Raw genomic sequence first — 288,358 nt, forward strand, 5'->3', positions numbered from 1 at the left:
TTTACATATACCTGTAAGAAATAACATAGAGAGATCCAAAAATCCTTTACTCAATTTTTCCCATGTAACATCTTGTGAAACTATAGTACAATATCACAATCAGGATATTGACATTGATATAGTCAAGATACAGAGCATTTCTATCACCACTAAGATCCCTTATGTTACCCTTTTATAGCCACACCCAATTTCCTCCTGCCCCCACCCCTCCTATCCCTGGCAACCACTAATCTCTTCCTCATTTCTATAATTTTTCCGTTTAGAGAATGCTATGTAAATAAAATAATATGCTATATAATCTTTTGGGATATTTTTTCCAGTCAGCATAATTCTCTGGAGATTCATCCAGGCTATTTCATGATCAATGGTTTCTTTTTATCACTGAGGAGTATTCCATCGTATGGATGTATCACTTTGTTTAACCATTCACCTGTTGAAGGACATTTGGGTTGTTTCCAGTTTTGAGCTATTATAAATAAAGCTGCTGTAAACATATGTGTACAGGTTTTGGTTTGAACACATGTCTTCATTTCCCTGGGATAAATGCCCAGGATTGCAATTGCTGGGTTGTATGGTAGTTGTATGTTTAGGTTTTTAAGAAACCACCAAACTGATTTCCAGAGTGGCTGTACCATTTGACATTCTTTCCAGCAATGTATGAGTGATTCAGTTTCTTTGAATGAAGGCTGGATCGGGGAAGGGAGACCTGGTCGTCTCTGCTGTGCTTGCCTGCTATAGAGCTTCTGCAACAAAGGGCTATGGTAGAGGGGTGAGAAAACTAGCAGCCTGTCCCTCCTGGGGTTAACTGTAATCCCAGACCGTGGGATCCTGGGGAGGAGCCCCTGTCTTGTTGGTTGTACTTGTATGGAGCATAATGCCTGGGGTAGAACTTCCAGAACATGAAGCAGGGAGCAGGGGTAAAGGAGTTTGTCCATGTCTCAAATGCCATAGCCCCTCCCTGTTCTTTCTGAGATTCAGTAGATTTTCTTCAATGAATGTTTCTTCATTTGCAGTACGCCATTCTCAGGGACTAATTTTTCACCTGAATTGTTGTTTGCCAGAGAGAAGTTCTGCCGAGCTCCTTACTTTGCCTTTCTGGAAGTCCCAACCCCTCAAGCTTGATTCTTGATGCGTCTAAGAATTGACAGAGGGAAAAATCCCCCATCCTGCCCTAAAATTCTAAATTCCCAGAACAGTGGATCATTCCAAATCCTCCCCTGGCTGATGACTCTGGAAGTGCTGTCACCTCCCTGCAAGTCGCAGACATCTACTAGGCTGGCTGAGATGCACTGCCCAAATAATGGGTCTGGCCTGCCTTGACAAGGGAAATAGAGTTTTCTTTTTTTCCCTAAAGGAGCTTGGGTGTGTCTCCACACATTACATTAGTGTAATGTAAAATGGATTCATGCTGGAAGACTGAAGCTAGGACACAAATTTTATACCAAAAATACTGCCAATTCCAGGAGCATGATGTGTTGATGCATTCAGCAGAGTGGTTTTTAAGCTGGTAGCCAGTAGAGGAATCAGCAGATCAGGACAAAGAAGTAAGGAAAGGACAAGCTTTTTTTTTTAATGGATAATACAGTAAGATGTTTCACAGAATGGTATATAGTGGGAAATCTTCCTGCCATTCCTGTACCTCTGCTACCCAGTTGTCTTTTTCCAACAGGCCATCCATGAAATTAGCTTCTTATATATCTTTCCAGGCATAGTCTATAAAAGCAACTATAGACATTTATTTTTCTCAGAAGACCTGGGTTTAAATCCCAGTTTTGTCCCTCTCAATACAAGCTGTGTAACCATGGATAAGTGACTTGACCTCTTTGAGCCTCAGATTCCTCACCTGAAAAATGGGAGTAATAGTACCTACTTCACAAGGTTAGGGTAAGCATTAAGTAAGATTGTGTTTGTGCTTTCTAAATAGAAAAGTGCTATAGTAACATCAGCTGTTGCTCTAACGGGAGCAGCAACCATGTACTAATAGTGCGGTGGAGATTGGCTATACTTAGCAGGTGCTCTGGGATCAGGAGTTGGTGGTGCTGGGGAAGCACATGAAGCTGATTGGGGGAGAGAGAACATGGGCCACAGGAAAACTCCAATATGGCTGAATTAGGCATGAAATAGGGTCTGACTTTAGGAAGTCAGTGGTACATGAAAACCACCATATCACCATGTACTGAAGGCAGCTGGCAGGGTTCAAAGTTAGCTGCGGCCCTGATAAAGAGAGGCACCCTCTTCTGGGAAGAAGCCTATTTTTTTTTTTTAACTTTAGTGTAGCCGTTTTAATATTGAAGGTAAGAAGCCTATTCTTGAACAAGTGACAATGCTGGGTTTAACCCAAAACAGACTTGGGCAGGTTAGGGTATTCCAAAGACCATCCAGAAGGACCTGTTCCAAAGATCATCCAGAATATAATTTATGAGGCGAACTCAGGACATCTGACACAGGCTCAGGCCAGGAACCAGAAAATTAGGACCCAAATTGAGCTAAGCTTCCATCTGTTTTCAACTTTTTCCTTTTTGGCAGAATGAGTGCAACAGCAGGGAAAGCAAGAGAAACCAGAGGGTCATGACAAGGAGTCCAAAAAATGTCTTAGGTCTTCCTCTATCTGGGTTACCACCTTGAAAACATCCTACAGGGAATCTGTCCTAGGTTCTTATTGTCCCTTCAAACCAACTTCAAAGGACAACAAAGGGGGCGGAGTGAGGGAGATACCAACAGTCTCTGATAGGATGTGATGGATAAACCTCTGCCCAGGAGAGATGAGATAGGTGTGTACAGCAGGAAGACAGTGGGAGGCAGGTGGAGAGGAATGGCTGTAATCAGAAAAACTAACAACATCAAGTGTTGATGAAAATGTAGAGGACTATATTGTTGATGGGAATGGAAAATCATACCACCACTTTGGAAAAGTTTGGCAGTTCCTCATAGAGTTAAATATCCCAGTCCTCGATACTTACCCAAGAGAAGTGAAAATTTCTGTTCACACAAAAATCCATAAACAAATGTCTATAGTAGCAGTATTTATTCATAATTATAGTGTTACATTTCGTGTTATGTTCATAATTATAGTGTTGTATAAATATAAATTATATTCATAGTGTTTATTCATAATTGCCTAACACTGTAAACAATTCAAATGTCCTTCAGCTGATAAACAGACAAACAAAATGTGGTATATTCTTTTTGATTTGGGTTGTTTGTTTTTTGGATATTGAGTTGTATGAGCTGTTTCTATATTTTGGATGTTAACCCCTTATCAGTTATATCATTTGCAAATATTCTCTCCCATTCAGCATGTTGTCTTTTTGTTTTGTCAATGGTTTCTTTTGCTGTGCAAAAGCTTTTAAGTTTAATTAGGTTCCATTTGTTTATTTTTGCTTTTATTTCCTTTGCCTTAAGAGACAGATTCAAAATAATATTGCTGTGATTTATGTCAAAGAGTGTTCTGCCCATGCTCTCTTCTAGGAGTTTTGTGGTTTCAGGTCCTGTATTTAGGTCTTTAATCCATTTGAATTAATTTTTGCATATGGTGAGGAAATGTTCTAATCTCATGCTTTTACATGTAGCTGTCCAGTTTTCCTAGCACCACTTACTGAAGCAACTGTCTTTTCTCCATTGTATAGTCTTGCCTCCTTTGTCATAGATTAATTGACCATAGGTACATGGGTTTATTTCTGGGCTCTCTATTCCTTTCCATTGATCAATGTGTCTGTTTTGGGCCAGTTCTATGCTGTTCTGATTACTGTAGCTTTGTAGTACAGTCTGAAGTCAGGGAGCATGATATCTCTAGCTTTGTTCTTTTTTCTCAAGATTGCTTTGGCAATTTGGGTCTTTTAGGGTTCCACATAAATTTTAACATTATTTCTTCTAGTGAAAAATGTCATGGGCATTTTGATAGAGATTTGCATTAAATTTGTAGACTGTTTTGGGTAGTATGAATGTTTTAACAATATTAATTCTTCCAATCCAAGAGCATGGGATATCTTTCCATTTCTTTGTATCATCTTCAATTTCTTTCAACAATGTTTTATAGATTTCAGAGTATAGGTCTTTCACCAAATACATAAACAGCTCATACAACTCAATATCAAAAAAAAAAAAACAAAAAACCTGATTAAAAAAGGGACAGAAGACCTGAATAGGTCTTCTTTTCCAAAGAAGACATACAGATGGCTAACAGGCACATAAAAAGATGTTCAACATTGGTAATCATTAGAGAAATGCATATCAAAACCACAATGAGCTATCACTTCATACCTGTCAGAATGGCTGTCGTCAAAAAGTCTACAAATTACGAATGTTGGTGAGGATGGGGAGAAAGGGGAACCCTTGAACGCTGTTGGTGGGATTGTAAATTGGTGTAGCCGCTATGGTAACCAGTATGAAGGTTCCTCAAAAAACTAAAAACAGAACTACCATATGATACAGCAATTCCATTCCTGGGTATATATTTTAAAAAGTTAATTCGAAATGATATGTGCACCCTAACGATCATAGCAGCATTATTTACAGTAGCCAAGATATGGAAGCAACCCAAGTGTCCATCAACAGATGGGTGGACAACGAAGATGTGGTATATATACAATGGAATATTAGAGCCATAAAAAATGAAATTCTGCCATTTGCAACAACATGGACCGAGAGAGTATTATGCTCAGTGAAATAAGTCAGAGGAAGACAAATACTGTATATTATCACTTATATGTGGAATCTAAAAAAATAAAAAACAAATGAATACATAACAAAACAGAAACAAACTCACAGATATAGAAAACTAACTGTTGGTTACCAGTGGGGAGAGAGAAGGGGGGAGGGAAAAGAGGGGTAGGGGAATTAAGAGATACAAACTACTATGTCTAAAATAGACAAGGAGCAAGGATATATTGTACAACACAGGGAAATATAGCAATAATTTTGTAATAACTTTAAATGGAGTATACTCTATAAAAACATTGAATCATTATGCTGTACATCTGAAACTAATATAATATTATAAATCAATGGTACTTCAATAAAAAGAAGTGTGGTACATCCATACAATGGGATACTACACATTGATAACTCCTGAAACATGTGAAAACATGGAGGAATCTCAAATGCATTATACTAAGCATCAGTGTCATGGGTTTGTACCTCCCCTCCAAAAAATATGAATTCCTAACCCTCAACATCTCAAAATGTGACTTTATTTAGAAATAGGGTCATTGCAGATGTAATTAGTTAAGATGAAGTCATACTTGAATAGGGTAGACCCTTATTCTAATATGACTGGTGTCCTTATAAAAGACAGACAGGAAGAACTAATGCAATGACAGGCAACACACAGGGAGAACACCATGCGATGTCATAGGCAGAGATTGGAGTTATGCAGCTGCGAGATATAGAATGCCAAGGATTGCTGGTGACCAGAAACTAAGAGAAAATCATGAACAGATTCTCCCTAAGAGCCATCCAGAGAGCATGGACCTTCTGACAAACTGATTTTGGACTTTTAGCATCCAGAATTGTGAGATAATAAATTTTTGTTGTTTTAAGCCACCCAGTTTGTGGTATTTGTTACAGCAACCCTAGGAAACTATTACACTAAGTTAAAGAACCCAGACTTAAAAGGCATTTATAACACATTCTGGAAAAGACAAAACTACAGGTATGGAGAACAGATCAGTGTCAAGGGTTGGGGGTAGGATGAGGGGATGACTACAAAGAGGCAAGGGAGAATTTTGAAGGCAACAGAAATATTCTAGATCTTGATTATGATAGTAGTTACACAATTACATGTGTTTGTCAAAATTAATAAAATTTTACACTATGTAAATTTTAAATTTTTGAATTTTACTCTATGTAAATTATACCTATGTAAATTAAACCTGACTCCCTCAATCCCAAAAGCATAAACAAACAAAAATCCTACAGTTACCATCTATATACCTTTCACTCAAATTCAGTGATTGTTAATATTTGCCCATATTTGTTTTATCTATTTATGTATTTTACTTTTGCTGAATCATTTGAATCATTTGTCTAAGTTGTAGACATCATGACACTTCACCCTAAATATTTTATCATACACCTTCTAAGAATAAGGACACTTTTTTACATAAGATATTTAAGAAAAGTAACAATAATTCCAAAGTATCATCTAATATAGAGTCCATATTCCAACTTCTCAAATTGTAGTTAAAATGTCTTTTGTAATTGCCTTTTTCAAGGAGCAAATCGAGGATCATATAATGCATTTGGATATTATGTCTGTTGAATCTTTTAATTTAGAATAATCTTCCCATCTTTTCTTTTCATGACCTTTTTTGTCTAGGCCAGTTGTCTTGCAGAATGTTTTAAAATTTCTGGATTTGTTTGACTGCTTCCTCATGATGTTATCAAATATTCTTCTATCTCTATTTCTTGTAAAATAGAAGTCAGATCTAAAGGCTTGATTAGGTTCAGGTTTAACTTTTGATAACAATAGTTCACAGGTGACAGAGACCTATTTTTCCACCTTGTTTGCCTCAATGCAGACCTATTTTCCTGCCTTTCTCTCTCATACTATAAAGGGCTTGTATACCTGCGGCCTGTGGAGGCCACAAATATCAATAAGACAGGTTGTCCTAAAGGAGATGAATGAGTGAAATAGCATCCTTTATCAGCCAGTAAATATTTAGTGACTGCTTCAGGGAGCCAGGTACCATGGTAGGTACTGGGGACACTGCAGTAAGCAAATGGAAACATGGTCCTGTCTCCAAAGAGTTTATAGTCTAATAAGTGAGACAGACATTCATGAAAAAGAAAATTTTAAAAATGACTTGTGATAAATGTTATGAGAGAGAAAGCATTGGAGAATATGGCTCTGTATAATGGGGAAAGCTTCCATAGGGGATATACCATTTGATCTGAGGACTGAAGGACTGGCAGGTATCAAGGAGGTAAAAGTCAGTGGAGACAGGACAGTGGGAGGTGGGCTATAAGAAGTTCACCGACTGGTGGAGCATGCAGGTACAATCCTCTTGGGCGAAGCCGTGAAAGGGGTCCATGTGCTTGACTTGGAGGGCCAGAGGCAGCTTCCCTGAGAGAGTGATGTCTGAGCTTAGGACTGAAGGGTGAACAAGTCAGTGGGGATAAACAGAAGAAAGATGGGGAAGCAAACAGCTAATTAGTTAGTTGCTAGAATTAAATCTCTGTAGGAATTTAGGTTCAAGAAAATGAAAGATAAAATAGATAACTAATGAGAATCTACTGTATAGCACAGGAAACTGTACTTGGTGCTCTATGCTGACCTAAATGGGAAGGAAATCCAAAAGAGAGGGGAGAAGTAAGTCAGAAAGAGAAAGACAAATATTGTATGCTAACTCATATATACAGAATCTAAAAATGGTACGGATGAACTCAGTGACAAGACAAGAACAAGGATGCAGATGCAGAGAATGGACTGGAGAACTCAAGGTTTGGGGGGGCGGGGGGTGAAGGAGAAGCTGAGATGAAGTGAGAGAGTAGCATAGACATATATATACTACCAACTGTAAAATAGCCCGTGGGAAGTTGCTGTATAACAAAGGGAGTTCAACTCGAGGATGGATGATGCCTTAGAGGACTGGGACAGGGAGGGTGGGGGGGGAGTCGAGGGAGGGAGGGAATACGGGGATATGTGTATAAATATAGATGATTGAACTGGGTGTACCTCAAAAAAAGAATAAATTAATTTAAAAAATCGAGAAAAAAAAAGAGCGGATATATGTATATGTATGGCTGATTCACTTTGCTGTACAGCAGAAACTGACACAGCAGTGTAAAGCAACAATATGCCAAGAAAGCAAGCAAGCAAGCAGGCAGGCAGGCAGGCAGGCAGGCAGGGAGGGAGGGAAAGGAAGGAAGGAAGGAAAAAAATGGAAGTTTTTTTGCCAAAATTTTTAATCTAAGCTAATCAAGATTCTAGACTTAACTTCTGGTTTACAGGAAGTAACTTTTTTTTTTCTTTTTTTTGTAATTTAACTTTATTTTTATAATGGAGTATAGCTGATTACAATGTTGTGTTTCTTTCTGGTGTACAGCAACTTGATTCACTTACACAGAGACATCTATATATATATATATTTTTCAGATTCTTACAGTTTATATATTCTTTTACAGGAAGTAACTTTTAAATCACAGAGGATTTTTTTTATGAATTTCACCTGTTTTTTTTTTTACTTTTTAAATTTATTTATTTATTTATTTACTTATTTATTTGGCCGCATGGCATATGGGATCTTAATTCCCCGACCAAGGATGGAACACATGGCCCCTGCAATGAAGTGTGGAGTCTTAACCACTGGACTGCCAGGGAAGTCCCAATTACAGAGGAATTTTAAATCACGTTGCTTAAATTAAAACACCCTAACCAGAGAAGTTCAGAATTATAGTCAGACCAAACCAGTGACTTGTGCCGTCATCCAAAAGAACTGTGGGGGACTTCCCTGGTGGTCCAGTGGTTAAGGATCCGCCTTCCAATGCAGGGGACTTGGGTTCCATCCTTGGTCAGGGAACTAAGATCCACATGCTGTGGGGCAACTAAGCCCGCGAGCCACAACTACTAAGCCCGTGCACTCTAGAGCCTGTGGGCCACAACTAAGACAGTCTGCGTGCCACAACTAGAGAGAAACCCCCATGCCTCAACGAAGATCCCACGTGCTGCAAAGATCCCGTGTGCCTCAACTAAGACCTGATGCAGCCAAATAAATAAATATTAAAAACAAACAAAAAAACAAAACAACTGTAGAATCCTGGAAGAAAAGATAGCCTGTTATAGCCCTTTACTCCATTTCACTTTCTTAAATATTCAGGTTAGGCTAGGGCTCAAACTTATTCTCCACTAGAATAAATAACTGATATTATTGCCTCTAATATTAATTTTGATAATTTTTAAAAATTATGTTTTCCCTAAGCCACACAGCTAACAAGGAGCAGAGTCAGAATTCAGCCCAAAGTTCCTGGCTCCAAAGTACCTGTATTTAACCATCACACAACACTGCCCCCAGTAATAATGACACTGATATCTACCAAGGTGAAGGTAAGAGAAAGGGGCTTTTTGTAACATGTCAAAAGAAGGAACAGGTACTCTTTTAGCACAATAAGGACACAGCAGTAATGCCAGCAGGAGGTTAATTGGCCCAGTATGAATGGTCTGGTTATTTTTAGATGCTTGAACAGTAGGCCAGACCACAGTGGCCAGAAATTTCCATCCCCCACCCTCCTTCAGGAACAGAAAATGACTATGCTTTTAAGAAATAAAAGCAGCTGGGATCCCTGGGGGAAGAAATAGAGAAAAGGACTATGGAAAGGAGAATATGAGAGGAGACAGGAAGGAGAGATTGGAGGAAGATCTGCTAGCCAGGGGTTGGCCTATAACTGCCATGGCCACTAATCTCCCTTACTCATGGTTGAACGGTTTATAGAGGCACTCAAATTTGTCATGCCATGAACTCTAGGTTGGTTAGAATATGATTCATGAGCTTGAATAAAAAGATTCACTCATCACACTCAATGATTCTGTGTGTTCTTCAACAGCCAACTGGAAGATAGTTTTGTTAGGAACTATTCCATGATGGAATCCCATTAACTTCTATTAACATCAGGCACTGTGCTAAGTACTTTAGATACATTTGTTACCTCTAATCCTCTCAACGACCTACCAGAAGGGGTCATTGAGACTTAGTTACTCACCTAAGATCAGGAAACTGTAAAACCAGGGAATTTAAAAAATTTCCAATCTATCACAGCCTGATAATTTTGTAAGATACATAATTCTGTAAAACACAAAATGAAATTTAAAAAGATATGCACAGGACTTCCTAGGTGGTGCAGTGGTTAAGAATCCACCTGCTAATGCACGGGACACGGGTTCAAACCCTGCCCCAGGAACACACCACATGCCAAGGAGCAACTAAGCCCGTGCGCCACAACTATTGAGCCTGTGCTCTAGAGCCCATGAGCCACAACCACTGAGCCCATGTGCCACAAATACTGAAGCCCACGCCCCTAGAGCCCGTGCTCTGCAACAGAGAAGCCACTACAATGAGGAGCCAGCACACCACAATGAAGAGTAGCCCCCACTGGCTGCAACTAGAGAAAGCCTGTGTGCAGCAACGAAGACCCAACACAGCCAATAAATAAATAAATAAATAAAAATTAAACAAAACAAAACAAACAAAAAATATATTTTAAAAAAAGATATGCACAATATAGGCATACCTCATTTTATTGCACTTCACAGATACTGCTATTTTTACAAATTGAACGTCTGTGGAAACCCTGTGCTGTCAGACAATGGTTAGCATCTTTTTTATCAATAAAATATTTTTTAATTAAGGTACATACCTTTTTTAGACATAATGCTATTGCACACTTAGACTATAGTATAGTGTAAACATAACCTTTATATACACTGGGAAACAAGAAAAATTGTGTGATTCGCTTTATTTGTGGAATTTGTTTTATTGTGGTATTTGCCTTATTGTGGTATTCACTTTATTGTGGTGGTCTGGAACCAAACCTGCAATATCCACCAGGTATGCCTGTATAAGCTCAACCTTATTATTACATTCAACAGACACTGATGTAAATGTTTCTAACACTTACTCTGAATGTCCATACCAATCTTGTCACAGAATAGCACTAGTATAGAATAGTTGTTCCTAGTCATAAGGGCACATCAGAATTATTCCAAGGGATTAATTTCCAAAATATACAAACAGCTCATACAACTCAATATCCAAAAAACAAACAACCCAATCAAAAAATGAGTAGAAGATCTAAACAGACGTTTCTCCGAAGAAGACATACAGATGGCCAAAGAACACATGAAAAGATGCTCAAAGTCACTAATTATTACAGAAATGCAAATCAAAACTATAATGAGGTATCACATCACTCTGGTCAGAATGGCCATTATCAAAAAGTCTACAAATAATAAATGCTGGAGAGGGTGTGGAGAAAAAGCAACTCTCCTATACTGTTGGTAGAAGTGTAAAGTGGTACAGTCACTATGGAGAACACTATGGAGGTTCCTTAAAAAACTAAAAATAGAGTTACCATATGATCCTGCAATCCACTCCTGGGCATATACCTGGAGAAAACTATAATTCAAAAAGCTACATGGACCCCAGTGTTCATAGCAGCACTATTTATAATAGCCAAGACAAGGAAGCAATCTAAATGTCCATCAACGGGTGAATGGATAAAGAAGATGTGGTATATATATAATGGAATATTACTCAGCCATAAAAAAGAATGAAATAATGCCATTTGCAGCAACATGGATGGAACTAGAGATTATCATACTAAGTGAAGTAAGCCAGACAGAGAAAGATAAATATCATATGATATTGCTTATATGTGGAATCTGAAAAAAAAAGATACAAATGAACTCATTTACAAGACAGAAACAGACTCACAGACAGGAGGAGTGATAGATAAATTAGGAGGATGGGATTAACATATACACACTACTATACATAAAATAGATAACCAACAAGGACCTACTGTATAGCACAGGGAACTATACTCAATATTCTGTAATAACCTATAAGGGAAAAGAATCTGAAGTTTTATTTATATATGTGTATATATACACACACACATGCATATATAAAGCTGAATCCCTGTGCTGTACACCTGAAACTAATATGACATTGTAAATCAACTATACTTCAATTTAAAAAAAATTATTCCAGAACTTTCACCAAATACATGTGCCTGCCCTCCACCCAGACTCTGTTTCAGCAGACTTGGCATGTTTGATAGACATTGCCCAAAGGATTCTGATGTCCGTCCCTGGTTAAGAACTACTTGCTGCTCTAACATATTATCAAAGCTACCATTTCCAGTTAAGTGCGAATTCAGAGAGTCAAGATCCTCTTTCAGAATTCACTAAAACCAGTACTAGGCATGGTGGTGGGGGAAGGAGGAAGGGCAAGAATCTCAGGAAACCTGGGGATTCAAGAGTTTCCCTGCATTACCACCTGGTACCACTTCAATATCTTTTCAACTTAAAACTTTTTTTTTAAAATTTTTTGGCTGCATTGGGTCTTAGTTGTGGCACGCGGGATCTTTCGTTGTTGCAAGTGGGCTTCTCTCTATTTGTGGCACGCAGGCTTAGTTGCCCTGTAGCATGTGGTATCTTAGTTCCCCGACCAGGGATTGGACCCACGTCCCCTGCATTAGAAGGCGGGTTCTTAACCACTGGACCATCAGTGAAGTCCCTAAAACTTTTGATATCTGGTTTAAGTATGAGATCTCTCTGAGCAACAAATTAGAAGCAGTCATAATTGCATTTTGCAGATAACCACTCCCATCTCAGATGACACTATTATGTTTCCTCCTCCACAGCTCTGCCTTTGTAAGAACAGGCCATCTCCTGCATCCTGCATTTGAGAGATTCTGGGAACAGTCCACCCCAGAGGAAAACTGTAGTTCTTAATTCATCCCAGAAGATGGCAAGCTGCTGGGGCAGCCAGTCACTTTCAGGGAGGAACAGCCTGGAGAGAAAAGCACTCCACCTTTTCGGATCAGAGCCAAGAGTGAAAAGATGAGGATGAGACCTCACAGAAAGACAAGAGACTTCAGTGTGAATAGGAAGTACTGGTTTATGTATTCCCTCAGCAAAAAAGTCCAGTGACCTAAGTGACCCCAAGAGAAGTGATCAGTAAGATACTCATGAAAAATATGACAAATAGCCTGACAGCCAAAATACAATTTATTTTTCACAGTAATTATTTTTTATTAGTACTACTGGCATGCACGTGTGTGTTCAACTGACCCTCTACTACAATGATACACAAGTACACATAGAATTTGATATACACCATGTGTACTTTTCTGTCTCAGTCCCAGTCCTTGATGGGTATGTTAATATAGCAGGTACTCAACAGAATTTGGGAATATTCCTCCAATTTTATCCTCTAAAATAGATTGAGGACTTCCCTGGTCGAATGTAGAGGACAGGGGTTCAATCCCTGGTCCAGGAAGATGCCACATGCCGTGGAGCAGCTAAGCCCACGTGCCCATGTGCCTGCACGCCTAGAGCCATGCTCCGCAACGAGAAGCCACTGCACTGAGAAGCCCGCGCACTACAACGAAGAGTAGCCCCCACTCGCCACAACTAGAAAAAAGCCCATAGGTAGCAATGAAGACCCAAACACAGCCAAAAAAAAGATAAAAAAACAAACAAAACATTTATCATACTCCATGGTCTCTTTGCCAGTATCTATAATCTAAAAAGCATATAACTCATAATATAGCAATTCCTGTTTTCTAAGATATATTTGCATGTGTATACAGGGAGGCACGTGCAAGCATATTCACTGCAGCATTATTTGCAATGGGGAAAAACTGGAAAAAACTTAAAAATCCATTGATAGGGAATTAAAAAAAAATCACCAAAAACTATTGTCTCTGGAATACTATGCAGTAGTTGAAATTAATGAGGTAAATTTATATAAACTTTTGGAAGGAAAAATTTCTCCACCAACTTAGGTCTGAATGGGGGGAGTGGACTGTACATAGACAAATTAAAAGGAGAAAAATGTATTAATATTGCAAATGCAAGACCACCCCATAGTACTCCCTGTACTACTCTATAGAGTAGCTCCCAGAAAAGCTAGGAGTCAAGGTTTATATACCAGGTTAATAGGAGGGGAGGGGCTTGGGGCTTCAAGGGATGTAAGGTTCTGGTGAGATGTGTTTACACAATTTTGGGGGGGATGTCCTGGTGCCCAAGGTCAGCAGCCTCTCTGATTTGAGCTGTGAGGGTGACGGGGGGAAGAGTGCTGGCAGCTGGCTCTAGTAGAACTCTGTTCTGATCACACAAGGGAAGTTCTAACGAAATTTCTTTCCACATCTTCTGTAGTTCAGATGATTCCACTTTGAAATATTCTCTATATCAGTTTGGTGGGTTGTTGGTCTCTGTAGTACTAATTTAGGAAAGTCCCAAAACATGCTGTTGAGGGAAAAAGCAACTTGAAGGATAATATATACAGTGTGATTGCACTTGTGTTACAGGAATACATAAAACAATACTGCAAATGTGGGCATATACGCAGGTAGGTAAAAAATCATAAAAAAACATGTAAGGAGATACACTCAAAGTGACCACAGAGGTTATTGCTGGGGAAGAGGAGGAAGAAACCAGGATGGCCCGTATTGGTCATAGGGGACTTTAGCCTTAATTATAAGGTTTAAATGCTTCTCAAGGACAATGTATCCATGTATTAGTTGTATAAAGTTCAAACCAAACCAAAACAGCTCCTTGAAGACAGAAATGTCCACATACTTCCAACCGAAAGGCCAATGTCTGTTTCTGAGCTCCTGAAATGGGAGGTATCCTTTTATCCCTGAAATATAATCAGTCCCTCTGCCAGTAGAGAGGGCCTCTTGGGCAGCCCTACACTTCTCCCACAGGGCCCTCTGGAAACTTTGCACGACTATCAGGCCTGATTAAGACCCTTAACAGTCCTGGAAAAAAGATTATGAGTCTCCTCCCTTCTTTGTATTTAAAATTAAAACAAAAACAAACAAAAACTATGAAAGCAAAGAAATCCTACAAAAGTCCTGATTTTTCCTATGACTATGGTGATACTTTTAATAGTTGAAAAAATTTAAATCTCTCAAAAACCTTTGTCTTAGCTGGAAGCATGTGCTTAATTCTGACTGGGTGATTTAGCACCTGGCCAAATAAGGGTGAGAAATGGAACAAGCCACCAGCAATCTTCAGTCCTTCTCCAGGACAAGGATAAAATAAAAGAATGGAAGGAAAGGATAAGAGTTTAATCCCTCCTTGTCTTCTCAAACCAGCTCCTTAACAAACCACAGTTAGGAGGTCTGTTAATTGGTGAAGCTTCCAGGTGCAAAACTAGGTGTGGTGTTTGAGCTACAAAGAATGGCCCTGCTGTCATGCAGCAACCACTTGTCTCCAGGGCTCACGCAGGGCAACAGGGACTAGCTGGGTCTTGCCCCTCCAGCAATGATTCCCGGGCCGCTTGCCCACAGGGGCTGCAAGTTGATTCTCCCAGGGTCGGGTCCCCTGTGAGGAGATTTCTCCAGCTCTTCAGGGAACTTCAGAATCCAATTTCCTTAGCTTTTTATTGAACGGCTCCCTGTATGTGCAGGGAGAGGAAAGGGGACTGTTGGTTAAACTTTTGCCTTACTATCCCCGTTTATTAAAATCACATACATAAGCATGGATGCAGAGAAGGATCAGCTTTTGTCTACCTGTCTCAGCAAGGGAGCTGGGTGGGTCTGATAACTTGCCTACTGGATCCTCCTCAACTCAAATTATCTGGTTAGTTATTATTTACTTATTTATTACTTAATTTATTTACCTCCTGATACTGAGGGAAAAGATTTTTCTCTAAATTCCCTATAGACCATATTTGAAGTGGTGGTACACTAATCCAGCAAATGGTTACACCTATGGTTTAATGGAGCATACAGTGAGTAACTTATGAAGCGATTTGCTTTCTTCCACCTCAGAGGGGATCTCGGGAAAGGCACCTCCTTGGTCTATGAGGTCCAAAGCCAGGTGGCCCTCCAGTGCCCAGAGGATTCGGCACCTCACCTCCAGCCCTACCCGGGCCGGTCACTCCAGGTTAGGCTGGGGCTCCAGGGAAAAGTGAATGTTACCTGGTCCATCTGCCTTCCTGGGCCATTGTTTGGCTAATGTTGGTTGACAGCAAATACAAACTCTGGGCAAAGTTCAGTTTTGCAGAGTAACAACCTTCACCCCCATTGAGTCACCAGGACTAAACTCTGCTTTGAGGGAAAGAGCAGGTGGGAATTTTTTTTAAAAAAGACACTCATTCCTTCCTGCAAACTGCTTGGGGGGCATGAACATGAATCTCATGGCCTGACAAGACAAAGGTTGTTTTTTATGTTCTCCTCACTTTCCCTTCCCTTTCCAGAATCTAGGCTCTGGGGGTTCTTTTCAGGAGACAGGTAAGCGACCCTTGAAAGAACAATAGACTTCACCTCCTTTCCCAATCGAGCCAGAATGGACCCAGAGCTCTGCCAAGGATGCTACAGAAACTGCTTGTGGCCTCACCTCCTCAGGGAGGGAGTAAGCCTTGGGGTTTGTTCAGTTGCGCAGTCCCACGTCTGTTAGCAGTCACAGGTTCTCTGACTCCAGCTATGTTTAGCTTTGTTTGATTGTCTTCCATGGGAACACAACTGCATTAGTCTCCCTCTTCTCAGCTCTCTGTTTATAACAACTCATCACCTAGAACCTGAGCCCCAGATGATGAGCCGGATATGATTCGGATTTGTAAACATCCACCAAGAGAAAAGGCAGGCTCCTTCCATGAAGGGGAGTGACCCTACCGATCCTGGAAACGTGTTCCCTTTCCACCTCCAGATCCAAAGACCACCTCTCCATCTTCACAAGTTCACCTGACTGTAAAAAGCTTTGGCTTATAAACCTTTCCTGATGACTCCAGCCCCCTCTGACCTTTCTCGCGGCTGAAACTCTCACAGCAGTTGTGTTCGCACCATTCAATTTAGCACTTAATTGGCTACTGACCTGAAATGCTTATAAACTGCTTCATAGTTACTGGTTTTAGCTTCCTAAGGAGACAGTTCCTAACAATAGTAATAATGATAATAAAAATAGCAGCAGCAAACATTTGTATGTGCCAGCTCTGTGCAGATATTATCCCAGGACCTTTCTACATATTAACTCATTTTATTCTCCCAATATGCCAACTGAGGTAGATATTATAGTATTTTCATCCCATTTTTACCAATGAAGAAACTGAGGCACAGAGATGTTAAATAAGTTGCCCTAGTTCACACAACTTGTAAATAAGAGCCAGGGCAAAGAGCCCCTGGGTCTTTAAAAGATGTCTTTTAGACTATCTCCTAAATCCTATTTATCTTATAGTACCTAACTCTGTGAATTTGATTTATCATCCCTTTAAAAAAAATCATCCCTATTTTCAGATGAGAAAACTAAATTTGCCTGAGGTCACACAGTAAGGCCTGTGCAGAGTTGTGATTCAAACCTAGATCTCTCACTTTCTTTTTCCCTACTAAATGGAAACATTGGATTTGATTAATACTCAACTCAGTCATCACGCCTCTGGTGCTCATTCATCTCATGCACAATTGTGGAGACTTCTGCGAGTAGCGGAAGGGAAAGGATACAAAGATGATGAGATAAGGTCCCTCCCCTTAAGGAGTTCACAGCCACTGGGGTGGGGGTGGGGGAAGACAGATGTATGGACCAGGAGTTGTACTAAAATGCTGTTGGTGCTGTGATGGCAGTTGGGAAGGTTCAGCAGGCACAAAGGGATGAGGATGGAGTACTGAGGGATCCTCGGCTGTCACACAGGGGAGTGAACTCAGACTTTTCATAAGGTTTTTAATTCAAAGTTTTGTGATTAAAAAAGATTTTGTGATAAACTGTTGATCAGAAGATCCAACTAAGAGCACCCTAAGTATACTGATTCATTAGGTTTCTGCTGTAAATGGTAGAAGTCGTGGCAGATTGCCTTCTGGGAATTCATGAAACCCCTGATATTGACTGAAAAATTCAGTGAATATTTGCATGTCTTTTTTCTGGGAAAGAGAAACCAAACCTTTCATTCTTTAAGACATAAAGTGTCAACCAAAAGTTAAGAACCACTAAAATGATTCTTTGAAGGTATACCTGAACATATAACTATATAAACATATATATAGATATAGATATAGTACGTGTGTTTATGTATGTATGTATTTATATACCCCCTTACAGAAAGTGTGTGGAAGGAAACACACCTTCCAGACTAGTAACAGCAACTACTTCAGGGGAGAGAGATTTTTTTTTAAAGCAAAAGGCAAGGAAGACTGACTTTGGCTCTATACAACTCTATACTGATTTAAAAATTAAATAATCTAATAACCTTTAATAAAGTAAAGCATGTGTTCCTTTTTTTTTTTTTTTTTTTGCCACACTGTGCAGCTTGTGGGATCTTAGTTCCCTGACCAGGGATCGAACCCGTGCCCCTTGCAGTGGAAGTTCAGAATCCTAATCACTGGACTGTCAGGGAATTCCCAACATGTGTTACTTTTATAATTAAAACGTAAAAAACAAAAAAAAGACCTGATTTCTGTTCTACTGCAGTGTGAGTAGAGCATGTTGAGAAAACCACAATAGTGAGGAAGTAGCTGCTACAGAATTCACTATAGACATGGTTATAATGAATTAATGACCAAGAGTTACACTGTATTTATAAACTTGGGTCATGGCTGTCCAGCAAGGACAGGATAATCTGCTGCTCTCTGGCTACTGTGGAGCCAGGAAGCCCCATGTGGCAGCAGATTCATCTGGCATCTTGCCCTAGAGACGGGTGGCATTGAGTGAGGCCAAGGTAATAAGAAATAGCATCAGGCTCTACAAAGAACATCAGCAGCCTCAGCACTGAGACAGGTCTAATATGGATGCAGGTTGCAAGTGACACTGGACCTCACAGCCCCCAAGGTCATATCTCCATACAAAAATCATCACCGGAAGAACTATCATCATTTAAACGCAATGAGCTAGGACTTAGGTATTTTTTACAAGCACATTTTATTCTTTTGGTGAGTCTGGCAGGCAGAACATAGAGATGGAAGACAGTACCCTAAGGTCTCTTCCTGACCACAGCCTTGTACAAGTCCTCTGCCCTGTCTGTCTATATGTTTCCCCATTTTGACAAGACGATAAACTAACTTCTACAAAAGCCTCCAAATCAGTCATTCTGAGATCAGTGCCAACATTTAGCTATGGTTCTAAAAACAGCCAGAATATGAATCATATAAAATTCCCATTTATTTTTATTTCTTTAATGTAAAAACAGTATAATTACAGCATTAAGGATTTTAACTATTTTCATTATTCAGCCGAAATTCCTTTTAAACTAGTAGTTTAATCTCTTATTCCAATTGTGCAATCAAATCCATATTTCCCCCCTTTCCATTTCTCCCCCACCTCCATCCTGTAAATCAACAGAACTTGAAACCCTAACACCAGCAGGAAACAGAAAACTAGCCAAGGGTAGGTAAGAGAGAAACAAAAGGCTACTTATAGTCTTTGGTGAATAAAAGATGTAAATACCCACATTTTACTATCTTCTCATGTACAGGTTTAGTATTTTATTCTGATAATATATGTACTAAACTTGTAAGTTATGTCAGTCAGCACCATTTATCTGACAGGAAGCAGGCCGAGGCAGGTTCCTTTGCAACAAAAGCTAGTGAGCGCGGCATGAAATTGTAATGCTGTGAGAGGGGTTTTTGGCTGTCCCCAGATAAGGGAGAACTGACTGCACTTAGATAAAAATTGCTATTTCTCAAATTTTGAGGTGAAAAACTGCACACTTTGCAACTACAGTTGAATGCAAACTAATTATGTTCTATTTAAGTTTCCCTTCTGCTGGCTAAATCACCATCTAAAATATTTGATAACCTTGACTGGGAAGTTGAACACTTAAGAATTATAAGGTGGCAACTGTCCCACAAAGGCCTAGCTTTTTCCAGCATCCTGTTCTTTTAGGAAAATATCCAATCATTTCTGAGCTGACTCTAGAAGGCTTCCTTCTATATCCTTGTCCCTTCACTAGTCTAGATATTTATTGTGTACTTCAGAAACAATACTTTCTAACATCTGTTTAACATTTATTTTCCTTTAATTTCTATTATATTCTGTTTTCCAAATTTTCACTCAGGTCTAAAAAAAGAACTTCAATAACTACTAGCCTGACACAATGTCAGCTATTTAAGATTTCAGATGCTCAATGTCATCCTTTGGTTTTCACCACCTGCTTGCATTTGCGAAAGACTAAGTTAAATTTTAAAATGCTGTAATTCCTTTTGAGTCATCATTAAAATAAGACTGGGGTTAGAGAGGTTATATAAAGGAAAGAGGAGACTATGATGGTCGAATTTAAGCCTCCACTGATGAAGCCGACAGGAACGAGAGCTTCCAAGAAAAGGCAGTCCTGAGAATAAGGCCAAATCCTCTGCTCCTTATCAACATGAAACTACTGAAGTCTAAAGTTCCTTTCTGACTTTATTCTGAAAGCAACATTTGGCTTGTCTGTACTGTTTCTAAACAGACTTAAGTTACAGTGCTTATAGTGTAAGCAGGGACAATTTCTACAAGGCCCAATTCAGGCTGAGGATTATTTTTATTTTGCTCCACACTTCCTAAACTCAAAGTGGTTTTAACCTAACCTGGTAGGGTCTGCTAGGACCCTTATGCTAGTTTTCTCCTTCCCTGGTCCTTTCTTCATGCTTGCATTATCCCCAGGAAGATATCCTAGTTTAAGTAAGTGTCCCTTGCAAAAATATACAAAAACAGGTTAGTATCAGAAAATACAAAAACCAGATAATATCCAACAGGCAAGAAAGGGAATGATTTAGTCTCATACTTTCTTAGAGGTGACACAAACTGACATTAACCTTTCTGGAGAGCAATTTGTAATGTTTATGAAAGTCTTAAAAGCTGTGTGCTCTGTACATCAACTATACCTCAATACAAACAAAAAACAAAATCCCTCAAAATTCATGTGCTCTACTTCCAGGAATTTACTTAGGGAAAGTCAACTCTTCTTCTAGTCCTAGCCTTCTTTACCTCTGTATGTTAGGTTGATGGGTCATTTAACTCTTCTTAGTGTGTTCTATATTTTCACAACAGACTATAATAAACATACACTCCCCTGGCAATCAGAAAGTAAAAAATCACCGGTAAATATAAAACACATGCAAACACACCCTATCTAAAACCACTTGCATTCAAAACTGTTTAGTGTTAAATGTGGGGCCCACCTTCAGCAACCAGTTTCTTTTATTATTATTATGAAAAATTTAGTATACATTAACATTTTTCCAATGACCTATGGTTTGGGGATATAATAAAAAAAAAAGCCGACGTCCACTTCCGTGGCTATTACGTTCACAGGATGAGCTAAACAGAGCTTCAAACCATGACAATGTCCTCCCCTGTGGGCCCACAGACTGTTCCTTCAGGCTTCCACAGACCTTCATTGGAAATGTGACTCAGTACTAACATGGTAGCTACAGTTCTTCCTTCCAATGACATATGGAATCCCATTATCTGATGAGATATTCTTTTCTTCCCTTTTATAGCAAGAGACATTATCTAAAAATCTCCTGGATCACAGTAGCCCTGAGAACAGAAAGCAATCTATTAACAGCTCTTCTGCCAAACCACACACCTTTTTCTGAATCTATTTACCATACTATTTCAAGATGTTTTCTGAAGGGTCCACAGGGGCTACATTTAAAACCTTCTAGTCATTGTTTACTAACTGCTGGGATGGTTTTAATCAGGGAGGAAGCCAGATTTTCTGCTTGGGTTTTGGAAAAGCTCCTAAAATGTCTTTAAACTGATTTAGGAGAAAATGCTTAACAGAAGAGGAATTATTACTGCCCTGGAATAAACTTATTAGAACTGACATATACTGTAACCGCAGACAAAGAGCACTACATTTTTGGGACACATTACATCCCAAAGGCAACTGCAAGTTTCTAAATGTTATCAGTGTCAGATGACAAAGTTCAACAAGGACTATAGCCTCAATGTACTGGTTGACAGTTCCTCCTCTCGGAATATTCTTGGTGTTTGGTATAACCTCTCTACCAGGACCTAGTGTTTTGGCTAGTTTTCTTGAAGAAATTTTCTTGAAGAGGTTTTATTTGATGACTCAGATAAAATTTTCTGAGGCAAAAGACCTCACATCACTTCAGGAGACATTTTCCCTTCCCACAATCCTGACTTGAGATAAGTGAAGGGAGTCTCTTTATGATGAGGCCAATTTAGTTCTAGGTTCCAGAAAAGCCCTAGTTTCTCAGTAGCTCAGATCAAACCAGACCCTCCAGCTTTAGGCAGAAATAATACAAATGCCTGAATCAGTTCCAGAAGCATCTTATGTCTTACTAAGGTCAGTAAACCTCTACCAGGTTAGGCAGGCTCCTCTAGGCCGCAGCTCAGCCTACATTTGGTCAGCCTTGTATTTGCATGAGTAAAATATTTTCTCCCCCTTTTCTAATTCTTGTGTGATTTATCATGTATAAATTCCTATAATCCTACCTCGGAATAAGCCACCATAGCAAGGGTTTCTAAAGTTGATCCCACCCCAGTCCTACTGAATCCAAGTCTCTGAGGATAGGGTCCTTAAAGGCCCTTTTTTTTTTTTCCTTTTAATGTTTTTATGAGTGCCTCTGTATGCTGCAGTATAACAACCTCTGCATTAGATCAACTATGAGAGTAAATGAAAGGGAGAGAGAAAGAAATTGCAGCGAGCAGAGGCAGGCAAGATTTGAACTTGGGGATTTAATACAATGGGGGAAATACGATTTTTTTTTTTTAAAAGCAGGTCCCTGAGGAGGGATCATGAACACCTTTGCTTCAACAGCTCCATCTTCAGCTAGGCTGGCTGCATCAGTGCGCTGATACTTTCTTCTACCTCTGAGAGCTTCTTCAGGACTTGGTTGACCTTGACCTCATCAAATTCCAAACACAGAAATTCAGATTCCTGGAAAACATAAAAAGATATTTTAGACAAGACCCTCAAGATAGCCAAGGCTCTAGATCTGGTGTGACCTAGCTCCAAAGCCCAGGGCTCCTACCCAGCAAGCCTAACTCAGGCCTCAATACCTAAATGATATTTTACCCACACAACACCCTAAATGAAACTACTTCTATGAAGTGTTTCATAAATGCTGAAGAGCTATACAAATGTCCAGTGTTCTCTTCAAGAGGCACATGAGAAGCTCTTCTTGTCTGTCATCACATTTGACCCCATAATAATTTTTAAGGTAAATAAATACGTAAGTATTGCTCTTTCGTAGATGATGACTCTACAGGATACAGGGAGGTTAACCTGTATCACAAAAGCAGAAAAAGGCAGTCAGATTGTGAACTCCCAGCTGTGGCTGACTCCAAAGTCCATGCTGTCTCCATAGCACCCTCTGATAAAAACAATGGAAGGAGGATTTGGATTGGCTCTGTGTTTGCCTGGGAATTGGGCTACCTTGGATTTAGTGATTATACTAGAATTGTGACAAGCTGTAAACAAGTTGCTTGGGAACATCAACCAGATAACTGAAAGACAACCAGATCTTGAAACAGCCTCAAACATTTCTGAAGCCTTTCCACTTGCTACAAGCCAACTCTCCTAAGATTTCCCTCAAACACATTCCTTTCAATCACTGTTAGGATCAATCAACCCCAGATTAGGTAGATATCAAAGAAAAAGGCCTTTGAAGTGTGGTGACAGAAATTTCATGTACACTGGACAAATCCTAGGTCCACATTGTCTTGAGAGACAAGGGAAAAGTATATGATTCTAAGAGTGACCATATTTAAGATCCCTAAGAACAATAACCACGTAATTTTAGAGCAGTTGAATTCTTAGAGACCATATAAGCCAACTACCTTGTTTTTTAGATAATGAAATTGAGGCCCCAGGTATGTTAAATGACATGCCTAATCCCCCTGTTTGTTGATGGCACAGCTACCAGATCAATGTTCTTTTCTCTATATTTTCCTTTCCACATACATGGCATTTCCCACCCCCATTCAAAGTGGCAAGGCAAAGGAAGACCAACAAGCCTCTTCAGAGGGAGGGAGTCACTGTGTCATCAGCTAGAAGAACCTTCTGGATTTGATTTTGTAGAAGTACCTTTGCTGTTGGTGAGCTGCTGTGCTGTGTCCATACTAATGGCAATGAACATTCCCCAGGAGAAACAAGTAGAGAGGGAAAGAAGGGCCCTCTCAGATGAGTCTTTCAATGGAGGAAAGGCAGCTTTCCCTGGCTACAAGGAACCTTTTCCTCAAACATGTATTTAAATAGGAAAGGGTAGTCTCGTATGTGAGCTTAGAAACTGCCAGGTTTTCACTTAGTCAAAAGCAAAAAACAAAAAAAAAAAAAGAGAGAGAGAGAAAGAGAGATGCTTCATGTGTTTGAGCTACAGGCAGGGTTATCTACTTTTGGAAATAAGAGCAAATGTATGGCAAATTAGGTATTTCACTTGGCTAAATTAAGAACAGGTCTCAGCTTTGAAAGCCTCTTATTCTTCATTCAGTTTTATTGAGCTCTTTAGCCTGACTTTAAAACATTTAAAAATATTTGGCCTTTGGAACAATGGTCTAGAAACTAATAATCACCAGTGTGTAACATATATATTTAGGAAACTGTCAGGATAGATGATGTAACCCATGTTTCACCTCAATGAGACAAAGTCAGTTACAATAATAAATCACCTAGTTTTCCACTTATATGGGAAGAGCTTATCAAGAACAATGTTCACAGAGATAGGAAAACCTGAGCAAAGTTTATTAATGGATAGCCAGGATCTTTTCTGACTAAAGGTCATTAATTTATTATAAGTTTCAGTATTCAAATTGTCTTTGATTGGACCTCTAAGTATTCATGAAGCTCAGTTTACTTTTAAGGGAAATCAAATACTAGAGAGCAAATGCAGGCTAAACAGAGTCCAAAGTTAAACAAATATTTCCCAAACACTCCCAACTTTCAACTCTCTCTGCTGGAAACAATGCACACGAACAGTCTTAGAAAGACATGTATAACCATACATGACTTTTGAAGAAACAGTTTACATGAAACTGTATTATCAAGGCCTAGCTTCATCTAGTTACGCGATCAAAATATTTTATCAGGAATTCAGGAGACTTTAAACCGGGGCTTAACACATGGAGCTTTGTTCAAATTTTGCATTTGGCTGGGGTACCCTACAGAAAATACACCTAAAACACTTGAAAATATCTTTAGAAATGCAGGTGATGCTTCTCAAGCCAGATGCAGAAAAGTACAAGAGCAATCTGAAACACTTGATTTTTTTTCTCAAAGTCATCCATCTTGATCTGAGCCTAACTGGTCGTAATAATGAGCAATGATAAGACTAAATTCCTGTATTTTAGTATCTGATTCAAGAGTTAGAACCCACTTCTTAGTAAAGTGTGGATATATCATGGGATAGAGCCAGAAAATGGTTAGCAGGTGAATAAGCAGGTGCATATTTATTAAGAATATGTACTTGTGATCGCAGCGAGTATGGCAGTATACTAAACTCAAGGGTTTAAGTAACTATTCCAAATTAGAAAGGAAAACAAAGATAAAATATTCAAATATTCTTTCCAAGTACAAAAGCTAAAAAGTCATAAAATCCTAAGAGGAGATCCTTGAGAGGCCCTCTCTCCAAACTAATAACAAAAAAACCAAGCTAGCTTTTAGTGACTTCTAGAGAAGGACATCTTACATGTTCCCAAGGAACTCCTTTCCCAGGTAACACCTCTAACATTCTTCAGGAAACTCTTACTTGTCAAACCTACATCTTTGTGTGTACTATCCACTTAAATGACTTCCTTATCTAGGACCAGAAGCATACTCTGACCAATTCTTTGGCAAAACAATACTACAGTGACAAAATGCTAAAAATAGAAAATAAAAAGGACTATGACTTATTAAATACCTAGGAGGAACCATTTAGAACAAATTCAACGTAAGATAAAATAGAAATCTTATAGCCTATCTTCTATATTATTTCCTATGCAGTTTCCATAAAGCTTTATCCCCAATTTACTGGTTATATTTAGCATTATAATACAACTTTGGCAAATTCTAACATGTGGTCTCTTTTAAAAATTCTAAAGTTGGCGGATGTAGGATGAGAGTGGGAAAGGGTGCCTTAACACCCTGCCAATGAATAGTGGTTCAGAAGGCCACATACAGGTGATCAGCTTTCATAAGGCTATTCCCCCAATTTTTCTTCTGGCTTCATTTATTGACACAAAGGGATTCTTGGCTGAGCACAAACTTTTAGCCATGAAGCCTATCCCCCCGTTTGGGCTGTCCTCTCCCTAAACTTAAATTAACCCTCTGAGCTGCAGCTCTGCCACCTTGTGTCTTCTGGAGAGAGAAAGCGAACATACAGCAAAGGTAAAAATTGTTTTGTTTTGTTTTTTTAATAAATTTATTTATTTATTTATTTTTGGCTGTGTTGGGTCTTTGTTGCTGTGTGGGGGCTTTCTGTGGTTGCGGAGAGCGGGGGCTACTCTTCATTGTAGTGCACAGGCTTCTTATTGCAGTGGCTTCTCTTGTTGTGGAGCTCAACAGTTGTGCTTCATGGGCTCTAGAGCACAGGCTCAGTAGTTGTGGCGCACGGGCTTAGTTGCTCCGTGGCATGTGGGATCTTCCCAGACCAGGGCTCGAACCTGTGTCACCTGCATTGGCAGGCAGATTCTTAACCACTGCGCCACCAGGGAAGCCCCAGCAATGGTGTCTTAAAGAGCAATTACATAATAAATAAGATACCCAGGGCTTTGAACACTGCCCACCAGAGAAGTTTAAAACAGCTTCATAAGTAAATCTATGTTCACCACTCAGTCCCATACTTTTTGCTGCTTTCTCAGAATTTATACCAATACTTCTCCCTAGCTCCTTCAGATGACCTTAAAATAGCGTCTCTGTAGCAAAGGATCCTCCAAGTTACTTCATAAGGAACCATCCATCCAAAATTAAAATTTTACAGTTCCCTGAAAACTGTGCTGATTACTCTCTACTTGTCCTTTCAAAGCCATTCTCCACCTTTTCTGTCTTGTTTCGGGGCCTATAAGATTGTATCACTCCCTTGTTCTCTGGCTTTACAGTTGGGTTTGGACAAGAGAAAAGAGAGGTCAGGATATTTATTCCCCTACCCCCAACTCCTTCTCCTCTGCCATTTCTGTATTTTCTATATGAGGGTATCGTTTCTTTATTTCTTACTTTACTTTCTGGCCTAAATCACTACTTCAGTATAAACTAAAGATGAGTTTCTTCAGGCTGTGAAAGTACATAATCACCAAATATAAACTCCAAAGATGAGTAGAGCAAGAATTTTTATCGTGTCTAAGTTGGTACAAAGGCTGCCCTCTATATGATAAATATGATAGTATGAACCAGAACCAGTATTTAACTTTTTTATCATTTGATATTAAAATTATTACAGCATTTTGATATTAAAAAGGAAGAAAAACAACAATAGTAACAACAATAATTGTGAAAGATGACATTTCATTAAGAATTTGCATCAAAGGTCTTGATACCAGACACATGGCCTCATCTCTACAACCTGTTCTTATGCCCTATATCTAAGGCAATGCATAGCTTATGCTGTAGCTTAAAACAATATTTCCAAAAGAAAACTTGTAATTTATAATGTTTTTTAATCTTTCAACAAAATTTTTAGCAATACATATTACAACCAATGGTGCTTACTCAGGACATTTTTAATTCTGAGGAAATCCTCATTTCCAATATAATAGCTGACAACTCCTACATCTACTGTGTAAAAAAGAATGATAAAGCAATTTTTCAAGGGGGGGAAATTATACTATAAATCACAAAGCAGATCATCCTACTGAAGATCAGAAAAGACTAAAATCAGAGTTCTTTTTTCATTTTAAAAATTATTTATTGGTGTGCTGGCTCCTTAGTTGTGGCATGAGGGCTCCTTAATTGTGGCATGTGAACTCTTAGTTGCGGCATGCATGTGGGATCTAGTTCCCTGACCAGGGATCAAACCTGGGCCCCCTGCATTGGGAGCATGGAGTCTTAACCACTGTGCCACCAGGGAAGTCCCTAAAATCAGACTCTTTTGGAAGCTACAACTAAAACTTAATGACCCATCAACAACCTAAATGCCCATCAACAGATGAATGGATAAAGATGTGGCACATATATACAATGGAATATTACTCAGCCATAAAAAGGAATGAAATCGAGTTATTTGTAATGAGGTGGATAGACCTAAAGACTGTCATACAGAGTGAAGTAAGCCAGAAAGAGAAAAACAAATACCATATGCTAACTCATATATAGAATCTAAAAAAATGGTACTGATGAATCCAGTGACAGGGCAAGAATAAAGACACAGATGTAGAGAACGGACTTGAGGACACGGGGTTGGGGGGGCGAAGGGGAAGCTGGGACAAAGTGAGAGAGTAGCATTGACATATATACACTACCAAATGTAAAACAGATAGCTAGTGGGAAGTTGCTGTATAACATAGGGAGATAAACTCGATGATGGGTGATGACTTAGAGGGCCAGGATAGGGAGGGTGGGAGGGAGTCACGGGAAGGAGGGGATATGGGGATATATGTATAAATACAGCTGATTCACTTTGATGTACCTCAAAAACTGGCACAAGAGTGTAAAGCAATTATACTCCAATAAAGAGCTTTAAAAAAAAAAGTTACTATAAGAAAAAAAGGTAAATTTTGTGAGAAAACATGGATTTTTAATCAGTTAACTAGAAACTCAAGGGAGAAAAGAAACATTAGGTATCCAAGGAGTTTCAGATGCTAAACAAATCTAAGGCACCTAACTTCAACCCTCCAAGATGCAAACACAGGTTTTATGTAAAGTAGCAAAATTTTTAAATAAAATAACATCAGATCTTCATTATTCAGAAACCTATTATCTGGGTCTCTGTTGCTTAACTTCCTCCTCCTTTTTTGGTCCATCTTTTAAGTATTTCTACAAGAGGGGAGAAGTGAAATTTAAACTGGTTAGTATGACTAAATCATAGCAGCTCTGCAAAAAGTTTTATAGAAAAGGATATTAGAGCTATTGGGAGTAACTTTAACTATGATTTCACATAACTACTTTTGAAAATCATACCCATATGGTAGCAACTGAAGCCAGAAAGATCTTCTTATCCCAAATATTTCCCTTCCTTTAGTAACCAGGACTACTGTTCTCAGCCTAGATAATATCTTTAAAACAGAAGTACTCCCAGGAGAAGTAATACAAAAATTTCATTAACATCTTTCTACAACTTAAATCAGGAGATTTATTTTCCTCCAGGAAGGATGAACCCAGGTAGTGTGCCCTAAAAGACAGGGTGCCTACCATTAACAGGGACTGGGGGAAGTGGGATGAATAGGCAGGGCACAAAACATAAAAGTAGTAAAGTACCAAAGGCAAATCCTTCTCCTTATCACATAACCCATATCAGATGCACAGATCCATAGATGAAGTATCTTAAGCTGGTCAGATCCCAGATCCATACTCTGCACGCCTTTCTAATCACCTGATCACCAAGGTCACTAGGCACTCAGAAAACCTAGCGAACCTTATAAACGGGACATTAGCAAGATAATCTCAATGAAAACCAAAGGCTGAATTTATACACACACATCCTTCTGCTGGGGTGCTTTCATTTTCATCTGTAGGCTCAGGGCCTGTGACCCAACAAGACAATGCGATCCCAAGAACACTGTCCACTCAAAGCTGTTTGAATTTCTAAAAAGAGAATAAGTGGCAGTAGGCTAAGAATAGGACTCTGAGATTCTTTTGGTTGACGATTTCTTAGCTGGAAAAAATCTAGAGCTGTGACTTAGAAGAAAACTGGACACGCCCACTAACACCTACATCTGACCCTCAATATGGACGCTTTCAAACCTGATTAGTATACATTTAACAGAGTAGAATGGGCACTAATCAGAAATACCCGATTTTGTACTGCTTTACATAAGCATCAAGACTTAAGCATTTAGTAATTTAGAAACACCCAACAAAGGAAAATAAATGGAGCCAAGTTATGTAAACACTAAAAGTTCAATACAATTAGATCATTGGCTGATTTCTACAAAACACTGTGTTCTACTTTGTTTTACAACTTCTCATTTTTGGCAGGATTTAGTAGTTAGCTGTTAAGATTTTCTGTAGTTTGAAAAACTGTAGCTGAAAAATATTCGGGTAAAAAACTATTTTTAAGTGCTCTGGTTTGATCTTCAGGAAATAATACAGAATTTTGGCTAAGCAGAACTAGTTCCCATGTGACAGTGGACAAAGAACTAGAGGAACAACTGCTAAACAGCTGAAAAGGCAAATTAGACTGAAGGAAGGAGAAATTTCACTTAAATCTTAGGGAAACCAAATGACAAAACTCTTTAGCACGTGAGAAACAGTGTTGCTAATTTCAGCTTGAAGTTCACACAGGGACAATTTCAGCTTGAAGTTCACACGGGGTCCTTCATCAGGAATGATGAGGTACATCACAGAGCAAACTCATTTGCAAACAACTTTGACAAACAAACTAAAATATATTTACATGAAAGGAATAGAGAAGATCAAAACAAAACAAAACAAAACAACCTCATCCAGAGTAGCTTGTTTAGGCAATACCATTAGCGAGGCAGGAACAAAATATGCAATGGCACTTGCTTTCTAAGGGGTTCTTGATAACCTAGAGATTAAGATGGGGGAAACACCTTCATACATCCAATAAGAAGACAAGAGCGTGGCAATGAATAACAAACTCCTTGGCAGGGGAGGAAGACAACTAGATGACAACGAGAGGACGTTCAATTAGAAGCCAATGCCATTGCTCTGCCAATAGCACCATCTATCTATTCCCAGCTTTCTCAATGTGGTTTCTTTTAAGTCATTCATGACAGCACAATTAAGCAGAAATAGGCATAGTTAGAAAGCAACATTTCTCTTAGCCCTTCTTTAGAGGAAACAAATAAAGCTCTGAAAGGAGGGCAAAGGTTGAAATGACTACGGGTAAGAGGACTTTTGAATTCAGAAAATGCTGATTTCGGGAGAAAAAGTTTTGGATGAATTTTTTGAGAGGTTGTGGAGAAAGGGGATTAATTTTGTCGGGTTTCCAGCTAACTCCAAATACAGTACCACTCTGAGGCACTGGAGTTTGGAACCTTCATTTTAACAGTTAAATTTGTGGGGGACACAGTTATCCATCCATAATATCCCCAATGCTTGGAGTATGCTGTGTTATCAGGCATCCTCTACGTGTTTGCAGTTATGATGATGATGTTGATCTCACACATGAATCTAGGCTTGCTGTTCATATTGTACAGAAAAGAATTTCTCATACTCCAGAAACAAGAAAAACACACACACACAAAAGCTGTCTGCTGACTGCTCAGGTTTGCCAGCCCAATTTGGCAGAAGCCATATCTGGCCTCATCCTTATTGAACTCGATTTTGAAATGTCATTTAATCAATAGGGGCTGCCAGAAAGGGGGTTGGAAAATGGCCCAAAAGAAATCTTTCCTAATCCTCACTCCCAGATCCTATTAAGTACCTTGCTTGCCATGCTGTGTCCCAAAGTCCAGCTCTGAAGACTGACTCAGACTCTGGCACAACATTCTGCAAAAGAATATGGGGATGAGGGAATAAGAAAGGATTTCTAGTCACTGCATGAAGCTAGTCACTAGCCTCTCTAGCTCAAATAGTTTACTGCAAACTTCTAGAGGTGGCAGAAAGAGAGGAGACTGAATCTTTACTGTCTAGGATTGAATTCTGGGATCACTTAGGATGCTGGGACCTTTGTTCATATACAAGAACCATTCCTCACATCAACATGTGTTTTACAATTTAGAAAGTCCTTTCACATGCATGATCTACCTCATCTGATCCTTAGAATGGCCCTACAACTTAGAAGAGACCAAGCCAGAGGTAAGGTACTTTGAACAACTGTCAAAGTGACGGACCTTGTCCATCTGACCCCAAGTCAGATCATTTCAGTTATATTTGTCAGGAAGACTTCGTCAGATAATGCAATGGATTTTATGGGTTTTGATACATTTTAGATTCAATTTATGGAGGAAAAGAAAAAAGGCCTCATTTACTTAATATTCCCACAGTTCTAGAAACTACGATTAACAGTTCAGTCCTTTGCAAAAGACAGAACAAGTAGTCAGGCCCTAAATGACAAAGAAAGAGAATTTCTTACTTTGTCACTGTTCATTCAGCAGGCTTTGGGAGTAGTGGAGGGTACAGGAAAAACTGAGGGGGATGCACAGATCATCTCTGAACTCTGGGGGAAAATGAAATGCCTAAACAATGAAATACCTCAATTAAAAAGAAGTTGGCCTGAAAGGCAGGAGTAGGAGAGATTGTGGTGAAAGTGTGATACATTTGAAGACATCAGCAAATGCAAGGGGATACTGAAATTACACTAATGATAAGATTGGGTTGGCCAAAAAGTTCATTCGGTTTTTTTCTATAAGATGTAATGGAAAAACCCGAACAAACTTTCGGCCAACCTAATAATGTTAATAGTAATGGTAACTAACAACAGCTAACATCTATCAAAGACATACAGGATGCCAGGCATAACACTCAGGGCTTCACATGCATTATTTCACATTGGTGAGGAGAATTTTATCCCATTTTACAGATAAGGAAAGATGAGCATCTTATTTAAGGCCACACAGGTAATACGTGGCAGAGCCAGTTTTAACCCAGGTCTGTTAAGTTCAAGCATTTAACCATTTCACAATCCTGAATCACATTCATATATAATAACATAAACACCATTATTAATAGTCACTAAGCACTCGCATGTGGAAGTTAGTCTGTGATTAAGTTAACTTTAACAAAGACTCAAAGGAAAGCTGACTGTGGATAGTAAGATAACCCAGAGTTAATATTCAGAAACATATTAAAGAGACTTCTTATTCTGAGGCAAGATGGCCTTTTTCTATTGACTAATGTGTGGCGCTCCTTGACTGAGACTCCTTCTCCCGGATCACAGTCAGTAGAACCAAAATACCTGCTTAAATCTGGGGTTCTTTCCATCTATAATTAGAAGGAATTCCCAATTCTACCTTGTTATCTAACCCACGAACACCAAATTATTCATCTTGAAAAAAATCACATCAACATTTATAGGCACTTTTGGAATACAAAAAAAAGATGAATATGATCATTTGTTATATGTCAGTTACATCTTAAGTTTTTTAAAAAGGAAAGAGAATGAAAAAGTATTGGGAAAAAGAAAAATATATTAAATTATGAGTTTAAACCTCTAATATCCTTCACATTGGGCCCACATCTACTCTCTGGCCAAGGCAAGGGTAAACAGGACTGGGTGGAGAGAAGGAAAAGAGTGCTCTTGACAATGCCTGAAACAGCATAGTTCACTCATACATAATCGAGGCATGACTGATAATCACCTAAAACAGAGAGTGTAGGCAGCATATGCACTGTTAAAGATAAACAAAACATAAATAATTAGCAAAAATAAATGTTTACTCTATTTTGTAGTTTATTCTTTTGTTAAAAAGAACACATTTACCACTCTACCCAAGATTATGTCAATAAGTCAGAAATATGAACTGAGGGGCCAAAGAAATGGGACAAAAATATTAGCAAAAACAATTAACTATTTTGAAGAAAAGAGAGGCTATGTCCCCAAAGGCGATATAAGAAAAACATCTTGACAGTATGACTTATGTTTCCTCTGTGAAATAACAGTCTATGTTTATCTCCTCAACTTGGTTTGGCAAGTTCTTTGCCAATGGAGAAAGCATGAATAGAATGTGGTCCTCATCTCCTGGCCTTAGTTGTGTTTTGCAGGTTTCTGAAGAATTTTACCAACATTTGCAGAGCATAAGGCATTTAAAAAATTTCATTACATCATTTCAAGTATACAAAAAACATGACAAAAATATGACTCTCCTATACTCTTTCCCCAGATTCACCATTTACTCAGTTATTTACACTTTGCCACACTTGCTTTGCCATTCTCTCTCTCACAACCACTTGAGAGTAAGTAGGGAATGTCACGCCCTTTTATCCCTAAAAATTTTAGTATATATTTCCCTCTCCATATATAGTCATGGTTGTATAATATTGATAAGCACTACTAACCCAGTCTATACTCAAATTTTATCAAATAACTCAATAATGTCCTTTATGAAGTTTTTTTTTCCTGCTTCCAAATCAAACCCACAGTCACACATTGATTGCATTTAGATGTCATGCATCTATAGTCTCCTTTAATCTAGAATAGTTTCTCAGTCAACCTGTCTTGTGTTTCTTGAGTTTGACATTTTTGAAGAATAAGTTAGTTTTTTTTTTAAGAACTGTTATTAAGATACAGTTAACAGACAATAAACAGCATATATTTAGAGTGTACAATTTGGTATCCCAATCTCCCAAATCATTTCCCCACAACCCTCCCTGCTTTCCCCACTTTGTGTCCATAAGCTTGTTCTCTACCTCTGTGTCTCTATTTCTGCCTTGCATATCCTCTTTCATAGTTGTTAGCATTTGCTTTATGTATTGAGGTGCTCCTATATTGGGTGCATATGTATTTATAATTGTTATCGCCTCTTCTTGGATTGAGCCCTTGATCTTTATGTAGTGTCCTTTCTTGTAATATTTTTTTATTTTAAAGTCTATTTTATCTGATATGAGTATTGCTACTCCAGCTTTCTTTTGATTTCCATTTGCATGGAATATCTTTTTCCATGCCCTCACTTTCAGGCTGTATGTGTCCCTAGGTCTGAAGTGGGTCTCTTGGAGACAGCATATATATGGGTCTTGTTTTTGTATCCATTCAGCTAGCTTGTGTCTTTTGGTTGGTGCATTTAGTCCATTTACATTCAAGGTAATTACTGATATGTATGTTCCTATTACCATTTTCTTAATTGTTTTGTTTTTGCTTCTGGAGGTCCTTTTCTTCTCTTATGTTTCCCACTTAGAGAAGTTCCTTTAGCATTTGTTGTAGGGTTGGTTTGGTGGTGCTGAATTCTCTTAGCTGTTGCTTGTCTGTAAAGCTTTTGATTTCTCCGTCAAATCTGAATGAGATCCTTGCTGGGTAGAGTATTCTTGGTTGTAGGGTCTTCCCTTTCATCACTTGAAATATATCATGCCACTGCCTTCTGGCTTGCAGAGTTTCTGCTGAGAAATCAGCTGTTACCCTTATGGGAGTTCCCTTGTATGTTGTCATTTTTCCCTTGATACCTTTAATAATTTTTCTCTGTCTTTAATTTTTGTCAGTTTGACTACTATATGTCTTGGTGTGTTTCTCCTTGGGTTTATCCTGCCTGGGACTCTTTGCGCTTCTTGCACTTGGGTAGCTATTTCCTTTCCCATGGTAGGGAAGTTTTCAACTATAATCTCTTCCAATAGTTTCTTGGGTCCCTTCTCTCTCTCTTCTCCTTCTGGGACCCCTATAATGCGAATGTTGGTGCATTTAATGTTGTCCCAGAGGTCTCTTAGGCTGTCTTCAGTTCTTTTCATTCTTTTTTCTTTATTCTTTTGCGCATCAGTGATTATCACCATTCTGTCTTCCAGGTCACTTATTCGTCCTTCTGCCTCAGTTAATCTGCTATTGGTTCCTTCTAGTGTATTTTCATTTCCGTTATTGTGTTGCATACCTCTGTTTGTTTGCTCTTTAATTCTTCTAGGTCTTTGGTAAACTTTTCGATCTTTGCATCCAGTCTTTTTTCAAAGTCCTGGATCATCTTCACCATCATTATTCTGAATTCTTTTTCTGGAAGGGTGCCTATCTCCTCTTCATTGAGTTGTTTTTCTGGGGTTTTATCCTGTCCCTTCATCTGGTACAAAGTCCTCTGCTTTTTCATTTTCTCTCTCTTTCTGTGGCTGTGGTTTTCAGTTCCACAAGACGAAATACTGCTGATACTGCTTGATTCTGCTGTCTGCCCTCTTGTGGAGGAAGCTATCTAGGAGGCTCCTGGGTGCTTCCTGATGGGAGGGACTGGTGGTGGGTAGGGCTGGGTGGGAGGAGCTCAGTAAGATTTTAATCTGCTTGTCTGCCCATGGGTGGGGCTGTGTTCCCACCCTGGTGGTGGTTTGGCCTGAGGCTACCTAGCACTGGAGCTTACAGGCTCTTTGGCGGGGCTAATGGCAGACTCTGGGAGGGCTCATGCCAATGAGCACTTCCCAGAATCCCTGCTGCCAGTGACCCTGTCCCCTCGGTGAGCCACAGCTGCCCCCCACCTTGATAGGCAACCCTTCAACACCAGCAGGTAGGTCTGGTTCAGTCTCCTATGGGGTCACGGCTCCTTCCCCCTGGGTCCTGGTGAGCACACTTTTTTGTGTGCCCTCCAAGAGTGGAGTCTCTGTTTCCCCCAGTCCTGTGGAGGTCCTGCAGTCAAATCCCACTGGCTTTCAAAGTGTGATTCTCTGGGGATTCCTCCTCCTGTTGCTGGACTCCCAGGTTGGGAAGCCTGACGTGGGGCTCAGAACCCTCACTTTAGTGGGTGGACTTCTGCAGTATAACTGTCCTCCAGCTTGTGAGTCACCCACCCAGCACTTATGGGATTTGATTTTAACGTGATTGCGCCCCTCGTACCATCTCATTGCGGCTTCTCCTTTGTCTCTGGATGTGGGGTGTCTTTTTTTGTGAGTTCCAGTGTCTTTCTGTCCATGATTGTTCAGCAGTTAGTTGTAGTTCTGGTGCTCTTGCAAGAGGGAGTGAGCGCACGTCCTCCTGCTCCACCATCCTGATCCTATCTCTGACTCTTACTAGTTAGTTCATAGAATGTCACTTTGGGTTTGTCTGACGTTTCTTCATGATGAGATCCTACGTATGTGCAAATGCCTATCTATTCCTCAGTTCCTATCCCCAGTGATTAGTGAACATGAGTTCTGAAGTTATACAAGCCTAAACTGAAACCTAAATTAAAACTTCACTGCTTTCTAGCTGTGTGGCTGGCTAGCTAAGTTTCAAATTCCTAATCTGTAAAATATGATTTTTAACAGATTTAATGGATAGGGTTGATGTGAATAGTTAATAAGATAATGCATCCAAAGCAACTTAACACAGTTTGGGTTGGGGTAAATTGTATCTTACACTTCTCTGATTTTACCACAGTATCTCATACTCCAGCAACATTAAAATAATATTGGTTGATTAAGCAGCATCTCTACTGACTCTGTGTTAGAGTTGCCAAGAAGCTGAACTTGTTTAGGGGAGTGCCAAAGAATACCATGACTACAAGCTCAGGTGCAAAGTCTGCCCCTGCCTGTCAATTCTAAGAAAAAAGAAAATACTCAAATCAAGCAATTTCCTTACAGTCAAATTGCAGGATAATTTTAATACTCAGCAATAACACTGAAAAATCAGGAAGTCCACAGTTAAGATGCCATTCTTACTTCATTTCCATAATTCCCTTGCCCATAGTAAGAGGGGCAAGGGAGCTTGTGTGCAGAGCATTTCCAATCTATTGTTTTAATATGATAATCTCATCCTCCCCACCTTCTCTTTGAAGACACCAATAAAATTATTCTATTCATGGTAAATCACTCTTCTATGTCAGAGATTAAAACAAAGCAAAAAAAAAAAGAAAGGATTATAGTAGCTGAACCAATTCTTCAAAATACACAAATATAAATTCACTTCTGAGATCTGGAATCGAATTTAATTGGTATTTTTCTATGTTACTATCTCAAATATTTCATCGTTTTTCTGTTTTCCCCCCTCTGTCAATTAGAACTTCAAATGAAAGTCAAATGATCCCTAGAAGGAAAAAAACAAAATGAAACAAACAAGAAAATTCCTGTGTCCCACATTTCAAACTGCGAGGAGGAGCCTCTAGCAAAGTAAATGGAAAATTAGGTTTTCATCACGGTGCTGAAATGAGGGTTTACATCTGTAGTCTGAAGAGATAAAAGAAAATTTTATTTTATTTTATTTTTCTCTTTTGGCTGTACTGTGTGGTATGCAGGATCTTAGTTCCCCAACCAGGGGTCGAACCCTCGCCCCCTGAAGTGGAAGCTCAAAGTCTTAACCGCTGGATCGCTAGGGAATTCCCAGATGAAAAAAAATTTTTTTAATTAATTAATTTATTTTTATTGGCTGTGTTGGGTCTTTGTTGTTGCGTGTGGGCTTTCTCTAGTTGTGGTGAGCAGGGGCTACTCTTCATTGTGGTGCATGGGCTTCTCATTGCAGTGGCTTCTCTTGTTGCAGAGCACAGGCTCTAGATGTATGGGCTTCAGTAGTTGTAGCACAAGGGCTCAGGACCTGTGGCTCACGGGCTTAGTTGCTCCACAGCATGTGGGATCTTCCTGGACTAGGGATCAAACCTGTGTTCCCTGCATTGGCAGGCAGATTCTTAACCACTGCGCCACCAGGGTGGTCCCTCAAAAGAAAATTTTAATGCGTAGTCTTTATCTTCATCAATGAAGAGTAAAAATACATAGTATGAACATCAAGACAGAACTTCCAATAATTCTGTCATTTATAGGACAGAGGCCCTAAGTCTGAGTCTGCCTTCAAGAAACAGATTAAAATGAACTGCTTTAGAAATGGGAATTCTCAACTGGAAGTTAAGTCTAAACATATGACAATAATGATGCTATTATCTGAAGGTCACTATTAACCTCTGTTCCTTAGGATGTAATGACTCATAATTGGAAATTTCCAGAAAGTAATATATACTTTTGCATACATCTTTAAATTCAGGGAGAAAAGCACTTCTCAGCCACTCTACTGCATCACCCATTAAGATCTTACTCGGTATTTAGTTTAAAAGTTCAGCATATTTAAAACATTTTGAAGGTTAGGGTTAGAAAGGAGTATGTAAATGCATTTAAAGCCTGCCATTTTATACTCAGTTTTCCTCTCCCTCTATAGGAAAATCAAGAAATGAGACCCGCCATCATTACACATGGAACCCAAAGCAATATTATGAAGGGAAAAAAAATCACTGGTTTGAGAGTTAGGCAATCTGAATTTAGATATGGCTCCACTATTAACAGCTGTGTGACCTTGGGAAAGTCATCTAATTTTCTCATTTTGGTTTCCAAATCTAGAAAATGGGAAAATAATATCTATCTTATAGGACTGTTATAAAGACTAAATAAGACAGCACATATGCAAGCACCCAGCACTGTTTTGTGTGAAACAGACTCTCAATAAATGTTCGTCTCTCTTTCTACCCTGTTACACATATCCTGTCCCCTGACACTTTAAAAAGAGTTCCGCTAAACACTTTACAGCTCTGTTTTCTTCAGAACAGGCACTTGGCTCTTAATAATGACAAACAGTCATGTGAAAGACTCCTGCGACATAACATTGCCCTGGAGAAACAAAAAAGTTCTCACATTGGGAAACAGCACCAACTGCTTCAGGCTATCAGTAAATCAACTCCTGCATGTTTTTACAGTGTTACTTAACATCCTGAGAGCTTTGTGCTCTTTCAGCACACTTTCTTCTCCCTGCAAGGATCAGGCACACTATTCGCCCTCTTTTCCCTTCTTAATAGAGGTCTTTATTTGACAAGACCACCCAATGGATTCAAATATTAGGAATTAGAAAAGGCCAGGCTCAACCATGAAGAAACTGGCAAAGTCTCAGGACTAAACAGTAAGCCCTTCTTAAACTTTCAGAATCTGAATTTTTGTGTTTTCTGTTCTCGGAAATAGCAGACTTGCTGATGCAATGGTTCAAACATGTCTGTGTATTTCCCTCACCTGCATTATCACAGAACTCTTACCATGTAGAAGACTTCTTGCTGAAGTCCAGAATCTTAGACTCTGCTTGTAACCCAATAAAGCAATGCTTCCCAACCTCTCCCACTTTATGGTATAGATAGACCTTAAAACGGGACACTTCTGAACTAAAGGGACTTGAAAGTGTTGATGGCTACAAAGGGTCAAATACAAGCAGCATTGAGAGAAAAGGTATACAAAGATAAACCTATTTGCCACTGTCAGCGATTTTTATCACATGAACATAATTGTTTCAACTCCAAGCTGCTCTAGGTCAATGTCCACATTCCTTCACAGGGTTGACCACCCCTACCAGACCTAAAGGAAAAAGTGGATGTCAGAAAAACAACCAACATTTGATGCAGGGCAGCAGCTTCTCAATGTAAAGATCATAAAACACTAAGTCAGTGAATTAGGCATGAGATGCTTATTGATGTCTTATATCTGCTAGGTAGAGTTCTAAACACTGAAGATTCAGTGGTAAGCAAGATGGAGGCTCTGCCCTTGAGGAGCTAACATTCTAATGGGAAAAAAGGCAATAAATTAAAACAATTTAAAAGGCAATTTCACTAGATCATGTAGATCAATATTTTTGATCGACAGTAGACATGTAGATCAAGACTTTTGACATTCGGGAATTCCCTGGAGGTCTAGTGGTTAGGACTCTGAGCTTTCACTGCCGAGGGCCCAGGTTCAATCCCTAGTCAGGGAACTAAGATCCCACAAGCTGCAAGGTGCGGTCAAAAAAAGAAAAAAGACCTGACATTCTGAGAAAACCATCAGCCACTTTCCAGGTAGTTTACTCAAGGAGGTAAAGAGGATTGAATAAATTATAAGAGGCTGACCCAGTTCTAAAATTCAATTCTCACATTATCGTCTCCTTGCTATGGACTTAGCGTCATTGCCCCTGTCCTTTGGTAACACATACAAAAGCAGGATTAGATCATTCATAGGAAGATAATGAAGACCCAGACAGTATAAAATTACAGAGCACAAGACCAGAAATCGCAAGATCTAGGATCTCCTTCCAATTCTATCACTTAATATTCATGTAAACTTAGGTAATTCACTTAAACTCCCAGAGCCTGGTGTTCTTCATCTATTGTATCCAACTTTGTAGGGGTTTTAGGAAATTTAAATGAAGCAATAAAAGAATGTATTTAAAACACTGGGAAAATACCAACCATTATTACCTAATCAAGATATTTATAGGAAGGCACATGAGAAAAGCAACAGTAACTACATTTTTAAGGCCAAAACGAATCCTTACTCCTGTATATTAGCTCTTTTGAAACCTTTGCTTCCATTCCATTGTCCCAAAGGGCTCACTCTTTGAAGGAAATGGATCCTAAAAAGTGATATCAAGTCTCAGACAGCCTTCTTAGTGATTATTCCCTATTCTGAGCCAACGTCAGAACGTTACTTTCTGAAAAGGCATTTCATTTCTTGGTAACTTATCCCATGGTTAAATAGTCTTACTTTCTGAGTTATTTTCAATGATTATTGTCAATTAGGAGGTAGGAAGCAAATATGAAGTCATCTCTTTTAGCTGTTAAGACACAGACTATCAAAGACCTTGATAATCTCTCTTTTCTTCTTGGAAGACTATCCTTTCATTTTCCTTGGCTATCTTCATAAACATCATTTTAAATTCAATTGCTTATGGGGCAGAGGGCCAAGTAGAAAGCCAAAGCAGGCTGAGGCAATATGGGGAGAGAGTGAAGAGTGGTGGGATTAAAGTGGTGAATGCAAGTATCATTTAAAGGGATAATAATTTCTCAGCTCTCAAGTATTATTTGCAGAAAAGTGGGCCCAGTGTTGACCAATCTTTGTTATTTCAAAAAATTCAAGAAACTACATTTTTGTGTGCCACCCCTGAAATTTTTATTTGCAAAATGCTCAGTCACCTGGGGTAACCATAAATTCATAGTGCATATGTCTCCTGCCAGTGAAAAGATGAGTCATTTATCTTAAAAGTATTTATTTGTGTTGATATATAATTTACATTACTTTGATTTACGGAAGTAAATATTAAGCTGGGCCTTGCAAGCTAGAGATAGAAGAGAGGATCTTTCAGGCAAACATTATGTGCAGAGACATTGGGGGAGAAACTTACCTGCATGTTGTGGGGAGGAAGGAGAATGGATAGACTCGTTTAGGTAAAAAAGAGAATTCCTTTAGAGAAGGAATGGGATGCAGATAGGAAAAAATTGTGAAAGACCTTGAATTCTAGAGTAAAGACTCAAGATTTTAATAGATAACCTTTAAAAGATAAAGGCCATGATTGGAGGGGAAATCATTGCATTTCATACCTTGCCAAGACTTAACATGTTGCTACTCTTCACATCTTTTTCAAAATAGAGGGAAAGGCTGAGTGCTGACCCATAGAACTTGGAGTTTTGAAAAATTCCCACATGAATGCCAGTTTAACCAACCACACTATAAGTCAATTCTTTGGGCACTGTGGTGGTCAAGGTTTTCAAAGCAAAAATTAAATGGCTATTTCTTTCTGATCAATAAAAACATTTAGAATTTAAAACTCAAAGAAAGGGTTACTGGACAGTTTGGCAACATTGTCAGGTTAATCATCAGACAGACTGCCTGTCAGCCGGCAAGAAGCTGGACAGGGAAGGCTGGACTCATAAAATTCTTCCACCAGGGCACTAGCCCCTGAACTATTCACCTACATTCAACATGTAGAGACATGCCTCTGGCAGCTCCTGTTTCACCCTCAGAGCCATTTCTCTTTTCTTCTGCAACAAATTATGGGGCTCTTAGTCCAACTGATATTCTCAGTAATGTTCCTGGAGACAAATGGCCAAAAGAATAGAGCTATGGACTTTCACCATGACCTGTGATACTAAAATACCAAACTAAATGGGCTTTGTTCTTTTAGACTAAACATCCTAGAAAGCAGACTTGAAAAGATCATATACACATAACTAAGGAACTTAAACTTTATCACAAAGGTAATGCAAGAACCATTAATGATTTTTGGCCTGATAAATATCATTATCAGAAGATTTTAAGGAGCACTAACCTGCTAGTACTATTCAAGGTGGCCTGAAGTAGGGAGAAAGACCAAAAATAGGGAGACTCACTTAAGCAAATGCACAGAGTTGGGAATGAGCATGGTAGGTCTGTTGGACAGTGAGGAGGCCAGGTTGGGCCTCTCAGGACTTATGAAACCATCAGGAACTGTTATTACTCTCTCTCACGTACACACAAACTCACACAAAGACACGTGCGCACCCCACCGTCCCATCTTAGTTCTAGTCTCTTCTTCCCAGAAAACAAATTCTGCAATGTACACATGACCAATAATTACTACCCTAATGCAAACTCTATGTGACCTCTCAGCTACAATGCTCATCACCATCTGGCAGCTTCCCTACATTAATAAGTTGAAAATCCTGAAAAGAATCTATCTCAACCCAAAACATGGGTTCTGCCTGAGCAGAACCTGTTATATCAAACCACGTCACAAATGCCTGTTTACCCTATGGATGGGCAATCCTTGTTCAGGGTTCCCTCTGATCTAATTAACTGGGGGTCAGTGGGTAGGGATGAAAAGCCAGCATGGTTTACCACTCGCATAACAAGGTCTATAGGGAAAGTCGTTTCTCTCAAGTTAGTTGGCAGGATAGTACAGGCAATGATAGACATTTTTTGCTATAGCTTGGGAAGAGCAGAAAATAAGCTGCCCTAGGGAGAGCACAGAGAACTTTTAAAGCCAAGTGGATGTGACGGTCATTTAAGATTAGCAAACGTAAAATTAACTGGTACCCAATGGAAACAAATTGTTCATTTGACTAAATATGATGCCTGTGTATGTGTGCACCCTGATTCAAGCAAACTACCATATATGTAAAAAAAAAACCTTAGTTTCACACAAGTGAAAAATGATTGTTCATTTTCTAAAGTTTTTTAAAATTAGCATTTAAATATAATCCCTAATGCTGAAAAATTTTTAAAGTTTAAAAATTTTGATGTTTATGATTTTCTAAGAACTTATATTATTTAGCACAAATAACATTTCAAAAATTATTTCTAAGTTGAATAAATTCTATTTAGATTTAATACTTATATATTACTATGTAATCTGAAACCCAAAATAATCAATACAAATCCTAAACAAAATTAGCATAGGCAAGGACTGTGATAGATAAGCAAGGATTTAAAAAGAAATGTAAACTCAAAGCAAGCAATTTAGCCCATACTCTGTCATACAGAAATAGATTTTCTGTATTTCTTAGCATTTTGTACAATTCTTAATCTGCTATATTGTATATATTTGCTTTCTTTACATGACTGTTTCCTGAAACTAGAAAATAGACTATGTCTGTTTCCAGTTGTACCTCTAGCACCTAGAATTGTGCCTGGCACATAGCAGGCACTTCTAAATTATAAAGAGCAGCTAGTGGGAAGGACAGAAGAATGGAACAAACTAAGGGAAGTTTTGAATTCTGTCAGCCTGTATTAATGTTCTACAACAATTTCACAGGCAAGAATACAGGTAGAATACATACTTTAAAATTTTAAATGTTTAGAATAGTTTACTATGGACAATAGAAGAATCCATTTCTATCTACACTGCTGATTTCAGGAAACACATCCAAAGACAGCAAATTTTTCATGAGTTTTTACCACCTGTGAAACAAAATTATTTGTTCTAGTCATTTTTTAGGAGTAGTAGGAAGATGAATCAATTTAAGAAATTGATTTGCTCAATGAATTACAGAATTCCAGTAAAAGTTGTGTTCTATATACAGTCCCCACTGACAACAAGCTCACGATTGTACGAGAGATGTATAACTACAATTCAAAATAAAATGTCAAGGATGTAATAGAAGACGGTTTAGCCCAGGTATTACGAATGTATATACAAGAGGGATATTAAGTCTAACTAGAAGAATTAAAGAGATTCATGAAGGAAATGGCATATGTATTAGGATTTCTGCAGAAAGAAACAGTGATATTTTGAAGTAGAGGGAACAGCAAAAGTATAAAATTAGTGCAGAGTTTTTGTATAAAGTTTTAAAGTGTAGTCTGATGGAAGAAGAGTCAGGATGGGATACAGCCACAATGAGATTTCATAGTAAAGCATTTGGATGTAATATCTAATTCTATTAGGAAGGAGAGCCATTCCAGAGGAGTTACATGGTCAGGCGTATATTTCAGGAAGCAGTGCAGAAGACTAGAGAGGCAAAAGATTAGAGATCAGGTGAAGAGGGCCTGATCTAAGGCAGTGCCCATGGGAATAAATGGATAGATGGGTACACAAAAAACTGTAGACATACAGAACTAGGTAACCAAATGGATTGGAGGTGAGGGAGAGAAAAGTGATGAAGATCACTAATATTTCCAGCCTGGTTGGTAAGTATGATGGTGATGCCATTAACTGAAACAGGAAACGAGAGAGAGAAATATGTTTAAAGTAAGAATAACACACATTCGTGTGTAGAAATTTCTTTATTCAAAAGTTAACAATATTAATAATCTGCACCCTAAATAGGTTTTGGATGCTAGACGTACTATCTAGTCCCGGAGAACCTTCAAGAACAAAATGTTATACACACTGAAAACATTTAGGTGATAAATAATAAATGATAGTGTGTCCATTGTTCTTTGTAATGTCTTAAATATTTTTGATAAGAGGGACCATCCTTAACAATTTACTAAGCACCCAATAGAAATGTTTAGTTGAGTATGAGATACACTAACCAGAAGAGACTAAAATTTTCATTTCAGGTTTTTATCTTTTGACTAGAAAAAATTTCAAACTACATAATAATAATCTTTATAGTTCTGAAAAGAACAATTGTGGACTTAGAGTGGTCTAGAAAGATTAAGAAATAGTTTTTTTTTTAATTAATTAATTAATTTTATTGGCTGTGTTGGGTCTTCGTTGCTGCTTACAGGCTTTCTCTAGTTGCGGCAAGCAGGGGCTACTCTTCGTTGTGGTGCGTGGGCTTCTCATTGCGGTGGCCTTTCTTGTTGCAGAGCACAGGCTCTAGGCGCGTAAGCTTCAGCAGTTGCGGTACATGGGTTCAATAGTTGTGGCTCACAGGCTCTAGAGCGCAGGCTCAGTAGTTGTGGCGCACGGGTTTAGTTGCTCTGCGGCATGTGGTATCTTCCTGGGGCAGGGCTTGAACCCGTGTCCCCTGCATTGGCAGGGGGAGTCTTACCCACTGCACCACCTAGGAAGTCCTAAGAAACAGCTTTTAAAATTCATCACTACTTTTTCCTTTAGCTACACTTGGAGCAGGTCTCTAACCCTTTAAAGACCACAAACTACATGTGTAAATTAGGGTAATATTAATTGCCTGCCTACTTCAGAGAACATTTGAGAATTGTGAGATAATGTTCTTGTAGCTCTCTGAACTGCACAGATCAAAGGCCTTAATTATCAATGATCAGTGGGATTATTCTGATGTCATTTTTCCTACCTCAGGTTTACCTAAAGTCTGTGCTTGGATAAGGCTATAAAACTTTAAAAAATACTTTAGATATAACTCTTGGCTTATCTAATCTAGATTTAGGCCAGTTGCAATAATTACAGAGCCTACATAGAACATTTAAAAGAATATTAGTCGGACAAGACTAATATAAAAATAATGCATATAAAAATAATGGTTGCCATCTAAAGAAAAGAAAACCATTTAGAAAACAACTGAGAGTGGTATATTTTCAACTAATCACAAAAAAGATAACATGAGCCTTTTTGAGATGTCAAAAGTGTATATTTTAATAACGAATTAGGAAGTCATTGTATAAGCTACCTGCTCTGCTGACTTATAACAATGGAAGCTGTGTTTAGAGCTGACCCTATAAAGAAAAACAAAACAAAACCAATCCAGAAACCATTCAAAGTTTTAAATTTGTCTTATGTAGGAGAGAATAGAGATATTTAATGAAATTTTAAAAGTCAGAATTTCAGTAGCCAATCAAATTGAATACTTTGAGTGCAATGTGTCCATTAATGAATGATCAACAGATAGGAATGGCTTCATGAAAAACAAAATCCTTTTTGTCTCCAGTACCTGGGACTATTCTGTTATTTCCTCCTTTCTGGCAACACCTTTCCCTCTACAACACTCTACATCCTAAAAATTTCTGTTTAAAAACTTACCTATGAACTTGACAAAAATGTCCAATCTAAATCTAATCAAATCTCTAGACTTAATTATTTTACAGGAAACACAGGAACAAAAAGAACAAGTTAAATGACACATGAGGAAGTATCAATAGTAAGATATCCAGAAAGTGAGACATCCTACAAGAACACTGACTTAGACAGGATGGGAGGAAAAGGGAAGGAAACGGGAAGGAAATGGGAAGGGAAGGGAAGGAAAGAAGAAAAGGTGGTAGTACTGCTCTAGATCAGAAACTGGCAAACTTCAGCCCATGGGCCAAATGTGACTTGCCCCTGTTTTGTTTTGGGTTTTTCGGTTTTGTTTTGTTTTAAAGTTTCACTGGAAAAGAGGCTCACTCGTTTTCAGGTTGTCTATGGCTGCTTTAGCACTATAATGGCAGAGCTGACTAGCTGTGACAGAGACCATATGGCCCACAAAGCCTAAAATATTTATTTATCCAGGCAGATCTTTACAGAATAAAACTTACCAACCCCTGCTCTAGATTATCAGAAATTAAAGGGACACAAAACAATGCAATATAAGAACATTTATTTGACCCTGGTTCAGGTAGTAGCAAAGTCACATTTAAAACTGAAAAAAAAAAAAAGTCTTTGTTTTGTTCTTCAGCATCACAGAGAAACAAAAAATTCAGCATCACAAATCATACATACAAACAAATACATTCAAACTTTTGGAATCTGGTCATTTGGGGAGGGGGGATCCCTATATCCAATTCTTAACCTTCTACCCAGTGATAAGTTCCACTAAATTAATGGAAACAAGGTTAATTTTGAGGTCTAATGATGAGTGTCTGCAATACATAATAGATTTAAAATTTCTATAATATAAAAAGCTTTTATAAGTTGATAAAGAAATCATAAACAATCCAATAGAAAAAAACAAAACAGGCATAGGGTGTATATAGGCAGTTAATAAGAGTTTCCAGATGTCTAAGAGACATGTGACAACAGACTCAACCTCGCTAGTGGACAATGAAATACAGAATAAAGCAACAATGGGGTATCGCTTTTTTAAAATCCAAGGTAAGAAAAATTAAAGAATAACATTCAGGGATGGTAAAGACACAGGCAAAAAAGAAATCTTATGTGTTGCTGGCAGAAGTGTGAATTATTACAACCTTTTAAAACGTGATCTAGCAATAGCTATTAAAAGTTAAGACACACACACCCCTTGCAACAGATTCTCTACTTTTAGAACTTTTTCACAGAAACAAAAGCACCAGTATATAAGGACATATATACATTCATAAGGATATATTTTTGCTAACATATGTAGTGACAGAAATAGCAATTAAAAACAACAAAGTGGAAATATCTTGAACACCATTAACAGGAGAATACTTGACTAGGATGTGGAGTATTATGCACCTATTAAAAAAAGAGTGATTTATGCCTGTACCTACTGACCTGAAAAGTTGTCCATGATCTATTTAGCAGTAAAGCAAGTTGGCAGAATAATGTGTAGAATATAATCCAATTTTGATAAAAACATCCAACTATTCCTCAAAACCTCGTAAGTATGATTATGTTTGTATTTACAAAGAAGGCAATGTGAAAGAATACTACTATTGGCAAAATTGGGGGATATGTCATTAAATGTTTACATATTTTTGTATTTTTCACTAGTTTTGTGAATTTTTTTGTAATTTTTGAAATTAATTAATTAGATTAATAAAATTTACTTGAGAAGGGAGTCCTTTTTCCCATTTAGTGACTGTTTAAAGAGAGTTGGGACTACCAAGCATTCCTCTGCTGGACGTCAATTGCGTCAACCTCCACTAATACTGCTGTCAAGTCTGTATATGCAACTTCTCCCCTGACCACAACCCAAATATACATCTCAGGCACCAATTAACATACACCAAGTGCACAGGTTATTCACTTAATCAAAACACAGTTATTTACAGCCAGCTCTATTGGGCATTAGACAGAACAGTGAGTAAGACAGACACAATGCTAGTTCTGGCATTCCTTGGAAGCATATTCTTTATGTGACAGGTATGGTGTGAGGGCAAATCACACAGAATGCCAGCCATTTCTGCAAGAAGAAATCCGAGGTGCACAGCTATTTACATTTTCCAGGAAGCAGAAGGTACTGACTTCAGACCTTTTGTAAAGATCATATTCAGACAGTTATTACTTTTCAATGCTTCACATTCCATCATTCCCTACTTATTTAAATGCTGCATGAAAAGCTCTATGTACCAATTCTCAGTGAATCTCCAGGTTCATTCAGTTTTTTTTCTTTTTCTGTTGATGTTTGACAAAGGCATAAGCAGAAAGAATTTTGCTTTGGAAAGATCTCTTTTTAAAATCAGGTCTCCAGGAATATAGTGTGAAGGAAAAATGGTTTGTTTCTGAGCTCTTACCATGTACACACTAGGAACAGGAAAGTAGTAACACTAGGTCCTTGTCTTTACAGAATTTGCAATCTCCTAGAGGACACTGACACATAAACAGATCCGTGCATAAAGTGAAGTACAATAGGGATATGTGTGGGAGATTACACACATAACAAAGATAACTCTGTTTGGTAGGCTAACTCTAGTTTGCCATTAATAAAAACATCAGAAAATCCCCATTTGAGAGAGAAAAATACCTTCATTTAAAGTTTTTTTTTACCTTTGGTCAATCACCTCTCAAAATAGGAAGAGGGGATTAATTTGGTTAATCCTGAAGTCATCTTTCCATTTAAAGGACAGATACTGTACAATATCACTTATATGTGAAATCTAAAGAAGCCAAAGTCATAAAAAGCCGAGTGAAATGGTAATTTCCAAAGGACTGGGGGGTGCGGGAAGGATAGGACAAGATGTCTTTTAAGGGTACAAACTTGCAACAAATAGTAAATAATTCCTAGAGATCTAATGCACAGGATAGTAAATACAGAAAACAATATTGTATTATAATCATCAAGCTTGCTAAGAAACTAAATCTCAATTATTCCAGCTACTAAAAAGAAATGATAATTATGTGATGTGATAAAGGTGCTAATGAGCACTACAATGGTAATCATATTACCATATATAAATGTATCAAATCAACACACTGTACCCTTAAATTTAAGTTATATGTCAATTATATGTCAATTTTTAAAATTCACTATTTGTTTCTTTTATAATATTAACTCTAACAAGTATATCTAACAAAATAAAATTAATTTTGTAATTCTTTTACAAAATTGGAACAATGAATATTTTCCCCAATCTTAAACCAAATTAGATATGTATGGCTAGCTAGTGTTTAAACAACACAAAACTGAACTTGTCTCATAAGAATTATTCTTAGCAAATAGTACATGTAAAATTATTTTTATTCTCCAGAGGTAAAAAAGCTCTCCACTCTTCTTCTCATCCAGTAAACAGATGTTCCTCAATTTTCTGGCTCTGGATTTCCCATCTCCTTAACTCCCTCTCTGGGTAAATGTGAACCAGCTCAACGCCATGACAATCAACTCTCTGCAGATTACTTTCAGATTAATAATTTTGCCCTGAAACATCTCCTGAGCACAGTTCCTATGTTTCTAACTATATGCTAGGCATTGCCACAAAGCCTTCATGCTAGTGCCTTAAATCTAATATGTGCCCCAAAATGAATTCTGATGCCACACAATCCTGGTTTGAAATCCTAATTCTACCACTTATTAGCTATGAGACCATGGGTAAATTACTTAAATTCTCCAAGCCTGTTTTCTCCCCTGTAATACGCAGATATGAGTAGTTCCTTCTGCAAAGGCTTGTTACTATGTCTATATAAGATAATGCATGTAAAGACACAAGCACAGTGCCTGACAAACAGAAATTACTCAAAATATGTTAGCCATTTTCTCTTTTAAATTTGCTCTTCACCCTGTTTTCTTTTATTTCTCCAAATAGTATCATTATCCTGCCAGTCCCAATCTCAAATTCCCATGGTCCCCTTTGACAACCTCCTTCTTCTTGTGGCTAACATCCAATTAGTTGTCAGATATTTCAATTCTGCCCAAATAAATCCAATTGAAATCAACAAACATTTATGGATTGCCCACTATGTTTATAGGCACTGTGCTAATGTGTATGGAGTAAGAGTAAGACATAGAACCTACCTTTAAGAATGGGCTAGGAGTTATAAGCATGAGGCCAGGTGAGCAGGATTATAACAAATAAAGAATGGGGTATGAATTCCAGCTCTTCCCATGAAGGCTTGGGAAATTTATGTGGGGAATTCGTTTAGCCAGTTTCATTTTGTTCAACTATGAAGTGGGAGTTACAATGCTTGCCTCACCTGATTATATCCGGAGTTAACTGAGATGGCATAGACAAAGGGCTCTCCCGCTTTTTTTTTGTTTGTTTTCAACTCAGAGGTTCCTTAAAGATCAAGCTGCACAATGGAGGTAGGAGGGTGGGGGGGAGGGGCAGGAGGGTAAGGATTGTGATAAACTACTGAGATTTCTAAACTGCCTTTTAAAGGGGACGGCCACTATTCCATTGCAGCCAAATATTGCTATGTAGGAACACAGGCCAGTGATACATATTTTTTTATTTTAAGACGAGTCAGAAAGTTCACATTAATGTGAACTCTCCAGCTTTTTTGTTTTTAAACACTGGCATGTAATTTAAAAAAAATTTTTTTAAGGGTGCACCAATATAACACCTGCTAAAACCTATAAGTCACCAATTTGCAATCTATGACAATGGCTCAGAGGGAAGGAAGAAGCTGCAAATACAGTTCCCTTGCTAGAAGCTTCGAAGACTTGGTGAGAGTGGAGAGTAATGTTTTTGGTTTCATCACTTGGTTCTTAGTTTTCCCTGTGCAGGGAAAATGGTAAGAGACAAAACAGAGAAGACAAATTAGATACTATTGTTAACAGACAACACCAGACAGAAACAGACAGCAAAGGCCTTGAATACCATTTAACTCTCTGGATCAGGCATGTTGTATAATACAGATTTGACTGGTCTTCCGTGCCTGGTTCCCGCGAGACAGCATCTAAACCCCTGGGATTTCCCCATTGATAGGAATGTCTTGTTATTTATGGTGGGCTCTGATAGTTTACAATGAAGAGGTGACTCATAGATAGCTTATGCTAAAAAGATGACTCAGGATGGGGTCAGACCAAGCAGGAAAGATCAACCATGTGATCAGAGGGTTGACTTTAAGCCACTTAGCAGCAGCCCAACCTCTGGTGAGGGCAGGAAGGCTGGAGATTGAGTTCAATTATGTGGCCAATGATACAATCAATCATGGCTAAGTACTGTGACCCCAACAAAAACTCTGGACACAGAAGCTCCATTGAGATTCCTGGTTGATAAATGTCTTAATGCGCTAGGAGGGAGATGAATTCAGATTCCAAGGGGAGAGGGCATGAAAGTTCTGTGTTTGGAACCTTCCTAGACTTTACCCTATGTGTCTCTTCATTTGGCTGGTCCTGATTTGTATCCTTTATAATTAAACTGAAATCATAAGTATAGTGTTTTCCTGAGTTTTGTGAGTTGTTCTAGCTAATTATCAAACCTGAGGGGGGACTACAGGAACCTCATATATTTGTATACAGTTGGTGAAAAGTGTGAGTGTTCTTGGACCCCCAAACTTGCAACCAAAGTCTGAAGTGAGGGCAGTCTATTGGAGAACCATGCCTTTAACTGGAGATCTGCATTAACTTTGGGTAGTTAACATCAGAATTGAATATTGCCGTATTACAAGAGCATATCCTTTAATTGTGAGATTTAACACTATTAACACATTTTGATAGATCTAAATTGTTGGTGCCAGAGAGAATTCTAATCTCAGGAATAATCAGGAGGCTAAACTCAATTATAGCCTAAACTCAAGAGCCTGTATTTCAGCCACAAGTGACAATGTTAGCAAAGCAAGTACCAGATGTACATTAAGACAAAGTCAAATTGGAAATTATCCCTTTCTTAAAACAAAATAGAAAAGTGACATTTATTCCCCTTGAAAACTTGTCACAAGTCTACCAGAAGGAAATACAACCAGTGAGTTTGTCTTTCAGGCCCCAGCAATATGTATTATTATTTATTTTCATTCAACTTTAAATCTTTGCCCTTCCTGCCACTCCCACCAGCCCCCTTCCCCTTCATAGGCAGGCCTCTCACCTGAGTTTCTACTCCTAACAAATACTACCTGATCTCTAATTACTTTCTCAAGCCAAATAAATTGCTTGGCCTTAATCAATGAAGGCTCACCTTCTATCATATATCATTTGCTATCAGATTATTATTTTGGCTGTATCACTGAAAACCTTCTAATTTCCCAAATCTGCATCTGTTCTTGTTCTGCAGAGTCCAAAAACAAGGAGTTAACATCATGTTAACAGCAGAAAAAGTGAAAATAAAGCCAGAATATAAAATCTCTCTCCTGTGTTATGCAAAGCCATTTTTTCCTAAATCCCAAGTATTATAGCTCTAGACAAAAACTGTTTAACGAAATGAGACTGACTGATTTTGACAGTGGTTGTCCCATTTTCCAAAAAGGTCTTTAGTATCCTTTCAAAGTTAATTAAATTTTATTTCTTAATGGTTTAATCATGTACTAAAGAATTTATACAAGATGTATGTAGGGCTATAAGAATAATAAAAACATATGGTGCCCAATGACAAAGTTGAAGAATTAACACAATGTCAAGATCTTTGAAGCCGCTGTATCCCTCCTGTCCCAATTGCATTCTCTAATCTTCCCCTTGGAGCTAACCACTACACTTGCACTAACTTCCGGAAGTCACTTTTAATTCCAAACATTTTTTTGCTCCTATTTCTTAAAAAGCTACCCTTTCTCCATTAAATACCCCTGTATTTTTGCTGAAATCAGTTTTGACCATGTGTATGGGAGTCTATTTCTGGACTCTTTGTATTCTAGGACCACAAACCAAATGACTTCGATTTGATGTCTACGTTATGATTAGTGTGTTTCTTCATTAACTGGAATTTGAGACAGTAAGCAGCATCCTATAAATAGAATACGGGACTAAAAATCAATAGAAATTAATTCTAGTACAAGTCCTATCATCAATAAACTGAAGACTCCATGTGTCTTGGGGATAATGATACCTATCACATGGGACTGTTGACGGTCAAGTGAGAAAACATACAGAAAAATGCCTTGAATGGGCCCACAACTAAAATATTTTTTCTAATTTTTCATTTGGGAGTCTAATTTTGACTACTCATGAATTTCCATCTTTTTCTCCACATCTGAATATTGAAACTTGAACCTAGGACTTCAGCAATAACAAACAGCCTATCAAAAATGTATAAATTTAGTCTTGATTTGCATCCCTTATCAGTCATTACAGAAATGAAGCAGCTGTCATCAAAATTTCCCCTCATTGTCCCCTGGGAATTTAGGCATTTTCATAATCACTTTCATACAGATATTTTGCCCTCTTCTCCTCCCTCAAAATATAGTACAAGTATTGAAAAGCTAAACAAAGATCATCTTAAGAGAGCACAACAGTAAAGAAAAAAGAGAGGGTGGGGTGGGGAGCTTTTTCCATTGGTAATTTCTGGAAATAATTGAGAGATTAGAAATGATAATTCAGGGACTTCCCTGGTGGTGCAGTGGTTGGGAATCTGCCTGTCAATGCAGGGGACATGGGTTTGAGCCCTGGTCTGGGAAGATCCCACATGCCGTGGAGCAACTAAGCCCCATGCACCACAATTACTGAGCCTACACTCTATAGTGTGAGAGCCACAACTACTGAGGCTGTGTGCCACAACTACTGAAGCCTGTGAGCATAGAGCCTGTGCTCTACAACAAGAGAAGCCACCGCAAAGAGAAACCAGCACATTGCAACGAAGAGTAGCCCCTGCTCTCCGCAACTAGAGAAAACCCGCACACAGCAACAAAGACCCAATGCAGCCAAGAAAAGAAAGAAAGAAAGAAAAGAAAGAAAGAAAGAAGGAAGGAAGGAAGGAAGGAAGGAAAGAAAGAAAGAAAGGAATGATAATTTAAGAGTCCAGTTGTCCTCCCTCCAACTCTATCTTCCAAAAAAAAAAAAAAAGGTGAGGGGGGCACAAGCCTTAGTAAATTCAAATTAAGTCTGAATAATGTCAGTTTCACTGCCTATAACCAGACAAAATTGAGTGGGAAATACCGCTGTTAATTCTGCTGTACTTCTAGAATGGTAATTGGGAAGACCCAACCACCACACCAGCCCACTGGGTTTGTCACATACTCCCTCCATGGTGACTAGCTACTTCCAATATTTATTTCTCTTATTTTTGTTCACAGCTTTTCTAATTCTAATTTAATAATCAAATTGCATTACAGAATTTAAATCATCACAAAGAATTTTCCAGCTAAATACTTTCTCCTGGGACTTCCCTGGTGGTCCAGTGGTAAAGAATCTGCCTTCCAATGCAGGGGACGTGAGTTCAATCCCTGGTTGGGGAACTAAGACCCCACGTGCCTCGAGGCAACTAAGCTTGCACGCCACAACTACACAGCCCACGTGCTCTGGAGCCCGCGTGCCACACCCTCTCCAGCATTTATTGTTCATAGATTTTTTTGATGATGGCCATTCTGACTGGTGTGAGGTGATATCTCACTGTGGTTTTGATTTGCATTTCCCTGATGATTAGCAACGTTCAGCATCTTTTCATGTGCCTGTTGACCATCTATCCGCATTTCCTCTTTGAAAAAATGTCTATCAGTTGTTCTATCCATTTTTTAATCAGATTTTTGTTTTTTTGATGTTGAGTTGTATGAGCTGTTTATATATGTTGGATATTAATCCCTTATCAGTCATATCATTTGCAAATATTTTCTCCCATTTGGTAGGTTGTCTTTTTGTTTTGTTGATGGTTTCCTTTGCTGTGCAAGAGATTTTAAGCTTAATTAGGTTCCATTTGTTTATTTTTGCTTTTATTTCCTTTACTTTAGGAGGTGGATCCAAAAAGAAAAATCACTACAATTTATGTCAGAGTGTTCTGCCTATATTTTCATCTAGGAGTTTTATAGTATCCGGTCTTACATTTAGGTGATTAATCCATTTTGAGTTTATTTTTGTTTATGGTGTTAGAGAATGTTCTAATTTCACTCTTTAACATGCAGCTGTCCAGTTTTCCCAGCACCCCTTACTGAAGAGATTGTCTTTTCTTCATTGTATATTCTTACCTCCTTTGTCATAGATTAATTGACCATGAGTACGTGGATTTATTTCTGGGTTCTCTATCCTGTTCCATTGATCTATGTGTCAGTTTCTGTGTCAGTACCATACTGTTTTTTTTTTAAATTTATTTTATTATTTATTTGGTTGCTCTGGGTCTTAGCTGTGGCAGGTGGGCTCCTCAGTTGCGCTATGTGGGCTCCTTAGTTGTGGCATGTGAACTCTTAGTTATGGCATGAGTGTGGGATCTAGTTTGCTGACCAGGGATTGAACCCAGGCCTCCTACAGTGGGAGAGTAGAGCCTTAATCACTGTGACACTAGGGAAGTTCCCATACTGTTTTGATTACTGTAGCTTTGCAGTATAGCCTGAAGTCAGGGCACATGACTACTCAATTTCTGTTCTTCCTTCTCAAGACTGCTTTGTCTATTTGGGGTCTTTTATGGTTTCATACAAATTTTATACATATATATATATTCCATATAAATTTTAAAATTATTTGTTCTAGTTCTGTGAAAAATGCCATTGGTATTTTGATAGGGATTGCACTGAATCTGTAGATTGCCTGGAGTAGTATGCTCATTTTAACAATACTGGTTTTCAAATCCAAGAACATGGTATATCTTTCCATCTGTTTGTGTCATCTTCAACTTTTCTCATCAGGGTCTTATAGTTTTTGGAGGTCTTTTGCCTCCTTAGGCAGGTTTTCTAAAATAAAGAATAAATAGGTATTTTATTGATTCATATATTTTATGGGGTTCTTAGAAAATTTTTTTCAATTTATTTATTTATTGGCTGCATTGGGTCTTCATTGCTGCGCGTGGGCTTTCTCTAGTTGTGGTGAGTGGGGGCTACTCTTCCTCTGTGGTGCACGGGCTTCTCATTGCAGAGTAGGGGCTCTAGGTTTGAGGGCTTCAGCAGTTGTGGCATGAGGACTCAACAGTTGTGGCTGGCAGCTCTAGAGTGCAGGCTCAGTAGTTGTGGCACAAGGGCTTAGTTGCTCCACAGCATGTGGGATCTTCCTGGACAGGGCTCAAACCCATGTCCCCTGCATTGGCAGGTGGATTCTTAACCACTGTGCCACCAGGGAAGCCTGATTCATAAAATTTGATTCTCTGCATCCTATTGATAGTATTTCAAGCTTCATCACCTACTTGCCTTATAAAAATAGCATATATTTTTACAATGACAAATACTGATATAATAAGGCTGACTGTGCCCCTTTGAATTATATATTTGCATCCATCTAGTGTATAATAACTTTAATAATACTATATCGGTTAAAGTAACTAGAGACTTGAGTTTCTGAGAACACAGTGGACAATCTCACTTAAAAGACATAGAATCTCCCCTAAAAGACAGTTAAAAATGTTGGGTAAATATAATACACATCCTTTTAAATAAATAGCTAAGCTCACAAAAAAGCAAGAGGACGAGAAACAAAGAGGGAACTGAAAATCAGTGGATTTTAATGATCAACCAATACAGAAGGCAAAGGCTTAGGCTCATACAAGGCAAAGAGGGAACTGAGACTCCTGGATAAAGCTGCAACCTTCAGAGCTCTTCCTCCTCAGCAAAGGGTGAAAAATCTTCTTTTCATAAGAGAAGGGAAGAAAGAGATCACATTAGATCTCAACCCCAAATTATAAAACACAAGAAAAGTCATGTCATGGTTAATTTTATGTGTCAACTTGACTGGGCTAAGGGATGCCCAGATAGCTAGGAAAACATTATTTCTGGTTGTGTTTGTGAAGGTGTTTCCAGAATATATTAGCATTTGAATGGGTAGAATGAGTAAGGAAGATCTGCCCTCAACATGTTGGCTGCATCATCTAGTCCACCGAGGGCCCAACAGTACAAAAAGGAGGAGGAAGGGATAATTTTCTTTCTTTTTGAGCTGGGACATCCATCTTCTCATGCCCTTGGACATGGAGCTCCTAGCTCTCAAGCCTTCAGCCTCAGGTTGGGAGTAATACCATTGGCTCCCCTGGTTCTCAGGTCTTCAGACTCGGACTAAACTACTTTACCACAGGCTTTCCTGGTTCTCCAGCTTGCAAATTGCAGATCATGGAGCTTCTAGGTCTCCATAACTGTGTGAGCCAATTCCTATAATGAATTTCCCCTTATCTATATAGCCACATATTACCCTATTGGTTCTGTTGCTCTGGAGAACACTGACTAATACATTCACCATGAGTGAGAGTAAGCAGAAAAACTGCAGAATTCAGACCTTCAAGTACTTCACGAAATGGAATCATAAGATACAGAATGAAGAACAACATATTTTAAACGACCAGACAGACTTGAAAAAGAGACAAAAAGAATTTCTAGGAATGAAAATATAATCACTAAATTAAAGTGACTCTCCTAATTTCAAAGGAAAACACTTAAAAATGCCTAGGTTGATGTCAGAATTTGTACCAAAAAGATTCTTAAGCTCATGTGTGTATAGAAAATTCTAGCAAGTATGCAGGCCAAGTCCTTTACCTAAAAATAGTTTGAGTAATTAATGTAGCAACATTGCTTTAGGGAATATAGTCCTGTGCTCCGGAACCTGATATTTTGGTTTTACTATAAGAAAAGCTGTCTTGTTCATTCATTCAATCATTTAAGAAATATTTTTTGAGGACCTCTTATGTGCTAGGCAGATATAAATAAAATTAAGGAAGATTTAACATCTCTCAGTATGAAAATGAGGGGTGATACTTGGCTTACGGTTCAGATTTTTTTATTTTTATGTCAAGCTTCAAATAAGACTAAACGACCAAGAAACACGTGAATGTTGTAGAGACTTTCATTACTAGGTTACTTAGTAAAGAATGTATGACTGGCAATCAGAATACTTCTACAGCTAATATACTGTGTGTCAATTTCTCCTCTCTTAAATGCTGACTTCCTTTGCTCTACTAACTTCATAGAGATTGTAAAACACAGCAATTCATCTTTATTCTTTAGTCAGCACAGCACTCTGAGTAAATGGAGACACATTGTTTAGAGTTCACTAATTCTGTAACAACCCAGTGTGGTTGTCACAGCAAACAATTTATTCAAATATGTGTATTCTTCTGCTCCAAAGCGGTCTTCAGTGAACCTTCCAACTCAGTATTACGGGCCTATCAGAGCTCTTCCGCAGGAAAAATCCCATATTCATTACTTCATTATGAATAGAAAATATTTAAGGTTTAAATTCCTCATCCCTGGATTTCCTTTACTCTTTTGAAGGAGAAACTTTTTATAGTGTTATGTGCAACTGTTAGCAATCTTTTGAGTGCAGAGAATTTGAGTCATAAGAATAGGAAAAAACACCACAATGAAAAGCAAAGCGTAAAGAATCATATAAATGTGAAAACAGATTCTAAAACATTTTAGTAGCTAGAGATTTTTCCTCATAAACACATGCCACTAGACACAAGAGGATGTAGAGGAAATTTATACAGGTGCATGCTTGCTACTGGAAAAACAACTCAAAGTGCAGATCTCAATTAGAATAGTTTATTATCCAGGGATGGACCAGGTGTGATATGTTTAATAGTTTCATCTTTATTCAACAACAGCTGGTTACTTGTTGCTCTGTCTTGTAAACTGAGTATAGCTAGTAGGCAACATATTCTTTTACTACTAGGTGATGATGACACAATAGTGCAAGCAGCAGATGTGTTATTAGCAGCACCCTGCCAGGATAACATCTGAAGATCATAAGAAGTCTCATAAATTCATAGGCCCTATAGGACCAGAAAAATCTACAAATAAACTGCAACATTTTTTCTGTTGACCTTCGATGAGACTCAAGTAATTTAAGTTTAAGAATTAATTATAGAGATCAATTTTACTGATACTAATAGAGTGTCCAACTGTGTGTTTAGAAAGGTGAAACTGTAAGCAACTAGCACACTTGCTCTACTTTTCTCCTTGTTCAAGGAGTAGTCTCTATCTTCCATTCTACTATTTTTTATTTTTCATTAAGCTATGTTACTTTGCTATTCTCACAACTCAAATTCTATGGACTCAAAAAGATGCTCCAGATACTAACATTAGTTGCCTACAATTTTTAAAACACATTTCATAACACCAGAAGATCTAGGCAAAGCCAAATTAGGATACTGATAAAACTTAAAATATTGTATAAATGAAGAGGCATTTGTTTCTCAGTTTTTTGAAGTAAATAAAAAATTATTTTTGGAAAAACAGAAAACCAATGCAAGAGCTAGACTACAGTTTAGGTCTCTTGACACCCAACTCACACTCAGGTTTTCCCCCTATATCATGTTGCTTTCTTATTTCAAATTTTTGATAATGGATATAAAATATCAATAAGACTATGTCCCTGATGTATAGAATGGCCTTGATGTATAGAATCGCCAAGGAGAAGAACCTTAAGTCATTTCTTGAAGGCCTCTTTCCCCATGCTCTTTTTTAAAAACATCTTGAGGTGACCTTTCTTCTCCCCTTCTTTAAACCAAACAAAAGTGTTCTACTTCCACTAATGGTGGAGTATCTTGTATTTAACCTACCACCCCACAGACAAGAATTATAAAAACTGGACAAAACAAAACAAAAATAAAAACTATATGAAGGCAAAGAAAAACAATAGCAGACAGAAATTGCTGGAGAGTCAACACCTAGGAATGGCACAAGCTAGGAGAGTTTGTTGCCCCTCTGCCCTCTTTTTAAATTTAGACAACTTTTTACTGAGGAAGGCCCCACTGAGCACTAGGTTGACAGCTAGAATTCCAAAATCTGTAGTCTTTCCGGCTTGAGGAACCCAGAAGACAGAGTTTGAGGCTACCACAATATCCAGAAATTAAGGGAAAATCCTTAAAAAGAGAGAGAGAGAGCCACAGTGAAGAAACTCCACATTCTGCATATGAACTTGACTGAAATATCTGACTGAAAAGTAAACTCTGCATGCATGGGACAGATTCTAAGCAGCCCAGATAAAGCTAAAAGATCTGAACAGAAGTTTCAGCTACTACCCACTGCAGCTCAGGTTGGATTCAGCCAAGTAAATTGCCTGAGAACACAAACAACAACAACAAAAATCAACATTCCTCAGAGGATCATAGTAGAATACACATTATCAACAATGCATTATTCATAATGTCTATTACACAACATGAAATTATTAAACATATGAAAAAATGGGATAATGTGACATATACTCAAATGGATAGAGAGTAAATCTGAAATGGCCCAGTTGTAGAAATTAGCAGATACAGCAAGATGTAAAGAAAAAGGTGTCTGAACTAAATGCACAGATAGGAAATCTTGGCAAAGAAATAGAAACTATAAAATAACTAAATGGAAATTCTAACACTAAAAAATAATACCTGAAGTAAAAAATTCAATAAATGGGAAAAACAACAGATTGGAGATGACAGAAGAGTCACTGAACTTGAAGACAGACAGAAATTATGCAGTTTGAAGAATAGAGAAAAAAAAAAGACAGGGGTGGAGAGGAGAACAGAGCCTAAGGAACAGGTGAGACAACATTAAAAGATTCAAGACGTGTAATTAGACTTCCATAAGAAAAAGTAGGGCATGAGAGGGAGTGAGGCAAAAAAGGGAGTTGAAAAACATAATAGCCAAAAGTTCCCAACTTTGATAAACACATAAATGTACAAACTTGAGAAGAACAATAAATACCAAGGAGGACAAATACAAAGAAATTCATACCTACATGCATCATATTCAAACTGCTGAAAGGCAAACTTTAATAAACAGAAAATCTTGAAAGCAGCCAATTAAAAATGGCACATTACATACAGAATAATACACAATAACTAATGTTAGATTGAAAACAATGGAAACCTGAAAACAGTGGGACAATATATGTAAAGTTCTGAAAGAAAAACAGAATTTCAAAGTTAGCAAAAATATCCATCAAGACAAAAGATGAAATAAAGATATTTTCAGATAAATGAAAACTAAGCAAACTCACTGCCAACATACCTACACAGTAAGAAATGCTATAGGAAATTTTTCAAACCAATGAGAAACAAAACTAGATGGGCAGGGGCTTCCTAGGTGGCGCAGTGGTTGAGAATCTGCCTGCCAATGCAGGGGACACGGGTTCAATCCCTGCTCCAGGAAGATCCCACATGCTGCGGAGCAACTAAGCCCGTGAGCCACAACTACCGAGCTTGCGCTTTAGAGCCCGTGAGCCACAACTATTGAGCCCACGTGCTGCAACTACTGAAGCCCACGTGCCTAGAGTCCGTGCTCCGCAACAAGAGAAGCCACGGCAATGAGGAGCCCACGCACCACAACAAAGAGTAGCCCCCACTCACCGCAACTAAAAAGAAAGCCTGCGCACAGCAAAACAAACAAACAAACAAAAAAACTAGATGGACAAACATCTCCAAAAAGAAACGAATAGTTCAATTAAACAAATAAATAAATAAAAATAAGATATTAAACATTGTATTATTGGTACAGATATAAGAAAATAAATAAGTGGAACTTAAAAATAATAAAAATAATTTTAAAAAGAACCAAAAAGCAGTGGAAGTGGTAAAAATATGGCTAAGTATATAAGGCCATGTTTTATTCTTTCTTAATTTCTTAGAAATACATATGATTACTTAAAGCAAAAGTTATAATTGAAATATGGGGTTTAACATAAGAAAATAAAAAGCTATGACAACTCTTACTTAAAAGATATAAACAGAATTTGATAGTTTTAAGAATCTTATATTTTACACACTGTGAAAAGTTAAGGATGTATATATAATGTAATCTCTAGTGTAACTCTATAAAGAGATATAGCTAAAAAGCCAATTGAGAAATTAAAATAGAATTCTCAAAAAAAAAAAAAGTCAAGTCAAAAAGGTCAGAAAGGATAAACAGGAATTAAAACAAACAAACAAAAAAAACAACAAAACAAACCTCAGATGGAACAAACTGGGGAAGAGAGCAAAAGAGCAGACTAAATTCAATCATATTAAGACTTACACTAAGGACTTCCCTGGTGGTCCAGTGGTTAAGAATCCTCCTTCCAATGCACAGGACATGGGTTCAATCCATGGTCGGGGAACTAGGATCCCACATACTGCAGGGAAATTAAGCCCGTATGCCCGCAATTAATGAGCCCGGGTGCTCTGGAGCCCTCAAGCCACAACTAGAGAAATCCTCCTGCCGCAACAAAGAAAAACCCATGCACTGCAACAAAGACCCAGTGCACCAAAAAAAAAAAAAAAAAAGATCTACACTAAACATAAATGGACAAAGTACTTCAAAAGCAAGACTAAACTGAACGTTACCTACAATATATGCATTTCACATATGAAGCCAGGTTGAAAGCAGTGCTCAGAAAAAGATATTAAAAAGGCTAGATTATTATCAGATAAAATAGACTCCAATACAGAGTATTACCAGAGATAAATAGTAGTATTTCATAATGATAAAAATGGACAATTCATCACAAAGATATACTCTTTAATGTCTATTGGCCTGATACAGAGCTTCAACCTACAGGAAGAAAATTTTAGAGAATTAAAGGGAGAAATCGATTTTTAAAAAATCTCCAACTATGATTGTAGATTTAACACCTTTCTCATGGTAACTGAAATAATGACTAGACAAAAAAAATCAGTATGAACGCAGATGATGTGAACAGGCCTATTAACCAACATAATCTAAATGATGTTTGTAAAATACTACACTCAACAATTTCAGACTATATATTCTTTTCAAGTGTGAATGGTCTATTAAACAATATAGATCAAATGCTAAGTCAGAAGATAATCTCAATAAATCTCAAAAGAATTTATTGAAAACATATAGAATATGTTCTCTCAACACAATCGAATTAAACAGTAACTATTAACACGATGCCTAGAACAACCTCAAGTTATTTAGAAATTAAACACAATATTTTAAAATAAATCAAGGGTCAGAAAAAAACTCTACAAGCTTAATTAGAAAGCATTTTGAACTGAATAATAATGAAAATACAACATATGAAAATTTATGTTAACTTTTAAAGCAATGCTCAAAGAGAAATTAATAGCTTTAAATAAAATTCTTCCTAAACATAAGTACGAAAACCTTAGCAAATCAAATCCAGCAATATATTAAAAAGATAATAAATCTTGAGCTAGTGTGGTTTATCCCAGAAATAAAAGAAGTCTAACATTAAAAGATCACATACATGTACATATATTTGTATATTAAATTATAGTTTTTGGTTATTATATATCTCATAGCCAAAACCTGCAAACAGTCTAGGTGGTCATCAATAGACGAATGAATGAATAAGTTATGATATATTCATACAATGGAAAACTAACCAGCAATAAAAAGGAATGAAGCACTGATACACACAACAATATGAATAAATCTCAAAAACATGCTGAGTGAGAGAAGCCTTCCAGAAGTGAAGTTCTATACTAGGCAAACTAATCTATGATTTAAAAAAAAAAATCAGAATAGTGATTGCTTCTAGGGCCTGGGACTCATTCAGAAGAGGCAAGAAGGAAATTTTGGGGGTGGTAGAAATGTTTTACATCTTGATGGGGATTTCATTACACAAGTGTATGCATTTTTCAAAACTCATGAAATGATACACTTAAGTTTTGAGCACTTCAGTATATGCAAATTTTACCTTAAAAACCATAAACAAATCTAGTTAATGAAATGCATGTAGAAAAATTTAAGGGAGATGCCTGCAACTTACTTTTGAAGTATATTAAAAAAAAAAATAGGTGGATAGATGGATGGAGAGAGTGATAAAGCAAAAATAACAAAATGTTAAAAACTGTAGAATATACACAGTGGTTATACAAGTGTTGCCAGTATAATTATTACAACTTTTCTGCATGTTTGAAATTTTTTGTAATAAAATATCATGCAGAAATTACTTTAAAAAAAAAAATCAAACTAGATGGGCAGCCAAGAGCAGGCACTTGAAAACTGTGTGATATGTAGATCATGATAGGTTTGCATTCTTCTACCCAATTCATGATACATAGAATTACGTTTGTAGAATTTGGTTAACATGTCCACTAGTTCCACTAGTTTCTCATATTTATTTTAAATTTATAATGTGTTTTCTTTCATTTTTTCTTAAGTATAACAACTCTACATTGTCTTGGAAAAGTTACTTAAATTCTTTTAAAATTCTGCATACAAAAATGATTTTTAAAGTACTTTGAAATATCTGAAAAGTACTCCATGAGTAGGGAATGTATCTTTTGTGTCAGAATTATTTCTAAAATATCTGCAATTTAATAAAGGACATGAAAAAAATAAAAATAAAAATAAAATAAAAATAAAGGACACGAAAATTTTTGGTTTTCCAGGCCTCATTTTAAATGGACAAATTTAAATATAACAAAAAGTATGACAACTATAATATCTCATTCACAGTTCTTTTCTCTGGGGTAAAGGGTGTGACATCAATGTAATACCCAAGGACACTCTTGTTGTTCCTTGGAATTTGGTCAAATGTGTTTCCAGATGTCTTGCCAGACTGCATTATGGCCAAACCAACCATTTCAGTCATCCCTGAAATCCAATTGCTGAGGTCTGTCATACCCACAGGAATTTACTGGGCTCATTCAGACAACTGAAAGGAAGGAATGGGAAGTATTTATTTATTTTTCTTAGAGTCCCAACATTAGACTCAGTTCATTTGTCTCAAAAATGTATTTTTTTACATAATACACTTTTTTTTTATTGGAGTATAATTGCTTTACAATGTTGTGGTCGTTTCTGCTGTACAATGAAGTGGATCAGCTATGTGTATACATATGTCCTCTCCCTCTTGGACCTCCCTCCCATCCACTCCCCCATCCCACCCATATAGGTTGTCACAGAGCACTGAGCTGAGCTCCTGGTGCTACACCTCAGGTTCCCAACTAGCTATCCATTTTATACATGGTAGTGTATTTACGTCAAACCTAATCTCTCAATTCATCCCACTCTCCCCTTCCCTACCCACTGTGTCCACATGTCCATTCTCTACATCTGCATCTCTATTCCTGCCCTGAAAACAGGTTCATCTGTACATTTGTCTAGATTCCACATATTTGTTAATACACAATATTTGTTTTTCTATTTCTGACTTACTTCACTCTGTTAAAAAATGCATTTGAATCATTAGGAGTTGAACACTGTTTCTCTCATCCACTGGAAAAGCAAGGTGGAAGCATCTTCCATTTCTTTCCATTATATAAAACACTATTAATACAAATTTGACACTTAAAAAGCAAGACAAATACCTCCCCAAATACAGGGACAAAATATTTCCCAGTAGCTGATCTTGGTCCTTCTTTCTGTTCCAGAGATCCCAACTTCTAATAGTTCCGTGTTCTGTTGCTATGTTACAGTATCCTGCCTTAAATGCCCTGCATTACTAGGAAAACCTTTCTATTAACACTGTTTAGTGTCATTTTTGCCCCTGTAATGGCTCCCACACTCATCTTCCTCTCATTATTATTACTTTTTTAATAAGTTATTATGATTTCACTGAAGGTTTTTTTTGTTTTTTTTAATTAATTTATTTATTTATTGGCTGTGTTCGGTCTTTGCTGCTGTACACAGGCTTTCTCTAGTTGCAGCGAGTAGGGGCTACTCTTTGTTGTGGTGCGCAGGCTCCTCATTGCCATGGCTTCTCTTGTTGCAGAGCATGGGCTCTAGGTGCGTGGGCTTCAGTAGCTGCAGCACATGGGCTCAACAGCTGTGGCTCACGGGCTCTAAAGTGCAGGCTCAATAGTTGTGGCGCACAGGCCTAGTTGCTCTGCGGCATGTGGGATCTTCCTGGAGCAGGGATCGAACCCCATGTCCCCTGCATTGGCAGGCAGATTCTCAACCACTGCTCCACCTAGGAAGCCCATTCCTCTCATTACTTTGTGACTCATATTTTAATACTCTGATGCAGTCAGGAGCTCACCTTTATAAGAAGGTGATGTAGGCATCAGAATTATAAAAGATATTGAGAATAATATTTTTCAATCAATCTAGGTTTCATGTTCAAGACTCTTTGAAGACTACATGCTGTTCTTTTGGACCAAATGATAAATAAACTGCAGTGATTAGTGAGAAAGTAAACTGTAACAATATATGGAAATTCAAAAAGAGAAGAGCTGTGTGAATACACTGATACGTAGTTGTCAGTTCTATTTTTCCTTCTCATCTTATTTTTTTTTAAGTCTTTATTGAATTTGTTACAATATTGCTTCTGTTTTTTTTTTATGTTTTGGTTTTTTGGCCCCAAGGCATGTGGAATCTTAGCTCTCCGACCAGGGATCAAACCCGCACCCCCTGCATTGGAAGGCAAATTCTCAACCACTGGACCGCCAGGGAAGTCCCTTTCCTCCTCCTCTTAGTCTACTAAGTTCTTATCAATCATATCCCAAAGATGCTATGCTAAAACTGGGATGAAACTGTGGTGAAATTTATTCTATTTGATGACAGTGGAGGAAACAGAAATCATGGTGAACATGACAGACTGCCATCTGTTCCTCAATGTCTATCATCCCTTCTTGCACAGTAATAAATTGGACACATAGCTACCTAGAATAAAAACATGTCTTTCCCTTCCTTGCAGCTAAGTATGAACATGTGACTTAGCTCTAATCAATGGGATATAAATATGTAAGAATATTTGTGGCAGCTTCAAGGAATCTTCCTTAAAAGATAGGCAATATGTAACTTTTGCTCTTCTCTTCTTTGACCCTTTCCTGCATCCTGTTGCCTGAGACGTAGATATAATGGCCTCTTGGAACATAAGGACAAAGATTACACCCAAGGAACAACAGAGTGATCTGATGGAAAAGTCTGGAATTCTGAAAGCTGTGTGGAACAGAACCTAACTCTAGGCTTTCACATAAAAGAAATAAATTCCTATCTTTTTAAAGTGTTTGTTAATTTGGATCTCTGAGACTGACAGCTAAACTTAATCCTAACTAATTCATAAGGAAAGCACAATAGGATGGTGAAGAGATTTCTTTTGATTCAGCTGGAGAGTCATCCTACTGAAGCAGACTGAAAGAGGACGATACATTCTTTGAGAAAGGAGATGAGGAACTTTTAATTACTATTCCTCCAATATAATAAGGCAGGTCTTATGGGTTGTTTGTATGGCATAAATAAGAGTCTTTTAAAGAGTGAACTCAGCTGAATGGATCAGCTAAGTCTTTGGCATATTCACAGAATGCTGATAGTTGCTATGAAGCCTAATCATGTTGATGACTTGACAGAGTACCTGAGCTTACTGAACCATTAACATGCTTTACTGAACATATGGCTTTAAAAACCTTTGGACTATTTACAGCATTGCTTCCAACCAATTCCAGGAGGACCAAATGGAATTATGATATAACTATAGGAGACTTAAAAATCCATTCCTAAAAGAGTCAACCTGAGAAGATCTGTAAAAGAATCACTATCAACAGCATAACAGGACTAAATAACCAATGGGGTACATTATATAATCACCCTCAGGGGCCCAGGTTCAATCCCTAGTGGGGAACTAAGATCCCGCATGCATGTAGCACCCCCCCAAAATAAAAAAGTATCAAGAGGGGCTTCCTAGGTGGTGCAGTGGTTGAGGATCCGCCTGCCAATGCAGGGAACACGGGTTCAATCCCTGCTCCAGGAAGATCCCACATGCCGCAGAGCAACTAAGCCTGTGCGCCACAGCTATTGAGTCTGTGCTGTAGAGCCCCTGAGCCACAACTATTGAGCCCATGTGCTGCAACTACTGAAGCCCATGCACCTAGAGCCCGTGCTCTGGAATAAGAGAAGCCACGGCAATGAGGAGCCCGCACACCACAACAAAGAGTAGCCCCCATTCACCGCAACTAAAATGAAAGCCTGCGCACAGCACAAAAGACCCAACAGAGCCAATAAAAAAAATAAATTAATTAATTTTAAAAAACATAAAAAAAGTATCAAGAGGCTTGAAAGAAAAGATGAGCAGAAGAAAGTTTGTTATAAATCACTTAGATTGACAATTATGATGTAATATGAAAAAATGGTAAACTTTTCAGCACAGCAATAAAGTTCCTTCAACTATAAAATGACTCTACAATTTTTTTAAATTGATGCTTTCTACAAATTATGAGTTGAGTTAGAGAAGTGTATATGGTTCACTAAAACTCCAGAGATGTCAGGTGGCTTAAAAGTTAAATGGACTTTTAAGATAACCAAAAAGTCCAGAGTATAAGCTAATTGCTTGTCAATCTATAAGCCTTTCATGAGACATACTGAGCCTAACTAAGGTGAGTAGGTAATAAGACAAATAAGCAGTGTCAAAAGCATAGAGCAAAGGGTAACTTTCTCTAACAACCTATAAATTTCTTTACAATCTTCTCATTAGAGGGCAATAACATAAGTAAAGACAGTCCCAGACTTAACAATGGTTCAACTCACAATTTTTCAGCCTTACAATGGTGCAAAAGAGATTTGCATTCGATAGAAACTGTACTTCAGATTTTGAATTTTGATCTTTCCTTGGACCAGGAAGAGAGCCACAGCTTCCAGTCAACCACATAATCACAAGAGTAAACAATCAATACATTCACAACCATTTTGTACCCAGATAATCATTCTGCTTTTCACCTTCAGTATAGTATTCAATAAATTACTGAGATATTCAACACTTTATTATAAAATAGGTTTTGTATTAGATGATTTTGCCCAACTATTTTGTATTAGATGATTTTGTTAATGTAAGTATTCTGAGCACTTCTAAGGTAGGCTAGGCTAAGCTATGATGTTAGGTAGGTTACATGCATTAAATGATTTTTTGACTTATGATATTTTCAACTTATGATGGATAGGTTCTAAGTTATTGGGACGTAACCCCACTGTAAGTTGAGGAAGATCTGTAAGTGGAAAAGAAGATTCACAATCACAAATATTCAACTCATTTACAGATTTTTAGTACCTGCGTATATCAACATATACTTGTATTTTAATCTCACATTTATCACTGAGCTTCCAATTGTAAGGAATAAATGTTAGTTCCTTAAGAAAAAACTGTTCAATTTCAAATAGCAATGACATGTTCCTTCCCTAGGTCAAGTTCCAGAATATCAGTTACACATTCTCCAAGGAGAAAGAAAATCAGATTGAAAGGAACAGACTTTTCTCAGCTTTGTTTTTCCCAGTGATGAGAAATATATTTTTAACTGCCACATGACATAAGTCAGCTTACAAAATGAAGTCTTTATAGCAAGGCATGTGATCCTTTATCCCTCTCAGCAGGCCTCTTCCTAAGTGATAAATTTTTTCCTAAATTATTCAAAGCTGAACAATAAAATGCAGTAGTAGAGAGGACAAAGAAAATGAGAAAAAAATAAAGGTGTAATTTTTTCATCTTTTTTTCAACAAAAGCAGATACAGAATTGTATAATGTATACATTGTATTTAAGGATATATATTTTAAAGCCCTTAAGATAAAATAACAGAAAGAAAATACACAAAATACTAGTAACTTTATTGGGGTGGCAGAGATTAGTACTAGAGATTTCCGTTTTTTTCTGTTTTTCAAATGTTCTCCAACATTAGTTTTATCACTATTATAACCAGAAAGTGAAAATTAAAAATAAGTTAAAAGCAGAAAAAGCCTTTTAATCTTCTTCTCCTTGGTTGGAGAATAGTGATGCTTCAAACATACTTACTCTGTGCTATGATCTAATGCTTCACCTAGGCTTCCCACCCAAAAGCTAGACAGAAATGCAGAATCTCAAGCCTCACCTCAGATGTACTGAACCCACATCTTAGTAAGATTTCCAGGTGCACATTAAGTTAGTGAAGCACTGTTCTAGAGTAGTCATCCAGAAATATACACCTATGCTGATTCCTTTCTAATTCCTTCCTATCTGTTAATCTATAATGATCATGTTTGGGGATTTACCTATTAGATATACTCATGTAATTCAGTAAATATTGACAATAAGAGATAACAAGAGGAATATACTAATCATACTGCTACAGTTTGGGTAATTTTTTAAAAGAAAGCATATTTCCAAACTTTAAATCCACACCACCATCCCCTATTACTTTTTAAAATACACACATACATACATACATATATTTATTTATTTATTCATGGCTGCATTGGGTCTCCGTTGTTGCACGTGGGCTTTCTCTGGTTGGGGCGAGCAGGGAGCTACTCTTTGTTGGGATTCACAGGCTTCTCATTGCTATGGCTTCTCTTGTTGCAGAACTCAGACTCTAGGCATGCGGGCTTCAGTAGTTGTGGTGCACAGGCTTAGTTGCTCTGCGGCATGTGGGATCTTCCCGGACCAGGGCTTGAACACATGTCCCCTGCATTGGCAGGCGGATTCTTAACCACTGCACCATCAGGGAAGTCGCCCAAACCCTATTACTTTAAACATACCTACTGAAATGAACCAAAAGCAGAATACCAGTACATCAAAGAGTCTTTAAATAAAGTCTGAAACCCATTAATGAGGAAACACTAGAACCTTAGGGTGGCATGATATTGCACTATTGAAATGCCTAAGTCCTGACTCTACCTTATTAAGGCAATTTCATTTAGTTACTTTGAAATGTACATCTAGTGCAGGGTTTCTCAATCTTGGCACTACTGACAGTTTGAGCTGAATAATTTTCTGTTATGGAGACTGTCCTGTCCATTGCAAGAGATTTAACAGCATCCTTAGCCTCTACGTACTAAATATCAGTAGTATCTCCCCAGCTGGAACAACCAAAAATGTTTCCTGACATTGCGAAAACTACTCTGAGGGCAACCCTTTCCCTACAAGCCCTGTTGAGAACCACTGATCTAGGAAGAGAACAACCATCAGAAAGGGGTCTGGTCAATATAGGTCAATGATCTTATTTGGGATTTTCCCAAAAAGACAAATCTAAGAGTATAACTGAGTTCATAAATTATAGACATATTTGTGACATTTGTTTTGAAAGCTCAATTAGAGCATGTGCTAGATTTGTTTTTTTCTGGCTATTGTGTTCATAGCAGTTTCTGGCCATGATTGTGTGTGACAATGCCTGTGAAACGTGCTAAAATATACAGACATTCTACCCTTAGTACTAGGCAGTCAATTATTATTAAATTTTCAGGGTAAACTATCATGATTTCTACTACATGTATTGTCATTTCTTAAATTTATTTCTCTCACCCATTTTACCCAAAAAAAAAAAATTCTACTAGTTAAATCATATCTAAAAATTAATTATTAAGACCTATGATGTAACTACTATACCCAAACCAATTACCTATACACTCTTGGAACATGGGGGATAGCAAAGGGGAATAGGAAAATTAGCATAAGAAAGAAAGTAAACCTCATCAGGAATCTGTGCTGAAGATCTAGCAGCTCAGGGCACTATTTGGAGAAGACAGAAGAAATTTTAGGTGGTGTCTCTTTTCTGTTCAGATTGCTCTCTCTTCATTTGGCTTACTGTTCAGAACTCATATAAGGCCTCACTCTCTAAATGTTCTCCAAATACTCTAGACAAGTAGTTTTTAAACTTTTTTTTTTGGAGCCAGAGACTCACTTTCAAAACCTGATGAAATAAATGGCAATTATACATAAATTGAAAAAAAGCAGGGAAATCTCATGAAAACTATGAACCCTCTTCCTAGAAAAATGCACTTGCATACAAACTTTACCATAAAAGATGAGGGAGCTTGTGAACCACCTAAAATCTACTGATGGACAATGGTTTCTCTCATTCCTGTATGACCTTTAGTATTTACTGTCCATACCATACAATTTAGCAATTCAAGTAAGTGGTGAAATTTAGTTTCTTATTCAAGTCAACTTAAATCATGTAGCTTGTAGTCTGTCAATTGGGCATCTGGAATGGTGATTCTGAAAATCTCTTAGAATATGTGAGAAAAGTGCTTATGAACTGTAAAGTACTAACAATACATAGCCTTAGGTTATATGCTTCATTTCTGTCTCCCCAACCAGATTATAAAGAACTTGAGAGTATGGACTGCATATTTTAACTCTCCTGAATACTTTTTGGTGCCCAGTAAAAGTGAATGAATGTTTCTTAATGTCTATCTCAAGCATGAAACTCTGGCTTATTTCCAGAGTTGAGGGTGGTGGCGGGAGTAACCACCTCTACTCTGCATCAAAGATAATGCAGAAAGACCAAACACTTTATCTGCTTTACAAGAATGTCACTTACTTAGTCCTGTCTTCGTAAGTCATGTATTAGTTCACCTATTCACCTACTCCAGCTCTATAGCTACTGTAGAGAAGTAAACATTTGAAAAAATGACATATTTGTAAATCATGAATTGGAGAGAGAGAGAAAAAAGAAATCCATCAAGTTTCTTTCCTTAAAACCGGCATCTGCTAAATTCTTTGAATTATGTTGTCAAGATTCATTGCAAAGGAAATGAACTGTTTGGAGGATCAAGCCAATAGGTAATAGTCTAAGCTCTTCTTTTCGCTTAACTTCTTCAATGAACATTTCATGGTGAGTTCTACACTAATTTTAATTTTCAGGCAAAAAGTTACGGCATATAATGAATACCATAATGGACAACAAACCCCAGCTCTGTTAAAAGCCAAGGGGCTCTGGGGGCTTCCCTGGTGGCGCAGTGGTTAAGAATCCGCCTGCCAATGCAGGGGACACGGGTTCGAGCACTGGTCCAGGAAGATCCCATATGCTGCAAAGCAACTAAGCCCTTGTGCCACAACAACTGAGCCTGTGCTCTAGAGCCTGAGTGCCACAACTGCTGAAGCCCACATGCCTAGAACCTGAGCTCCACAACAAGAGAAGCTACAGCAATGAGAAGCCCATGCACCACAATGAAGAGTAACCCCTGCTTGCTGCAACTTGAGAAAGCCCACATACAGCAATGAAGACCCAATGCAGCCCAAAAAATAAATAATAAATAAATCTTAAAAAAAAAGAAGCCAATGAGATACAACACAAATAAACCTTGAAACATAATATTAAGTGAAAGAAGCCAGTCACAAAACAGCACATATCTTATGATTCCATTCATACGAAATATTCCGAATAAGCAAGTCTACAGACAGAAATTAGGTTAGTGGTTGCCTAGGGCTGAGGGGTTGGCGGTGGGGGGGGGGGGGGGGGGGGTGATGGAATGGATGTAACTACTAATGGGCATGTGGTATTTGGGGGGTCATGAAAGTGTTCTAAAATTGTGGATGGTTGCACAATTCCATGGACATATGAAAAACCAGTATGCTTTAAATTGGTGCATTATTCAGTATGTGAATTCTCTCTTAATAAAGCTGATTTAAAAAAGCCAAGGGGCTCTGGATAAATCCTACCTTTTACTGGAATTCAACTCAAATCACCTTTTCATGAACTCTTTTTCCTTGACTTTGAGTTACCTAGCATTTTTGTCTACAGGCCTTCAAATCACATTATCATAAACTTGACTGGTCAGAACCACATACATAAGTGCCTATCTCATCTCCTTATCCAGATCAAATTCTTTGCAGTTATCTGTGTAGCACAGACTTAGCTACACATTCAGCATTTGCTAAAGGACAGCTGAGATAGAATGAAGTTACATGACTTATCCAAGACTCATTTTCTTCTTCTTTTAAAACCAATACTAATAATCCCAGTTCCCCAAATGTCTGTATCACCAATCGAATTAACATGAATGTGATAGAAGGCCTCTAATAGTTTATACAGGAAGAAAATAGGTCATTCTTCTCATGGTCAGAAGCCTGTTCCTTGGAGATCCAACATACAAATGAGCAGAAGCCAATTCTCACTAGACTTTCTTTGATAGTTGATAGGAGAAGGAATAGAACCCTGGTCCCTAAAGTCCTGTTCTATTACTTCTTTTTGCTTTTCTTCGACACTGGCTGCTAGTCTACAATGCTTGGATCACGCTTTGATAAAAAGAATATAAAAAAGGAAGACTATAAAAAAGGAAACAGAATAATTCCAGTCCTTTTAAATCTATTTTGTAAAGATGTCAAGAATTCAAATAAGACACTTACAGAACCAGGAAAGGCACTATGCAAACAAACTATATTAAAGAGCTACTTTCACATTTCTAAATTCTGTGCCTAATTTCCAATTTAAATTGGTAGTTTTAAAAAATGAGGCCAACATAGAAATCAGTTAAAAGGATCAAAATAGTATGAAATCAACAAAAAAACAAAAGCAAGAGATGAACCAGGAGGTAGATTAGAAGGCTATCAAAAATAAGATAAATACTTCTCCCTTCAAAATGACATCTCTCTTCAACCTAATGTTACAAAGACTAATTGGGGAGAGTGCAAGTTTGTTACATAAGCCACAAATTCAAGTAAATCTGCAAATTAAAAAGCTAGTCTTGAGGAACTTCCCTGGTGGAACAGTGGTTAAGACTCTGAGCTCCCAATGCAGGGGGCCTGGGTTTGGTCCCTGGTCAGGGAACTAGATCCCACATGCATGCCACAACTCAGAGTTCACATGCCACAACTAAGGAGCTTGTGAATAGCAACTAAGGATCCTGCAAGCTGCAGCTAAGGAGCCTGCCTACTGCAACTAAGACCCAGCGCAACCAAAACCCAAACCAAAACAAAAGCACATCTAGTCTTGGTTAATCACTATGAAGGAAAAGAATAAACAAATGGATTACAAATTTGCTACCAAAATTTGCAAAAATTTTGGAATTTAATTATTGGTATATTTAACACAAACAAGAGGGAATCCAAACAGCAAAAAGAACATCTGTAGGTTAGCAGCAGGAAGGCCATAAAACAGCAAAGAACAAAACTTTACCCCTTAAGGATCATGGTTTTTCTGCAGAAAATGTTTTGATACCCCCTTCCCCCTAGAGAAACAAAAACATTCTACAAATGATACAACAAAAATTCCTAATTCACAGTGAGTGAGACAAAGCTATTACGAACAATAACACTTGTTATTTAAGGCATGGTTTAAAGGGTCATTCAAATAATTATCTTATTTTCCATCTTTCAGGCTTTACCCACACACAAATGTATACTCTGGTAGTTAACTATGGTAAAAACCTATATAAATCTGTAATCCCTTTTATAAATCAAACCAATGAATGCTCTGACAAAAATCACAAGCTAACATGAATAGCCAAGAAAAAATAGAGAGAGAGCCTAACCAGGAAGAAGTAGAAAAATAAAATACACATACCCCAAAAGCCCAGCACAAAAAATTTAGAAACAAATGGCTAAGTGTACCTGTGATAATTAAAAAATGTTACCACCCATCTGGTAAAATTATAGAGGACCTCTTTTAAAACAGCTAACTTACTCCATATTCATCCTTAATATTCTTCTCTCAATCTCTACTTAGACAAGGTATTTCAAAGATTTTAGAAGGGAGTTCTTAGTTTAGAGAACTAAAACTCTGGGGAGAATGAGTTAGGCAAGTCCTCACCCAGAATTAATAGTGTCTCGTAACATTTGACCATTCATTTGCTCATTGATGCAACAAGTTTATAGTTGGCATCACTATCCAACTGGTACTATCCTAAGCACCTGTGATTCAATAAGCAATAAGAATAGGCTAATTCTTACTTTCAGGGCCCTTAAAGTCTAGTGAGACATAGTTCAACAAGCAACTGCAACTAGGATAAGGTATTATAACAAGGGAAAAGGAAAAACTATGGAATGTATACAGTAGAGCGGACTAACCCAGACAGAGAAGTCAAGGAAAAATCTCCACAATCAAGGAACAACTGAGACTCAGGGATGAAAAGGAATTGGTTAGGTTAAGTTTCCCAGGGTAAGCACCTAGGCTCCCTCCTTTCTATTCATATGAAGAATAGTGCTCCTTCACCTTCTCTCTTATACCAGTTTGCCATCTTTGTTTCAGGTTTATCCTGAATAGCTTGTATACGAGCAGGAAGTAGAACACTAGAGAAAAGTCTATTCTGCCACTGTTTCCAATCATTTTGTAGGCAGACTTAGTTGGACCTAACTTCCAAAAGTAAAGTTTCAATTACTCAAATTTACAGTTAAGAACAGAGCAAATAGAGACATACTTTCTGCACATGGGATACCACTAAGTGACAACAACAAAAAATTTCTAAACCTTTCCTCATGGGATTGAAAACCAATTCTAAAGAGATTTGATTCTTAAATATATATAAGAACTATCTATCTAAAGATACATAGATAGATACAGATATAGATATAGATACAGATATAGATAGATATAGATATATGTATTGGTGGGGGGACAGGGGGGGAAGAGAACTGAAAAGAAGGCATCTAACAAAGAAATATGAAATAAGGCAGTGAACTCAAGTCTGAGAATTTAAAGAGATACCTTAGACCACCTAGCCATTATTAAGTAGAGACATCCTTAGTGAATATGACTACTATTCTTATTTAATCTCCAACTAGCCCAGGGCCAAGGTATAAACTATTCCCTATACCTAAAGCTATACCCAGAATCACTGGCTTAGCTGGTTATTTCCAAAGGCTCTGACTCATTGACAAATCTCAAGATGATGATAGGGCTTAGCCTCTTTGAATAAAACAATGTGTGTTTAGTGGATAAAAGACTGTACACTCAGTTCTCCTCAATCCAAAGTTAGAGGATACTTGATAATCTTCTCAAGTGTCTAAATCTGCACAGAAAAATAGGTCTGAAGTATCATTTGGCGTTAAAAATAAAACAAGGTATTTCAATTTCTCATAAACACCTTTGGAAGGTAAAAGCATTATCTGGCCTGATATTTCATTTTCATCAAAGGGTTGTTTTTACCAGTGGCACCATTACCTCAGTGCCAGCATATAAAATACATAAAAACAGCTCAGTTATTACTCAATTTCTTTTATTAATAAAACAGCAGAAAATACAAATCAATTTTACACATGTAATTTATCAAGCAAGGAAAACTAGAAGTATTTTTCATTATAAACAAAACAGAGATCCAAAATTTCTGCTCCAGAAAGTAGAAATGGATTCATTTAAAATAAACTAAAAAATACAATACAATAAAATAAAATAAAGCCATGAATGAAAGTTTCAGGCTGAAGCACATCATGTTAGATAATGGCACCTACTGGCAAAATATAATACTGCATCCCTATATTAGACATGAATACCTGGAGGAAGAGCAAAGTTTCTGGTGGTGTGGACCTAAAAGATCCCTACAATCTCTTAGAAGTAGGGAGTACAGCACTGTGAAGAGGGAAATGATGATCAACGGTCAAGGAAAAATTTCGTACTAAAGAACAAAACACAAACAAAAAGCAAGCTGATAGAGATGTATTAAAAACCTCAGCAAGGCAAATCAATGTTGGTGATATACAATGCCAAGGAGTCCAACCTTAACTTTTTTCCTGAAATATTTTCATTTAGTCTTTTGGATTTTAATTTTTAGGTATATTATATCTAATTTCACCATGAAAAACAAAAGTAAAGTAGGATTCACTTGACATAAATTGTTGTAAAGGGAAAGCATACTCTGAAAACTGAGAGATTTCATGAATAATTCTTCACTGAGAAAGAGCATGGTTAGGGAAAGAAAATAAGTTTTACAGCCAGGGAGAATTGCGTTCAACAATTCTACTTGAGTAACCCTCCTAATTGAGCTGTATGACCTTGAGTACATTGTTCAATGTCGCTAAACCTTTTTCCTCATTGTGGACCTTAAAATATTATTTTAAGAACTGGCACATAAGGGGCATTCAACAAGTGGCTATTGTTATAATTATTATGGAATTGCTAAATTTTTCCCAGGAAGACTTTTTTTTTTAAGTTAATTATTTTGCCTTCATTGGGTCTTCATTGCTGCAAGCGGGCTTTCTCTAGTTGTGGCAAGCGGAGGCTACTCTTTGTTGCAGTGCCCGGGTTTCTCATTGCAGTGACTTCTCTAATTGCGGAGCATAAGCTCTAGGCATGCAGGCTTCAGAAGTTGCAGCACATGGGCTCAGTAGTTGTGGCGCACATGCTTAGTTGCTCTGTGGCATGTGGGATCCTCCCAATCAGAGATTGTACCTGTGTCCCCTGCATTCTTAACCACTGCACCAGGAGGGAAGTCCCCCCGGAAGACTTTTGATCAATAAAACTGCATGTTACTGTGCCAGAAAATACCTGACCAGTTAAAAATTCCTTAATTCTTATGGAATTACTGGTTCTAAGGACTTTTTTGCTGTTGTTCAGTAGAGTTTTAAATAAGGAAAAAGAACATATCTTTTCAGATATATTTTGTTAACTTCCAGATGATAGGATATACTACCCTTCTGGCATATTTTACATTTAATACCCCATAGGCAGATACATTCCTTTGTCAGATAGGACTGTGCTTTCCCATACATCCATAACAACTACCAGAAACTGGCCAGCTATGCTCCAGATTGTAACCTGGGATATCTCACTCTGGTGGTATGATGCAAGGAAAAGGTTTAATTCCTCCGGTACTTAAAATGCATATGCTGTGCAAGAGCTAGAAAGTCAGCCAGCATCACCTAACCCTACAATGCTATTCTCACTTTTCTCTGAATCAAGTTAGCTAATCAACTCCTTAACAAGAGGCCATTCTAATACTCCATCAGGTAAAAGAGAAGAGCATAGGCTTGTTCTCTTTTAGGCTGGAACACAATTACTGAACCTTTTCTGAATAAGATCTACTATTTATGCATGTCCCTGTGATTTCACAAGTTGTGGCATTTAAATAAATTTACAGGCTTGGGATGGTTTCTTAAAGAAAACATGAAGCTTGTATTCTCTGCTTCAAGGAAAGAAGAAAGAAAATGGCATCCAACCCAACTAAGCAGAGTAACTTAACATCAGTTTCAGAAATGTGCTAACCAATTTCAGGCACAATTTTCTGGCCTTTCAAAGACTGGAAATTAATGCAAGCATCCCAGACTTGATTTCTCCTGGGAATACAGAAACAGTTAAAATTTTCTCCAAGATAAGCTTCATTTACTTACTTATGTTATAGAAACAGTAGAATAAAATTAACATAAACTTAAAAAATATATACATACATTTGTGTGTGTTTGTGTTTATAAAGTCATTGCCATTAGAAATCAAATTTTAAGGAAGGTTGCCAACAAATCTTATTTTTTTAAAAAGAAGAAATAATAATGCCCTAGATCACAGAAAATTAGGGGAAAAAAACCCATAGTTATTATTATGATAAATTCTACAACAAAATTCAAAACCATTTTGGAATTCTCAGTTACTGGGAATTGCACCTATTAATAACAGTATCTTTATTATACTTATTTGATTCATCAGTTTTAAGAAACTACTATCTGAAAACAGCTCTATCAGTTAGACAGAATTAACTCTATTTCATATATGAAAAATTGAGAAAGATATGTTAAGTGACTTTCCTAACACTACAAAACTAGTTAATGGGATAGCCGGAACTGGTACCTAGGCTTCCTGATTCCTAGGTCTTTCTACTAATCTGGTAGTTTCAAAGTTTAGCCCCAGGATCCTCTTTCAAATTAAATATTGTGTGGACCCCCACTAGTTCAATAGATAAAATTGCACCTGCTCTGACTGAAGTAGATATTGGGGCCAGAGCCCAGTACACCTATCTTTCCTCTCTCATGATGGACTTTGAGGCACTTCTGGGGATCACCATGACTCAAAAAAAAAAAAAAAAAAAAAAAACCATGGTGTAAAACACCACCATCAAAGTTCATACTTCTGACTCATTCCCTATAGGAAATCCATAAAATTAATCTAATCTAAATATGAACAAGACTAATAAAATAACACTTTTCACAGCTACCATATCTGAGTTTTTTATAGTCACAAACATATATTTATGGGGGTAGAAGTAAAAGTTACATCCTATATGTATCGTTCCAAAGGTAATGAATACACAGAGTTTACTAATTAACGAACTCCTTGCATGGTATTGTGTGATATAACAGGGAGGGAAGAGGAGTATTTCATTCTTTGGCAATACTGTCACCTCATTTACAATGCTGACATAAAGACATTAGCTACGTCATTTGTTTCCAAAGTTAAATATAGATACTTTTCTTCAAATAAAATTTAAATAAAATCTTAAATGGAAGTTACAAGGTACTCTAGTTAAATGGGGTGGTGCAGGGTGGGTGGTGCCAAAAAGAGTCAGCCAAGCCTCTCCAAAGCTGCTGAAGGCTCTAGGAACACTAAAATGGAGGAACAGTGGGCCAGAGTAAAGGATGATTTCAAGACTTCTGAGCAGTTTCTGAAATGTAAATGGTGAACAGCATTCACTGTTGACGGACTGACACCTGAAGCAGAAGCAGAGGCAACAACACTTGATTTTTCAGCGTAAATAAATGTACTCAAGTGCAAAGTACAGTATAAACTTCTAGTCCACATCCACGTTGAGTCCATTATATAACATAATAACTGTATGCTTCTGAGAAATGACTATTGCCAGAGGCACACACAAGACTCATAAATCAAAGACATATTATTTTTTAAAATACCAGCACAAGCTTTCCAGGATTTGAGCAGTTATCAACCAGCAGGCCAAGTTTATTAATCCCAAGTGCCAAAGAGAGAGCAACCTCAAACTTAACTCACTTTTAAAATAAACCTTAAATTCAGAAAAGAACCAGGATGAAGATGATTGATAGTGTAAATACAAAACCACCAAAAAATGAGAGACTGCATCAACAAAAAGCATCAGGCAAGTCAGACCTGATCTCAAAGTTTAAATCATATACAGTCAGAAAAAAAAAAACAAAAAAACAACCAATAACCCTTGTATCAGTTCCAGAGAAGCCATTATCAGCTCTGCTCCTTTCTTACCACCAAATACATTATATCCAATAAACTAGCTGTTGTACCTAATAATATATCCTGAAATTGTAAAACATGACAATTTAAATACTATGCAGTCTTCTGAAAAGGATAGCAAACTGAAACATGACTTTGCTTTTTTCTTGCCTGTGCTACAGATTACCCACGTGAGCTAATGCAAATAATTTTTCTCTCAGCCTTTTCATTTGTTAAAAAAGGATTCTAACAGCTACACTATAGTGCTGTAATTACCTGATAAAATAATATACATCAAAGCATGATTTAAAGTACTAAATACCATGTAACTAGTACACTATGAGATATACCTATTTTACCAATCAGTTACAGTAAATACAAGGTTTATCTTTGTTAACTAAGCTTGAAAAGAATCTATATTAATTTACCTCTGTTGACTCAAGAAGAAAAATCTCTATATCTATACGTTGGGAAACCATCCTATCTTGACAGCCACAGATTATATACAAGCTCTAGTTCTCTCTCAACATTACAGATAACTGAAAATCTTCCCTAATCAGAGGTCACAGTCAATAAAAACTTATTTCAATGGCCTGAGCAATTTTTCAGTTGAACTTTGAATTTTAACATAAAAATTATGTATTAAAATAAGAGTGAGGAGATATTTTGTGTAAGCGTTTAGAGAAAGCATTAAATGAGAGGTGACATCTTTTTGAAAAAATATATTAGTATACAAAAATGATACGATTCACTTAAACATGTTGTGAACCCCTCCTCCACACTGTTTAAGGCCCTTGGCTATGTAAGTTTGTGATGAAGAAGCCTGGACCTACAAGCACTTTAACAAAATTTTTATCTAAATCAAATACTGAAATCTTGTTCTAAGTTTCCTGCGTGCTGGAAGAACTAAAAGAATTAAACATGTGAAATAATGCCTTACACAGGAGGGGTGCTCAGTGACAGTTTCTGGCTGTTTCATCATTAAAGATGCTGATGATAAAGCATGTGATGTGAGCCTCATGTGCTAACTGTGTCAAGTATCACTTGGTTTTCTTATTTAGTATGTGACCAAACTGAAGCTCTAACAGCCTAGCATTCAAACACACAGGATGAGGCTTTTTTTAAAAAAAGTATTTCTCAAAGGTCAAAGACACTTCTGATGTATGTACATTGAGAAAACTTACCAGTAACCCATTAAGCATATATATGGTGAGTGGTCATTATACTGCAGTTGTTGTGTATTTTATACTGTAAAAAATTCCTGGTCAAGGTAGATATGGCCCAATTGTAAAATGATGAGCTGAGCCTTGAACATCTGGAAACATTTAGCAAATATTAAAGGAGAGTTTGTTAGCTACGAGTGAAAGGTTAAACTAAATGGTTGTGAAGGAGAGAAGGGCTGGAAAAGACATGAGAGTTACACATACAGCAGCTACGATGGAGCAAGCAAAAGCAGCCAGTCAGAAGAGAGGAGAATGCATTAAGTGTACAGAGAGAGGCTGAAAGTGACCATGCAGAAAGGAGAGTTAAGGAGAGGAAAGAGAGAGAGACACACAGAGAGAAAAAAAAACAGAGGATCAGAGAGAGACTGAGTCCTGAAACAATCCTAGAACTAACTAGGCTCAGTGCCAGTCCACATGCACCCTTATCATACATCCTTCTTTTTTTTTTTAATTAATTAATTTATTTTATTGTTTGTGTTGGGTCTTTTTTGCTGTGCGCAGGCTTTCTTTTGTTGCGGTGAGTGGGGGCTACCCTTCATTGTGGTGTGCAGGCTCCTCATTGCCGTGGCTTCTCTTGTTGCGGAGCATGGGCTCTAGGCGCGTGGGTTTCAGTAGTTGCAGCACATAGGCTCAACAGTTGTGGCTCATGGGCTCTAAAGCACAGGCTCAATTGTTGTGGTGCACAGGCTTAGTTGCCCTGCAGCATGTAGGATCTTCCTGGAGCAGGGATCGAACCTATGTCCCCTGCATTGGCAGGCGGATTCTTAACCACTGCGCTGCCTAGGAAGCCCCATTCTCCTTTCTTTGACATAATTTGAGTGTAACAGTTAATAGAAACCAAAAGGACCAAACTAAATCACAGTCTCCTACCTGACATTTCTCCTCCAACAGGCTGAATTTAAATTCATGATCTCTTCTGATACATTTTCTAACTTCAGCTTTTATCATAAATTGGAGTAGGTCATCACACCCTTTTACGGGTGCCCCTCCTATAATGTGGTATCGATTACATCCACTAGCTGACCAACTATGATTCAAATTTAAAAAACTAAATGTAGTAACTTGAGAGCAGGGCATTTCAATCAAATATTTGAATTCTTACTATGTAAGACATTTCTTTCTCTTTTTTCTTTTCTTTTTTCTTGAACTATAGTTGGTTTACAACATTATGTTAGTTTCAGGTATACAGCAAAGTCATTTAGTTTATATATGTGTGTGTGTGTATGTATATATATATGTATATACATATATATATTTCAGATTATTTTCCATTATAGGTTATTTCAAGATACTGAATATAGTTCCCTGTGCTATACAATAAATCCCTGTTGCTTATCTATTGTATCTGTTAATCTTATGAAGGCATTTCTTTTTAAGAAGTAACTTTTTAAAAAAATACATCTTTAATTGGAGTGTAATTACTTTACAATGTTGTGTTAGTTTCTGTTGCACAACAAAGTAAATCAGTTGTATGTATACATATATCTCCATATCCCTTCCCTCTTGAGCATCCCTCCCACCTTCCCTATCCCATCCCTCTAGACTGTCACAAAGCACCAAGCTGATCTCCCTGTGCTATGCAGCAGCTTCCCACTAGATAACTACTTCACATTTGGTAGTGTATATGTCAATGCTACTTTCACTACGTCCCAGCCTCCCATTTCCCCTCTGTGTCCTCAAGTCTGTTCTCTACGTCTGCGTCTTTATTCCTGCTCTGCCACTAGGTTCATCAGTACCATTCTTCTAGATTCCATATATATGCGTTAGCATACAGTATTTGTTTTTCTCTTTCTGACTTATTTCATTCTGTATGACAGACTCTAAGTCCATCCACCTCACTACAAATAATTCAATTTAAGAAGTAACTTTTAAAGAAGATATTTTTCTGATTTTCTCTCCCAAAGCTCTCTTAACTCAACATTTTCACTCCAAAAAATATGCCATGTTTGCCTTTGTTCAGTAATTGAGGAGAAAGGTGAGTAGAAGCATAATTAAAGAATATCCTATCAGCAGAAATCATCTAAGAACTATGGTTTCATCACTCCACTCTGGTCAATTACTCCTTATACCAGATATTCCTGCTTCTAAAGAAACAGGGAAGTAAATCAGGTCCTGTAATATTCATGTAATTTACTAACTCGAAGTTAGTAAAAAATAGTAACTAAATACGGAGAAATCACAAGTGGTCCAGGAATCTAAAAATGAAATTTAAGATAATATACTTTTATTTCCGCCCTTTTTTGAGGCTAAACCAGCAGAAAAAGAGCAGCAAGGGGAAGTCCATATGAGTGGACTAGGTTCCACTGAAGTATACAATTCTCAATTTCAAGGAACATACTTTAGGCTTTGAAAAACAGCTATGTGGCTTTTGACTTCTATGAGTCAGCAGTTTCTAGCACAATCAAATTTGAAGTAATTCCTCCTAAGAACAATTCACAAAATCCACACATTCTGGACAGTCTATAATCATTTGCCAATTAATCACAAGCATATTCTGAGTATTTTCTATATGTTCAATGTAAAATATATATCAGACAGTTCCTGTACTCAAAAAAAAAATTAAATTCAACTAGAAAAATAAGAAACCATATGGTAGAGGAAATTGCAAAGTATAAAGGGATATGTAATTGTTAGACTGTGTTATACAAACTAAAGTACCAGAAGACTATAAAGGAAAGGCTGACCATGTAGTAGAAAAGGCTGTTTCACAAAAACAATAATCAACTAAGTGTTGCTATTAACGTGATAGCAGATGTTCTCAAAAGCAAATTTATTTTTTTTAATATTTATTTATTTATTTATTTGGCTGCGCCAGGTCTTAGTTTCAGCACGCAGGGTCTTTAGTTACGGCATGTGGGACCTAGTTCCCTGATCAGGGGTCGAACCCAGGCCCCCTGCATTAGGAATGCAGAATCTTAACCGCTGGACCACCAGGGAAGTTCCTCAAAAGCAAATTTAAAACAATTCAGTTTCTATCCATGTCAGACACAGAAAATCTAAGCAAAGGTCACCAGAATCCCACCATACAAGCCTTTTCTTCATGATTCAATTAGAGATCAAATTCTAACTGTTCCTCAGAATGCAAAACCATTTTTATTTTAAGTCACCAAAAATCACAAAGTGAAGGTGTTCAAAAAATAAAATTCAATGCAATTGTGGCATCACTAAAACAAGTAACCAAACAAAATTTAACATAAATGGCAGTAGGTCCCCAGAGAAAAGATGAGCCCAGCAAAAGATGATACCCTGCCTCTTCAGTTGATGTAAAATGGAAAAACAAATATAAGTTAATTTTAATTACCAACAACTTTCATTGGTGAAGCACACTTAGGGACAAGTAGTGTGTTTCGGTTTGTATCCTACCAATGAGAATTAAGCTTCTTAATATGCTATAGGTCAAGCCAATTATTGGGATGGAAAAAATATCTATGATCTTCACTAACAGAGCTGAATGCTTGAAGGATCAAATATGAAACAGCATCTACTGAATGCATTTGAGTTTCCAGGTAAAATTGATTGAAAAAGAAAAAGTATTCATTAAACACAGTAGCATTTATTTAGGACTTAATTATATTTTGTCTTATATCATATAGAGGCCTGGTTCACTAGAATAAGGGCTGATTATGTCTAACTACTGTGATGATTTACAGAGGGAGGTAAAGAAAGAAGCCTCAAAGTGAAGACAACCCAACCCAAGCTGCGGCTGGCAGGTGTAGGGTCAGGCTAAGCAGAGATCCTAAGAGGAAAACAAAGGCAAAAAGAAGGCAGATAAATTAGTGAGGGGATGTGATGCTTTTATACTGGAACAAGCAAGTTCTCATGCTATAAAAGATGAAAAGAAGTCAATTAAGAGGTCAAGAGACCAAGGTCAATTGCCAAGAAAGCAAAAAGAGTAGTGGGGCAATGGCCAGCAGGGCCAGGAGGTGAAGAATTGAGAGAATGTTTCACAAAACCTCAAAGGTATACTTAGCCTGTGTACATGCTTTTATTAACCATTTGGAAATCTAATTAATGATAGTAAGTATTATTCCTTTTTAAGTAACTGGTACTTTGTTAAGATAATATTAAAATAAGAAGAATCATTTGCATACATAAACTGTGAACCTATATTCAAAACCTGAGGACCATAAAAGAAAAAATTTTAAGATTATACAGTCACCTTGTGTATTGTAACTATGTATTTTTATCAAATTGTAAAATACATTGATTCTTTCTAAAGCTCAAAATAAATGGAAAAATAATATATTTTGGATGTTACCATATAATATGCTCAAATAAATGTTAAAGGTTAAAACTAAGGCTACGAAAGCATCAGGAAATATTTTAAGTATATGGTATGTTAAGAGAATATGTATGTGCCTAAGGAGATTAAACGTGGTGCTCAGAAAAGGCAGAAAACACCACCACCACATATGAAGAATTCTTGCCGAGAAATTGAACCTAAATCTGCTCAAGCCTCTAGGTGGTGGTTCTCCAGAGGGGGCGATATTTGTCCCTGGGACATGTGTCAGTGTCAGGAGCCATTTTAGTTGTCACACTGGGGAAGTAAGGGAGGTGTAATTGGCATCTAGTGGCTAAAGACCAACAACGCTGCTAAACAGTACAATACACAGGACAACCCCCACAACAAAAAATTATGCATCCTAAAATAGAAGTAGTGAGAGGCTGAGAAACCCTTCTCTAGATCTAACAGGAAATATAGGGGTCAGAGAAACAGGCTAAATTAAGAATTTGATGGTAATGCAATCAGCAAAATTCAGAACTTGGGAAACTCTACAGGACAAATGCCCCAATTTCATCAACTAATAAATTGCAAGGGAGAAAAACACAGGGGATCTACAGAGTAAACAAGACTTAAGAATCATACAAATCATAGGCAATGTGTAGACCAGAACAAAACAACTTTTAAAAAGTTATATAGTTGGGAAAGTTTTAACATCAGACAGTTGATATTAAGACACAATTGTTAATTTTTTTCAGATGTGACAATAGATTTACGGTTACACATGTGAAGAGACATAAAGTTTTTATAGACGATTTTTGGAATTTTCTTCAAAAATAATCCAAGTGAATATTTTGATGAAAACTAAATAGCTTTATCAGTTAATTGAAAAAAAAATCAATCAAAATAATGGTGCTAATAAAACTACTGGATTCTTGAATTATAAAAGATACGCATTTACAGTTTACATAAACTTAGCATTGAAAGCTAATTTTTTAAAGTAAATTCCTGCTAAATTATTACCAAACATGAAAGTGTGTCAAAACTGGATATTAAGCCCCTATATATTTCGGAGAAAGCTATCATCTCTCTTCTTTCTGAAAACGACTCCCCTTCCCTTTCCACTGGAAAAATAAGACCTTATAGCAGACCAATGTAGGAGTGATCAGACTGGAAACCTTGCCTCTGCAAAGATTCTTATATAAAACCATGAAACCATGGAGTCATCTGGGCAGCAGAAGTCTCCCTGGTGACTATTAGTTCCTCCTCAGTTGTTTCTGAATACTCTGGCTAACATGAACTATCAAAATCAGGAACCTTAGTTGCTATTACTACTCATTTTTAAACTAAGGCACAGGACTTGAAGATATTTCTGTTCTTTTTTGTCACAAAATTATGCTAAAAATTTCAATGTCTCCAAAATATGCACAGCAATGCTCATATTCCAACATGGTTCTAAAGGAGGTATTTCCGTGTTGCCAATAACTTTTATCTGACATGACACATATGACACACACACACACAAAAAGAGTAAAAACAATCCTATACAGGGTCTGTTACTATGAATAAAACAACCATTCTTAGTAGAGTTATTACCTATGCTCTTCTAAAGAATTAGCAATAACATAGTCAGTTCACTAGATCAAATTCCTATAGAGATGGCAAATATTAGAACTATGACTTTATAAAATCATATAGCCCTTGATTTTGTACCAGCCAGAAGAGAAACATGAGCTTGAAATGTAGGATGCCACACCATAGTCCACGTAATTCAGAACTTATCTATGATATAATTAGACATATTAAGAAAGAAACCACCAGACTACACTCTATCAATGATGTGGATTTAAGGTTTCAGGCTAGTGACTTCTGAGAAAACTACAAATAATGGCACATGATATCATAAATAGTACTAAGATAATGGTTTATCATTAAAGAAATAAAAAAGGATTAGAGTATACACAAAACCAGGTAGTACCAAAATAAGTAGCAAAGAGATAATTAGAATTTCCCCAAAAAGAACTTTGACTAAAATTAAAGGAATTATAGATGAGAATGGTAGTAGATAAGTTGTGGAAAGAACGAAAATCTTTTTCTTTAACCATTTAGTTATTTTTTAAATGTGACATGCACTATGAAACATACACATATTATAGACCTTATATATTCATATACATAATACACATTATCTTTAACCTTCAGAATAACCTTTAAAAGTATATGTTACTATGCCCATTTTATGAATGAGAAAGCTGAGAATCATAATGGTTAAGTGAGTATGGCCAATAAGTATCAGAGGTGGAATTTAAGTCCAGAGATGGTAGGATCCAGAATCTACCATCTTTCCCCTATACCTTTCATGACAACATCACCTCCCTAGGCAACATGGGGGCCTTGGCATCAAAGGGTGAGGTATACCCCTAAGAAAGACTAGCCCTAAGTGGCTAACAGTGAGGGAAAGCACTGATCACACAACAATGGGTAACTAGATGCGTTGCTGAGTTATGACATAAAGTCTCATTGAACTCATATAGGCCTGTGTCTGAATTCTGGTACTATTTCCTACTACTTGTGTGATCCTGGGCAAGTTACATCACCTCTCCATGCCCAAGTTTTCCTATATGCAAAGTAGGGATAAGAACAGTACATCCCCACTGGGCTTTTGCTTATCTGTCAGAAAGCAAATGATATCTTTTTTATTATTATTGGTCTAGCACCTTTTTCTACTCTCAACTAAAAAATGTTGCTTGCCATCTGGTTCTTCAAGAATTAAGCCACTAGCCACTGCGATTGCTGACCTTTACACACCCTGAAAGGAGCTCCAGGTGGAGGTGAGGAATGAGGCACTCTGTGCTGTGGGAAAAACTGGTAGAACAGGTCTTCACATAGATATTTTCAAGAAAAAATTTTATAAATCCAATTTTTTGCATCTTCTCATACCTAGAAAAGCTAATGTTAAAATCATTAACAGAGACATATGCTCCTCGTAACTAGTAGCAAATGTCTACCGAGATGTGTGCTTGACTGCCCGTACTCCCTTCACCAAAATCATATAGATACTGCCCTCCCCCCAACCTCTTCAGAGCAGTTCCTCAGAGTGAGCTGAGAGGCTGTCTCCTGGGCTATATAGTCCTCAGTAAGTCCCCAAATAAAACTGAACTCACAGCTCTCATGTTGTGTGTTTTTTTTTCAGGTGATACTTGGTTGAGAGGAAAAGAAATTACGGGTCAGAATGGTATTAGATAAATTTGGGTAGAAAATAATGTTATAGTAAATATTCTGAATTTTCAAAATACCATGCTGATAAAGTAACTCACATTAGTTAGATACAGTAACATCACATTACATACTTACAAGGAGCCTGTAAAAAAAAAAGAACATTCTTAAGAGACTAGGAAGGTAGGGAAAGGTCTTGTTTAAATCTGAATTTTATACAGGTCCTGAAGAAGCAAGATTCTCTGAGACAGTCATAAATAACTTTAAAGTTCTTCCCAACAGGCTCAATACAAGATTCCTATTTAACCTCCCTGGAATTTAACCACCAACAGAAAAGATACATGTATAATTTACTTATCTATAGAGCATAATCACATACACTATAAGGAAATTCACTACGCTTATAATTAACACTTTAAAAATCTTGTACACATTTCCTTTAGGTGAAAAAGATCCTAGGTCTAGCTTTTTCTTGCACAGATTGCAAGTAAAATAAAATATTGTCTCTAGCAGATTTAAATCCAAACAGTGCAAAGATTTCTTCTACAACTTCATCACCCAAATACTGCTAATTATAGTGTAAAATATATATGGAAAGCATTTTATGATCAGAAAATATTAACACAAATATTTATTAATAAACTTTAAACCCTCAGTGAAATAACCTTAACTTTTTAGAATGTTGTCCAATAACAAAAAAGAATCTAAAATATTATCAAAGAGTTTAATTCTAAACCTCATTCAATTTCTTTTTTTTTCTTTCATGTATTTGTGTGTACTACAAGACATATGGTAGTTTTCTGTTGTTGTTTTTTTTTTAATTATTTTTTGGCCGTATTTGGTCTTTGCTGCTGCATGCGGGCTTTCTCTAGTTGTGGCGAGCGGGGGCTACTCTTCCATTGCGGTTCGCAGGCTTCTCAGTGCAGTGGTTTCTTTTGTTTCAGAGCACGGGCTCTAGGCACACAGGCTTCAGTAATTGGTGGCATATGGGCTCAGTAGTTGTGGCTCGTGGGCTCTAGAGCACAGGCTCAGTAGTTGTGGTGCACAGGCTTAGTTGCTCCTCAGCATGTGGGATCTTCCCAGACCAGGGATAGAACCCAAGTCTCCTGCATTGGCAGGTGGATTCTTAACCACTGTGCCACCAGGGAAGTCCTTCATTCAATTTCTTAATTAACCTTTTTTCTATTAACCTGATGCAATATAAGATTTTCTTGGACCCACGCCAGAAACGAATTACTCAAGCCCTTCAGTCTTCTGTACGACATTTCAAAATAAAGAGAAAACAAACATTTTATTCAAATGATTAAAAACAAAAGAAATAAACATTGCTACTTTCAAGCTTAGAATGACTCTTTAGGAATAGGAAAACAAACAAGGCATGTGAAAATGTGGAAAATACTAAAATGGATGAAGAATAAGAAATACAGATATCTCCATCACATAAACATAATCTCCAAGAAATTTCTTGTGTATTTTGGGGGGTGTTTTTTTCCTATGCAAGTAAATATGTATTTCTAAAATTTGGATTATGATGGTTGCACACTGTAAATGTACTAAATGTCATTAAAAGTGGATTTTATACGTATTTTACAAGCATAAATTTTTTTGTCTTCTGGCTATTTTACAGTTGGTAGTATATATATGTCTATGCTCCTCTCTCACTTCGTCCCAGCTTCCGCTTCACCCCCTGTCCCCCCCAACCTCGTGTCCTCCAGTCCAGTCTCTGCATCTGCATCCTTATTCTTGTCCTGTCACTGGGTTCATCACTACCATTTTTTTTTTAGATTCTGTATATATGAGTTAGCATACAATATTTGTTTTTCTCTTTCTGGCTTACTTCACTCTGTATGACACACTCTAGGTCCACCCACCTCATTACATATAGCTCCATCTCCTTCCTTTTTATAGCTGAGGAATATTCCACCGTATATATATGCCACATCTTCTTTATCCATTCATTTGTTGATGGGCATTTCGGTTGCTTCCATGTCCTGGCTATTGTAAATAGTGCTGCAATGAACATTATGGTACATGTTTCTTTTGGGATTATGGTTTTCTCTGGGTATATGCCCAGGAGTGGGATTACTGGATCATGTGGTAGTTCTATTTGTAGTTTTTTAAGGAACCTCCAAACTGTTTTCCATAGTGGCTGTACCAACTTACATTCCCACCAACAGTGCAGGAGAGTTCCCTTTTCTCCACACCCTCTCCAACATTTATTGTTTCTAGATGTTTTGATGATGGCCATTCTGACCAGTATGAGGTGATACCTCATTGTGGCTTTGACTTGCATTTCTCTGATGATTAGTGATGTTGACCATCTTTTCATGTGTGTGTTGGCCATCTGTATGTCTTCTTTGAAGAAATGTCTATTTAGGTCTTCCGCCCATTTGTGGATTGGGTTATTTGCTTTTTTGGTATTCAGCTGCATGATCTGCTTGTATATTTTGGAGATTAATCCTTTGTGCGTTGCTTCGTTGGCAAGTATTTTCTCCTATTCTGAGGGTTGCCTTCTTGTCTTGTTTATGGTTTCTTTCGCTGTGCAAAAGCTTTTAAGTTTCATGAGGTCCCATTTGTTTATTCTTGATTTTATTTTCATTATTCTGGGAGGTGGGTCAAAAAGAATCTTGCTTTGATGGATGTCATAGAGTGTTCTGCTTATGTTTTCCTCTAGGAGTTTTATAGTGTCTGGCCTTCCATGTAGGTTTTTAATCCATTTGGAGTTTATTTTTGTGTATGGTGTTAGGAAGTGTCCTAATTTCATTCTTTTACATGTAGCTGTCCAATGTTCCCAGTACCACTTATTGAAGAGGCTGTCTTTTTTCCATTGTATATTGTTGCCTCCTTTGTCAAAGATAAGGTGCCCATAGGTGCCTGGGTTTTTTTCTTTTTAATTTGGATTATACTACATATATATGATTCTGTATTTTGCTTTTTTCCCTACACTGAACACTACCTCATTTTCTAATATCATTAGGTAATCTGTAAAAACATTGATTTTTTTTAAAACAAATGATCACAGAGTATTTCACAGAGTGGATCTAACTATTTATATGGTTCTTCACTTATTGTCCCTCACTGGCCCCCATTCATTCACCTATTATTGGACCTTCAATTGTTTCTAATTTTCCATCACAAAAATACCATAATAAACATTTACATAAATAAATATTTGTAGAATCTCAGGTTGTTTGCTAGACTAAATTCCTATGAGTACCCCTTCCCCACAATGCACACACACTCAAATTCTGGATACTTTTTAATTAATAAGAGTTCACACTGTGCCACAGTTTTCTTCCCTTATCTCATTTTCCTGTCTCCTACTATTTATCATCCCATGCATGTTTTTTAAGTGATCTGGATATTTTTAAAAACTTTTTTATAAATGGTATATGTGGGGACTTCCCTGGAGGTCCAGTGGTTAAGACTCCGGGCTTCCAATGCAGGGGGCATGGGTTCAATCCCTGGTTGGGGAACTAAAATCCCTCATGCTGCACAGCACAGCATAAAAACAAAAAAATGGTATATGTGAAATGCATTTCCTTCCTTTGACTGCACAGGAAACAAACTCAGCTACCAACACTTACTGTGGAGACTGAAGACCCACGGGTTTAGCCCCACTCGTCACTTTGCTCTTTAATTCCATTTTAGGTTCAGAGATAAGTTTATCTTTTATTAATGTGGCTAAGCCTTTTGACTTTCTATTTTTTTTTAATTACTATTTCCATTAGAGCAGAGAGGGTACAAAGTATGAATTTATAAGAATCATGTTATTCAGAAGTACCCCCATACTCAATTATTAAAAGCAAATAAATATGTGAAATGAGAATTAAAACACATTCCAAATTTAAACAGATTGCTAAATACTTTACCCTCATGCTTTGTTCACCAAGCACCCTCAACTTACACTGGTCCCCACTTCATGTAAAGGAAAAGGAAGCACTTGGTAAATAATGTTAGAAGACTGATCCTAAAATAACTAACTTATGGTTTCTACAGCTATCCTCCTTTATTACCAATATTCAAAAGGTTAAAAAAAAAAAGAAAAAAAAATTCAAAACCTATAAGTTGGCAACTTGCTTACGGTCTCATAGAAGAATTAAAAACTACACTCTATGAAAATTAATAAAATAACCTACAACCTGAGTTAGACACTGCCTGTCCTCGGTATATAAGAGCAAACTTACACATTCACAGGTTGGGGTTCTTTCACTCTAAAATATAATGTCAGGGACTTCCCTGGTGGTCCGGTGGTTAAGACTCCACCCTTCCACTGCAGGGGACACTTATTCTACCAAATGCCCCATACAGAGAAGAGGCCCACTGAACAGACTAGACAGGCAGAGGGAGGGAGGGAGGGAGGGAGGGATGAAGGAAGGAAGGAAGGGAGGGATGAAGGGAGGGAAGGAAGCTCCCACATGCCATGGAGCAACTAAGCCTGTGAGCCACAACTACTGAGCCTGCGCTCTAGAGCCTGAGAGCCACAACTATAGAGCCCATGTACCACAACTACTGAAGGCTGTGCGCCTAGAGCCCGTGCTTGGCAACAAGAGAAGCTACCACAATGAGAAGCCCACACACCACAACAAAGAGCAGCCCCCGCTTGCTACAACTAGAACAAGCCTGTGCGTAGCAACAAAGACCCAACACACCAATAAATAAATATATAAATAAATAAAATTTTAAAAAAAAGAAAAATTCATTCAATCCCTACCTCATTCCATATATAAAAATTAACTCAAAATAAATCAATGACCTAAATACTTACATTGACCTATTTCTCCTATGTTAAATAGGGGTATATCTTTATGACCAAGATTTGGCAATGGATTCTTAGATTTCACATTCTTAGATTTCACTGGACTGCTGGTCCAGTGGGTAAGACTCCACGCTCCCAATGTAGGAGGCCCGGGTTCAATCCCTGATTGGGAAACTAGATCCCACATGCTTGCCACAACTAAGAAAGTCCACATGCCACAACTAAGAGTTTGCATGCTGCAACTGAGACCTGGCACAGCCAAAATAAATAAATAAATAAATAAATAAATAAATAAATAAATATTTTTTAAAAATTAAAAAAAGCATGGACAACAAAAGGAAAAACAGATAACTTGGACTTTATAAAAATTTAAAAGTTCTGTGCATTCAAAGGACATTACCAAGTACATGAAAAGACATCATACAGAATAGGAGAAAATTTTGAATCATATATCTGATAAGAGTTTAATATAAAGAATACATAAAGAACTCTTAAAACTCAACAACAAAGAAGACAACCTATAGTTTTTTAAAGTGCAAATGACTTTAAGCATATAGCATTCTTTTCTGTAGAAGTTATATCTGCACTCAAACTTTACGGCCATAGAGGGCAAGCTATATAGATATGTTCTTCAACTTTGCTTCCATCATGGTGTTTTCATCCTTCAGCTTAATAGAAAGGCTAATGTCATAAACTTTATGATATAAAAGGTACTGATCTCCTTGACTCAAAGAGTTTATATGAAGAGGGACCTGGAAAACTTTCCACTGAACTCAGCATGTAAAGTAAGTGAGGCAGTGCTATCGTCAATACTTCTCCAATCTTGTACTCGTCATTTCTTCAATCTGTCGATGATCTTCAAACCCTGCATCCCTCACAGAGTCTTTATTCACTTGCCCATTAAAGGTCCACAATTCTCAAAGTTCTACTCTTGGCCTTCCTTCTGCTCCTCAATAATTTCTTAAATTCAGTGGATACTGAATAAATGCTCATGATTCCTAAACCTTTCCTTTTGCCACTTCTGGTAAGAGAACTGAATGAGTCAATGCATAAAACATGGTGAGGATATAATAAATAATATCTATAATTATTCTGATATTAAACACTCAGTAGATGTTTGCTAAACAGACGAAAACTAAAACATAATAACAAGCCAACAAAAGCTAACTTCATTAATTCCATACTTGTTATACTGCTCTATCTCTCATTATTTCCCAGCAAAAATAAACTGTGACACATATTTACTTTTTTTTTAAACCAGAAGTAATGGTGTATAAGTCAGAGACTAGGTCATACAAGGCACTGTGGCTTCCTGCTTGCTTTTTCTCTCTTGGATCACCCACTGTGGAAGAAATCAGTTGCTATGTTACTTAGTAGCCACCAGAAAGGAACTCAGGCCTCTTCTAACAGCCATGAGTGAGCCTGGAGGCAGATCCTCCAGCCCCAGTCAAGCCTTGGGATGGCTACACCCTGGCTGACACCTAGTGCAACTCACCAGGGACCCCAAGCTAGAATCACTTACCTAAGCAGCCTCAAATTCCTATCCCAACTTCTATATGAGAAAATAAATGTTTGTTGTTTTTTAAGCCCCTAATGTTGGTGGTAATTTGTTATGCAGTAGCAGATAACACATGGGTTCTCTCCCTTATCAATTCATTCAAAAATTTATCAAATATCTACTTTAATATTTTGAGGCTATAGGGATACAAATATTAGTGATAAATTGTAGACTTCTTGGGAATTCCCTAGTGGTCCAGTGGTTAGGACTCCACGCTTCTACTGCAGGGGGCGTGGGTTCGATCCCTGGTCAGGGAACTAAGATCCCACATGCTACAAGGTGAGCCCCCCCCCCCCCAAAAAAAAAATATATATATAGCCTATACATACATAGGCTTCTTGAAGGCATAAACTAAAACAAGGCACTGTAGTGGACATATACTGGTTTTGTTTGTCCAATATGCCTAATTCTTTTGGTAAACTACTCCTCACCTATTCCCTGTGGTATCAGCTGTCAATCTATACCTTGCCTTACCCCTGGTTAAAAGAGCTGACAAACACTGAAAGTTTAAATTACCTAACTTCTGTAAACAGTGACTTCTCCATGGGTAGCCATGTAACCTAAGCAGGAAAAATAAGAATTTCAGCCTTTAGTCAATATATACATGTTGGTGAGAGAGAAGTACCTCTTTCCACTAGTATTGCTACGCTGAAAAGAGAAGCTTGAGAGCCATGATTTTACCTCCACAGGAAGCTTGTTTACAGAATGACAAGAACAGAGCCAAAGAGAGCCAAGAAGTATCTGAAGCCAAGAACCACTTTTGGGCTTCCTAAGTACATAAGCTGCTAACCTTATTTTTTTGCTTAAGTTAGATACTAATATAGGTGCTTTGTTTTTCATTTTAAATCTAAGTTATAAGAAATGCTGAAAAAGGTTCAAATATCCTGAGAATTCAGATTATCTGATCCAGCTGAGATAACTAGGGAGGAATTCGTGGCAGAGATAATCAGTAATACAAACTCTAAAGAAGAGAGAAGATTTAACCAAATGAAAATGGGGATGGATAAAGAACATTCCAAGTAGCAACAGAAAAGGATATGCATGTATGGAAAATACAGTCCCACTTTGTAGGACTGTACAATATAAATAGGTGATAAAGCATGGAAACCTTAAGCTTTATTCCTCGGGGGCTAAGCTGTTTTTTCTAGACTAAGGCAGTGTGTGAGGGGAGTTATCTATCATAGGATAACAGATCAAACTCATTTTGTGATCACTATTGTTTGAATGTCACCACTCAATTAGCTATGTGCTCATGAGCTTTATCATCATAATTCAGTTCTGCTTCTCTACTGTAATCACAGACTATTAAATGACTTACTAAAATTCAGATATACTTCCACTATTATTGATCTACTTAAGTTAATAACCCTGGCAATGAAAAGGATGTTGAACTCATTCGGCAGTTAATCTGAGCTCATTCCTAGTGACTACCACTCATTATTAAGTGCCACATGTATCTTGGGTGATACTACTGAGCTCTCTTTGATTAATTACAGACAAACCTATCTAGAAAGTTCAGAAACATGATAAAACTGAAACTTAGCTTCTAAGTTCAAAAGTCCCACTTTCTGTTCTCTCAACTGAGAAATCATTTTTTCAAAATCCATCCAAAAGTGTTAAGGCCTTACACCGTATATAAAAATTAAATCAAAATGGATCAAAGACCTAAACATAAAGAGTTAAAACTATAAAACTCTTAGAAGGAAACAGGGGGAAAGTTTCATGACACTGGATTTGGTAATTATTTCTTGGACATGACACTAAAAAAAGCACAGGAAACAAAAGAAAAAAATAAGATAAATTGGACTACATCAAAATTAAAATTTTTTGTGCATCCAAGGACATTATCTAGAGAGTGAAAAGACAACCCACAGAATGCAAGAGAATATTTGTAAATCATACATCTGATAAGTGATTGATATGCAGAATACACAAAGAGTTCCTATAACTCAGAAACAACAACAGGGACCTCCTAGGTGGCGCAGTGGCTAAGAATCCACCTGCCAATGCAGGGGACACGGGTTCAATCCCTGCCCCAGGGAGATACCACATGCCTTGGAGCAACTAAGCCCGTGTACCACAACTATTGAGCCCATGCGCCTAGAGCCTGTGCTCCACAACAAGAGAAGTCACAGCAATCAGGAGCCCATGCACCACAACAAAGAGTAGCCCCTGCTTGCCGCAACTAGAGAAAGCCTGTGTGCAGCAACAAACACCCAACACAGCCAATAAATAAATAAATAAATAAATTTATAAAACAAAACAACAACAAACAACCAGATTTTAAAATGGGCAAAGGACATGAGCAGACACTTCTCAAAGAAGATATACAAATTACTAACAAGCACATGAAAAGATGATCAACATTGCTAATCATTAGGGAATGTAACTCAAAACCACAATGAGTTTTGTGTATGTAACTTAAAATTTCACAACCATTAGGATGGCAGTTAAAAAAAAAAGGAAGGAAGGAAATAACAAATGTTGATAAGGTTGTGCAGAAATTAGAACCCTGGCACATTGCTGGAAAGGATATAAAGTGGTTGCAGCCACTGTGGAAAAGTTTTGCAGTTCCTCAAAAACTTAAGCACAGAACTTACCATGTGCTCTCACAATTCTACTCCTAGATAAACACCCTAAGCAGAGACACCATGTCCATAGCAACATTATTCACAAAAACCAAAAGATGGAAACAATTCAAATGTCCATCAACATATTAATGGATAAACAAAATGAGGTATATACATACAGTGGAATATTATTCAGCTTTAAAAAATAATTCTGACACAATACTACAACATGGATGAATCTTAAGACATTATGTGAAGTGAAATAAGCCAGACACAAAAGGGCAATTATTGTATGATTCCACTTACCCGAGTTTCGTAGTAGAATAGGCACATTCAAAGACACAGAATGTAGACAGAGATTACCAGAGGCCAGTGAGAGGTGAGAATGGGGAGTTATTGTTTAATGAGTACAGAGTTCCTGTTTGGGATAATAAAAAAGTTCTAGAAATAGAGGGTGGTGATGGTTACAAAACACTGTGAATGTACCTAATACCACTGAACTATACACTTAAAAATGGTTAAACAGTAAATTTTATGTTGTGTATATTTTACATAATTTTAAAAAGTGCTAAGAATGGGCTTGGGTCAGAGGCCTTCTTGGCAGTAGAGCAGCAGCATACATGGAATGTAGCCCACAGCCTACCAGCCAGTACACAAATGCTAGACAAACACAAGCAGTTTCAACATTGCTGGACAGGATACACTGTCACTCTGAGTTTAGCACAAAAATTGTTTCCAAGTCCTCTTAAGGCTTGGTTTCCTGGCTTCCTCTCAAGCACCCCATCTGTCCACAAGAATAGAACCAGAGAGCCTGAATGGCAACAATCTGAAAGAAGTCCAACACCAGGGGCTGCCTGTTGGCAGGCTATTAGTCAGAAGCTGAGGACTTCAGCAGTGCTAAAGCCCTGTTCTCACAGGGTCAATGAGTATGCAAAAACAAACACTCATATATCTCTCTACCTCTTTAAATCTTTATATTGAAGCATAATACACATACAGAAAAGGGCACATCATAAGAAACAATGATTTTTTTAAAGCCTACTGGGAAAAATTTAAGCTCAATAATCTCAAATGCATCTCTCTCTTCATAAATTGGAGTTTTTTTTAATAAAATTACTTCAGCACAAAAACATTTTCTTAACTGCCAAATGTTAAATAATTTTTTTTGATTCACTTTTTTCCCAGGTGGAAGGTCTAGTAACAACTACCAAAAAACTCAGGTTGTATATAAGATGGCCAATTTAGCAATAAGACCGTTAAACAAAGACTAGGGTTACCAATTTATACTAACATATTCATGGAAAAAAAGAGTTACCCCCAATTCCTCACTTTCTTTCATTTTCTACATCCCTTCCAACCCATCCCAAAGCAACTCATCTACATTAAAATGTTTCTTCTATCTGCTCACTTCTCTCCACGTTGACTGCTAAAATTATCTCCATCTTCCTGGCTAATATTATCACCTGGACCACCACCACAGCTCCTCTAAGTGTTCTCCTGACTTCACTTTTTTTCCCTTTTGGCACTATCGTGATTTTTATTAGTTATCTCTGGGCTTCCCAAATTTTGAAACATGTTACAATAAAACTTAAAAAGGAAGGAGATTCTCATAATTGTGGGAAAGAGGTAGAAATGTGGAATGAAGATTGTCAGAAGTCCACATAACCCCATTCTGAAGTGGAGCATTAATTTGGCTCTTTTCATTCTGGATACCTAACCTTGCTAACAGAATGAAGGATGAAGTTTTTGGGGTTTTTTTTCTTACCTTGAGACCCCATTTTACCTAACTACTATCACACAGAGATTTGGAAGCAAAAGAGAATAGCTTCTAATGTACAAAAAACCAATTCCAACCTTAGTAATTTTTTTCCTGAGTTCTCAGTATCATGGCTTCATTCTTGACTATATTATGATCCATCCTTCACATATGAATCAGGGATCCTATGAGGACATAAATCACATTGCATCAGTCCCTTGTTTGAAGCCCTCCAATGGTTTCCTATTATACTCAGAATAAAAATTCAGATTTCTTAACAAGGCCAACTTCTTGCCTTTTCTATTCTCTCTGCATGTATTTTGTGCTCTCAGATCAGACTGCCTCCTTAGAGAAGCCTTCCCTCTCTCAAATGAAAGCAAAAGCCCTTTACTTTGAGGTGGGCTCTGGGGATTCATAATTTTTTAAAGCTCCTGAAGTGATGCTGAGAACCACTGTGGTAAATGAGTCTTGCTTTTGCTTACAACAATTTTTCTGCCCATTTACTTCCCGCTGCTTGTTACCAAGTACCAAGTTTGAGAAAGTGGAAAACCAACATGTAGGTAGTGGTTTAAAAAAAAAAAAAAGAGGGATGGAAAGCAGGGGTGGGGAGAGAGAGGAAAGAGAGAAAAAGGAAGGAAAGGAAAGAAGGAAGGAAGGAAGGAAGGAAGGAAGGAAGGAAGGAAGGAAGGAAGGAAGGAAGGAAGGGCAACCTGTACTAATCCAGTGCCAAAGGTCACATCTGTGTGCTAAACACAAGGGTTATGTTCACAAACTCTAGAGAAGTCATAGTACCTGTACCAACTTTTTTGTTTTTCTTAATTCATGACACTCAACTCTAAATCAGAGTTAAAGTCAGAGAAATCAAATGCAAGTGCTATCTCCTTAGAACTACCTTTCTCAACTTCCTGGGCCAAGAGAGCCATTTCCTCTTATGAGCTTTGGTAAGGCTCTTCAGTCTCTGATACACTTTCTTACACTGATTACTACTATTTTTCATTTACTGTCAGCTCCTTAGGACAGAGACTTGTCCATATTGCTCACTTATATATCCTCAACACCTACACAGTGCCTGATACATGATAGATGCTTAATAAAATAGTGAATTATATGATTCATTGATTCATTCAACAACTATTTCCTGAACATCATGTGCCAAGCAGCATCCTAGACTTAGAATACAGCAGTGAACAAAACAGTAATAATCGTAACCCCATTACATGCTAATGTGTAGCACAGAGAAGATTAATAAGTAAAATAAAATATATAGCATGGTAGATAGTAACAAATGCCAAGAAGAAAAAATAAAGCAGAAAAAACTAATCTATGATGATAAAAAATAGATCGGTGGTTGTGTAGGAACTATGCTAGAGAGAAAGAGGGAGACTTTTATAGGGATGATGAATACATCCTGTCACTGGACTGTCACGGTGGTTTCACAAGTGTATACAGCAGCCAAAATTAATCAAATCCATTAATCAAATGGATACAGTTTGTTGTGTAGAAATTACAGCTCACTAAAGTTTTCAAAAAATAAAGCAGAAAGTAGAGGACTAAACTTTTAGAGGGGTAGTCAGTGACAGCATATTGAGAAGGTAAAGTTTTTAAAAAAGACCAGGAAAGTGAAAAGGCTAACTCTATAAATATCTGAGTGAAGACCAGTTCAGAGAGAGGGAACAGCAAATGCACAGACCCTAAAGAGGGAACATGCTTAGCACGATCAATGAATCAGCAAGGAGGCCAATGGGTCTAGCTAGAGTAGACTGAACAAGGGAAAGAGCTATTAATCTGATTGACATAGGAAGCCCCTAGAGTGAGATGAGAGCCATGAATTCATTAACTGACTTGGGCTTTAACAGAGTTACTCCACTGACACACTGCTGTGTGTTGAGAATAGGCTAAAGAGCAGATGCAAAGAGGTCAGTTAGGAGGATGTTATTATAATCTAGGAGAGAAGTGATGGTGATCTGAACAGACTAGAGGGGAATAGCGAAAAGTAATCAAATTAAACCCAGCAACATTTTATGGAGGACTAGATGTGGGCATGAGAAAAAGAGGATATGAACTGGAAGAATGCAGGTACCACTGACTGAGATGATATAAAATGTAGGAGAAACAAATATGGGAGGCAAAGGAGGAACTTAGTCTGGGGCATATTCAAATTTTTGATACATTTTCACATTTAAATAAAGTTTTCAAATATGTCATAACCTGGAATTTAAGGGAGAAATCCAGTTTGGAGATATAAATTTGGGAGTCATTAGTCTATAGATGGTATTTAAATCCATAAAACTAAATGAGATCACCTAGGAAGTGTGTTGTAGATAAGGAAGAAAATAGGACCAAAGACTTAAGCCCAGGGACACTCCAATGTTGAAAAGTTGGTGAAATGAGAAAGAACCAGCAAAAAAGATATAAAAAGAAAGAAAAAAAAAAAGAACAGACTAGAAAATTTGGAGGAAAATCAGGCAAATGTGGTATCCTGAAGGACAAGTGTTTCAAAGAAAAGAGAATTCAAGTATGTCAAATGTTGCTCATAGGTCAAGCCTCAAAAGGTTGCCATTTAAGACCAAAATAAATGCAAAAACATTACATAAATTTTTGAACAAAGGCTTAGTTAAGAAAACAAAGTATACTAATAGTACAGCAGTCTAATCTTTAGTACATCAAAAATGTTAAATACCACTTACTATTATACAATTCTTCCATAAAACATACCCCCAAATGTCCACTTTTTAATGGGTAAATTATCAACTTCTGAAAAGTTCTAATTTTTATTGTTTCAAAACTAGATGACCACTTAACTTTTTTTCCCCACTAGCTATTACCTATTCTCTGTAATGTAACTATTCATTCTAATTAGTAATGTTAACACAAGTTTTTTAGCATCTTTTTTTCTTTTGTAAAACATTTCCTTCTGCACAGGTATGTTTTACAAATAGCTAATTCAGAGTTAGTCAGAATTTAAATATCAAGTTTTGGATCTCCATGTTTGTTTTATAGCAAAAATAAACACAATAAAAATCACAATGGCTTTCAAGGAGGACCAAATTTTTATTCCATTTATTTTCTGTGCTGTTATAGATTTTAGGCACTGTCCTTCTACAAAATATATCATGGAACTGTTTAGGACCACAACGTTAGAAAACAAACTATTAAGAAACACATCTTATAGCTACAAAAAAGGGTTGGCCCATTCAGAATTAAAGTTTAAATAAACCCAGTGTTCAAAACCTGATATAAAATTTAAGATGGAAAACTTTTTATTTAGAAAAAAAGTATTATAAACTGATTTAAGCATCCTCAAGCTGTTAAATTTCATCAATCTGTACTGATAAAGGGTGGTTTGTTTATTAGATTAGTTTGACTGATTTCTCTGGAGGCTTTCCTTTGTTAAAAGTGAAAATCCAACCTTAAAAACAAGAATTATCAGAAATAGGCCAAGCATTACAGCTTGTATAACCATATAAGATTATCTAAGCTCCCCTCCATAGCTACTGGGAATAAAGTAACATGATCTCAAAATGATGACTAAGTGTTAATAAAATAAAATGGCATTTATTTACTCTCTATATCCATCCTTACAAATTTCCCCATATATTGATACACACACATATAAATGTGTGTATGTATGTATGTAAGAGAGAAAGGGTATATAGGGGGGTGGGAGAGAATGTGTTTTAAACTTTGCTGCTTCTCCTATGATACAAAGCAGGGAGTTGTGGTGGCTCTGCTCAGGCTTATGAAGCTATAATGGTACATAAGAGAGCTCAGCATAAACTGATAATTAATCATAGGTTTTAGCAGATTCTTGTTTCTTACCATCAGAATTATACAAGGAGATCAGTGTACCTTGTTTTAGAAGGAATTCTGGAAGTTAAAAATAAGTGATTACTTTCTTCTGAGATTAAATGTTTACCTATGTTTCAGACAAAATGCTGGCCTTTTAATCCAGAGCCTAACCTGTCTTGATCCTAGAAATCAGAGTGTGTCTACCATGATACCCCTTTTTCTTTTAACCAGTGTATATACTCTTTTGATATTTGATTACTCCCTTATCTAACTGCTTGAAAATGACAGAATTGAGCATATGAATTGGGCAGGAAAAAATCAGATCAGTAAAGGTAGACTCTATCTTCTTCCCTATGTCCGCTGAAAACAACCCAAAACTAGAAGAGTGCTTGGTACACTAAAACGTAGTCTAGAAAGGGCAATGACATTAGCCATATTTTTTAAAAAGAAACAGAGCTTTATATTTCAGGATCTCTACAGGCAGAGAATCTCTAATGCTTACGAAAGAACGATTCAGCAGAAGAAAGACGAAATAATTTATTACTAAATGGTTTAGCACGGAAGCTGTGGCTAAATGTTTCCTCACAAAACGTCTTATTGGTCCTGAAAAACAAGAAGTCACAAAAGAAAAACCAACATGTCTTTATAAAATGCCAAAATTCAGCCTCAAAAAAAGAGAAATAACCATATACGAGACTCTACTAAGCATATAAATTACCCTCCCAAAAGTTACTGTTTTAAAAAAGAAACTCTCTGAGAATTTCTATTGAAGTTCCAGGAAGGAAAAACACAACAGTGGTATTAATGAAGTAAGCAAAACAATAAAACTTTCCTAAAGACACATGCCAGATTCCAACAGTCCTTAAGGCTTAGGTTCCTCAGTAATTCATAATCAAATATGAAAGAATCTCAATTATAAAAGTAAAGCACTGGTGTTTTTCCCTTTGGACATAAATGTTCATCTCAAAATTTTCTGTGTACTTTTACAATTAAATTCATGTTTTATTCTTGCAAAAATTTTATTTCTGTTGAAAAACATTCACTACAGAAAGGTAATTAGGTCACTAGTGCAGTCATTTTCTCTAGCTTTGCATATTTCCATAAATATATACTGCCTTAGTTACTTCTCTATTACTTTGGCTTCCTCACATTCCAAAGGCATTATATTTTGTGGTTAACAAGGGAAAAAAAATTTAATGCATGCACTTGGCTGCCAACTATCAAATGCACTTTTTGGACCAAAGAAAGAAATAATGCAGACAAACTGCGTAGGAGAGAGAAATTTAAATAGAGAGAGGAAAACAAAACAAAAAAAACCTACCACCACCACATCTAGTGCCTGAATAAATAGTCCCCAAGCACTCCACAAATTATGGCAAGTAGAAGTAATATGCCAACGTATACTGAATTCTCACTGTAAAAATTTAATATCAAGCTCTATTAACATTTCAAATCAGAGTAGTTGGCACATTTAACATAGTGGTTCTCAACCTTGGATGAATACTAAAATCACCAGTTTTTAATTGTTGGGGTTTTTTTTGGCCACACTGCGCAGCATGCGGGATCTTAGCTCCCCAAGCATGGATGGGACCCAATCGCCCTGCAGCGGAAGCGTGGAGTCTTAACCACTGGACCGCCAGGGAAGTAAGCCCCCGCCTTCTTTTTATTTATTTATTTTTTTTGAAATCACCAGTTTTGAAGAATACTGATGCCCGGGTCCCATCCCCACAGATTCTTATTTAATTGGTCTGAAGTATGTCCAGAGCATGAAAATTTTTAAAGCTCCAAAAGTGATTCTTATGGGCAGCCATGACTGAGAACCACTTATTTAAAATGACGTAAATTGAAGACAGTAATTTAGTTGATTGGAGTATGTGGACAGACACACACACATACACACGCACGCACCCACCCACCCAGAGTTCAAAAAACTTGGTCATTCTTCCTAGAAACAACCTCTTAATATCCTAGGATCATTAATTCTCTCACAAGCTCATCGAATGACAGCAGTGTAAAAATAACTTTGCCTTTGTTGCTTGCGTGTATTCTAAAAACTGGTAACTTGATTTAGTAGAGTATTTCATAAATAACATTCACCTAGATGCTGACAAAAGTACTAACCAAGGATCCAGGTCTCACAGAAACATTTCTGATAGGATTTGCATTGTATATTTTACTGCCAGCCTAAGTTCTATTACAGTTTACTTCTTTCTTTACAACTTTTCTTGATTTAAGAATGTTTTCATTCAAAGAATTTTGTGGGTTAAAGTGCATTTTCAATCATTTTCACAGTGACCATTTTACAATTTTGAAGTGTAAGTAATGTACAATAAACTGCATATCTAAAGCATACAATTTTATAAGTTTTGACATACATATATTTATATCCATAAAACTGTTGCCACAATGAATATAAACATTTTTATCACACTTAAAAATTTTCATGCACCCCTCTGTAATCTAATCTATCCTCCCTCTACTCTTATACCCAGGCATCTGCTTTCTGTCACTACAGATTACTTTGCATTTTCTAGGATTTTATGTAAGTATAATTATACATCATGCTAAAAAAAAGTTTTTATCTGGCTTATTTCACTCAGCAAATGATTCTGAGATTCAACCATTTTGTTGCGTATATCAAAAGTTCTTTCCTTCTTATTGCTGAGTGATATTCCTATCAACGCTCTTGATTACCACATTGTATAACCAACATGTTTTATAACCAATATTTTTTCTTAGCACAGACTACTGTGAGACGCTAACAAAAGCTCCTGGATGTTAGTGTCAATGGTGTTTGGAAAAACTAAGTCTGGTGATCCCCATTTTAGTTCTCGCTTTACCACTTATCAGCTGTGTTTGAAGCAAGTCACTTATCTGTCTCATACACCTTCTCTGGAAAATACGGATATACCAGCTCACCTATGTGATTCACCTTAGATGAGTGCTTAAGGACTCTCTTGACTTCTAAGACCTACTGATTCTATTGAAATAGGTAAACCTTCTGGAAAGACAGCAATACCCATTGTTTACATATTGTTTGTGACTGCTTTTGAGCTGCACCAATGATGAGTGCTTGTGACAGAAACTGCATAGCTATCAAGCCTAAACTATGTCCTCTAAAATAAAAGCTTACCAACTTGTTCTAAGTAATCATGAAATGTTCCTGAAGCTAGCTAAAAAATCATGTGCAGTGAAGTTTGATTTACTGATTGACAAAAAAACCATTCTACTATTTAAAAAAAAAATGTTTCTTCTTGTTACTTTAGCTAACAAAATAAAAGGAAAACCATAGGAACTTAAAAATAAGATTTTTTAAATCCCTGTGTCAGTACCCAATAAATTCAGATGGTATACAAGTTACCAAAATCAAAAGGCACATTATAAACCCCAGTGCAAGAAATATTAGGAAAATATCAAGTTAAGGAAATACTATAATAGTTTTTTTTAAGCTCTTTATTGGAGTACAATTGCTTTACACTGTTGTTATAATAGTTTTCTAAGAAAGTCAAAGTAGATACATTTGTTTTCATATTCCTGCCCAAATGATAAATACTTGACAAAATGAAATAATCATACTGCCAGAATAAAAAATAAATAGCCTATACAAATGGCTAGTGAAACTTAGATATCCAATAATACTTTCTGCACCTTTTTAATCTGTCAGATTTTTGGTCTAGGAATAATAGGAGGAAGGCTGTATAACACAGTGGTTAAGAAAATGGGCTTTAGGCTCAGAGAAACCAAAGTCAATAAAGGCAATCAGCACTACTGTAAAATAACTGAATAAAAGGTCCTCAAAATATATTTTGAAAAAGAACAACTTTTCTAAAGGGATTATCTTTTAAATTAAAATTAAAGTCATTAGGGAACTACAAATACTGAAAAAATGCTAGGAAACTCAAGAAGGGAATACGTGAGGAAACCTGTCAGCTAAAAAAATGCTCTCATCATTAGAAGGAAAGAAATAAATTTCTATTATAGGATGTAATAGAACCACTTATTTGATTATTTATCTGAAAATGAATCTGGTTAGCTAATTCAGCGATCTGGGTTTTCTCTTCCTAATTACAAGTTGCTGCTTTTTTTCCCCCAAAAGACATAATCCAGGTCATTAAAAGTCTGATCTGGCAGTCATCTGGAGTACAAACTGAATAACTTCAAGAAAGACCATGTAGATGTCTGCTATAATGACATTGGAAACTGCAAGGAAAGCTGTACTGTTTTGTAAATAACCAAGATCAATTAAAAATTATTTGTAGACTCAAGGACAGATAGAGTATACTTAGGGTCTTTAGGAACAATACAATATTATAATTAAAATAATATTGCCTCCTATACCTGAATGCCTATAAAGATGAGTTTTGTGAGATAGTTTTGTTCTTTGTTGTTTAATCTCAAATCCTGGTCTTTTACTTAGCATCTTTATCATTGCCTTGGAGATTCTGATCAAACACCAAAAATTCTGAGATCGTACCAAAAGGAAACAGTGGCCAACTTCTGTGCAATCATCTTATTGACCCATTTTATTCTTTTGAGATAGCTGCCAGAGGCTGGTTTTCAGACTCTATCCATAATTGGGAATATCCAAATTTTCAGATGGTTCTATCTCTGAAAAGGGATTCTAAAAAACAGAATCTTTTCCTATTATCATTATCTCTGCAAACAAAGACTGTTACATAAAATCATTCTGAATGTATGGCTAATATGTAATGGACAATACAGTTTACAAAGGGAAATTGATTTAAGTTGAACTCACCTGTCCACTTTTCCCTATTTCCAGCTCCATTATGGCAACAGGAGTGTGTATTTGAGCTGAGTGTCTTGACTGCGATTTGCCATCAACTCTCCAGCTCAAGCCCCGAAGCCCACTGTCCCAGCGGCTCTGGTTCATGAGGCTCTCTCGGATTTTTGTCTTATGGCTCTTCCAGAATTTGGAAATGACAGCAGCTTGGTCAGATGTGATCCCACCTTGCTTTTTGGTTTGAGCAGTCAAGAATGCCTCCAGCTGGTTGAAATCCATGTCTGCAGATGCAATAGACTATAATGACAGAAAAAGTAATAAATTTGAATTGGTAGATAAATAGAAAAAGATAGCTTCTTAACACAGATCACATTTTGAGTGATTCATAATCACTGAATAAGCTTCCAAAAAGGGTCATCAAAAGACAAAAATGAGAATAAGCTCTTCATAAGCATAAAAATATTGCCTTTGAAAATATTGAATATTGACTGTCATACAGAGTGAAGTAAGTCAGAAAGAGAAAACTATATATTAACGCATATATACAGAATCTAGAAAAATGGTACAGAGCAACCGGTTTGTAAGGCAGAAATAGAGACACAGATGTAGAGAACAAACATATGGACACCAGGCAGGGGAAGCAGGGATGGGGGTGGCGGTGGGGGGGGGGAGGGCGGGAGGGGGTTAGGGTGGGATGAATTGGGAGATTGGGATTGCCATATATACACTACTAATAAAAAAATATATCAAATTTTACACTTTAAATATATGCAGTTTATTGTATGTCAATTATACCTCAATAAAGTTCTTATAAAAAGGAAAGAAAGAAAATATTGAATATCAGAAAAGCTACTGTTAAAAATTCCATGTTGGGAATTCCCTGGCGGTTTAGTGGATAGGACTCCACACTCTCACTGCAGAGGGCCCAGGTTCAGTCCCTGGTCAGGGAACTAAGATACCACAAGCTATGCAGCATGGCCCAAACAAACAAAAACACCATGTCACTCAAATTCTCTATCAATTACTAGAATCTATAAATATCCAGTTCCATGATGAGGAAATAATAAAATAATAAAATAAAAACTGAAAAATAAAATAATAAAACAAGAGAATAAAATGAATTAGTGCTTTGATGAAATCTTACATAATTTCACAGTGCCTTTATAGCCAGGCTTGGTTTGATATACTATAACTGTGTGATGTCTTGTCCACAAGACGTACTAAGAATATTTTGTTAAATGAATATTACAATAAAATAGAATGAAGCCAAGCAAAGATGAGGCTGGGTTCTAATGGAGTGATGTCCCTGTTAGGTAATCCCCAAGGCCCTGGTTCCTTCAGAGCTTTCTTCAATTCTTTATGTTATCTCAGCATCTTTTCCACCTGCAGGCACCAAAAAATCCCATTTTACTATTCAAGACAGTTTAAGCTGTAGTCCTATCATTTGGAAGCAAGAGTCCTGCCTAAATTTGAGCAGTAGCAGTGAGAACAGAGGAATGTAAAGGTAGACAGTATACAGGTAGAGTATAGGTAGAATAGGTGGAATGGAGGCTGAAAGACAAACATGCTTTCATTCCTCCATTGACATAAAAAAGTTTTATGATAAATACTACAACATAGATTAAAGATATTTCACATTACAACTCAACAAAATGTTTACTGAATATTTGCCTATTTACCAGGTATAAGGACCCCAAATCTCTGCTACTCCACTCAATAGAAACATTAATTTGTATAATATACTATAATTAAATAAAATTATTTCCACTGGCACTTTGCTTCACAATATCACATCACAACACAGGTGATGTGTATCATTCTTTTCCTAAAGGCATATCAAGAAATCTATTCTGATTTAGCTTCACTTGTGACAGAAGTTATTTTGCTTGGGTTCCAGTCAATAATATCTTGACCAAAAAAGGTGTTACCATTTCTGCAACATATTCATCTTTTTATTTGCTCAACTCTTTAAAAATGTAAGAACCATTCTTAGCTAATGGGTTATACAAAAATAGTGTGTCCCACAGGATGCAGTTTGCCAACCCCTGCTCAAGAACATCCTACAAAACAACTGACACATGTCCCACATGACTTGGTAATGTCCCATGTAACATTACATGGAAAAACCTGTTTATAATTACCTGGGCCTAGAAATTAATCTTTTCCTTTTTACATAAAAAAGTATTTTTTGGCACAGTTTTAATAAGCTCTAAATTTTCCAGGAATACAACTGATATAGCTTGCATCAATACTTTGGTTTGGTCAGAAATTTACAAATAGGTTGTTTAGTGTGAGAGATAACAGATGCCTGGTGATTCATTTCCAAGGAATGTAGTAAAAGTAGTAAAAGTCTGCCGACGTGACCAAAGGCCCAAAGGCTCGTACCAAAAGTAAGGGGCATAAGCTCCCTCCAGAACAAAGGGAGGTGTGGTAACTGTCACAACATCATAGAGGAGGCCTAAGCCTTCCAATCAAGTAGTAGTAAAGTACGCATTGTAACCTCATTGGTAGGTGACGTTTGGGACAGCGTGTGAACCCTGTAGTACTCAGCCTATGAGGAACCAGGGGAGGGACTTGCGAACTAGGGAATAAAAATGATGATGGTAATTTTTGTGTGTACCTGTCCCAGACACGACACCCGCTCTTGCAGGACCATTATTAAAGTCTCGCCTCACTGTACTCTGGACTTCCGTGTCCTTTCTTTGGTAATCGGACAAGTGAGCTCTTTTTCCTCACATTGAGCACTTTGGAAAATCTCACTGTCTGTGGCAATACCATTCATATTTGGACATCTGAACTACCAAAACAACACATCTATATATGTCTGCTTTATTGCTGCACATTCACAGTGATTCTACATATAGGTACAAGTATTTGATTAATTCATTGTATGTTCTAATGCAGTAATGCCTCAACATTTACATTTTTAAATATATAAATTATTTTCCTTATAACTTTATATTACATTTATGTTATCATATTATTAGAAGTTATGCAAGTTAATTCTATTGTATGTGAATTATAATTATACATGCATTTCATTTAGGTTAATAAAGGAACTGTATGGTCACGTCACTCAAGATGGCTATTCTCTTGCTCTCTGTACGTCCCCTGCCTGACCAGTGCCTGCTTCACCTATATCCTATTTACATGACTGATCTTCCTACAAACTTGCCCCAGGCCCCAGCTAGTGATTGTTCTTATCAAAGGGGCTATGAGGGGTGTGCCCCTCTGCTGGTTTCCCTGGTAACTAATGAGCCAACCTGATGTAATTCCCCCTATTACTGGCAATCTCCCCTTCTACCCGGGAGTGAAGCCTGCCACCATGTCCTGCCCACCGTCAGCACATGGTGGGTGTCGCTCCAGGACCTTGCTTCAGATGTGTAAGCGCTCCCACCCACTAAACCACTGATGTCTCTGTCACTCACTCTGGGCTCTTTCTTTGGTCTTAAAGCTGGGCAAGTGTAGGCCTTGCAGGCCTGCAGGGTGCAGCCCAACAGGGACATTAGAAAAGATTTACTATAAAAAGGAGACACTGGGTCCTTTAGGTTTGAGAGCCACTGAGGATCAAATCCAAACCCAACACAACAGGCCTTTCAAGATCTGCTTCTTATAAGCAGATAGGTTAGGGGGTCCTTGGAGAAAGAGAACCAAGAATGGCTTTCTTGACATAAGAGAACCCACTCTGGCTTAAGCCATTTTGTGATCTAAGCCTGGCCCAAAGGCTTGCCCTTGAACAGGAAAGGGAAGGAATGCAGAAACTAAGGAGGAGCAGTCAAGAAATAATAGTGCAGCCTTGGGGCAGGGTCCTCATTCCTCAAGGGATATACATAATAATATATCTTTGAGTTCTGCAGGAACTAATAAGGCCCCCACCAGGTGGAGGATGGTATGAAGATGTTGATCCTCTAGACTTTAATAAACTCAAGGCTGGACTCTGTCCACCTTTGCCCCAATTCTATGCTGAATTCTCCTCTGCTCAAGCCCCCTCATGAATAGGTATGTACCCTTAACTTAAAAGTTCCCCAATTTTGCTGTTTAGGGAGACACTGCTTTAAGAAAGATCCCCAGTGTTCTCCTTACTTGCTGCAAGTAATAAATCCTTCCTTCTCCCGTTCTTTGGCTTGGTTGTGTCTATTCGCTCAACACCCACCAAGGGGCAACCCAGTTGTCAGGTAACATTATCTTTCAGTGCCTCCTATCTTACTTTACACCCTGCCTCCCACACTTGCCACTCAGACATCACTAACTTGTTCATACTGCCTCTACTGTCAATCCTAATATGCTGCTTCTTTCTATGTGCCTCTGTTCATGCTATTCTAACTGCCTGAAATGTCCTTTCATCACCACCTTCACCAGATTAACTTCTATTCACCATTCAAAATTCAGTTCAAGCATGGCTCCCCCAATATCCCTCCCCTAGTAAGGTAAAGGTGCCTCTCTATTCCAAAAATACCCTAATATCTCTACCACAGCACTTACCTCAATGTAATGAAGCTTTCTGTTTACAAATCTATTTCACCCAACAGATTCTAATCTTTGACAGATTCTAATCTATGTATCTCTGCAAATATAGGATCTAACACAACATTTTGAATTTATGTTCTAATAAACACTCACAACTGTATCAACAACCTTTGAAACCAAAAGTAATAAATGTTGCAGACTAACTTTAAGTCTAGAATTATTTACAGTTACCAACTCCTTGCTCTACAAAATCTTCCCATGTATATCACAAACCATAAACTCCTAGATAAGTTAGAAAATAATCCCATGGTGCTGATATCTGTTTGCCTAACCTAGGCTTACAAATTAGTAAGGGGCTCAGAGCTAAAGGATATTTAGGCTAGGAAGTCAGGAGAAAGGAAGAATTTGATTGAAAGATAAAAATGTAAACCATTGGGCTTCCTGGGTGGCAGTGGTTAAGAATCCGCCTGCCAATGCAGGGGACATAGGATCAATCCCTGCTCCAGGAAGATCCCACATGCTGCAGAGCAACTAAGCCCATGTGCCACAACAATTGAGCCTGCACTTTAGAGCCCATAAGCCACAACTATTGAGCCCATGTGCTGCAACTACTGAAGCCCACGCACCTAGAGCCCGTGCTCTGCAACAAGAAAAGCCATGGCAATGAGGAGCCTGCGCACCACAACGAAGAGTGGCCCCCACTCACCACAACAAAAGAAAGCCCATGCACAGCAAAAAGGACCCAACACAGCCAATAAAATAAACAAATAAATAAATTTTTTAAAAAATTAAAAAAAATGTAAACCATCATATTACTGTTATTGACAATGCTGTGCTGCTAGAATAAAATCATAGAGCAACCCCACATGATGTGGCTGCTGGTGGGCAGCTTGGAGAAATCACTGGTCTTCTAGTCAACACAGGTCAGCAATATGCTAAAGATGTATTTGACTGAAATATGATGATCTAATAACAACTTTTAAATGTTAAAAATTAATAATTATCAGTTTGAAACTGAAACTTCAAATGAACAAAAAAAGTGAGGTAGCAGTGAAACAGGAGGGAAGGGGGCAGAGCACAACCTTTGAAAGAATGACACAGCCTGAGGACATAACATAAACTGATTAGTCCCAAATGGGTCCAAAATGGTGGACAAGTCAACTTCCAGGTGCCATGACAGTTCCAAGGTTGACCATGAGGATCAAAAAGTGGGCCATGGCCCAATTCTGGAATATTCAGCCCACTCAGCCTATAAAATTACCCACCCTTGCAAAAAACTCACAACCCCCATACCCTGGTGTCTTCCTCACTTTCTGAGATGGCCCACACTGTCTGCACAGTGTGTTTCTCTATCAATAAATCTCTAAATAAACTTCTTGCCTATCACTTTGTCTCTCACTGAATTCTTTCTGTGATGAGACATCAAGAACCTGAGCTTCATTCAGTTCTGAAACCAGGTGTGTGATCTCAGTTGGAAGATCTTAGGTTTTGGGCAGGGTTTGAGCCCCAGTCACGTGGGTTCAAGTCCCAATCTGAGGTGCACGGTTTCAGCAGGAGACAGGAAAAGAGAAGAAATGTAAAAGCATGCCAAGTTGTTCTGTCTACTTCAGAGAAAAAAAACAGATTGGTATATAAGCAGCTCCTATCAAAATCCTAGCAAGATTTTTTGTAGATATAAACAAAATTATTGTAAAATTTAAATGGAAAGGCAAAGGAAGTAGAGCAGATAAAACAATTTTGAATAAGAACAATAAAGTGAGAGGAATCAGTCTTCCCCATTTGAAGATTTAATTCATAGCTACAGTAATCAAGATTCTGTGATATTTGCAGAGGGATAGATACATAGACCAATGCAATAACACAGACCAATAAACAACACAGAAACAGACCCCCACAAGACAGACAACTAATCTTTGACAAAGGTGCAAAAGCAATTCAATGAAGGAACGAAAGACAGCATTATCAACAAAAGGTGCTCAAACAAGCACCTTTTAACCTAATCCATAGGTTAAAATAAAGAACCTCAATCTAAGTTTCATAACTTATATAAAAGTAAATTTTAAGTGGATCACAGGCTTAGATATTTCGAAAAACTGTTAATCTTAGAAAGAAAAAAGAAAGACAATCTTTGGGATCTAGGACTAATCAAAGCATTCTTAGACTTGACACCAAAGCATGATCCATAAAAGCAAAACCGTTAAATTCGACCTCATGAAAATTAACTTTCACCATGTGCAAAAAAACCCTGTGAAGTAGAGAAAAAGACATACTACAAATTGGGAAAAATATTTCAAGCCACATATCCAACAAAGGACTTGTGAAACAGGAGGGAAGGGGGCAGGGCATAATCTCTGAAAGAATGACATAGCTCAAGGACAAAACATAAACTGATTAGAACCAAATGGGTACAAGATGGTGGACAAGTCCACTTCCCCTCCATTAAACTGGCAAAAAGTAAAATGCCCCACAATACTAAATATTGTTTCTTCACTTCCTTACCAACAAATCTCATATACTGTTATGGAAACAGAACATTTTTGAAGGGCAATTTTGCATTATCTATCAAAATTTAAGATGTACATATTCTAGAACTCAGCAACTCTCCTGCAATGGAAAAATCTCACAAGGAACTCTTGTATCTATGCACTGGGAATCCTATACAGGAATGGTTACTGCAACAATGTTGGTAATAGTTAAATTACCAATAGTTAAATTAGAATCAACCCCAATGTCCAGAATAGCAACAAAAAAAATGGTTAGTGACATTCAAACAATGAACTAATGCACAGTAAATGAATTAGAATTGTACCTATCAACATGGATAAAGCACAAACACATAATGCTGAACAATAAAAAAAAAAAAGGCAACTGCACACAAACACATAAAGTATGATACTATTTGTATGAAATTTTATAAGATTAAAAATACTATAAATTTAAAATACATACATAGTAAAAATGTAAAATTATGTATGAGGCTGATAATCACCTAATGCAGGCCAGAGGACAAGGAGAATGAAAGCTGAGAGGCATGTAAAGGGCTCCAGCAGCAGCTACAATTTTTTAAAAATGTTTTTCATAAAACTTTAACTTTAGAACAGATGTACAGAAAACTTGTGAAGATAGTTCAGAGATTCAACATACCACATACTCAATTTCCTAGGCTATTAACATCTTACGTTAGCATGGTCACGCTTGTGAAAATTAGTAAGTCAATACTGATACATTATTATTAACCACAGTCTATACTTCATTCAAATTTCCTTAGTTTTTACCTAATGTGCTTTTTACGTTCCAGGATCCCATCCAAGCTACGTTACATTTAGTCATCATATCTCCTTAAGCTTCCCTCAGCTGTGATACTTTCTCACACTTTCCTTGTTTTTGATAACCTAGACAGTTTTGAGGAGTACTGGTCAGGTACTTTGTAGAATGTCCCTCGGTTTCGATCTGCCTCATGTTTTTCTCATGGTTAGACTGGGGTTGTAGGCTTTGGGAGAAAGACCAGAGGTAAATTGCCATTCTCATCATACTATATCAAGGGTGCACGCTATCAACATGGCTTATCACTGCTAACGAAATCTAATGGAGGTAGTGTTTGTCAAGTTTCTCCACTGTAAAATAACTCTTTTCTCCCCCTTTTCTATAATCTTCTTTTTGGTAGGAAGTCACCATGAGCAGCCAACACTTAAGGAATAGGAAGTTATGCTCCACCTCCTTGGAGGCAAATTATCTACATAAATTATTTGGAGTTCTTACGAGCAGGTCAATAATGTTTTAAAATACACAAAAAAAGAAAGAAGTAATAAAGACCACAGAAGAAATAAATATAATAGAGACTAAAACAAAACAAAAACAAAAAGATCAATGAAACTAGGAGCTAGTTCTTCGAAAAGATACACAAAATTGACAAACCTTTAGCCAGACTATCAGGAAAAAAGAGAGAGGGCCTAAATAAATAAAATCAGAAATGAAAAAGAAGTTACAACTGACACCACAGAAATACAAAGGATCATAAGAGATTACAACAAACAAGTATATGCCTACAAAATGGACAACCTAGAAGAAAAGGATAAATTCCTAGAAATGTACACTCTCCCAAGACTGAATCAGGAAAAAATATAAAATATGTACAGCTCAATTACCAGTAATGAAATTGAATTAGTAATTTAAAAAAAAAATCTCCCAATAAACAAAAGTCTAAGACCAGAAGCCTTCATAGGTGAATTTTACTAAACATTTAAAGAAGAGTTAATGCCTATCCTCAAACTATTCCCAAAAAACTGAAGAGGAAGGAATGCTTCTGAATTCATTCTATGAGGCCATCATCACTGTGATACAAAACAAGACAAAGATACTACAAAAAAAAGAAAATTACAGGCCAGTATCACTGATCAGTGTAGATGCAAAAATTCTCAACATATATTAGCAAATCAAATTCAACAATACATTAAAAAGATCATACACCATGATCAAGTGGGATTTATCCCAGGGATGCATGGATGGTTCAAATCCAAAAATCAGTGTGACACGCCACATTAACAAACTGGAGAATAAAAATCCTATGATCATCTCAATAGATACAGAAAAAGCTTTTGACAAAATTGAAGAGCATTTGAATTCAATTCATTTATGATAAAAACTCTGAACAAAGTGGGTACAGAGGGAACATACCTCAACATAATAAAAGTAATATGTGACAAACCTATAGCCAACATCATACTTAAAGGTGAAAAGCTGAAAGCATTTCCTCTAAGACCACGAACAAGACAAGGATGCTCACTCTCGCCAGTTATTCAACATAGTATTGGAAGTCCCCGCCACAGAAATTGAACAAGAAAAGGAAATAAAAGGAATCCGAACTGAAAGGGAAGAAGTAAAACTGTCAATGTTTGCAGACGATGTGATACTATATGTAGAAAATCCTAAAGTACCATCAAAAAACTATTAGAACTAATAAATTAATTCAGTAAAGTTGAAGGATACCACATTAGCATACAGAAATCTGTTGCACTTCTATAAACTAACAGAGAACTGTCAGAAGAGAAATTTCTAAAACAACATAATTTACAAAAGAATAAGACACCTAGGAACAAATCTAACTAAGGAGGTAAAAGACCTGTACTCAAAACCTATGATACTAATGAAAGAAACGGAAGACAACGTAGACAAGTGGAAAGATATATTGTGCTCACAAGCTGGAAAAATTAATATTGTTAAAATGATCATATCACCCAAGGCAATTTACAGATGCAATGTACTCCCTATCAAAATACCAATGGCACTTTTCACAGAACTAGAACAAATAATTCTAAAATTTGTTCTAAAAGGCCACCTACTAAATGGGAGATGTTTTCAAACAATGTATCTGATAAGAAGTTAATATCTAAAATATACAAAGAATTCATACAACTCAATATCAAAACAAACAAAAAACCCAGTTTTAAAATGGGCAGAAGACCTGAGTAGACATTTTTCCAAAGAAGACATACAGATGGCCCACAGACACATGAAAAGATGCTCAACATCACTAATCATCAGGGAAATGCAAATCAAAGCCACAAGAAGATATCACCTCACAGCTCTCAGAATGGCTATTACCAAAAGACAGCAAATAAAAAACATCAGCAAGGACATGGAAAAATGGGAAGCCTCATGCACTGTTGGTGGGAATAAAAATGGGTGCAGCCACTATGGAAAACAGTATGGAGATTCCTCAAAAAATTAAAAATAGAACTACCATATAAGAATCATTAATCTCTAGAATTTTACTCCATATCAAAAGAGGAAAGCAAACTTGCTAGTCTAATGTAATAAATATAAATTAATGTGAAAAACCTTGATTCTTATAACCAAGAAGAATAAACATTGGAGACAATTTCTACAACCCAAAAGAATTATTTCTTAAAAGTATATCAAATGTAAGTGATAAATCAATGCAATCTAATAACCTGTAGCTCTTTTTAATCAACTAGATAAAATATTGTTAAAGATAAATAATAGAGGACTTCCTAGGAGGCACAGTGATAAAGAATCTGCCTGCCAATGCAGGGGACACGGGTTCGAGCCCTGCTCTGGGAAGATTCCACATGCCATGGAGCAACTAAGCCCATGTGCCACAACTATTGAGTCTGTGCTCTAGAGCCTGTGAGCCACAACTATTGAGCCCAGGTGCCACAACTATTGAAACCCACGCGCCTAGGGCCTGTGCTCCACAAGGGAAGCCACTACAATGAGGAGCCTGTGCACCACAATGAAGAGTATCCCCCACTCGCAGCAACTAGAGAAAGCCCGTGTACAGCAACGAAGACCCAATGCAGCCAATAAATAAAATAAATAAATGAATAAATTTTTAAAAAAAATTTTTTAAAAGATAAATAATAGAGAGATAGGATCAAGATGGCAGAGTAGGAGGACGTGCGCTCACTCCCTCTTGCAAGAGCACCAGAATTACAACTAACTGCTGAATAATCATCGACAGATAGACACTGGAACACACGAAAAAAGACACCCCACATCCAGAGACAAAGGAGAAGCCACAATGAGACAGTAGGAGGGATGCAGTTGCATTAAAATCAAATCCCACAGGACTTCCTAGGTGGCGCAGTGGGTAAGAATCCACCTGCCAATGCAGGGGACATGGGTTCGATCCCTGCCCCAGGAAGATACCATATGCCGCGGAGCAACTAAGCCTGTGCACCACAACTATTGTGTCTGAGCCTGTGAGCCACAACTATTGAGCCCATGTGCCACAACTACTGAAGCCCACACGCCTAGCGCCCATGCTCTGCAACAAGAGAGGCCACCTCAATGAGAAGCCCACGCACCACAATGAAGAGTAGCCCCCACTCACCGCAACTAGAGAAAGCCCGTGTGCAGCAATGAAGACCCAACAGAGCCAATAAAATAAATTAATGAATTAATTTAAAAAAAAATCAAATCCCATAAATGCTGGGTGGGTGACTCACAAGCTGGAGAACAGTTATACTGCAGAAGTCCACCCACTAAAGTGAGGGTTCTGAGCCCCACGTCAGGCTTCCCAACCTGGGAGTCCAGCAACGGGAGGAGGAATCCCCAGAGAATCACACTTTGAAATCCAGCTAGATTTGATTGCAGGAACTCCACAGGACTGGGGGATACAGAGACTCCACTCTTGGAGGGCACACAAAAAAGTGTGCTCATCAGGACCCGGGGGAAGGAGCCATGACCCCATGGGAGACTGAACCAGACCTACCTGCTGGTGTTGCAGGGTTGCCTGCAGAGGTGGGGGGCAGCTGTGGCTCACCAAAGAGACAGGGGCACTGGTGGCAGGGGTTCTGGGAAGTGCTCATTGGTGTGAGCCCTCCCAGAGTACACCATTAGCCCCACCACAGAGCCTGTAAGCTCCAGTGCTAGGTAGCCTCAGGCCAAATAACCAACAAGGTGGGAACACAGCCCCATCCATTGGCAGACAAGCAGATTAAAGTGTCACTGAGCTCCACCCACCAAATAAGATTAAAGTCTTACTGAGCTCTGCCCACCCAGCCCTACCCGCCATCAGTCCCTCCCATCAGGAAGCACCCAGGAGCCTCCTAGATAGCTTCCTTCACAGGAGGGCAGACAGCAGTATCAAGCAGTATCAGCAGTATTTCATCTTACGGAACTGAAAACCACAGCCACAGAAAGAGAAAATGAAAAAGCAGAGGAATTTGTACCAGATGAAGAGACAGGATAAAACCCCAGAAAAACAACTCAATGAAGAGGAGATAGGCACCCTTCCAGAAAAAGAATTCAGAATAATGATGGTGAAGATGATCCAGGACTTTGAAAAAAGACTGGATGCAAAGATCGAAAAGTTTACCAAAGACCTAGAAGAATTAAAGAGCAAACAAACAGAGGTATGCAACACAATAACTGAAATGAAAAATACACTAGAAGGAACCAATAGCAGATTAACTGAGGCAGAAGAGCAAATAAGTGACCTGGAAGACAGAATGGTAATGATAATCACTGATGTGCAAAAGAATAAAGAAAAAAGAATGACAGCCTAAGAGACCTCTGAGACAATGTTAAATGCACCAACATTCGCATTCTAGGGGTCCCAGAAGGAGAAGAGAGAGAGATAGGACCTGAGAAAATATTGGAAGAGATTATAGTTGAAAACTTCCCTACCATGGGAAAGGAAATAGCTACCCAAGTCCAGGAAGTGCAGAGAATCCCAGGCAGGATAAACCCAAGGAGAAACACACCAAGACATACAGTAGTCAAATTGACAAAAATTAAAGACAGAAAAGTTATTAAAATTAACAAGAGAAAAATGACAAATAACATACAAGGGAACTCCCATAAGGTTAACAGCTGATTTCTCAGCAGAAACTCTGCAAGCCAGAAGGCAGTGGCATGATATATTTCAAGTGATGAAAGGGAAGACCCTACAACCAAGAATACTCTGCCCAGCAAGGATCTCATTCAGATTCGATGGAGAAATCAAAAGCTTTACAGACAAGCAATAGCTAAGAGAATTCAGCACCACCAAACCAGCCCTACAAGAAATGCTAAAGGAACTTCTCTAAGTGGGAAACATAAGAGAAAAGGACCTCCAGAAACAAAAACAAAACAAGAAAATGATAATAGGAACATACATATGGATAATTACCTTGAATGTAAATGGACTAAATGCACCAACCAAAAGACACAGACTGGCTGAATGGATACAAAAACAAGACCCATATATATGCTGTCTCCAAGAGACCCACTTCAGACCTAGGGACACATACATACGGAAAGTGAGGGCATGGAAAAAGATATTCCATGCAAATGGAAATCAAAAGAAAGCTGGAGTAGCGATACTCATATCAGATAAAATAGACTTTAAAATAAAAAATGTTACAAGAGACAAGAAAGGACACTACATAAAGATTGAGGGATCCATCCAAGAAGAGGAGATAACAATTATAAATATATATGCACCCAATATAGGAGCACCTCAATACATAAGGCAAATGCTAACAACTATGAAAGAGGAAATGCAAGGCAGAAATAGAGACACAGAGGCAGAGAACAAACATGGACACCAAGTGGGGAAAGCGGGGAGGGTTGGGGGGAATGAATTGGGAGATTGGGATACCAAATTGTACACTCTAAATATATGCTGTTTATTGTCTGTTAACTGGATCTCAATAAAAGTTCTTAAAAAAAAAGATAAATAATAAACTTCTAAGATACGTATCTTATTGACTCAAATGTAAGATGAACTTGAATTTGAATTTAGGGAAAGAACGCTGTTTTTCCTTTCGTTTTTTTAATTGATTAATTTATTTATTTATTTATTTTTGACTGCATTGGGTCTTCGTTGCTGTGCGAGGGCCCCTTCCAGTTGCAGCTACTTGTGGTGTGTGGGCTTCTCATTGCAGTGGCTTCTCTCGCTGCGGAGCACAGGCTCCAGGCTCACGGGCCACAGTAGTTGTGGCTCACGGGCTCCAGAGCACAGGCTCAGTAGCTGTGGCCCAAGGGGCCTAGTTGCTTCTGGGCATGTGGGATCTTCCCAGACCAGGGATCGAACCCGTGTCCCCTGCACTGGCAGGCAGGTTCCCAATCACTGCGCCACCAGGGAAGTCCCAGAAACAAAGTTTAATGGTAAGAAATATTCTTTATCATGGTCAGTACTGCTAGTAACTCATATATATAATTAAAAAAAAAAAAGCAAGCATAAATTTCTCATCCACAAATAATCTACTTACCATCAATCTCATCCTCCTTGGAAATAATTTTTTCTACTTATATTATATGTGAGGTTTTTAATATTGTAAGGAAAAAAAATATTTCTGGAATATGCCAAGGCAGTTGTTTGAATGGATAGCTGTTTCCTTAGTAAGTAAATTATACCCAAGAAGAATGATTAGGAATTAAGCAAGATAATGCATGAGATGTAAACATTTGCTTCTCCAACCCCTTAATGGAAACAGTAATTAAGAATTTCAGAAAGTTATGCACTCCCTTGATTTCCACTAAGTAAGTGAACTGCAGCACATCATGCAAATTTAAATTCATCATTTCTGACAAAAGCAGACTGACAAGCATAGGAGGCTAACCAAGAACTAACAATAATTCAGTCCCCATAGAAACTACTCATGGTAACCAAAAACAAATCTTTGTCAACAGTTCTGTCAAGATTTCAAGAATTTGCTATGCCATAATGTGTAGACATTCCTTTAGTTAAGCCTACAGAATGCTACCAGCTGTCAACACAAAGAAATTAAGACCCTGAGAAAGCAAAAGCACTTTGCCTTTAGTGACTATTAATATTAGCTTGTTAGTAAAGGGCAATAAAGAGAATTTTTTTCTCCTGACTTACCTCATCAGAATATTTTCTTTTTTTTTTTTAATTAATTTATTTTTATTTATTGGCTGCATTGGGTCTTTGTTGCTATGCACGGGCTTTCTGTAGTTGCGGTGAGCGGGGGCTACTCTTCATTGTGCTGTGTGGGCTTCTCACTGCCATGGCTTCTCTTGTTGCGGAGTATGGGCTCTAAGCATGCAGGCTTCAGTAGTTGCGGAGTATAGGCTCATTAGCTGTGGCTCAAGGGCTCTAGAGCACAGGCTCAGTAGTTGGGGCACACGGACTTAGATGCTCTGTGACATGTGGGATCTTCCCGGACCAGGGATCAAACCCATGTCCCCTGCATGGACAGGCAGATTCTTAACCACTGCGCCACCAGGGAAGCCCCAGAATTCAGTTTGTTTGTTTTTTTAATATTTTCAGTTGTTCTTTTTTATTTTATTATTATTATTATTTTTAGATTTATTTTATTATTTATTTATGTTTGGCTGCATTGGGTCTTCATTGCTGTGCCCGGCTTTCTCTAGTTGTGGCGAGTGGGGGCTACTCTTCGCTGTGGTGCCTGGGCTTCTCATTGCGGTGGCTCCTCTTGCTGTGGAGCACAGGCTCTAGGCACGTGGGCTTCAGAAGTTGTGGCGTGTGGGCTCCAGTAGTTGTGGCGTGTGGGCTCATTAGTTGTGGTTTGATGGTTCTAGAGCGTAGGCTCAGTATTTGTGGCACACGGGCTTAGATGCTCTGCGGCATGTGGGATCTTCCTGGACCAGGGCTCGAACCTGTGTCCCCTGCATTGGCAGGCGGATTCTTAACCACTGCACCACCAGGGAAGCCCCACAATTCAGTTTTGAATATTTGCAGAATTTGTTCTACCCCACTCAGTTTTATGACTCTACTTGTTATCACCATACAATCTTCATCACTGAGTTTCAACCACCCTCCTATCAGGCCCTGTCCTAAGCTCTCAAAAAAGATGAATAACATGAACATGACTTTGAAGAGTATACAATTTGGTGTGTAACCAAAAGCACAATGCAGCATTCTTGGCTTCCTCATTTGCCAGGAACTCTAGAGCAGTACTATCCAAAATACAGTCTGCAGACCAATGCCAGTCCACAAACTTCATTACAAGTCCACTACAAGGTGACTGTAGAAACAGAGAGTAAATGTTCAGAAACTTTTGCGGCAAAGTGATGGTACTTTTATGTGATTATTCTAACAAAATAACTGAACCTCATATTTTTATGTATTTTTGGTGAGAGACTGAAAATTCTAAAAACACAACACACACACACTACAAAACTGGTCCTCAACTGACATCATTTAAGAAGAATTGGTGTTGGGACTTCCCTGGTGGGGCAGTGATTAAGAATCTGCCTGCCAAAGCAGGGGACACGGGTTCAATCCCTGGGCCTGGGAGATCGCACATGCCGAGGAGAAACTAAGCGTGTGCACCACAACTACTGAGCTTGCGCTCTAGAGCCTGTGAGCCACAACTATTGAGCCCACGTGCCGAGACCCCACGCTCTGCAACAAAAGAAGCCACAGCAATGAGAAGACTGTGCACCGCAAGGAAGCATAGCCCCCACTCGCCACAACTAGAGAAAGCCTGTGTGCAGCAACAAAGACCCAATGCAGCCGATAAATAAATTTATAAAAAAAAAAATTAAAGGCCATTCTGTACACCACCCCCAGAGAAAGCTTCTTAAGAAAAGATTATTTAAAAAAAAAAAAAGCAGCAGCAGCAGCACTGGTGTTGAGGAGTCTATTGTTTTTGCAATTTAGGTCAGCTGCATTTTAAAGTAAAAACATTCACCTCATAACAGACTTCATCAACTAATAGCTAATTGGCCCCATTCCCACCATAATAAAAATCCTGGCTACATTTAAACAGAGAAAAAAGGGTACCAAGAAGAAAACAAGGTGCTGGCTATGGACAAGTTGGAAAGATTAAAGTCAAAGCTAAAAATAAGAAAAGAGAAAAATGCTATTACTTTTCATTGGGGAGAAAGGAAAATGTTTCAAGTTGACAGCAAATTTTATAAATCACTGTTGTCTATGCCTGGTCCTTCTTACAGGAAGAGGGGAAAAAAAGCTATAGTCATTTGAATTTCTCAACTTACATAACTCAGAATTGAAAATTACCAACAGAAGCAAACTTCAGCAAAAAGAAGAGCTATGGAGTAGATAGGAGAATTCATTCTTCACACATCTGTGTAAGTAGTTCTGTTTCTTTCCATCTGTGATAAAATAATAAAGTCTCTGTTTATCTGATGTCTCCATGCCTGGGAAATTACTGGAGGCTTTGTAAACAAAATCCAACCATGTTTCAAAGGCAAATTCGTATTTCTCATTACTAGATTTAATACTCAACTGGCTAATGTATCTGTTGAGTACTACTGCCATATTCTGCATGCTAATTTAACAAATTTACACTTTAAAAAGGAAACTAATTTGGTTTCATAAGACAAAAATTTGGCCAATGATGGACTCACCTAGAGTACATCTGGACACATTCCAAAGTTCAATGACTTGTACAATTTCTATGTAACAGTCACTATGCCAGGAACTTTCCAGTCTCTTGGCTGCTCTAACATCCAATTAAGGGCAGACAGATGAAAAGTTAACCAAGCCCAAAATCTGGTGATAGAGAGCTAGGTGGGAGTGACCAAAAATAAAAGTAATAGAGTGATGAATCTGGTTAAATATATCCATATCAGGTAACAGAACTCCCATGAAAACTGAAGCCTGAACATCAACAATTTAAAAACAGCCTCAAGGGACTTCCCTGATGACGCAGTGGGTAAGAATCCACTTGCCAATGCAGGGGACATGGCTTCAATCCCTGGTCCAGGAAGATCCCACATGCCATGGAGCAACTAAGCCCGTCCGTCACAACTACTGAGCCACAAGCTGCAACTACTGAAGTACACACACCTAGAGCCTGTGCTCTGCAACAAGAGAAGCCACCACAATGAGAAGCCTGCGCACTGCAATGAGGAGTAGTCCTTGCTCGCCACAGCTAGAGAAAGCCCGAGTGCAGCAAAAAAGACCCAACACAGCCAAAAAAATAAAAAATAAAAAAACTATACATATAAAAACAGTTTCAAGCAATTGGGAAGTCTTTGGTATAGAGCAATTAGTCATTGTACTCTAACAAATTTTAACCATGTGTTCTAGGAGATATGCTTAGCTAGTAAGTCAACCTACCCAACTTCCCAGAATCTTCAGGGCAGCCTTACGGAACTTGTTTCCTTAAGGATATCAAACCTTGATAGTTCAATAAATGTAAATACTTATTTACCCTTTTGTATGTCTGAAAATTCTTAGAAAAGTTTTTTTTTCAAGTCAAAAAAAAAAAATACTGAGGGAAAACAAGGCAATGGCGTCTCCATGTGAGAAGGGTAGCTGAACTTTGAAGCTCCAACTCCTGTCCTTGAGATTTATTGTGCCCTTAAAGATAACTCAACCCTTGTAGCAGCCATTTTTTTTCACATTTAGTAACTACGCTAGTGGATTTTTAAACATTTATCCCTAACTCAGATTACACTTGGCTTTTCAAAATCTTTCTTAGTCATGTATAAGATTTAACATACTTTCGTCAGAGTTGGTCAGTAGATCACCAAATGTTTATTAACTGTTCACAGAGCTCGACACCATGTTGAAATACCTGCTCACACTACGGTTACAGTTTAGTAGGGAGACTGTAGATCACATCTACAATTTTCTCTGTTGAAGTAGTTTCGGCTCTGGTTTTTGAAACAGTCCCACTTGGTAGCTAGGCCTAGCAGATAAATCACACTGCTAATCCAGACAGTCTTCTCCACTAAATAAGATATGCAATTTATCAGAAACTGTTAGCTTGAAACCATAGAAATTAAAAACAGTTCAGAACATTTTTACATGAAATTTTATTTCCATGTTTATGCTTTCAGATTAATAAAAACATGACCACAGTAATTTCATAGCTTTAAATTATATTCATTTACAGCAAAATAAATACACCTGCTATTCTGAATATTCACAAAACGTTTATTTAGATATCAAACACTCTGAAGTCAACTAGCTGAAAAAATAAAATTCAGATAATCACACAGAAAAACTACTCAATCTCTCAATTCTTTATCACAAACACAAAAATGAAAAATATAATGAAAAAGATGGCAGAAAGAATAGAAAATAGTAAGAAATGAGTGTTAGGACTTCTGGGTATACAGATTTCTGTGGTACAGCTAAGAAGCAAGCAATTCCCACTGTAGAACTCCAGAAAAACAAAGAAATGTAAAGCACTAGGTACTTCTGAGAGAAAATGAAATTAGAAACCAAAGAACTTTTTGGAAATCTGCTTACTTAACCCATCTACTACCCCCATCACCTCCCCTGGTGAAAGACTGCATTTCCATTCTATAGAGTAAGCTAGAGAGCTCTGGACTCAAGGCACAGCTCTAGGCAAGGGACTCATTTTGAAAACTTGGAGATAAAATGTACACATCACTGTACATAAGTAGAACTACGAGGGTTAGTCAAAAATTATCTGCACTCTAGCTGTAGAATTTACAGAAGTTTTAATATAATCAGAGTGCGGATAATTTTTGACTCACCCTCGTAGTTCTACTTACTGATGGGCTACCCAGTCCCCTTCCACCACTGACCCTGCAATGCAACTGGGACATGAACAACCCAGAGTTGAGCCAGTCTTCATAAGTTAGGGCACAATCCTTCACAAAGAGGACACCACCTCAGAAACCAGCCATGGAGCTGAGGAATTCAAAGCCACCCATATCTATGACCAACTGGCTATAAATGTGGGATTCCTACTACCCCCTTAAGCTCAATAATTTGGCAGAACAAGTTGCAGAACTCAGAAAAGCACTATACTTACAATTATAGTATTATTTCAGCAAGAAAGTACATAAATAAGGATCAGCCAAAATAAGATATGCATAGGGCAAACTCTGAGAGGGTCCTGAATGCAAAGTTTCCATGTCCCCTCCCCAGAGGGTCAGGATGCATCACACTCCTGGCACATCAATGCATAACAATACACAGAGTACTGTTTGTCAGGAAAATACACCCAGGATAAAAATTCCAGGTTTTATTGGGGTTTCATTACATAGGTATGATTATGATTATTATCTATTGAGTTGTATAAATGCTTTATATATTTTCAATATTAGCCCCTTATCAGAAATATGACTTGCAATTATTTTCTCCCATTCAGTAGGCTCCATTTTCATTTTGTTGATGGTTTCCTTTACTGTGCAGAAGCATTTTACTTTGATGCAGTCCCACTTATTTATTTTTGCTTTTGTTGCTTTTATTTTTGGTGTCAGATTCAAAATATTATGGCCAAGGCCTACATCAAGGAGCTTATCACTTATGTTTTCTTCTAGGACTTTCAAGGTTTCAGGTCTCATGTTCAAGTCTTTAACCCATTTTGAGTTAATTTTTGAGTATGGTATAAGATAGTGATCTAGTTTCCTTCTTTTGTATCTGGCTGTCCAATTTTCCTAATACTATTTATGGAAGAAACTGTACTTTCCCAATTGTATATTCTAGCCTCCTTTGTGGTAAATAAATTGACCATATATGTTGGGGTTTATTTCTGGGCTCTCTATTCTGTTCCATCAATCTACATATCTGTTTTTATGACAATAACCATACTGTTTTAATTACTATAGCTTTGTAATATAGTTTAAAATCAGGGCGTGTGATGCCTCCAGCTTTGTTCTTCTTTCTCAAGCCTGCTTGGCTACTCAGGGTCTTTTGTGGTTCCATACAATTTTTAGGATTGTTGACTCTATTTCTCTGAAATATATCATTGGAATTTTGATAGGGATTGCACTGAATCTGTAGATTTAGGCAATATGGACATTCTTTAAAACTTTATTTGTTTGTTTATTTATTTATTTATTGGCTGCATTGGGTCTTCATTGCTGCATGTGGGCTTCTCTAGTTGTGGCAAGCAGGGGCTGCTCTTCATTGTGGTGCGTGGGCTCCTCGTTTTGGTGGCTTCTCTTGTTGTGGAGCATGGGCTCTAGGCACGTGGCTTCAGTAGTTACAGCACACGGGCTCAAGAGTTGTAGTTCACGGGCTCTAGAGCACAGGCTAATAGTTGTGGCACACGGGCCTAGTTGCTCCACATGTGGGATCTTCCTGGACCAGGGATCGAACCCGTGTCCCCTGCACTGGCAGGCAGATTCTTAACCACTGTGCCACCTAGGAAGTCACAGTATGGACATTTTAACAATATTAATTCTTCCAATCCATGAGCACAGATTATCTTTCCATTTAATTGTCTTCTTCTATTGCTTTCATTAATGTCTTGTAGTTTTTCAATATACAGGCCTTTCATCTCTGTCAGATGGATGATAAGCCTTTTAGATTATACATGTATGGACATATCTTATTAATGTAGGTATTCCAGAAATTGTTTGAAGATCATAGAATCTGTCAATATCCTCCTTGTCCCATCATTGTCTAAAACTGTTGTGTCACAGAAGTAACTTTCTTATTAAATGTGCATCAGATCTTTAATCATGGCCATTTTTTAAAGTCTCCTATCATTTTTAGACACATTATTTAACTTTGATGCATTTGCAAAAGTACTTCATCTTCAGAAAAATTCATGGAAAGGACTGACAAGTACTCTAGAGTACAGGTTTTGATCGCTTTAAAATCATACCACTGAAATGGATAAGAATTTCCAGAACTCTAACGGAAATAAGCAGAATAAGAATTAATAACATGGGATTTAATGAACTGATGAGAATGATAATCATATTTTAATACTTTTTGTTTGAAACATTGCTGGTTCTTTAGTGTTCTGAGTTAAACAAACAGGTGTTAGAAAGAAATCTAAATAATTTCATTATTAAAGTAAAAATCAAATAGTTCCCTGACCTTGCAAAATATACTTGAACTAAAAGTTTTGAAAGCCATTTTTCCCATCCATTTCACTATGAAATAAAGATTTCAGATACAAATTTTTACTTGGGGAAAAATATAAATGTATCTTCCTTCAATGAAAAATTCTGTATCTTCTTTTAAACAATAATTACACAGAATTAATTTTGAGGTGCTAATTTTTTAAAGCATCTGAAAATTATTGTACCTATTATATGTGATCTTAAAACCAAGTTATCTGACATAGATCAGTGGAACAAAATTGAGAGTTCAGAAATAAACCCTTATATTCATGGTCAATTGATTTTCAACAAAGGTGAAAAAGCAATTCAATGCAAACAGGATGGTCTTTTCAACAAATGGGGCTGGGATAATCGTGCACCCATATGCACAAAGCTCAATTTAGACTGTGTTCTTCAAGTTTTCATAATCACATTCCTAAGAAGTGCCTCTAGACACTTTAAACTTAATTGTGCCCTCCTCTCAAAACATTTTAATGCCACAAATATCCTGTTTATCTGTTTATGTACTATAGGTCTATCTATGCTTTATATATAAAAACAGTAAGATTTTTTTCATTCTTCAAGAACCAATTCTCTCCTCCATTGAGAATGCATGAGAACATTAACTCACAGATACACAAAAATTAACTCAAAATGGATCATATACAAAAATGAAAAAACCTCGAGCTATAAAGCTTCTTGAAAAACAACAGAAGAGAACATCTTTGAGAACTTTTGATTATGCAAAGAGCTCTTAAATACATCACCAGGGACTAAGAATCCACCTGCCAACGCAGGGGACACCAGTTCGATCCCTGGGCAGGGAAGAGCCCACATGCCGCTGAGCAACTAAGCCCGTGCACCACAACTACTGAGTCTGTGTGCCACAATTACTGAAGCCCATGGGCCTAGAGCCCATGCTTCACAACAAGAAAACCCATCACAACGAGAAGCCTGAGCACCACAACGAAAAGCAGTCCCCACTTGCCACAACCAGAGAGAGCCTGAGTGCAGCAACAAAGACCCAATGCAGCCAATTAATTAATTAAGTTAATTAATAAATTAATAAATAGATAGATAAATTTATATAAAAATACAACCCCAGAGGTACAACCCATAAAGAAACTAATTCATAAGCTGGTCTTTCTCAAAATCAAATACTTTTGCAGTTCAAAAGAATTGAATGACAAGCTACAGACTGGGAGAAAATATTTGCCAGTAACATTTCTGATAAACTTGTACCCAAAATATATATTTTTAAAGTTCTTACAACTCATAACACAAAATGACTGAATTTTAAAATGGGCAAAAGATTTAAATAGACATGTCACTTCTGTACCTTTTGGGGGCATCTCTTGGATCCATGCCTAAGCCATAAAAAAGCTTATGGTTTGAGTCACATTTTGAATTAGCATATTCTCTGAAGCTAGGTTACAGTCCACAGTTCTTTTTTGTAAGGTACACCTTGGGCTGGAAGTTATTCCTGGCTTTGGTTTCAAGGCCTCTCTGTTCTTTGCTTCAAAGCCTCTATGTTTTCTCAGGCTGCAAGTTCTTCTTGGATTTTTGTTTCAAGGTCTCTCTGTTCTCCCTACTTGATCCTGCTCGTGTCATGGGAATTTAGTCAACTGAAATCTTCCTTCTCAAACCCCTGATGACAATATGCTCTGCCACTATACCACTAACTCTATTGGCTTTCTCCCCTGTTGGCATGACTTCACTAAGAATAATTTAGAACCTTCAAGGCTTCTTTGGAAAAATTTAAGATTTCCCAAGCCGGCTCCTCTAAGGCTTCCCCATTGCACTCCAGCCCCTAAACTCTCTACAATCACTGGAACTTCAGACCCTTGCCCACTCCCTCTAAAGACTCAAGGAACCCACAAAAGCAACCACTTGGAAAAAAGGTTAAGTGGAAACAAAATTTAGTCCACCTTCTCCATAAGATTATATATATCAAAACAAAAGAAAATCTTAAAACACTCCTCCACAAATATAGGTAAAAAGCTGTAGCCCTTATATTGAGCAAGTAACAACTTGTTCCATTTACCAGAAACACAACTCAGTAAAATTACATGGGACAAAGTTGAGAACTAACTCATATATAAACTAGTGGATTCTGTATTACTGTTATTATGCCTGATTCATAGCTAAAATTTTAGAAAGTCATAAAGCTCTCTACTTGCCTGTGTCCGAAAATATGCTACATATATGTAATATTTCCATACCTCTAGATGGTATTACTAAATTAATAAAAAGGCTCTATTCTAATTGAGTTAGGGAAAAATAAGTGCTTATACAAACTACAGTAAGTCCCCTACATACAAACTTTGAAGTTTCAAACTTTCAAAGATGTGAACGTGCATTTGCATGTCCAATCACGTTAGTTCACGTCTGACATACTGTCATGTGCGTGCATTCCCTACAAGTGGTTGTGCTTTTCTGTACTTTTCTGTATAGTACTGTACAGAGTACAGCAGTACAGTAATGATAGTAGTATCTTTATTTCAAGCCCAGGATGTCCCGAAGCAAACATAAAAGCAGCAGTGATAGAGATGGTACTGCTAAGAAGCAACAAGCGATAACAATGGAAACAAAAGTGAAAATAATTGAGAGAGTGGAGCAACAAAAGGAAGAGGTAACTGAAGAACCAAAGAGATTCACAACGCAGGAAATGGCAAGGGGATTTTCTTTATCTGAGGAGGCACTGTTAGTTTTTGAAGCACAGGACCCAAATGTAGAATGGTACACGAAGGTTGCAGCAGCTGTTCAGAATGCAATCCAGTGCTACCGTGTCATTTATGATGAGAAAAAAAGAGCTACTACCCAGACATCACTGGTTCGTGTTTTCAAGAGGGTAGATAGAATTAAATCCAGCAAGGAACCAGAACCTGTGCCATCAACATCAGGCGTGAGTGAAATTGCAGCTTACCCTGTCTCCTATTGCTGATGATCCTTCAACTCTACCATCTCCCACCTCCTCTCCCTCCTCCAATCAGTAACTCTTCTTGCCTGTTCACTCGATGCCAGCCCCTTCATGCCAGCTGTTCATGCCAGTACTGTACTACTGTACTTTTCAAGGTACTGTAGTGTAAGATTAAAAATGTTTTCTTTATTTTTTTGTTTTTTATGTATTTATTTGTGTGAAAAGTATTATAAACCTATTATAGTACAGTACTATTAATATATAACCCATTGTGTTAGTTGGGTATCCAGGCTAGTTTTGTTGGACTTAAGAACAAATTGGACTTACATACACACTCTCAGAATGGAACGCATTCATATTTAGGAGACTTACTGCAAATATTCCTAAAACTCTCAGAAATATAGGAACTAACCAAAATGTGATTTGGTAAATAACACAACTTTAATACTGTTGGTTTAATAAAATAAGAATGCCCTCAAAGTTGTCAGCATTAAGTATAATGCAGACATACATTTTATTCTACTTGGTCTCACTAGTCAAACAGGTTAATATTATATTTACTAGATATATAAGACTATAAAACTTACAAGTTTGATTTTAATCAAATCATTACTCTGACAAATTTTCTTTCAACAATAATTGTGTTTTAAAATATGACTACTTCAAAGTACTTTCCAAAATCTTTTTGGTAAACTTGAACCTTCAGATCATACTGTGTTAAATAATAGATATTTATTGAATACCTGGATCATTCCTAAATAAAACACTGAAACATTAATTACTGAATATAAGTTTAAGTGCATATAGTTTTGGCTTCTTATTCTTACAAAGAGACTAAAGATATTTAGGTCTGTTAAACATGTTCTTGTCACACTGAGAAGGTGTACTATGAAGAAGCATATGTGTCTAGAATTTATGAGATAATATATTCATCAAATGTGCTAATCTGCTACAAAATGCTAGTATATGACAGGCAATTCTGTTGTCTACCATCTAGTTTTCTCTATAAAATAAAGGTTAATAATGGTTAAAAATTATCATCATTTTATATGTAAACAAAACTACTAAAAAGAAATAAGCGTTAAGTGAAACTTCTCTGTGTGAAAAGTATTCAAGGAATGTAGACTATATTTTTGTTGAGGGGTGGAAGAAGAGTAATTTTGTCCTAAAGTAGTTGTTTAGAGGCCATTTAAAGATTGTTCCAGGAGAAAAGGGAACTCTCCTGCACTGTTGGTGGGAATGTAAGTTGGTACAGCCACTATGGAAAACAGTTTGGAGGTTCCTTAAAAAACTACAAATAGAACTACCATATGATACAGTAATCCCACTACTGGGCATATACCCAGAGAAAACCATAATCCAAAAAGAAACATGTGCTGTAATGTTTACTGCAGCACTACTTACAATAGCCAGGACATGGAAGCAACCTAAATGCCCATCAACAAATGAATGGATAAAGAAGATGTGGCATATATATACAATGGAATATTACTCAGCTATAAAAAAGAATGAAATGGAGCTATATGTAATGAGGTGGATAGAACCTGAGTCTGTCATACAGTGAAGTAATCCAGAAAGAGAAAAACAAATATTGTATGCTAACTCATATATACAGAATCTTAAAAAAAAAAAAAATAGTACTGATGAACCCAGTGACAGGACAAGAATAAGGATGCAGATGCAGAAAATGGACTGGAGGACATGGGGTTGGGGGGGCAGGGGGCGAAGCGGAAGCTGGGACGAAGTGAGAGAGTAGCATAGACATATATATACTACCAACTGTAAAACAGCCAGTGGGAAGTTGCTGTATAACTAAGGGAGATCAACTCGATGATGGGTGATGCCTTAGAGGGCTGGGATGGGAAGGGTGGGGGGCAGTCGCGGGAGGGAGGGGATATGGGGATATGTGTATAAATACAGCTGATTGACTTTGGTGTACCTCAAAAAAAAATAAAATAAAATAAAAATAAAAAAAAGATTGTTCCAGAGAAAGAGGAAAGTCAAAGCACAAAAACCTAAATTGATATAGAATCTGTAAAGGGTCTGTGGGGAAAACAAAGATAAAAAAAAAGAGTGAGAGAAATTTATCTCATGTGCTTAGGTTAGTTAAGATTGAATGGATTTATTATAAAGTTTTAAAATGAGCTTTAATATCAATAGTGTACACAGGCAAATTAGAACTGGATTTTTTCTCTCTTAAAAGAACAAAGTTTATTGGACTATTGGTCTGATCTTAAGAGACTGTAAACAGATTTTTCTTTACCTTTTAAGTAATGCACCTAAGAAAACAAAGATTCTGTGTGTACTAGAATAATTTTTGGTGCTTTACCATGTCTTTATTTAAGAGAACCGAGTCTTCTTTTTTTTAAAAAGTAACCTATGATCTATTGAATCAAGTGTTCAAATGTTTTTTTAATTTTGACAACCTTTGATATTTTGCCTTCCCAAAATGAAATCCTAAATAAAATCTTCATCTTAAAAATCTCAAAGGATTTGTTCTTTCACCTTTTAAAAAGAGAGATGTTCAAGATAATTAAGTTTATTTGATATGTTAAAGTGCATGGGAAACACTGTCAAATAAGAAGTGATGTTTAGCCTTCCATGGATTATATTTGAATGAGTAAATGTCATTAATATAAGTACTTCAGAAATTATTGGGTTGGCCAAAAAGTTCATTTGGGTTTTTCCTTAAGATGTTATGGAAAAACCTGAATGAACTTTTTGGCTAACCCAATATATAAAGTTCCTAGAAATTTGTCTTGATATATCCTGATATAATGTTATTAGTCATAATTCCAGTTATTATCTTAAAATGTGTTATGTCACAGAACCAAATTTCTCATCAATTGCATTATTTTTATAATGAACTCTCAACAGATCTTTCACCTAGGCCATTTTAAGTCTATAGTCATTCACAAATAGTTATTGTTCTACTCTGATGCTTTCTTGAAAACTCTACAGCTACAAACCAGAATGCTTCATCTTCAACAAAGTCACTGTTTTAGAGACCCATAGAGAGGACGATGACAAGTAACCTGAGATACAGGCTTCTGACAGCATTGCTTAAATAACTTCTAGAACATACCACTGGACTGAGTAAGGATTCCAGAACTCTAGGGAAGAAGCTGATGGATTCATAAAATTGATAACCCAAGATCAAGCAGAAAGAGAATTAATTACATGGGACCAAATCAACTGATGAAGAATAATTATGATTTTAATAGTTTTTTCCTTTGTTTAGAACATTGCTGGTTCTTTAATGTTCTATTTTCTGGAGATAAAGTAACCCCTTTCTCTCTTAAGCTCTATAACTCACAACAACTTAGTAGATTATACCTTTGTAAACAAAAATAAAACACATATTTTTTCTCCCTGCCTCATCCCTCCAGACTTTGGAAACTCTTATTACATATTCTTATTTTCATGGTAATATAGTTATTCTCATAAGTTCTCTTTGTATGAGGACACAACTGGAAACATTGGTTATATTACCAAGGCCTGGACTGAAATATCACATTTGAGAATGATGTCCATAGAATTAGATATGAGCAAACAGTTTTAAAGAACTATGGTTGATTTAAAGAGCCAGTATTTACAAAGCCCTCTTGGAAGTCAGCCTGGAACCTAACTTACAGGTTATCAGCCTTAAAGGTGACTAGGGAAGGTCACTGGTGGCAAGCTCAGGAATTTTAAGACATTTAGGGGACCTCAAGAAGAGAGGAATTCACCCAAATCCATAGATTACTGCAGGTGGAGTCTGGTGGTGAGTTCTTGGCTTGGCTTTCTGGCCTCACAAGAGTTTTAAGTCCAATCTGAGATTCCTTATAAAAGTCCCAGCAAAGAAAATTTTAAAAGGTCTGTGTGCTCAATTATCATCCCTGCTGCCTTTATGTAAATAATTAGGGCAAATTTAATGAGATTAGACTTATTTCATAAACAAGATAATCTTATTTTGCTATCACTGATCAAAATGGGGGTGACTAGAGAGAAATTTTATGATTGCAGAGAAATTTTTTTCAGTAGAAAACTACAACCTACTCTTGTGAATTATCACATTCTAGTTCTGTTCACTGTCTTTGAGCTATTTTGCACCTGCATGTAAACTGGATCTTGCCATGTTGTTCCCATTTTTTCTATCATTCTCCTGACTTGACATCACTAACATTTTTTCCATCATTCTCCTGACTTGACATCACTAAGCCTGACTGCCCAGATCCTTTTTTTTTTTTTTTTTTTTTACTGCAGCATCATTTTTTAATAATGAAAGAATGAAAGCCACCTAACTATCCACCAGTAGGAGAATAAATAAACTGTGGTTGGTTTCATCTTACAATAAGGAGTTAACACTCATATGGCAGTTAAAATGAACAAAATCTACATGGATAGATTGTACATACACAATGCTGACTGCCCAGATCCTTAATGAAACTCTAGGTTGTCTTCTCCCAAAGACCTGCAAGCTGAAGCTGACAACTTGTTATAAACTTAAAACTACTTATTACCTCAAATTTGGGCCACTCAGGAAGTTCACCAAAAACCCGTACCTTCCATGCTCTGCTCTGAGAAATAACCAGACACTGATGTCTTACTCCACCACCTAAAGATACTGTGAGCCCAACATCTGGAAATCTTCTGGACAGGATACCCTCTGGACGCAGAATATGTGTTTAAAGTCTACTCCAATCATTAAAAATCCATTCAAAGAAAAATCTTTTTCTTTTTGTTTCCTCATTCTATGTTTTTCTTGCACTTTGTGTGTGTGTGTGTGTGTGTGTGAGAAAGAGAGAGAGAGAAACTTCTAGGAAAGTTTCAGATGAAAGAAATATAGGAACCCACTCGGACCCTCAGAGTTGATGTAACAATTATATTAAAGTGAAAACATCTGAGTTAAAATGAAGAAAGAAATCTAAACTTTCCTTATCTGACTAAAGTGGAGCCTCCAGAAAACACAGCTGCCTTTAATCCCCCTCTGAAGAAGTTTCCTGAGAATTCAGCTGCCATGAAGACAGATAACCCATTTCTTAGCATCAAAATGCCCAATAGGGGACTTCCCTGGTGGCATAGTGGTTAAGAATCTGCTTGCCAATGCAGAGGACATGGGTTCTTCCTGGTCTGGGAAGATCCCACATGCCACGGAGCAACTAAGCCTGTGCACCACAACTACTGAACCTGTGCTCTAGAGCCCGTGAGCCACAACTACTGAGCCTGTGTGCCGCAACTATTGAAGCCCACACACCTAGAGCCCGTGCTCCACAAGTGAAGCCACTACAATGAGGAGCCCGCGCACCACAATGAAGAGTAGCCCCCACTCACAGCAACTAGAGAAAGCCCGTGTGCAGCAACAAAGACCCAACACAGCCAATAAATAAATAAAATAAAATAAATAAATTTATAAAAAAATAAAGCAGCACTCCCATGGTCCCTCCAGGGCAGCTTTTCCAACTGTCCCACCTAGGGGAGAAGCCTACTAATAAATAAAACTTATTTTTCATTCTCTACTTCCTTCCACATGATCCACGTGTGCACATGCGCGCACACACACAAACACATGTCAAAGCCATTTTGTTTTCAAATGTAGTTGCTGATGCTTAAACAGAACTTATGTATTTTAGCATTATACTGAAAAAGAAAAATGAAAGTTGCTTGTTCCCTTGTTTTTCTTTGCTCCTTAGACTTAGTGCCAATCTTTGCAAAGTCTTTGGTGAACTAAGGACTGAAAAGAGGGAGCAAAGAACATAAAGCCAATAGGTCTTTCATTTGCCTTTCTCACTTGAGCTCCATGCATGGAATATAGCTGTCTGTTTTACTATTGAAAGGACTGTAAAACATGGGTGGTATCTGAATCTCTCGGCAATTCAGACAACTGAAATAACAGCAAGGAAATGCCAGGAATGAGAGTACTATTTTATAGAAACCCACTTGTGGCCTTCACATACATTTTATCCAAAGAACTTTACAGAGGTAGACATTACTATAAGAGAAGAATTAAAGATGTCAGCAGAGAAAGAAGGAAAGATTTGTAGCCAATTTGAAAAAGAAGACAAGGCTCCAAAGTTGGTAGGGTTTGCTGAAAGGGTGGTTTTAATTCCCATCGATGTCAAATGCCCGAAGTTAAATAGTAAGAGAAAGACACAGGTTTAGTCTCTGCAAGGTTGCCTCGAGTTCCTATATACATAATAAATAAAAGACAATTTTAAATCATAAATAAATGGAGAAAGGTACTTTCTGTTAAAGGGATGATTTGTTTTATTTATAATCTATTAAACTTTAACTTGAAAATAACAACATAATCAAACTTGATTATTCACACTGAAATCTACAGCTTTATTCCAGGAAAATGAAGAGGCTAATTTTGGGGATCCAGACATGTAGTCTGCCTCTGGAACTATATGAGTAGATCCCAAGATATTGAATAGAAAGAAGACAAAAGAGGGGTATCTGATACAACAAAGACTCCAAAGCTATGAGTATTTCACTTATCTACATTACACATTAAAATGTTTAGTTGTTCATTTATCAAGTGCTTGAGTACCCCTGTTGTTCAAGCCAGTGAGCTTGATGATAAAGACCATGGGGTCTTTCAAGGGTCTTAGAGAGACACAATTGGGATAAAAATCCTGCAGTGTTCAGCGATATCCCCAAATGCCAAGTTCCTCTGGCACACATCTTGCCCAAATTTTAATTCCCCAGGCTGCCTTTCCTAATTTAAGCTAACAATGTTTTTCACCAAGACTTTTAGAATTTATCCAGTTGTTGATCAAGTCTTCTATGACCTCAGCATGCTTCAAACTTGGTTCTTTTCCAAAGAACCCCAAAGACATACACACCCTCAACTCTCTCTGCTCCAATTCAAGCAACAATCCAATTATTAACTTTGTAGATTAAGTTTCTAGGTAACACCTCTTAGAAAGAAGTGTCTTGAATGATGGATACAAATATTTTGGTCAATTAAGAGGTGGACTCAACCATAAGGTGATAAAAAAAAAAAGCCTCCTGGATTATCCAGCAGTCTCTTAGATGGTGCTCTGAGAGACTGACCAGTTCCAAACGCCAGAACAAAAGAGAAACGTTCGTAGGGCATCAATGCTGAATCCTAGTCACTCTCCAAATTCTGCCATGTAAAGAGGACTGTCCTGGGAGTTGGCTGCCTTCCTCTATAACTCCTACTTTTCTTGAACTCCAATAGCAGTCACCTGGAATTTTAATAACATGTAGTCATGCTTACATAGATAAGGTGGTATCTGTGAAAAGGCCAATACCTGACAAATTCCTTTTCCAAAACTGAAAATTCTAGTTAGGTCTTTACAATATTAAAGAAAAAAGATATTAAAAAGCCCCCAGCTGCATATGACTTAGCTTCTTACAAGACTGTTATTGCTGTGTCTAAAAGCTTATTCCACTGCAGATGGACACGGCTCTCAAAGACAAATAACTAAAACCTAACTTTATAATGAGGGAAGTTGTATTTGTACATTACTTATGCAAATGTTTATGTTTAATTTAAAAGACACTAACTCTATAACTGGTCTCTTCTTTTAGTTGTCGAGGATCCTTGTAATATATTCTGTATCCACTGGATCTAAATAAAGATCCCTGAAGCAGATGACTTTCCTGAAGGGGTAAAGAGAACTAACACTTAACCACATAGCAGGATTTTAATATAATAATAGCTATAATTATTAAATACAAACCATATGCCAAGCAATATTTAGGAGTTTTACATATAGTATCCTATATATTACTAATTCTACCTGAATTAGAAATTATTTTTCTTAAACTGTGATACTGGGAATTTTAACTGAAGTCTTCTGCCTCCTAAATCCTATTATTTCCACAGTAATAAACTGTCTCCTAAAAAGCACAAACTCACTAAAATGGTCCAAACCTCATTTTCAGTAACCAATGGAATGATTCCTTCTTTTAAGTAGGAAGATGGGAGTTGCTGACATTTCTTTGTACTTACCGTTCCGCAAATATCCCACGATCTTTTACATCTCAATGCTGTGGCTCAAGATGCTTCCTCTGGTTGTGATATCCTCTATGACCCCCACCTTTTCTCCAACTCCTTTAGAACACAGCTCCGGAAACTACTGGTTTCCTCCTCTTTATCTACATAGTACCATTTTTATATCTGTTATGAGTGATTAAAACTATAGATTGAGTCAAAATAACCTGTGTTCAGTACTAACTGTTTCTACTTCCCTAAGTAAGATCTTGAGCAAGTTATTTATCTACTCTAGGCCTCAATTTTGTCATTTCTTACATAGAGATAACATTTACCTCCCTTGCTCGATTGTAGTGAGGATTAAATGAGGAGCTTGAAACAAAATATCCTATGTATCATCTACCGCACACTTTTCCAGGCTATCAGATTCTAGTCCAATGAAATGACTTTGAGCTATTTAGCAACTCTTCATAAGTGGTATACTACTGATGGATAGGTAAATTATGTTCTGTCAAGTAGTGATTTAATTGACATCCCCCTTCCTTCCTAGCAGAGTGGGTAAAAAAAATTCAATTTTGTCCAGTCTCAATTTACAATTCATACCATTCCTTTACACCACATAAACTTGTGCTGTTTTGATTTTTCCTTTGAATGGGTTATATCTGCCTGGCTGCCTTACATGAGTAAAATTAATTCTTTAACGTGTGTTCATTTTTGTACCTGTAGGAGGGTAACAATTTGACTTTCTTTGGAAAATCAGATTTTGACAGCACTATCATCATCATCGTAACTCCCAATCTTGATCTTTTCTAAACTCCATACTCCTTATATTCAAGCCCACTAGAATATTCACTTGAATGTCCCAATAAATGGTTTTCTTTACTTAGAAAATTTGTTTCTCCTTATAGTAAGTAGCCAGCCTCCAAGATGATCCCCAATGATCCTGTCTCTCCTGACTTTCTGAAGAGCCTAGGGTGGCTGTTTTACAAGATTCCTCATTGGGCAGAAATACTATATATGAGGCAGAGATGTCAATTTGTCTATTGATGATGCTGATTTGATTTGATTAAGGTGATAACCATTACTGACTCAATTCTTCTGTTGCTAGGCATTCTCATTCACCAAAGCTACCTAGCGTCTATTTCTCCGCTTCTTTACTAAAATCCAAAAACAACTCCCTCAACCTCATCTCTACTTCTCATTTTCCTTCCAGACGTGACAACCAAATGCAACGTGTGGTCTATGATCAGATCCTGGTTTGAATAAACCAGCAATAAAAGACATTTCTGGGGGCAATTAGGGGAATATTGAATATTAAGGAATTATTGTTAATTGTGTTGGTCGTATAATCATATTGTGTTATGTAGTTTAGACACACTAAAGTGAAATATCATGGCATATACTTTAAAGCACTCCAGAAAAAAGAAAATATAGAAAAATATTAACAATTGATAAATTAGGTGAAGGGTATACTATTCTCTACTTTTCTTAATTTGAACATTTTCATAATAACTCAAAGTTTTGTTTCTATCTTAAAAAACTGAAGCAGATTAAATGACTTGCTCAAAATCACAAGCTGTAAATGGGGTTTAATCAGCTAGGACTCTAACCTAGTCAGGGCTACAAGTCTGGGCCCTCAGCTTCTGCACTATACTGCCTCTTGTTCCATGGATCACAGTTTGTGAGGCACTAGTACTGTTGCCAAGAAAAACCTGGCCTCTGTTCACCAATGCTTAATAGAAATACAGAGACAGAGCTTTGGAGGAGTAGAAAGGAACAGCTTTATTACTTTGCCAGGCAAAGGGGAAACACAATGGCTAGCGCCTCAAGAACTGTGCCCCCCTCTCTGGGGAATAGGGAGAGGTCTTACAGTTGGGGCTCCTGGTCAGGGGTAGGTGATAAGGATCAAGGCAACAACAGTCCTGCATTCTTCTGATGGGTTGGTGGTGAGCTAAGTAGGAGTCAGCATCATCAACCTTCAGGTCCAACAGGTCTGGGGTCTACATGCTTGTGGGCAGCATATCATCATTAATCATTAACTTCTCACACCTGGAGGGGATTTCAACTTCTGCAAAACAGCTCAAAGATATTGTTGTGTGTATTGTTGCTGGGGAAATAGGACCTGCCCCAAGGCTGCTCTTGCCTGTTTCTCCCAGGTCTCATTTGCAACCCCTCCCTTCTTTAATTATCAACTGCTTGAATCTGCCCGCTGGAACTCAGGGAAGGTCATGGAGGCTGAATGAAGGCTGTTTTCCTAGAATCAAAGAAATAGGGGGCACAGAAAGGCTTTGTGCCCAGGAGCCCCACAGGGCCCTGCTCGGTATCAGTACTTGGAATGGGGAAAAAAGAACATAGGAGGCACAGCAAAGATTAATAAATTAATATGTGTAAAGCACTTAAAACAGTGCCTGACATACAGTAAGAACTATGTAAGTGTTAACTATTATAGACCATCTGTTCCACAGAAAACTATTATGGTTGCTAAGGGGGGGGGGGGAAGGGGGGGAGAAAAGAGGTTCCATGGATTGAATAAGTTTGAGAAACCCTAAGTCAAAGAAAGTTAAACACATTTCTCTGTGCAGGATGTCTTTGTGTCTTTGATATGTTAATGCCCATCTCCAAGAAAGAAATCTAGTATGCAGCATTTTCCAATCCTAATTGATCACTAAATGCTTTTTTTTTTTCCAAAAAAAATAACTTGAGGGACTGATATTCTGTGGGACAAGCTTTAAGATTCCCTGATTTATATGAAGAAATCAGGTCCTCCACAATAAGGCAACATTTTATTTCAATGGTTAGAGAAAAAGAATCAAATGATAAATCCATAACATTTTACTGCACAAACACAATGTTCACTTTCAAATGTTTGTTATCAGTATGCCTAACAAATAGTCTTTTTGAAGTTTGCTAACATGTATGACTACTGGCTCCATCTCTGTCCCTCTGCAAGGTTGAGTATCATGAAGTCTTATGTCTTCTACCTGAGATTCAAGTATTCTCTTTCCTATCTGAGGGTCATGAGAGCTTTTCCCTGCTGATAAGTCAATCTACTTCCCTCTCCCGAAACAAAGCAGGTCTCTTAAAAAAAAAATATATATATATATAATTTTGATGTACTAAGAAAATGAGATGGCAGTCCTCACCTTCTAACTGGTGAGCACTCCCTCTCCTTCCTTCCTGCAATGCAGTTCTTATAAAAGCACAATCTTTATTTTAAATTTTGAATCTTTTTCTTTTGCAATATGACTTAGCATATAAGTGACACATAATTTGTTACATATTTTGTTTGCTGTTGATATAATTTGTTTTCAAGTCTTATTTTTGCTTTGTTTGAAGAGAAACATAATCAAAGAGAACATCTGTCAAATTTCAAAGGAACCTAAAAGAATACACGTAAGAGTGGAATTTAAGAATTTTAAGGTAAGAAATCATTTTTTTAATACTTATTTATTCATTTATTTACTTATTTTATTTTTGGCTGCATTGGGTCTTCATTGTGGCATGCAGGATCTTTCATTGCAGCACAAGCTTTTCACTGCAACACATGGACTTCTCTCTAGTTGTGGCACACAGGCTTCTTTCTAGATGTAGCATGCCAGTTTTTTCTTCTCTAGCTGTGGCACATGGGCTCCAGAGCACGTGGGCTCTGTAGTTGTGGTACAGCGGGCTCCAGAGCACATGGGCTCTGTAGTTTGTGGCATGAGGGCTCTCTAGTTCAGGTGCACAGGCTCAGTAGTTGTGGCATGAGGGCTTAGTTGCCCCGCGGCATGCGGGATATTAGTTCCCCAACCAGGGATTGAACCTGTGTCCTTTGCACTGCAGGATGGATACTTTACCACTGGACCACCAGGGAAGTCCTGAGTGAGAAGTCATTCAGCAATCTGAATTACCAACCCATGGGTATGGTATTTTAAGAATCATTAATGTTTTAAATATACAAAGTCATTAAAATCCATGGTAGCCCACATTCTATTTCTTATCAAATTGCCATATTTCTGGAGTATAACCAAACACACAGAAAAAAATGACCAAGTTTAAGAAAACATTTTACAAATGTCTACCTAACAAAAAACAAATCTCACAAAGACTTAACAAATGGCCTAGATTATAACTAAAAATCAACTCAAATATTAAATATTTAAGACACATCCTAAAAGGTAAACTATTCAAGCTTTCCTTCACTTTATCACAAATATAATTCTTAATGAAAACAAAATAGGCCAATAAACCACTTTTTAAAGTTCTCTTCCAGCCTTTCTTTATATGCATATATGATTTGTGATTCTAGTTGCAGTCAGAGTATAAATACATATTAAAGCAATGTAAATATTTAGACACTTAAGACTCTTTGGCAATTGCAATTAGATTCTATTCTGGGTAAGTATACTGTCTGTCATAAAACATATATAATAACACTTTCACACAATCAAGCAGTCCCTAGAATTTTCAGAAATAAACCATCAAATCAAAAAGTAACAGCAGGGACTTCCCTGGTGGTCCAATGGCAAAGAATCCACCTTCCAATTCAGGTTCAATCTCTGGTCAGGGAACTAAGATCCCATGTGCCGCAGGGCAAATAAGCCTACGCACCACAGCTACTGAGCCCATGTGCCCTGGAGCCCGTGCACCACAACTAGAGAGAGAAAACCTGAACACCACTAGAGAGAAGCCCAAGCACCGCAACTAGAGAAGCCTGAGCACCATAATGAAGAGACCACGCACAGCAACTAAGACCCGACGCAGCCAAAAAAATTTTAAAAATAAAAAAGAAATAAAATTTAAAAAAAAAATTTTTTTAAAAGAGTAACAGCAATGCACCAGTTATAACAGACTAAATCCAGAACACTGACACACCAAATGCTGGCAAAGATCTGAAACAATACAAAATTTCAGTCATTGTTGGTAGGAATGCAAAATACTACAGCCTCTTTGGAAGACAGTTTGGCAGTTTCTTACAAAACCAAACATACTCCAAAAACAAACAAAAACAAAACAAAAAAGTACCTTTAAGCATACAATCCAGCAATTGCACTCCTTGGTATTTACCCAAATGAGCTGAAAATTTATGTCCACACAGAAAACTGCACACAGATATTTATAGCAGCTTTATTCATAATGGCCAAAACTTGGAAGCAAACAAGATGTCCTTCAGCAGCTGAATGGATAAACTGTGGCACATCCAGACAACACAATATTATTCAATACTAAAAAGAAATGAGCTTCCAAGCCATGAAATGACATGGAGGAATCTTAAAACGAATATTACTAAGTGAAAGAAGCCAATCTGAAAAGGCGATATACTCTGTGATTCCAATTATAAGACATTCTAGAAAAGGTAAAACCATGTAGACAAAACAAAAAAACAAACAAACAACAACAACAACAACAAAAAACAGTCCTTGCCAAGGAGAAGAGGGAGGGAGAGATGAATAAGTGAGCCCTAATGTAAACTATGGTCTCTGGGTGATAATGTTTTGTCAGTGCAGGTTCATCTATTGTAACAAATGTACTCTTCTGAAGGGGATGTGGAGAATACAGGAGGCTGTGCCTATGTGGGAGCAGAAAGTATATAAGAACCCTGTACTTTCTGCTGTGAACTTAAAACTGCTCTCAAGGACTTCCCTGGTGGCGCATTGGTTAAGAATCTGCCTGCCAATGCAGGGGACATGGGTTCGAGCCCTGCTCTGGGAAGATTCCACATGCCACAGAGCAACTAAGCCCATGCGCCACAACTACTGAGCCTGTGCTCTAGAGCCTGTGAGCCACTACTATTGAGCCCGTGTGCCACATCCATCGAAGCCCACGTGCCTAGAGCCAGTGCTCTGCAACAAGAGAAGCCACTACAATGAGGAGCCCGCCCACCACAATGAAGAGTAGCCCCCGCTCGCAGCAACTAGAGAAAGCCCGTGTGCAGCAACAAAGACCCAACACAGCCAATAAATAAATAAATAAATAATTTTTTTTTAAAAACTGCTCTAAAAAATTAAGCCTATTTACATTTTTTAAAAAGTAACATTACTGTGTTTCAATGATCTTAACTATTAGAAAGAAAATTAAATGCATGTTTTCATATCAGGAGACATACATGGTTAAAAGAAAAAAATTTAGTCTTGTTTTTTAAGGGGAATAGGAGACAGAGTTATTTCCCAGGAACAGACGCCGTTACCTACTTCTTTAGCAAAGCCAAAAGATAAGAAGCCAGTACCACAGCTTAAATACATGTCCAATTCCTGTTCTGTTTACTACTTGCTCTCCCTATGCAAAAAACAACTTGGATTTGGTAGCACTCAGAATGAGAACATTCCACAGGTTTTGATTATGTGAACCTGAAAATGTCAAACATCAGCTAAAAGATTCTGATGGCTATTAACTTCTCAAAAAACAGTTTATATATAAACTAAACAGTAAGCATGAAGCTTAATTTCCTCTTCAAACATGAATAACAGTTTGTGTCCCCCCCCCCGAAAATTCATATATTGAAGCCCTAACTTCCAACGTCATGATATGGAGATGGGGCCTTTGGGAGGGAAGAGAGAGAGAGGGAGAGGGAGAGGGAGACAGAGAGGGACTCAGGCCTATGACTTCCAGATTTATACCCATTAACTTTTTAAGTGAATTTACTATCAACGAATACAAATGCACAATAGGACAGAAGATAAAAGCAAAAGGTAGTACACTATCAAAATCAAAATTCGGATTTCATACTGTGGAAAAATCTTTATAATTCAGGATCCATCTCCCATCCTGTGGATAGGTTACTTTGCTTCCTTCTGTTGTACCCATGTGACCATTTTGTTGTTTACTGGAAGTCTGAGTTGAGTACGTAGCAACAGAATGTTGTGAAATTCAAACAGATTAATTTTGATCCTTCTAAACAACTTTAATGATGAAAATGAAGCCTTATCATTTGGTGGGTCAGGTATTTTAAAACTACAGGTTCCTTGTGAAATACAGTGTCTTACAGGATTCATATTTCCCCCAATACGTAGCAGGATACTCTGCACACCATTTAGTAAATATAGGAATGAATGAAAGACAGATGTCTACCTCCATACTTGTTTCATCACATGATTAAGATAAACACTCCAATTCTGCATTATCTATCATTCAATTTACCTACCTAGTCAGAAGAAAATTAATGACTACGTCTAACCTGATGAAGCGTTAAAAGGGTTTACAATTTAATAATGAAAAAATCTTGACAGCTTTCTATAAAAAGTGGTGTTTTCTGTTTTCAAATCCACTAATCAAGCCAGCTTTCAAATCTTAATATTCTAAATGCCTGAAAGAACAGCCTAGTGTCTGCTTCAGCAAAGATCTCGTGAGGCTAGATAACTTGAAAGTAATTTGCTGCTTTCCATATTACCCAAGTCTAATTGCAGAACATTACCTTAGGATTATATTAAATTATACTGTTTCTTAACAAAAAGATCTACAATTTTAGTGATTCTAGAACAAATTTAGATGGTAATTCAGAAATCACGCAAAGTCAAGAGTGATTCTACAAATTTAATTCTAATCATCATTTTCCTCCAAACAGATATCTACCTTCATTCTTAACCTTCTCCTACATAGGTAATATACAATCTTTGGCCAAATGTCTACAAAGGATCTTTTAAAGTGATTCTAATTAATACTATCTCTGGAATTACTCCACATTTGTTTATTTTAATCAAATTCAAGTTGCATAAAACTGCAAAAGGGGAAAAAATTAAACTTCACAAACTTTTATAAGATAATAAAATAGTCACAAAGCTTTAAAAAAAATATGAGGGAAATAGAACCTAAAAAAAAGACTAAGAATTTAAGATTCTGTCTTCAGGGCAAATCTTCAGTATACTTCCTGCATTGGCCCAGATTCCTCCAAAAAAAATAAACCCATGTCATTGTTAAACACCAAAAACTACCAAGTTTTCTAATGTCATAATATGAAACATTATAAACCAAGACCTGGTCATTTTCTGTATTAAAAAGGCTATAAACCTAATCATTATCACCTACATTTTTCCTTGTGCAGTCTGTTATTAAAGTGGTAACAAATATAATTTTCAAGTCCAAAACACTCTACAGAATACATTATAAGAAAAAAAAATTGTAAAGTTACATAAGGGTTCAAAGAAACTAATTTTCTAGTTTGTACCGATATAATGAAGAAAACATAGCAGTTTGCGCTGCCAATTTTAGACTGCTTCTTAGAGACCAAGATGAAAAAAATTCATGCAAAGCAGGTAGGTAAACCAGTATTCACAGCAGCATTATTTATAATTGGCAAGGTATGGAAGCAACCTAAGTGCCCATCAACAGATGAATGGATAAAGAAGATGTGGTGTGTATATATATATACATATATACATACACATACACACACATACAATGCAAATACTACTCAGCCATAAAAAAGAATGAAATTTTGCCATTTGCAGCAACATGGATGGACTCAGAGGTCGTGCTAAGTGAAATAAGTCAGAGAAAGAAAATACTGTATGATATCACATATGCAGAATGTAAAAAATACAATAAACTAGTGACTAAAACAAAAAAGAAGTAGATTTAGAGATAGAACAAACTAGTTGTTACCAGTGGCAGCGGGGAGAAGGAGCAAAATAGGGGTAGTGGGGAAAAAGGGGGGTATTATGGGATTACCGGAAATCACATGTGAAACTTTTGAAAACTGTAAAGAATTATAGAATTTAAAGAATCTTTCATTCAATAAAAGAAAAAAGATAACGTGCACGCATGTACGCGCGCGCGCGTGTGTGTGTGTGTGTGTGTGTGTGTGTGTGTGTGTGCACGCACGCACACACACACACACCACTTAGGTAAAGAAAGGTAAAGCAAACTCATCAATCACCCCTCCCCTCAAAATAAGGCTGGGTTGGTTTAATTCTCAAAAACAATAACCAATAGGATATATTTACATAACACTTTAATGCTTCTGTAAATGACTAAACTCAAGAATTTAACACATTTTAAGTGATTACAAATGTTTATCTCAAGTATTATAATTAAAGACAGAAAATATATTTCTGAAACTCAGGAGTTTCTCAAGGAAAAATCTTTTAGGCTTAGGATTCTCTCTATTCATCGGAGAATGAAAGAGTGATTTGGATCTGTTGTTAAGTGGCTATTCATGTCACAGGGAGAGCACCTAATGTTCAGGATGCTTCCAAATTATACTCTGAGTAGTCGTATGCTCATGGTTACTAACTGGCTTTCATTCTGCAAAGTTACTTTTACCCAATAACTTACTTATCTTCTATGTTCTGCCAGTTTTGGATAGGACTTCTGTCTCTGTCAGCAAGGGGGAAAAATCCACGATGAAGTACAATGAAAGTTTCCTCCTATTTAACACTATAAGTAACACATTAGCCTTTAACTTCATGGAGAAAGAATTTAGCCTTTTCTAAAAGAACATTCTGCTGCCAGCTCAGGGATGTAAGTGTGGGAAAGTATCCAGAAGCAATTATAAAATTAAAAAAATACCTATTTTTCCCTTTCTCTTGACAGACCATAAAGCTTTCTCCTGGGAAAGAGCATATGATTAGTGTAGTATCCAACTCGATTGCCTAAATTAATATTTATGTAAAAAAAATAGTGTTCAAGAAACAGAATTGCTATCAAAGCCATAATGAGGTATCACCTCACACTGGTCAGAATGGCCATCATCAAAAAATCTAGAAACAGTAAATGCTGGAGAGGGTGTAAAGAAAAGGGAACCTTTCTGCACTGTCGGTGGAGTGTAAACTGATGCAGCCACTATGGAAAACAGTATGGAGGTTCCTTAAAAAACTAAAAACAGAGCTACCATATGATCCAACAATCCCACTTCTGGGCATATACCCAGAGAAAACCCCAATTCAAAAAGATACATGTACCACAATGTTCATCGTAGCACCATTTACAACAGCCAGCACATGGAAGCAACCTAAATGCCCATGAACAGATGAATGGATAAAGAAGATGTGGCATATATGTACAATGGAATATTACTCAGCCATAAAAAGGAATGAAATTGAGTTATTTGTAGTGAGGTGGATGGACCTAGAGTGTGTCATACAGAGTGAAGTAAGCCAGAAAGAGAAAAACAAATACTGTATGCTAATGCATATATATGGAATCTAAAAAAATGGTACTGATGAACCCAGCGGCATGCCAAAAATAAAGATGCAGATATAGAGAATGGACTTAAGGACACAGTGGGGGGGGGAGGGGGGTGCATGGGAAGGAGAAGCTGGGATGAAGTGAGAGATACACTACCAAATGTAAAATAGATAGCTAGTGGGAAACTGCTGTATAACACAGGGAGATCAACTCGATGATTGGTGATGACGTAGAGGGGTGGGATGGGGGGGTGGGAAGGAGGCTCAAGAGTGAAGGGATTTGGGGATATATGTATAAATACAGTTGACTCACTTTGTTGTACAGCAGAAACTGGCATGACAGTGTAAAGAAATTATACTCCAATAAAGATCTGAAGGAAGGAAGGAAGGAAAGAGAGAGAGAGAGAGAGAGAGAGAAAGGAAGGAAGGAAGGAAGGAAGGAAGGAAGGAAGGAAGGAAGGAAGGAAGGAAGAAAAACAGAATTGCTTAGAGATCATCTTTTATTATAACCAGAACCCTACTACCAGCTGAAGATTCACAGGTCTGCAACAGGAGACAAAGTCCTGAACTTGTGGAAATATAAATGACTCAATAATAAAGGAAAAATAATGAAAGAAAAGATAAATACTGCATTAGCTGTACTAGGTCATAAGACCATTAAGGAACTATTGGACAGGCTGTAAAATGTATGAGAGATAACAGATGTATGAAACTTGAGGAAAAGAATATACAAACATATTTACATATTTGCAGCTTGAAAACAGAACATATCTCAGTTATAAAGGCGTTCAAAAGAAATACAACTCAGGGCACAGGTTCCTACCTCCAATCTATTTGTCAGGACAAAATAGAGCCCAATAAAATCATATAAAAACTTATAAAATCAACCTGTATGTGAGTTGATCAAAAATGGTTCTCATACAATATTATTATAATATTATTCAGCCTTAAAAAAGAAAGAATTTGGCAACATGCAACAAATGGATGAATGTTGAGAACATTACGTTAAGAGATATAAGCCAGTCAAAGAAAGACAAATACTGCATGATTCCACTTATATAAAACATCTAAAATAGTTACATCATAGAATCAAAGAGTGGAAAGGTGATGCCAGAGGGTGATGGGGAGTTATTAATCAATGGGCACAAAGTTTGAGTTCAGCAAGATGAAAAACTCTAGAGATCTGCTATATAACATTGAATCTATAGTCAGCGATATTATATTGTATACTTAAAATTTTGTTTTCTTACCATAATAAAATAACATTTTAAATAAATAAAAAGGAGTCTCTACTCAATGGAGGAAATATGAGAAAAAAATAGTTACATTTTAAGGATAAAAAGTAATATCCTCTATCCATAACAAGGCAAAAACTGGAAACTGCATAAACAGTAGAATGGATAACCATATTGTGATATATTCAAACACTGATATATTCAAACACTGATATATTCATCAGGAGTTGGCAAATTTTTCATGTAAAGGGCAGAAAGCAAATATTTTAGGCTTTGCCAACCATCCCATCTCTATTGCAACTACCTAACTCTGTCCTTGTAGAGTAAGAGCAACCATACACTTTATTATGGACACTGCAATTTGAATTTCATATAATTTTCATGTGTCACAAAAAATCCTTTTTTTTAACCATTAAAAAAATAGAAACTATTCTTAGCTCACTGACTGTACAAAAAGAGGCAGGGTGTCAGATTTAGCCTGTGGGGCGTAGTTTACTGACCCCTGCTCTACAGCAATAAAAATGAATAATTCTCCAACTATATGCAATAATGCTGAATCTCATAAACATGTTGAGTGAAAGAAGCCAGACACAAGAGTGTGTACCTTAAGATTTCATTTATATAAAGTTCACAAACAGGCAAAACTAAACGATGGTATTAGAAGTTAGGAAAGTGGTTCCCTTGGAGGTGGGTGCCTAGTGACAGGAAGAGAGCATAAGGAGGGCTCCAGAGTTCTGGTAATGTTTGGTTTCTTGATCTGGGCACTGGTAATATGGGTATGTTCAGTTTGTGAAAATTCTTTAAACTGCATACATGTGATATGTGTACCTTTCTATATGTACACTATATTCAGTTAACAAATTTTTGAAAATAAAATTTAAGTGTTCTTTCTAGGGAACTAGCTGAAAAGCCAGAAAAGATACAAAACCCCCACTGACTTGAGGGACAGGTAACTAAAGAGATCTAAAGAAGAGTAAATCTCATGTATGATATATGTATAGGAGTGGAATCCTCAATAGAAAAATTAAGGCACTTTATATCTCTATACCAAGAAATTTATTACATACCAAACAAATCTGGATGGTAAAAAATAATATACTGGAAAAAAAATATTCTGGGAGATTATGTTCTAAACATCAAATTTATATAAAATTAATATGTTAACATCTATCTCAACCTTGATTTTAAGTAACCTCTAGTGGTTTTCTTATAAGAAAATCAAAGACACTAATTATTTAAGATTCATTGTCCCAGGGAAGTGTCTGTCAGTGACTTTAACAGATCAAAAAAGATTATTAGAGGTGAAGGGGAAGAAGTATGTAAAAAATGAATACATTTTTCTGCCATCATTCCTTTATGCACATATTCTTATTTACTATCAGGAAATCTCAGCCCCCCCTTGAATGTAAGGTTCAGGAGGCAGGAAAACTGTCAGTTTGGTTCATTCATATTTCCAGTGCCAGGCACAGGACCTGGCACATAGCAGATGCTCAATAAATGTTTATTTGAATAAACAAACACATTTTAAATAAACAATAAATGATCTGTAAATGACTTGATTATTTCTTAAGTAATACATGCTCAGGAAAAACATAACAGAAATTTAAGGATTCCATAAATGGTAGCTTCTTTGTTTAGAAATAGGTCTATACAAAATTGTGGAAGAGATCAGATGTCATGACAGAATATTATCTTTCAGAGATAATCTCATACTGGCATATACATTTAATTTAATCATATATAAAGCACACACAACACAACCCATACCAAAATTTCTACAATGTAGTATAATATGCCTTTCTTAAAAAATAGGAATTAGTTGAAAAATATATTTTTATTAAAGATGAACTATAATGGAAGTTAAAATTTATAAAAATTACATTCTAAGTTAAAGCCAAAAAAGCAGGTATTTTATTATGACCAAAAAACTCATAATTTTCTATATTTCTGTAGTCTACAAGGATTATAAATAAGGATCCATTCTAGCAGAACACATCATTTATACCTTTCTTATGGCATTTACCATATAATACAGGATTTTTTACAACATGGACTCTGACATTCACCTTTGTGTACAGAACAAGGTATAGCATATTAGGGACTCAGTAAATACAGTTGTCCCTTGGTGTCCACAGACCACAGATGCTCAAGTCTCTTATACGAAATGGCATACTACAGCTGTCCCTCTGTATCCTCTGATGCAAAAGCCATGAATAAGCAGGACTGACTGTATTTAATAGGTAAATCAAAGATAGAAATTTTCTTTAAAAATATTCCTACCCAGGAACTCCTTCAATCCAAGTCAAGTTTTCAGACCTACAGTAGCTGCTTTGAGGAAAAGAGAACCAAAAATAGGTCTTCAATTAATATGAACTTTTCTCTAAACTAAGAAAGAAAGAAAAAAAACTTACAGAATACCTCATTACAGGTCATTTTAGCCTATGCACATAATCTGCAAACTCTAGTTGGTAATCTGCAATTGCTGCTTTATCATGGGATGTCCAGGGACATAAAAACATAACATCAAACAGTTGTTTGCCAATCCTTCAGAGAATTAGGAATACATCTCATGAATTATCATCCAGTCCCAAAAGTGAGGGAGAGGCAAGACAGGGGTTGGGGATTAAGAGGTACAAACTATTATGTATAAATAAACTATAAGGATGTACTGTACAACTCAGGGAATATAGCCAATATTTTATAACTAGAAATGGAGTATAACCTTTAAAAATTGTGAATCACTATTTGCACACCTGTAACTTATATAATATTATACATCAACTATATCTCAATTAAAAGTACATTATAGGGGGCTTCCTAGGTGGTGCAGTGGTTAAGAATCCGCCTGACAATGCAGAGGTCACAGGTTCGATCCCAGCTCCAGGAAGATCCCACATGCCATGGAGCAACTAAGCCCGTGTGCCAAATAAATAAATAAAAAGATCACCCAGTGCAGCTTAAAAAAAAAAAAAAGAAAAAAAAAAAAAAAGTACATTATAGGGACTTCCTAGGTGGCGCAGGGGTAAAGAATCTGCCTGCCAATGCAGGGGACATGGGTTCAAGCCCTGCCCTGGGAAGATTCCACATGCCACGGAGCAACTAAGCCCATGTGCCACAACTATTGAGCCTGTGCTCTAGAGCCCATGAGCCACAACTATTGAGCCCATGTGCCGCAACTATTGAAGCCCATGTGCCTAGAGTCTGTGCTCCGCAACAACAGTGGGGAGCCTGAGCACCACAATGAACAGTGGCCCCCACTTGCAGCAACCAGAGAAAGCCCATGTGCAGCAACGAAGACCCAACGCAGCCAATAAATAAATAAAAATAAGTAAATAAATTTTTTTTAAAAAGTACATTATAAAAATAAATTTTTAAAAATTCTCAAAAATCATCAATGAAATTAGCAAAATTTACTTACACAAAACCTAGAGAACTATAGCAAAGGAATCTCTTTACAGAGCTTTAAACTTTCCAGAAAATAATATTTCTAAATTCCAAATATCAAACCAAATATTTAGACTTCTTTGGATAAGAAATTCTTATTGTTTAGTAGCCAACTTTGTTTTCTGAACTAGAACAATTCAAGAGAAAGAACATTTTAAACACTATGTTTCTTCCAACATATTTTATCAGTGTCATCAGCAAGCCAATATTCTACTGCCACCTAAAGTAGGAAAAGAGAATTACTGCTTATAGTTAAGACAGAAGACAAATGAATCCTGAAAATATGACAGAGTAAAGCAAATGTTTTGGACTTCCTAGGTGGCACAGTGGTTAAGAATCCACCTGCCAATGCAGGGGACACAGGTTCGAGCCCTGCCCTGGGAAGATTCCACATGCCACGGAGCAACTAGGCCCATGCGCCACAACGGCTGAGCCTGTGCTCTAGAGTCCGTGAGCCACAGCTGCTGAGCCCATGTGTTGCAGCCGAGCCCATGTGCTGCAACTAGTGAAGCCCACGCGCCTAGGGCCCGTGCTCCACAACAAGAGAAGCCACTACAGTGAGGAGCCTGCACACCACAATGAAGAGTGGCCCCCACTCTCAGCAACTAGAGAGAGCCCGTATGCAGCAATAAAGACCCAACGCAGCCAATGAATAAAATAAATAAATAAATAAATTTATAAAAACATTCTTCAAAAAAAAAAATTCAAATGTTTTCAATCTCTCCTATTCATGTCTCCTGATCTAAATATTTTAAGACCAGGTATTTTTATATTCAAGTTAATTTATTATTACTTAATATTTGCTGTCCAAAATGTATACAAGTATCAAAAAAGTACTGATTTACATATTCTCTTCATTTGTAAAGAGAGGCCAATAACAGATTTTAAAATATCTTACACAGTAAAATCTTTCTACATTATATAATAAATCTAAAAGCCCTACTGCAGAGACAGGAAAGCTCAATACTTAAAAGCATTATGGAGGCTTCCCTGATGGCACAGTGGTTAAGAATCCACCTGCCAGGGAGATCAACTCCATGCTGGGTGATACCTTAGAGGGCCGGGAGGGAGAGGGTGGGGTGGAGTTGAGGGAGGGAGGGAATATGGGGATATGTGTATAAATACAGCTGATTGACTTTGGTGTACCTGAAAAACTGGTACAAGAGTGTAAAGCAATTATATTCCAATAAAGAGCTAAAAAAAAAAAAAAAAAGAATCCACCTGCCAATGCAGGGGACACAGGTTCAAGCCCTGGTCCAGGAAGATCCCACATGCCACAGAGCAACTAAGCCTGTGTGCCACAACTACTGAGCCTGCACTCTAGAGCCTGCAGGCCACAACTACTGAAGCCCATGCACCTAGAGCCTGTGTTCTGCAGCAAGAGAAGCCACTGAACTGAGAAGCCTGCACACCGTAACAAAGGGTAGCCCCGCCGCCACAACTAGAGAAAGCCCAAGCACAGCAATGAAGACCCAACACATCCAATAAATAAGTAAATAAATAAATTTAAAAAAAAAAAAGCCTCTGCAAAAAGCTCTCATCAGTGCTAAGTACAAATATACTAAATTCCTAATACTGAAGACTAGTATTAAAAAAAAAGAGTCAGGGGCAGCCCTGGTGGTGCAGTGGTTAAGAATCCGCCTGCCAATGCAGGGGACACAGGTTCAAGCCCTGGGGCAGGGAAGACCCCACATGCCACGGAGCAACTAAGCCTGTGCGCAACAACTACTGGGCCTGCGCTCTAGAGCCCACGAGCCACAGCTACTGAGCCCATGCACCGCAACTACTGGCATGCCTCCACAACAAGAGAAACCACCACAATGAGAAAGCTGAGCACCGAAATGAAGAGTAGCCGCCGCTCACCACAGCTAGAGAAAGCCCGTGCGCAGCAACCAAGACTCAATACAGCCAAAAATAAAAGAATAAATTTATATTTTTTTAAAGTCGAATTTTTTAAAAGCCAAATGCAGAAAATTATGTATTATATGCTCCCCCCTGTATTTTTTTTAGATTTTATTTATCTATCTATCTTTTAATTTTTTTTGATTGCGTTGGGTCTTTGTTGCTGTGTGAGGGCTTCTCTACTCTTCAGGTGGAGGCTACTCTGTTGTGGTGCATGGGCTTCTCATTGCAGTGGCTTCTCTTGTTGCAGAGCATGGGCTCTAGGCACCTGGGCTTAGTAGTTGTGGCCTGCAGGCTTTAGAGCGCAGGCTCAGCAGTTGTGACACACAGGCTTAGCTGCTCCATGGCATGTGGGATTTTCCTGGCCCAGGGCTCAAACCCGTGTCCCCTGCATTGGCAGGTGGATTCTTAACCACTGTGCCACCAGGGAAGTCCCCCCACCCTGTATTTTAAAAAAGAGATGAGAGGCTGGTGGTGATGGGGTTCTGGACATGTTATCCCAAATTATGGCACCTTGGCATACTGAATATCTTAAGGTGAAGGAATTTGAGAAAAGGAAGGTCACTCTGACCTCCCCACCAACTTTTCTCCCTTAAAACAGGTCATAAAACCCTCATGTGAGAGGTGCCCTCACTATACCCAGAGGAATGGAACATCTATTCTTATCTCCAAAAACAAAGGAATGCCAAGAAGAAGCCTACGAACAGGCCTTCTTAAATCTCCCTGTTTCCTACAATTACTTCATACTTCTTAATCTATCATATTCCTCCATGAACTGTCACCTCTTCATCAAACCTATCATAAAATACTCAGGTCTGTTTCTTCGGGTCTTCATTTCCTTACAAACACTCCCTTGTCACATAAAACTTATATTAAAACAAATTTTTACACTTCTCTCCTGTTAACCTGCCTTTGTTTAAACTTCAGACCTGGCCAGGGACCCCAAGAGAGTCAAGGAAAAACTTCCTCTCCTACATTGGCTAAATATAGCATACTGTCCATGTCAAAAGAAAACTCTTGGAAATTAAAAACATGATCTAATGAAAAATTCAATTAAAAGGCTAGAAGAGGGACTCCCCTGGCAGTCCTGTGGTTAAGACTTCGCACTTTCACTACAGGGGAGTGGGTTTGATCCCTGGTTGGGGAACTGATATCCCGCATGATGCATGGCATAGCCAAAAGAGAAAAAGAAAAAAAGGCTAGAAGGTAAAGTTAAGAAATCTACCAAACAGTAGAAGAAAAAACAAAGAAATGGAAAATAGAGAAAATAAAAGAAAATTTGAGGATTCAGTCTAGAAGGTCTAACACTTGAAAAATCAGAGTGCTAGAAAGAGAAAAAAAGAGATAAGAAAATAATCACCCTAAATGTCCATTGACAGTTGAATGGATATAGAAGATATGGTACATATATACAATGGAATACTACTCAGCCATAAAAAAGAACTAAATAATCCCATTTGCAGCAACATGGATACAACTAGAGATTATCGTACTAAGTGAAGTTAAGTCAGAAAGAGAAAGACAAATACCATGTGATATCACTTATATGTGGAAGCTAATATGACACAAATGAACCTATCTATAAAGCAGAAACAGACTCACAGAGAACTGACTTGTGGTTGGCAAGAGGGCAGGGAGGTAGGGGAGGAATGGACTGGGACTTTGGGATTAGTAGATGCAAACTATTACATATAGGATGGATAGACAACAAGGTCCTATTGTATAGCACAGGGAACTATATTCAATTTCCTGGGATAAACAATAATGGAAAAGAATATAAAAAAGAATGTATATGTATAAGGAGTCATTTTGCTGTACAGCAGAAATTAACATGATACTGTAAAACAAGTATATGTCAATTAAAAAAAAAAGAAAAAAAGAAAAGAAAGTAGTCATACAACTTTTCCCAGAACTAAAGGTCATGAGTCTCCAGACTGAAAGGGCACATAGTAGCCCAAATAATGAAATGAAAGAAAATCATATATCAATGACATTCAAGGAAATAAAGGATAAAGAGAAAGTCCTAAAAGCTTCCAGAGAGAGAAAAAGACAGGTTACATTCAATGAAATAATGCCTTCAAATTTGTGACTCAATTATTCGCAACCTAGAAATACCTTCTCAGCCAAACTAGCAATTAAGTGTGAGACTGGAATAAATATATCTTTCATGACTTAAAAAGAAAAAATTACCTCTCATACACCCTTTCTTAAGGAGCTACTTGAGAACATGCTTCAGGATCTGAGAAGAGGCACAGTAAATAACCTGAGCCCCAGTGAGAAGATGGAGCTACTAAAGCACACATCTTAGTCTGGTCAAGAGATGCTTTGACAGCCAATATGGTCCTAAAGATCGAGTCAAGAAACTCAAAATGAGGTCTCAGAGCAGCCAAATACTCATCCAGGAAAGACATTATCATGACTCTCGTCAGTCATATTCATGAGAAACCTCTACCTTGGGACCAGGGCTAGACAACTACAGGAAGTTAATTCTGTGCTTTCTTTTCCTTTTAGTCCACTATATCTAACAAGTAGGACTTTCCTCCTCTTTTCTTTTTCTTTGTTCACACTGTAAACTGGGCTAGGAACTACTCTAAACTGCCTATAATTTACTTAAGTTGGCACACAGTACTCTGTGACTACCTTTCAAAATACCCCTAACCATTAGCTTAATGTCTATATTCTCCAGGAACTATATGATCCAGAAGGGCAGGGACTACAGCTGTGATATTTACTGCTGCATCTGAAGCACAGTGCATGGTATATAAATAAGATGCTTAGAGAGGCCAGGTGTTCCCCAGGTTGGGAACCCCCTCCCATGTCCCAGAGGCCACTGAGTGCCATCAAGTCTAACTTTGTTGAAATTGTTGGCCAATGACCAACTCTTGCCAAGCTGAGTTTTCTTCACTGTTATACAGGCTTAAGTATCTGTATACTGTTTTTTATTTTAAGTTTTAGGAGTCACATAAAGTAAATATAGAATATCTTCAATTAGTACCTCTAACAAAATTTCAATTATTTTTTAATACATGCTGCTTAATGAAGATGGACTTTCCACCATGGGCCAAGCACTTTCTCGAGGTTGTGGAGGATTTGTAAAAAGGACAACCAAGATGTATTGAAAATTCTACTACACTGGAGGAGTAAAATAAACCATTCAGTTGGTGATGTTCCTTCCATGGAAGTTGCTTGCCAGCTCTAATTTCAAATGAACACATTAAATACAATGGTGAAAATACCAATTTTAAAAAATCTACTCTAGATTAAAAATATATATATGCAGGGAGATTGGTTCAAGATGGCGGAGTAGAAGGACGTGTGCTCACTCCCTCTTGTGAGAGCACTGGAATCACAACTAACTGCTGAATGATTGACAGGAAGACACTGGAACTCACCAAAACAGACACCCCCAACCAAAGACAAAGGAGAAGCCACAATGAGATGGTAGGAGGGATGCAAATGCAATAAAATCAAATCCCATAAAATTAAAATTTTAAAAATTAAAAAAAAAAAATCAAATCCCATAACCACTGGGTGGGTGAATCACAAACTGGAGGACAATTACCACAGAAGTCCACTCACTGGAGTGAAGGTTCTGAGCCCACTCAGGCTTCCCAACCTTGGGGTCTAGCAACAGGAGGAGGAATCCCCAGAGAATCAGATTTTGAAGTCCGGCAGGATTTTACCCCACAGGACAAGGGGGAACAGAGACTCCACTCTTGCAGGGCACACACAAAGCAGAGTGTGCAACAAGACACTGGGGGAAGGAGCAGTGACCCCACAGGAGACTGAACCAGACCTACCTGCTAATGTTGGACAGTCTCCTGCAGAGGCAGGGGGTGGCTATGGCTCACCTCGGGGACAAGTACACTGGTAGCACAAGTTCTGGGAAATACTCATTGGCGTGAGCCCTCCCAGAGTCTGCCATTAGCTCCAGCAAAAAGCCTGTAAGCTCCAGTGCTGGTCACTTCAGGCCAAACAACCAACAGGGAGGTAACTCAGCCCCACCCATCAGCAGACAACAGGATTAAAGTTTTACTGAGCTCTGCCCACCAGAGCAACACCCAGCTCTACCCACCACCAGTCCCTCCCATCAGGAAGCTTGTACAAGCCTCTTAAATACCCTCATCCACCAGAGGGCAGACAGCAACAGCAAGAACTATAATCCTGCAGCCTGCAGAATGAAAACCACAATCACAGCAAGATAGACAAAATGAAAAGGCAAAGGACATTGTATCAGATGAAGGAATAAGATAAAACCCCAGAAAAACAACTAAATAAAGAGGAGGTAGGCAATCTTCCAGAAAAATAATTCAGAATAATGATAGTGAAGATGATCCAGGACCTCGGAAAAAGACTGGATGCAAAGATTGAAAAGATGCAAGAAATGTTTAACAAAGACCTAGAAGAATTAAAGTACAAACAAACAGAGATAAGCAATACATAACTGAAATTAAAAATACACTAGAAGGAACCAATAGCAGAATAACTGAGGCAGAAGAACTGATAAGTGACCTGGAAGACAAGATGGTGGAAATCACTACCATAGAACAGAATAAAGAAAAAAGAGTGGGGATTTCTTTGGTGCCGCAGTAGTTAATGCAGAGGACACGGATTCGATCCCTGGTCCAGGAAGATCCCACATACCATGGAGCAACTAAGCCCATGTGCCACAACTACTGAGCCTGTGCTCTAGAGCCCATGAGTCACAACTACTGAGCCCACATGCCACAACTACTGAAGCCCACACACCTACAGCCTGTGCTCTGCAACAAGAGAAGCCACTACAATGAGAAGCCCATGCACCACAATGAAGAGTGGCCCTGCTCACTGCAACTAGAGATAGCCTGCACACAACAACAAAGACCCAACACAGGGAGGGAGGGAGGGAGGGAGGGAGGGAGGGAAGGAAGGAAGGAAGGAAGGAAGGAAGGAAGGAAGGAAGGAAGGAAGGAGGGAAGGAAGGAAGGAAGAAAGAAAAAGTAAGAAAGAAAAAGGAAAGGAGAGGAGAGGAGAGGAGAGGAGAGGAGAGGAGAGGAGAGGAAAGGAAAGGAAAGGAAAGGAAAGGAAAGGAAAGGAAAGGAAAGGAAAGGAAAGGAAAGGAAAGGAAAGGAAAGAAAATAGCCTCAGAGACCTCTGGGACTACATTAAATGCACCAACATTTGCATTACAGGGGTCCCAGAAGAAGAGAGAGAGAAAGGACCTGAGAAAAATATTTGAAGAGATTATAGTCGAAAACTTTCCCAACATGGGAAAAGAAATAGCCACCCAAGTCCAAGAAGTGAAAAGAGTCCCAGGCAGAATAAACCCAAGAAGAAACACGCCAAGACACACAGTAATCAAATTGACAAAAATTAAAGACAAAGAAAAATTATTAAAAGCAACCGGGGGGGGCTTCCTAGGTGGCACAGTGGCTAAGAATCCGCCTGCCAATGCAGGGAACACGGGTTTGATCCCTGCTCCAGGAAGAGCTCACATGCCACATAACAACTAAGTCCATGCACCACAACTACTGAGCCTGTGCTTTAGAGCCCATGGGCCACAACTATTGAGCCCATGTGCTGCAACTACTGAAGCCCACGCGCCTAGAGCCCGTGCTCCGCAACAAGAGAAGCCACGGCAATGAGGAGCCTGTGCACCACAACAGAGTAGCCCCCACTCACCGCAACTAAAAGAAAGCCTGCCCACAGCAAAAGAGACCCAACATAGCCAATAAAATAAATAAATTTATATATATGTATAAAAAAAACCCAGAGTACTACAGAATTATTAAAGTTTATTTTTTATTTACCACAAACCTCATGAGCATAAAGAACAAATTAGTGAAATTCCTCAAGAGGACATAAGAGCAAGAAATAATCCCTATTTCCTAAATATTCCTATTTTAGATTTGCATCAAGTAACCAACTTATAATTTATATACAATATTGTTTCCAAACACTAAATATTATGAATTTAAGAACAGAATCTCAGACAGCAGTCAGCAAACTTTTTCTGTAAAGATTCAGATAGTAAATATCTTAGGCTTTGAAGCCCACAAGATCTTTGTGACAACCAATCAACTCTTTTACTATAGTGGTGAAAGCTGTTGTAGACTATATGTAAATGAATGAGACTGTGGCCATGTTCCAATAAAATTTATTCAAATGTGTTGCAGGCCAGATTTGTCCCAGGGGCCATAGTTCGCTGACCCCTGATTATACCTTCCAGGGCCCTGATTATACCTTCCAGGGTATTATACCTTCCAGCTCTCCCCATACAGAAATAGTGTAGGTTTTCTCTCTTACCTTTTTAATGGCAGTCTCCACATTTAAGCACTATCTATTCATTCACATAATCTATAGACTTTTACGAAGTGCATACCACATGCCAGAAACAGTTTTAAGTGTCAGTGACAAAAAAGGAAAAAATAATAATAAAGTCCTGCCCTCTTAATGCTTACATTCTAACAGGGGAGTCAACAAATAAGCTAATAAGTACATAATTTCAGTTAGTACTAAGTATGAAGATAAGTAAAGCAGAGCAAAAAGAGTGGGGGAGGAAAGGTGAGGCTCTTTGTATAAATCAGGGAAGATCTCATAGGAAATCACTAAGCAGAGAATGAATGAAGTAAATGATAAATCCATATGAATATCTGGGGGAAGAGTATTGCAGGCACATGGATAACCACCTGCGAAGGTCCTGAAGAGATTCAGAAAGCACCTAACATGTTTAAATAAGGACAAGATTAGTGTGGCTGAAATAAGACAATGAGATCAGAGAAATAGGTAAGGGGGAAATCACAAGGACTTGTAGGCTATGGCAAAAGGACTGGATCTTATTTTAAGTTGGAGGTGAAGCCATGAATTTGGAGTGGTTGAAAGCAGGAGAGTTAGTAGGTATGATGTTTTAAAAAGATCACTGGTTTATTTGTCAATTATATCTCAGTAAAGTTGGGGGAAAAAAGAGGTTCACTAGTAGCTGTATCGAGAATAGATTGTAGGACGCAGAAGTGGAACAGGAAGGCCAATCCATAAACTGTTACATATATTTGCAGACTTCTAAAATAGGATCTAAACATATTTTAAATTCAAATTCTAGAGAAAAGAGTATAAAATAATTAAGCAACACAAGGATAGATTGTACAGAACTGGGAAATATAGCCATTATTTTGTAATAACTTTTTTTTTTTGGTGGTTTCCTCTTTATTGATGTGCCTCCTACCTTCCCCCCACAATTTCAGTCCCTTCCATCTACCTCCAAAAAAGAAGGTAGTGAAAAGAAGGGATTGTTGGGGTTCTGAGCCCCTTGGGCAGTTAGAAAGGGAACAGAAACCAAAACAATCACCAGATGTGACAGGGACTGACAATCAAGAAGTCTAAAGCAGAATGGGAAAGGTGATAAAGAAAGGGGAAGAATGGAGAAAGGAGAGGTACTGGAGACCATCTCCCCCATTAATCCTCGTGTTAAGAGGAGCTGGAGGAGAGTCTCAAACATTAGGAAGTGCAGGTTCTGAAGAAGGGAGGTGGTGTTTGAGCCTGAAGGAGGAGTAGGTCAGGGAAGGGGGGCCACCTCTCTCTTCGTAGGATGGGACCCCCCACCTTAGGGGCAGCAGCTTCACAGACCGTAGACACTTTCATCACTGTAGGCAATGTATAGAAAGAAGTCTTCTTCATGGTGTTCCTGGTATAGCTGACCCATCGTGGCACTGGTGGGTGGAATGACATTGTTGACAAAGAAAAACAAGGCATCCTCAGCTCGGAGATGAATTCGTTTCCAGATCAAGAAGTAGAACTGACCAACTGTAAGATCAGAAGGCACCAGGTATTTATTTTTGTCCAGGTCGCCTATTCGAGCTTTGGGAGACTTTTCTACTATCACCGGGACCCGGTCCGGGTATTTCTTTTGGATCTTCTCGCCCTCAGAGCCTGTAATAACTTTAAACGGAGTATAATCTATAAAAATAATGAATCACTATGCTGTATACCTGAAACTAACATATTGCAAATCAACTATTCGTCAATTGAAAAGAAAAAGAAAAAACAAATTACAGAGGAAAAGAGAAATGGAAAAATTAACTTTTTTAAAAACATAAATTTATTTATTTTTGGCTGTGTTAGGTCTTGGTTGCTGTGTGCAGGCTTTTTCTCTAGTTGTGGCGAGCGGGGGCTACTCTTCGTTGCAGTGCGCAGGCATCTCGGTGCAGTGGCTTCTCTTGTTGTGGAGCATGGGCTTTAGGTGCACAGGCTCAGCAGTTGTGGTGCACAGGGCCTAGTTGCTCCACAACACGTGGGATGTTCCCGGACCAGGGCTCAAGCCCATGTGCCCTGCATTGGCAGGTGGACTCCCAACCACTGCACCACCAGGGAAGTCTCGAAAAATTAACTTTTGATTGACAGAACTGAATACAGCATTATATCAAGAAAAGACCAAAAATTCAATAGAATTTTTATTAAAAATTTTAAATATGAAATTTCAGGGAACTATAACATCACCAACAGAGGGCAGTAGTGAATACAGAAGTGTACAAACTGATCCAGCTCCATAGTTAAGATCTTCTCTAGACTGCCAGTAAACTAGAATTAAAGAGCATACCCACAAGGTTAACAGCAGAACCAAGAAATAGAGAGTATGCAAACACACATCTGTGAGAAGTTGAAATTATAAATGTGAGCCAAAAAATTAGATAAAAATGGCAGAGTATTTATATAGGAGGTCATTTCCCTAACTATACACATCCCTCTCAATTCATTGATTTCACTGCTTCTCAGGAGACACCAAAAAATAAAACCAAAGCAAGTGAATAGTCAGCTTCATGTATCTACAAGCAGATGAAAGGTCTGACCTTTGTCATCAACAGGCAAAGCTACAGAGTCCTAGCCAAGTAGGGTAGAAAACCTCCAGTTCAAGCTGAAAACAGGGACAAATACAAATGTGAGCAATCAATACACTACACCTGGGCAAGAAATGTGAAGGTTAGAGGGAAAGGCTACAGCTCAGGAAGCATCCGAACTTGAAACATAGGCTATGAATAAATGAACGCAGGCAGCAGGCAATAAAGAGACTATTAACGTGTACCCACTGCCCATTCCCTCCTGGGGGTTACACATCCCTCCCTTCCTTTCTGCCTATCCCCGTTGTCCCTCTTCATTTTCACTCTCTTTACAGAACTTGATGTTCTATAGATGATTGAAAGGTATGGCCACCAAATGAGAAATGAAGTACTACTACATTTTTATCTTGTTTTTTTCCCTCTACTTAGACTCCTACATTTTTTTCTTTAGTATTTTTCATCACTTCTTTTCTTCTAGCCTGCATGTTGAATTCAAGATTGTTGAGATTCCACAGACAAAAGAAAAAACTGTTTTGACCTCTGAAGTCATCAATATGTAAAAACACATACCCTGCCTACTTCATACTCATTAGTATGGCTACTATCAAAACACGCGTCCACACACACACACAGAAAATAACTAGTAAGGATGCGAAGAAACCGGAATTCTTGTACACTGTTGGTGGGAATGTAAAATGACACAGCTGCTGTTGAGAACAGGATAGCAGTTCCTCAAAAAATTAAAAATAGAATTACCATATGATCCAGCAATCCCACTTCTGGGTATATACTCATAATAATTAAAAGCAGGGTCTCAAAGAGGTATTTGTAAACCCATGTTCATAGCAGCATAATTCAAAATAGCTAAAACAAGGAACCAACCTAAGTGTCCACTGATAGATGAATGGATAAGCAAAATGTGGTACATACATAAAATGAACTATTATTCAGCCTCAAAAAGGAAGGAATTTCTGACATATACCACAACATGGATGAACCTTAAAGACATTATGCTGAATGAAATAAGCCAGTCAGAAAAAAGACAAATACTGTTTGATTCCACTTATATGAGATACTTACAGCAGTCAAAATCATAAAGACAGAAAGTAGAAGGGTGGGGGCTGGGCAGGGGGGTGGGGGAGTGGTTTGTAGGGAGTTATTTAACAGTACAGAGTTTCAGTTTCACAAGACAAAAAGAGTTATTGATACAGATGGTTGTGATGGATGCACAACATTATGAGTGTATTTGACACCAATGAACTGTATACTTTAAAATGGTTACGGTAACAAATTTTATGTTTTATGTATTTTACCAAATTTTTTTAAATTAAAGGGGAAAAATAGTATACCCTGCTAAAACAGCAGGAGTAAAGGTTAGTAGGAATAAAGCAATAAAAAGTTGTTTCACTTTTTCTTGCCTCCTCCTCCATTACTCCACATTGGGTACAGCCATGCATTGGTCAAACTGGGCTATTCACCATTTCCTGAACCTGCTCTACGTTTTCCTGCCCCATCTCTGCTATTTTCTTAGCCTAAATGCCCTATGTGGCAGCTCTTCATTTCAGTCTCAAATACTCTACACTGTCTTCAAAAGCAACAAAAATGGCATCTCCAAGAAATTTGCCAGAAAGAATATCTCTTTTCTGTCCACAGTAGTCCACTCAGACCTTTATTTCCAAATACTATAGCATCCTTGCATCATGTTTATTTGTGTATGTTCTCTTTTATTGCAGACAGACATTCTATCTCTGCTCAAAGCCTTTTTATTTAAAAATCATGTTTGCTTTTTATGTTTTTGTAAGAATTAGATGTTTTATCCCACAGTGTTGCTTACAAGGTAAATGAAGATTGGAACTAAATGTTATCTTGAGCCCATAGTTTCAGCTCTAAGTCAAACAATCAAAGGCTTTTTTTTCCCCCTTGGTACCTCAGACCAAGCAGCTGTGCAGAGAATGTGCTGCCAGGCACAGGCAAATCTTCTGTTCTACTCTCAATACCAAAAGAACCATGCTACTCAAAAAACCACTCAGAAAACTTAAGTATTCCAGCCTCAGGCAAGAGGACTGAGAATAATGATAGCAAGACCCAGATATTATTTAGCAATGTATTTTAAAGAAAATAAGGGAGAGAGTTTCTAGACAATCTTTTCTCTCAGTATACTGCAATTCTTACCTCATAACAAAACAAAAGAATCAAAACATGGGCCATCTAGAAAGAAGTACCCCCCAGTATTTAGAGATCCTAAGATACTGCCTACACAAGTGCTGTTCTTACTTTTTTGGCCTGCAGACCCTTATCCTCATCCCCTGTAGGCCTAGCAAACACTTCAGAAACTCAGGTAAGATATCAAATTCTCAAGGCAACCTTTTCTGATCACTCGAAGAGTAATATTTTATATAAATAGAAGGCATTCACTAGTGATTTATGATTATCAACTAAAATTACTTAGACTGTCTAGAATCACATATGAGATATTACTCCTTACATTTCTATGAGACAATCCATTTACTTTCTGTGAAATAATTGCTTTGGGTTTTTTATCCCCCCAGATTCAAATCCTAAAAGCAAAAGCAGTTTTTAAAAAAGAAACATAACTGTCTTTTTAAGGTATCATAAGCAGTTTTGAAACAGTAAGTGCAAAAGGATAACATGAAATTTCAACACTGACTTTAATCAAGGTGTAACCGTTAGGCTAAATGCTTAGACTTCTTGAGCCTGCTTCCTAATCTTTAAAATGGGTGTGTACCACATAAGGTTTTTGCAAGAAACAAAATATAACACGTCTAATAGAGTTCCTAACACATAGGAGGCCCACAAAAATACTTTTTACAGATTATCTCTAGAGTACACTTCATTACTAGATTCAGTCCTATCACTAGTTCTTAGTCTACTAGTGTTGTCCAATATGATAGCCATTAGCCACAAGTGACTATTGAGCACTTGAAATGTGACTAGTCCAAATTGACACGCGCTTTTAGTGTAAAATACACACCAGATTTCAATGACAGTGAAAGAAGTAATATAAAACATCTCATTAATATTTTGTATATTGATTACATGTAAGGAGATAATACTTAGGATATATTGGGTTAAATAAAATGTTAAAATTAATTTCACTTTTTTCTTTTCACTTTTTTAATGTTGCTAATAGAAATTGTAAAATTACGTATTTGGCTCTCATTACATTTCTATTGGACAGGCTGAGCTACGCTTTAACTTCCAGCTGGTGAACGGGCTCTCTTAACCGTACAGTGGACTGCTTGTCAGGGGTTCACTCCGGCCCATCCACCCCTTATCCTGGCATATACATGATCACCTTAACACTCTTGAACACTCTCACAGCCCCGGAAAGCTGATGGCTTGATCACTCTTAATGTTAAGTATGGAGCGCACAGATCCGCCGAGGCAGCTCGAAATCGTGACCTACACGATAGTGAAGTGTCTGGAGACAAAACCCAAGAGTCTTCTCCAGTGGGCTTCGGTCAGCACTGGTGCGAAGAGCCCTAAGAAAGTGAGAAGAGGCGACAGAGCGAGCGCAGGGGATCTGAAGGAGCATAATGTGGAGCCCCAGGGGTGGAGGTCTGAGGAGCGAAGCCTTTCAGCTTCCAGGGGAACGAGTGGGAGGGCGGCGGAGGATGCACGGAGCAGCGTTACCTTAAGAATGCCCTTCATCTTCGCCATAAAGGGAAGGAACTCCTCAGGTGGCACCTCCGGATACAGCTGGCTCCGCAGCAGCTCCTCCGTGATGCCCGGGTGCCCATGGAAAGCGTCCTGAGCCAGGCCGCTCAGCAGCCCACTCAGCGACTTCGAGCTCTCAAGCTCGCCCGCCATGGTTAGCAGAGGCCCCGCCCCCCCAACAGCTGAGCGCAGCCCAGCCACGGCAGCCGAGATGGGTCTAAACAGCTGGGCAAAACGCGAGAGGAAGGAGGTGGCGGTATACCAACCGGGGTGGGTGTTGGCGGTTGGCCGTTGGCCGCTCTCAGCTCTGCAAAACACAACCCTTTAGGTTTGCCACCAGGGAGCTATCGGTCCATTAAGTTCCAGACCTCTCTCTTTGCTTCCGCTGATATTCTTCACTCCAGGGCCTACTCAAAGGAAAAAAATCACTCGGTGATTACTTTAGATGGAGTAGCATCCTATGTGGGTGGCAGTTTAACTCTGGATGGCTTTTTCTCACTCCAGGCTTTGCCAATCCATTAACTGAATAGGATCTACCACTCAAATCTGATCTCTGCCTAATCCTTACCTGTGCACCTTTGTCCAAGAAAATTTAACTATACCTTGATAATGTGTTTGCTTGGATTGTTAATTGCCTTTTTACATAGGTGTGTCTTGTCTTTCCAGCTAGCTTAGTGGCTTTGATCCAACGTTCCTTTCTATAACAAATATTTTGTTGACACTTTATTATCCTGAAGTGAAATGCATAGATAATATAACTTCCTACCCATATAATTTCCAAAAATAAATATATTATTCACCAATAAAAAAGAATGAGTTACTGACATGCTACAACCTGCTAAGTGAAAGAAAAACACAAAACGTCAGATATTGTAGGATTCATTTATATGAAATGTGCAGAACAGGCAAATCCATAGAGACAAAGTAGATTAATGGTTGCCAGCAACTGGGGGAATGGGGAATGATTGCTAATGGGTTTCTTTTGGGAATGATGAAAGTGTTCTAGAATTAGATAGTGGCTATGATTGTACAATTTTGTGAATATACTAAACCCACTGAATTACACACTTTAAAAGAAGATGAGCTTCACAGTATGAGAATGATATCTCAATTTAAAAATCAATATAATGACCTAACTGTAATTTAGGATAAAAATAAAAGGAAAGTAAGTTATAATATATGCATTTCAATGTATAAATGTTAGATTTCAGGCTCAGACAATAACAAACAGGTTATTCACCTTTATGAATGTCCCCTGCATAGCAAGATGTCATATATCTCTGGTGCCGGTCCAGCCTGGGCCATTCCTCCCCCTTCATTATTGTAACAACTGAAATACCCTTTCAGAGTAGTGCTACCCTGTTGAGAATCACTGATCTAGACTACTTTAACTAATATTTATCCAGCATTTGCCTGAAGTCAGGAGGTATTCTTTAGACTAGAAAAGATACATATTAATTCCTAGAAGATATATATTAATTCCTAAAGGAAATAATTTCCTAGAAAGCAAATTCAGAGATGCTTTCACAATTCCAAGAAAAGCAAACCTAGAGATAAACTATACATTCTGTTAAATGTGCCTGTAGGAGATGCAGAGAATGGTACATGTCGCATATGACTTCCAAAGTACCCACCAGAAAGGCTGTACCCATTTATTTCCATGAAACCTTATTAACACTGACTGGAATTATTCTTTATAATCTTTGCCATCTGATACATTAGAAATATTATCTTATTGTTTTAATATATATTTCTTAAATTTTGAGAGTGAATGTTGATTAATTGACAATATAACATTATGTTAGTTTCAAGTGTACAACATGATTCCAAATTTGAATATATTGCAAAATGATCGCTACAATAAGTCTAGTTAACATCCATCACCACACAGGTACATATTTTTTTCTTTGTGATGAGAACTTTTAAGATTAACTCTTTTAGCAACTTTCAGGAGTTCCCTGGCAGTCCAATGGTTAGGACTCCCCACTTTCACTGCCATTGCCCAGGTTCAATCCCTGGTGGGGGAATAGATCCCGCGAGCCGTGCTGAATGGCTAATAAAAATAAAGTGCCCATCAACAGGCAATTGGTTTAAGATGTGGTATATAGGGACTTCCCTAGTGGTCCAGTGGCTAAGACTCTGTGCTCCCAAAGCAGGGGGCCTGGGTTCAATCCCTGGTCAGGAAACTAGATCCCACGTGCCACAACTAAGAGTTCACATGCCACAACTTGAGTTCACATGCTGCAACTAAAGATCCCACCTGCCACAACTAAGACTCAGTGCAGCCAAATAAATAAGTAAATATTAAGCAAAAAAAGATGTGGTATCTATACATACATATATATGTATACACACACACACACACACAAAATGGAATTACAATGGAATATTACTCAGCCATAAAAAATGAAATATTGCCATTTACAGCAACATGGATGGACCTAGAAAATATCATACTAAGGGAAGTAAGCCAGACAGAGAAAGACAAATATCATATGGTATTGCTTAGATGTGGAATCTAAAAAAAATGATACAAATGAACTTATATACAAAACAGAAATAGACCCACAGACATAGAAAACAAACTTATGGTTACCAAAGAGGAAAGGAGGGGAGAGGTAAACTGGGAATATGGGATTAACAGGTATAAACTACTATACACAAAATAGATAAGCAATAAGGATTTACTGTATAGCACGGGGACTATATTCAATATCTTAACCTAGAATGGAAAATAATCTGGAAAAAATATATATACATATATCTGAATCACTTTGCTATATATTTGAAACTAACACAATACCATAAAACAATTACATTTCAGGTTTTAAAAAAAGATAAGTGTGTTCTAAAATCAGAATTATTTTAATGAAAAACTTTAAAGAACATATATTCTACATTACTGAGAAAAGCCATGTACCTTACATAGTGTTTCTTAAACATTTTGATAAAATTAGATGTTTTCAAAATCTTATAGAAGCCTCAGATATTTTCTCCACAAAATACAAATACACACCAAATTTAGTCTACAATATCTAAGGGTTAACTTACCCCTCTGAAGTTTCTATAAACCTGCTAGTTTTCCACTGGCTTTAAAAACTCTTAGTACTCTCAGTTTTTATTAATCCTTACAATAAATAGATTACTCCTTTAAAAGCAGGGGAAAATCCTGTATATCACGATCATTATTTAATTCTTATTCCAATGTATGTAATACCTAGACACATCACTTGTTAAAAATAAGAAAGGTGGCCCAAAATGGAGTCACTTATACTAAGCTCCGCATCACCAAACTGAGACAATTACCCATCAGGAATCTCCTAATCAACACTAGCTAGGTAAACTGATAGATCCCTGCCATCCCCTAAATGAAGGTGACCTTGTAATAACCAACCTTCTTTTTTGTCTAATATAGCCTCCATGTTCCCGTTCCCTTCTGTCTATAAAAATCTTTCATTTTGTACAGCTCCTTGGATGCTGCCTGATTCATGAATCATTGCATAAAGCCAGTAAAATCTTTAAAATTTACTCAGTTGAATTTTGTTTTTAAACACAGGGTCTTCCTGAGACTACAAGTTCCAAAGCACCTAGGTCACCAATAAAAGAAAATCATCCCTGTGCCACCAGGGGCTGCTATTGCCAATGTAACTGTTCGAGGTTGGTAACAGCCGCATTTCTAGAATGCCTTTCAAACAAAAGGATCAAAGCACAAAGCTTTATTTTATTAAATCTCATAACACAACCTGTTTCACAGATGAAAAACCTGGGCACAGGTTTATTAAAAGAACTGCCTAATTGCTGTGAGACAACAGCAAGGAAAATACCCTGAGCCTTTGCTCAAAAGAAACTATAAGCGTTTAACTAGCAGCCCTTCTGATAAACAGGTATCCTTTTCAATCATGGCAAATAGGTTCCCATTCTAAGTCTCATTAAGCAACTATTTCCCTATTAAACCAATCCTTTTATGGCTTACATACTGCTTGGTTCCAGGTCAGCAATATATGTTTTTATAAGGTTTTCCAGCTCTGAAAATGTTAAAATTTAAAATGTGAACCAGAATAAGGTAGAAACACAGGGGCCCCTAAGTTTTGCAATAAACTCTCCTGCTCCCTGTCTCTCTACCTTTTCCAATTCTACCATAATCACCATTCACTCTCCACTCAACAGATGTTGGTTGAGAGCTTTGTGCCAATCATTCTGCTAGGCTCCAGGGGATACAGAATGAATAAGACACCTTGCTCTAATATCCTACATTCTGGTAAGCAAAAATAATATGTAAATGAAGGGTAGCAGAATATGACACCCCAAAATATACCACTTTGGCATAAGGATTATTTTGAGCTGAAGGCAATTGAGAAGCAGCAGATACAAGGAAAGTTCACAGCCTTCCTCCTATTCACCTAAAAGCAGGACATACATGTTCAAAGGTGTCCCTCCTTCCCTGTCTACCAGGAATTACAAAAATCAATCCCAGAAGACAACTTTAGACACTTCAGGCACCGACTGAAATCTGCAATACAAACCTTACTCTTGTTTACCATGCTTTTCCCTGTCATCTCTCCATAAATGAGTTTCTGGACACAGTCCTTTCTTTTGTCTTTGGCTTAAGATGGTATATAAACAGGAATTCTAAACCACTGCTTTGAGTTACTTATCTTCCCCTGGGTATGTCACATGTATACATGAGGTATACATGTTAATAAACCTCTGTTTGTTTTTCTCATTAATGTGTCTTTTGTTACAGGTATCCCAGCCAGAACAGAAGAGTGGGAGGGAAAATTATTTTTTCCTCCTCTACATCAATAAATTATGAAAATGCAATGAACTAAGGTACTACTCAGTACCCAAAAGTAGCTATCAAAATTAGTGGTGAAAGAAAGAAAAAAATTATAAACTCAGTTTGAATAGGTCAAAGAAAGGCTTAACGTGAATAGTTAGGTATGTTGCAGGTGAAATAGCATGTCCCTACATATGGAAGCATGAAACACAGTGGTGTGCTAAGGTACACTAGAAACCCCATAGTGTAATGATAGGATTCAGGACACACTACTTCAAAATATGGCACCTTGGCATATTGCATATTTGAAGGAACCTGAGAAACAACAGGTGCAAGAAGGATTCTCTGACCTCTCCCTTCTCCCCTAAAGCAGGTCATAAGACCCTCATGTGAGACGTATCCTCCCTATACCCAGAGCATTCTTACCTCCAAAGACAGAGGGATGAACAGGCTTTACTAAGTTTTCCCAGTTTACCATTCTCAGCTCATATCCTTTTGCCCCATCACATTTTTCCACACCTTTCCACTCTTCATCAAATCATAGAAACACTCAGGTTTAACCACTTCTTCAAATCTTAATTTCCTTATCAAGGCTCTCCTGCCAAATAAAATTTACATTAAACAAATTTGTATGCTTTTCTGTTGTTAACCTATCTTTTGTTACCGAGTCCCAGCCAAGAACCTAGAAGGGCAGAAGGAAAGATATTTTTTCCTCCTCTACAGTAGCAAAAGTAGAACCAGGATCCTAGGGTAATAAACCTGGGAAGATAGACAGGGCCTGGGTCAGAGAGATGGAGAGTTTACATGTAATGCTGATTTTTATATCTTGTCCTTGAAGGGTCACTGAAAGGTTTTAAGCAGAGGAGTAATAATATGATCAGATTTGAGCTTTTAAGATTCCTTTGTGGTAGTGGTATGGCAATGAACTGAAGGAGGAAGGGAGGTCAAAAGCTAGACTATCACAGTAGTCAAATTGATAATGACGTGGGTCTGATCTAAGGCAGTTGCACGTAGGATGGAGAACATGAGATGGATTTTTGACATAAAGGAGGTAAATCAGCAGACTCTGGATGAGGGAAGAGAGGGAAGAGGGAAAGGAATGACTCCCAGGGTTCTGGTTTAGGTGATAGATAGATGATGGTTCAGAGCATAAAAGGGCTTACTTGTGGGCTACCTCTCCAGGTACCTTGTATGTTATTTTATCCTTTAATGAGCTGTGTTAATCAAGATAACTATCATAGCAAGCATGTGGAATGAAATTGCCACAGAACAAAACTCTCATTCTTCATTTTAAAAGATTTTAACTCAAATTCAGACTCAAAGATTTTAAATGGGATTGACTTTGGAAAGATGGAAAATACATGGAGAAATCTAGTCATGTTTTCTTTTTGAATATCCAAACATGTTTTAAAAACATTTTCTCATGGAAAATTTCAAACACATACAAAGTAAAAACCATAGTATAATGAGTTCCCATATCCCCATCACCAACTTCAACATATACCAACACATTGCCTATCTTGTTTCCTTTCTACTCCCATCCACTTCACCCTTCTCTTTTATTTGGAAAATCCCAGAAATCATAGCAGTTTATCTGTAAATATTTCAGTATGCTTCTCTAAAAGATAAAGGCTCTTAAAAAAAATAATACATTATTCCATATTCCACATTAAAAAAATACTATCTTAATAATCAATCATTGAATATCAATCAGTATTCAAATTTCCAATTGTCTTACAAACTTCATATTTTTTAACTGTCTGAATATTTAGGTAGTTGATTAGCCAGCCAAATGCAATTACCTATAGGTTCCCCTTTCAACTACATTGCTTTTTGTTTTTATTTTCTTGCAATTTATTTGTAGGTCATTTGTCCTAATGAGTTTCCCACGATTTAGATTTTATTTATTATACCCTCATGGTATCATTTTTTAAAAATATACTCTTCTATCCTTGTATGTCCTACAAATCTATAAATTTGTAGTTAGATCTAGGACCTTGATTAGACTCAAGTTCAGCTTGTTTCGTGTTCCATCAGGAAGTATCTAGTGTCTGCTGTCTCTCTTTCTGTGCTGTGCCCACCACATCCTAGATCTCCAAAATAATAGTCATCTGTTTTTGCAACTTTTATGGCTCTGGATAGTACTACAACAATTAAATATTAGTTCATTTCTGTTTTTAGATAGAACATCTGGTTACTTGTTTACTTATAACAGATCATAAAACTTCCAAGTGTGCCAGCACCCCCTTTTGGTTTTTTCCTTCTACCATTTTCAGACAGAGATCTTATAATTGGGAGGGTTAGAAAGTGATAAAAATGTGAACTAGAAAACTTTCAGAGAAAATTTTAAAAAATCAAAATGTATTTAAGGAAAACAGGCCTCCGCTTCATGTTAACATTGCAAGCTAAACTTTAAAAAAGAATGACGCAAACAGTATGGTTTAGGAAAACAGGGCTTACCGGTGGTCTCAGCAACATAAACTGATTCGGAAGAGAAGAAACATAGATAATACAAATAACAATTAAAAATTTGTCTTTGAGATGGAATGAAAACCTAAGAGAGATAAGTTAAACACACCCTAGCCTCCTTTTCCAATCCAAACTGGTGCCTGGCTTGGTCCTATTATTGAGGGCTTAGCACATGGTTCTATAAGGCTACTGTTATTGCCAACATTCCCACATATGTCTTAACTCAGCTTGGATCTAATTGAACAGGAATTTTTCCAATATATCTATTCTTCAGTAGCAACAATGCTTTATATCTATAAAGTATCCTACAAAAGTTGTATGTTTTAATACTTACTGAAATCTCATTCTAATGGAGAATTAGTGTATGTCAATATTTTTAAGCAATCAAATGCTCAGCATTTATTATTGCTTAATCCTAGGAAGAAAAATAATTCCAACATTAGTTGTCACAGAAAAAGAAAAATATATATTTATAACTTGAAACCTTTCTGATAATTAAAGCAACTGTCATACGTATGGAGATTCTCCCCAAAAGCCAATAATGGCATCTTCCGAATTTTGCTTTGTCTTTTTTGGCTGACAGGTCTACTCCTCACACTGATAAAACTAGTAGAGTTTAGTAAGCCTTTAGAAGCCATTTAATTCGACCTTCTTATTTTACAGATGAGGAAAATGAAACACATAACTAAATGACTTGCCAAAGATTACACAGCTAATATGGAGCAGAAGTGGAACTCAAGCCAGAACTTTGAGCCCCCAAATTAATGCTATTTCCATCATCATCACATTTGTTTCCATCATACTACACTAGTTGTTTTTACAAATAATTATAGCATGTTTATGGGCTACACAGAAGTAATCCACTCCTTTGAAGAGAAATCAGCCCTAGACTTATGGATCACAGACCACCTCAGAAGCTTCATCTTCAGGGCTAGTATCCTGAGTGAGTGTAAAAGCTCCTAAGGATCACAGGATTAAGTACTATGAACAATTCTTTGAACCTATCCCATGCATCCATCATTTTATGGGTGCTGCGTAATTATTTGTGAATGAATACTTAAAGAACCTCACCTTCATAAATTTCATATTAAAATAGAGAAGTAAAAAAAAGCCCAGCAGTTTATAAAGCTCATGACCTCTGAAGTCGTTGCTCTACTGGAATACTGCTTCCATTTACTTACGGGTTTCCTTTGGGCATCAGTTCTCTTTGTACTTCATTCCCTTATCTCCTACAAAAAAAGACAAAGGTACTTCCTAGGATTGTTGAGCATACTAAATGAGATGAACCACGTAAATGGTTTTGCACTGCAACTAGCACATAACTAAACTAAACGATTGTTTTTAAAATGTTCAGGTTCCCTAAGACTCCATGGCTGTTATGCAGGGAGGGCACTGTACTAACTGGACAGCCAGTTCTGATTTGGTAGGCAATCATAGGTCCAAAACTTTTTAAGATTCTCTGGTATTTAACCAGTGTGTATTTAAATCTCTAACTACCACCTAGTATCAATCAATATGAAACAACCAACTCCAATATCTAAACCAAAGAAAAGCAGGCATGAGGAAACAAAAGCAAAAATAAACAAATGAGACCTAATTAAACTTAAAAGCTTTTGCAAAGCAAAGGAACAATCGACAAAATGAAAAGATGATCTATTGAATGGGAGAAAATATTTGCAAATGATATGTGACCAATATGGGGTTCATATCCAAAATATACAAATGCCTGATACAATTCAGTATCCAAAAAAAGGGGACTCCCTAGGTGGCGCAGTGGGTAAGAATCTGCCTGCCAATGCAGGGGACACAGGTTCGATCCCTGCTCCAGGAAGATACCACATGCCACAGAGCAACTGAGCCCGTGCGCCACAACTATTCAGCCCATGTGCCACAACTACTGAAGCCCACGCACCTAGAGCCCATGCTTTGCAACAAGAGAGGCCACCACAATGAGAAGCCTGCGTACCACAATGAAGAGTAGTCCCCACTCACCGCAATTAGAGAAAGCCCGTGTGCAGCAACAAAGACCCAACACAGCCAATAAAATAAATAAATTTTAAAAAGTACGGAATCTAAAAAAAAAAAATGCACTGATGAACCCAGTGACAAGACAAGAATAAAGATGCAGATGCAGAGAATGGGCTGGAGGACACAAGGTTGGTGGGGCGGGGAGTGACGGGGAAGCTGGGACGAAGTGAGAGAGTTGCATAGACATATATATACTACCAACTGTAAAATAGCCAGTGGAAAGTTGCTGTATAACAAAGGGAGATCAACTCGATGATGGGTGATGCCTTAGAGGGCCGGGACGGGGAGGGTGGGGGGGAGTCGCGGGAGGAAGGGGATATGGGGATATGCGTATAAATACAGCTGATTGACTTTGGTGTACCTCAAAAACTGGTACAAGAGTGTAAAGCAATTATATTCTAATAAAGAGCCAAAAAAAAAAAAAGATGTATTTGTAAAAACAAAACAAAAAAAGGAACCCAATTTAAAAATGGGCAGAAGACCTGAATAGACAACACTGTTCCAAAGAAGACATACCATTTGTGTGTCTTCTTTGGAAGACATAAGCACACAATAAGATGCTCAACGTCGCTAACCATCAGAGAAATGCAAATCAAACCACAGAGAACTATCATCTCACACATGGCAGAATGAATAGTATCATGAAGAACACAAATAACAAATATTGGCAGGGATGTTGGTGGGAATGTAAATTGGTGCAGCCACTGTGGAAAACTGCATGGAGGTTTCACAAAAAACTAAAAATTGAACTACCATACAACTCAGCTATTCCATTCCTCCACATATAGCTGAAGAAAATTAAAACACCAATCCAAAGGAACATTCCACCCCAATGTTCATAACAGCATTATTTACATCAGTCAAGATATGGATAGGACTTCCCTGGTAGCGCAGTGGTTAAGAATCCATCTGCTAATGTAGGGCACACGGGCTCGATTCCTGGTCCTGAAAGATCCCACAAGCCAAGGAGCAACTAAACTCAAGTGCCACAACTACTGAGCCTAAGCTCTAGAGCCCATGCTCCACAACAAGAGAAGCCACCACAATGAGAAGTGCATGCACCACAACACAGAGTAGCCCCTGCTGGCCACAACTAGAGAAAGCCTGCTCACAGCAAGAAAGACCCAATGTGGCCAAAGAAATTAATTTAAAAAAAAAGATATGGAAACAACTTGTGTCCATCAAGAGATGAACATATTAAGATATGGTATATACACACAATAGAATACTACTCAACCACAGAATGAAATTCTGCCATTTGCAACAACATGGATGGACCTAGAGGATATCATGCTAAGTGAAATAGGTCCAGGAAAGACAAATACTATATGCTATCACTCAGATGTGGAATCTAAAAAATAAAACGAATGAATATAACAAAAGAGAAACAGACTCACAGATACAGGAGAAAAAAAACGAATTAGTGGTTACCAGTGGATAGAGGGAAGGCAGAGAGAGGCAAGACAGGGTAGGGGATAAAGAGGTACAAGCTACTACCTAAAAGACATATAAGCTACAAGAATATATGTATTGTACAGCACAGGAAATATAGTCAATACTTTATAATAAACTTTTTTGCTTTTCTCTCCTGCCTGCGCCACTCGGATTGAGGAATCTTAGTTCCCAGATTAGGGATGGAATCTGTGCCCCCTGCAATGGAAGTGCAGAGTCCTAACCACTGGCCAGCCAGGGAATTCCCTATAATAACTTTAAGTGGAGTATAATATAAAAATTTTAAATCACTATGTTGTACACCTGAGACTAATACAATGTTGTAAATAACTATACCTCAATTAAAACAAGAAAGGGAGGGAAATAAAAGGAAGCAGTCACCCCTGCCAATCTCTCTTCCAACTCGCTTTCAAAATGAATAAAACTGAATAATATACGTGTCTACCCCTGGCAAAAACTGGCTCAGCCCTGCCCCACGCACCCGGGAGTAACCCGGTGGAGCAAAACACCTCACGAACAGACCCAGCCTGACTTAACAGAGGGGACCTCCGGGCCGAGATAGTGGGGAGTGAGGTGCCCCCAAACCAGCCTTTACGATCGCTGGTGGTCCTTTCTGCTTCCCAGAACCCGGCCCACCACCCGCCCGGCCCACAGGGCCCCTGGCCAACAGGCTGCGGTAGCCCCGAGCTCCGCGGCGCGGCCTCTGCACCCGGCGCGCAGCGGGCAGCCTGCTACGTCACGCCGGCGCCGCGCCACCAAGCAGGCCCCCTTCCCCGCCTCCTTCCTCCTCCCGGCGCCGCTTTCTGGAAGCTTCGTGAAGGCGGTGGGTGCTTACCGTTAGTCTGCATCCAGCCGGAATCCGCTTCCATCCATCCTTCCAGAGCTCACGCGGATCCATCCAAGCGTGCCATGCCGGAGAACGTAGCCCCCCGGAGCGGGCAGCCCGCCGGGGCTGCCGGCGGCCGCGGGAGGAGCGCCTATCAGGACCGGGATAAGCCGGCCCAGATCCGCTTCAGCAACATCTCTGCGGCCAAAGGTATCGCTCCCCGGCCTGAGCCGCGGCCCTGCGGGCTTAGCTGTGCACTCTCACCCCTCCAGTTTTGGGTGGGCATGACTCGTTTTCTGTTCCTTCAGATGATCTTCTGTGGGCCTCCCATAGAAAAAGCTCAGTGCAGGGATCCTCCTTTCTGTTCTCTGCCCATGGTTCCCGACCGCTAGCATGGAGGCCTTTGGACTTGCCCCATTCTGCGTCTTAGGCGCCCATAATTTTTCATCTCGGGCCGTGCTGCATTCATTCATCCCGCTTAAGAAAGTGACCGAGGCCCGCATGCCGCGGTCCACCGGTAGAATGTTTGCACAAGACTTTTTCGTTTTCTTTTCCTTATTACAGTATTATTTTTAAAAACTTCTCGCTGCAGCTGTTGAAACGAATTTGGGTAAACTCTCCGCGCCTTAAATTGGGGCGGGGCCCCATTGTACTGGGATGCGGGGAACCAAGTGACCCGTCTTGTTTGAGAATAATTACGAGGCTGCATTGTGCTTTGATGTCCTGTCTGCACGTGCAACAAGCAAATGGAGAACAGTTTGGCCTTTGGTGGAATTCAGGAAGTCCTGGGTTTCATTCAGTTAGGTTACTTCGTGGCTTTGTGACCTTTAACTAATGTTTCCTTACCTGTAAAATTGAGGAGGGAAAGGTTCCCTTTTTATAAAAGAAAAGTTGTGACGGTTAAGAGAAGTCGGGTTGAGTTGGAAGATTCTGGAAGGGAAAATGAGAACAAAGGGTGCATTGGCTACAGTATTTCATTCGGGTTAGAGCATAAGGTGTATGAAGATATGAAAGGTGAGATCGGAAAGGTAGAGTGGGGCCGAATCTTGAAGGGCCTGGTGTTGTCCTAGAAAGGGTTTAACACAGCTCCCGGATTGTTCTTCAGTGTAATGAGGTAATAGCTAACTTGGAGAGTTGCTGTGAGGATTAAATAAGAAAGTATATGAAGAGCCAGATATGTGTGTGTGTATATATATATATATATATATATATAAATATATTACAAATATTTGAGGTTATCCGTCCAGCCGTCTGAGGGTTTGATGCTGCTGCTGAAAGAAACAGGTGCACTGAAGGAAGTATGGTGGAAGAAGAGAGAATAGGTTGTCGTTTGGGCCTAAATGAGTTGAGGCGGTCAGAATTTGACCAGATGGGTAAGTTTAGGAGTCATTTGGAAGTTCAAGAAAGAATATTTACCTGCAAATAAAAGTTGGTAGATAGTTATCTAGGGATGATAGTTGAAGCTTAGATTTATTACATTAGAAACAAGATGTTAAATAAATTCTGGGGCCATGTTGGGGGGGCAGAAATGCTGTATGATATAGTAGATTTTCAACAAACAAGGCAGATAATAAGATGGGACGTTTACTTTGGTAACTTTGGAAACATCAGTGCACAGAAAATTGAAACCAGACAAGGAAGGTATAAGAAGGAAAGGCCACCTATTTACCTGTAAACCTGACCCTTAAACCTTAAGAGAGGAGAGCTGTGGAACAAAGGGACACTAGTAGTCTGTCCAAGTCAAACAGAACGCTGCAAAGTGGTCGAGAAAACCTCTTGCCAGATGCATCTTTAGTGTAATTCATGGAGCCAGTTTTTTATTTTAGTGGTAACCAAAAAGGATATTAAGTGGCGTTGGTTGATGATGTCAAAACCACACACACAAAACTAGTAGTGGTAGTTCTAGTACTATTTGACACAAGTCATTTAATAGATAATACTGTGTACTGCACAATATGTTAAACTTCATAAACTTTCAGAGAGGTAATCAGTCTAAAATTTTTTTATTTTTTAAATAGTGTGTCTTTGTAGAATCTTCACATAGATGAATGTAAGGGCATTCTTAAAATAAGTTGGTCTATTTGTAGAATCCTGGCCACGTGGGTCCACTAAAATTACCTGAAAAGATAATGATGGCTGAATAATTAGGAAATACAGCCCCAAATTATGAAATAAATAAGTGGAATATAATTTTTAAACTATACCCAATATTTTCTCTTACGCTTTTTAAGATTATGTGTTGTTTACACAACATAGGGGAAGCATTATGCTGGTTGTGGAATATACAGAAACCAATAGGACACTATCTTAGCCCTTTGTATACAGGGTGAGATGGTGGTATATGAGAAAGGGGGAGATTTAATCATTTGTCCTGGACCTGTCACAATAAAGGGGATCAAGTACTGTTCATCAATTCCAATTTCTCTTAGAAAATAATAAGTGGACTAATAGAAACATGCTTATGGACAAGTAATAAGAGATAACTTTGGAATGGTAGACATCCAGAGATGGTTCATAACATACTAATGATGACTAAAGACTGTGATTTGAGATTTCATTTTTTAGTTAAGTTTTCGAGGTTTTGGTTTTTTGTGGGGTTTTTGTTTGATTTGGTTTTGGGTTCAAAGAGGGATTTTTTTGGTTGTTTTTTCAACTGTGGATCAACCCTATCCCAGCTTCACATTAGTGAACAAAAGTCTTTGCCCTCAGAAATTACACTGTAGTTGGGAGAGACAGAGTAAACAAATTAGGGAATTATATAGTTGTCCTATTACTGCTTTTTTGTTTGTTTTAAGGAATGGAGAAAATATAGTAGTCCTCATTCATAGCGCATAACTAAGTTATACCATTTTGATATTTAAAGGAAGAGTGGGTGAATCAGAATTTATTCTACCACATGCAGAGTACAAGTGCTGTGTATAGTGATTTTAACAACAAAAAGTGAAGTGTCATACAATTAAAGGAGTAAAATAATTATTCTGTTTCCAGTAGATTATTATTAAACATTGAATTTTCTTTAGTGGACACAGTGAATTGCTCTCCGTTTTCTAGTAAGGACAGAATTATTTGAGGGTAGAAATGCTTTGCTCTTTAAAGAGTCTTTATGTCTTTTTTTCTTCGGTTTACAGCTGTTGCTGATGCTATTAGAACAAGCCTTGGACCAAAAGGAATGGATAAAATGGTAAAAGCCTCAATTATTTATTACTTACTGAGTGCTACTGTTCATACTGCAAGCTATCTATAAAAGGTTAAAATGTGCTGTATAAAAAGTAAAGTGTTAGGCTTTGAGAGTTCAGAAAGGGATGGATTACTTTGGGATGAACTTGACTTAACTGTAATTCATATTTCATTTATGATAACGATTCTTTATATTTTTTCTATCCCTTTTTTAGTGTCTCAGTTCCTTCACTTTTAAGTAGGAAAAAAACCAGCTATTTTACTTGTAAAGTTGGATTATTACCGCATATCCTTAAATCATTGTACCAATGTAAGGAAAAACAATTTGAAATTAAGCACTATGCAAACATAAGTTAGCTACTGTACAAGAACTATTAAAATTAGTAGAGCTCTTAGGTTTTCACATTAATACTGGATAAAGAAAACAAAATTTTTGAAATAAAACTTTATTTTGAAAAAACAAACTTTGCAGATTCAAGATGGAAAAGGTGATGTGACCATTACAAATGATGGTGCCACCATTCTGAAACAAATGCAGGTGTTACATCCAGCAGCCAGAATGGTAAGTATAATATTTAGGTGAAGATTTTTTGTTTTTGAGTATGTTGTTTGATATTTGGTAAACAGTTAAATTTGTTTTATTTGATCACATGATATTGCTTAAAACATGGTGAAAATTTTTCCTTTTTTATGCTAAACAGGCGTATTTTTAGGATATGTTGGATGTCTGTCTTTATGTGTTCTTCATTGCAAGTTGTAATAAAACATGAATCTCCTTGTCCTTGTCCACAGCATTGTGTCACACATATGAGGAAGGAAGAGAGAAATGAAATTATTATACAAATTATTAGTTCAATGGGTGTTAGCTGAAAGATAGCAAAATAATTTTAATTGTTTGCAAAATAACTCATGTTTAAGCACTGGCTTTTTAAAAATAATTACTATATCTATTTTCTTTATTTTTTCTGGCTGTATTGGGTCTTAGTTGCAGCATGCAGGATCTTCATTGGGCTTGTCTCTAGTTGTGGAATGCAGGTTTTCTCTCTCTAGTTGTGGCATGTGGGCTCTGTAGTTTACAGCATGTGGGTTGTCTCATTGAGGCGCGTGAGCTCAATAGTTGTGGTACACGGGCTTAGTTGCCCTGCGGTATGCGGAATCTTAGTTCCCCAACCAAAAATCCAACCTGTGTCCCCTGCATTGGAAGGCGGATTCTTTACCACTGGACCACCAGGGAAGTCCCCTGACATTTATTTTCAAAACGATTTCTAATTCAGTCACAGATCATAATGGTGATTGCAGTGTCAAGTGAGAAGTCACCATACCAGCAAAAACAAATTCTTTAGAAATTCCTATTTGTTAGAAAGTCTCTTTTGATTTAAGATGACTGAAAATGAATCAGATTACACTTCATGCAGGGTCATTTTAGATAAACTTGGCCAAGGATTTCGAACTGACGTGTCTCCTCTCATCTGAATGCCACATTTCATAGCTTCTGAGTTTACAGGGTTCTTTTAAGTACTGGGAAGAAAAAATTTCCAACCCATAGTCTGAATTGTAAATCATAGTATAGCTTCTTACAAAGTATGTAAGTAGAATTTTGCATGCCACAACTATATATACGTCATTATTTTTAAATGAAACCAAGATGGACAACGAATCAGAGGTCAAGTATATTGAATCTTACAGTGTTGATAATAAATTCTATATGTGAACCTGATGATGAAGGTCATTGATGTTATATTTGAATTAGATATTACTGGATTCTCATATTTCTCATTGAGCAACTTGACATGTTATGTTCACTTAGCTGGTGGAGCTGTCTAAGGCTCAGGATATAGAAGCAGGAGATGGTACCACATCAGTGGTCATTATTGCTGGCTCTCTCTTAGATTCCTGTACCAAGCTTCTTCAGAAAGGTGGGTAGCACATAGGACATGCTTTATTAGTGAATGCAGGCAAAAAGTTATTAAGTAATATGAGATTTACAATTTATTTTGTAACAGAATTTTTTTCTTTTTGCTTCTGGGTTTGGTTTTGGGTTTTTTTATTTTTGTTTTGTTTTTGTTTGGAGTGGGGGGGACTAGGTTTCCTTTTGAATGGAACTTGGTAAAGTTTTTCTTTCCAAAAATAACTGGTTGGTGGTGTTACTAAACTTAGACTAGATGAGAACTTTGATTTAAGAGAGAAAGTATGGGTTCTTGCTTTGGTAAATAGTGCCTAACTGTAGTAGTGACTCCCCAGTCACTTATTCTAATTATTATGTAGATTTGTAGAGATTTGAAAAGTAAAAAATTGGTTTTAGTCTTAAATATCACAAGTATGTAATTGATCTATTCCAGATTAAATGGAAATTAAATTATTAGACATTAGCAGTTACGGTTATTCAAACCATTATTAGTTAAGAATAATTTAAAATTTATGACTACTTTGAAGTTTTAATAAACAGGGAAATTTTAAGTCATATCAAATATGAAGTTTATCTGTTACCATTAAATAAATAACCTTTCACAAATGGCAGGTATTCATCCCACCATCATTTCTGAGTCATTCCAGAAGGCTTTGGAAAAGGGTATTGAAATCTTGACTGACATGTCTCGACCTGTGGAACTGAGTGATAGAGACACTTTGTTAAATAGTGCAGCCACTTCATTGAACTCAAAGGTGAGACAACCACTATGGGATCATTGTAAAATTACAGTTTAAGGTTCATTAAGAACCACAACTCTTACACTGTAATTTTTGATGCTGTACAGTTCATAAATGTTAACTCTCAAGAGTGACTGGGTAGCTAAACTAATTTGTGTAACTGAATTAGTTCAAGTAAGACTTACTCCTTCAGGGCTTTCAGGTAAGTTGTAGTATCCTCATTTACAGATGGGAAAAGAAGTCTAGTGAAGTTAAATAACTTATCCAAGACCCACTAATAAGAGGTAGAGCTGAGATTTGAGCCCAAGATAGGGCTGCCCATCATGGTCCATCTCTTACTAATATCTGTGCTGGTTTTCTTATCAAACTTAAAGCAGTGGTGTTAGTTTAAATTTCTTGGAAACTCATGTCACCTGTTTTTGTTATGTTGTGTCACATCCCCACCCCATTCTTTTTCCTTTTCATCAGTATTATTTGAATGTTAAATGGAAAGCTAGATAATGTTAGTGATACTGAGTGATATTGGTGATAAATGTCCCCAGAACTAATATAGACAATATCATAATGGTTACAAGCATTGGTCATAGAGTCTAGACTGCTTGGGTTCAGTGCTGGCTCCACTGAATTAAGCTGTGTGTTTTAGATGTTTCATCTGAAGATTGAATGAGTATATGAATGTAGTGCTAAAACCACTGCCTGGCATATAACATGTGCACAATAAATGTTAACCATGAGCTATTTTTATCAGCTCCTCAGTAATAGGGGTACACATATATAACATCAGATCATAAATTCATTTTAGATAGGAAACTTCAGCATGAAATTAATTTGTTCTTTTGGATTTCCTGTAAAATTGCTAGTTATCTAGTCAATCCTGACTACTGTATTAATAAAAGAGGAACACAAATATATATTTTTATATGGTGACTGACAAACCTGAGTTTGTTAGTTTATATGGAATGTTTTCTTACATAGTCTCCAATCCACCCAAAAAAAGTGATTGAGATTACTTCTTGAATCTCTTTATCATTGAAGAACTAGGATTTTTTGTTATGACACTGAATTTAATTTTTTTTTAATAATTCTAGGTTGTCTCTCAATATTCAAGTCTCCTTTCTCCGATGAGTGTAAATGCAGTGATGAAAGTGATTGACCCAGCCACAGCTACTAGTGTAGATCTTAGAGATATTAAAATAGTTAAGAAACTTGGGTAAGCATCTCTAATTATAACTTTAATAAAAGTTAATTTTAAAAGTTAAACATAAGCTGTTGCCAAAAATAAATAAGTTAAATGAAAAATACGTAGATGGAAGTCACATAATTTTGGTTGTTTTGTTTTCATGACAACTTTTGTTAATGTGGGAATTTCAAGAATTTGTTTGTATTCCCTGATGATGGCAGGGCACTGGTGTGATCAAAGAGGTTCAGGAATGGGGCACTAATAAATGTGAGTGAGGCTGAAGCACATTTTATCAGACTACTGACTTTTAATCTGTTACCAGTCTGTTAAACTTGGAGGTTTCCACCTCCTCTTAACTATCCCCTCATTTTCTTTTTTCTTAGTGGGACAATTGATGACTGTGAGTTGGTGGAAGGTCTGGTTCTTACTCAAAAGGTGGCAAATTCTGGCATAACCAGAGTTGAAAAGGCTAAGATTGGGCTTATTCAGTTCTGCTTATCTGCACCCAAAACAGATGTAAGTAAAACCAAATGAAATGATTCCTTAGGTGTTTGACTTTCTAATGAAGATTTTTGCTCATTATTATAAAAATGGAAAATGCTGATACTAGTGATAAAAACCAAGGATCTAAAAATAATTAGTAAAATTGAGACAAAAGTAGAAAATACTGGATGCCACACATGATAAATCTATAATCTCAATTGGCTGTTTATTGAAATTGAGTTTTGACTTATTTCACAAATGAAGACAGATAACAATAGGGACATGTATGAAACAGTAAAAATAGAATATGTGAAAGTGGTAGTATAAGTGGGATTTTCAGATTCTTTCTAGCTTTCTGAGAACAGAAACCTTCACCCATCCTTCCCTAGCAGGCAGATCTTTTGTCTTTATGTTTGCACAGTGGAACTTTAAAACCAGTTTATTATCCATACTCTGAGAAAAAGATTTTTTAGTATTCCCATATCTATTAGTCATAAGAACCATTCCCGAAAGGAGTAATTGGTCTTTGTCACCTCATTCAGGTTTGCTCTCATGTATTCGTTTTTCTAGGCTTTTTCTGTGTGTGTCTATATAATTTCTTGTTTGGTATGACTTTGGTTGAATTTATACTGTTCATAATATTTTCATTAAAGGTCACTTTTTTGCTTAAGAACTCTTAAAATGCAGATTATTAATATGTTCTTTTTCTGAACAGATGGACAATCAAATAGTAGTTTCTGACTATGTACAGATGGACCGAGTACTACGAGAGGAGAGAGCCTATATTCTCAATTTAGTGAAGCAAATTAAAAAAACAGGATGTAATGTTCTTCTCATACAGAAGTCTATTCTAAGGTGTGGAGCTATTTATTTTGTTTACCTCTTAATGATCATTGATTTTGGATCCCTTCTAGTAATTTTTTAAGAAACATTTGAGGTGGGTAAACCACTAGAAATCTGAAATGAATCTATATTTTAGGGTATTGTTGTATTCTGGTAAATGATATAAAGTGAGTTTTCTTCTTAAATTAATGATAATTTAAATTTGTTGGATATATTATCCTTCTAGACCAAGATCCTTACTATCAAGTAAAAAGCTAATTTTAGGCTAAAATTAATTAACTAGCTAAAATTTTAGAGGCATTTATTTAAAGGTCCATGCAATAGCTTGCCTTGAAATTTTAGAAGGTCTTTTGGGGGGAAGTTGGATAGTCCATGGGTTGAAAGACTTCTCCAAAGTTTGAACTGATCCCTTTTTTGTTTTCAGCGTTTTCTTCTAATAGGTAGACATTCTATTAATATGTTGTGCCAGAAAGTACTATAGATGCTCTTGATACAAAAACCTTGATGAAGAGTTGGAATACCTGGTTCTGAACCCAAGCTATGTAATAGCTAGTAACCTTGAGTAAATTGCTCTCAAAACTTAGTTTGCATATCTGTAAAACAAGAATAGTAATATCTACTTTCGGTATCAAAGAGTTGTCAGGAGGATCATTCCAGATAATTTGTGTAAAAGTGTAAATTTGTGGTCTTGAATTACATCATACTTAATTCTAAATTCATGAAGTATCAATTGTTGGTTATCAGAGATATGCTTATTTAGTAGCAAGAAAAATGATGGTGTGATTATCTTTTATTGTGTGTTTTACAAATAGTGTCATGGTACATTTTATGTATTATCCATTAGAAATTTTATTTAAGAATTTTGAGCTCATAAACTTGGTAAGCTATTTAAATCATCTTCCTTCTCAAATAATTTGTTAAATACTTGGCCACTTAAACAACAGTAAAATTATGAAAATCTTAGAAAAGGAGTTGAACAGCAAAGGTTTTTTCTTAACCCAGTATCGACGTAATCACTGATTTTGTATTTTAGAGATGCTCTTAGTGATCTTGCATTACATTTCCTGAACAAAATGAAGATTATGGTGGTTAAAGATATTGAAAGAGAAGACATTGAATTCATTTGTAAGGTAAAATATTCTTAAAATCTGTATGTGTGAAAATGTTCACCATTCAGACGTCTCAATTTGCGGATATAACTATTTTTCCTAGACTATTGGAACCAAACCAGTTGCTCATGTTGACCAGTTCACTGCTGACATGCTGGGATCGGCTGAGTTAGCTGAGGAGGTCAACTTAAATGGTTCTGGCAAACTGATCAAGGTAACTATTAAAATTAAGCTTCTGTTTGCCTGGGTTTGTGGTTTTAATCCTTCAAATACCTAATTAGGAGTTTGTTTACTAAAGATTACAGGCTGTGCAAGCCCTGGAAAAACAGTTACAATTGTTGTTCGCGGTTCTAACAAATTGGTGATTGAAGAAGCCGAGCGTTCCATTCATGATGCCCTATGTGTTATTCGCTGTTTAGTGAAGAAGAGGTAATATTAAATTACTAAGTAACATTTTGAACATAAAAACTTATTTTGATTATTAAGGTATAAATACTAAGTTATTATTTAAAAATAGCTTTCTATTGGATAAAATAAGCTAAAAATATATTTGTGAATTTCAGAGCTCTTATTGCAGGAGGTGGTGCTCCAGAAATAGAGTTGGCCCTACGGTTAACGGAATACTCACGAACATTGAGTGGTATGGAATCCTACTGCGTTCGTGCTTTTGCAGATGCTATGGAAGTCATTCCATCTACACTAGCTGAAAATGCTGGCCTGAATCCCATTTCTACAGTAACAGAACTAAGAAACCGACATGCCCAAGGAGAAAAAACTACAGGCATTAATGTCCGAAAGGTAATAATTTAATCTTTAGTTAGAGCAGAAAATGTTGATTGATATAAAATACTAAAAGCGTCATGACTGTCAAATGAAAGGCTTCGTAATTAAAAATAGAGCTAACCTTGGATTTAAATATAAGACCTGTAGGTTAGTTAATGTATGCCGTTGAGTGAGAATGAAATTGATGCTGTAAGTGAGAAGTGTTATTTTGTTCATTAACTCTGCCATCTAATGGTTGTACAACTTTTAGCAAGTTACTTAGTCTGTACTTCAGCTTTCTTGGTTGTAAAAACAGGCACTATTAATAGTTACATCGTATGTCTGTGAAGATTAAACAGATAAGAACTAATTAGAAATTTCTTAAAAAGATGCCTGGTGTGTAGTTAACCATTGCTAGTATTGTGAACACCAGCCTAGTGTAGTTTATAGGGTAAACACATAGAATAGTAATAGTTTCCTCTTTTGTATTAATGTTTTATGTCTCCTTTTATTGAGAAGACAAGTAATATGTAGTGGGAAAAAATTGGCAATCTAAGATGATTTTTTTGAATGGTTACAGAACTCAAAGGAGGGCACTACCTGGTTAGGGAAAGTTTGATGAAGTTGTGCAACCTTGGTTGGTAGGGGATAAAAAAGTTTCAGATGGGGAAGCAGTGGGTTTACAGGTAAGAGGGACCAAGAAGTTACTCATTTTGTCTAGAGAAGAGGTTATATGTTGGTCATATAGTGGACTTTAAGGTTGGAAAATCACATAAAGGCTGGAATGAGGAGTCCCTTGAGTTGTTCAGGCAGGCATGGGTGTTTGTGTGTGTGTGTTTTTTAGTTGGGAGCCACTGACGTTTTTTTAACTAAGAGACTAAGGTGGTGAAAAGAGTATTTTAAGGAGCAAAGAATGGAGATAGGATTGCCTGTTAGGACCATCACCAGTAATGGTAGGATAAAGGTGACTAGGACAGTGGCAGTAAGAATCTAAAAGTGGGAAGTGAGGATGATGTAAAAGCAAGGTAGACCAGAATTGGCCAAATTCGGAATCAGATGATTTAAAATCTCATAACTTGTTTCTTTAATTGAAATATAGTTGATTTACAAAGTTGTGTTAGTTTCAGGTGTACAGCAAAAAATACTCATAATTTTATTTATTTATTTATGGCTGTGTTGGGTGTTCATTGCTGTATGCAGGGTTTCTCTAGTTGTGGCAAGCAGGGGCTACTCTTCGTTGCGGTGCGTGGCCTTCTCATTGCTGTGGCTTCTCTTGTTGTGGAGCACGGGCTCTAGAGCACAGGCTCAGTAGTTGTGGCACACAGGCTTAGTTGCTCCGCGGCATGTGGGATCTTCCTGGCCCAGGGATCGAACCCGTATCCCCTGCGTTGGCAGGCAGATTCTTAACCACTGCACCACCAGGAAAGCCCCTCATAATTTTTAATAACTACGAACATCTACCTAATTTTTGCCAGGGTATTTTTAAATAAAAGAAACTTACAAGGAGTTGTTTTGGAGTTAGGATTTGGGGACTCTGGCATTAATTCAATTTTTCCAAATTTTAGTTAAAATACAACCTACAGCGTAGAGAAGAGTTTAGTAGAAAGTATCTTATTCTTGACTAGACTAAGGGGGAAACTAAATTTGAAAGGCCTTGAGGTTTACTGGTAACTGTAATTGGTAACATGTATCATTATAAACACTGAAAGCAACTTTTACTGGTTTGCAGGGTGGTATTTCCAACATACTGGAGGAACTGGTTGTCCAGCCTCTGTTGGTTTCAGTCAGTGCACTGACTCTAGCAACTGAAACTGTCCGGAGCATTCTGAAAATCGATGATGTGGTAAGTATATACAGGTTGTGAATTTGCCTACAAGGTCAAGGCGTATCTTTTGAAGAGTTGGGGTGGGAGGCAGTAAATGTTTTAAGTTTGCTAGTCATCAGGGTGAAAACAGTTCATACTTCTAGTCTTTTCTTACCTATAAAAATAGGGAGATTTGGATAACCACCTTAAACATCCTCCATTGATAAAATCCTGTCCTCACAGGTTTTGAAATTTAAGTTTTTCTCTTTTCAGGTAAACACTCGGTAATCTGGATAACACTGGATGACTGGTACCATCATGGCCACTAATAGTGCAGCTGGAGTGGAAGAGCACAGTGTGTTAGCTTTCCTTGTTGTTCAGAAGATTGTTTCCTTTATGAGCTTCTGGGCCTGGTCTTCCAGTTGTCATTTGCTTGAAATTGTATTGACACAATTTAATGAAAATATTAAATATATGGTTTCAAAAGGCAGATTAATTTATTGACCTCCACCCTGCGTAACCCCCACTTCCCCCTCCTACCCCCCAACATTCTGTTGTTTCTGATACTCTTGAGGAATCTATGTAAGATGGGAAAAAAGAGTTCACATTTACCTGTTAACTTCCTTAAGGGCTTAATCCATTAAATTTTGTGTTAAATTTTTAACAGAAGTATTGAGAAGGAAAAATGGCCCAATGTGCTCATCACCCTGATAAATCCGCATTTACAGTAATATGTCTGCTCTTCATAAAGCAGCAATACAGAAAGAAAGTGAAAAATGAAAGCCTTTCTCATCCTAATCCTTTTCTCCAAAAACAATCACTGTTGTGTGATTTGGGATTCCTTCTAAAAATAAAAATGTATGCACATATGTAACAAATCTTACTTGCACAAAAAGGATTCTCAGCTAGTCAGTCTTTTTTCAGTGGTTTAAGACATCTTTACTGTTTCTGCCCTGGTCAGTAAGCATCATCTTCCACCATGAAATAGTGTAAAATCTAACTAGTGTCTGTGCTTCCTTTAGCCACCTTCCAGTCAGTTCTGCACACTCTCTCTATGTATGTATATGGCTAGTGATCTTTTTAAACTTGTCAGGCACTCCATTGTAAAAGCTTTCATGGCTTCTGATAGCCTTTGGGTAAAGGCCTGATGTATAAAGTGGACCAGAGATGGGGCCTACATAATCTAGTATCACACTCACCATCTTGTGTATTTCACAAAGAATCTAATGAAAGCAACTGTGGGGAGGGGGAGCTTCTTCACATTTGGAAGAAGAAAGTCAGCCAACCAGCCTGAAGCTTCTTTGTGTCTGACAACTCCAGTAGTTAATTAAAATGATTAATTTGTTGAATGGTAAATTCAGATAAGTCTTTGGAAAGTTTGGAATTTAATGATTCAGTAATTATTTGTCATTGTAATGGATATTTGGAACTTGCTGTAAAAGTCATTTTATAGCTACCATAAACAGCTGAATGATGTTTATCCTAAAAACTAAAAATACTTTAACCAAAATTATTTACATTGCAACTTTTGAGTTATTCAGCATGCTTATGTGTGTGTCTTAGACTGTACCTATATACCTAAATATATAAGCAGTTTATATTTTAAAATTTGCAAAGGGAACTCTAACAAGAAAAATGTTTCCAAGTCATTTATTCCATTGTTTGATATAAATTAGGTCACTAAATACTATAATTATTTAGGGTTTGACTAGCGTTTTACAACAGTTTATAATACAAGTTATGTTTTAGGAAATGGAAGGCCAAATGACAGAACTCAAAATAGTGGTTTGATACAGTTAAGTAATTCTAAAGCAATGAAAGGGAAATGTGTTTGTTAAATATTTAAAAGGTATGCTTTTAATAATGAGGGAGGATGACTGTCCTAATGAGGCAACAGTTTTGCATACTTTTTTCCTCTTGAGTACTATTTATTCCTCACCCTCAGCTTTTCCTCCCTCCCTTCCCTCCCTTAGTTCCCTGTCCAGGGTTTTTCATTATGAAAAAATTTTAATATAGAAAAGTTTAAAGAATAGTAAACACCCTTTACACTCCACCTAAATTTAACTATTTTGACATTTTGCCATAAAGTCAATTCTATAACATGTATACATAAAAATCATGGTATGCAAAATTGTGCAATAGAAACCACAGGGTTTACAGAAGAAATGTGGTTGGGGCACATCCCCAAACTTCCTCAGCAACACAAATGAAAGGAACCTGATAAAAGTTTTACAGATGTTAAATGGTTAAGAACTACATAGTATGTTAAACATGCCACTTGAAAAATACCTGTAGTTGTGCAAGTGGGTGTTGGAAGTTGGAGCTAATGTCATTGCAAAGTAGTAGAAGGAGGGTTAACTGAAACCTGACAAAGTTGTAACACCAGATATGAGTGTGGCTCATAAAGGTTAATTGATGTCTTGGTATTTTGAGGTGTGCATTTGTGGTTTTGTGTGTTATTGGACAGCTTAATTAAGATGGATGCATTTTTATGTGTTCGGTTTTTTCTTTTGAGGAAGTCACAAGCAAATGTAAATGTAGGATTTCGCTCTGATTGTTCACTTGCTACGTTAAGAGTCTTCATATTTTGACAGTTTGATTATAACGTGTGTTAAGTGTAGATCCCTTTAAGTTTTCTTGAGCTTTTTAGACGTAAAGATTAACATTTTTATTTTTTCCGTTGGTTTTGCTAAATTGAGATAGGGATCAAAGTTCAGAAAGACTGAGATGGCTAGAACTTGTGAGGCAAAATACTTGAAAACAGGAAGCTTTACAGAAATAGTTCCCAGAGATGTGGAGAGGTGTAGTCTTTTTTTTTTTTTTTTTTTTTTTTTTTTTTTTTTTTTTATTACTGGCTGTGTGGTGAGTGTGGACTACTCTTCGTTGCAGGGCACGGGCTTCTCATTGCAGTAGCTTCTCTTGTGGAGCATGGGCTCTAGGCACGTGGGCTTCAGTAGTTGTGGCTCGAGGGACTCTAGAGTGCAGGCTCAGTAGTTGTGCACGGGCTTAGTTGCTCCGAGGCTTGTGGGATCTTCCCGGACCAGGGCTTGACCCGAGTCCCCTGCATTGGCAGGCAGATTCTTAACCACTGTGCCACCAGGGAAGTCCCAGAGGTGTAGTCTTGAGTTTGATCCCTGGTTGGGGAACTAGATCCCAGATACATGCTGCAACTTTTAAGAAGCCCACATGCCACAATTAAGACCTGGCGCAGCCAAAATAAATATCTTTAAAAATAAAAAGACATCAGAATGTGAAAAAAATAGTCATGCAAGTGAAAGCACAGTAGACAGTAACTGAAAGCAATATGGAGAAATAAAGATCTCAATAAAGGTAAATATATGGGCAATATAAAAGCGAGTGTTATTGTAACAAGTTTCTTTTTGTCTTCTATATGATTTGAGTGATATATTTAAAGAAAAAAATTAGTACGTAAAATCTAGTATTGATATTGCAACTTTGGTTTGTAACTTCGAATCTTCTACAAAATTTAAGAGACTACTGCACTTAAGAGAATTATTAGTTTATGTTTTGGGGCACATGGTGTATAAAGATGTAATTTTGTGACCTCAGATGAAAGGGGTGTGGGCAAAACTAAAAGAGCAGTTTTTGTATGCTATTGAAGTTAAGCTGCTATACATTCAAATTAGGGGGTTGTAACTTTAGGATATTAAATGTTATCCCCATGGTAATCACACGCACACACACAAACTATATATACAAAAGGGAATGAGAAAGGAATTTAATTCACTACAAAAAATTAAACGCAAAAGAGTAATTCATAAAACGAGGGACATAAAACCTATAAGGCATATAGAAAAATAGGAAAATGACAGACATAAGTTCCTCCTAATCAGTAATTACTTTAAATGTAAATAGATTTAACTTTCATCGAAACAGAGATTGGCAGAATGGATATAAACACATGATCCAACTATATACTGTCTGTAAAAGATTCACTTTAGATTCAAAGACAAATAGATTGAAAGTGAGGTGATGGAAAAATATATTCCATGCACATAGTAACCAAAAGAAAGGAGTGACTCCTAATCAGTCAAAATAGAACATAAATCAAAAAAAGTCACAAGAAACAAAGGATATTGAGTAGATATAACAATTAGAAATGTTTATGCACCAAATGACAGGACATAAAAATACTGTGAAGCAAAAATCATCAATCATGCAAATGAAAGGACAGTAGACAGTAACTTGAGGCTATATGGAGAAATAAAGATCTCAATAGAAGTAAATACATAGCCAGCATGGCTGACAATTAAAGAGATATAATTATACAATAATAGTTGGAGACTTCAATAGCTCACAATAATGGGCAAAACAAGAAACTGAGGAAATAGAAGACAACGCAATAAACCAACTAGATGTAACAGACATCCAGAACACTGCTCCACGATAATAACATACATATTCTTCTCAAGTGCACCTGGAACATTTTTCAGGATATACCATATGTTAAGCCACAGATTGTCTCAATAGATTTCAAAAGGTAGATAGCACACAAAGTATCTTCTTTGACCGTTAACAGGATGAAGTTAGAAATCAGTAACGGAAGGAAAAGCGGAAAATTCAAAACATTGGAAACTAAACACACTTTTCAACAACCAAGAGATCAAAGACATCATAAAGGAAATTAGAAAATACTTAGAGATGAATGCAAATGAGAACACAACATACCAACACTTATGGGACACAGCAAAAGTGGTGCTAAGATGGAAATTTATAACTATAAAACGCTTACTTAAAAAAATAAATCTCAAAACAACCAAACTATACAACTTTAACTGGAACTTGAAAATGAAGAACAAACTAAATTCAAAGCTAGCAGAAGGAAGGAAATAAAGATCAGAGCAGAGAGAGTGAAATAGAGGATAGAAAACAATAAAGAAAATTGATGACACTAGAAGATGTTTGTTGGAAAAGATCAACAAAATTGACAACTCTTTAGCTAGATTAATTTAAAAAAGACACAAATTACTAAAATCAGAAATGAAAGTGAGGACATTACCACCAATTTTACAGACATGAAAAAGATTATAAGAAAATGCAATGAACAATTTGTATGCCCATAAATTAGATAACCTGGATCAAATGGGCAAATCCTAGAAACACAAAACATACCAAGTCTAAATCATGAAGAAACAAAACCTGAATATACCTATAGCCAACAAGGAGATTGAATCAATAATCAAAATCTCCCAACAAAGAAAAGCCCCGGACCCAACCCAATGGCTTTACTGGTGAATTCCACTAAACATTTAAAGAACTAATACCAGCTCTTCTCAAACTTTTCCAAAAATTGAAGAGGAAGGAACAGTTTCTAATTTATTCTAGTTCGTTCATCCAACATTACTCCAACAGCAAAGCCAATAAAGATACTACAGGAAAACTATAGACCTATTCCTTATGAACATTGATGCAAAAATTCTCAATATTAGCAAACCAAATTTAGCAGCATAGTAAAAGGATTATAAACCATGACCAAGTGAAATTTTATTCCTAGAATGCAAGAATATTTCAACATGTGAAAATTAATGAAATATACCACATTAACAGAATTAAGTAAAAAAATAACTACATGATCATCTCAATTTATGCAGAAAAAGCATTTGACAAATGTCAACAGTTTCATGTTAAAAAAAATAAATAAAAAGGAACAGAAGGACACTACCTCAACATAGTGAAAAGCCATATATGAAAAACCTAAAGCAAACATCAGACTCAATGGTGAAAGACTGAAAGCTTTTTCTCTAAAAAAGCCAAGGATGCCCACTCTTACCATGTCTATTCAACATAGTACTGGAAGTTCTAGCCAGAGCAAGTAGGCAAAAAAAAAAAAAAAAAAAAAATTAGAGGCATACAGGTTGGAAAGGAAGAGGTAAATTACCTCTGCAGATGATGTGATTTTACAAGGAAAAAGCCCCAAAGATTCCACACACACAAAAAAGCTGTTAGAACTAATAAATGAATTCAGCAAAGTAATAGGATACAAAATCAACACACAAAAATCATTTGCATTTTTATACACAGACAGTGAACAATCTGAAGAGGAAATTACAAAAACAATTTAATTCATAATAGCATCAAAAAAATTTAGAAATTAACTTAACCATGAAAGTGAAAGATTTGTTCAGTGAAAACTAGAAAACATTGAAAAAAATTTAAAAGACAAATAAATGGAAACAGATCCCATGTTCATGGATTTGAAGACTTAATATTGTTAAAATGTCAATATATCCAAAGCAATCTGCAGATTCCATGTAATCCCTATCAAAATGCCAATCGCATTTTTCACAGAACTGGAACAAATAATCCTAAAATTTGTATGGAACTACAAAAGACCTTGAATGTCCAAAGCAATGTTAAGAAGAACAAAGCTGGAGGTATTATGCATCCTCATTTCAAGCTATACAACAAGCTACAGTAATCAAAATCATGTGGCTCTGGCATAAAAACCCACATTTAGACCAATGGAATAGAAAGTAGAGAGTCCAGAAATAAACCCTCACATATATGGTCAAATGAGTTTTGACAAGGGAGCCAAGACCATTTAATGTGGAAAGGTCAGTCTTTTCAACAAATAGTGCTGGGAAAACTGGATGTCCACATGCAAAAGGAAAGAGGTTAGAACCTTACCTAACACCATATACAAAAATTAACTGAAAGTGGATCAGAAACAAACAATAAATCCTTTAAGAATGCAATATAAAAAACCTCACTGAAAGTGGACCGAAGACCTAAATTAAAACCTAAAACAATAACACTCAGAAGAAAACACAGAACAAAACTTCACGACATTGGACTTAGCAATGTCACTTCTTAGATATGACATAAAAGACAGATAATAAAATAAAAAATAGACAAATTGGACTTCATGAATATTTAAAGTTTTGTGCATCAGAAAACACTATCAACAGAGTAAAAAGCAATCCACAGAAAGGGAAAAAATATCTGCAAATCCCATATCTTATGAGGGAACAGTACCTAGAATACATAGAGAAAATTATGAAAACTCAGTAACAAAATAACAACCCAATTTAAAAATGGGCAAAAGGGACTTCCCTGGAGGCACATTGGTTAGGAATCCGCCTGCCAATGCAGGGGACATGGGTTCAATCCCTGGTCCAGAAGGATCCCACATGCTGTGGAGCAACTAAGCCTATGTGCCACAACTACTGAAGCCCAAGTGTCTAGAGCCCATGCTCCACAACAAGAGAAGCCACCACAATGAGAAGCCCTCGCACCACAATGAAGAGTAGCCCCCACTTGCCACAACTAGAGAAAGCCCACATGCAGCAATGAAGACAACACAGCCAAAAAAATTAAAAAAAAAAAAATAGGCGAAGAACTTGAATAGACATTTCTCCAAAGAAGATATACAAAGGGCCAATAAGCACATGAAAAGATGCTCAACAGTACTAATCATTAAGGAAACATAAATCAAAACTACAAGATATCAACTCACCTTTTAGGATGGCTACTGTCAGAAAAACAAAACAGGAATTCCTGGGCTGTCCAGTGGTTAGGACTCTGCACTTCTACTGCAGGGAGCAAGGGTTCCATCCCTGGTCAAGGAATTAAGATCCCACAAGCTGTGTGGCACAGCCAAAATAATAATAATAATGTTATTATAAAATATTGGCTATATTCCCTGTGCTATACAATATATCCTTGTAGCTTATTTATTTTATACATAGTAGTTTTTACCTCTTAATCTTACCCCTATCTTGCCCTCCCCTCTCCTTCTCCCTACTGGTAAACACTAGTTCATTTGTTCTCTATATCTGTGAGTCTGTTGTGAGTCTGTTTCTTTTTTGTTATATTCATTCCTTTGTTTTAGTTTTTGGACTTCACATATAAGTGATAACACAGTATTTGTTTTTGTAATTTTTTATAATAACTTTAAATGGAGTGTGATCTATAAAAATGTTGAATTACTATGTTGTACACCTGAAACTAATATAATGTAAATCATGCATATCCCAATTTTAAAAAAAAGCATAGAATGGTGGTTGCAAGGGCTTGGAGGAGGGGAACATAGGGAGTTATTATTTAATGTGTATGGAGTTTCAGTTTTACAAGATGAAAAGTTTTAGAGATGGATGTTGATTCCACAACAATGTGAATGTATTTAATACCACTAAACTGTACACTTAAAAATGATTAAGATGGTGAATTTTATGTTATGTGGGGTTTTTTTTTACCACAATAAAAACAAATTGGGAAAAAGTTATTGGCCATTCAAAGAAGCAAGAAACTGCAACCAATAAAGGAGAAAAATAAACCAAGAGCAACAGACCCAGAAATGACAGAAATGATGGCATTATCAGACAAAGACCCCCAAAACGACTTTTATAAATCTTGTAGGTATGCTCAAGATGTAAAAGAAAACATGAACATGATTAAAGAAATGGAAAATATAAAAGAGATGCAAAAAAAACATTAGAAATGAAAATTTCAGTATCTAAAATGAAAAGTACTCTGGATAGAATTAACAGCAGATTAGACATTGCTGAGGGGAAGGACAGTGAACTTGAAGACATGACCTTAGAAACTATCCAAAATAAAGCACAGAAAGAAATGTCATCCATTTCGTAAATTGATTTTTGTATCCAGCAACCTTGTTAAACTCTGTTACGCTGATAATTGACTTCTGTGTTTTGGGGAGATTTTCTACACAATTAAATCATCTGTAAGTATTGAGAGTTTTTCCCCTTCCCTTTCCAATTCTTACACTTTTCATTTCTTTTTTCTCTCCTTCCTTTCTTGCTGTCTAGGACCTAAAGTTCGATGCAGAGTAGAAATGATCACAGTGGGTATGCTGGCCAGACTCCAAGGAAGCACCTAATAATTCGTTGCCAATGTTGGGTTGATGTTGGGATTTTAGTCTTTCTGAGCAGCGCCACAATGACTGGTTTGTGGAAGGTGACTGAGACTGGACAGGGGATGGCGGTGCTTGGAGTTTTTAGCTACTGGCTCAGGAGATCCTGAGACAGGTTGGGGTAGAACTTGAGAAGGTCTGTGGAGCTCGAGGCTGCTAGGAGGGTAAATGGTGTTCATTTGGTTGAGGTGATCTGGGCCTCCCAGATAGATGGGTTCCAGGAAGACCCTTCCTTAAGCTTCAATGATAATGAAAGCCAGTCTCGTGGTGACTAAGGAGCCTCTTTGTTTGGGCGGTGAAGAAGGAGAGACCCAAGGCTTTGGGGGTAGAGGTGGTGATGCACTTTGTTTAGGAGGTGGAGGAGGGTGTGGCCTGTTTTGGAGGAGTCTAGCTACTTGGGAAAGGTGAGCACTGATGTGGGGGAGGAGAAGAAGACTTTTATGATGGTGGTGTCATGGGCTACATGAGCTGAGGAGGAGAAGTGAGGTGAGGAAGAGATGTGAGAGAAGGAAAATGGTGCCTTCTGGTAGGTGGTGGGGAGGGACTTCTCTAAAAGGGAAAATCTCTTTCTGGCACCTCTGTGGTGATGGAGAGGCACTCTGAATTGCCACCTGCCTACTTCACCATTTCTCATGTAGGACTTCTGGGTCTATCATCACCATCATCATCTGAGGAGCAGCCAGAATCAGATGAAGACTGCTGGTGTTGTCATCTGATTTGGTGCCTCTGCTGCACAGAAAATGCAATAGCTATTTTGCCACCTTTATCCTCTGATTCAGAGAACTCTACTTTTCTAGATGAGGAGGGCTCTTTTCTCAGTACTTTTTTTTTCTATTTTATTTTATACAATTTTTAAAGGTTATTTTCCATTTACAATTATTACAAAATATTGGCTATATTCCCTGTGTTGTACAACACATCTTTGAGCCTATCTGACATCTAATAGTTCGTACCTCCCACTCTCCCACTGCTATATTGCCCCTCCTCCTCTCCCCACTGGTAACCACTAGTTTGTTCTCTGTGTCTGCTGCTTCTATTCTGTTATATTCATTCCTTTGTTTTATTTTTTTGATTCTTTTTTATGGCTGAGTAGTATTCTATTGTATTCTCAGTACTTTTATCACTTTTTGTCACTTTACCTGAAGTTCTCCCTGGAGAAACAGAAACACAACTTTTTCTTGTAAGGCTTGGCTGCCGGGTGCTTGGGAATGATGAATTTCTGGCAGTGGAGTTGCTGTAGGTGATGTCTACTGCCTTTGCCTTGGAGGACTTGCTGAAGGAGATAAACTACCAGTTTTTCAAGGGGTCTGAAGGTCCTCTTGGGAGGCTTCCTTCAGTGACCAGACATAAGACAAAGCAGACAATGAACTACTCCTAGACAAAAATGCTGATGAGCACTTTTTTCATCTCACTGGAGATCTGCTCCTTCTATGCTTTGGTAGAGTTCTTTGAGGTGAAGTGCATCTCCTTGGGCTTGGCTGTCTTCTAGGTGAATATAATCTTGATGGGATCTACAGTGCCAGATCTATAGTGCCAGCAAGATTGAGTATGAGAAGGAGTGTGAGATTTTTGGTTGATTCTTCTTTTTCCTTGTTTCCCCTTCCTTCCTTCCTTCCTTCCTTCCTTCCTTCCTTCCTTCCTTTCTTCCTTTTCCCTTCCTTCCTTCCTTCCTTCCTTCCTTCCTTCCTTCCTTCCTTCCTTCCTTCCTTCCTTCCTTCCTTCCTTCCTTCTTTCTTTCTTTCTTTCTTTCTTTCTTTCTTTCTTTCTTTCTTTCTTTCTTTCTTTCTTTCTTTCTTTCTTTCTTTCTTTCTTTCTTCTTCTCTCTCTCTCCATCCCTCCCTCTCTCTGTCTCTTTCTTTCTTACCTTTTCCAGAGAAGCTCCGTTAGCTCTAGTACAGGTTCAGACTGGGAAATTTTCAGTATGTCACTAAATGTCAGAACTGGCCACTTGTACTGAAGGTTCCAGGAGCACTGGATTGTTCTCCTTTTCTGGAACAGGGGAAGGACTGTGACTCTTGGTTCTGTGATTAGAAGGCTGAACATGATTGTGCTTTCTCTCTGTCCTGACTGGTCAGGACTGTCTTTTAGGAAAGGAGTTGAGTCTTCTTGGACTTCAAGCTCTTTCCCTTTTCTCTCCACTACTTTCTTTTTCTTCTTTATCTTTCTTAACTTTGTCTTCATGTTGCTTTTTCATAGATGGCAATTTTTCTTGTTCAATCTGTCTGTTTCATTTCTTTTTTCTTCAGGTCTAGGAAAGTGAAAGAAATTCCAGTGATATTTCCTTGTGGGAGGAGCCACATTTCTCCCATAAACTCCACAGCATTTTTTTTTTTTCTGTTCAAAACCCCAATCTGGTTGATTTGCATCATTTTGGAGCATGGGTTCTCCAAAAACAGCCAAGAGAATTGGGTCAGAGCCACATTGGGTCACTCTTGTTGTGATCTAATAAGGTGATGGTACTACATTTTAGATACAAGGAATAATTTCCATCTTGGTTCAGCCTTTCACTTCCAGTTGCTTGACTAAACTCAATCATAACATTCTCTTTAAACCCAAGGATTTCTGTTATTTGTTTTGTTATCCAAGCTTTTTTATTATTATTTTTTATAAAGTTATTTATTTATTTTTGGCTGCATTGGGTTTTTGTTGCTGCCCGTGGGCTTTCCCTAGTTGCAGTGAGAGGGAGTTACTCTTTGTTGCGGTGCATGGGCTTCTCATAGCAGCAGCTTCTCTTGTTGTGGAACACAGGCTCTAGGTGCGTGGGCTCCGTAGTTGTGGTGCATGGGCTTAGGTGCTCCATGACATGTGGGATCTCCCCAGACCAGGGCTCAAAGCCTCGTCCCCTGCATTGGCAGGCAGATTGTTAACCGCTGCGCCACCAGGGAAGTCCCAATCTAAGCCTGTTTAACCTCAAAATTTATTTTTCTCAGGTCTGCCTTTTTTTTCCTAAGCATTCTGCACTTTTCAGCTACTTCAGTAGCTTCTGTTTGTTTCTGAACCAATGACCTTATCCTACACTTGTTCTGCGGAAGAATCAGGGTTCATATGGCCATATTGCTCTGAGAACCCTCCCTATCCCAAGGTGCACAGGATGTGTATATATATATATATAAAATATTTATTTAATATATTATATTTTAAGTGGTTTGAAGCCACTTAACATATTATTGTAATTATAACATTATATGTTAACTTATAGTAATATATTATATAAATATATAATGTCACATGTAATATATATCTTATGTAATATTATTTTTTATTTTATTATTTTTAAAAATCTATTGATATTTTATTGGGTCATTCAATCCCAGGAATCAAGATTGTAGAAGAAAGGGAAATGAGACAGCAAAAGATGGAAAACAAATACAAAGTATGAATTACTAAGCTGGCCATAGCTTTAAAATGAAAAAAGATCAGGGGACTTCTCTGGTAGTCCAGTGGTTAGGAATCTGCCTTCCAATGCAGGGGATGCGGGTTCCATCTCTGGTCCGGGAACTAAGATCCCACATGCCCTGCGACAACTAAGCCCACAGGCTCTAGAGCCTGTGAGCCACAACTAGAGAGAAGCCTGCGTGCTGCAATGAAAAATCCCGCGTGCTGCAACGAAAATCCCGCATGCTCCAACTAAAACCCAACACAGCCAAATAAATAAATATTTAAAAAATAAAAGATCAGTTTCTTTTCATCAATGACTTGTCCAGACAGTCTCCGTAGAATCATCTCGCCTTAGAAGTGGTAAAAGAGGGGAAAGACATGTATTTGCCAGTTTGACATCTCTCATTGGTCAAAGCTTCTTCCAGCGTGTTGATTCTTGTCCAGTGCCTCCAGACAGCTGCTTGGGAAGCCCGAAAGTTCAGTGAGTGGGGAAGTGGTGTAAGCAGCCAATGCGTCTCGGGTGTGGGCAGCGTTGCATTAGCACAAGAGATGCTACTTTACTACTGCAGCAATGAGCCAGAGGACAAGAGAGCAAATGAGCTGAGCAAATAGTTAGGTATCCTAGAGAAGAATTAGAGCCTAAAGAAGAATTAGACTTAGAATCTCTAACCTGTAAATGATTAGAATCATTTGAAGCATTTTGGAAGCTATACTGATAGTCCAGTGTTCAAATTATGTATTTCTGCCTTAAAAAAATTGCTCCAGGGAATACCCTGGCAGGCCAGTCGTTGGGACTCTGTTCTCTCACTGCTGAGGGCCCAGTTTGATCCCTGCTGGGGGAATTAAGATCCCACAAGCACACTCGGAGCGGCACCGCCACCCCCACCAAAAAATAAGTTACTCTAACACATGGCTTAAAAACCACTTAAAATATGTCATTAAATGAATTAATATACTATCACAAATTAATATACAATTATGTTTATATATTAATATATAAATTTAAAATATCAATATATCATTTCTATTTAATATATAAGTGATTTCTAAGAAACTTAATATATTAATAAATATATTTATTTCACATATAATTTAAGTATTTTATAATGTCTGTCATGAATTCTTCTGTAACCCATGAATTGTTTTTTATTTATTTATGTTTACTATTATTATTTTTAATTGATTTATTTATTGGCTGCTTTGGGTCTTCATTGCTGCGTGTGGGCTTTCTCTAGTTGTGGCGAGTGGGGGCTAGTCTTTTGTTGTTGAAATTCTGGAAGAATTTTCCTCATTATTTTGTGCTATTCATAATGTAACAGTTACAGACAAGACATACTCTTTTTTTTTTTTTTTAATTGGCTGCACTGGGTCTTCATCACTGTGCGTGGGCTTTCTCTAGTTGTGGAGAGCAGAGGCTACTCTTTGCTGTGGTGCACGGGCTTCTCATTGTGGTGGCTTCTCTTGTTGTGGAGCATGGGCTGTAGGTGTGCAGGCTCAGTAGTTGTACCACATGGGCTTAGTTGCTCTGTAGCATGTGGGATCTTCCCAGAGCAGGGCTCGAACTTGTATCCCCTGCATTGGCAGGTGGATTCTTAACTACTGCGCCACCAGGGAAGTCCCCATGAATTGTTTTTTAGAAGTATTTTAGATTTTCCAAAGTGAAAGGCTTTTCTAGTTTTTTTAAAAAAATTAATGTTGGGGACTTTCCTGGTGGTCCAGTGGTTAAGATTCTGCGTTTCCAATGCAGGCGGCCCAGGTTTGATCCCTGTCACATTGTCAACAGCACAAAAATTTAAGGAAATTCTTCTAGTATTAGAAAAATGTTTATTCTAGCAAAGAAGTTGCTCACAACATTGGCAAAAAAAATGAAATTCTGACATACATGTTGGTTGTTTCACTTTCATCTTAGTCATAAATATAAACAAAAATATCAACCAGCATTCATGTTGGAAATACATTAATCAGTTGCAACCACAGATTGGCTATACATACAAGAGTTCAGCAAAAGCCAATGAAAGTATTCTGGGAGAATCAATGGTGGGGGATTTGCAGTTAAAGAGTATGTTTTATTTATAAGCTGTATTCTACAATTCTTTACTAAAATTTATAAGCATAAACACACACACACACTTTCTCCCAGAGAGCCAGTCATCAACCATTTATCAGCATACCACTGGCTAACAGCCTGCAGGCTGCGCTTTAGGGTTTTCCCACAGTGTTCCATCTGGGAACTTGCTCTTCAGAGGGAGCGCTAGCCAATGATTGAGATGGCAGGGCTGGCAGGGTCTGGCCATGTCTGCTCTATGAGCAATCTTTGTGCTGGAGCTCTCTTTTTAGCTGGCTGAGACCATCCCAGAACTTCGCTGTAGTTTCAACTTCCTCTGACACAATTATTCTCATTTCCCTCTCTCTTTTCTAAGGTGTCAGAATATATGTTGTCCTGAAAACATTCCTACTCTTCTCCCTTTATCTTTCACAGGAACTTTCCCCCAAAACTCTTGCGCATCTAGCTGCTTCTTGGTATCATCTTCCTGAAGGACCCAAATGGACAGCCAAAAAAAAAAAAAAAAGGAAACAGGTGAATGAATAAACTTAAGAAAGTGATAAAGACAATGTTAATAGTGTAGATTAAATTTAAGAGTATATCTTGTCTGTAACTGTTACATTATGAATAGCACAAAATAATGAGGAAAATTCTCCCAGTATTGGAAAACTATTATCTCAGCAAAGAATACTACCCAGCAATTAAGAAGGAACAGACTACCCATATATACAACAGGGATGAATCAAAACAAACAAACAAAACGAAACAAAAAACCCCAGTATGCTGATAAAAAGAAGAGTAAAAGGAGTAGTATGTACAGTATGATTCCACTTATGTGAAGTTCTAGAACAGTCAAGGGAATGTGGAATGGGGAATAGACTGGGAAGGGGCATGAGGAATCTTTCCAGGATGATTAAAATGTTCTATATCTTAGTATGACTTCATGAGTGTATGCATTTGTCAAAAGGCATCCAACTATACATTTAAGATCTAAGATCTATCTATTCATTGCACTGTGTATGTTACATCTCAATACAAAAGTGCAAAAATAATCCTTTCTATGATGATGTAAGATTTGTCATTTTCTTGTAGATTTGTCCATTTCTGCTCTCTATATATTGTAAGTCAACCACATTTCAATTAAAAAATTTTTTAAAGATATCTGCAAATTTAGAATATTGCTGATTAAAAGAAGCTTTTCTGCTCCTTTACAAACACATACAACGTGTCCTCCACACTCATTCCTTCTGTTCTATTCTATTCTAGCCTAATCTTCCATTTGCAATGCTTCAGCAGTAGATCTGTCTTGCTGGTTTGGGGTCAGGCTTAAAACAAATCCCAAGAGAGAAGCACATGCAGTCACAGAACTAGCTGCATGTGAATGACTAGACAGCTCTTCTCTGGTCACGTGGGGCATCCATATCCCATGGACTTCCACCTCTGGCTTCTGCTCAGAATCCAGTGGTCGAAGCAAATGCTCAGCCAAAACAAAGAGCAGCCTGAAGAAGTTAAGGGGATTTTTGCAAGTGCTCACACTCCAGATCGGCGAACAAGAAAAATCTCAGAGATGTGTTCTAGACATCGCACGCTGCATACTCTAACTTTGTGGTGTCGATAGCAGGTCTGTAGGGCCGGGAGTGGAAGGAGGCTGAAGTAGGGAGGGGGAGGGTGCCGCAGCCTCAGGGTCAGGATGTAGGGGCTTAGGTAGCAGGTGGCTGAGACTGACCACGCCTTCTATTTTAAGGCTAGGCCTCTCTTACAGGCGCGTGGTGTAGAGCGAAGGCGCCATTTGAAGCACGCAAATCCCAAGTGCGAGAAGAGATGGAGATGAAGAGTGCCTGCGGCTACTGGTGATCGCTCGCGCCCTCCGAACCCCAGCACTATAAAGCCGAGGAACGGAAGCAGCAAACACCCGGTTCATACACTTTCACTGTCATTCACCGGCGGGTGGACCAGGCTCCACCCGACTCTGGGCTTTTATTGGTCAGGAGAGAGAGATAACTAGCAGTCTCCTCCGGATTGCTCGATTTCTGCTGGCTCGCAAGTTAGTCAGTGTAGAATGTACCTCACTGCTTCGCATTCTGTGGCTCCCAGGGGAGCCCTGATAGGTAGCGGGATGCAAACCTTGCCACTGTCCTGAGACTGCAACACAATAACGTCCCCTGCTTTCCTCTGCCGCCGCCGTCTCCTCCTAACGTTATTTCAATGAACGAAAATGTGCCTTTTTCCCCACAAAACGAGTAGTTTCATTAGTATAATGTGAGAAGTCTGCGTCAGGGCGTTGAAGCGCGAAGGAGAGGAAAAGGTGACCTGTTCTGCCCACCAACCCTCTAAACCCGCAAAGACTCAGTACTGACTCCCATTATCCAGGAGCCCCCGCCCCTTCGGGCCTCCCGCGGCGCGCGCGGGTTTTGAATAACTTTTGATCCCTCACGGCCCCTGTAGCGTCCCTAGTTACCGGGCCCCTAGTAACCACCATCCGAAGCCAGGAGCCGTCCGGCGCCTGAGGCCGCGCCGGCTTCCCCGCCCCGGGTCAGCGCGGGCGCTCAGGCCTCGGCCGCGCGGTGATGGCCGCCTCGCCCCGAGCGGCGAAGCTGGCGGCCAGCAGTCTCCAAACCCCAGTCAATCCCAACATCGGAGCGCGGGTCGCCCATTACGAACGCAAAGACCCCTTAGAGTCCCTGTCGGCGGCGGCGGCGGCCTTGGAGGAGGAGGAAGAGGAGGAGGAGGAAGAGGAGGAGGAGGCGGCGGAAGCGCGGCTGTCGCGGGCGCCGGTAATGCAGGGGCGGGAAGTGGGCTGGGGCTGGGCGCCGGCGGGGTGCAGCTGGAGGCTGGACGGCGTTCCCGCTGGTGAGGCGCGGGCTGGGAAACGCGCGCCCTGTCCAGATCCTCCCTCTCGGTGAGCCTGGCCCACCACGTTGTCTCTACCTCCACGCAAAATACTCAAAACCGAGGCTCTGAAAAGTCTTTTAATTTTAACCAAAGAGAATGTAAAAATGTCTTGGAGAGCATTTACGCTACTCTGTTTGTAGAGAGTGCAACGTAGAGAACTTTACTCCTTATGCTCCAGCATCTGTTGGGAGTAGATATTTGCTTTTTTCTTTCTTTTTTTAATATTTTTTCTTTTTTTTTTCTTTTTTTTTCTTTTTCTTTTCAACTTGAGGGACGTTCTATCCCATAGAGGGTAGTAACGCATAAAACGCAAGTGAATCGTTTGTGCTGTCAGATTTGTTTTGTTTGTCACCTCGATGTCTCGGTTATTAGTGCATCTTAATATAATACATGAGAGATGGTGTTTAAAACCAGCAAGAGTTCACTGGGTAAATCAAACACGGATATAGTTAAGCCTCCAGAGAAGCAAATTACTGAGGTTACGTTTCCACACGACTCTTCAGGGTGGGGCGAGACAGCTTTTTCACTGATCAATTTTCAGTGTTAAATGTGTTTTGAACACCTGTTTACCAGGTAGAGGGCCAAGTCTGCCATCTGCTCTATTCACTTAAAAGATGGGAACCTTGAATTTTTAACTAGCAATCTGGAGATGTAAACCTCCTTAACCCCAGTTAAAGATTCTTAATACCATTTGTCCAAAGTTTTTCCGATTCAAAACGTTGTGGTCTAGGGCTAATAGAAATGACTGGATATTTTGGAATTCTAATCTCTTTAATCTACACTGAAACTGTTAATGAGAAAATCTGTAGCAACACCTTTTATGGGCAGTATTTTACCAACAGATAAACTACTTGAGGTTATCCAGAGTAAGGCAGATTGAGACCCTGAACATGAACCAGGGTCAGTGACCTAGGACCAAATTCATTCATGATAAAGCTTCTCCTTAACACAAATATCAGTAGCCAACGAAGGAGGCAAATTGATGTTGGAAAAAGATTTGAATGGAGAAAAAGGATTTGGAATCCTGGGTTAGGATCTCTTCATTTGCTGGTTGACATTAGGACGAAACTTCCTTCAATCTCAGTTTTCTTATCTGTAAAAGAACTATAATAACTCTACCTCTTTCTTGTCTCACTGGGCTATTGTGAGAACCAAATGAGAGAATATGTCATAGCTAAAGGGCAGTTTGTATAAATTAGTAATAATAATAACTGCCAGTGGAACTGTTATTCGAATAACTCTGTTCTGATACCACCGTACTTGAAGGATCCAAAAGCAGATCTGGATAAGCTGCACTATAGTAGGCCTGAGAGTCAGAGTGACAGTGGAGTTGGCAGACAAAGCACTGAAAAGAAAAGAGTGCAGGAGCCAAGCTTTGCCTTCTTCACTGTTTGATTTGGTCTCTACCTTGATTTTTCAAAGGTTAGTTTGTCTCAACTTTGTTATCTATAAAATGGAGTAAACTCAGCTTACCATAGTCACCACACAAAATTGATTAGAGAACCAACTGTCACAGTAGGCCCCTTTAAATCCTTTGGTTTGCCAAAGCAACTCCACATCCCGCCCCCCCTCCCCCCGCCCCCCTGTTCCATGCACACCCCCTATAGGACTCTGTGCCCACATAGGGCACTAAGTCATATTTCTTGAATCTAGTCTCAGTTGGAGATATCAGTTCATAGGCCTTGCTGTGGGGTTGATGATGACACGGGTAGAACAATCGTCTATAATTCACAGTAAAAATTTCACTGAATTTCCTAATGGGACAGCTTTCTCTTTTTCAACAAATATTGAGCATTTATTAAGTGCCAGTCATAGACTGTTCAGTAGTGAATGAAGCAGACATAGCTCATGTCATCACAGTGCTTCCATTCTGATGGGGAAGTTAGACAATAAAAAATGAAAAGTCAAATGATTGTAAGACAGGAATTGTTGGGAAAGAAATGAACAGGTTACTATAATTTAAAAAAGAAATAGGAGGGAACCTATTTCAGTGAGTTAACATTTAAGCCAATGCCTGATAGATGAGAAAGTAGCCATTTGAAGAGTAGGGGTGGGAAAAGCATTCTAGGCAGAGAGAGCAGCATATGCAGAGGCCCAAAGATAGGAAGAGAAGGAGTTCTGTGTGATTAAGGATCTGAAATAAAGCCAATGGGACTGGAGAAGTGAGGAGGGGAGAGGGGGAGGAGATGAGGTTGGAAAGGTAAGGAGGGCCTTGTAGACCAAGGTAAGGAGTTTAGTGTTTATTGCAGTAAATAAATGCGAGGTTTATTACACCTCTCATTGCAGGTGCAGTGAGAGGTCCTTGAAAACTTTTAAGAGATCTGGCATGTTCCTATTTACATTTTTAAAAGATGACTCTGATGGCTTTGTGGAGAATGATTGGAGGGTTTGACAAAGAAAGGAGATTGGGTAGGCTGTTGCAGTAATTCAGGTGCCAGAGGTGGTAGCTTGGACCTAGAGTTCAGGGGAGATGGCAAGAAGTGGACAGATTGCATAGGACTTGGATTAGATCAGATATGAAGGCCAAGGAAGAAGCTAAGAATGCTCATTCCCAGGTTTCTGGTTTGACCAGCTGCATGGAAGATAATGTCATTTACTGAATTGGGGGTAACTTGGGGAGGAATAGATTCAGGGGCTGGGTGGGAATCAAGGTTTCAGTTTTGAACATGGTAAATTTGAGATATCTGTGAAACTACCAAGTGGAAAGATGTAGGAAGCAGTTGGGCCTATGAAACTGTAGTCCTGTTGGGTGTGGGATGGATATTTCTATCAGGGAGTTTTCAGCATTTTTGAAACACTGGATGAAGTCACTTAGGGGGAGAGTGCAGAGAAAGAAGAGAAGGGTCCTCGCATAGAACTCTTAAAACCCTCAACATCTAACAGTCAGGTAGAGAAAAGGGGGGCAAAAGAGATTAAGACCAGCTACAATGGTAGAAGAATTATTGCAGGAGTGCGGAAGGTTCCAATTCATTGGTTTCAGTGATGAGGAAAAGGGTCAATTGCTGCTAAGAGAAGGGACATTTCATCCCTGAAGCAGTTGGGAAGAAGAAAAGGGGCACAAAAGACGGCGATTTTGTAGATGGGAAGATGAGGGAAATTCCCTCTGATGGTTTCTTTTTTCTAAAGAAATAAAGAAGTTATCATGGGCAGTTGGGATTGGGGTTGGAGCAGGTAGAAGAGCAAGGGACAGGTAGGCAGGATCTCTGGGGCAGTGTGAGCATGGGAGGTGCCAGGCAGACCAAGTAGCCATTAGAAATTGTTCAGTTTTTAATTTAGTATTAATAGTCACAAAACATTCTTTTTCTTTTTTTTTTTTTTTTTTTGGTTACATTTTAATTATAGAAGTAATACACGAACACATTATCCTTTTAAAATTTCAAATGTTGGGACTTCCCTGGTGGTCCAGTGGCTAAGACTCCATGCTCCCAATACGGGAGGCCTGGGTTTGATCCCTGGTCAGGGAACTAGATCCCACATGCTGAAACTAAAGATCCCTCTTGCTGCAACTAAGACCCAACACAGCCAAATAAATAAATAAATAAAATATTTTTTAAAAATTTCAAATGTTATAAGTAAGGCTTAAGCCCTTTTAACACTTCTCCCCTCAAAAAGAAAGTCTGGCTCCCCCCTCCTTCCCCATTTGGTAGCCTCTGTTTTGAAACATATATTCTCGACTTTTTCCTGTCTCCTGTGAACATAATATTTTAATATATGGTAGCATTTTATAGGTACATGTTGTTCTGCCACTTCCTTATTTTCTGTTATTTACACGTAGCTCTGCCTCATTCCTTACAAATCCCTTTAATGCAAAAAAAAATTTTTAAATAAAGATTCCAGAATTGTAGATGATACTAGATAGAGTGTAACACAAATAATGATGAGTACTGATTACTAATGAAGCAACATGTGTTGGAGGGAGTCATCATCTAAATGGGTCAAGCCAATCTAGGGAAGATTATCCTCTAATCTAGTGGCTGCATGTACAACATTCCACAAAAAGCTTAACAGTTAAAGGAAAAGGGTGCTATTTAGGCTCTTGGAAAATAATGTCCTTTGCCTAGGTTATTTGAACTACTAAATGTTTCCTTCTGTGTGGAGACAAAAGATGAAATTAGAGTTGGAAGTTGCTTATTAACAATTTATCTGTTTTGGGTAAAACACTGTGAAATCAGTTTATCTGAAAAGTTCAGGCTTGTTTCCAGTGTTAAGCTGAAATGGCATGGATACTGTGCATAAGTATAAGTATCAGGCCTGCTGCATCTCTTCAGAAGCTACTCATCTTTCTATATTTTTTTCAAACAGTTTTCCCAGGTTCAAATAAACTTCATCCTTTTTGTGAAAATGATTGTTATAAGACCTCCTCTTAAGAAATGTCCTAAAAAGAATGAATTGAGAGCACATGGATGCTTTTGCCTAAAAGTGATTCTTTGGAATATCCACCCTGTGTCAATGATAGCTTTTGGAAAATAAGCCCTTTCCTTAATACTCAGTAGAATATCACGCTTTAGAGCAGCTAGTATTTCTCTGACTGATTCAGTCTTTTTTTTTTTTGATTCAGTCTTTATGAAGAAATACTTGTCCTCTTCCCTTGGGAGAAACTTAATACTGTTTTAGTTGGGCATTCGTTCATCCAGCAAATACTTATTGAGCGTCTACCATCGGCCAGGCACTTTTCTAGGCACTGAGGACACAATTGAATGAAGCAGAGAAACGCTTGCTTTTGTGATGCTTACTTTTTGGTAAGGGCAGGCATACAATGCATAAATCAGCAGAGACATGTAAAATATCAGTTGGTGGTAAGTACTTATGAGAGAGATAAAGCAGAAAAGGGAGGCTGACAGTGAGTCAGGGGAGAGGTTGTAATTTCAAATAGGGTAGTCAGCGAATACCTTGTTGAGAAGATGACATTTTGAGTAAAGATCTGAAGGAGTGAGGAGGTGGGCGGTGCAGATATCTAGAGGCAGAGCATCCCAGGGAGGGAACAGAAGCCCTTGAAGTGATTTTGCTGGTTCTGTGAGTTTGGAAAAACTGCGAACTGGAATCAGCTGCTGCTGCTAGAATGAACTGCTGCTGCCCAGAGGAAGAACACTGCTGTCGGAATACAAGCAGATAAGGAGATGGAGAACTAACAGGAAGGAATAAGTCCCTTCTTCCTCCTCCAGCCTTGTAGTCTCCCTCTAGCCCCACTTTTAGCAGAGTCTAGCGGGAAGCAGCTGGCGAAGCAGAAATGTGGTTTGCAGAGTCCCTTCCCCAGCATCTCACAGCATGATATAGAAGGGTGGCTTTGCAGCTGAGAGACAACAGGTTAACACCTGGCTCACATACTTTATGTATCTTAAAGCTGAGGTTCAAGGCTAGGGCCCACCTCACGTAGCTAAGAAGTGCGGAACCTAGGCTTGAATGAGAATTCTGACACCATGTGTGTAATCTTTCCCCCAAGCTATGAGAATGCTCCAAACTGAAAAGTTAATTAACTTCCATCCAGTCCTTTCAGCTTTGAAGGGGGCTGAAACCAGGTGACCAGTGAGTGTCGGGAGCCAGTGGTAGACAAGAAACAGAAACCATGTCCTGCTTGCCCTAACCTCCCTTTCCAGGCTTGCTTCCCAAAATTGCTTTATGCATTTTTACTTTTATTCTGCAGCTGTGTGCACATTGCTTTCCATCATGCACCACCCCCACTCCCCATCCCCGCTGCTTTTGCTAATGTCATTTCCTTTGTCTCGAACATGTCTACTTAAAAAAAAAAACACAACGTGAGAGTTGCAAATTTAGTTTTATTTGGGGCAAAATGAGGACTGCAGCCCAGGAGACAGCATCCCAGATAGCTCTGAGAAACTGTTCTGAAGAGGTAGGGGGAAGGTCAGTATATATGTGATCTTGGTGAAGGAGGAGTACATGTAATCAAACACATATTTTTGTAGGTTTCTGATAGTCATGGGAGGAGCAGACATCACCATGAAGGGATTTCGTGCTTTTTTAGAGATAAGGAGATGCAAGGATTGGCTCACAAAATCAGCTCCTGAAAACATCTATCTGTAGACCCAGTCCGCCCATTTTTCCAAAGCACAGAGTGCCTCATTCCTGATCTCCACCCTGAATTCCCTTCAGGGAATGTTGAAGGTCAGCAGCTGTTGCAGCAATTGTGATTTAATCCTTGTAGAGGTAGATGGCAAGTGCCCACGGCAAGTGCCAATTTGTAGCTGACAAGTGCCTTTTCCCTCTTTCCCCATATATAATACTTTCTCTGATCCTTCAGATTCTTCCATTCTTTGACTCAGCTCAAATATCACTTCCTCCAGGAAGCCTTCCCTTATTTTCCAAACTCAAACCAAACCAAAGCTCCCTTCTTTTAAATACCTTTATTACTTTGTGGCTGAGCCCAAGTTCATGGGCCCGATGCACAGAGAAGCCAAACAAACCAAAATAGTGGAGTTTGGAGCAGAGAAAGGTTTATTGTAGTGCCAAGCAAGGAGCATAGGCGGCTTGTGCTCAAAAAGCCCGAAGAGTTTTATAGGCGAAATTGGGGGGTAGGGCTGCAGAGTGTGTGACCTTCCTCTGATTGGTTGATGGGGAGTTAACAGAGTGGTGTTCCAGGAATCTCAGTCATCAGCCATCTGGGGTCCATGTGCTTATGCTAAGCCTAAAGATTACCATCTTCCACCTGGGTGGGGGCCTTAATTCCTGTAGAAGAACTCAGAGATTTGTGTCAGATTGTTAATGTATATCCCTTGAGGAGGAACCAGGACCTGTCCCTTCCCTGCGCTATTATTTCTTGACTGCTTTTCCTTTGTGCATTTCCTCGCTCCTCTAATTAGTAACTGGTTGAATCTGCCCTTTGAAATGGGGACACGGAAAGACTGTGTGCCCAGGAGGGCCCCACAGGTTTCTGCTCAGTTTCAACTTCATCTTTGTATCCCTCATGATCACTGTCCATTTGCTGCCAAGAAAAACCCAGCCTCTGTTCACTGATGCTGAATAGAAATGCAGAGACAGAGCTTTGGAGGAGCAGAAAGGAATAGCTTTATTACTTTGCCAGGCAAAGGTGGAACACAGTAGGCTAGCACCTCAAGAACTGTGCCCCCCTCTCTGGGGAATAGGGAGAGGTTTTATAGTCGGGGCTCGTGGCCAGGGGTAGGCAATAAGGATCAAGGCAGTAACAGTCCTGCATTCTTCTGATGGGTTGGTGGTGAGCTAAGCAGGAGTCAGCATCATCAACCTTCAAATCCAGCTGGTCTGGGGTCTACATGCTTGTGGGCAGCATATCATCGTTAATCATTAACTTCTCACACCTGGAGGGGGTTTCAACTTCTGCAAAATAGCTCAAAGATTTTGTTATGTGTATTGTTGATGGAGAAACAGGACCTTGTCCCAAGGCTGCTCTTGACTTTCTCCCGGGTCTTGCGCAACCCCTCCCTTCACTAATTAACAACTGCTTGAGTCTGCCCATTGGAACTCAGGGAAGGTCCTGGAGGCTGAATGAAGGCTGTTTCCTATAATCAAAGAAATAGGGGACACAGGAAGGCTTTGTGCCCAGGAGCCCCACAGAGCCCTCTCTGTGTCACATTGTGTTTGCCAACATTTCCATCCTCAGGTTCTTGCCTCTTATTGCCCACAGGCAGCCTTATCCACACCCAAGGCTGCACCTGCACTTCTGTGTGCATTGCTGGCTCCTGAATCTCCATGTCCAGCCCAGCCTTCTTACCAGGTCTCTAGATGTATTTATCTCCCTGTACATTAGGCTGCCCTACCATCCCCTCACACTCAGTGAGACAGAAATTAGTTTCCTTTCCATAAAATACTCTTCTTCCCTAGATCCCTTATATCGATGAATGGCAGCACTGGCATCTACCTAGACATACAGCACTACAAACAGAAACCTCTCCAACTTCTTGCCTACAGTCCAGGCCATTGTCAAGTTGATGAATCTCCCAAGCCAGGCTCCTTTGTTGTGTCCCTGGTGCTGTACCCTAATTCTACCCGTAATACTTCTAACTTGGACCTTTGCAGTAGCCCATTAACTGCTGCCAACCTACCTTGCTTTCCTTCACTCCATCTCACTTGCTACCAGAGAGCCCTTCTGAGTGTTACTGATTATATCGCTCCTCTGCTCACATCCTTTAAGGCTCCTGTTGCCTGTGGCTTGGCCCCCTGGACTCTTGGTTGGGGCTCTTGACTTGCCTTTTCCACCTTGTTTCCCATCCTCCTCTGTGCTCCACGTACCCTATTCCCCACCCCCACTCAGACTGTATACCTCTCTCTGAGCACAGCATGCCTGTTCCTTCCTCTTGTGGCTAAAAAACCCTCCTGCCCTTGGGAGGAGTGTGGTGTGTCTTTGGAGCCTAATAGTCTTGGAATTGGATCCCAGCTCTGCTGCTTATTAGCTGTGTGACTATAGGCAGGTCATCTAACTCCTCTGAGCCTCAGTTTCCTCACCAAGGACAGAGTACATGCCAGTTGCATCATCATGAAGTAACATGATGAATATTCTAGCATTGTGCCTCAGTTTCTTTGTTTTTCACTGTTTCCCTGCCTGGCAAACTTTGTCCTTATCTTGATGAGGGAATTTTTAAGTTTATGACTTTATGCTAGCTCTGTTTCTGTAAAATCTGCTTGCTGTGCTGCAATAAGAACAAGATGACCTAGTAATCAACTATAACCTTAAGATGTCCTGATAAGTATGGAATGTCCTGCTTCTGCTCATGCAAGTTTCTGTTTGGAACCCCCCCCCCCGCCCCCCCGCCTTGTGTGTAACCCATAGCAACTCCCATGCTCTGTAACTGCCTGTAACCTATGGTAATTATGTAACCAATCAGTTTGTGCCAAACTCAACTAGAGCCTTGTTTAAACCAACCAATCAGTCTGTGCCAGTTATAGCTATATGCCTTAACCTATATAATGAAAAGATTCCCCTGAAATGGGGCCCAGAATTTTGGAGTGCTAGCTCGTCTGGGTCAGCCGGCTTAATAAACCTTAGTTCTCCAACTCTCTGAGTGTGGTGCTTGGTTTCTCATGGGATCAATTTCTGCAACATTTTTGGAGGCCCCAGCAAGATTCCAACCACACCGGCCCCTTGAGCCGCTGGACTGGTGGCTTGGTTGGGTTGGGGCGAAGAAGCTCTGAGACGAATGAGGAGGTACGCCACCTGATGGTATTCAGGGTTCTCTGTCGGACCAGTGCTCCAACTCTCTGGATAGCCGAGCCCCGACTGGACTCATTGGAGAGGCGGACCAGCTCACCCGGAATGGTCACAGTACCAGGTAAGACCCCGGGGCACTAAACCCAGTCAGGTCCCGTCTCTGGATAGAAGAGGAGCTTGATCACCTTCTACGGTCTTCAGTAAGAAGACCATCAGGTGGGGCCTTCCCAGAGGGGGAAGGTACCCATCAGGCAGGGGCTTTCCCAGAGGGGGAAGGTACCCATCAGGCTGGGGCTTTCCCAGAGCGGGAGGCACTGCGATAAATTCTGGTGTGAGTATGTGTGTGAATGAGAGCCCTGGTTTGTCCTCGTTCCGGGGCGATTGTGTGGCTCCACGGCCTGCTTGGCTATGGAGTCCGAGTGGGCCCTAACCTGCAGTTCCGTGGTGACCTCATACGGCTAACGGTGGTATCTGTCTCTGGAGGATAGATTCAAGTTGGGACTCTATACCACCCACTAAAGCTAAGAGGCATCTAAGTTCCCCACGGGGACATGGCCAGGTGGGCATCTGAGTGGTCTCTTCTTCGGAGGGGGCACCCATCCTTGTTTGTCTCTGTGCCACCGACACAGGGTGGGATACATGGGGAGGAATATAGCTGCCCTTTGTTTTGGGGCCCCTATAGCTTTGAATTCCCCTCCCATCCTCAGTGAACCTTCTGAGCCAGGATATTGAGTCTCCCATTAGTTGTACTTAATAAGATGGGAGGAAATTCCTCAAAGCCAACTCTTTTGGACTGTATGATAAAGAATTTCAAGAAGGGCTTCTCCGGAGATTATGGGATTAAGATGACCACAGGAAAGCTTCACACACTATGTGAACTGGAGTGGCCCACCTTTGGGGTGGGATGGCCTGTGGAAGGCACCCTGGACCTCCCTGTAGTTAGGGCAATATACCGAGTAATAACAGGAGCCCTGGACACCCAGACCAATTTCCATACATAGATTCTTGCTTACAAATTGCTATTCAGCTGCCCCCATGGGTTCAATTCTGCGTGAATAGGCAGGGACAATGTAGGGTCTTAGTAGCTCAAACAGTTCCGAGAAAAGGCGGAGAAAAGCCAGCCATGACTATCTACCAAGGGGATCCCAAGGAAGCGCCCCCCCCACCTCCGCCTTACATACCAACAACTCCATCAGCTCCTGTTCGGCCCCCTCACCCTTTACCACACAGCCCTCCGCCTTCTGTGTCTCCACCGCCTCAAGATCCAGAGCCCCCTCCAAGCCCGCGGCGACTTCGCTTGGCCAGCCAACCAGCACAGCCGCCCACAGCCATGCAGATGCCATTGCGGGAGACCCGAGGTACTCCGCAAGTCAACGAGGACGGCTCCGTCCAGCCAGGACACCCCATCCTTTATTATCAGCCCTTCAGCACTACTGACCTCCTCAACTGGAAACACCATACCCCATCCTACTCAGAGAAACCACAAGCGATGATTGATCTCCTTGAGTCTATTTTCCATACCCACTGACCCACTTGGGATGACTGTCGCCATCTCCTCCTGACCCTCTTCAACACTGAGGAATGCTGTCGAATCCTGTCAGAGGCCCGAAAATGGCTTCAAGGACAGGCTCCAGCTGGCATAATGGATCCTACAGCCTGGGCTTTGGGGGCTGCACCGGATGTCCAGCCCACCTGGGATTTCAATACCCCAGGTGGAAGGGACTCTCTTGACAAATACTGTCAGGCTCTGCTACAAGGACTTAAGGCAGGAGCTAAGAAGCCCACCATTATGCCCAAGATGACAGAAATACACCAGAAGTCAGGTGAATCACCCACGGAATTTTATGAGAGACCATGTGAGGCATTCCGAGTGTACACCCCTTTTTACCCTGAGGCACGAGAAAATCAGCGTATGGTTAATGTGGCATTCATGGCCCAGTCTTATGATGACATCCACCGAAAGCTCCAAAAACTTGAGGGCTTTGCTGGGATGAATGCCACTCAGTTGCTGGAGACTGCAAAAAAGGCATTTGTGAATCAAGACCGAAAAGCCCAGAAGATGGCTGACAAGCGTATGAAACAGAAGGTATCCCTGCTGGCTGCTGCATTAGGAAATCCAAGCCCGGCAAAGCAGACTGTACCCCTGTGGAAAGGAGAACCCCAAAAAAAGACCACCACTACGTCATGACCAATGTGTTTATTGCAGAAAAACTGGACACTGGAAAAATGAATGTCCTGACCGCAGGGGTCAACTGGAAGTCCAAGAAAATTCAACCAACCCAGTGAAAGAAAATACCAGCTTGAGCCAGTTGGCCAATATCTTATCGGCCTAGCTGAGGCAGAGTCAGACTAGGGGGGACCAGGCTCCCTGACTCTGGGCCCCTGGGAGCCAATGGATACAATGAAGATTGGGGGCCAATCAATGACATTTATGGTAGACACTGGAGCAGAACACTCGGTGGTAACTACACCTGTGGCTCCCCTTACAGGCCGAACAGCGACTATCATTGGGGCCACAGGAAATAAAACTGCTTGCTCATTTTGTAGAGCCTGCTCATGTCAGCTTGGGGGCCATTTAGTGACTCATGAATTCTTATATCTACCAGAGTGCCCTATTCCTTTACTGGGCAGAGTTATTAACAAAACTGGGAGCACAAATCCCCTTCGCTCCTGGGAAGCCTGCAAGCCTAACCCTGGGAAATCAACCAGCTCTAATAATGGCCGTGACCACGCCCAGGGAAGAGGAATGGCGTCTTTACTCATTAAGGGAAAAACAGGAGAACCCAACCAATTTATTGGAGGAGTTCCCTGATGTTTGGGCAGAGAAAGGGCCCCCAGAGCTGGCTAGATCCCATGCACCCATTGTAGTAACTCTAAAGCCAGGAGCTACTCCTGTCAGGAAGAAGCAACATCCAGTGCCACGAGAAGCACGTCTGGGAATTCGAGACCACATCCACCGCCTGCATGACGCTGGAACCCTAATCGAGTGTCAGTCTCCCTAGAACACTCGGCTTCCACCAGTTAAGAAACCTGGGGGAAACGACTACCGCCCCGTCCAGGATCTTCACGCTGTCAGCAATGCAGTGATTACCATCCATCCAGTGGTCCCGAATCCTTACACTCTCCTGAGCCTCTTGCATGCCCAAACGAGCTGGTTCACCTGCCTCGATCTCAAGGACACCCTCTTTTGCCTCTGGCTATCACCAGCCAGCCAGCCCTTGTTCGCCTTTGAGTAGGAAGACCCATACACCGGGAGAAAGATGCAACTGACTTGGACCCAACTGCCACAAGGCTTTAAAAACTCGCCCACCTTGTTTGGTGAAGCGCTGGCTATAGATCTTGCTGCCTTCCCCGGAGAGACTTTTAAACTGCACCCTACTTGAGTATGTAGACAACCTGTTGCTACCCAAGAGGACTGCTGGAAAGGCACCAAAGCCCTATTGGCCCCACTCTCCACCACGGGGTACAAGGTGTCATGGAAAAAGGCGCAAATTTGCAAACAAAAGGTCAAGTACCTTGGGTTTGTCATATTGAGACGGCATCGAGCACTCGGGCATGAAAGAAAACACACCATTTGCTCAATACCTCAGCCAAACACCAAGAGAGAAGTCCGTGAGTTCCTCGGGGCTGCCGGATTCTGGCAGATCTTGATACCGGGCTTCTCTGAAACTGTGAGGCCATTATATGAGGCCATGGCAGGATCTGGTAAGGACCCCCTAGAGTGGGGGCACATACAAGAAAAGGCCTTCAAAGAAATAAAGAGACTCTTAACCAGTGCTCCAGCATTAGGGCTGCCAGATGTGACATGGGACTTTAACCTCTTTGTACATGAGAAAAATCATACTGCCCTGGGGGTCCTCATGTAAGCAGCTGGGCCATGGCAGCGCCCAGTCGCATATCTATCCAAGCAGCTGGATCCTGTAGCCGCAGGAGGGCTGCCATGCCTTCGGGCATTAGCCGCTACAGTGACCCCAATCAGAGAAGCAGACAAGCTTGCGCTGGGACAAAACACAAGTGTGAAAGTTCTCCATGCCGTTACCACGCTGATGAACAGCCAAGGACATAAATGGCTAACAAATGCCAGAATGACTCGCGATCAAGGACTGCTCTGCGAGAACCCACAGGTTCATCTCGAGACCATATGGACACTGAATCCTCCCACCTTTTTATCTATGGAGGCAGGGTCCCCTGACCACGACTGCAAAGAGGTCTTAAACGAAATCTATTCAAGCAGGCCAGACCTGACGGATACTCCTCTGCAGAACCCAGAACTGGAATTGTTCACTGACAGCAGCAGTTTTGTCCAGGAAGGACAACGTAAGGCAGGTTATGCAATAACAACAACGAATGAAATAATAAAGGCCGAGGCCTTGCCACAGGGGTGGTCAGCACAACGGGCTGAGCTGTGGGCACTCATCCAGGCGCTGAGGCACGCCGAAGGGAAGCGGGTCAACATCCACCCAGACTCAAGGTGTGCCTTTGCTACTTTACGTGTTCATGGAGCCATCTATAAAGAAAGGGGACTATTCACTGCAGGGGGAAAGGAGATCAAAAATAGAGAAGAAATTCTTCAGCTGTTAGAAGTTATTTGGAAGCCCTCCCAAGTGGCAGTCATCCATTGCAAGGGCCACCAGAAAGGGACTGATCCAGTTAGCAAAGGAAATCGACTGGCTGATCAGGCAGCCAATGAAGCAGCGACCAAACCAAGTCCAGCATTGGACCCTGAACCGGTCTATAAGGTTCTTCTGGCACCGGAATTGCCTCTGTTCCCGAGGAACACTAAAGAAGAAGATAAATGGGCCTTAAGTGAGGGAGGAACTAAAGGAAAGGAAGGCTGGTGGAAACTTCCTGACCAGAGACTCTTTGTTCCCAGCGCTTTAGTGGTCCAACTGTTAACGCAACACCATGAGGCAACTCACTTAGGGAAGACTGCATTAGAAAATTTACTAGGCCGGTACTATTTTGTTCTTAAACTTCCAACCTTATGTTCTCAGGTCAGTGCTAGATGTGTAACCTGTGCACAGAACAATGCTAGCCAAGGGCCAAGGGCCAAGGCCCAGCCCAGGAGTGCAGACAGTCAGGACATTACCCTTTGAAGATTTAGAAGTAGACTTTACTGAAGTCAAGCCTTGCCAAGGTTATAGATATCTACCTGTAATAGTCTGCACCTACTCGGGGTGGGTTGAAGCCTACCCCACATGCACTGAGCGAGCAAGAGAAGTCGCCAAGGCCCTACTAAGAGGTATAATCCCTAGATATGGACTACCTCTTTCCATAGGGTCTGATAACAGGCCAGCCTTTGTATCTGAAATAATCCAACTATATCCGGGACATTGGGAATCAAATGGAAGCTTCACGCCGCATACAGACCACAAAGCTCAGGGAAAATGGAATGCATGAATTGAACCCTTAAAACTACGTTAGCTAAGCTCTGTCAGGAAACCCAATTGCCCTGGATTGATATGCTGTCCCTAGCCTTGTTCCATGTTCAGTGCACCACGAGGCCCTCAGGCTATTCTCCCTTTGAAATCTTATATGGGAGAAGCCCTCCAATAATAGGGAGACTAAAGGGAGACTTACAACAAATAGCTGATCTGGAGATGTCACAGCACCTCCAGGCCTTGGGAAAAGTTTTTCACCATATTTCTCCAGAGGCTCTAGAAAGGGCTCCCATTCCTTTGGGCAATTGGGTTCATCCCTATCAGCCATGAAATGAAGTATGGGTAAAAGATTGGAAAAAGGAACCACTTCAGCCAGTTTGGACTAGCCCCCAACACAGTCACACTGGCAACCCCAACTGCTATTAAAGTTACAGGAATAACACTGTGGATCCACCACACCCAGGTGAAGAAAGCAACACCTCTAGAAAGACAGGAGACCTGGACTGCGAAAACTCAGCCAAACCAGCCACTTCGGGTCTTCCTACGGGGGCAATCAAATCCCATATGAGATCTTCCGCCCTGCTGTGACCACTCCCAGAAGCTGGTCAGTCTACGCATGGCAGAAGCTTGAGGAATCAACCACCCGGATGGCGGAAACCTGAAAAAGGACGCCACAGCAAAAGGACAGATAAGACTATTACTACCTCCCCATGGACTGTAATCCCTTTTCTTGGGTCTAGCTACACTTTTAACACTAAATCTAGCTGTGGGATTAGGATCTGCTATTCCTAAAGATTGGACACGGGGGGAAAGGTCTTTACTTGCGCTGTTTTTCCTCGTGCTTATAAGTTGCTTGCTTGTTGTTGAATGCTTGGGATAATTGTTGCGCTAGCCCTGCTGCTCGCTGCAGGGGCGGCAGACTGGGATGACGACCTATGGGACGGGACAGGATTTACTGATGACAGGCTACCCGGAAACCACTATACGGTTGGCTACAGACTGGGGCCAGGGGGAATAGATTTCAAATATGAAGAGTCACATGAAGGGCCTACACCACCTCCACCACTCCCCACAATAAGGATACCTAGGCCCAGAAACCCAGGCCCTAACCTGGGCCAGATGCTAAATGTCACACATCACCTCTTAAATATTACAAACCCCACTCTGGCAAGGAATTGCTGGCTCTGCCGACCCATTAAGGGGCCCCAACTCATTGGTAAATGCCATTAATACCGCCAGAGGGAATCAAAGCCAATTTGACCCAACATAAGAACCTAAGTTGACAGGTGTCCACATGCCTCTTAGGGCCCTATGGTGTATTCAAGGTCCTGGGGAAATAACTCACGTGGGTAACCTGACAAAGGAACAATGTAATAATGTTACTAATGTCAAGAACTTAGATCCCTCCTTGATTATTGGGCCTTGGTTCAGACCCCAGGTAGGCTTATTCTTTGTGTGCAGAAGTTACGCCTACCAATGCCTCCCCACCAACTGGACAGGGGTCTGCACACTAGCCTTCATCACTCCTCAGGTAGATATTGTTCCTGGTAATCAGTCCTTTATGGTACCCTTAGAGACTAATGGCAGGGCAAGAAGAACAAAACAAATAATCCCCCTGTTAATTGATTTGGGAATTTCAGCCAGAGTTGGTACAGGAATTGGAGGAATAGTATCCTCTACTGCTTATTATCATCAATTATCTGGAAAGTTCTTAGAAGATATGGAACAAATGGCCACCTCCCTGGTAACCTTGCAGGAACAGGTAGACTCCTTGGCAGAGGTAGTCCTCCAAAATAGAAGAGAATTGGACTTGCTTACTGCTGAAAAAGGGGGACTCTCTTTATTCCTCAATGAGGAATGTTGTTTTTATACAAACAAATCAGGAATTGTCAGAAACGTGGTCCAACAACTGAAGGAATGCATAACAAGAAGGAGAAAGGAGATAGTTCCTAGTTAAATTGGGATAACTACTGGGACTGGGCAAAGTGGCTTATGCCTCTGGCTGGGCCACTCCTCATGCTCTTTGTGGTCCTCCTATTTGGTCCTTGCATCCTAAACTGCCTTGTCAAGTTCATCTCCTCACGCCTGGAAACTATAAAATTACAGACGGTTGTGACATCCAGGCCACCTTTATGTCAGCCTTTAGGCCTGGATGACCAAGAAGTTGACGCCTTATGAAATTTTCAAGGGCATCAAGGGAGGGAATGATGAGGGAATTTTTAAGTTTATAACTTTATGCTAGCTCTGTTTCTGTAAAATCTGCTTGCTGTGCTGCAATAAGAACAAGATGACCTAGTAATCAACTGTAACCTTAAGATGTCCTGATAAGTATGGAATGTCCTGCTCCTGCTCATGCAAGTTTCTGTTTGGAAACCGCCCCCCCACCATAGCAACTCCCTGTGCTCTGTAACTGCTGGTAACCTATAGTAATTATGTAACCAATCAGTTTGTGCCAAACTCAACTAGAGCCTTGTTTAAACCAACCAATCAGTCTGTGCCAATTATAGCTATATGCCTTAACCTATATAAGGGAAAGATTCCCCTGAAATGGGGCCCAGAATTGTGGAGCGCCAGCTCGTCTGGGTCAGCTGGCTTAATAAACCTTAGTTCTCCATCTCTCTGAGTGTGGTGCTTGGTTTCTCATGGGATCAATTTCTGCAACAATCTAGCCTTATGTCTACAGTCTGGCTCACCTCTGCAAATTTTGCCTCTTCTTCCCCCCAGTCAGAATTAGGCATTCCTTCTGTGAGCTCTCATGGTCTCTGATATTGTGATATACATGGTCACTCATCTGTCTACCTGCTCATCTGGGAGCAACTCATGGGCAGGAATCAGGAGTTCTGTTTCATTCAGGGTCTGTTATCAATTCTTTATCTACATGTCCTCTCCTTAACTAGCTGGAAGCTTCTCGAAGGGGGAGTTTTCATCTGATTTGTATCTTTCAGCGGCTAGCTGAATGCTGGGTGTCTTTAAATATTGAATGAATGAGGAAATTAACAAAGATATCAGAAAATTCTTTTAATTGAGTTGTATGACTCATAAAGCAATGCTCCAATTTATTTGGTAGTAAATTTCTGCACACTGGTTCTACTGAAGAAAACTTGTTTTCCTTTGCTTGTTTTCTTTAAGTTATCCCAAGTGGTGCAACACTGGCCTCCTGCACACTGTTTTTAGCCCATTAAAATATTGTCTCTATAAATACTATGTACAACTGAGACGCTACCCGATTTATTTTCTAGAGTCTTACCAGATTGGATCTCTGATTTTCTATGACAAATATGCTCTTTTCATTTTGAGTCTATTGCTGGCAGTAAGCTAAATTTAAGACCAGAGTCAGTAGCCTTTTATGCATAGTATCATAAATGATTTCAGTTGTTTCTCACCTGAGAAAATATACAATTTTTATATTTGTGGAGAATATGGGGTTATACCTCTTTAGTTGCTTCAGTTAAAAGAACTTTGAAAGGTACGTGAAAGGAGCGAAGGGAGAAGATCAGTCCTACCGGTCTCGGCATGTATGTAGAATAACCACCCTAGGTGTTCTTGTTCTCGGCATCTGCACAGTCCCTGTCACCATGGGAGCTGCTGCTCTTGTTGCCCACAGGAGCGGCTATTCTAGGAGTCCCTCCCACCTCCTCCCAGCCCCTCCTACTCCCTCAGCAGACATATCTTGGAGGGCGTTTCCCTGGCTCCTTGCTCAGCCCCTTAGAACTTTGTTCCCTCTGTTGCTGCGTCCCTCTGACTTCTCCGTCCCACCCCACCCCCGCCTCCTCTTGGTTGGAACACCCTTGGGGCCCACACTGCAGAGCCCAGCTCTGGGCTGTGCTCACTTGGTGTGCAGCCAGAGGAGCTATGTTCTTTATCTCAGGCAAACCTGTACTCCGGAGGAGCTTCTTCATGAAGGGTGGTTCGGTTTGATCCTTCCATAGTGTATGGGTTGCTACATGATCTGGGAATCTAACCATCCTTTATAAAATGGATTAAGTAGCATTTATTTTCTGGCAACTTGGTCTCTCTCTCTCACTCGTTCTTAATAAAATGTCATTAGGAGAAAATGTACATAGCCCACAAGTAACTTATAAACTGTTATATGTATATAGTCCACAAGTAACATATAATCTAGTTAAGTGGACTTTTAAAAAAGCAGCATTGGGAATCAGTGCCAACTTAATTTGTCTTTCAATTCCAGACATCACATAACAGGTTTTTTTCCTCCTACCAGGCTGATTTTAACACCAGCATTTATGGGGTGAATGAACAAAAACATATAAGCCCTGAGGATTTTGTGGACTTTTCTGATGTTTACCACTCTAATGAAGAGTACTTCAGGAAACTAGAAGAGCTGAAGGCAGCTCACATAGAAACTATGGCAAAGTTAGAGAAAATGTACCAGAATAAATTAAATTTAAAGGAAGTTCAGCCAGCGATCGCCAGGGAAGAAGCTGCTAGTATATCTTCTGGGTAAGTTTGTACATAATGTTATTTGCGGACTGTAAAATGAAATGTATACTTAAAAATGCAAAACAAAATTATTTCAGAATATTTTCTGTCAAATATCCCTTTGTGCTTTTAATGATATACAAGGTGGGGTTTTATTCAAATTGTTTGATGGCTTATCAACCTATTAGGTGGCTTCTTGCTTTGAGGGTCATTCGGTGGACATTTAGTCTTTTCTCTCTGACCCACCACTCTTAGACATGTATCAAAATATTTAGTCTGGGCCATTTTCAAATGATGAATATTAAATTTTAATTTTAAAAGCCCTTTATAATATGTGAATTAACATGAGCTCAGTAAAGATATAGTACAAAATGTTCAGAACTAAGACATAAATCTGATTTAAGCTTTCAAAATCGTCATTTTTGCCAAAAACTTGCTTCTTTTGATACTTGAGTTGGTCAGCACTGATTGTGCATCTCCTGTGTGCCAGACTTTGTCTGGGCACTGAGGAGTCAAAATCAAGATGCCCTCAAGGAAGTCAAAGACTAGCTGAGATCCAAAAATACAACATGGTGTAACAGAGTGTCATGGAGACAGAAGAGGAGCAGTTGATCATGTCAAGGTGTCAGTGGAGGGATACAGGCACATGAAGCATCATATCTGGGTTCAGTCTTAAAGGAGAAATAGCTGAAGCAGATGTAGGAAGCAAGGAGTGGCCTTTTAGGCAGCAGGAACTGTGTGCCAAGGCATGGTGCTGTGAGAAATGACCGTGTTTGTGAGGAACTTCCCGTGATTGGATCTTACTTAAGAATGGTGACTAGGGTAGGGAAAGGCAAGAGGTGAAACTAGAAAGGTAGGCAGGGGCTAGTCTTGAAGGGCTTTGTAATCGAGACTTTGTAACAATGACAAATCATGGGACAGTTTCAGGAAGGAGAGTGATGTGATCAGATGTATGTTTTAAGATGGTGACTCTGGAAAATGTGTGGAGAATCCAATAGTGATTAGACACAAGAAACCTGTGCTGTCTTAGGTTCCTGCCCTGTAAAGTGAGGGAATAAAACTAGATCATTTATAGGCATCTCCCAGGCTGTGTTCTAAAAAAAGAAAAATGGATAATTTTCACAAGCCCTATCCAGCTCCTATTTTCTAACTGATTTTACCTTGATCTTAGAAATTATGTAGTTCTTAATTTTTATATTTGGTCACATGCAACTGAGAGGGTACCCTAATTATTCTTCTCACTCACTTAGGTCTGTATCAGAAAAGAACTCCCCTCGCCCTGTCTCGTTAATGACATCGATTTCAGAGCCTGATTTAGGTCAGTCTTCCTCCTTGATTGTGTCTTCCTCTGAAGATGAGTTGCCCAACTTAGAAAAAGAGTATTCCGAGAAAAGCAGAATGATGACCTACGCTAAGGAGCTCATCAACAACATGTGGACAAACTTCTCTGTTGAAGATTATATTCAGTTTGAAGACGCTGACCTGCCAGGACTTGAAAAAAAAAAAAAGAAACCAAAAGAATGGGTGCCAAAGATTACAGTACCTGAGCCTTTTCAAATGATGATTAGAGAGCAGAAGAAAAAAGAAGAGAACATGAAATCTAAATCAGATATTGAAATGGTACGCAAACTGCTCAAAAAACAAGAAGAAGAATCAGAGTGTAAGAAAAAATTCCGAGCCAACCCAGTTCCTGCGTTCGTCTTTCTCCCCCTTTATCATGATATAGTCAAGCAAAATGAAGAAAGGAGGAGGTCTATGAAAGAGAGAAACAAAGAAGCTCTTTTGGCCTCACAAAAGCCGTTTAAGTTTATTGCGAGGGAGGAACAGAAGCAAGCAATTCGGGAAAAGCAGCTGAAAGACTTTTTTAAGTCTAAAAAGAAAGCAAACCGATTTAAAGCCAGACCTATACCTCGATCTACTTATGGTTCAACTGTCAATGACAAGTTAACAGAAGAAGAGCTCTATAGAAACATTAAGATGCAGCAGAGAACCCAAGACCTTTTACAGAATTCATTCCCTCTGCCTTGTAGTCCAGCTCGCAGAAGTTATGCTACAAGGAAGCCCAAGTGTCCTGAACAGGCTGAAAAGTCCAAGTGTAAACACAAGATTAGGGGCCAGACTGCTGATTCTGAAGACCTTCCTGAGAGATATCGGAAACACCACTCAGAACAGAAGTGTCCAAAACTCCTGACAGTCTGTGAACCATCTGACCTTCATGCAGCCTCACATGTATCCACTAAAAGAGAGAAAATCTTGGCAGACATTGAAGCAGATGAAGAAAATTTAAAAGAAACACGTTGGCCTTATCTGTCTCCAAGGCGCAGGTCACCAGTAAGAAGTACAAATGCAAAGCCTGCGCCTTGTAACTGCAACCCTCCAATGCCCACGGTGTCTTCCAGGGGAAGAGAACAAGCCACAAGGTAAATAACCAGTACAGCACCGACTGACTCATGGTTGCTTTATTGATTTTGTGTTGGGGAATTTGAAAATATGAAGTTATTTTATCTGATAACATATCTTACTATATAATATAGAACATTTTGCCAGAGGGTGTTCTTTTAAGAAATGAATGTGTTTTCCATTTTAGGAGTCTTTGGGGATAGAAAAGGTTACAGTCAGCCTATCGATTTTCTAATTACAACACAGATACTTCTCAGAAGGTTGCCCCGCTTTTTCAACCGTTGAATTAACCCATGTTAAATCTTTGCTAAACAACGTTCTCATTGGCTTAAAGTGAATTAAGCCTTAGTTTGTTGCCCTCAGGAGATCACTTGAGGAAAAGAAAATGTTGGAAGAGGAGAGAAATCGGATCCTAACTAAGCAGAAGCAAAGAATGAAAGAATTGCAGAAACTCCTGACAACCCGGGCTAAGGCTTATGACTCACATCAGAGTTTAGCTCAAATGTCTAAATCCAGAATAAAATCTCTCAGGTATCATGAGAGAATCCTGACCCTCCAGATCATTGGTTTTCAAACTTTTTTTTTAATTGGTGGACCCTCAATATATGAACAAATTAAAAATAGTATTAGTATTTCAGTTTCTGGACTCAAGTTACTATCAGTTATTTGTAGTTAACTTACATGCACGCGCACGCACACACACTTTCACACTCAGTCACTTCGTGGTGAGAACCAACATGTAAACTCACCCCATGGTGAGGACCATGATGCCATGTTGATGAACACAAACATTTTGTATTGTGGCCATGGTTCACAGCTGTAATCTTATATCAGCATCTAAACTTTTTCTTTATATTATTTTTTATTGCACAGTGAAAAATTGAAAAAAATCTTAATTCACACAGTTAAAGCTCTTTTTTAACAGCTTGCCTTGTAGTCTCAGAATATTCTTCAGTAAATAGATATGTCAGAGAGCTTTATTCTAAGGTCTGCACAAAATCTGATAGCACAAATTAACACATTCATGTTAATTAACATCAGTTATGTGATGTGTCAGTTAACATGTGTGTTAAGGTTTAGTGGTATGTGTTACACACTGGAATTCTGCAGTACAAAGTTTGAAAATCAGTGTTCCAGAGGAACATTTTTATGTTGCAACATAAAAATGTTCATGTTTAAGTAGTAAAATATCTCCCTCAAAGCTGGGTAAGTAACATGATTTATTCATTTTTAATCTGATTTATAAATACCCCCAAATCTATGTTTGCTTTTAATTATGAGCATTCCTTTTTAAATGTGTATTATATATAATAATTGTTCCTTTTAATAATGGATATTATGTATATATTCCTTATAATATGTATCATTGTAATTCATTGATAGAAGCAGCTTGATTTGATGAACTTGAGCAAAATATTCTTTAGAAGTATACTGTTCATCCTTAGAAAGTAAACTGGATTTTCCATAATGCTAAATTGTATATAATTGAGCATAATTATTATTTTATGATATGATTTTTTTTCTTATCCATGAAGTCTTATGATCTTGGTAGAATTAGTGTATTTTACATAGAGAAGATAGCATAATTTAATTCATTATAGGATCTGGTTCAAATATTAAGTATATTTACTGTGAATTTATGTATTTTGGTTCCTGTTCCTTTATATGTGGTATTCCCATACTCGCAATTTCTCCCCTGCCCTGCTCCCATTTAATTAACTGTGCCACCAACCTATAGATCTCATTTTGGGGAAAAAAGAAGAGTAAGGTCTTGTTTTCAGAAGAAATTCCTTAAAGAAAAGATACCTAATTTGGACCAAATTTTTTTGGTTTATAAATACTCATAAATGAGATAAGAGGACATTCATTTATGTCTTCAGGCCAGTTTGAAGCCCCTTAATCCATTATGTTTTGAAGATTTCAGGAACCTCAGAGTACCCAGACTGTTCCCGGGATGTAAAATGTGTGCTTTCAGAACCTAGAATTTTTATCCTGCATTCCATAAAAATTTACCAGTTTAGAAAAGAAATTGCGATAAACTGTGCTCATGATTTAATTTCTGATTTGTCATCTAAGCTAAATGTTATATGTGCAAGTTCTTATTTCTTTTAAAAATTCCATTCCTTTCATTTGATTTTAGAAAGAGTGAAAAGGAAAGGATGAGAGAATACCGACAAGAACTAGAAGAAAGAGAAGAAAAACTAAAAAGCAGGCCGCTGCTATTCGAAAGAGTTGCTCAGGTTGTGTTTGTTGGAATTTGAGAGCTATTGCCAGCTTTTTTTTTTTTTCAACATCTCTAGCTTCTAATTTTTATATTCCATTTTTCTTATGTGTTATATAATTTACTTAGTATTATTTCTGTGACAGCTTCTTCACATCAGTCAAGTAAGTAATTTTGCTTAAATCTGAGCATTGAATCTTGATGAGGCTCGTAAGCTAAAGAGCACGCTGCTAATCCGATCATTTTCAAAATAATAGTTTCACAACCTGTTTTTCATGGCTGGTCTTTTTTTAGTACCAACTTGGCCAGATATTAAGGTGAGGCTTCATGATATGAATTGGAAGTCTTTGAAGAATTAAAAAATGAAACAAAATGGCTAATTGAATCAGATTTATTTCTGCCAGTTTCTTTTTTCAGTTTTATTGGGATAAAATTGACATATAGCAGATATAAGTTTAAGGTGTACAGCATAATCACTTGACATACGTATATTAGAAATGATTACTACAATAAGTTTAGTTAACATCTATCACCTCATATTGTTACCCCCCCCCCAAATTTTTTTTCCTTGTGATGAGAACTTTTAGGATTTACTCTCTTAGCAACTTTCAAATATACCACACAGCAGTATTAACTGTAGTTATCATGTTGTGCATTACACCCCTGGTACTTAATTATCTTATAACTGGAAGTTTGTACCTTTTGACACCTTCATCCCTCGGTAACCACAAATCTGATCTTTTCTATGCATTGTGTATGTGTGCGTGTGTTTAGATTCCACACATAAATGAGACCATATCGTATTTGTCCTTCTCTGTCTGACTTATTTCACTTAGCATAATGCCCTCAAGGTCCATCTGTATTGTCACAAATGGCAGGATTTCCTTTTTTTTTTATATAGCTGAATAATATTCCATTGTGTATGTGTGTGTGTGTGTGTGTGTGTGTACCACATTTTCTTTATCCATTCATCTTTTGATGGACATTTGAGTTGTTTTCATGTCTTGACTATTGTTAATAATGCTACAGTTAATCGACATAGTGATTTCATTTCCTTTAGATAAATACCCAGGAGTGGAATTGCTGGATTATGTAGTAGTTCTATTTTTAATTTTTTGAGGAACCTCTATACCGTTTCCATAATGGCTGCACCAATTTACTTTCCCATGAACAGCAAGTGCACAAGGGTTCCCTTTTCTCTACATCCTCACCAGCATTTGTTATGTCTTGTCTTTTTGAGACTAGCCATTGTAACAGGTGTGAGGTGATATCTCCGGTGGTTTTGATTTGCATTTCCCTAATGATTAGTGATGTGGAGCATGTTTTCATGTGTCTGTTGGCCATTTGAATATCCTCTTTGGAAAAATATCTATTCAGATCTTTTGCCCATTTTTAAAATTTGATTATTTGGTTTTATGCTAATGACTTGTATGAGTTCTTTATATATTTTGCATATTAACCCTTTATCAGATAGATGATTTGCAAATATTTTCTCCCATTCAGTAGGTTGCCTTCTCATTTTTTTTTTTTGCCTTTTCATTTTGTCGATAAGGTTTTTTTTAAGTGAGTCTATAATTTTTAGTCTTATCTACAATTACTGAAAGGACTTCCCTTTTTTAAAAATTGAAGTATAGTTGATTTCAATGTTGTATTAGTTTCTGGTATACAGCAAAGTGATTCAGTTATATATGTGTGTGTGTGTATATATTCCTTTTCAGATTCTTTTGCATTATAGGTTATTACAAGATATTGACTATAGTTCCCTGTGCTACACAGTAGGACCTTGTTTATTTTATATAAAGTAGTGTGTATCTGTTAATCCCACCTCCTAATTTATGCCTCCCCCCTGCCCATTTGGTAACCTTAAAGTTGTTTTCTATGTCTGTGAGAAGGACTTTCTTTTTATCGGAAAAAAAAATTTGGTCCTATGGACAGTGAATCCCGATTTTACTAGATTTATACTCAGTTTTACAGTCTTTCCCTTAAGAGAGATGTGTCAATTTCAGATGATCTTCGCCTTTGTATCCCTTAGGAGGGGCCCCTATGGGCAGCATGGTTTAACAAAAGACAAAAATCACTGGAGGTTACAGGTGCTGTGATGTGAATTTCAAGCTGTTACATTTGGAGTTTCCTGCCAGCAACTGTCTGGGACAAATAAGTGTCCTTATAGGACTGCCCATGTCAGTGACTTGCTGAGGACAAAGGACATGTGTTGTGGGTAAATCTACATATTACAACCTCTCAAAGTTATGGGAACCCTTTACTGACTAATTTGGATATAATTTTATCCAATGCTTTTCATTTTAAGGGATGGGTTTCTTTTTTTTATATCTCAGTTTCAACTTTTGGGAAAAAAATTATCTTAAGCTGTTCTGTGTTACTTAGCATAAAGTAATTGACTTTTGCCTCAATGTAGTTATCTCCAGCTCAAGATGCAGGTTTTATGTCCACTTGTCTGGATATATCTACCCAGGTTTCCCACAGGCATCTTACATTCATCTTGCCCCAAACTATGAGGGTGAGTCAAAAATTATCCACCCTCTGGCTGTAGAATTTATTTTAATTAACTTTTAGAAAAGACAAATACATCATTGTTTCGGCATGATCTCCTTGCTTTCAATACACTTTGTCCATCTGTCAACAAGCTTTCGGATTCCCTCATTAAAAAATGTTTTAGGCTGAGCTGGGAGCCACGAATGCACCACTGTCTTCACTTCTTCATCAGAAGTAAATCTAAACAGGTGAAAGTCCGATGGAGCAAGATCAGGACTATAGGGAGGATGCTTTAACACCTCAAAATGAAGTAATCCACAACAGACTTAGGTTTCGAAAAGTTTGTGCGAGATGCATACCAGAACAACTCGCAGAAGAGCATAAATAGAAGCTTTTGGATATCTGCAAACAAAATTTGGACCGATGCTCTAAAGAAGGTCAAAGTTTCTGAAAGAGAATCATTACTGGTAATGAGACATGGATTCATCACTACAAGCCTGAGGGTGAACAGCAGAGTATGGAATAGAAACATCCTTAATCGCTGACTAAGAAAAAGTTCAAAAATCAACCATCAGCTGGAAAATTGATGCTTACAGTTGTCTGGGATTCTCAAGGGCCAGTATTGGAACATTATCAGGAAAAAGGTTCAACAATCAACAGTGCTCGTTACAGTGAGATGCTTATTGAAGAGCTGAGGCCTAAACTCCAGATTAAACACAGAGGACTGCTATCCAAGGGCGTTATGATCTTGCATGACAATGCATGTCTGCACACTTCTTCCCACACTGTCCACACTCTGCAAAAACTTTGTTTTGAGGTGTTAAAGCATCCTCCCTATAGGCCTGATCTTGCTCCATCGGACTTTCACCTGTTTGGTCCCCTGAAAGCAGCCCTCAGGAGACGAAGATTCACTTCTGATGACGTGAAGACAGCAATGCATTCATGGCTCACAGCTAAGCCTAAAACATTATTTAATGAGGGAATCCAAAAGCTTGTTGACAGATGGACAAAGTGTATTGAAAAGCAAGGAGATCATGCAGAAAAAATGATGTATTTGTCTTTTCTAAAAGTTAATTAAAATAAATTCTACAGCCAGAGTGTGGATAATTTTTGACTCACCCTGGTAGATCTTCCTCTTTGAGTTCATGTTTTTGTTGGGCTGCAGTTTAGATGACTGGGAACCACTTTTTCTCGCCATTCAGTTGTCACTGAGAGACCTGCCAAGTTCCTTTCTAAATAACTTTTGCATCTATCTTTCTCCATTCCTAATGTGAAGTGCTAGCTGAAACCTCTCTTATTTCCCATCTGAGTTATTGTAATGGTTTGACTGGTTTTCCTGCCTTGTTCTTTGCAAAGCCACCCGTTCTGTCTTCGCTTTGCCATTTCCATTCTCTAACCACAATGTTCATCCTAAGTAGGTGGTTAATAACCCTGATAACAGTGGCAATCATCCACTTCACTGATGCCATTCGTTCTAATTTTCATTGAATGGTATCGAGGAATCTTGACATTGACTTATTCAAACCATGCTGCAAGGTTGGTATTCCTATATTGCAGAGGAAGAAACTGAAGTTGAAAGAAAGTAAGTAACTCATAAGGTTTATAGTTAGTAAATAATGGAGCTAGGATTGGAACCCAAGTCAGTCTGCTTCCAAACACTTAAGACTAAGCTGTCCTGCTTTCTCCTGGAAGATAAGTCCCCGAGTCTTAGCATGGTGTACAGAATCCTCAATGGTCTGGTCCCTGTTAACCTCTTTAGTTCATCAACCACTGCACGTCCCCAACCCCCACTATATACACCCTTTGCTTTCAGACCATACCAGACTACTGGTTTCAAACCTGAAATCTTTATTCATGCTGTTTCTCAATACCCTTAGAGCTTCTTCTTGTCTTTACTTTTACTCTTTCAGTCTTAGTGAAAATCACTTCCTGTATTGTTCCCCCAGGTTGGGTTGTGTGCCATTTCCTCTGTGTGCTTTTATTACCCTTTGTGCATCTCTGTCTTTGCTCCTACGTGTTGTGTGGAAATTTCTGTTTAATGCTCTTTCAGCTGGTAACTTTAAAGGTGTTGGTCAAATCTTTGTATTCCTAGCACCTAGCACCTGAGATAATGAATGACACAAAGGAGGTGTTAATAAACATTTGTTGAACCCAAACTGAACTGTTTCTTCCTGGGATTAGCCCAGGCTGAGAGCACTATCCTGACATACTAGTGATGAGTCTCAGTATTAACAAGCAGTGTTACCATGCCCTGAATTCCCACTGTTTCTAAGCACCAGAGAAAATGTGGCAAAATAAGTGGTGTGTGTGAAATTAAACCCATAAAGAAATGTTAAACATTGAAAACATAGGTTAGTTTCATAACTAATATTCCTTCATCCACCTTTGGCCCACACATACACTGTTCTCTCTGCCCATATACCCTCTACCACCCGTGAGGGTTTGTCACAAAATAAGTATTCAGTAATTATTAAATAAAGGAAAGAATTACTATAAACTAAACTTAGGCTTATAAAAATTAAGCATTTTTCCCCCTTCAAACTAGGGCAGTGATTATAGACAAACTTTCATCATTACTCATTGTTTTGGTTTCCTGAAGAAACAAAGCTAATTTGGCTTTTTTGCAGAGTCTTAGATAGAAAACAAAATAACCATACAGTTATTTTAACTACCTTTACTTCATAGTCTACATTTCTCTTGCATGGTGAGATTCAAGGGGGAAATGTTTGTTTCAATTAGGAACAATTACACACTATTCACCTTGATATAAAATATTAAAAAGTAATAAATTCTATATACAGAGTGGCAGTGACTCACCATTTTTTGGTTTTGTTAACATAAATTAGTACTTTTTTTTTCTTGTAGTGACTATTGCTGCTAATTCACAGCTGTTATTTAATAAATTCACTCACAGCTTTATGCACTACCCATTTGTAAGTGTTAACTGTGGGCTCGCTGCTGTTGAGTTATCCCTGAGCAGAGTAAGCCTGTGATCCAGGACAGAACAAACCGTGTTTTCCTGTTTCTTGAAAATCACAGGATTTATTAACTGAATAGATGTTAAATCGGATTTTAAACCAAATTCAGATAAAGGCTTACGAGCATTAACATTGATTAGTATCATTAAATCTTTTATATTTCATTTGCTTAAATCAGAATATATTCTTCTTAACACATTGAGTTAGGTTTGGGGCTTCTTTATGCTGCTTTACAGTCTTTGGGGCATAGTTCTCGTCTTACTTTGCTGTGCCTTTCAGTTCCCCAAGGCTTGTCTGTTGGTGTTCATACTTACTTTTCTAAAATTATTATTATTCACAGTGAGTGCATATTAGCAGCGTTTGAGTGCTGCTTTTTTCAGTTTTCTAGAGTGTCAGGAAATGCACTGGTGATAATTTTATCCATTGTAATCAGTCTTTGCCATTTTGGGTTCTCCCGTGGAACACGACTCCATGGTCCTTCCTTATGCTGGAATCCCTGGGTTAGGAAAATATCTGACACTGCCTTGCTGAAGCCAGGCTTTAGGCTACCTTCAAACTCCAGGATGACCACTGCCACTCAGAGAAGGCAACATGGTGGAGTGAATAAGACTCAGGAAAAGATTAAGAGACTTAGTTTTCCCTCTCACTGTATCCTCTGACCTTAAGCAAACCGCCTAACCTCAGCAAGAGTGGAGGGAGTGTCTTAGTTTTCTTATTTGTTAAATTTGGGGGGTGAGACTGAGTTCTCTTCCATACCCTTTCCAGGATGGGATGCCATTGGTGCACTGGGACAGGGCTATTTCTCATCACTTTCCTTTAGTTTGAGGTCCAGATGGCGATTTGTGGCCCTGTACTAGCTCATATCCACTCGTAGGAGCTAAAAGTGGACTAAAGCCAAGGAACTAGTGTGAACCCCAGTCATCTGGTGTCTCTGTAAAGACTGGGGTCTCAGGAACTGTGACAATTGACTTGCTTTAGGTATGAGGGTGTCATCACAATTCCCACAGCTTCCATAGCCAGGAGGTAACATTCCGGAGATTTGAACCCAGTTCTAAATTCATGTTTTCCTTGCTGTACCCATTGCTTCCTCCACAGAGTAAAGTTAACAACATTGATGATTTTGTCATCTTCGGTGGATTAGAGATATGGCTTGTAAAGAGTGAAATTTACAGTAGGCACATAAAGAACCCTCTGACAAATATCACATGAACTTATTTTCTTACTGATTTTTTCAGATATCCTTGAACGGTCATGAAACAGTACAATGTAAAGAATGATTATAGATCAAAACTCATATGGCCACTACTCAGGTTAACAAATATAGCATTAGAGCATTGCCAGTACCCCAGAAATCCTGTGTGGCCCTCCCAGGTCCAAACCCTCTCACCTACAGATAACTGCCATTCTAACTTTTGAGATGAGCATTACCTTGTTTTTCTTTACAGTTTTACCATCGATGTAACTTGTTTTCTTTACAGTGTCACCACTCATGTAGTTTTGCCTGTTTTGGGACTTTATGTAAATGAATCATACTACATGTACCCTTCTGTGGTATGCTGCTTTTGTTCAGTATTGCTTGTGAAATCCATCCACGTTGTGGCATATAGCTAGAGGTCATTTTCATTGCTTTATTTTAGTCTGTTATATGAACACACCACAATTTATTTATCCGTCCTACTGTTGATAGATATTTAGGTTGTTTCCAGTTTTAGGATGTTACAAACAGTACTATTCTGAACATTTTGGTGTGTCTCCTTGGGCACATGTGTAGGAGTTTCTCTGGGCATATACCTAGGAGTGGAATTGCTGGTCAGAGGGTATGCATATTTTTCAACCAACCGTGATTACTGAATTTAATTTTCACTGGAGTTTTAACCTGTACATTTTTAATGGAAACTGAAAGTCTTTTGTTCTCATCTAAAAAGATTTGTCTTTCCTATAGAAAAATGCACGAATGGCAGCAGAAAAGCATTATTCTAACACCTTAAAAGCACTAGGAATATCTGATGAGTTTGTTTCAAAGAAAGGCCAAAGTGGAAAAATATTTGAGTACTTCAGCAATCAAGAGATGAAAAGTTTCACTGAAGATAAAGAAAGGTAACATATATAAGATCTCTGAATGGTTTACCTTTGAAAAAATTCTTACCTGCAGGAAAGCATAAAATTCTGTTCTATAATATTTTAAAAGGTCTTTTACCTAATGGAATACTTGTGAACTGTTGTAAAACATACTGACATTTTAATGTTTGACACTTCAAAATATTACACGGTGATGAAGTATTTTGTTTTTAAAGTAAAATAATTTAAATTTCTGACATAAATAATGAAAATAATAACATGCTTTCAAATAAAGTTTAGAGTCAATCAAATTTTGCAATAAATTAGTTCTCAGAAGAATATTTACTTTCCCAATTGGTACTTTTATAGACTTTTCTTGATAAATTGGAGCTTATACACTTGAGGAAGACTGACTGCAGGATGGCATACATTACAGAGGGTTTGTTTATCTTAAAACCAAATCATTTTTCCTTTGAAAGATTGATAAATTTCTTCCTCTAGCTTTAATGAAGAAGAAAAAATAGAAGAAAGAGAGAATGGGGAAGAAAATTATCTTACTGATAGCAACAGCCAAGATTCTTGCAAGGAAACAGGGGAAGCCAACGAAGAGAGTGGAGAAGAGAAATGTGTTGAAGAATAAAACTGAATCCATCGGCAGGATATCCTCTCTGTGTTCCTGCTGTTGTTGGCAGCATTGGGCATCAACAGCCACGCTTGTGGTGTTGAGGACGTCTATGGGAACCCGTCTAATACGTGCAAGTCTCTTGAGCAAAGTCCTCGTGTAGCCTGAAAAGGCTGAATCCAGCTGATGGATCATTTGGTCAGTTAGAGTCAGGCTTTGCCTGTTATTAAAATCACTACGTATGGTCTGTTTGCAACTTTGATCTTACTGCTGTTTTTAAAAAGTGTTTGAGAATCACAGCTGTCACAAACTGATTAGGTATAAAAATATGCATTACTTCATCATTTTGGGTGGAAAAATTGCTTAGCTTTGAGAGCAGTGGGAAGTATTGGCCTTTGGTGATTTGCTTGAAAAAAAAGTTCTGGAAAGCATGAATCAATAAATATTTTTAAATTATACTCTTTGCTCCTTTTTCTCTGCAATACATCTCACAAAATGAATCCTCAAACTTTTTTTACTAGGTATTTTAAGTTTCTTATCTCAGCCATTTTTAAAAAGTAATAAAACATAGGAAAAAATGGATAACTTGCATGTTTACATTCATTTATGCACTGAGAGTTACTATTAAATTATCCACACCATCATCACTTTACTCTTTTATCCCTATTTTATTCCAATTTATTTGTTTATTTTTTTAAGAAGGGCAACTCTATTTTTTAATTAAATAATTAATTTTATTTTTTGGCTGTGTCGGGTCTTAGTTGCAGCACACGGGATCTTTCATTGTAGCGCATGGACTCAGTAGTTGTGGTGCACAGGCTTTGTTGCCCCACAGCATGTGGGATCTTAGTTCCCCAGCCAGGGATCAAACCTGCATCCCCTGCATTGCAAGGCAGATTCTTAACCACTGGACCACCAGGGAAGTTCCCATCTTGAATTATTAATAAAAAGAAGCATGGTATATCTTATGAAAATAAATGATCTTGTGGAATCATAATAATATTCAGATTAATATTATCCTTTTGCCAACCTTAAAAGTTATGTTCCTGAAAATGATGCCAAGAGAACATGTGACTGATGAACTGAAACATTTCATGAGAAACATGGAAACAGAAAAATATGGCAGGAGGAAGCCAAAAAAAGTACATTGTAAAAAATGTTCACTAATATGAAACAGCCGATAACAGAGAAGAACAAACCTGACTCCATTTTGGATCTATTCCTTTAGCTCTAACCCTGGTGCTCTGTTGCCTGTGCTCAGTCATGCTGGCTGTGTACCTTTGTAAAAGAATGTTTCCTATACTCGGAAGTATACACGATAGCCCATTCTCAAGGCTCTGACCTTTGAAGGTATAACTTCTATCATATAGAGATTAAAAGTTGCAGAACTGAGAATAACATTTGTCTTGTTGGAGGTTTATAGGAACATTGTGACCAGAACTATGTGGATAGCTGCAAGAACAAAGGATTCCAGCACCAAAAAGTTTGCAACAACTAGCCACACCTCTCCCCTTTTAGTATAAAATGTGTATGAATTCTGTCCGGTAAGATGGTTCTTTGGGACACTAGTCCACTATCTTCTTGGTCTGCTGGCTTTCCAAATAAAGGCAGTATTCGTTGCCCCAACACCTCATCTCTTGGTTTATTGGCCTGGTGTGGGGTGAGCAGTATGAGCTTGGACTCAGTAACAAGCCCTTTAAATAAAGGTCATATCAATGACATTATGGACAAATATATTCATAGTTAATAATGAGTACTGTACAATTCATTTTTTTTGTTATTCCTTGATCACCAAGAAATTTTCAGAACTTATATTTCTTTAATACTTTTAATGAGATCTTGTAAATTTGTTTTACTCTCATGGGAGTGAAGAGGAATTGCATCTTGCCTCAGCTTTTCTTTCTCTCACAAGGAGACTCTGAACCAATATTTCCTTGTTAGCTCTACTGTGCTGTGCTGTGCTGTTAATTCTACCTCTCTTAAACTTCCTCAGTTTCTTGTCTTGGACCAACTGGATAGCTGGACTAGCTCAGAAGGCTCTCTGGGCCTGCCATCACTTCTTCTGGAACCATTAGGAAAGTACAAATTTTAAGAAAAAGGGAAAGGAGGAGAGTTTAAAAGCAGCAAATAAAAATAAGAATCTTTCATTTGTATAACTGTAGTTTTTAAAGTGTTTCACATTATATCATTGGAGTCTCACATCTACCTGTGAGGCAGGTAGAGTGTCCTTTACATTTTGCAGAGGAGGAAATAAAATAGCCCAGGCAATATTATGAATCTAGTTAATGACAAAGCCTGAACCAGAGTCCTCTGATGGTTCAACTGTCCCATCCTACCCTCTAAGGAACATCACCTTAGAAATGGAAATCAGTTAAAGCTCTTAAGATGACTCAGAAACAAGCAAACCAATAGTGTTTTTTTGTTTGTTTTCAAGAAAAGCACAGTTGGGTTTGTTTGTTTGTTAGGTGGTTGTTTTTGTTTTATTTTGTTTTGGTTCTTAGGCTAGATCCCACTAAGGGTGCACAGGACCTTTTGTGTTCAAAAGCTTCAGTATCTATAAACTTAAACACCCCAAGTGTAATATAAAATATAACTAAGAAACATGTTATAGTCCTGATATGAAAACTAGAGGAGGAACTAATAAAAAACTTTTTCCATATTTTAAAAGGATCCTTTTTGTTCATGGTAAACACTCTCTATGATATAAAAGGGTCTAAATTTTAAAAAACAGCTTTGTGTGTATTCTTCCAGAAATGTTATGTGTATATATAAATATTCTATAGTCCATGTGTTACAGATATCCTATAATGTATAAACGCTATGCTATATATAATCTATATGTCTATAGCCCATGAATGACATCACAGATTTCATACATACCTGCTATCATCTGCATCAGTCTCAGAGATGTCACCTATTTGCAGACAGCCTGTCCTTTCCCATACCTCTTGGACTTTAGACCTTTGACTTCCTCATTCCCAGGGACCTCTTCTCTTCCACCTCATCCAGACACTTTAAAATCATTCCTTTGAACTCCACATTCTGACTACAACTGCTACTGCCTTCTACCTGAGTTGCTACTTCTCTTTTCTGTTAACAACTTTCCAGATGTTAAGCTCTAGATTCACCCACTCTTGATTCTTCTCTTGCTTTCTTTGTTCTTGTGGCTTTATTCTTGTTTTATTCCTTTATTGCCATTTTGGTAGACTTTCAGGAGGGTTCCTGTGGTCATAGCATTCCTTTCATATTTTTTTCTCTTCTCTTAGGTATTTTCCTGGTTTTCTGCCTTCTTTGCCAGTAACTTCTATTCCCTTTGCCCTCTAAGGGCTCCTTAGGGCTCTATCCCTGATCTCCTTCTTTTGTCTCTACAGGTGATACCATCCTTTCCCAACAGCATCTACAGTTGAAAACTCTCAAATCCATATCTCAATCTCAGACCCCTCCTCAGAGCTTTACCTTTGAATGACTCTAATACCTCTCAACATAGCCAAAACTTTTCTTTGATTTCCTAGCTTTCCCGTTAGGCAGCACTGCCATCCTCCCAGATGCTCAAGCCAGAAGCCTGGGAATTTTCATCCTCAGTAACTGCGTCTCTCTTACCTCCTACATCCAAGCCCTTGGCAAGTCCTACTGGAAATCCCTCCACCATGTATCACTTCTTTCCATTTCCACCTCCCTCACTCTAGTCCAGATCACTGTCACCTCTTCCCTGCATCAGTGGAATGCAGCCTTTTATGACTGGGTACCTATGAGAAAAAGCAATTTGAGCATATACCTCTACTGTATTTGTATTTGTATATAACTTTTATATTTTATATTTTACATGTATATTTTATAAATGTTATTCTATATTTTATATATTATTTTAATATACTGTTTATTTATTATATGTGTGTTACTATGCTAATATATCAATATATTTACATTACAAAACATGGACAAAAGGCTAGGATTAGAATATAACATTATCTTAAAAGTAATGTTTTAAACGTAATAATTATTTAAAAACTTCTGCCTCATGAGAGGAAGGTGATTGAATATGGTGCTTTATTTTTGGAAATGCTGGTTTACCACTTGGTGACAAAGCAATTTGAAAGATTGGTTCTAAGTTGAGTGTATCTCAGTGGTGGGCTTGAACACTCATCATGCTGAGAAAGATACTGCACAAGACTCAGTGCTTGGTATCCAGTATCCACACATGAATAGGTTTGCTGTTAGTCATAGTGGACGTAAATGTTTATTTCAATCGTCTGCTATAATTTTGAATTTTTTTGGCTTACTACAAGTAACACTGATTAGATCACCATTGTTTTTGCCTACTTATGTGGCTGATTAAGAGCTCATACCAGGTAGAGGAGATGCGCTCTTGTATTTTCTTGTCCTTTGTGCTTTTGTTAAGAGTATTATCCTCAGTCAGAGGTTTCTTTGCAGGATTTTCTTTGAAAGCTGCTTGTCCGTTTTGTGAGGATTGATTTTGGGAAGCTGCTAATAAAATCTGTGAAGCTACCTGACAGGGCACACAGCCTGAGTCACACGGCTACAAGTTCCACTGGAACAAAAGCAGAGGCCCTGTCCCAGAGTGGCACTTGGCTGTCTGAGGACCAGACCATGTGAACAGCCAGGAACAGTACACATAGTAAATTTGGTAAAGCTTTATTTCTTTATTCAGACAAAATTAGTAGAAATTTTCTAGTAGTCATTTCTTTCCACACCAAATGGGGCATCTCGTTCCCCTCCTGCTCCTGTGTGTGCATCGCAATTTAGAAATACTGATCTGGGTCCCTGCTTCCTCTCTTGCTGAGGTCAGTATGGTGATTGCAAGGATGAGGTTGCCAAGGCAAGTAGGGCAGAGAATAAAGAGCTACTCATTCTAAGTGAAAAAGTGCATGCAACGTATGTCGTCAGACTTGCTCATAAACTCAGTTTACAGTGCGGCCGGGTGGAAGCAGGGTAAACCAGAACTCCCCAGTCCACCACTGCCCCCTGTGTCTGGGTGATATTTAGTTACAAATTTATGTAGAAAACTTTAAAAAAAGCATGCCAGCATGCTTCATGGCGCCCCTGGAGAGCAGAAAGGAACCTGCCGATTGAATCAGCCTCAGGGAGGGGACAAGTTATGAGTAATGTCCTGGTGGCCCATTGTTCTGCCCCAGGAGATGCACACAAAGGATCAGAAGCCTCTGTCTCTGAAGCCAAGTGTTTGCTGTGCCCACCCTCTGAAAGGTATATGTGTGCATAGGTGAGGAGCTGCATCTGCTCAGACATTTGAAGATAACAGAGTGTGGAAACCAGGTGGTAATAGCTGAACATTATGTAATACGTTTTGTATAGAGAAGACATTTAAAAAATTACATTTAAGATAATGTTATAGTCTAATCTTATCCTTTAAAATATCTACTACTGCATTTCAACTCATGTTACAGCAAGCATTTCAATTACTCAAAAAGTTTTCCTTAAAACAGACAATGGTTTAATTACCCTTTGGAACTGACAGCACAACTAACTTGGAGAATCCATGCCTTACAAAGATAAGTGACAGAAATGATAAGCAAGAAGAAGAAAGAAAGGAAGAAAAGACAAGCAAATGGAAGTGAAGTACCACCCTTGATCAAGGCATTCTGTAGAAACCAGTTGAAAGATGTAACACAACTGATAATAAGGGGCAAAAGAATTCAAAGTGCAACTGTCAGGAACCTAGGAATTCAGAGAAAATGGGGATAAATTCTGGATGAATTCTAGGTAATTTCCAGTTGAGAAACCAATTAACAAACCTCTCAATCTTAAACACTGGATACAACAATTCAATTACATCCCCAAAAGGAACCAGAAAGTTTCCCAAATACTTGTGCTACTTCGTTACATCTCCTGTAACAGAAACTGTTTGCTTAGACTTAAAATCAACAGTTTCAGTTCAGTAGTCCACATCCCAACACATCTCTAAAGCAGTCACTTTCTCACCGGCAGGTGACCCTCCAGCCATCCTCAGCTACTGCACGGCCTCCACAAAACTTGTGCCCCTTGTCTCTCTGCCTGTGTGCTGCTCTCCCATCTGGAGTTCCTCTTTCTCCCCATGCCTGACTCCAGGGGCCTGTGCATCTTTCCTCCTGTCACTTTTTGCAGGGGTCTTTCTGGCACCTTTGATGTTACCTTGACAGGTGGCAGCCCTGACTCTCAAGCATCATACACACTTGCCAATTCAGAACCTCCCCTTGTTCTGTTGTAATTGATTGTGATGTTATATCCTTGAAGGCAGAACTTTTTTCAACTTTCGATCCCCAGGGCTGGCCCAACACCCAGCATACAGGAAGGGCTCAGTCTGTGATTTTGAGTGACTGATTAATGAATAGATTTATAATAATCAAGCCCAATGTGTTTCAATAAACAATCTCAACAGTATGACTCTAAGAATAATTAGTGTAATATTGTCACACTAATCTTTATATGAGCGTAACTCAAGAGTTTTCACTACCAACTTCTTATAGTATGGGATTTAAGCATTCTTCTTTAAAGTATGTCATATTTTACTGGAGGCTTTTTGATTCTTTTATTTTAACCAGAGATCTAGCCTATAAATAATCCATACAAAATAATCAGAATGCCCCTTAATAGATGCTAATTTATTCAGTCAACAGGAACTTCATCTAGGTGCTGAGAACATATTAGCAAACAAAAAAGAGCCCTTGCTCTCATGGAACTTACATTCTAGTGGGAGGTGATAAGCAGTAAAAAAAATTATGTCAGCTGATGAATAAAGAAAAAGCAAGGTAAGGGGGTAAAGAATGACTGAGGAGAATTTGCCCAATTAGAGTCAAGGAAGGCTTTCCCAATAAGGGGACACTTGAGCAAAGACATGAAGAAAGTAAGGGCTGTATAGGTGTGTGGATAACTGGGAAGGTCATCTCAGATAGAGGAACAGTGAGTACAGTGGCCCTGAGGTGGGAGTATGGTTTGAAGAACTACAAGGAAACCAGTGAGGCCAGAGCAGTGAGAGACAGGGAGAGCTGTAAGGAATGAGGCTAGGAAAATAGCAGGGGTCAGATTCCACGGAGCCGTCTAGGCCATAGGAAGAAATTTGTATTCTATTCTAAATGAGATGGGGCTCTCTGGGCATGCTGAGAACTGAAGAGAGACTTGAGTTTGAAATGGTCACTCTGGCTGCTGCAGAGGAGACCAGTGAGGTGGTTTCAATGATCCAATAATCCAAGTGAGAGAGGATGATGGCTTGGACCTGTGTTGTAGTAGAGGAGGTAATTAGCAGTATTCAGATTCTGGATGTATCTTAAAGGTGACATTAAAAAGGGTTTTAAGGTGTGATGTGAAAGAAATGGATGAGTCCAAGGATGAAGTTTCTAGCTTGAGCCACTAGAAGGTGGAGTTGCCACTAGCTGAACTGGGGAAGATTTAGGAATAAAAGGATTTAGGGTGTTAGCAGAAGCTATTGATGCCCTGTCCCGCCTCCCCTGGGCATACTTGTGAGCTTACTTACAAGCTTGGCCTCCTTCTGAGTAGCAGTGGACAGTTCCCATGCACTCTGACACCTTCCACCCCATGCTTGTCCTCATCCCTCCACTTCCCTGCCTTGGGAATCTCTCCATTGCTGGGGAACTTGTTCAGCCTGGCTGCAGAGCAGCCCCAAAGTGCTGGGAAACTAAACCCCCCAGGGATCCCTCTACCAGTGAGAAATGGGGGAGGGAGTTATTGGATAAATAACCCAGCTTCTCTCCCTGGCTGGGACAATCCTGAGATGCCTTCTACAAGATTCCTCAGGGGGTATCCAGTAGGAAGGAGCTTCAATTCCCACAGCAGTGACCCGCTCCTTAAAACATTCTTTGTTAATTTTTCTCCCTTCTCTTTCTCCCCGTTTCCTCACGTGTACCTCCTGGGGTAACTTCCTGCATAAATTAGCTTTTGCTGCATAACAAAATGCTCCAAAATTTAGTGGCTTAAAACAACTATTATTTTTGCTCATGATTCTGTGGGCTAGCAATTTGGGCTGGATTCAGCTGGGTGACACTTCTGCTGGTCTTGCCTGGGGTCACTTAGTGGCCACAACCATCTGGCAGCTTGACGGGAGGGGGATGGTCTATGATGACCTCTGCTGTTTATGACGGTAGATGCTCCCTGTCAGCTGGTTGATTTAAGAGGTTTCAGATGGGATGGCTCATCTGCTCCTCGTGCCCTCTCAGCCTCCACTAGGCTAGACTGGGACTCTTCACCTTGCAGTCCTCAGGGTAGTGATTTAAGGGGGCACAAGGGGAAGCCAAAAAGCCACAGAGCATCACGAGGCCTGGGGTCAGAAGTCTCACAGTGTCACTTCTATGCACTCTTTTGGTCAAAGCAAGTCACACCACCAGGCCAGATTTTTTTTTTTTTTTTAAATAGCAGGCCAGATTCAAAGGGAGAAAAGAGAAATCCCACTTCTTCACGGGACGGATGTCAAAGTCACATTGCAGAGGAGCAGGCACACAGGAAGGGAATAATGTTGAGCACATCTTTGCAGACAGTCTCCCCATCTCCCTGACTCCCCAAGGTAACTAGTGTTCTAGGTCTTTCCTCAGAGTCTGCTTTGGGGGAGTCCAAACTAAGATGGGGGTGGCTGGGAATAAAAGCTCTGGCCTGGACATGCACAGTCTGAGATGCTTATTGGAGAAATTCAAGGAGGGATTTTGAATTAGCAGTAGGATATATGAGTTGAATTCAGAACAGAGGCCTGGGCTAGAGATACTCAATTTGGGAGTCGAGGAAATGTACTTAAGTATGTAAAGTAGTAAGCGTAAATCCCAGCACGTAGGGAACAGGTGTGGAGAGAAAAAAGGTCAGACGCCTGAGCTTTGGGCCACTCTAGTGCTGAGAGGTCGGGGAGAGGAAGATTAGCCAGCAAAGGACACTGACAAGGAGCAGCCAGTGAGGTCCTGGGTGACCGTGGTGTCCTGGAGGTCAAGAGTGATAAACTGACGGGAAAGAGCATTCCCTATACTCTCCAGGTAAAACAACGTGGGGATCGTTGCTTCATACGTGCCAGCATTTTGTAATCATCTTCATTGTTTTCTCATTAATTCACTTGTAAGAATTATTTTATACCTTGTAATAATATTTTATAATATTTTACCTCAAAGACAGAGGCAGGTAAAACATTTACTGTTGGGTGGGTCTTTTAACATGGAAGCTACTGAGAAGGAAGCCAAGGAGAGGCAACGGCCCTCAGATTCAGCACACTAACAAGTTTAACCAGTCTCTGCAGCCCTGGGAAGCTTTTCATGATTTATATACAGTTTAGACCTGGATATGGGAATTACCATGGTTTTTACAAAGGAACGAGAGGATCAGTTATTTAAAAATTCATATTTAATGGGACTTCCCTGGCGGTCCAGTGACTAAGACTCCGTGCTTCCACTATAGGAGGTGCAGGTTTGATCCCTGGTCATGGAACTAAGATATTACATGCTGTGCAGCATAGCCAAAAAAAATCATATTTGAAAGTAAGTCAACATGGTCCTGTTTATTCACAATTAGCTTGTGATCAGACATTATCCACCCTCTCACCCCGCCCCATCAATCCTGTTGTACTTTTCACACTTTTTTTTGACCACACCTCGTGGCTTGCGCCCCGACAAGGGATTAAACCCAGCCCGGCAGTGAAAGTGCCGAGTCCTAACCGCTGGACAGCCAGGGAATTCCCTTTCAGGCCTCATTTTAATGATTTGGCCCCCTCCCCTCTACCAGGAGTAAAAGCTTATCTTTCGTCTCCAAGACTTCCTGAACTTTTTCTTGTCATGCATCCTAGATATGGTAATGCTATAATTTTCTGGATAGTACATTCTATGCCTAAAAGAAAGAAAAAGAGCCTACCTTAAATCCTGGGTTCCACTTATAATTAGAAAAGTTTTCCCATTGTCTGTAAACAATTACTAAAAGGCTTTAAATGTTTACTGTTAATAACCAAAATCTCAAAATACTTCTTTTGAAACGATAAGGCAATTTCTTTCTCTCTTCTTGCAGTGGTTGCCAGATGGCAGCTGACCCCCTCCTTCAGTGAGCATCCTGGGATCACCTCCCAAATAAACACTTGCACCTAAATCCACATCTTAGGGTCCGCTTTGAAGGGAGCCCAAGCCAAGACAGTGGTCTTCTGAACACCAAGAATGTCTAGCAGCATTGGCCCCACACTTCACCTGGCAAAAAAGGGTGAAGTCAGAGGCAGCTGACCCTTTCATGGCCACATGTGTCCCCCCAACTTTGGACAGCCCTCCCTGGGATTGGCCAAAGAAGCATCTCAGTTCGCAACCCTGCATGTATAAGGTATAGTCATGGGGCAGTTCTCCTTTCTTTTTTTTTTTTCTCCTTTCTTTTTTACATTTTTAAGCAGTGAGAGAAGAGACACAATGAACAGACATAACTTGAAACCATAGTACAATCTATGCCACGTGTGTAATTGAAAAACTATATAATTAAACAAAAAATATCTCCTTTAATAAGTGTTCTGTCATTCTCATATTCTGTCATTTTTTTTCTTTTTCTATATTTTTCTTTTTCTGGTTCTTTATTTTCTCAAGTTGGGGTTTCAAGAGTTTCATTTCAAGAACTAACTTGCTTTGCTTAATTTTTGTCCTTTGGGCTTTGGTTACCTTATCAGTTTGAGTGCTTTCAGGAGGATGTTTAATGCTTCAACTCCAATTAGCAAGCTCTCCTGGAAGAAAGAACACACCACCGTCATTACTAAATTAATTCTACAACCTCACAAAATTTGATTTCCATAAAAGAGTGTGAAAATCATCTTAGATAATTTAGGCAGGAATTTCATCTGACAAATGTAAGATTTGATTCTTTCAGATAAAGACATGGAAAGCAAGATTGCTTTTATGTGAAAAATACAGATGATTTAAACTTTTTCATATCAACTACTCATAAAACTTTCTTTCCCTAGATTTATTTCTAAATAAAAACTGAAAATTAGTATTAAAATTTTGAGACCATTAGTCTTTTCTGATTTTAAGACGCGGTTCGTGTTCCCATTCCTCAGGTGTTTATAAAGTGAAGATTTCACAATGACAGTGATAGAATAATAGGGAGCAAGTGCAGTCACTGCCACATCTGAAGCCTATTCTTTATGAGATAATGCCAGGTTCTGAAGCTGGGAATAAAAATTGTGTGAGTTTTAAAATAGAACCTCAACATGCATTTATTTAAGAAGTGGTGGCTCCTTTGTAAGAATGGTTCTCAGTATATTTTGAATCACTGTGGATCAAAATATACTTAGAACTGGGTCTTCCCTGGTGGTCCAGTGGTTAAGAATCCACCTTCCACTGCAGGGGACATGGATTCAATCCCTGGTCAGGGAACTAAGATCCCACATGCCAAGAGGCAACTAAGCCCGAGTTTCACAACTAAACAGAAGCCCATGAGCCATAATGAAGATTCCACATGTGGCAACTAAGACCCAAAGTAGACAAATAAATAAATAAATAAAATACAACATACTTAGAAACATCCTTCTGGTTGAAACTGAGTTCTGAGCTTAGGGTATATTCTTTAGAGTATCTCAACGGTGCCAAGTGTTTCTTCTTTAAGAACAAGTTATTTTTTTAAAAAACTGACGAAAGGGATTTGACAACAAGACTAGTGAATAAGATATGTAGTCAAACCAGTGGCATTGGTTTTGCAAAAAAGCCTAGCAGTAAAATAATGAGACAGGTGTTCTTGCCTTGCTCAGACATTGCTTCTGGGATGGGTCTGTAAGTGTTTGGGTGCTACAGCAGCATTGCTGGCAGCTGCAGCTCCCTGAGGGCAGGGCCCATGACCATTTTGCCAATTACTGTACCCGCAGCACCTGCTGTAGTACCTGGTGCATTGTGGGTGCTCGATAAATATTGGTTGAATGACTGAATGAATAAATGCGTAAAAGACAATGGTGCTAATTCTATGATACTCATTGAATGCATGTATTTGAAATAGTTGTTTTTCAAAAGAAGATAGCTTCCATAATTTGCAAATTCACCTATAACCTGATGGTTTATAGGAAATGCCCAAGCTATTCAATTTTCTTTCTTTTGACATAATACCATCTTCTGGATATAGCCCATTTTGCAAAAATAAAAAAAAGCACTTTTACAGTATGTTGGGTAGATTGGGCAAAAAGAGTCACCCCCATTTTACAGATTGGAGCACTGGGATGCTGGACAGTTAAGTAATTTGTCCAACATTAGTGTTATTATTTAGAATATTTTTGGCCAGTCATAATGGAAATCCTAACTTATACTGAATAATGTCCATTTCTGACAAAACCACTGGGAAAGAGCAGGGGATTACCCATGGCACTGGGGATGGAGTTGGCTTCTCCTAAAGTGCTAGGGCTGTATGGGGCAGGGTGGATGACCGAGCAAGACGGGGGTGTTACTGGGAAGGGGGAAGGTGGGCATGGATCCCAGGTAGATACTGTGTCCCCCCCATCACAACTAATAACTAGAAGAAATGGCACTCAAACCTAGCTCTCCTGAAATCAAATGCAGTGCTTTTGTTTTAAGGGAACGTGCTCTAACAAACAATTCATCTTTACAGCAAGTTTTAGGGATTGACAAGTTTTATCCAGAGAATATATCAGCAGTTTTATTCCAGATGAAAGTTAAATTTCTGTGTCTTATGTATTTTGATTCATTTTAATACATCTCACAAAGAGTTGCGGAGAGAATGCAAATTATACACATTTCTGTTTGTTTATTGTTTTGTTTCTTAATTTAAAGTGGTACTACATTCCTAGACTCCTTCTGGTAGCATTATTCTAAGTCCTTTATTAACTATTTAAGAGAGTCTGCAGGATGTATTCCAGTAATTTTTGAAGTGATGGTCTTTAATATTTCTCCACAGAGAAGAATCAATGTTTTCATTGAGCTTCTCCCCTAAATCCTCCTAAGAAATTCCAAAGTTAAAAAATATCAGATTTATAATTAGCATCTGTAAGGTACATACTATGCCAGTGTCACAAACCTTGCAAGTGGCCCAATAGCCATTCTCTCTTTACTCACAGCATCTATTATGGGCACAGAGTGCCTGATTAAAATATTGAACTCTCAGCCTCTCTTATTCTTGTGCGTACTGTCGACTGAAAAAAAAAGCACCACCTAAAAGTTGAGAATTATGTTTTACTTGGCAGACAAAACTGAGGACTTAAGCCCAGGACGCAGCCTCTCAGATAGCTCTGAGGGACTGCTACAAAGAGGTAAGGGAAGAGCCAGGATATGTAGGAGTTTTTGCAACAAAGACCTGGTAGTCAGAACTTCAAAAGATTACTGTTAAAGAAAACCAGTTAATGAATTTAGCAATTTTCTATATGGGAAGATGCAAGAGTCTGGGTTTATTGAAATCATTCCTTTGATATGCACCTTAGCTGTCTAGGGCCAGGATCCTGTGCTTTCCCATCCTGAGTTCCCTCAGGGTGCACCTGTTGGGGGTGGCTGTAGGTGACTTGATGGCTGCAACATCCTTTATTTCCTGATATGGCAGGCAACATTTTTCATTCACAATACCATATAGCATAGTTCTGGCCAATTCTCAATTCTCTAAACAGTAGGTTGGTGGGGCTTCTGGGAACATGCTCGTTGCTCTTCCCCTCTTCTTCTTGCCTGACTCATGGACATGATACTTGACAGTGGAGAAGCCATGTTGCCACCATGAAGATGAAAGAAACATCCTAAGGATGGAGGACTGGGTATCTAGGAGGAAACTGGGCCCTTGATGACTTCCTTGAGCAGCTGCAGCAGCCTGGACTGCCCACTTTTCAATACCTACCACATGAAAAACAAATCCATATTTGGTAAAGCCACTGTAGTTGGGTTTCTATTTACGTGTATCCAGTTGCAATGCCTGCATTCAGCATTTCCATTTTTGTATTCTTTAAAGCCCCAAGAAGACGACTGGTAACAGGACCACTACTAAACAAAATAACCTACACAAAATAACCTCCCCTGCCTAACCTACTGAACACAATTCATTCTTCTATGACTTGTTTCTGTGACAATGGTTAACTCATATGCAGTTGGCATATAGGGGTATGAGGACAGCATAACATTGAAGTTGCATTGGTTTACATGCTATTTTTCACAGTGCATTCATATTTTGAAACACTATATGAAGATCTTAAAGGAAAAGACTGAAAATCCTGCAAAAATACCTGCATTTAGTGCAGGTAGTGGCTATTTAGTGGCTTCAAGAACTACCAATCTTCCCCCAACATTAAGCTACCTGGCAAATGGCAACTGAAGGGCAGCTGAAGAAGCTGGGTGTACATATGATTCATTTAATTCCAGAAGACTTTTTTCCTTCAATGAAGGTGATCTGTAATTCTGTCATGTGTCTACATCTTAAAGGAGGCAGTGCGAGCCCTAGGTCTTAGTGCCACCAAGACTGACACTATGAGGGTGAGAGCAGATGCGTGTGCAGATTGAATGTGCTAATATTTTTTATTAGAATTATAATTGTAGTGCTCTTGTTACAACATTGCATAGAATTTAAGCAGTTTGCACTAGGTCCATTTCCCCCTAAGTGCAGTTGATTTTAGAGCATGACTTTTTTTTTTTTTAAAGCTTAGGTTTTTATTTTATAAAGTACCTTCCTTTTTTTTTTTTCTTTAAGAACTTTTATTGAGATAAACTACATATATTTAAAGTGTACAATTTGATATTATTTTTCTTATTAGTAATGTATATATGGCAATCCCAATCTCCCAATTCATCCCCCCCAACCCCACTTGCTTTACCCACTTGGTGTCCATATGTTTGTTCTCTACATCTGTGTCTCTATTTCTGCCTTGCAAACCGGTTGATTTATACCATTTTTCTATATTCTGCATATGTGTTAACATACAATATTTGTTTTTCATTTTCTGACTCACTTCACTCTGTATGACAGCCTCTAGGTCCATTCATGTCTAGAGCACAATTTTGCAAAATTCAATTTTTTAAAAAAGAATGTATATATCCACTAAAGCAGAAATGTCTGATTCTTAGAAACAGATATTAACCCTTGCCAGGACTGCCATTAAGAGCCTGGGTAGATTAAAAAAAAAAAAGGAAACTGTCTCTGGAGTTCCCTGGCGGCCTAGTGGTTAGGATTCCGGGTTTTCACTGTCGTGGCCCAGGTTCAGTCCCTGGTCAGGTAACTGAGACTCCGAAAGCTGCGTGGTGCAACCAAACAAACAAACAAACAAAACAAACAAAACTGTCTCATTAGATCTTTTAAAGAATGTATTGAGTAATGAAGATAATACTATGACATGAATGACCTAGCTACAGAAAATAGTCTTCTGCATAGTCGTGTTTTCCACCTAAGGGAAGTCATTTTAACCTTTGCAAGTAATCATATTTGCAATGAATTCTGGAAACAATTTATCACACACAGCAAGTCTTTTCTAATTCCTGTCTCAGCAAGCAAGGTCTGAGCAGAATCTTTCGTGCACCTTTAATGTGTCATGATGAACAACAGTGCTACTGATTCAAAGACAATACCATTAACAGCCTGTATAAATCCAAACTCTGCTCCCACTAGAAGAGACAATCTAAACTCACCACACACCCGTAGAGCCAAACAATAAATTTAAAAATTAGAGCCTGGAAGAAGAAAATGGTGAGGAGAAAGGTAGATATGTGAAACCTCTCTTTTTCTCTTAACTGAAGATCAGAAAATGTGTGATGACTTATGAATTCTTTGTAAAAAACTAGGTATAGCTTTTTCCCCCTCCTACTTCAAGTCCTAACAAAAAAGGTCGCTTATGATCTGGCTCCTGCCCTGCCTACCTCTCTGATCTAATTTCCCAGAGTCCCGCTGTTACACATTCCATTCCAAAGCCACACTGACAGTTTTGCCGGTCCTCCTGTTCCTCCAACACATCAAGCCTCTTCCCATCACAGGGCCTTTGCACATGCCTTTCCCTATACCTAGAACAGTCTTTCCCTAGGTAGTCACTAGACTCTCTCTCTCTCTGCTCACTCAGGCCCCTATTCAACTGTCACATTGCAGAAGCCTTTCTAAAAAGGCACCACCTCACATTCCCAGGTTCTCTTACTCTGCTTTTCCCATAGAGCATTGATCATTACTAGGCATAAGTAATATATTTATTTGTGTATTTATTATCTCTTCTTCTGCTAGCACGTAAGCTCCCCAAGTGCAGAGACATCATCTACGTTGTTCACTGCTGTATCCTAGGGCCTAGAAGAGGGGCAAGCAAATATCATTCCAAAATATTTACTGAGTATCTGCTATGTGCCAAGCACTTTTCTAGATGCTGAGCGTGTACAAATGAAGAGAACCAAAATCTTTGCCCAATGGAGCTTATAGTGTAGTAACACATAGTAAGTGTTTGATAAATATTTGTTGAATGAATCCTTAGGATTGTAATCAAAATCCACTAAAATAAACATTTTGCCCCATAAACTCATTATAGTGGATGTTAACGTAACCCTAGTTGTATCAGTTTCCTGTAGCTGTGTAACAAATTATTACAAACTGGGTGGCTTAAAAAACCAAAAATTTATTCTTTGATAGTTCTTGAGGCCAGAAGTATGAAATCAGTGTCACTAGATCAAAGTCAAGGTGTCAACAGGTCTAGCTCTTGTGGTATTAGGGGAGGATTCATTCCTTGCCTCTTCCAACTTCTGGTGGCTGCTGGCCTTCCTTGCCTATGGCAACATCACTCCAATCTCTGCCTCCGTCTTCACATCAGCTTGTTCACTATGTCTCTGTCAAATCTCTGTCTGCCTCTCTCTTACAGGAATGTATGTGATGGCATTTAGGCCCACCGGATAATCCAAGGTAATCTCTCCATCTGTAAAGAAATCTGAAAACAAAACAAAACAAAAATAAAAAACACATCTGCAAAGATCCTTTTTCCAGATAAGGTAACATTTACAGGTTCCAGGAATTAGACCTGATATTCTGATATCTCTGGGGCCGTTGTGTAGCTACTACACTGATGTTTTTGTAGCTGGAGGGAAGTTCCCACCAGGAGAATACCAGAAAGCCTCTTTTTCTTTCTGTTTTTGTCTTTTCCCCTCCTTGGAAAACATATTTATCTCTGGAAAATGAAGAAAGGCAATGACTATTTTCATATATAACAATAGAATTATATTTTCCAAAGAATTAGTGTAATAATATTTGTGACTCATTCATAAAAGTGTTTGTCTTCTATCAAGAAACTCCCACAAAATTAAGGTAATGAGCAGTGAAGGTGGCAAAGCAATATTTGAGAACAAATCATTCTATATCTTGTACTATGAGATCCCATCATGATTTGCAGACAGAACATCAAATCTCTCACCATTTATCACTTAGAGTCATTCTCTCCACATCATGAAACCAGGCTGTGACCTCAGGGTCCTTGCCACATGCCAGTGCACAGAGTTGTGTCAGTTTCACAGGTAGAGCTGGAACCCCACAGCCTTTGGGGCCTTTGGGAGCCCCCACAATAAGGGATGAACAGGCATCACTAACAATAAGGTCATTTTGACACTATTAAGCCTTTCTGAAATTTGGTTTGGAGACCCAGAATTTAAACTTGTCTTGCTTTTTTGGCCTCTTAAGAAGAAACAAATATTCTACAACTTTATTCAAACAAAGTATTTTCATGGCTTCTTTAGTGGGAAAGAATATTATGGATTATATAAATATGGCCAAATTTAATCAGGGTGTAAAGTTACACTTATTTTTCATAATATTGATAGTATTTTGGTCTTGTGAAAAATCTCATTCTTAAGTAATGTATTCTGTTGATAAAGTCAGGTCTTGGGAAAGAAAGATTTGAATGAGTCTCATGAGTTATTTCATTTATAATGGATTCAGGGTACATTTTCATTTCTTGCATCAGTATTTTTTTAAGTAAAATTATGAGAGTAAGTTGTGAATTTTTCTTTTATCAGAAAACCTAGTTTTAAAGAAAGGCTTTGATTCTGACTTACTCTATAAAATTGACAGCATACATATTTTTTCTTGGGAATTAAAAGTGCTTCAAATATGCTATTTGGTTTATTCATGCAACATTTATTTTTTGAACACCTACTATGTGCCAGGCGCAGTATGAGGCACAGGAATACAAGAGTAAACAAGACCCAGTCCCTGCCCTCAGGAAGCCTGCAGTGTAAAGGGGATGGTAACGAGGACATGGTTCCTCACAACCAGTGTGATAGTGCTTTCCCGGGGCTGGTCGGGGCGTGGAGGGGGAGCAGAGCCCCACCAGCCTTCAGCACGCCAGACACCTCTTGTGAAAGGAATTTGAGGCCTAAAGAATGAGTAAAAGTCAGCCAGTTGCTCAAAGAGCCTGCAGTGTATGTGTGTATGTGTGTGTAGGGGCCCAGAAATCAAAGAGAGGATAGTGCTTTGGAAATGGAAGTGGGTTAACATGGTAAGAACTGAGAATGACAGGGAAGGGTTAAAAGAAGAGACTAGGACAGCCCCTGAGTGGCCCCCAAACTTATTAAAGAGTCTGAACTTCAAAAACCATTGAAGGATTCTAAAGAAGGGCAATGGTGTGCTCATATCTGCATTTTATAACGATCATTCTAGCTGCAGTGAGAGAATGGATTGGAGGTTGCTACGAACAGAGGCAGAGACCTGTCATATTGGGGTGAGAGAGGTCCAGGGGACACACTGTAGTTACCTGACTGGAGCTCAATGGGATGGATGCTGACAGATTTGAAAAATAATTTCCATTTAGTAATATTCTTGAAACCAAAAGGTAAGTGTGTTCATGGAGCCATGAAAAATTTTAGTGGTCTGTGGTGAACAAGTTTTCAAATCTCTTGTTTAAGCCTAATTATATAAGAACAGGCTTGAAAATAGCTTTCTATAATTTTTATTCCTAAGGTTATCTGACATTAGCCTGAATAAGTAAACCTAACCTGCCGCAGAATATAGACACACATCAAAATTGCTCTGATCCCAACAGCATAGGTACAGAAGCAGCCAGTATTATCACCACTGACACTTTTGGCTCTCAGGACCAGTAAGTGAATTCAGCCTCTGTTATCTCAGCTCATCGAGTTACACCCCCACCCCCCAACCTCCTTCTTCCCGAGTCCATACCACACCCATTCCTCTGCCTTCACCTGGGGAAATAAGGGGTGACTTCTTTGAGGACATGGGATGATTTCCAGGCCTGAGAAGGGTAATGGGTCTATTACAGGAAAGGCAAGTGTTCAACTGCACTTCTTCTTTTCTCCAGCAGGTGGCAATGAGTAAGTGACAAAACTCCAAGGAGAATTGTTCAGAGCCAAAGCCAGAAGGGCACTGAATATTTAAAATTCTTAATTAAAAGCCAACTTTTAAATATTTAAATTTTGTTTAAATTGGCATAAAACGAAAGGCCTACAAAAGGTTCTCAGGATTACAAACAATTGTGGGGTATTCCCTGGCGGTCCAGTGGTTAGGACTTGCAGCTCTCACTACGGAGGGCCTGGGTTCAACCCCTGCTCGGAGAATTAAGATCCCATAAACTGCGCGGCCAAAAAAATAAAAAAATAAAAATAAAAACAAACCATTGTGGCAGAAACAGGCATTTTAAATTTTTAATGAGAACAGAACCCTAAATTCTATGTCTTTTTATGTAAAAAGATGTCAGACCAGTACCAGTGGTGAAATAGAATAATCTGCAGGCGACCCCAGGAGATCACTCTGGGTTGCCTGGACAACGAACCAGCTGTGACCAACAGCCTCCCTATTTCTGCCAAATTCCCCTTTCCTTGGCATAAGTAGCTTCCTCCCTCCCAGCAGGGGAGGTCACAACTTCCCATGGACACCCACCATACAGGCAGCTGGCTCTCTCAGATAATTCTTGACAGTTGACATCTAAACAGTCTGATACCAGGTAGTCTGTGTGAACCCCACTGACAAGGATGTTTACAATTTTGGTCTTGAAGAAGAGAGAACACAGAAGAGAGAATGTCCCTTCACTGGAATGCTCACTTATGACATGTCCAACAGAACACCCTGCCCCCTGTGTGACCCCTGTGCCCTCTCTTGCAGACTCTTGGCTTGTAAAGTTCCTAGTTAAGCCTCTTCCTTTGTCTATGACTTTGTGAATTTGCCTGAGCTTTGTTGCAACGACAACCTATGCTTTAAGTTGCTTTCCAGATGATGAGCATTCCTTATGCCTTCCATGGTCTCACCATTGTGATCTCTCGGGATCAACAAAGTAAAGAGTGAGATGGCAATCTTCCTAGTTAGAAGGCAAGTGCTCTGTTTTCTAGAGGACTGTCTTTAAAGCACTGTTAGGATTTGGAATGGGACTTAAGAAATTTATAATTTTCATTTCTCTGTTCTTATTTTTGGCACTGTCGGTTTCATTGATTTATAAAATTTACCCTGACATTTTCTGCCCCACATGTCTAAAGAAACATCCAGTGTGCTGAACACCCCTTTTTCTGTGGATTTCTGTGATGGTGGTACTGAGACTGATGTCAACTGGAGAAAAGGAAGTCCTCCACTGTTAAATCCACTTTTTACTTTGCCACGCTTCAAAATTAATCCATAAAAGTCTTTATCACACATATAACAACAAACAAAATCTCACGATTTCACAATTCCCTGTGATATGTTTGTATAAGCAAAATCTGTTATCTTTGGCCTACCCAACTAATGACTGAGAAATGAAGACAGAACAGCTCACTAAGGTTGATGACGGAAATCCCTGTTGCACCAACATGGAAAAATCATTATTCTCTTGAATGTGATTAAGATATTGTGTTTGTGAGGGCTTGAGGGCTCAAGTTTTTTTTTTTTCTCACATCATGTGACTAAATTCCATAAGTTGATGCTGAGAATCTTCTTAACATGTAACATTACACAAAATCTTTACAAGTTATTTTCTTTACACTCTAAAACCCATCATACTATAAGTTTAATCACTTTTTCAGAACAAGAAATTAGAATTTTAGACAGAAAAATCATGGAAAACAGTTCCAAATTTGAATGAAGATTATCTTGTACTTAAATAAGAAAAGATCACGCCAATGATATAGAAACTAAAACAATTAAACCTATGAATTTTAGTAATAATTTTAAGAAGTAACAGCTATCTATTTGCATATGTCAAGGCCATGATTTTCTTTTCTTTATTAATATTATTCGACTTACAAATGGAACCATAATATTTTATAACTTGCTTTTTCCGCTTAATATGTCTTGGATATCCTTCCGTCTCATTCTTTCAAAAGACTGTGTAATATCCCAATACAGGAATATGATTATGCTAACCAATTCCATATGTATAAATATTTGCATTGTTTTCAATCTTTTTCTACTGTGAGTAATGCTGCAATAAATATCCTGTACATATATTCTTTTACCCTTGAATGATTACTTGTATAGGATAAATTGATAGAGATAAAACTGCTGAGTCAAACAGTATGAACGCTTAGATTTTAGCAGGTATCACCAAGTAGTTCCTCCAAAAAACTGAACCATTGTATGTTCTTGTATAAACACTGTATCAGGGTGGGGCAGTGATTTTCAGACTTTTGTTGCATGGAGCTCCTTCTTTGAAAGAAATCCTTTACAGAATCCAGAATGTAAATCAGAAAATGAGCTGATACAGAGGTGGGAGGCCTGTAGCTCTGCTTACCTTAGCCTCTGTGGCAGCTCCATGTGACCTCCTGGAACACAAAACAATACAATACAGAAAGTTCTTTCTTTGGCCTCAAATATTATTTGGCTGAAAGTAGGACTAACATGATATAAGACCTAAAAGTTATTATAAAATCCCTAATTATACTTCAATTTCAGACACAATTTTCAGTAATTTAGTCCCAGTACTTTATATGTATTCTTTCATTGGTTTCCTTTCCTTTACAATGAGCATTTGATTGTGACTAAGTTCTGGTCCTTTTAGATAGTCAAATAATTTCCATCTTTGTCTAAATTGTACTAAGTGTATGAAACCTAAATTTGTTCTCACTGGAATCAGTGCATTCATTTTGGGATTCTCCTCATTTTAATAAAAATAAACGAATGTTCAAATATTTGATTTTCAATATTCAATATCTGAATAAAACATTCAAATAATGACACAAACAAACTCATCAACAAAGGTAGTGGCTTCCAAAACTGAATTGAAACTCTTGTCTGTATCACCATATATTTCAAAATGTTAATTCATTAACTGTTATAGAAAAGCTTGAACTGAGGGAAAGGTGGGTTGGGGTGTAAGTAGAAGGGCCGGTGGTAAAGATATGAAGAACCACCTATATATCACTTCAATCAGTGACTCTATTCAGTGATTTCGAAGCCTATTTGCAATTTTTTCTTCGTAGTTTTATCAGACTTTAACAAGCCTATTGTTTCCAGAAAAACAATTGAAAGAAGAGTGCAACAGGTAAAGAATACATAAATGTTCACTTCAGCTGGGGAGCCATTTCAGATCTAAGCTTCAGTGAGATTCTTCTTAACGGAGGCCTCTTCTTCCCCTCATTTTCCAGGAGAATGCTAGTCTCTCTCTTTTTTTCCCCTAAACCTTTTCACTTTCATTCTGATTTTTGTCAGATTGAAGAGAAATCATCCAAGGTTTATTTCAAGTTGCTTCACATAGGCATAATTAGGCTTATTGTTTTTAACCAACCAGGTACTGTCCCCCTTTTTATCATTACATAATGCTTCTTAAAAGCATCCAGAAATCCTGGTTCTTAGAGACAAGGCTGGAACACATTCAACTCTGTAAAAGGAGCGGATCTTCAGCCTCAATCAGATGCTTATTGTGAAGGAAGAAGAAACTCAGTAGAAAACGCACAGAATACTAGAATGATTTTATGCATTGATTCAACAAATGTATGAGTCCCTATGAAGCAATGTGCTAGTTGCTAAGGGAGTACAAAATGTATAAACCATGATCACTACTCAGAGTTTATAATATCGCCAGGGCAACTAGGCTCACACACCAAAAAAGTTACATGATAATTTAAGTAGCTTACAAATAAAATGTGAAAAGTGTGATACAGATTATAGTTGCTATAGAATACCCACTCTTTCATATTCTCAGTTCATTAACCCCCTTATAGTTTCACATGCCCTTGTACCCACTCTAGACTTTATGCCTAGCCACTGTAATTACATCACCATCTTAGAATCCTTTGCCCACTTGATCTTTCATATATGCCTTATCAATCTTCAATCCTAGGTGAACTCTGCTGTCTGCTTTCTCAATTTACTGTCCCAGAGTGCTACACACAGCCAGAGAGAATTATATTCTTTGCTCTACCTGATTCTGTTTATGTTATCTCATAGTAGCTCTTCCATTTTCCCTACTCTCCTGGAGCTCCTGGTCCCAGAGGGTCCTTCACCTCAGAGGACCCCCTTTGCTGCAGGAATCAAGGACATTCTGGCTTGATTTCACTTTCCATTCTTCCAGTCTGAAAGTTTTTCTGATCCTCATTCTTCCTTTCCAAAAATAACTTCTCCACCCTTTCCTAATGATCCTCTCCCCTACAAACATCCTCCAGAATTTGACCTAGCCGTGATTTCCCCTCTCCTGTGCAATCTGCACTCTCTCAGTCTCCATTGGCTACTTCTTCTCAACCTGCAAACATATTTAAGACTCTCCTATTCTGACACCTCCTACATCCGTTATCTATCACTGCATAACAAATTACCTCAAAATTTAGCAGATTAAAACAACAAATGGTTATTATCTCACAGTTTCTGTAGATCAGGAATGTAAGATCAACCACTTAGCTGGTGGTCATTCTGGCCCTGGGAGTCTCAAGAGGCTGCAATCAAGATGTCAACCAGAGCTTGACTGGGGCTGTAGAATCCATTTCCAAGGTTGAGTTCCCTCACAACACACCAGGGGGCTTCCCCAAGAGCAAGTCCTGCCAGAAGGCATGTGATCTGAGAAGGAAGCCAATGCCTTTTATGACCTAATCTCAGAAGTAGCAAACTATCACTTCTGCCTAATTCTCTTTGATAGAATCAAGTCACTAAATCCAGCCCACACTCAAAGGAGCAGAATTAGTCTTCACCTCTTTTTTCTTTTAAACTATAGTTGATTTACATTATTGTGTTAGTTTCAGGTGTTCAGCAAAATGATTTGGTTATACATATACATGTATATATCTATATTCTTTTCTCTATTCTTTTCCAATATAGTTTATTACAAGATATTGAATATAGTTTCCTGTGCTGTACAGTAAATCCTTGTTGTTTATCTATTTTATTATCATTATTTAAAAATATTTATTTATCTTGGCTGCACCGGGTCTTAGTTGCGGCATGCGGACATCTTAAGTTGCGGCATGTGAACTCTTAGTTGCGGTATGCATGTGGGATCTAGTTCCCCCATGTTCCCCCACCAGGGATCGAACTGGGGCCCCCTGCAGTGGGAGTGCAGAGTCTTACCAACTGCAGCATCAGGGAAGTCCCTGTTTATTTTATATTTGGTAGCGTCCAACTGTTAATTCCAAACTCCTCATTTATCCCTCCCCCATCCCTTTCCCCTTTGGTAACCATAAGTTTGTTTTCTATGTCTGTGAATCTGTTTCTGCTTTGTAAATAAATTCATTTGTACTATTTCTTAGATTCCATGTGTAAGTAATATCATATATTTGTCTTTGTCTGACTTGCTTCACTTAGAATGATAATCGCTAGGTTCATCCATGTTGCAGCAAATGGCGTTCCCTTCTCTCCACACCTTCTCCAGCATTTACTATTTGTAGACATTTTGATGATGGCCATTCTCACCGGTGTGAGGTGGTACTTAATTGTAGTTTTGATTTGCATTTCTCTAATAATGAGTGAGGTTGAGCATCTTTTCATGTGCCTGTTAGCCATCTGTATGTCTTCTTTAGAGAAATGTATATTTAGGTCTTCTGCCCATTTTTTGAGTGGGGTTTTTGTTTTTTTGTTATTGACTCACATGAACTGTTTGTATATTTTGGAAATGAAGTCCTTGTCAGTTGTATCATTTGCAAATATTTTCTCCCATTCCATAGGTTCTCTTTTCATTTTGTTCATGGTTTCCTTTGCTATGCAAGAGCTTATAAGTTTGATTAGGTCTCATTTGTTTACTTTTGCTTTTATTTCTATTGCCTTGGGAGTGTCCACCTCTTAAAGAAAAGAATTTCAAAAAAATTTGTGAACATGTTTTAAAACTACTATATCTCTCAAACCATTTTTTAACCTTCTAGTTCTTCAAGCTATTTTGCTGTTCTTACTCCATTCAGTGTCACTCTTCTCAAAATAGTGATCTATTCCCTTCCTTACTTTCTCACTACTCAGTATGCAACTGTTGTTGATAGTCCAGATTATTATTGCCTAAATGAACACTACTGCTATTGAGCATAATATCCAAGTTAGCATGGCATTCAAGGCCCTACAAAAGCTAGCTGCAGCCTACATTTTCATTTTACCTTCCTGTTTCATTTACACTTCAGCCAGTTGGACTTATCATTCCCCAAATGTGCCCTCCGCTTTCCCACCTCTGTGTCTTTGCTCAGATGGTTTCCCTCACCAGGAAAACCCTCTTCTTACCCTCTCATTGGTCGAGACCCAGTTCAACCATTTCATACAAGAAGATTTCCTTGATCCTAACCAGAAACATTCCATTCCTCCTCTGTACACCAAAGCACATTGCCAACTTTACTGCAGTCACCTTATTTTATACCATATTGTGTTGTATACATCTTTGTATTCCTTTTGGCACCCCAACAATACCTAGCTCATAATAAGTCCATCATCTTTTTCGAATGAATGCATTTACCTAAATCATTAAAATCTAATTTTACTCTCATCAAAAGGCAAATTAAAGTCCATATAATCACCAACTCTATTAGACTAATATATTGAGCTAAGGGAAATTGCAGAATGGTCTCTGCTAAAGAAAAAGTCTTCTTTTCTATTATTTGAACAATTTTAATGGAGTGACTCAAATTAAATCACAATTATTCTCCAAAAAGGTTTGCTTCTGAGATATGTTTGCATATAGTATTTTTACAATTCCTGGTCAACATGAAATTTCCATGGAAACAGATCACACATACTGGAGAAGAAAGAAACTGAATTGTGTTTGAGCTGCATTTTGTCATCTCCATGGAGCTATTTGTGTTAAATATTTGAGTGCACAGGGAAAGTATAATTTAAAACCACCTAAGTAAAGACATAATATTTAATGCTTTAAAAAATGACAATATCTGCTCTGAGTTTTAAAGATTTTTATTAATACATGAAGATAATATAAAGTTTGAATATTTCTTGACTCACACATTAGTATCAGCAAGTAAAATACCCCTTTGCCTCATTGCTAGTGCATAAAAGGGAAAGAAATTAAATGCTCAGCATGGAAAGGGTGATGATGCTGTTTTTGTCCTCTAAATAAAATGATTTCTTCTGGATAGCAATCAGCTGTTTGTACAAAAAAGCTTCTAGTTTAGATTCACTGTCTAGCAATGAGCTATCTAAAAATTTTGATTTTAAATATGACTAATCAAATAGGGACAGTCTGTTTGAAACATGTATAGAAACTCAAAGATGAAAATATTTTTTACTCACAAAATAGTGCTATAAATCTTTCTGATTTATGATTTGAGAAATGTGTTCTTTTCCTAAGCACTGTAAAAACTTACCCTTACTTAAAATCACTAGAAAGACTTGCATCTTAAAGATTACCTTTTTCTAATCTGCCTTTGTAACATTGATCTATCTTTGTAAATCAAAATTCTTAGACATTTTTTCAAACTCAAAATATTCAAGAGGTATCAGAAGCAGTTTAGGATTTTCTTTAAATTCTCATGTACTATGTATCAACTGTTGACTTTTATTTTTACATTTCAATAAATGTAATCAGAACAAACATAACATAGAAAAAAGGAAAGAATTACAAAAGCTGTATATTGTGTTCATTGAAAATAAGCACATAGGCTATTAATATGAAGAAGTTACATCACACTAGTATTATTTGTTCTACAACCATAACAATTATTGGTTTTCAATATTAATGAAAGAAGGCATTGGTAAAGACAATTTAAATGTAGTAGTAACATACTTAACTTGTTCTTTATAGATCAACTCTCTATACCAAAATTTATCTTGCAAAAAAAGGACATCTTTTACTCTTCCAGTGGCAAAAAGTTTTAAAAAGCAAGAAGGTAAAAGTAGAAACAAAAACAAAATGAACAATCAAGAAAAAAACAGCAGAAAGCTGCCAATGTAGAATCACTTCCATTTCGCCAATTTTAATTATTTTCTGATAGTTATGCTCCAGTGGAAATTTGAATGAAGCCTCCACCTAGTTGGGCAGAATAAGGCTGAGTGATAACAACCCCCTCAGATAGGTTTACTACATGCGCACTTTCTCCAGTTGGGGGAGGGCTGCCTCCTAGGGCTATGCTTCTGTTTCCTCGCAGGTCTTTGTAGGGCTGCCTATACCTTCAACTAAATTACAGGCAACCATGCTTAAAGGAGTTAAGAGTTCCAGCTACAGGCTTTGTCCCACTTACGGGAACCAGCTTTCCTTTTCTGAGGCAGCTGTGGCTATTGTTGAAATAAATGGCACCTCAGAGGCTGAGATGATTACACTTTGACCCTTCCACATGGTATGTGACTTTGATAGACAGAGGGCCATACGCCCCCCATAAAGGGAAGCCTAAAATCCAAGATGTGATGACAGAGACAAAGTAAAGGTTGAAAAAGCCAAAATACTCAGCTTTGGAAAGCGATACTTTGATTAAATTTAATGATAATTTACACACCATAGAAAATCTATTTTCCCCTTCAGATTCATTCTCCAGCCTATTTTATGCTCAGAGAGGCTGACCTATATGGACTGCACCACTGGACCTCCTTCCTCTCTGGCTTCCACTTGGTTTCAGCTAATGTGGAAGGGGGCTGATGCTGGTAGGAAATTGGTAAGAGAGAGAGGAAGACATTTTCCTGGCTCGCTCCCTACCACATAGCCACAGTTTGGCTCTTTCCCTTTGCCAAAATTACCACTCCTGTCAGGTGGCCCTCAGAGCATAGCTCTCTCTAGGGCTTAGAAACCATTTCCTCCCCTTACCCCTTCAGGTTTAAGGGTAAAAATAGCTCTATGCTACTACTGGCACAGAAGTCCACAGCATCCCTCCTTATTTTTTCTAAACCTTGCCTTATTAAATTCTCCTTAATTACCCAGTTTGTGGTACCATCTGTCTCCTGGATCCTGACTGATACAGATGGTATTGATTTTCAACAAGAAATCTCAGAAACATAATTCTACATTGCAATTCAACTACACAATAACATTCTTATTATGGAAGTATTTCCTTGTTCATGGCATATTTTATAACTAAAACCTTCCCAACTCTCAATCCTATCCTGGAGGTATGCTGTTTTCTCTCTCTGCACTTCCATCCTGTGGATAAACTGAGATGCTGGGCTATTATGAAAAATTAGTCTGTAGCTTCCCTTCAAGTTGTAGCCAATCTGTCTGACTAACTTCAGTCCTGGTTCTAGTTTTCAAATTTGGCTCCCTGCTAAGACTGGACCTGATCTTGAACCACAAACTTGTAAATCTTACCAATACTTTCTCCAGAGACTTTTTTCCTCATCGTCTTTCAGTGACTTGTTGCTTCCTATCTCACCAAGATGGACTTCCTTACCACTATATCTCTGGAACCTGAAATCTGTCTCAAAATCCCTCCTATTATACTACCCCATTCCTAATTTTGGAATCATATTCCAGGGTACAAGGTACAAGTTTGCTTCCTCCTTGGTTTCACCGAGTGGTATAGAGCATTGGACCCAAGAGGATTATTCTCAAGTCTTAAGACCTAATGGAATTATATAAAATAAATAAGTCCTGGGAATGTAAAGTACAGCATGGTGACTATAATTAACAATACTGTATTGTATATTTGAAAGTTGCTAAAAAAGTAGACTTTAAAAGTTCTCATCACAAGGAAAAAAAATTTGTAAGAGTGGTGACGAATGTTAACTAAACTCATTGTGGTAATCATTTCACAATACATACTTATTCAAACCATTATGTTGTACACTTAAAACTAATACAATGTCAATTATATCTATTTTTTTTTTATTAAAAAAAGATCTAATGGGATTTGCCTTTATAAGTTTTAGACTTGCTTGAGACCCATCATCCCCCTTTCTTCTTTTCTATTTCTCCCTTTTGGAATGGGAATGTCTATCTTATATCTGTCCTACCATTCTATTTTGGAAGTACATAACTTGTTTGGTTTCTCAAGTTCATGGCTGGAGAGGAATTTTGCCTCAGGATGAATTATACCTCAAGTCTCATCCATGACTGAGTTAGATGATATTTAGATGAGACTGTAGAATTTTGACTTTAGAGTTAATGCTGGAACATGTTAAGACTTTTAGGGTTGTTGGGATGGAATGAATGTACCTTGCATGTAAGAAAGACATGAATTTGGGGGGCTAGAAGGCAGACTAATACAGTAACTATAAATTAGGTTAGGGCAAGAGAGGATTAAAAGGTGAGAGGAAAAAAACTGTAGAAATTTAGAATTCTGTACTCATTGCTCTGTGAGTACAGAGCAATGTACAATTTATCTTTAAATTCTTACTTCACATGAAAAAAAAATTAAAATTTGCATCAATAGGCAATGTGTTATGAGTGTGATTTAAGGAAGTTATCTGATGACCTCTAACCAGAACCCAATTTCAAAAAGTCTTGGCCCTGCACCAAAGCATTGGGAGATAATTATTCATACCTTTTAAGTTAAAATAAAATGTTTGTGTATGTGTCAATTAGAATTTGCATTTGACTACTAATATTCAAGATTCACACTTATTGTTTAATAAGTCACACAAGGGCTTATTTTCTCACTGAAAGGAAGGCCAGAGATAGGCAGAGATTGGCAGCAAAATTATTAGCATTCATGCTCCTTCTATGCCATCTCTAGAGGCATATAAGATGGCTGCTAGGGCTCTGACCATCATAAATGAATTCCAGACATGAAGCAATAGGAGAGGAAGAAGAATGAAAAAGTTATTTCCCAAAAGTCACACTCAACAGAATCCACTTCTATGTCATTGACCAGCTCTAACTGCAAAGGAGGCTGAGAAATGTCTTTTGGTTAGTACACTGCCTACACAGAATGAAACCTCAGTTTTATTGGTAAGGATGAACGGAATGTCGACTTAAAAAATGCACAATGTGAGAGTTGTGAGTTGAGTTTATTTGGGCAAAATTAGGACTGCAACCCGGGAGACAGCATCCCAGATAGCTCTGAGAAACTGTTCCAAAGAGGCAGGGGAGAAGATTAGTATATATGTTTTCTTGGTAGAGGAGGAGTATGTGCAATCAAACATTTTTTGTAGGGGGTTTCTGCTAGTCACAAGGAGCAGACATCACCATGTAGGGATTTAGTGCTTTTCTAGATATGAGGAGATGCAAGGCTTGGACTCATAAAAATCAGCTCCTGAAAACATTTAACTATCTAAAGACCTGTTCCACCCATCTTCCAAAGCACAGAGTGCCTCATTCCTGGTCTCCACCCTGAATGCCCTTCAAGGGATGTGGAAGGTCAGTAGCTACAGCAGCACAAAGTGATTTAATTCTTGTACAGGCAAATGGCAAGTTCCAATTTATAGTTGACAGGAAGAATGAAAATTATTTAGGCAACTAACAGACCCTACCAATGTATATAATTTTGTAATGATTTCCTGCTTTAGTGACTAAAAATTAATTAACCAATTAACCAGCCCTAATGGCATTGGAGAGGAGAGCATCTACTCTACAACTTTTTCAAGTGGGATACTGGAAAGCTGTTTGGATTTTTTTTTTACTCATGTGGCATCCAAAAGGTATAAACTCAGCTAAAACCTGAAAATATGAGACTTGAAGGTCAGTCAGAGTTTAATCCTCTGATGAACTCATAGGAAGAAAAAGAAAAAGAAAGTCTAGGACATCAGCTCAAATAATCATAAAGAAGAGTGAAGAAAGTTTAAAAAAAGATCAGAAAGGGTAGAACCTTATGTCATGAAGGGTGAAAAAAGTGAGTGATCAGCATCAAATGAGATAAAAAGGTGAATGACTGATTAAGCCTTTGGTTTAATGGCAGTCACTGGAAATATTCAAAGGAATAGTTTTAGACCTCAGTATTTATCTTGGAGACTTTCTTTAAACGTCTGGTGATCCTTGACTTTCCATTCTTATTTAAAGGGTAAGTTGATTGGACTATCTGTTTATGTGGGCAGTTTGTTAATTAAAGAACTTTACTGTCAAATTGGGGAGGGGACCTGGCCATTTTGTTGAGGGTTCTCCCAAAATATCATCTTGAGGTTATTTCCTCTGAGACCTTTTGGTTTATTTAGAGAAAAATCTCCTGCATGGGGTGTACACACATTGCTATCAGTGCTCCGAGAGCAAAGGGTGGAAAGGGGCTGGGGTGGGTCTCACTATTCAGTATAGAGACTTTCATTTAACCTGGTTTTTTGCTTGACATGGTGTCCCTGAATCTGGGTCCCCTCTGGTTCAAACTCTCCACAAACTAATCCTTATAAGTGACTAGGGGTGAGCTAGTCACTTGGCTACGTGTCCTAAGGATGGTGACCTAGACCTAGAAGTCTAGTTACTTTGCACAGATTTTCAATCAATCCTCTAATCTTTCCTTCCACACCCTCCCACTGATGTGGTGCTTCCAGTTTACAAGCCTGTGCTACAATAAGACATATATTTGGTCTTTGTCCCCAGTTCCTGACACAGAGCTTCTAAAACCTTTGGAATTTCCTGACTGATAGTATCTTTTGTTATTCAAAAGGTGACCCTTTTGAGCATACATTATTTTATGCTAATGAGGTGATTCAGGGGAGAGCCCTTCGATGGCCTCGGGATGGGGCTGGTCACCAGAAAAACCAGATGACTAGAGGGCTGGAACTTTCAGCCCCAACCACAGATTTCCAGGAAAGGGAGAGGAGGACTAGAGAGTAAGCTCTATAAAAACTCTTAAACAAGGAGATTTGGTGAGCTTCTGGGTTACTGAACACGTGGAGGTTCTGGGTGGTGCACACAGAGATGGCATGGAAGCTCTGTGCTCCTTTCTCCTACCTTGCCTATGCATCTCTTCCATGCAGCTGTTACTGAGTTATATCCTTTTATAATTAATCAACAAACATAAGTAAATATTTCCCTGAGTTCTGTGAGCCAGTCTAGCAAATTCTTGAACCTGAGGAAGGAGTCATGGGGAAGCTCAATTTATAGCTGGTTGGTCAGAATTAGAGGTGGCAACCTGGACTTGTAATTGGTACCTGAAGTGGGGGTAGTCTTGAGTCAGGGTTCTCCAGAAAAACTGAACCAATAGTATATAGATAGATATAAGAGGAGTTTATAGGAATTGGTTCACATGCCTATGGAGGGCAAGAAGTCCCACACACTGCTTGCTGTGTGCAAGCTGGAAAAAACAGGAAAGCTGGTGGTATAATTCAGCTTGATTCCAAATGCCTGAGAACAAGGAGCACCAATGTCCAGGGGCAGAAGATAGACACCCCAGCTCAAGAAGAGAGAATTTGCCTTTCCTTCGCCTTTTTGTTCCATTGGGGCTCCCAACAGATCGAATGATGACCACCCACATTGGTGAAGGCAGATCTCATCTCAGTCTGCTGAATCAAACACTAATCTCTTCCAGAAACACCCTCACAGACACATCCAGAAATAATGTTTTACCAGCTATCTGGGCATCCTTGGGCCAAAGTTGACACATAAAATGAGCCATAAATTTTTTTTTGGTTGAGTTGGGTCTTCGTTGCTGTGCCCGCACTTTCTCTAGGTGTGGCAAGCAGGGGCTACTTTTCATTGCAGTGCACGGGCTTCTCATTACTGTGGCTTCTCTTGTTGTGGAGCGTGGGCTCTAGGCACTTGGACTTCAGTAGTTGCAGCACACAGGCTCAGTAGTTGTGGCGCACGGGCTTAGTTGCTCTTCGGCATGTGGGATCTTCCTGGACCAGGGATCGAGCCCCTGTCCCCTGCACTGGCAGGTGGATTCTTAACCACTATGCCACCAGGGAAGTCTCTAGCCATAACATTTTAACCTCTGGGATCTGATGCTATCTCCAGGAGCACAGTATCAGAATTCAGTTAAACTTGTAAGACACCTAGTCAGCGTCTGCCAAGAACTGGAGAATTGCCTGATGTGAGATAAACCCACACACACCTAGTGTCAGAAGTATTGACACAAGAAGAGAGTAATACCACTTCCCTTTACAGAGCCTTTCTGGAGTTCTGAAATAGGAATTACAGGTTTTCCTTCCCCATCATCCCAAAGGAGAGCATTCCCATGAAACCCTTCCTAAACCCAAATGGTATAAAGCGAAGACACGATTACCTTAGGATACATCTTGCTAACAGATGTACAAAATAAATTGAGATGCTCCAAGACACAGTTCAAAACTATGGCAACTTGATGCTGAGATGCTCTGTACAGTTCCCAGGAGGAGCTTAGAAGTGCCACTCTCGCTGACTGGAATGCATGCTGCCTTCTATAATGGCTGGCTGCAAAACACATAATGAACACTATTTTTGCTTTTTACCTTTTTTTTCTCCATAAAAGTGAAAATCCTCTTCGGATTTCTTCCAGTTAGTGAAAACAGGTACTAATGCAGGTCTTTCATAAAAACAGAACTTTCAAAATATGGGGAACACCTGTACTTTACTTCCAATTGGCATTCTTTGCATTCAGCTTTCTTAGCTCCAACAGTTTCTTTTCTCCCTTTCTTTCTTACAACAGGAACACACTAACATCTCTCATTCTCTATTGTCTCTTCAGCACTTTTAATTTTTGTGGGTTTTACATTTTCTCATTTCAGTGGAGTTTCACAGGGAAACAAAATAAACACGTTTAATCTCTCAAGTTTAATCAAAAGTCACTCTAGAATGTTTCCAAAATTATGAATTTTTAAAACCAATGATGCAGTTATAAAATACCTGTGATATGAACAAAATGTTCATGATGTATGCCTGTTTCTTTTCAATTTCTTTGTTTTCTTCTGATTAGAAAAGTAATGCTTGTTCACTATAATAATCCAAATGATACAGAAATATCTAACAAAGAGAAAGTCTCTCATAGTCTTAACCCCTAAAGTCACAGGTTGGTCTCTATCAAATATACTGTTTAATGATTCTATGTTTGTAAAACATGATAGAAGAGAAAGATAATATTAAAATATTAACAACAGTTAACTCCAGATACTGAGATTAATGGATTTTCCTTCTTTTTATCTGTATTTTCTAATGTGCCTAAACAACTAATTTTTTATTTTTGAAACCTTTTTTTATTTAAAGAAACTTGTTAAAATATAAGTACCCTCAAAATATACATAATTATATTCAAACTTTTTGCAGTTTTTTGAAATAAAAATTTTCATTTAAAACAATATTCCAAGAATAACATAGTAAAAGACTCTCTGACATTGCAAATTAAGAGAAATTTAAAATTACAATAAACAGTAGCCAATGGGTCAGTATAACCTACCATAAAGTTTCCATCATTTAATTTTGTAATTTGTTTTAAGATAAACAGGTACTTAAGCCTGAAGAGTTTCATAGATGAGCATACTCTTCATTTTTCCTTTAAACATCATTCACCAGATGGTCTGGAAATCTGGAAGCCTTTTTCGGCTTCCAGGTCTCCCATGGACGTATTACTCTCTCAAAACACGGTGCGATTCCTGTCCACTCTCTGGGACTCGAAACGTCTGGCACTAATGAATCACCATAAAGTTAGATACCTAGCCAAAGTAACAGAATGAGTTCTACAATGCTATTTACCGGCTGTTTTTAATACTGTTAAGAAACAAATCAGGGATCCACGTTCCACAGGAAATTCATGAAGATTGCCTTAAAAGACCTCACGTCAACATTTCTACCCAGACGTCCTTAGTGATACCTCAGACCCAACGGCCATTTCTTTTGAATGACAATCATTCAAAGATTGGTTACCAACCCCGACCCCAAACACAGGCGTAGTCGGGTCTACCTAATAACGGGGACGGTGACCCCCCACGAGTTAATGGGGGGTGGGGTGGGCCTGTTCCTCTGCCAGGCCCCCCCACCTCCCAACAGCCGACTCTCTCTTTCACCAGCTTCGCTGTACCAACGAGGTCTAGCGGGGGTGGGGGTGGGGGCGTTGGGGTCTCCGGGGCAGTCCGTCCCTCCACTCCCGCTGTCCTGCACAGGCCTTCCCCGCCCTTCGCTACGCAGGGAGTGGCCCGCACGTGACCCGACCTTTCTGCCTGGACCTGGCCTCCCCCTCCGCAGTTCCTCGCCTGCAGTGGGCCCGGCCAGCCTCGGAGGAAAGCCTCGATTGACTCACGCACCCTGCTAGCTATGTGTAAGAGAAAGATTAACCGCCTCCGTTCTGCAGGCCAGGCCTTAACAAACGCCCTCGCTCGCGCAGTTCCGCGACTGGGGCGCCCACACTGACGCCCGGAGGACCCGCAGACTCGCGGCGACGCCTCTGCGCACGCGCGCCCCACCGCCCCCGCCGCCCCGCCCCGCCCCGCCCCATCGGTCTGAGGAAGCGGGGGCCAATCAGAGCGTGTCTCGCCTCCGCGCCCCAGGCTCCGCCGCGCACCGTCAGCCTTCGGGGGCGATGTTAACGCACAATAGCCGGCCTGCGGCCTTCACGGTCGCTGTGTTCCTGCGAGTCGGCACCCAAAGAAACTGCCTTCCCCGGGGCGGCTTCCGAGCCCCTGCAGAGTAACGGGAAGAGGCGGGTGGAGGGGAGAAGGAGACAAGGCAGACTTTCATTTTCAAGGAAAACTTTCACTCTCCCGACCTCCCCCGCACTCATCTGAGGATAGACATGTCCCTTGACTGCGCTAATAGTCGGTGTTATGTTAAAGGAACGAGAGAGTTTTTCTTTTACACGGTAACAGTTTTTTCCTCGTAGGGTAGTGCGGGTCCGCGCATACGCAGAATCCCCGAGGTCTCGCGTGGCGTGTTTCCGGTTGCTGTGGTCCCGCGGGAGCGGCAGGGCGCGGCTCCGACGACCGGGATCTGCTTCTCTCAGCCCCCGCCCCGCCGGGATCCTCACCCATTGCTCATTTCCCTCCGTAAATTAAGTTTCCTTGTATTTTGTGATTGTAAGAAGAATACTGCTTTAAAAAAAAAAATGCCTGCTCCTTGCAAAACTGTCCAGTAGTAAGTACATAAACCCATAAAAAAGAAAGTTAAACTCCCCCCCCCAGTCTCCTCACCCAGAAATAACTGTGTTAACATAGTGCTGTATAAACTTGGAGACTTTTCCATATATACACGTAAAGCTTTTTTTTTTTTAACTAGGAAAATGTTAGCATGTTATATTCTCCAAATAATGTCTCATATATTTACAGATAAAGTAGGTTACCTAATCATTTTTAATGGCTATGTGGATGTAATGGCATTAATGGCTCTATGGACGTAATATGTTCAACCAACCCTTAAGTTGTTGGACTTTTAGGGTGTTCACAGTTTTTGACTTGTGCAAGCAATACTAGATGGCTGTTGTTATACATAAACCTGTACATATCCCTGATTATTTCTTTACCATAAATTCGTAGAAATATAATTACTGAATCAAAGGGGATGCACATTTGGAAGATTCTAGATGTTGTTACCAGACTCTTCCCTTGAAAAGTATTTAATACTTTTCCACCAACATAGTAACTAGTGAATGACAGCTGGGTCTTCCTCTCCTTGCCAGTTGAGTATTGTTTGTGTTATATTTTATTTATTTATTTTGTTTTATTTCTGCCTGTGGGTCTTAGTTCTGCACTTGGGATCTTTGTTGAGGCATGGTGGATCTTTTGTTGTGGTGCGCAGGCTTCTCTCTAGTTGTGCCATGTGGATTTTTCTTTCTCTCCTTGTGGCGCATGGCTTCCAGAACACGTGGGCTCTGTAGTTTGCAGCGGGCAGGCTCTCTGGTTGAGGTTCTTGAGCTCAGTAGTTGTGGCACACAGGCTTAGTTCCAGGGCATGTGGGATCTTAGTTCCCCCACCAGGGATCAAACCCATGTCCCCTGCATTGCTGGACAGATTCTTTACCACTGGACCACCAGGAAAGTCCCTGAGTATTGTTAATCTTTGTGCTCTTTATCACCTTTAAAGAAGAAATCTTTTATCATCTTTTTCTAATATGCATTTTGTTGACTAAGTGTGAAACTGAATATCCTGGATATATTTTTTGGCTCTATTTTTGTGAATTGCCAGTCCGTGATTTCTGCCCATTTGAAATACACACATTTTTTAAATGACAAGAGCTTTTTGTAAATTAAGAATATTAACCTTTGTCTGAAACATAATCACAAATATTTTTCCGTTTTTAAATTTATATTTAAATATAGCCTGTGGTGTTTATTTGCTGAAGGAAGTTTTTCTTTGCTTCTTTCTTTCTTTTTTAATGTGGCTTCCACCCAATAAAACTTTTATTGGAAGAGAAAAAGGGACATCTAGCAAAAAGAGCATATGATGCCAGATGGACTGAAATAGCAAAGGATACAATTCATCTCTAGGTTATTTGTATATTATCAGTTTCAATTAAAACGCAAAAAAAGAGATACTTTATAGATCTCAAGAAAACAATACTAAAATTCACTTTAGAAAAAGTACATGGTTATAACTTTCAAAGCAAGTTATTTTAAAAGTGGAGAGAGAAGCAGAGTGGAGGAGAATGGACTATCCTGACATGATGTGTGGGCTAAATAGAAAGACAATAGGAATACAAGAGAAGTACATGATAAGGTTATGTAAAATGTATACTGTAAAATTATATATGTATAATTTTGTATTATGTAAAAACTTTTTATATAGAATTAATCAGAATCAGAGCCCATAAATAAGTGCAAATGAGTAGAAGGTTATGGTGATGAGGTTGTGAAGTTTTTCTTTTTTAGATAGATCTTTTTTTAAGTTTAAAAACTTAAACTTTATTTAAATTTCCAGCTTTAATGTCAGGCTTACCTGCGTGTATTTTCTTCTAACATTTTTAGATAGCTTCTTAAAAATATTTCAGTATTTAATCCTTCTGGAATTTGTTTACGAGGAAGAAGGGAAGAATCTGGCTTAATTTTTTTTTTCCCCTAAACAATTTGATGATTGCCCTGTACCATTTACTGAATACTCAGTCTTCCCTGTAGATTTGAAATTCTACCTTTATATAGTATTAAATTTCCATATGTACTTTATTTTCTGTTCCATTGGTTTATTTGTTATTGGAAAATAATATTGTTTTAATATACTTTTAAATTATTTTTAAATTTCTGGTGGGATAAATCTTAATAGTCTTAATAGTCTTTTTTTTTCAAAGTATTCCTTTAAAAATTGTCTTTTGAAAATATATTTGATATATATAAAAGAAAATTTTGTCATATATTACATTAAAAAAACATGTGAAGCAAACTCCCCGTGTAAGATCCAGAACATGATGAATAACTTGCATCAATCTGTGTGCTCTTCCCATTCTACCTATGCCATCCTCTCCATAGATATTTCTTCCATAGTAACTTTAAAATTATCTTGTCGAGTTAAAAGAGTTGTGATTTTGATTTGCCTTGCATTAATTTTATAGATTAATTTAGGGGAAATGGGCATCTTTATAAAAATAATAAGTATGTGGTTTTTACTGAGTGCTTTACCTGTGTTAATTCATTTAATCCACACAACAACCCTATTATCATTACCCTCATTTTACAGATGAGGAAACTGAATTGTAAAGAGATTGAATAACTTGTTGAATGTCATGCAACTAATAAGTTGGCAAAGTCAAACTCAGGCAGTTTGGTCCCAGAGCCTGTGCTCTTAACCTCTGTGTTGTATTGCCTCTCCTCAGTATGGAATCTGCTCATCTGTAATGGACATGCCATTAAATTTGCCTGCACCACTCGCTCATGCTCCAATCTGCATCCTCATTCCTTGTTGGTGAGCAGATACCCACTTAACCACACTCCCCCCCCCCTCCCCAGCCATAGCTGATTGGGCCAGGAGTAGGTGGATAACTGATTCAAACTGGTCCAATCAGATTCTCTCTCAAGAAATTTGCAATTAGACTTACCTGGTCTCTTGACCTAGAAAGTGATGGCACCAGGGTAAGTCAGGGAGAGACATTTGACCCACATGCAGGTAGTACAGAGAAAGCAGGCCTGCAGAGAGTGGCAGTTGCACAGAGAGCAGCAGAGTTAGGAAGCCTTGTGGTCTGAGAAGAGGGTGGTGGGATAGTTGCCTGGGGTTCTGGGGCATTCCAGGTCCTGGTTTGCCCTGCTAAGTCCCTCTGCCCTTTGTGCTCCTGGGGATCTACCCAAGGTACCTCTCTTCAAATAAACTTCTTTTTCAGTTTAAATCACCTGAATGATTCCTCTTCCTTTTGAAACCAAATATACCACCTAGAAATATGTGGTCCTCTATTTACCCAAGTTTTCTTTTAATGTTTCACAGTGGCATTTTCTTCATAGACCCTATACATTTCTTGTTCAGTTCATTCCTAAATATATTTTAGGGTTTTTTTGCTCTTTACAGTGATAATGTCTGTTATTGTTGTCCCCTTTACATTTTTTTTTTTAAAGATTGTATTCAACAACCTTTTTTTTTTAATTTATTTTTTTATTGGTTGCCTTGGATCTTTGTTACTGTGCAGGCTTTCCCTAGTTGCGGTGAGCAGGGGCTACTCTTCGTTGCAGTGTGTGGGCTTCTCATTGCGGTGGCTTCTCCTGTTGCGGAGCATGGGCTCTAGGTGCAGAGGCCTCAGTAGTTGTGGCTTGCAGGCTCTAGAGTGCAGGCTCAGTAGCTGTGGTGCACAGGCTTAGTTGCCCTGAGGTATGTGAGATCTTCCCGGACCAGAGCTAGAACCCAGCCCCTGCGTTGGCAGGCAGATTCTTAACCACTGCGCCACCAGGGAAGCCCCCCTTTACATTTTAATCTGCAAAAATTCTACTTTTATCAGTTGAGTCTGCTAAATGTCAGTGGCTTGTAAATGTGACATTAGCCTTTCAAATGTGTTTCAAAATGATATGTTTCCCACTAGACATTTTTTTAGTTCTATACTTTCAGTTGTGATGATTCATGTGAGGACGGTGATGATTCATCTGATGGGAATGAGCCACAGGATCCCAAAGAAGTATAGAATTTTCGTGATTTAAGAAGAAAGTATCATATGAATAGAAACATTGAGTTTTGAACAATATTTAGCTAATGTTAAAGCAGATAAAATGAAGAAAGCTTTTTAAATTTTTTTATTGTTTTTTTCATCACACCATGCAGCTTGTGGGATTTTAAGTCCCCAAGCAGGGATTGAACCCAGGCCCTCAGCAGTGAGAGCGCAGAGTCCTAACCACTGGACCGCCAGGGAATTCCCAAAAGCTATTTTCGTTAAGACCAATTTTTCAGATACAAAATGATAAAACAGCAGGGGGCGTTATTTGGATAATATTTCAAATACAGTAGACAAAAATACAGGGATTAGAGAAATTGATATCTCATTCAGTATAGGCACATAATCCTATATCCAAACCCTTTTAGCCAAATGTGTTTCAGAACTCAGAATTGTTGGGATTTTAGATAGGAATGTAATGCGTATACCATATTTTCCGTAACACCTCATTGGGGTCTGGAGTAGCATCTTGGAATCAAACATTAATATTCATGCCACAAAAATGCATTAGTATTAACACTAATTTGAATAAAGCTATATAACCTATATAATAACCACATATCTGTTTGGGTCAGATTTTGCTGCTAAATGAGTTTGCCTTAAACTTGTGAAAAATTTAGGTTTATAGAACTTTTTTGGATTTTGGAATTTTAGATAATGGTTAATAGACCTGTGCAAGCAAATATGGTCTGATTTCAACATCTGGGTAGCACTGGGAGTCAATTAAAGTGTTCTTTGAAGTCCTGGCTGTGTTAGATAGTCTTGTGGTTTGGGGTGTTTAGTCTGAAGGCAAGAGAGTACACTTTTAGAAGAACAAAATACAGACTTTGAAGTAATTATTGAAAAAGTAATGGGTAAAGTATCTTAAGTTGCATTCTTGACCTTTGTCTTCAGTCATTACTTCAGTGTGTGGTGTTTTGGTTGAAAAGAATTGCAGTAAACAGTAACACTTCCTAAAAATTTTAATATTAAAATTGTATTATTTTTCCTTAAGCCTATCGATGAAAGGGTCCTTAGTGTTTTCATCTTTTATTTTTAGCACATAGAAGCACTTCCTTCTAAATAACATATGACTGTAAAGATATTGTTTCTGTTGAGTCTTTTAAGATGTCAAAATTAAGGAACCTATTCAGTCATCATGTACATTGAGTGCTTACTCTATGTCCGACTGTACTAAGTGCTGAGGATATAGTCTGGTGGGAGAGAAGCACACATAGATAGGACATCACAATATCCTGTGATAAGTGATGTGATAGGGTAAGTACCGTGTGCCATGGAACACCATGTTCTGGGGTGAGAGAAGGACTGAAGGTTAAGTAAGAAACTAGGCAAGTGAAATGGGAGGGAAATAAAAAATGTTCTAGCAGTGATTTTCCAAGTATGGTTCATGGACCAGCAGCATCAAAAACACCTGGGAATTTGTCAGAAATGCAGGTCCTCGGGACTTATCCCAGACCTACTGAATTTAAAACTCAGAGTGGAACCTAGCAATCTGTTTTTTTTTTTTTTTAAAGGGTTCTTTGTTTTGTTTTGGTTTTGGCCGCACTGAGCAGCATGTGGAATCTTAGTTCTACAACCAGGGATAGAATTGGTGCCCCCTGTAGTGGGGGGCATGGAGTCTTAACCACTTGACCACCAGAGAAGTCCCTCGCAATCTGTTTTAAGAAGCCTGATCATCCAGGTGATTCTCATGCACACTAAAGTTTGAGAACCACAGTTCTAAACAGCAAACGTGAAAAAAAAAAAAAATCAGAGCACACAGGCAATCTACTATAAATGGCAAGATGTTTAGTATAACTGAATGGGGTCATTCACTATTTAGCATATCTGGATGGGAGTAGTGTGGCAGGGTGGAGGAGTCATGGAAATGAAAGATGAGGTTGGAAAGGTAAGGATGCTTCATTTAGGGTCTTATAGGTCATGTTAAAGAGTTTGAACTTTTATTCAATAAATGTTTATGTCTACATAATAAGTACAGTATACAAAATAGATTCCCTGCTCTCAGGGAACTTAGCCTGATAAGCAAATAAATATATATGTATATATGTCAGGTGGTAAAAAAATGCTGTGACAAAACAACCTGGATACATCTCCAGGGAATTATGCTAAGTGAAAAAGGCCAATCCCAAAAGGTTAATACTGTATGATTACATTTATGTAACGTTCTTGAAATAACAAAACTATAGAAATGGAGAACAGATTAGTGATTGCCAGGGTTAAGGAGGGAGTAGAGGTTAGAGGGTGGTGGATGTAGCCGTAAAAGACACCATGAATCCCTGCAGTGACAGAACTGTGGAAATGTTCTGTATCTTGGCTGTATCAATGTCAATATCCTAGTTGCAATATTGCACTGTAGTTTTTGTAAAATGTGACCATTGGGGGAAACTGAGTAAAGTGTACATAGGATCTCTCTACTTCTTGCAAGTGCATATAAATCTATAATTATTTCAAAATAAAAAGGTTTTAAGAATAATAAATCAGTATAGGGTATCAAGAGAGATGAGGGAATTTATTTCATATGGGATAGTTAGGAAAGGCCAAGATGACAAAGGAAGGTAGAGTGTTACATAGGAATATTTGGAGAATGTTAGAAGTACAAAGGCCCTGTGATAGAATGTGCTTGGTCTGTGTGAGGAATAGCAAGGACACTATTGTAGATACCATGGGTTGAGCAAGAGGGAGAGCAGTAGGAAATGAGATCAGAGAGTTGGTAGAGGTGGTGGTGGTGGTGGAAACATCATATGGGGGCTTATAGGTCACAAAGACTTTTCATTGTGAGTAAAATGGGAAGTCATAGAAAAGTTTTAAGCAGAAAAAGTAACAAGCTAACTTACATTTTAAATACATTGCTGCACAGGGTAAAAATTTGATGAAGTGAAGGCGACATGAGGTGATAGAGGTTTGGAGTAAGGTGGCAGAGGAGGAGGTAATGAGAAGTAGTGTGAATAAGCTTTGTAGTATAGCTGACTGGACATTCTAATGAATTGGATGTGGGATATGAGAGAAGAGTCAAGGATGATTCTAAGCTCTGGGCCTGAGCAAGTGGAAGAATGGTGTTACTGCTTTTATGAAGTAGAGAAGAGAAAGAGCAATATAGGGCAGGAGATAAGCAGTTTAGTTTGGGGCTTGTTGAGATGCCTGTAGACATCCAAATGGAGATGTCAAATAACCTGTTGGGTATGTATACATGTCTGCAGTTTGTGTAGGAGTTGGCTAGGTATATGAATTTGGGAGGCAATAGCATGTAAATGACATTTAAAGTCATGGACTGGATGAGAACTCCAATGAGTGAGTGTATTAGATAAGGAAGAGAAGAGGTCTGTGCAAGGAGTCCTGGACACTCCAATTTTTAGAGGTTAGGAAGGTAAAGGAAAACAAAGAATGCAGAATGCAGAGAAAGAGTGTCCATTGAGTTAGGAGGAGAACCAAGTAGGGAGGTGTCTTGGAGATCTTGTGAAAAAAACTGTTTCAGAAAGAAGAAACCAACCAATAAGTCAAATGCTACTTATAGGTAGAATAAGAGCTGAGATTTGCTCTTGAGATTTAACTACAAGGAGGTCATTGGTGATTCTGATAAGTGCAGCTTTGATGACACAGTAGGAAGAAGACCTGATTGGAGTAGGCTCAAGAGAGATGGGAGAGTCAGTGGAAATTAAATATAGACAATTCTTTGGAAAAGCTTTGATCAGGGAAGAGGAGGTGCAAAGAGAAGAGTCAGTAGCTCTAGCCTAAGAACAGTGGGGAGTCTATAAAGAACTCTTGGTGTCTACTCTTTCAAGGACAGTTTAAAATACTTCAGATAACTGCTAGTTAATGTGTCTTCATTAGCTGTTAAATGCCAGAAAGAGTGATTATGTTAGCTAACATTTAGATTTTATGTCCTATGAAACAATGTCATTGAAAGTGAATAACTCAACTATTTAAAGAATATTGGACTATTGGATATCAGATTTTGATTGCTGTAAGTAATAAGAGATTTGTTCTTTGCCATTATGTGTATATGTGTGTGTGTGTGTGTGCATGTGCATATGTACATACACAGTTGACTTTTTTTAAAATTTATTTATTTATTGGCTGTGTTGGGTCTTCGTTGCTGCGTGTGGGCTACCCTTCGTTGTGGTGCGTGAGCTCCTCATTGCCGTGGCCTCTCTTGTTGCAGAGCACAGGCTGTAGGTGCGTGGGCTTCAGTAGCTGCAGCACATGGGCTCAATAGTTGTGGCTCACGGGCTCTAGAGCGCAGTTCCAACAGTTGTGGCGCACAGGCTTAGTTGCTCCTCAGCATGTGGGATCTTCCTGGACCAGGGATCAAACCCGTGTCCCTTGGGTTGGCAGGCGGATTCTTAACCACTGCGCCACCTAGGAAGCCCTACAGCTGACTCTTGAACAACTTGGGATAGAACTGTGAGGGCCATTTATATGCATTTTTTTTTCAATAAATATATTGGAAAATTTTTTTTGAGATTTGTGACAATTTGAAAATAATTCGCAAACTGCATCGCCTAGAAATACCAAAAAAAAAGTAAGAAAAAGTTAGGTATGTCATGAGTGCATAAAATACATATAGATACTAGTCTATTTTATCATTCACTATCCTAAAATATACACAAATCTATTATAAAAAGTTAGAATTTATCAAAACGTACACAAACACTTTTAGGCCATACATGGCACCATTCCCAGTCAAGAAAAAGGTAAACAAACATAAAGATACAGTATTAAATCATAACTGTAGCACATAATGTATTACTGTTAATAATTTTGTAGCCACCTCCTGTTGCTATAACGATGAACTCAAGTGTTGCATGTTGTGAATAAAATGGCTGTGTGAAGCTAATCATCTCCATGTGAACAGTTGTCTCTCTAGTAAATTGTGTATTACAGTAAAAAGTGATCTCTCATGGTTTTCAGGTATTTTTCATTGTGTTTAGTGCAATGCCATAAACCTTGAATAACACCAGGGACCTATATGAAATGCTGCTAGTGTTCCTGGAAGTTCTCCCAAGAAGCAGAG

The 288,358-nt window shown here is 38.4% G+C and overlaps 4 protein-coding genes, 1 long non-coding RNA gene and 1 pseudogene across 10 annotated transcripts; 2 read left to right on the plus strand and 4 right to left on the minus strand.

Annotated features, from left to right (window-relative positions):
- Positions 1 to 22,324: 22,324 nt before the first annotated feature.
- Positions 22,325 to 174,435, minus strand: COMMD1 (copper metabolism domain containing 1). 5 transcript variants are annotated; one of them, XM_057741635.1, is made up of 4 exons: positions 172,000 to 173,415; positions 170,736 to 171,166; positions 109,054 to 109,335; positions 22,325 to 22,541 (listed from the first exon to the last, which is right to left on the minus strand). In XM_057741635.1, the coding sequence occupies exons 2-4, from the start codon at positions 170,910 to 170,912 to the stop codon at positions 22,434 to 22,436; spliced, it is 567 nt and encodes a 188-aa protein (XP_057597618.1). In that variant the 5' UTR covers positions 170,913 to 171,166; positions 172,000 to 173,415; the 3' UTR covers positions 22,325 to 22,433. The 5 variants fall into 5 exon arrangements, with proteins under 5 accessions (XP_057597618.1, XP_057597621.1, XP_057597620.1 ...); XM_057741638.1 differs by lacking the exon at positions 22,325 to 22,541 and adding an exon at positions 51,017 to 51,230 and having other exon boundaries at positions 172,000 to 174,430; XM_057741637.1 differs by lacking the exon at positions 22,325 to 22,541 and adding an exon at positions 57,001 to 57,137 and having other exon boundaries at positions 172,000 to 174,434.
- LOC130856793 (gamma-aminobutyric acid receptor-associated protein-like) lies at positions 165,411 to 166,219 on the minus strand (the record flags this gene model as incomplete). The annotated part of the gene is made up of 1 exon (XM_057741640.1): positions 165,411 to 166,219. A coding segment is annotated over one exon (354 nt), but the record flags the coding sequence as incomplete, so codon positions are not given.
- Positions 174,436 to 182,248: 7,813 nt separating the features above from the next.
- CCT4 (chaperonin containing TCP1 subunit 4) lies at positions 182,249 to 194,801 on the plus strand. Its single transcript, XM_057742712.1, has 14 exons — positions 182,249 to 182,521; positions 185,440 to 185,492; positions 185,961 to 186,050; positions 187,296 to 187,404; positions 188,007 to 188,149; positions 189,223 to 189,344; positions 189,698 to 189,830; positions 190,513 to 190,652; positions 191,674 to 191,770; positions 191,853 to 191,963; positions 192,048 to 192,178; positions 192,313 to 192,547; positions 194,241 to 194,354; positions 194,589 to 194,801. The coding sequence occupies exons 1-14, from the start codon at positions 182,395 to 182,397 to the stop codon at positions 194,601 to 194,603; spliced, it is 1,620 nt and encodes a 539-aa protein (XP_057598695.1). The 5' UTR covers positions 182,249 to 182,394; the 3' UTR covers positions 194,604 to 194,801.
- Positions 194,802 to 203,304: 8,503 nt separating this feature from the next.
- LOC130857668 (serine/arginine repetitive matrix protein 1-like) lies at positions 203,305 to 210,551 on the minus strand (annotated as a pseudogene).
- A 646-nt stretch (positions 210,552 to 211,197) lies between these two features.
- Positions 211,198 to 243,678, plus strand: FAM161A (FAM161 centrosomal protein A). Of its 2 annotated transcripts, XM_057742372.1 has the most exons (7): positions 211,198 to 211,404; positions 230,262 to 230,500; positions 231,730 to 232,899; positions 233,243 to 233,410; positions 235,020 to 235,119; positions 242,514 to 242,668; positions 243,131 to 243,678. In XM_057742372.1, the coding sequence occupies exons 1-7, from the start codon at positions 211,198 to 211,200 to the stop codon at positions 243,267 to 243,269; spliced, it is 2,178 nt and encodes a 725-aa protein (XP_057598355.1). In that variant the 3' UTR covers positions 243,270 to 243,678. The 2 variants fall into 2 exon arrangements, with proteins under 2 accessions (XP_057598355.1, XP_057598356.1); XM_057742373.1 differs by lacking the exon at positions 233,243 to 233,410.
- A 21,185-nt stretch (positions 243,679 to 264,863) lies between these two features.
- On the minus strand, positions 264,864 to 278,655 carry LOC130857259 (uncharacterized). Its single transcript, XR_009054791.1, has 3 exons — positions 278,544 to 278,655; positions 276,554 to 276,720; positions 264,864 to 264,883 (listed from the first exon to the last, which is right to left on the minus strand). It is a non-coding gene; the product is annotated as an uncharacterized LOC130857259 (long non-coding RNA).
- Positions 278,656 to 288,358: the final 9,703 nt, after the last annotated feature.

The sequence above is a fragment of the Hippopotamus amphibius genome, chromosome 7 (assembly GCF_030028045.1).
Source record: "Hippopotamus amphibius kiboko isolate mHipAmp2 chromosome 7, mHipAmp2.hap2, whole genome shotgun sequence".
Taxonomy (NCBI): domain Eukaryota; kingdom Metazoa; phylum Chordata; class Mammalia; order Artiodactyla; family Hippopotamidae; genus Hippopotamus; species Hippopotamus amphibius.

Coding starts and splice junctions, on each gene's coding strand:
- COMMD1 (XM_057741635.1), bottom strand. CDS start 170,912: ATGGCGGGCGAGCTTGAGAGCTCGAAGTCGCTGAGTGGGCTGCTGAGC. Junction 109,336..170,735: donor AGATGAAGGGCATTCTTAAG/GTAACGCTGCTC, acceptor CTGTCATTATAG/TCTATTGCATCTGCAGACAT. Junction 22,542..109,053: donor AAATAGGGAAAAGTGGACAG/GTGAGTTCAACT, acceptor TATGTTTTCCAG/GAATCTGAATTTCTGTGTTT.
- CCT4 (XM_057742712.1), top strand. CDS start 182,395: ATGCCGGAGAACGTAGCCCCCCGGAGCGGGCAGCCCGCCGGGGCTGCC. Junction 189,831..190,512: donor TATCTGCACCCAAAACAGAT/GTAAGTAAAACC, acceptor TTTTCTGAACAG/ATGGACAATCAAATAGTAGT. Junction 192,548..194,240: donor CAGGCATTAATGTCCGAAAG/GTAATAATTTAA, acceptor ACTGGTTTGCAG/GGTGGTATTTCCAACATACT.
- FAM161A (XM_057742372.1), top strand. CDS start 211,198: ATGGCCGCCTCGCCCCGAGCGGCGAAGCTGGCGGCCAGCAGTCTCCAA. Junction 230,501..231,729: donor GCTGCTAGTATATCTTCTGG/GTAAGTTTGTAC, acceptor TCACTCACTTAG/GTCTGTATCAGAAAAGAACT. Junction 232,900..233,242: donor GGAAGAGAACAAGCCACAAG/GTAAATAACCAG, acceptor TGTTGCCCTCAG/GAGATCACTTGAGGAAAAGA.